General features: G+C 37.2%; 1 protein-coding gene and 1 long non-coding RNA gene across 2 annotated transcripts; both read left to right on the forward strand.

The window, feature by feature from the left end:
• Positions 1-13,295: 13,295 nt before the first annotated feature.
• LOC150109793 (uncharacterized) lies at positions 13,296-196,009 on the forward strand. The gene is made up of 6 exons (XM_090396219.1): positions 13,296-13,367; positions 55,745-55,905; positions 81,801-82,007; positions 128,067-128,192; positions 143,510-143,535; positions 195,847-196,009. The coding sequence occupies exons 2-6, from the start codon at positions 55,882-55,884 to the stop codon at positions 196,007-196,009; spliced, it is 546 nt and encodes a 181-aa protein (XP_090252345.1). The 5' UTR covers positions 13,296-13,367; positions 55,745-55,881.
• Positions 196,010-206,404: 10,395 nt separating this feature from the next.
• Positions 206,405-269,911, forward strand: LOC150109794 (uncharacterized). Its single transcript, XR_016550192.1, has 3 exons — positions 206,405-206,524; positions 233,296-233,361; positions 268,262-269,911. It is a non-coding gene; the product is annotated as an uncharacterized LOC150109794 (long non-coding RNA).
• Positions 269,912-288,358: the final 18,447 nt, after the last annotated feature.

The raw sequence follows: 288,358 nt of genomic DNA on the forward strand, positions 1-288,358 counted from the left end.
GTCTCATCCGTAGTAATAATCGAGGCACAAAATCAGTTTTATTCTTGTTAAAACGCTCCAAGCACTATTCAGAAATTTTCATGCGAGTGCGTTTTTGATCTGTTTTTGATCTGCTGTGAGCAAGCACGGCACCCATCTTGTGTAAAGCTTTTTCATTTGCAATTCTTCATGCAAAATATATCCTACACGTCCTTTTGAAATGCCTATAGTCTCAGCAACTTCATGCACTTTGACTTGCCGGTCATCCAATACCATATTGTGCACTTGATTAATGATTTCTGGTGTTGTTACACTTTTTGGACATTCTTCACGTGGATCAACTTCAAGGTTGGTAGGCCACGTTTAAACTCTGAAGCCCATTTCTTAATTGTCGAAAACGAAGGAGAAAAGTGCCCATAAACTTGAATGAACTTCGAATAAATTTCTTTCAGCGTTAAACCTTCTTTTACAAAGAATTTTATAACCACATGATACTCAATTTTATCCATTTAAAGGGATATAGACAGCACTTTTGCTTCAGACAGCTGTATAAAAAAGTACTTGATAGAATGATTTGAATTATTTCAAATCATTCTATCAAGTACTAATGAAATAGAATTATTTCAGATGTACCAACTTAGAAAAAAAAATTGTCTCGATAGTGTTGAAATCTATGGTCGAGGCTGAGAACCTTTCAGACCACCCTCGAGGACGACGTTGAAGTTATATGAAAAATCGGCACAGCAAATAGATTCTTTACTGAATAGAGTTCGTATTTTAGTCAGGACATTAAAATGGAATTTGGTTTAGATAAATGCTCATTTTTTTCTATTAAACGAGGAAATATTAATGACACTAATAATTTTAAGTTTGTTCAAGAGAAATATATAAGAGCAATTTCTGTTGACGAACACTGTAAATACCTAGGAATATTAGAAGCCAGTATTATTCTCCACTCGAAAGTTAAACAACACGCAGCAGCAGAATATACCAAAAGTATTAGAAATATTCTGAAAACAAAACTAAATGGATTCAACACAATTAGAGTGATGTCTTCTTAGGCTGTACCAGTTATCGGATATTCATCTGGCAATATATATTGGACAAAAGAAGACCTGTACAAATTGGACCGTAAAACTGTGCATCATGCATTACATCTACGAAGCGGTGTTGACAGGTTGTATCTACCAAGGAGAACAGGTGGACGAGGTCTTCTGAAAGTGATACATATTGTGGAAGAAGAAGAAATTAGTTTAAAATGTTACATCAACAATAGCTCTGGGCAAATGCTTCAAGCATTTACTCAAGAGGGCCTTCTAAAAAGTAACAGGAAATAAAACGGCTTACAAAAAATAATAGCAAAATAATCGATATTTCCGATTATAAAATAAACCCTTGCATGCCCAATTTCTTTGAAATACTGAGGAAAAAAATTTACGTGAACAGGACGTCACAATGGCTACAATATGGATTTATTAAAAAAAGAAACTGAAAGGTTTACAAACTAATGCAGTCAAAGCAAAAATTTTGATCATCAATAATAACAGCAAATGCAAATTATGTGATCAGAAAGATGAGTCTGTTGAACTTCTAAGTAGTGCCTGCAGCACGATAGTTCAAACTGATTATATAAACCACCATGATCAAGTAGCCAAAATATTTCATATGCAAAAAATATGGCTTTCTTACTTCTGATAACTGGTGGAAGCATAAAATAGAGAGAGTACTGAAAAAGGAAAGAGCAAAAATCCTCTGGACTTTATAATACAAACTGATCTGCATTTGGAAAACAACAGAACTGACATCAGAATTATCGAACATGGACAGCTTTGGATTATTAATATTGCAGTAGCAAGTGCTAACAACATTAACAACAAATAACTGGAAAAATTAATAAATATCGAGATCTGGCAATCGAAGTTGACCGGCTTTGGCTTAAACACACTAAGGTCATCCCAATAGTTATCGGTGCACTGCGTGCAATTTCAAAGATGCTATCGAACTATTTACAACAATTAAACGTGAAGGAGGTGATCCCATGATCTACAGAAAACAGCATTACTTGGAAGTCTATATTTTACGACGCTACCTGACAGCGTCGTAAAATATCTGACAGACTATTTTGAGATTCTTGGGTAGAATCTAAATTATTATTATTATTATTATATAACACCTCCAGGGAGTCCAAAGACTCATTGGGGAGGGCACCTATTCTGCAACTCTCTGTCTCCACCACTCCACTAGCTGCAACTACCTTCATCATCTACACCAGCGCCATTCACCGCCGACCACCATTACCACTATTTTCACAGACAATCACAAACATCCATGCCCACGGCAAGATTCGAACCAGAAGCCTTTTGGCTGGAGAGCGGATACGCTAACCACTCGGCCAACCAGGCCGGCTTAAATAATAATAAACGAACAGCCTATATTTTTATCCACTGCAGTAGGTTTTAGGTCTACTACTCCCATGGTCACCAAGTCCATATTGGGAGAGCACCACAAACATCCATGCCTACGCGGTATTCGAAATCGCAGTCTCTTGGCTGGAGAGTGGATACGCTAACCACTAGGACAACCAGGATGGCACTATTCTGTATTACAGTCAAATTGTTGTCTAAACGACATTTTGTGTTGACTGTTGTATCATTTATGTGAATAAAAATAAAAAATAAAATAATAATTATAATAATTTATTGTTATTTTTTATAATAATAATAATATTTTTTTTTATTTTTAATAATAATGATAATTTATTGATTGCTAAAATATTAATACATACAATAAACACCTGATAATTTTACAGAGTTTAGCACACCAGGTGCTGCAATTTCTACATTGGATTTCAATTAAAATTTTTAATAATACTTTTTGCCTATATATTATGCATTTACAACACATGTTCTTCTAATATTAACAATGAAGATTATACAGAATTTTTTGTATACATTTTTATTTTGAAAGTTTAATTAAGAATGATTATACAAACAAATTTCTGCATTTCTGTATAAGGATTAATTGTAGATGAGTGAGGCTTATTAATCCCACCTACTTCGAAGCTTGGGTTAGCTTTTATGAAAAGAGTGGGATTTAGCATTCACTATTTATGTTGTTGCTACTGCTTATGTATGGAATGTAGGCATTGGATGCTAGCGATTTGTGATGTGTATATCAGTGTTAATGGTTACTTAACTTTGTTGGTATATTTTCCAGAGTTCGTTTTTTAATATTCTGTAGTTATCTACGTGTTTTAAATTTCTTGGTGGGTTGTTGAGTTCCGTAGGTATCTGATGTCATCTCACAAAAGAACCGTATGAGTTGTTGAAGGGTGTGGGGATGTAGTGAGTCGTTGTAGGTCGTGTTATACGATATGTGTCTCTGTTGTTTCGACAGGTGATGTTGAAGTAATTCCTTGTTAATGTCATGTAGTGTTTCAGGTTTTTAATGCTCAGAATTCTGTGTATCGCCATGTGCTTGTCGGATATTGGTTGTTGCGTGTAAGGTGTCCAGATCACTGTTGACACAATTTTCCTTTGTAATGTTTCTAATTTTGTTAGGTGGCTGTTTGATGCATTTGCATAGACTGCTATTCTGTATCTGAGTAGGGATTCGCAGATACCGTGATATAGGAGTTTTTTATATTGGATGGAATATAAAAATTTGTCTTTAACTTGGAGGAGTTTTGCTGCGATGATCCGAAGTTTGGTGTGTAGGTATTCTATATGTTTTGTCCATTTAAGATGGGAATCTATATAGAGACCGAGGTATTTTGCATGTACTACAGGTTTGATTTCGGAATATTGGCAGGTATTTTTGTTGTTAATGCAGCGGTATGTGTGACAATGTATCGATAGTGATGCGGAGCGTATGATTCTTGGGTTGTGTATTATCAACATGTGTGTTTTGGTGCCGTTGATTAGAATTGCATTTTGGTGTGGTTTCATTTAGGTCGTATTGTGCTTTGCAGAGAGCTGTGTTAATGTCTGTGTGGGTTACTAGTACTGCAGTGTCATCTGCGTATTGAAATATTTTACTTCTTATGATATGTTATGACATCGTTAATGTATATGTTGAATAGTGTGGGTGGTAATATGGCACCTTGAGGTACACCGTTTTATTTGTATATTCCGACTGCGACATGTACCTATTTTTGTTACTTGCGTTCTGTTTGAGAGGTAGTTCTTGAACCATGTATGCAATGTTCCTCTTATACCTATTGAGTATAATTTGGTGAGTAGTATGTCATGTTCAAGTGTATCAAATTCCTTGGTTAGGTCCAGCAGTATAAGGACGGCATACTTGTTTTTGTCGAGAGCTTTGTTTATTGTGTCAGCGATGTCGTCTAATAAAGTGATGGTGCTTTTTTTTTGTTTTCTGAAAGCCGTGATGGTTTTGTGAGATGATGTTGTACTTCTGTAATTTGTTCTGTAGTCTGGTGTGTGTTATTTTTTCTAGAATTTCTAACTGGTATTGTAGCAATTGGTCTGTAGTTCTGAGTATCATTTCTTTGCCGTGTTTGTATATTGGAGTAATTACTGCAGTTTTTAGTTGTTGTGGAATAATGCCTGTGTTGAATATTATGTTCATGAGTTTCAAAAGTATTGGATTTATTTGTTCAAAGTGTGTTATAAGGTCTGTGAGTTATTTTATCTATTCTTGGAGTGGTCTTTGGTTTTAGTTGTAGGATTGCTTCTTTCAGTTCCTGTTTTGTTACGGGTAGAAAATACATCGTTTGTTGTTGACTTTGTGTCGGTAGTTTGAGTTGTGTGATCTTGTTTGTGAAAGCATGGTTGAATGAGACTGCTAGTTCTTCTTGGTTTATGTCCTGACCGAAGCTTTTTGCAATAAAATCTTGTGCTGAAGTTTTCTTTTTTCGAGTTACTATTTCGTTGAGTGTAGCCCATGTTTGCTTAATATTGTCGTTGTATTCCATGAATTTTTGGAAGTAGTAGCGTCTTTTTGCCCTAAATTTTTGTTGTTAGTTGATTTCTTGTGTTTTTGTATAAGGTTTGTAAATGTGTGTTACTGGGTGACTTTTAAAGTTTTTTCCATAGATTTTCTTTTACAGTAATAGTATTTAGTATGTCGTCATTTATCCATGGATTGTTGTCTGTTTGTCACTCGTTTGTGTAGGTTTTTTTGCTTTTTTGTATATTTTTGTGAACGTTAGTTGAAAATTCTTGTATAATGTTACCGGATCATTTATTTTAAGTAGAAAATTCCAGTCTGTATTTTTTACTTGGTTATGGACAGTTCTCTTTAGTGTATTATTATTATTATTAATATAATAATAATAATAAGAAGAAGAGGAAGAAGAAGAAGAAGAAGAAGAAGAGAGGGTAAATGGCCTCTATATGGGAATTAGCTGATTTTTTATAATAATAATAATAATTTTATTTTATTTTTTTTTAAACGTTTTATTATTTCTCAGAGCCTGTGTAGCTCAGTAGAAGTGGCGTTTGCACTCTACAGCACTTGACCGCACGAAGAAAGGATTTCGTGGTTCAAATCTAGTCGCCGACTAGAGGAATTTTTTCTAAGCCTTTTTTCGGCCGGTTCCCGAGTTAGTCGATCTCTGTCACGGGCTAGCGGGTTTTTTCTCCCGGAAACTCGGGTTTTTCGTCCAATAAACTCAAAAAAATCGACCGTAGAACCCACACTATTTTCAGACATTAAAAATATTGTGTTAGGGTTAGAGACCACGAGGTGGCGGCACTAGCTTTCCGCCTTCTTCACTGCGTACCGATGAATCAGTGATAGCCTTGGGCCAGCTATCTCTCTGATTGGCTACCAGTGGAGATTGAAATGCCCACTCAGTCTCCAAAACTTAGATAGGGTAAACGGCCCTGCCTACTCCCTATACGGGAACAACATAGGCGGTAACTGATTTTTTTTTATTAGACAAATTACATGCATTATATGAAGACAATTATGCATAACAAATACTTTCTCATACATAAAGTTTTTTTTAAAATAATAATAATAACAATAACTGTTTACAACATATATTATTAAAATATTCATAATAATGATTATTACAGATGTTTCTTTGCAATTTTACATTCTATATATACAATATCAATGGATATAATCACTCTATATTGCATACTTTTGTTACAGTTATTACATTACTTACATACATTTGATTACATATGATACATTACTTACATACATTTGATTACATATGATACATTACTTACATTTGTTTTACATAGGATACTTATATTACATACTTTGGTTTACATGTGATACGTACATTACATGCACTTGGTTACATATAATACATCTTGGACTAATTTCTCTGCCTTCATCCTCGAAGCTTATATGTAAGCTTATCTGAGGATGACACCAGTTGGTTATTATTTATCATCAAAAAAATCAGCTAACGCCTTTTTATTCCCGTATACGGGAGTAGGCGAGGCCATTTAGCCCTATCTAAGTTTTGGAGACTGAGTGGGCAGTTCAATCTCCACTGGTACCCAATCAGAGATAGATGGCCCAAGGCTATCACTAATTAAGCGGTACGCAGTGAAGAGAGACGGCTCAAATGTGCCGCCATCTCGTGGTCCCTAACCCTAACACAATATATTTAATGTCTGAAAATAATGTGGGTTCTACGGTCGATTTTCTTGAGTTTACAGGACGAAAAACCCGAGTTTCGGGAGGAAAAACCCGCTTGCCCGTGCAGAGATCTGAATGTACTCGAATTATATATATATATTTTTTTGCTGTGTTGGGAAGCTACGAAATGTATGATTGAGAAATTCGCACGCACGCATACACACACACACACGCGCACGCGCACGCACGCACACACGCGCGCCACAATAACTTGGAATCTTTGAATGTATTGATGCATCACTGAACTGCAAGCCTGAACGAATATATTGTGTTTCATTAAGTTTTTATATGGTATTTTGGGTGCGTGCATGTTTCTTGTTCATAGTATGTCCTTAGAGCACTTTTTAGGCTATGGTAGTTTGTAAGGTTTCTGTATTCAAAAGGTAATATGTTTATCATGTCTGGGATGTAAAAGTTTTGCATGGCCTTTCCGTAGTGATTATTGTATTTATATGTGATATAATTAGTTGTCTGAGGTCTTGTTATACGGTATGTATTTCTGACTGTCCTGTAGTTGGCATTGGAATAATGTTTTAGCAAAGCCACATAGTGAAATAAATGTTTTGCTGTCAATATTTTGTGTTCTGACATTGCAATGTATATAAGGTGGTTATTTTCTCTTTGTTCCCAAAAGGTCAGTTTTATCATTTTGTACTGAAGCGACGTTAATCTATTTAATTTCTAGGGTGCACAGAAAGCATACATTGTTATAACGTATCTTAGTATATTTTGGCATAGTGCTTTGTATATTAGTGTTTTTAGGCATATGGGAACTATGTCTTTTAACCTGTAGAGTAACAACAACAACAACAACAACAACAATAATAATAATAATAATAATAATAATAATAATAATAATAATAATAATATATGTATTTATTAATATGTATTTTTTAATATGTATTTATTAATATGTATTTATTAATATAATATGTTTTATAATATGTATTTATAAAATAATAATAATAATAATATCCCTGCTTATTGAGGCCTGTGTAGCTCAGTGGAAGTGGTGCTTGCATCCTCTGCACTTGGTCGCTCGAAATGAGACTTAGGTTCAAGTCTAGTCGCTGACTGCAGGAACTTTTTCTAAGCCGATTCTCGAGTTAGTCAATCTCTGGCACGGGCAAGTGGGTTTTTCCTCTCCCGGAAACTCGGGTTTTTCCGTAGTACCCACATTATTTCAGACGGTAGCATTGGCAGCACTTGTTTGCCAGCCGCTTCATCGGTGGCTGCCTGTAATTAGTGATAGACATGGGCAAGCTATCTCTGATTGGCTGCCGGTGGAGATTGAACTGCTCACTCAGCCTCCAAAAGCTAGATAGGTACAAAGGCCTCGCCTACTCCCTATAAGGAAATAAATAAATCAGCTAACACTGAGGGTTGAGAGCGGTTTTGAATTGAATGCAAATGGCGGCTCGCGTATTAGTTCAATGCGATAGTTTTGAATGATAAATGATATATATAGAGGTAAGCGTTCTTCATTTTCTGAAATTTCATATGATATTGATTTGTGCATTTAGCTAATCGCTCGATATTGCTGGCAATCCTTTTCATCTGCAATATCCTCTACAAAATTTCTGCTGGCAGGTCTCAAGACCTGCGGGATTTCTAATTGCGATCATAAGCAATTTTCCAATCACTACCTACTAGATATAACAACAAATAAAACAGACATGGATAATATTACTGATCTGCTAGAGCATCTAAATAAAGAACAAGCATTAAAATTGTTTAAATTAATGCTTAAAAAATTTGATACTGAATGGCCAGGTTTCCTAAACCTGTACGCACAGCCGGAAGAATCCGATGATATGGACGGCGAAGTGGAAGAGATCAATGACTCATCCATCTCCCGGCCCGAGAGCCTCAGTCAGACGGTCTTCACAGGAGAACAGACGGGCAAGAGACGTAGAATCGAGGATGATCAGGTGGAAAACGAAACTCCCTCACAAACAGTCCCGGAAAAAAGGGAAAAGGTCCCCCTGGTAATTCTCCGTGAAAAGGAAAAATGGACCACAGTTGCAAGAAACCTAAGAGAACATCAAATTGGATACTCCTGGGCCTAAAACACCGACTAAGGTGTAAAAATTCAACCAACAACAGTGACAGATTATAGAGGAATAACAAAAATGATGGATAACAACAAACTACAGTACCACACCTTCGCACCAAGCAGCGAAAGAAATCTAAAGGTTGTACTGCGAGGTGTCACCGAAGGCATTACCTCCGAGAAGATCGCGGCTGACCTTACCCAGCAGGGCCTAACACCTATCAAAGTCAGCCGGATGTACAGATCCGATAAACAACCAATGCCATTAGTATTGGTTGAGATACAGAACACTCAAAGACAAATTTATGACATAACTGCGGTCTGTGGACCTAAAATATCAACAGAGCCACTCAGGAAAAGGGCATCAGCAGGGCAATGCCATCGTTGCCAAAAGTTTGGGAATGCCCAAAGACTCTGTAAAGCCGAGTTCAGATGCCTGAAGTGTGGCGAGAAGCATCAAACCATTACATGCACAAAAGCAAGAACCACACCAGCAAATGTGCCAACTGTGGAGGTCCCCACCCAGCAAACTACAAAGGATGCAGCCACCATCCCAGAAATCACGGAACTACAAGACCCTCCCAACCTCCCCCAATCTGGACCACCAATCAAAGCATCTCTGCTGCACAGTCATCAAACCATCAAAACCCAAGCCATAAAAGTCAGGAAAGGGCTCAACCTTCCACCAAGACCTATGCTGAAGCAGCCCGCCCAAAGGACACAATACAAAGCAATCAAATAGGCTCCAACATCACAGCAATACTGACTGCTTCGCTAGCCACTATGCTCCAGGAATTCAGCAGAACAAACCCAACTCCATCCTCCACAAAGAGATTCCTGCAAGGAACCCATTCCATACTCACAGCACTCAACTATGAATAAAACAAAAGTAAAACCTAACTCGCTTCTAATTGCGGCCTGGAATGCCAATGGCCTCACCAACAAAACATTAGAACTACAGGAATTCGCACAAAGACACAACCCGGGCATAATCCTGATCAACGAGACCCACCTAAGACCTGCCAACAACCCAAAAGTGAGAGGATACACAATATACCGAACGGATAGACTCAGCTCCAGAGGGGGAGGCACTGCCATCTACATCAAACCATACCTCCACCACAATGTCATATCCAACCCACAGACTACAAACCTGGAAACCACAGGAATACAAGTCCACACACAATGCTGGAAGCCTCAAGATATTTGCTGCCTACAACTCACCAAGCAATCCTCTACTGACAACAGACCTGGATGCAGTCCTCGGCACCACAGACCCCACCATCATAGTAGGTGACTTGAACGCCAAACAGCATGGTTCAGCACCACCAACAACAGAAGTGGTCGCATACTACACAACTATTCAACACTTAACTCAGTTGTGGTAGCAGGACCCACTGAGCACACTCATTACAGCCCTCATGGCAGATCAGATGTACTTGACATAGCTATCCTTAGAAACATCAGTTATCAATACAAACTAGAGACGCTCAATGAACTATCATCCGATCACAACCCAATCCTGATCAAACTTGGCACACAAGATCAACTGGTCCACCAGCACACCTTCATATCATGGGATAGGCTAGCTAAAATCCTACCAGAATACATTGGTCCTGTACCAATCATCCACAAAAAAGAAGACATAGATGAAGCAATAAGCAATTTAACAAGCCAAATTAAAAAAGCACTAGAAGCAGTCACCAAAACCACAACCAACCACCCATCCGGTCGGCTCCCAGAAAACATAATGGACCTCATCAGAACAAAAAACAAAGCCAGGAAAAGATACCACAACACAAGAGCCCCACAGGACAAGAAAACTCTGAACAAGTTGAACAACCAAGTCAGAAAAGCACTTGAAATCCACAGGAATCAGGATTGGGACAATAAACTATCATCACTCAACCCAGAAGATCACATAATATGGAAATTTCGGAAGATTCTGCTCACTAAACACAATCCCCTACCGCCCATGCAAACTGCTCATGGAACGGCACACACTGATAAAGAAAAAGCAGAAGCAATAGCAGAAAACCTAGAAAAACAATGCAGCCCGTCATATGATAATATAAACATCACCCAAATATATAAAGTCCACCAGCAGGTCAAGCGTACCTTAAATTAGTCCGAAGACAAACCAACCAGCATCACCCCCACTACTTCAGTTGAAATAACCAACATCATAAAGCATCTAAACAACAAAAAAGCTCCAGGGCCAGATGGAATTACTAACAGAATCATCAAATTACTTCCTAGAAAGGCTATTATGCACCTGGTTAACATAACCAATGCAATATTGAGGATACAACACTTCCCCTCTACATGGAAAACAGCAGACATCATACCAATAAAAAAGCCAGGAAACAATCCGCAACTCCCGCAAAGCTACCGTCCAATAAGCCTGCTCTCCAACCTGGGAAAGATTGCTGAAAAAATTATCCTTTCAAGACTACAAGAAAAATCAGACCAATTAGGAATAATTCCAAACCAACAATTCGGCTTCTGCCGTATGCACAGCACAGTGCAACAAATACACCGCCTAGTGGAGCATATCACTCAAGGATACAGCTGGAACCTTCACACAGCTGCAGTTTTTCTGGATATTGCCAAGGCCTTTGATAAGGTATGGCATCAAAGATTACTCTATAAACTCATTCAGGCCAACATTCCAACAAACCTTACCCGTCTAATAAAATCATACCTCACTGACAGATCCATGCAGATAAAAATAAATGGCACCATCTCAACTAGGCGCAAAATCCTGGCAGGAGTACCTCAGGGATCTCTTTTGGCTCCTTTACTTTTCACAATCTACGTGGCTGACATTCCCCAGAACCCAAGGACTACCATCACAGCCCTATATGCTGACGATACAGCCATAATGACAAGATCTCTCCGCCCACACCTGGCGATCAGTCGTCTCCAGGATACTATCACAAAGCTAGAGAAATGGTTCTCCGACTGGAGGATACAAGTAAACCCCGTCAAAAGCTCAGCTATACTGTTCACCAGACGCAAAGCCTTCATCCAAGATGATATTGAACTTCTCGGAAAAAAGATACCATGGCAGACAGAAGCCAAATACTTTGGAGTGCAGCTAGACAAAAAGCTAAATTTCAACAGCCATATCAAGCTCATAGGCACAAAGACATCCAGAACCATAGCCCAACTCTATCCCCTGATCAATCGCAACAGCAAATTGGATAAACGCAACAAGCTGTTATTATATAAGATGATAATTCGACCAGTAATCACATATGCATCCCCGGCATGGAGTCACACATCCAAATCTAACATCCAGAAACTACAGAGGATACAAAACAAATGCCTGCGGATGATCTTAGATGCCCCATGGTTCGTCAGAAACACGCAAATCCACAGAGAAACCGGAACCCCTGACATCCGTTCTCTCCTTCATGACCATGCGGAAAAGTTCTTCAGCAAGGCACATTCTCATCCCAATCCACTAATCAGACAAGCTTCCAGTTATAGTGAACATGACTATCAAAAACACAAAAGACCCAAGGCAATCCTGCTTTCAGCAGAACAGAGCTAACTCCATAGCTCACAAAGTGCGAGCATAAGTCTCACAACCTCCCCCATCAAGCTTCTCCACACAGATAAAGGGGAAAATAAAAAGCATTTTATGCTTCACCCAGCAAGCCAGTAATGTTGTTGTTGTAGCTAACACTGATTTATTTATTTTATTTTTATATCCCTGCTTTACATTATTCCTCATTTTTTAGAATCTTCCAAGTCAAGACAGCACGGTCACTTTTCCCAATTGGAGGTAATGTGGCCACCTTGGTTACAGATATCGTTTTTGATCCTATTACCAGGTCGAATACACTTGCACCCTTAGTCTCCTCTATCGCATGCTGCCTCAAGTAGTTATTTTTCAGCAGGTGTATGAATTCCATTGCCTTCATGTTATGTCATGTTTTTTACCCCTTCCAATCTATATCTTCATAGTTAAAGTCCCTCATAACAATCACTCGAACTGCACTCATAGTATTAATCTGCTGACGCATTTATTCTAGATCATCCCTGTAACTCCCTGGTCTACAGCAGCAATCAACCGTATATTTTGTCTTATAGTCTTTGATCTCATACCAGACTGCTTCAAATGAACAGCCTCCCTCCATGTAATATGAAAGAGGTCTATAAAAGTTTGAAAGGGTATTATAGGATATTGATTGCTGAAAAGTTTCGTTATATTCATGCTTGCGAAAAAACTTAACATCCATCGAGGTTAAATTATGGGCGGTTAAGAAAGGCTCGGACTATATTTTTCTCTCCCAGAGCAGTGAGCGAGTGGAACAGTTTGTATGTTAAAGTGGTGCATGCTTCTGACCTGAATCAGTTTAAGAGAAGGTACGTGAGCGGGTGTGGGTGATGTATTGTCTTCCTTTATGGTTCCTTGACTCCATGGAAGCTTATATTAAATGAGAATAATAATAATGATTTAACGACACAATCTGCTGTGCTATTTAATATATAAATAGGTTTACAGATTTTTACATTACATTTTCTTTCAAATCAATGAAAATTTAATTTCGAAGTAAAAAAGCTTTCAAAGAAGATTCATAATGCAAGCTGCGCCCCTTAACTGCGCTGCAAATGTTGTGTAATATGTGTTCGTTGTGTTGCAAATAATTGGTGCGATGGTTGCGAATCTAGGCAAATTTCTTTTAGTCAAAAAGATTCTGTAAGCATTCATTCCATTTTTATGTTTTTATTTTCATTTTTTTACTGTGCAACGAGAATGATCGAAGTGTATAACGTACTAATTTGCACATGATCCAGGCGTCTTGTACAGGTGAATATTATCTTTACTCAACCAGACGTGTTAATAGTTGTTTCCGCTGTTTAAGGATTTGTTTAAAAATCGCTCGTTCTGTAAGAGGGAAATTTGATAAGGTGATGATGTGAAGAAATAACGGAATGCCCCTGTAAAACGTATGCATGCTCTCTTAATAGTTGAATATATTTAGATTTATTTTGAAGGTGTTCTTCCGAATAAACCACTGAAAGTCTCCTTTTATATTTCGTGGTTCTTGTGGGACGTTCCTCAGGAGGGAAAAAAAAGTATCATAATTATGATCATATATAAACAACATAACTTGGTTCGCGTTCTGTAAGAAACGCAAAACTAGTTTTTTTTTTTTTTTTTTTTTAAAGATTGCTTTATTTCATATGCGGTTTAATCCGAGTACATTTCAGATATTTAGAATAGTTCCAGTGATAACATTTTACTTTATAAAAGTAGCTTTGAAAAGGACGCACATTTCCATACATCATCGGGTAAATTACAAGATTTGTAGGAATTCAGTAGGTGTAGATTGCATCTGTTTTGCATCTTCAAACTGACTTGCTATTACACACACACACACACACACCTACAATGTTTAACTTGCAGAATCTCTTCTTTTCCCTCCTCCATTTTCGAAATGCAATAATCTAAGCCACGTTTGTGACTTGAGAGAGTTGTGAAGCCATATAAACATTCCAGAAAGTAAATTATACATGACCAGAAGTTATATTGTTTAATTCCTTACCTAAGTGGAAGTTAATGTGTGGGGGAACACTTTTGCTTACACTTGAGTAAAGGAATAAAGAAGAATATAATTTGGTAAGTGTAATTTACTTTGTAACCAAGTAGGGACAAGAAAAACAAACTCTCTGTAATTTAGAAAGTGTTATAATTGTGTGTACATAAGGTTTATGAAGTTGAGATTATGTTTATTGTTCATCATCATAACAAAACTTCATGGAATAACAAGATTAAAAAAAAGTGGATCTCACCCTTGTCTTTACCAGAGCAATTTCCAGAAATAATTCTCTGTTTATGATCTCCCATTCTCTGTTTGAATAGTCTGTTTTCCACCTCATAATTCTTGATGTCCATGATAATACAAGAATGATCCTCTCAAGGATATAGGACACTTCGAGCTTGTCCCAGAAAGGCAAGAGATCTGAATACCAGTCTTCACTCTAGATGTGCAATGTGAACATTTACTGTTCTGCATCAGTTTTATCTGCTCAGTCTGTCAAAATTAGTTCTACTCCAGCAGGGCAATACCAGAATGCATATTGCAGTATGGATTCAAGAAAACATTAGGCAGCTGAACACGTACAGTTCTAATTTTTTTTTTTTTTTTTTTTTTTTTTTTTTAATCAGCATATCACTTGTTCTGATTGATGACTCATTTCTTTCATGGATGGTACATTAATAACTCTTTAGGAGGTCAGGAATTGGATGTTGAATTTTTCACTTCCATGGACTGAGTGGTATTGTAGAGGACTAGGCAACTTGTAGAAAGAGATGGATCAAGATCATAGTGCATAATAGCTGATATGTTCTTTTATTTTTATTATTTTCGGGCTACTCCAGGGAGTCCTTAGACTCATCGAGGGAGGCCCTAAACATCATGTCCACACAACTATACGACATTCTCACAGTATCTATCATACCTTGCCTTGAACTCGCTCACTGTCATAGCACCCACAACAGACTCTGGCAGCTTATTCCACTAATTTACCACTCTAAAAGTAATGAACCCAGCTCTAACACCACTGCTAACCACACTCTTGCCCAGCTTCCATAGGTGTCCCCTAGTTCTCCCACCACCACTCCTGATCTCAAAAATATCCTCTGAATTAATCTTATAGAATCCTTTTAGCAATTTGAATGTCTCAATCATATCTCCCACTTTTCCGCCTATCAACCAGTTTCTGCAACCCAAAAATCTTCAACTTGTTTTCATATGGTTCATTCCATAGACCTGCTATCATCTTAGTCACTCGCCTCTGGATCCTCTCCACCTCCTCCCCATCAAGAAGGAACTGAGGTGACCAAATCTGGGCACAGTAGTCAAGACGAGGTCTTATCAAGGCTCAGTACAGAGGTACAATAACTTGCTTGTCTCTGCTCATTAAGGTATTTTTCAACAACCAAGTGAGTTGATGAGCTGATTTAGCTACTTTTGCAATGTGCCCTCTAAACTTCATCTCCCTATCCACCAACACTCCCAAGTCCCTGGCCTCATCAACCTCTTGGAGTCCAGTTCCACCCATGTGGTATACTGCTGCTAATCTTTTCACCCCAAAATGCATAACCTTACATTTTGTCACATTAAATTGACATCCATTCTCCTTAGCCCAGAACTCCAATCTATCCAAGTCATCCTGCAAGACTTTGACATCTTCTGCATTCACTATCGCCCTCTCCAACTTTGCATCATCAGCGAACAAATGAACTGTTCCACTTAGATCCTTCCCTATATCGTTAATGAACAGATTAAACAGCAGTGGTCCAAGAACAGAACACTGCGGCACCCCACTAGTCACAGGCCGTCTTTTGGACTCCACTCCTGAATAAACCACTCTTTGATATCTCTCCATCAACCACCCACCTATCCATCTCACCAACCCTATATCCATTCCTATATGTTATAGTTTACGGATTAGAATTCCATGTGGTATCCTGTCAAACGCATTCACCAGATCCAGCAGTATCACTGTAAACCCATTTCCCTTATCCAGTTCAGCCGTCACCTTGTTATAAAACTTGAGCAAGTTACTCAGGCATGATCTACCCTTTACAAAGCCATGCTGTCCCCTGTACAGTATCTCATTTTCATCAATCCATTCCTGTATTTTTCTCTTGATTACTTTCTCCAAGACCTTGACAACAACTCCTGATATGCTGATCGGTCGGTAATTTGCAACCATAATCTTGGATCCTCCTTTATGCAGTGAAACTATTTTCCCCTCTTTCCACGCCTTCGGGACTAAACCAGACCCGAGACTCAGATTAAATTCTTGAATAAGATTTCTGAATGGTAACTTTATGCTATGTTAAAATGAAATTTCAAAATCTCAAAACTATTTTGACATTTTGGGAAATTTTAATGGTTAACTGGAGTAATCTCTCTCTCTTTTTTTTTAATTTTTTTCTTTGTATCCATGAAATCCAGATAACAAATTGGTTCATGTTAGTTGAGTTATGGTCTTAATAGTGCCTTTTGCAGTGATACAACAGTTTATCTTCATCACTGTTGACATCAAAAAAGAGTATGAATTCATCAAGAGGAGAGGGATGTGTATTTGAGAAGACTATCTGCTAAGAGATACAGGATGAAATATTATTATTATTATTATTGTTCCGGGAAACTCCAAGGAGTCGACAGACTCATCGAGGGAGGCCCTAACATCATGTCAAGAACAACTATTCAACATTCACACAGTATCTATCATACCTTGCCTTGAACTCATTCACGGTCGTAGCACCCACAACAGACTCTGGAAGCTTATTCCACTCATTTACCACTCTCCAAGTAAAGAACCTAGCTCTAACACCCTTGTCAACCACGCTCTTGCCCAGTTGGATTATGTCAAAGGAAATCCCATAGTTTCATTTGCTAAATTGTAAGTAAAAGTAAGAATGACTATGGAAGAATAATTTTAATGATGATGGGAAGGAGGTAATGGAAGCAAATGAATGGGTGAGTTATTATTGACCAGTTGGATTTTACTATACAGGAGATACAAGGAAGAATGTGGATGGTATGCATAAACAGATTAGCAACAATACATACAAGGCAACTAATTATTATTTAGAACTTCAAAAATATGGAGATATTGAATTGAAGGAGGAGTAGCTATTATGAGAAGAAAGGGAAGTGGAATTTAGAACTTCTAAGAGATAGTTATCTCTGGCAGCATGTAATGGAGGGAGGCTCAAGGTTTCAGATTTATTATTATATAACACCTCCAGACAGTCCAAACACTCATTGAGGGAGGGCACCTACTCTACAACTCTTCATCTCCACCAATGCACCAACCTCAACTACCTTCATCATCTACACCAACACCATCTACTGCCGACCGCCATCATTATTATTTTCACAGATAATCACAAACATACGCCGGGATTCAAACCCACAGCCTTTTGGTTGGTGAGCAGATATGTTAACCACTCGACCAACCAGGCCAGCAAAAAGTAATGGCGAAACCCGGGATTGAACCAGGGACCTTTAGAATGCTGGATCTGGTGATAGCATCAGAGAACTCTATAACTAAGATAGCTACATTGCCTCTGATTGGGAATTGATCATGCATTCTTGACTAGGAATGCTAGACATGCAGAATTCTCAGTTAAGAAGGGAGTATTAATTTAAATGCAGAGCCTATGGTTATGACAAGCTAAGATAGTCTGGAGCAGTATCATGGATTACGAATCTGTTAGTGCCTATGAGATAATTAAGCTGTCTTTGAAGAAAGCTGTATCAGATTGTATACCAAGTCAGGAGGATAAAGGTAGGATTTTGATGGATGAGTAGCATCACTAACAAAAGGTTACAGAAGAAGAAACATTTGGAGGGCATATAAAGGGAAGGAAGATCAACAAGCTTATGAGCAGTATAAACTGGTAATAAAGGTAACCCATCTGGCAAGGAAGGCAAAAGCCGATCATGTCAAAGGAAATCCCATAGTTTCATTTGCTAAATTGTAAGTAAAAGTAAGAATGACTATGGAAGAATAATTTTAATGATGATGGGAAGGAGGTAATGGAAGCAAATGAATGGGTGAGTTATTATTGACCAATTATTGTTACTGTGGTGTACATCTAGGTAGAGATATTTGTGCCATATGGGCAGTACCATCGACAGGGTGTAGCAAAGAGGCAGCCTGCTTCATGGCGCGGCTTGATAAGGGCACTCGTTCAGCCATATTGCAGTAGGCACCGTTCCTGTTAGCGTAGCAAGTGTGAAAAGAAGTTTTTCCAAGCTTAAATCATTAAAAATTATTTGCGAACAGCAATGACTTAAGAAATATTGGTTGGTCTAGCAACTGTATAGATAGAGGTGGACATAGCTTATAATTTAAATTTAGAAGAGCTTATTAATATGTTTTTATTATTATTATGGGCAACTCCAAAGAGTCCATAGACTCATCGAGGGAGGCCCTAACATCATGTCAAGAACAACTATTCGACATTCACACAGTATCTATCATACTTCACCTTGAACTCATTTATAGTCATGGCACCCACAACAGACTCTGGCAGCTTATTCCACTCATTCACCGCTCCAAGTAAAAAACCTAGCTCTAACACCCTTGCTAACCACAATCTTGATCAGTTTCCATGTATGGCTCCTAGTCCTCCCACCACCAGTCCTATTCTCAAAAATATCTTCTCAATTAATCTTATAGAAACCCTTCAGTAATTTGAATGTCTCAATCATATCACCCCTTTTCTGCCTATCAACCAATTTCTGCAATCCACAAATCTTCAACCTGTTCTCATAAGGTTTATTTCATAGACCTGCTATCATCTTGGTCACTCCTCTCCACCTCTTCCCCATCCAGAAGAGTCCCTGGCACCCATATCTGAGTGCAGTAGTCTAGATGGGAGTCTTATCAAGGCTCAATACAGAGGAACAATAACCTGTTTGTCTCTGCTTGTTAAAGTTTTTTTCAGCACCCAACTGATTTGATGAGCTGATTTAGCCACTTTTGCGATGTGCCCCATAAACTCCCTATCCACCAACAATCCCAAATCCCTGGCCTCGTCAATCTCCTGGAGTACAGTTCCACCAATGTGATATACTGCTGCTAATCTTTTCACCCCAAAATGCATAATAACTTACATTTTGCCACATTAAATTGACATCCATTCTTCTTAGCCCAATCCTCTAAACTATCCAAATCATCCTGCAAAATTTTGACATCCTGTGCACTCGCTATTGCTCTACCCAACTTTGCTTCATCAGCAAACAAATGAACTGTTCCTCACAGATCCTTTCATATATCGTTAATGAACAAATTGAACAGTACTGGTCCAAGAACAGAACCCTGCGGCACACCACTAGTCACAGGGCATCTTTTGGACTCTACTCCTGAATAAACTACTCTCTCATATCTCTCCATCAACCACCCACCTATCCATCTCACCAAACCTATATCCATCCCCATATGCTGCAGTTTACTGATTAGAATTCCATGTGGTATCCCGTCAAAGGCCTTAGCAAGGTCCAGTAGAATCACTGTAAACCCATTACCCTTATCCAGTTCAGCCGTCACTGTGTTATTAAATGTAAGCAAGTTACTGAGGCATGATCTACCCTTCACAAAACCATGCTGTTCCCCATTACAGTATCCCATTTTTATCTATCCAGACCTGTATTTTCTTCTTGACTATTTTCTCCAAGACCTTGACAACGATTCCTGATATGCTGTTCAGTCGGTAATTTACAACAGCAGTCTTGGAACCTCCTTTATGCAGTGGAACTATTTTCCCCTCTTTCTACTTCCTTGGGACTAACCCAGACCTGAGACTCAAATTAAACTGACAATTCTATAGCTGCTTCACGTACGACATGAGCTGGTATACCATCCAATCCCACAGATGTATTGACTGAGGTTTTGTAATAGACTATTCAACTCCACTTCATTCACCACAATTCCCGTATAAGCTGTTGGTTCTTTCGTTCCTGCAATGTCACCACCTGGATGATATACTCTTGCAAAGTGCTCACTCAGTAATTCCACTATATCAACTGATTCGGTTACCTCCCTGCCATCAGCATTCTTTAAAATCATTCTGCCGTATACATTTTTTCTTTTACTTGCAACAAAACTGTTTGGGATTCTCTTTAGCCTGCATGCTTTAGCCTCCATGGGGTGCTTAAGGGTCAAAGCTGTATAACTGAGAGGAGACCTCCACATAGCCTTTAAAGGAATGCGGAGAACCGACCAGGGCTTCTGACCTAATGTCCAATCCTCACCTTCTTGTGGTGCACCCTGTTGGGTATCTACTTGGATACTGAACGAACGAGGATGGGCTGGCAATTTGGGATTTAGCCAACCAAATTGTATTCTTATTGGTTAAACCAAAATTAAAAATGATGGTACGACATGACAAAATTTCATGCCGGCTGTGGCGTCGCCCGGTTAAACAAGGCCCCTGTTGTTTTTGCCAGGGAATCAGGGCGAACAGCGAAAAGTCAGCTACTGGATCAAATCTGAAAACAAACACCAACTCAACATCACCAGAGTTAAAGATCGGTACTATCAACGTAAGAAGCCTGAATGGCAAAGAAATGGAGCTAGCTGAGGAATTTGATAAGTACCGGATCGACATAATTGGGGTGACTGAAACAAAAAAGACCAAAACTGGTCAGATCTTTCTGAGCAATAAATACAAAATATTATATTCAGGCAATGACAATCAAGGAAAAAAAGGAGTAGCCATAGTATTCAACACAAAATACGAGGCTAATCTTCTTGATGGCAGTCAGTCTCAAGTAGAGTAATGCGGGCAAATATGAGAATGGGGAACTGGACAATGAGACTTATTTGTGCCTATGGTCCCACAGACGGTTCTACTAAGGTAGAAGTGGAGGAATTTTTTGAGGCTTTAGAAAAAGCTACTGACACAATGAAAAATCAAAAGTTGGTCCTTGTTGGGGATCTAAATAGCAGAGTAGGAAATGATTGTGAGACATACAAAAATATTTTGGGAAAATTTGGAGAAAAGAGCAAAGCTAATAATAATGGCAAATATCTGTTGGATTTCTGCTCAGGACATGGACTGGTTATTACTAACACCATGTTCCAACATAAAAATGTGCACAAATTCACATGCAGAGAAGAGGCAAGGAATAAGAAAAGTCTCATTGACTATGTTATTGTTGATAGTGATGTTTTCTCCCTGGTGCAGGACACCAGAGTGTACAGAGGATTTGAAATTGGAAGTGATCACTATTTAGTCTTGAGCAGGATAAAATTGAATTTCATATTGAAAAGAATAACATGTAAGAAAGTTTTAAAGCGAATAAAAGTTGAGCAGCTCTCAGATGTGAACTGTAGACTAAAATACACAAAGATTATTGAAGAAAAAATGAAAGTGTTTGAGAACAGGAATCAAACCTTGGAGATTCAGTGGCAAACTCTGAAGGAAACATTGATTGATTCTGCCAGAGAGGCATGTGGTGAGGTTGTCTGTAAGGATAAAAAAATCAGAACTCCCCGGTGGACACAGGAAGTTAAAGAGGCAGTGAAGGAAAAGAAGAAAGCATATCAAAAGTTCCTGTCAAATAAGTCAGCTTGTGCTCTTAGAGAATATAGAGACAAATGCAAGAATGCTAAACACTGTCTAAAACTAGCTAAACAAAAGTCATGGGAGGACTTTGGCAAGAATATAGAAAATAAATATCAAGAAGGTGGCAAAATGTTCTGGAGGTTGTTGAAGAAGCTTAGGAATATAGGAAAGTGTGCTGTAAAAGAGTTAGAGATGATAAAGGTGACATGAAAACAGGAGAAAAAGATATCCTTGAAGTATGGAGTAATTACTTTGAAAAACTTCTAAATGAAACAAGCAGTGATGACAGCACAGTGGTAAAAAACACTGACCAGGCAGGCATGCAGCCAGGAATACATATCCATACTTGAAGTAGAAAAAGCCATCAAAGGCTTGAAATGTGTAAAGGCAGCAGGAGTAGATGATATTCAACCAGAAATGCTGAAGTATGGTGGTATGAGAGTCTTACAGTGGCTCCACTGCATAGTTCAGAAGGCCTGGACAGAGGGACGAATTCCCGATGATTGGAGTAGAGCTCTCATATTACCCATAAAAAAAAAGGGAAATAAAACTGCATGTGAGAATTACAGAGGTATTTCCCTACTGAGTGTTCCTGGCAAGATCTATGCAAGTATACTTGAGAAACGGTTGAGAAGAATTGTGGAAGAAAAGCTTGGTGAAGAACAAGCTGGATTCAGGCTAAATAGAGGCTGTCAGGATTAGATCTTCACTTTACAACAAATTGTCAAGAAAGCATGGGAATATAACAAAGATCTGTATTTAAGTTTTGTCGATTTGGAAAAGGCATATGAAAAGGTGCCAAGAGAGAAGCTATTCAATACACTGCAGTTATATGGTGTCAATGGGGCATTATATCAAGCAATACTTAGTCTTTATTTGAGTTGTAAGTCAGCAGTTTGAAGGAAGTACAGGAAGATGGGTTAATGTTAAATCTGGTGTCAGACAAGGATGTACATTATCCCCTCTGTTATTCATTATCTATATGGATCACATTATGAAGGAAAGTGGTATTAAACATGATATCAAAATTGGAGATGTTAATGTCAGCTCTTTGCTCTATGCGGATGATGTTATACTTCTAAATAAATCCGCTACAAGTCTGCAAGATTCTCTGACTAAATTGAATAGCTGTTGTAATAGATATGGTATGAAGGTCAGCAATAAAAAGACAAAGACATTGAAAATAGGCAGAATCATTGAAAATGTCAACTGTGTTGTGAATGGAGAACCTGTGGAACAAGTAAAACATTTCGGCTATTTAGGCATGATTTTTACTGAAGATGGTAAATTAAATATAGAAATAGACAACAGAATCAGCAAAGCTGGTATCGTGGGAAGTCAATTGAATAAATTCATATGGAATAAGAGAGAAATTAGTCGGAACACTAAATTAGCTGTATACAAGACAGTGTTCAAACCAGTTTTAACTTGTGGATCTGAGAGTTGGGTCAGAAGTAAAACACTTGACCAAAGACTAGAGACCGCAGATATGAGAGTCCAGAGAAAGATTATAGGTGTGAACAGATGGCATCAATGGCAATATCATATTAAAAACGAGGATATTAGGAAAGAACTTGACATTGTCAGAATCCAGGACTGCGTTAGCAGAGCTAATCTCAGGTGGTATGGTCACCTAAACAGAATGGTCGAGGAAAGATTAGCAAAACAAGTGTTCTCTGCCAGGTTGGCAGCAAAACGACCCAGAGGAAGACCAAGATATAGGTGGATTGATACGGTACAAAGTGCCTTAGACGATAGAAATATAAGATCTGATAATGTTGGAGTCTTGACAAGTAACAGACTGATTTGGGGGAAAATTGTAGATAGGAAATTAATAATGATGTAAATTTTTCATGTGGTACTATCATATCCTGTACCCCCTTGAGGGTACATGGCAGGAATTTGATGATGATGATTAGCCTGCATGGCTAATGTTCTTTCATAATCCGCTTTTGCTTTTCTTACCACGCTCGTTACCCTTCTGGCCTGCACTTTATACTGTTCATGTGCCTGCCGGTTGCCTTTCTCCTTAAATTAACTCCACAGTTGTTTCTTTTTTTCTAGCTCAAGCTTAATGGTGTTATTCATCCATTTAACCCCTACTTGATTTATTATTCGGACTCTAGGTATACAGTCAGCCATTGCCTCCTGCAAACACTTCTTAACCGCCACCCATGCACTATCAACATTCTGCCCTTGCAGTTTTACATGCCATGGCACTGAACCAATCAAATTCCTGAGCTTGTCATACTTACCAGCCCGATAATGCCAGATGTACTGTCTTAATTGTAAATTCCATCTCTTTAGCCACCTCCCAAATCAAGACCCTACGATCACTCTCACCAATTGGTGGCACCGTGGTCATATTCATTACAGCCAAATTACCAGATGCAATTCTAATCCCTAGTAGTTTCCATTATATGCTGTCGCAGATAGTTAACTCTTAATAACCACATAAAATCGAATTTCTTCCTCCCATATGTCCTCTCCTCTTTCCAATCAATGTTACCATAGATGAAATCTCCCATAATAATTACCCTCCTTCCACTCATTTGTTCTGTTTGCTTATGCATACTATCTCCACCATCTATTCCATCACCTGGTCTATAGCAGCACCCAACTGTGTATATTGTTTTGCTAGCCTCAATCACACACTAAATAGCCTCACATGTGCTCTTTTCTCTGTACTGCAGTTCAACTTCTATTCTCCTTGGCTGCAGCTCATCAGCTATCATCAATAACACTCCTTCCCCCCATTTTATTCTCCCTGTCACTCCTGAACACACTACACCTCTCACATTCAATTCCACTAGCTATATCATCTTCTGTCAGCCATGTTTCACTAATGCCAATAACCTGTGGCCTGGAAGTGCCAACCAAGGCCAAAATTCTTCCTTCTTGTTCCTAATACTTCTGGCATTAGTATACATGAATTGCAGAAGCCCATTTGTCCCATCCCTATTTTGATGCCTTATACTAACTATCCTATTCTGATTTGTTGTCCATCGTACTCGCTCGGGCATATTACACACATTCATACACTCAACTGTCTCCCTAAAGTTTGCATAACTACCTCCCCCCCCCCCCATTAACAACTCTAGTTTCCTGATTCTGCACATCCACTTCATTCAACAACACCTTTTCAAGTCTCCGTACACCAAATCCATTCAAATGGAAACCATCCATCTTATATAAATCCTTTCGCCCATTGAACTTACTCGACATGTCCACAAATTCCACACCACTCCTGCATAATTACAGGAGAGATTGAAGGAGTGGAAATGAATGGGGAAGTGAGTGGTATGAGTATAGAAAATGAGAGAATGGGTATGCAAGAGGAGCAGGGAAACGGGGAGGCTCAGGGTGGACAGGGATACACAGCGTGAGAAAGGTGGATGCTCCAAGAGGAGGTGAGAGCATGTGTAGGCAGGAAAGTAATGGGATGATCAGGGATCAAAAGGAAACAGATGGAATTGCAAAGGGTTCTAAAATGAAGAAGCAGAAAGGGAAATGGCCACAGTCCAGCATGGAGAGATCACATCGAGTGAGTGGTATCAGTGGAACTAGCTGTAGATCCAGAAATGAGTTGTGTTTGTATACCAATGCTAGAAGTATAAGAAACAAGGCGGATGAAATGGTTGCACTAATTGCGTCTGTACACCCAGAGATTGTCGGAATAAGTGAGACATGGTTAGATGAGGATGACATCCTGACAGGAATAGAGATGGAAATGTATGATGTGTTTCGTGAGGATAGAAGGGGTAAAAAGGGAGGGGGAGTGCTATTGATGATAGAGAAAGAGTTATGTCCATACAAGGTAGAGATGCAAGAGGGAAATGGGGCCAGTGGTTTGAGGCAGTATGGTGTGAGATAGAGGTGAATAGAATCAAATACTTGGTGGGATGTTGTTATAGACCTGGCAATGTGGATGGTGGTGATAGTGGATATAGTCAAATAAGCCAAGAAAATAAGAAAAGAGTGATCATTATGGGTGATTTTAATTATGGCAATATAGACTGGAATTAAGAGATAGCAACTGGAAGTAAAGAAAATGAGTTTTTGAGGGATAACTACCTCAGACAGTATGTAACAGAGGGCACAAGAGGATTAGGGGTCTTGGATTTGGTCATCTCATCGGAGGATGTAATTATCAATGAGGTATCAAATCATCCACCAATTGGTGAAAGTGACCATGAGGTGATTACTTGGGTGGTTGCCAGCAGTGCAAGGCCCCCTGTGAAAAAAGGGTATATGTGGAACTACAAGGGGGGTGATTATGAAGAGCTCAGGAGACAGCTTGCAGGTGTAGCATGGAATGAGGAGTTAGCTGGAAAAGAGATCAATGCAGCTTGGGGGGTTTTCAAAAAATATTTAGTGGATGCAATGTCTAAATGTATACCACGGGTGAGAAGGTTAAATAAGGTAGTTGTGAGATGGATGAATAAAGAGATTAAGCATGCAATACAGAGAAAAAGGGCATTGTGGAGGCAGCATAAGAGAAGTGGAAGTCACCAATTTCATGAGGTCTACAAAGACCAGGCAAGGAGGGTGACTTGGTTGGTGAGAGTAGCTAAAGAGAGGTATGAACATTAGTTAGCTAACGAAGCTAAAAAGAATCCTAGTTAGTTCTTTCGATATGTAGCCAGCAAAAGAAAGAATGATTATGGAAGGATGACATTGATTGGAGGAAATAGTATAAAGACAGCTGTTGCAGAATGTGTGGTGGAGATACTTAATGAGCAGTTCATAAAGATCTTTCAATCTTGTGAATGTGACTTCATGGAGAGATTAAGAGCAGTTGATGATGGGGAGGAGAGACTGACTGTAAGTGAGCAAGAGATGTTTGGGGAGTTGAGTAAACTAGATGTAAATAAGGCTGTGGGACTTGATAATATATCACCGCGTATTCTGAAGGAATGTGCCAGAGAGTTGACACCTGCCTTGACATATTTTTTTAATACGAGTCTTGCACTTGGTCAAGTCCCTAAAGAGTGGAAGGAGGGCAAGATTGTGCCACTTCATAAAGGAGGTGATCGTACTCAAGCATCAAACTATAGGCCTATCTGTGTGTCAGGTGTTGTGGTTAAGTTGTTGGAGAAGCTTGTGAGAACTAGGATCCAGAGTTGGGTTGACAGCAATGGTATAATCTTTGATGGACAGCATGGATTTGCTAAAGGGAGGTCGTGTTTTAGTAATCTACTTACTTATTACAATAAAGTGACTGCTTCCTTGGGCAGAGGAGAAGGATACACAGTAATATACTTGGATTTTGCAAAAGCTTTTGATAGAGTACCTCATGATAAGTTGACAGTCAAACTAGAGCAGATGGGGTTGGATATTAGATTAGTGCATTGGATTGGAGACTGGCTATCTGATAGGTATCAACAAGTTGTGTATGGGGGTGCAATATCCAGGAAAAGGAAAGTCACTAGTGGAGTGCCTCAGGGATCTGTTTTAGGGCCATTACTATTTAACTTGTATATTAATGATATTGGCGAAGATTTGGATGGAGGTATTCAGTTGTTTGCAGATGATGCAAAGTTGGGACGAACCATAAAGAGTAGTGAAGAAGTTGTGGCCTTGCAAGAAGACTTGAATAAATTGAGTGATTGGGCAAGCAAATGGGGATGTGAGTTCAATGTTGCAAAATGTAAGGTTTTAAAATTTGGAAAACAAAGATGGGATGCAGAATTTATGCTTGGTGAGATTATATTGTTGGAAGTATAGGAAATAAGAGATCTGGGAGTGATAGTGGATAAGGATCTAAAATTTAGGGGACACATCGCCAAAATTGTGAAGACAACACAAAGACTTCTGGGAATGATGAGGAGGACACTGGTATGTAGAAGTAGGGAGATTCTTGTTCCATTGTATAAGGCTTTGATTAGGCTACACATGGACTATTGTGCCCAGATTTGGTCACCTGGTTTTCAGAAGGATGAAGAGATGTTGGAAAGGGTCCAAAGGCGACCGACTAAGGTAGTTTCTGACCTCTTGAATCTCGAGTATGAGGAAAGATTGAAAAGATGTAATTTGCAGAGTCTAGTGGAGAGAAGGAAGAGGGGAGATATGATAGAGACCTACAAGTTGGTAAGGGGTTGTTATAGGATCAATGGTGGAGAAGTTCTACAGAGAATAGTGGGAGATCATGGGAGAACCAGAGGTCATCCCTGGAAACTGTATAAAGAGGGTGTGAGTAGGGGAGTGAGAGGCAGGTTTTTTTCGTGCAGAGTTGTGAATGATTGGAATGCCTTGCCTGAGAGTGTGGTGTCTGCAAGGAGTTTGAATGTGTTTTAGACCCGGTATGATGAGATGTGTGTGAGATAAAATGACCTCCTAGATGAGTCTTTGACTCCATGAGGTCTTGTTTAATAATAATTTAATAATAATAATAATAATAATCCGCGCATAAATTCATTAGCAATTTTGGCTCTCCTTCTATACTCTTCACTGTCATACCGCGGCAACAGACTCACCATCCTAACTCTCTCACTCTTCTCTTGTGCTACCTCAAGTCATTCCTTCAAATCCTCTCTCATAGCCATTTTGCCTCCTTTCTAATCATTCATTCCTACTTCTAGTATCAGTTCTTTCACCCTTTGCTTTTGTGCTCTAATAGACTCGCTTACATCCTTAATGTTCACACCAGGTTGGTACGATTTTGTCAAACTCTCATCTATCACACCTCTTACTAAATAATCTCAGTACAACACTCGCTCTTTCATTTTGTTTATACTCACGATCATACTCTTATTTTTCTTATCATACTTTTGCCGTTTATTAGTTAGTATGCTCTGTAAACATTTTTGCCAATGCTTCAGCTGCCGATTTGCCCTATGTATCGCTCCATCGCAATGAGTGAGATCGCATTCAACCGTGCGATCTCATTCATTGCATCTGTCTCATCATTTTTATTATCCGTTAATCCATTCATTCGTTCTGTATTTTTACCTTTGTTCTCACTTTCAACGCCGCTCTCAGTTTTAAAGTTATAAACAGTTTTATTGTGCAATATCCCTGTAGAGCAAACATTTAATTAATATTATAATGTAATTGTTTTTCATTAGTGTTTCTCTTATAATAAAAAAAAATAGCCATTGGAGATTTTCTCATTTTTTGTCTTATAATCCATCAGGGTCGATATTTAATTGTTTGCCTCAGGCTGCGATCTAATCTGGAGACGGCCCTGCATATGGGACACACACACAACTGATGCACATCCTTAATGAAAATATAGCTATGGGATTGGATGTAATATCAGCTAGTTCAGGAGAATTACCAATTCCCCTGTATATTATGAAAATGTGTAGGGGCATTGGTAGCTCTTTTGGCTAATTTAAGTCCCAGCTCTGGTAAAATATTAGGAGTGGAAAGAGGACGGAATATTTTCATTGTGTAAAGACAGAAGAAGAGAGTAGTAATAAATTACAAACCAATCACTATCTCAGGAGTGGTAGGTAAAGTATTGGAGAAATTAATAAAAGGTAGAATTTTGGGATGGGTGGACAGGAATGCAATACTCTGTGGAGGTTAGGGTGGTTTTGTGGATGGTAGTTTTGCTTTGGAAAAATCAGTGCTTACTTTTTAATAATCATGTGCTATTGCTACCATATCACAATTGAAAGAACAATGCCATTGTTCCCTTCATTTAGAAAAGACCCAAGTCAGATTCTTATTGTGATAAGAGCAATTATTATATGGGCTTTTTCAATTGAAGGTAAGTTAGTTGATCTCATATGCAGGTAGCAGGGTTCCCCCCTTTCTGGAACAAGTTTTTCATCTGGCATACAAGCAAATTGGCCAGGAGAGTACATACAATTTATGGACAAAATACTAGTGTTAGTGGTGGGCAGTAGATGGCATTGTATGTAGATTAAGTAGCGGAGATGATGAGTCGTGTGTTGTAAAGTCCTTGGAAGTGTCACGTAATAATAATAAAAGTGACAGGTAAGTTGAATAAAGGAAATGGCTGCACAATGATACTGTTGGCATTAGTGAAACAATACCACTTAGAATGCTGTTACAAGAACATGAGTACAGATATGTATGGATTGAGGAATTGAATCCAGAAGGAGGTAGAATTGAATCCAGCTAATGATGTAGAACTGTACTTGGATTGCCTGCTCTGTAATTTATCTATTAGTAATATAGGAAATTGTTTAAGATGAAATAACCAGTTTTTTTTGTCAATGAATCAAAGCTGAGAGAAGCAATAGTTGCAAAGGTGATATAGAAGTCTTACTGGATGATGATTTAAAATAGACTGGCAGTGTAGTAAAAAGGATAATGGCAGGGAGTTTAACCACCGAACTGACCTTGATGTGTTTACATGCCAATAATTACATGGATGCAAAGTGTCCATTGAAATTAATATAAAGTTTAGTGTTAATTATCATTCTGATAGTTAATATATTGAAGTGTAAAATAATGAAAAGGTCACGACACTTTTGTAATGCGTTGATGAAACGAGGAAGCCAGTTTTCTGGATTTACAGGAAGTCCAGGGTTTTGGGAATGATTGGGGGGGGGGAGTGCAGGGGACAGAAATTGGAGTTTAAAACACATATTGCAAAGATGGTCAAAATAGCCATCAGATTACATGACCGAGACAGTAGAACACCCAGGGGGGGCAGAGGACCCTAGCTCCCCCCCCAAAGAAAAAGGGAAAACAAAACACTAGAAAATTTTCTAAAAATCTTTTCCTAATTAAACTTCATTTTCTTCATTTTTTTAATTTATTTTTGTGTCATGTCTTCTATTTCTATACTACTTATGAATTTACAATCATTGCAGATGCTCAGTCATAGGTCATATGCGATACATAGTGTATATTCTCAAATCGTCTCCTCAACTCAGTCCCCCCCCTCCCCCCAAGATTAAATCCTGAGTGCACTACTGGACAGAGACATGTGAGAATTGAGGCAGATGAACTGGAAGTACTCAGTATATTGTAAAATATCCATGTGAATATATCAGTGGGCTAGATGGTATGTCATCTTGTGTGCTATGAGAATGTGCAAGTGAACTGGCAGTGCCTCTGACAAAGTTGTTTAATCTATGCCTCAGGTGTGGCAAAGTTCCAAGAGAGTAGAAAGAGGGTAAGATAGTTCATTACATAAAGGTGCTCCAAGACAGAAGCAGTAAATTACACACCAATTAGTGTCTCTGGAGTGGTGGTTTAAAGTATTGGAAAAATTGGTTAAAAGTAAAATTCAGTAATGGATGGATAGGAATACAATACTCTATAGCAGTGTTTTCTCAACATGTGGCGTACGCCCCACGGGGGCAATTTGAATATTTTGGGGGGACAATTAGAAAATGTACATGTACATATTTATATTATACTTTTTCAGAATTTGGCTGACTATTATGCTAGAGGGGAGGGTGAATCAAAATCTTTGAGACATTGAAGTTGGGCATGATCCAAAAAAGGTTGAGAAACACTGCTCTATCGGGAACAGCATGGCTGTGTAAAAGGGATGTCCTGTCTTAGTAATTTATTCACATTTTATAATACGGTGACAGCTGAATTAGATAAAGGAAATTGCTACACTATGATCCTGCTGGACTTTGCAAAAGCATTTGACAGAATACCACATGGAAAATTATTACATAAGTTGGAGGAAATGGATATGAGGTTGGTGGCATGGATAGGGGGCTAGTGACTGATAGACATCAGAGGGTGATGTGTAATGTAGTGGAATCAAGGCGAATGAGGGTGATTAGTGGAGTTCCCCAGAATGACACTTTAATTTGTCATCATCATCAAATTCCTGCCATGTACCCTCAAGGGGTGTAGAGGATATGATAGTACTACATGAAAAAATTACATCATTACTAACTTCCTATCTACAATTTTCCTCCAAATCAGTCTGTTACTTGTCAAGACTCCAACATTATCAGATCTTAATTTTATTTACTTTAATTTGTATATTAATGATATAGTGGAAGATTTGAGAAGGGATATTAAATTTTTTTGCTAATGATGCAAAACTGAGGAGGGCAGTAGTCGATAAAGGTGAATAGATATCTTGCAGGATGACTTAAATAAATTGGCATTATGGGCATAGGATAATGGTTGTCAATTTAATGTTGTAAAATATAAGATAATACACTTTGGGATGGAAAAATTACATACTCTGTACCATATAGATGGAACTAGATTCCAGGAAATTTATGAGACTAGGGATCCAGGGGTGATGGTGGATAGAGATTTGAAATTCAGAGGACATATTGCAAGAATTTGTTTGGCAAAATAGCTCAGAGGATTGCTTGGAGATCAAGTGATGACCCATCTGTGTAAAATCTCGCGAGAAATTATTTTTTTTTAGAGAATTTCGCTAAATATTGTACAATTTTTTTGTCTGAAATTATAAGAAAAAAATGTACTTAATTAGTTGTAATAATATAAAAGAATAAATTACTGTTAGAATGCACCTGCACTTTAGACTTGTAAAAGCTTAATAGGAGTTAAGCCGGATTAGGGCTGAATACCACAAAAATTGTAAGGTCTGGCAGCCAGCAATGACGTCAAATCCTTCATTGCTTCTGGCTAATCCAGGAATACTCTTACAGAAGAACAAAGGAAGGAAAATGGAATAAAAGGCAATGCAGCACGTGGTTCTGGGCTTTTTGATCCTTGGCTGTTCACCTACTGTTCTATAGGGTTCCTTCCCGAAATCCAGGAGGTTCATTTTCCTGCCATTGTTGCCCGATGTTCACCACTGCCAGCTCGCTCCAGGCTCCCGGTAGCTACGGTAGAACCCCAGCGCGTCCAAGGAAGAAAAGTTCTCAAGGATCGACCAGACGTAGGACGTTCCAGTTCCAATGTATATAACGGAATGTATGTCGGACTTTCCTCTCGAGATTGTTAGCAAGTAAGCCATTAATTTGTTGTAGTATGTTATGTGTATGTAACTCGAAATCATAAAGGACTGAGAGAGGTTACTTGTTAACTAGCGGGAAAAGTGAATGTGAAATAACGAAAAATTATGTATTGTTAGGTATGTCTAATTCACAGGTTGATTGTGATAGTGTCTGAATTAGTGTAATTTAAGTTTTGAATATATTGGAAGAAAGTTGAATGTAATCTCTCCTGGAATACTTATGCATACTTGTAAGCCAAGTTGTGTCTTAGAAGACACTTTTATATCAAGGCAAACCAGGGTTTTTCTGATAGTGAAACCACTATAGTTTCTGTTGCTCAGATAGCAAGTAAATTTGTGTGTTAAAGTGCTTTTGATTAGGTTAGTTTTTAATTAACTTTTATATGCTCTGTATCACATCTTTTAGTTTGATAATAAATATGTTTTTGTTTTGTAACTACCTGGTTCTCACTCCTTAACCAATGCACTATCCCGAAAATAATATCAAACCTGCAGGAACAGAATATAGTTACGAGCCATGACTTGCATATAAAGTTGTATAGAGGTATTAACTTAACTTTTGTCATCTTCTCGCCCTGACTTTCAAACATAAAAAGATCAATTAAGTGGCACAGTCATTACGAATAAATAAATTTCTTAATTGACATTGTGCAATTGCTCAGGGACTGTTATGTTTGATAGACTTACAACACAAGGTCTAACTAACAACAGAAAAAAGGTGGGGGCAAGAATAAGTTTAAGTAAGAATGTAGAATAAACAGATAAAGGAAAAGGTAAAGAAAAGAAATATTTTACATCTGTCAGGCATGTACAATCTGCCCTCTGTCAAATGCATATAAATCCTGTGCCTTTCCCATTATGCTTCTCATGACAGATGCTTGGGAAAGCCAACACTAAAAAGCATAGGTTGGAGAAGGGGAGGTAGGTCATGTTTCAGCAATCTGCTTATGTGTTACAACAGATTACAAGGTGACAAACTCACTCAATAAAGGAGATGCATATACAGTACAGCTCAAAAAATCCAAGTACACCACTGCATACTTGAATTTTTTGAAGGCATTTGATAGACTGCTACATGACAAGCTGGTAGCTAAACTGAAACAGGTGAGATTAGATAATAGACTAGTAAGTCGGATAGCTGATTGGCTGTCGGACAGGTATCAGCAGGTTATGTATGGAGGAGTAGTATCTGAAAAGAGGAAGGTCACTAGTGGAGTGCTGCAGGAATCTGTTTTGGGACCATGTTTAACTTGTAAATGTTAAACATGTTTAACTTGCAAATGTAAAGTTTAACATTACAAGTTAAACTTTACTGTTTAATGTGTAATGAGATGTGCAGCTGTTTGCTGATGATGCAAAGTGGGAAGGGCTATTAGAAGTAGAGCAGACATTGTGACCTTGCTGGAGGATCTGAATAGACTATGTGAGTAGGAAAATGATTGGAGCTGTCACGTGAATGTTGCAAAGTGCAAGGTTAGGATGTAGAGTATATAATTAATGGAGAAATTTTGAAGGAGGTGGAGGAAATGAGAGAACTGGGAGTGATGGTGGACCAAGATTGGAAGTTTAGGAAGTATGGTTATGAAAGTTATGGTTTCCCTGTATAAGGCTTTGATCCTGCTACATATGAACTAATGTGCAAAACTGCAATGACAAGGGGCCATCCCTGGAAGTTGCAAAAGGAAGCTGTTAGCAAGAAGGTGAGGAATGGTTTCTTTGCATGGAGGGTGGTTGAACTGTGGAATGCATTGCCTGATAGAGTGGTGAGAGCAAGAATGGTCAATGAGTTCAAGGAGTAGTATGATAGATTTTGTGTTTCCTAGGAAGGACCTCTCATGATGAGTCTTTTGACTCTATGGAGGCCTGAATAATAATAACTATGTTCTCCCCAGGACCTTTTGAATGAGCAAACTGCCTGGCTGGTTTTACTGACTGCCTGGCTAATTAATGTTGTGAATTGACATGGCTAAATAATGAGCAAGAATGGAAAAATAATTTAAGACATTTCTAAATTAATAGTGATGAGAAATTAAACTGGAAAGTCTCGTTGCTTGTGAGGCCAGCTCAATTTCTTGCATTGCAAGCCAATCTCGAGAGCTTCGGATATTCACTTTGATGCACACCAATCCGTACGTGGAAAAAGACAAAAATCAGGATCTGGAATACAACAGTATCGGTTGTAAAGAAGGTATTTTACGAAAGAGATATAATTTTGATGTTTGAAAGAAATAAATTTTGAAAATTGAGTGAATTCAAATCGATGTTAAAAATCTACATTTATTTTTCTTAATAATAGCTTTTGTCCAAAGATCGTGAGTCAAGTAATTAATATTTTATTTTGCAAAAGAAAATAGGCCTGCACATCAAATATAGTTGTGATCTCGGAGAATTCTCGAAACTCTCGAGGACTATTTGTGTGTAGAGGCTTAAGTGCTGTGAGGACATCATGTTGGAGGCTTAATGGATTTTTTACAATGGATTAAAATAGAATTTAATACTTCCTATATTTCGTCCTAGTTACTAGGACGAAAAATTCTTTAAATTCTATTTTAATCCTTTTGGAGTGTTGTAAAAAATCCATTAAGCCTCCAACATGATCTTGAGGACTATGACATCAGTCTCGAGCGATACCAATTCCCATTCCTAGTAATTAATACTTATAAATAGTAAAATTGTGACATAACGCGTGTTGTGTGTCTTGGGTATTACTGTCAGTGCACAATTCAGTTCTGATTAGTTTAATAACAGTGATATTTTGTATTTATTAAATTACCCCATAATGACTAAAAAGTCAAGTCAGAAAACCACACTCTTAAGTTATTTTAAGAAAGATGAAACCGATAAGCATAGTAGTGAAGACACCAAACCAACAACAGAATCGTCGATTTCTGCAGAGGTCTCTTTCAAATATAAAAAGTGCGTCTAAATCCCGCTTATCGGGTATTAACAGTGAATGGTTTAAAAAATTCCATTGGTTAGTGGTGAAAGATAATGGAATGATGTGTTCCATATTTCCACATGTATGAAATATAGAAAGAGACAATCCACAAACAAGGAAGTGACTTGGGTAACTATGCCATGCACAAGATTCTGAAAAGAAAGCGTGGTTGACCATGAACAAAGCAAGTTACACACTGATTCTTGTTCAGATATAATTGAAAAATATATACTAGAAGAAACTGGAATAGGGCAAATTGAAAAATCAATTTCAATTTTGAATAACTTGCAGAGAGAGATGCTTTTCTGGGAGCTTTAAGATCTATGTATTGGTTAGCGAAAAATGAGTTACAACATACTACATTATTTGAAAAATTGCTTGAGCATTGCAAGGCTATGGGCTGTTCCTACTTAGAACATCTTAACATTGGTAAAAATGCACGTTATACCTCAGAAATAATGCAAGAGTTGATTGATATTTTAGCATCATAAATTAGATCTGAAATACTGAAAAATATACATTCTGCAGATTATTTCAGTGTTTTATGTGATGAAACTACAGACATCTCAGTTTTAAAACAGCTGATTGTGTACATTAAATATGTTTGTCAACTTAGAAAAGAGGTCAGAGTTAGTTTTGTATCAACTTGCAATATCATTGATGGCAAAGTTGAGACTATAACTAACAAAGTAATTGAAACCCTTGACAGTCTAGGCTTAAAAACTTGTAATTGATGTCCTACAGAGAATGAGAACACAGAGATCTTTATTACAGGAAATGATCTGGAGAAAGATGAGATTGACAGGACATGTACTGAGAGGTTCAGCAGGACAGAGGATACTAGCAGTTTTAGAAAGAAAAATTATGGGAAAAGGATCAAGAGGCAAAAAATGAAGGACGGCTTGAAGATATAAGATCATGGACAGGATCATATGGCTATGCAGAAACAAAAAGGAAAGCCACCAACAGAGAGAACTGGAAGGACATGGTGCTGCACCCTCTCACTGAGGAAGCCACACGAAGAAGAAGAAATCTGGTGAGCCTAGGATCTGATGGAGCAGCTGTCATGATTGGAAAGCAAAAGGGAGTTGCAAAACTGCTCAAAGATAAAACAGATGGACTCATGGTCAACTGTCATTGTGTAAACCACCGACTGGCTCTTGCTAGTGCCCAAGCAGCTGCTAAAGTGCCTTATTTAGTCATTACTAAAATTAAGGGGATATTAAATCCCACATAGTTTTAAAACCGAATAAGAAACTCAAAGACAGGAATCAGAGAGTTTCTTGCCGAATATAGTAAACTATAAAGTATCGGCGAACACTAGCGTTAGCAAATGCAAGTGATCCTAGTACGTAGTACAATCTCGGGCAACTCGTTGCAAAGGTGAGTAAAGTTCAGATCGCTATTCTTAGGTATTATCCATAATGTAAAAACACATTTCCTAGTTATTACATTATGGAGGGAGGTCACCACCCAGACCGGTTTCAGCCTTTTTTGAGGCCTCATCAGTGAGTGGCTAGACCTAATACCGAAGTGTATAGCGAAAAGAACTTATATACTCTGCGAGCGAGTTTTCCAAGTAGGTGCAACCATTAAGTTAATCATAGTTTACTATATTCGGCAAGAAACTCTCTGATTCCTATCTTTGAGTTTCTTATTCGGTTTTAAAACTATGTGGGATTTAATATCCCCTTAATTTTAGTAATGTTTTCATTGCTGAAATGAAGCTTATTAGCTCTTTATACTTAAGTAACTTAATGGTTGCACCTACTTGGAAAACTCGCTCGCAGAGTATATAAGTTCTTTTCGCTATACACTTCGGTATTAGGTCTAGCCACTCACTGATGAGGCCTCAAAAAAGGCTGAAACCGGTCTGGGTGGTGACCTCCCTCCATAATGTAATAACTAGGAAATGTGTTTTTACATTATGGATAATACCTAAGAATAGCGATCTGAACTTTACTCACCTTTGCAACGAGTTGCCCAAGATTGTACTACGTACTAGGATCACTTGCATTTGCTAACGCTAGTGTTCGCCGATACTTTATAGTTTACTATATTCGGCAAGAAACTCTCCGATTCCTATCTTTGAGTTTCTTATTCGGTTTTAAAACTATGTGGGATTTAATATCCCCTTAATTTTAGTAATGTTTTCATTGCCGAAATGAAGCTTATTAGCTCTTTATACTTAAGTTATTTAGTCATGTTTAATGATATCTTAAGGCAATTGTGTTTCTTCCAAAATTCCTCAGTCAGGATGGCTGGTTTAACCCAAATCCAAAATATACTGAACAGTCCTCAGATTAAACTTAAAATGGCTAGTGACACTAGATGGCTGTCTCATGATTCTGCAATACAGTCTCTAAGAGAATGAGTGGTGAGTGTTATAGCTGCATTGGAAAGAGAGGCCACCAAATGAAATGATATCACAGCTGAAGGTTTAAGTAAATATATCAGAACATACAATTTCGTAGCTTCACTAATGATGCTTTCAGATGTTACCGCATTTATCTAACTTGTCTAGATCATGGCAAAGGCAAGATGTTGACTTAACTGAAATAGAGCCAGTCTTAGAAGCCAGAAAACTATCCATTATGGAATTCGGTGACACTCCTGGCAGTCATTTTCAAAATTTTCATCAGCATCTTACAGGTAAATGGTCAGACTTTCACATTGATTATTCAGATTCTAATGTATGCCCGGCTAATTCTTCATTCTACCAGGCTGGTAAAAATTTCTGGAGAGAACACTGAATAATAATAAATTTGGTTACCTGGCTTTCAGGAGGATCAGGATGTATTGGAGAAGATTTACTAAGTTTGTGTCAGGTTTCCAGAAATAATATGAGCAGAAATTGTGGGAATGCAAACCTTTACAGAGCCTTGTGAATAGAAGAAGAAGAGGGGATCTGATTGAGATATAAGTTGGTGAGAGGTTGTTACCAGATTAATGTAGAGAAGATATTTCATAGAGTAGAGGGCAGCAAGGGTAGAACTAGCAGTCATCATAGAAGCTGTATAAGGAGGGTGTAAGAAGCAAGTTCTTTGCATGGCGAGTGATTGGAATGCATTGCATGAAAATGTGGCGAGTGCAGAAACTGAATAAGTTCAGGGAATGATTCTATGATCTTTTGGTATGAGAGACTATTGATCTCTCACAATGAGTCCTTTGACTTTCACTCACCTTAACAGGTTATTATACACATGGAGGAGGTTAACGAAAATGAATTAACTGCTAAAATAGCGAAGTTGAAACAGATCATCAGAGAGCCGATGCGAGAATTGCAAAAAGTTGACACATTTAAATAAGCATAGGAAAAAAAAGAAAAATGAACAGGAAAATAAGAAAACAATAAAGCAAGGAAACAGGTAAGTCAGGAAAGAATAGAAATCTGGTAAGTGATATTGTTAGTAAAAAGAAGTTATTTGGTATGGTAACTATAACAAAACATCTATAGATGAGCGAATTATAACATCGAGTTTTCCTGGAGCGAAAATTAAAAATATAACACATGCAATTCAAAAACAGAAAAGTAAATGAAATCATAGTTGTAGTAGGTGTGAACGATTTAACTGGTGATAAGTTCAGTATGAGAGAGGACAGGAAAGGGTGTTTGGAAGAGGTGAGAATGAAGAGTGAAAAAGTGAAAATCGTTAGTATTTTACCTTGCTATGATAAAAATGAATTGAAAAGAAGAGCTATGATGGCAAACGATTTGAAGCATAGGCTGTGTAGAAGAAATGGATGCGAGTTTTTGGATTTGTGGAGTGAGTTTGAGGGAGGACTGGATTTGTATAAGAGCAGGATGGTGTACCTGAATGCATTTGGTATCAGTAGTCTAGAAAAACTAATAACTGCTATGAAACCTAACACAGAGAGTCAGGGAAACTAAATTATAAAGGGAGGAATGGTGTGAATGTGAGTGTAAGAGCAACAATGTTATATAACTGTGTTAATGACGGGAATGGGCTTTATCATGGAAACGTTGACGAGGAGAAAACGATTTTGGGTTTGTTTTCGTCTGGTTCGGACCCATCATACGAGGTGGTATCAAAAAGTTTCGAGACTAGGTTTGTAACATGCCAACAGATGGCAGCACAAGGCTGCACACACAGTCACAGGGAGCACCTACCTTCATAAGTCAGTGTGCCAAAAGACATCGTCCTGTGTACATCGGGAGCTGTGCAACTGATGCTATTCTGACCACCTGCGTTACCACATCTGCGATTTCATCATGGACAGCAAGTTAGAACAAAGAGAAAACATGAAATTCTGCATGAAACTGGGCAAATCTGCCACAGAGACATTTGACATGATTTGGCAAGTTTTAAGGCGATTCTGCAATGAGTCGTTCGAGGTGTTTTGAATGGCACGCATGCTTCAAGAGCGGAAGAACATTACTGGAAGACGATGAGAGATCAGGAAGGCCTTCAACGAGCTCAACTCCCAAAAAAGTCAAAACCATTCGGCAACTTGTGCATGAGGATCTTCAGAGAACACTCCACAACATTGCTGCCATTGTCAGTGTGTCATACGGAACAGTCCAGGCAATCCTCATGAACTTGGCAACAACATGCCGTGTTGTTGCCAAGTTCATCCCCAGGCTGCTGACCCAGGAGCAGAAGGAACACCGTGTCGAAGTCTGCCAAGAACTCCATCAGCGTGCCGTGGATGACCCATCCTTCATGTCCATGTCGAGAAGGATGGGTCATTACCGGTGACGAAATTTGGGTGTATGGGCACGACTTTGAGACGAAGCAACAGTCTTCACAGTGGAAGAGCCCATCATATCCACGACTGCAAACGGCGAGGCAGGTCCGCAGCTCGACCAAGTGCATGCTCATCGCCTTTTTCGACATTTGCAGCATTGTGCATCGAGAATTCATCCTCAGGGGCCAGACCATCGATAGCGAGTTCTACTGCCAGGTTTTAAGGCGTTTGAGGGAGGACATTCGGCGAAAGCGACCAGATCTGTGGCATGCGAAAAACTGGATGCTCAACGATGGCAATGCACCCTTTCAACGAGCTCTCCTCACACATCAGTTTCTCACCAGAAACAGCATGATCTCACTTCCGCATCCACTCTACTCACCAGATTTGGCTCCTGCAGACTTCGCCCTCTTCCCGAAGATGAAGATCCAGCTCAAAGGTCACCGTATTGACACCATTGCAGAGATCCAGTGCGAATCGCAAAAGATGCTCGACATGCTTCGAAAAGAAGACTTCCAGGACACATTCCAGAAGTGGCAAGAATGCTGGGACTTCTGTATTGATATGCAAGGGGACTATTTTGAAGGTGATAGTGTGTAAACGTAGATAAATAAAGTAATTTCTCATAAACACGCTAGTCTCAAAACTTTTTGATACCACCTTGTATGTGTGCAAAGATGTCTACATGTGTAAGGCATTAGAGAATAATAGAGATCTGCAAGTTGTCCAATTGTGTCAGGCAGACTGCAGACAAGACAATACAAAAGAACAAACAGGTAGATTATTATGTCTGATAGGAGTATCAGAAACGAAGGTTAGAGTTTGTTGCCTTAGTCAATATGTTGCTACTTCAGATTGTAAGTATTAGTGAGACCTGGCTATCAGAATTAAACCTACTAACTGGTATTGAGTGTCAAGGGTACATTATTTTTAGGAAGGATACAGAGGATAGGAGAGGAGGGGGCATGCTGCTAATGATATTGGATGAATTAAATCCAGTTGAGACCTATGATTGTAATATTACTACCAACAATATTTCATGTGGCAGTGAGTTTGAAGCCATCTGGTGTGAGGTGAAATCTAACGAGACTAATTACTAGTGGGCTGTTGTTACAGACCAGGTGGATCAGTTGCTAGTGATGAAGAAATGCATCACCAAATAGAAAAGATGAGTGCGAAAAGAGTAATCATAGTGGGAGATTTTAATTATCCAAATGTCGATTGGGTAGCAGTAGAATATCATGAGAAGAATGAAAATGCATTTATTGAGCTGTTGCTGGACAACTTCCTCAAGCAGCATGTGACAAAAGGAACTCAAGGTCAAAGAGTGTTAAATTTGATCAGAGGACATTTCAGTCAAAGATGTAACTATTCTGCCTCCGGTTGGTGACAGTGATCATGTGGTATTCACTTGGGAAGTGACTAAGTTTATGAATGTTCCATTCAGTAAAGGTTAGTTACATGCTGAACTACAAAGATGGAAATTATGACCAACTGAGGAGTATACCGAGTTCAGTATAATGGGATTGGTTGCTGGATGGAAAGAATATCGACAGTGCATGGGAAGCAATTAAACAATACTTAAATGATGTGATATCAGAATATGTCCCGAGAGTTCAAAGAATAAATAGAGTATGAGTCAAATGGATGTGTAATCTTATTAAGCAAAGATTCGTAAGAAAAGGATGATGTGGAAGGAATACTGTTTGCATAAGGATGACATCTGTTATGAACGCTATAAGCAGCAAGCTAGAATAGTCAGAACTGTTGTATGGAAATCAGAGTCTGAGTATGAAAAGAAACTGGCTCTGTTTGCCAAAGACAACCCACAAGAATTCTTTCAATATGCTGCAAATAAAAGAAAGAATGAATATGAAAGAATAACTCTTCTAAATCCAGATGGCATGAGGGTTACAGATGCAGAAGAGGGTGTTCAGCTAATGAATGCCCATTTCATTAAAAGCTATCGACCTGGTGAACGCAACATTGAGCTCACTGTTACCTCTTCACTAGATGAAGAAACGCAGGTGTGAAGCCGAGGTATTAGAGCTGTTGCACAAACTGAATAAGAATTCAGCAATAGGGACTGATGAAATATCAGCACGAGTGCTAAAAGTGTGTTCAGCTGAACTGGCCATTCCTTTGACCAGGATGTTTAATATGAGTCTCAGAACAGGGAAGATTCCCCAGGAATGGAATGCTAATTCCATTGCACAAGGGATTGTACAAAGACTGATGTATCCAACTATCAACCAATTAGTATCTTAGGAGTGGTGGTGAGGATTTTGGAAAAATTGGTTAGGGCCTGCATTCAGAAATGGGTGGACAATGAATCTCTACTTTGCAATGAACAACATGGGTTTACTAAGGGAAGGTCATGTTTTAGTAATTTGCTCATATTCTATAACTAGACAAGGGGAATGGATACACCATGATACTTTGGGATTTTACTAAGGCTTCTGATAGAATACAGCATGGCAGACTGCTGCATAAATTGGAGAAAATGGGTTTGGGTTATACAATATTAGCATGGATAAGAGGATGACCGACTGGCAGATATCAAAAAGTGATATACAGGGGGGATCTGAGTACGCAAGGTTCAAAGTAACAAGTGGTGTACCACAAGGATCAGTGCTTGGTCCACTGTTATTCAATTTGTACATTAATGATATTGGGAAGGATTTGACAAGTGACATACAGTTATTTGCTGATGATGCAAAGATAGGTAGGGTAATCAGGAATGCTGTTGATATGTAGTCTTTGCAGAATGATTTGAATAGGCTGGAATTGTGGGCATGGGAAAATGGGTGTCAGTTCAGTGTCAGTAAATGTAAAGTTATTCACTTCAGCATGATTAGATATCCAATGTTGTATTATATTGGTGGGATTAGGCTAGAAGAAACTGAGCAGGCTAGAGATCGTGGAGTGTTAATAGATAGGAAGTTGAAGTTCATGGGCTATGTGGCAAAGATTGCAAATACAATTCAAAAGATAATTGCAATGCTGAAATATACCTTCACATTTAAAGATTAGGATATTATTTTGCCTCTTTATAAGCCCTTGATAAGACCTCACTTGGACTACTGTATGCAGGTCTGGTCTCCTGGTTTCTTGACTCTATGGAGACCTGAACAATAATAATGATAGTCTTTCTTTTATCATTGTAACCCTATGTCATCCTTTTCTCGGTTCTTCTCACTAATATCAATAATTTTTGGCCAAATGGAATTAACCAGTGCCAAAATTCCTTACCTCTATTTCTAATACTTCTTAACTCTCAATAGTTGTATATGTTCCATTTCCTTTTCTCATGTCTGCTTGTTCTATTTAATCTGAAAGATGTGGAAGGCTGTGCATGTACTCTACATTTTTCTTTGCTCACTTTGGCTTATAGTAGCAACCTATTGTTATATCTTGTGCTGATGATTTCTGTCTGACACCATATAGCATCAAAAGCACTGACTTCTGTCTTTTCTTTTTGCTGAATTTCTACCCTGGTTACAGATCTTCTGCTATCGGTATCAATACATCTCCCATTCTGTTCCCTCTATTATCTATGAAAGTACCTTTCATTCTAACCCTATATCATTCTTCTCCCATCCAGGTCTCACTAATGGTAATAATTTTTGATTATTACCATTAATGCCATGGCATTAATCTATATCAGTTTCATTATCCTCTTATGTCCACAAATATTACAAACTTATCTGTGTCACTCATTTTGATTAGATAGCTTTTCCAAATTTATTTACATTTGAATTGAACTTTGTTTCCTGTTCTAGCATATATTGTCCTATTAGTAATAAGCAATCAGTTTTGTCAGCTTTATCAATCACATTCCTTGGTTCTTCTGTCTCTTTCCCTGATATTCCTTTGCTCTATCAGTTATGGTATACAGTATGTGTGTTTTACGCATCATATAATGGCCAGTGGTGTGCTACTGAGCTCTGTTCATGGGCTGCTACTGTTTAATTTGTACATTAATGATATAGGAAGGGATCTGAGAGAAACAGTTCAGTTTACTGATGATGCAAAGTTGGGTAGAGCAATAATTAATACAGAAGATGTTAAAATTACAGGATGATTTGGATAGACTGGCAGTCTGGGCAAAGGAGAATGAATATCAGTTTAATGTGTCAAAGTCTAAAGTTATGTGTTTGGGTGTAAAAAAATTACCAGCTGTATACCACATTGATGGAACTGTACTCCAAGAAATCGATGAAGCCAAAGATTTGGGAATGTTGGTGGATAGGGAGTTAAAATTGAAGGCACATAGCAAAAGTGGTTAATGCAGCTCATTGAATTACTCAGTTATCGAAGAATATGTTGATGAACAGAGACAAACAGGTTATTATTCCTCTTTATTAAGCCTTGATAAGACCTCATGTTGACTACTGCATGCAGATCTGGTCACCTGGGTTTCTTGGCAATGAGGAAGAGGTGGAGTGGATTCAGAGGCAAGCGACCAACTTGATAGCAGGTATATGGAATGAACCGTCGTAGAACAGGGTGAAGATTTGTGGATTATGGAAATTGGTTGACAGGTGGAAAAGCAGTAATATGATTGAGACATACAAATTATTGAAGGATTTTTACAAAATTAATATAGAGGAAATTTTTCAGAACAGGTCTTAGTAGTGGGAGAATTTGGACCATCCTTGGAAACTGAGCAAAAATATTAGAACTAGATTTTTTGCTTGGAGGGTGGTGAAGGAATGGAATAGGTTGTCAGAGTTTGTTGTGGTTGCCATGACTGTGAATGAGTTCAAAGCAAAATATGATAAATACTGCACAAATATTGGATAGTGTTTGGCATGATGTTTAGGGCCTTTCTCAATGAATCTAAGGATTCCACAGAGTGTCCTGTAATAATAACAACACAGGAATATATGAAGTGAATTTGATGGATGAAAGGACATATATCAAACTGATGATTTGCACTTGAATGGATGTAGCATTCAGAATTTAAAAGAAAGTACTGTTGAGTGAAGTGAGATTGGAGTGTAAAAATAGTTATAATTTAAAATTATGAAACTTTTTACAGGTGTTTCTTTACATGATTATTTTGTTAGTTTTAGTTTCATAGCCATGTATAATTGACACTTACAATGTACTCGATAAGAAATTTTTTATTATTATTGTTATTATGTGGGCATTTCTATGGAATCTGAAGACTCATTGCAGGAGACCCAATCTATCATACCTCTCCTTGAACCCATTAACAGACAATGCACTCGCAACTGATTCTGGCAACCCATTCCACTCATTCACAATTCTATAAGAAAAATGTAGTCCTCACACTCCTACTAGTCACACCTTTATTCAGCTTCCAAGGATGACTCCTTGTTCTGGTCTCTCTAGCCAAGTGCTTAAACATTTCCCCTGCATCAATCGTATAAAATCCTTTAAGCACCTTAAATGTTTCTATCATATCCCCTCTTACTCCTATCAACAACCAACTATTGCAATCCACACACCCCGGCACTATCCTCATAGGGAACATTCCACAGGCCACTCACCATCATGGTCGCTTGCTTCTGAATCCTCTCTACCACTTCCTCATTGATATTTATGTTAAAATGTAAAATATGTGAGATTTATTACCCTTACCGATATCAGATAATGGTAATAATTTCAGTGGTTGTTTATGTAATTCACAATTGCTAAGTGTACTGTGATACTCGTCAGTCATCGTTAAGACATTCTCTTTTCACTAACGACAACAGCGTGTCAGCCATTACTAACTTCTCGCTTGCCACTTAATTGTATTAATGCACATACTCACTGAGGATTGATGGATGGACAGCTGATAGTGTTCTGTACCTGGGTAATGGAGGAAAACAAGGAGAGAGAGAGAAAATGCAAGATTGAAAATGCAGACAAGTGATTTTTGTTTTAGGAAGTTTTGAAAAACTTGACAGTTGGAATACATTAATAGAGGATTCCAAAAAAGGAATCTTAGCAAGGTGAATCCTGGAAAAGTGAGACAGTCAGCAAGTGAACAAAAAATAAAATGTGATATTAAGTAGACATTGTGTTTCAACATTCGAAGAAGCACAAAATGAAAAGTTTCGTCTTCTGTCTCCAGATGCCAGTGATATTATATATTTTATCAGAACAAGTGATGTAATTAAACAAATCTGAAACTGTAAAGTTGCTTTAATGAAGAGCTCTACTTTGATATATTGTTTATAAAGTAGGAAAGAAAACTGTCTTTTTCTGGTAAAAAATTTATTTGTGCATGATAAAGAGCTGACTAATGAACATTTATTATTTGTATGAATTTATTGTGAAAGACCAAATGTTCAGTCTAGTAGACTGATTAAATACATGTAAAACAAACTATTAATAGAATGAATCAGTGAGATTATGAAAATATTCCTTTAAAGATAAAAGCGATCTTAAAGTGTAGTTTCTCTTTAGAAGGCCTTGAATCCAAATAGTTTTATAGTTATTAATTTTAGTTATGATATATATACAGGGTGTTCGGGATAAATTTGACATATTTATAATTAATTATATTTTTCCGTAAGTTACATGTATTAACACACACTTCTCTTCATTTAAAAGTTTGGACCCTTCTTCATTCATATACAAGATGTCAGAAAGGATAGATAGCTGGAACCCACCTGAATCATGGAAGAGAATAACTTGTATCATGATGATTCGTGCCCGCCATCAAAATAAGGATATTACGACTGCTGCCCAATGCTCCCTGAATACAGTAAAAACAATCAGGCATGAACTAGAGACTTGCAATGGTGACTACGAGGATGTAGCAAGAAGAAAGATCCCTAGCAGACGATCTGATTGCGTTCGTACAGCAGAATTCCTCGCAAATCTGCAGGAACAGGTGTTGAAGAACCCTGGCATTGGAATTCGGGCTTTGTTCGTGTAGTTGCTAACTGTAGTCAAGCCCTGGATAACAAGGGTAGCCAATGGTAGGTCGTATGTATGGCAGCAGGATTCGGCCCCTTGCCACACTTCTGGGAAAAGTCAAAAATGGTTGTCTGAAAATTTCTACGACTTCACCAGTCCAAATGTTTGGCCTCCAAACTCCCCAGACCTTAACCCCATGGATTATTTTGTATGGGGCGCAGTTGAAAAAGACACCAATCGCACTTCCAGTAATACAAAAGCCCAGTTAATGGATAAAATTAAAACAGTTTTTGCGGCTCTTCCCAGGGAGACTGTAGCATCAGCTTGTTCGAGGTTCCGAAGCAGAATTGAAGCTGTGATCGATGCTAATGGTGGTTATTTTGAGTAAATCTTGTTGATAGTATTGTAATTAACTCTGCCTGTAATGTTTTTTTGTCAATTCATTAAATTTAATAGATACAAAGAAGATTTTCTTTTTCCTTACGAAACTGTCAAATTTATCCCGAACACCCTGTATATATAGTTTAATTTAGTTTCATGAAATATATGTATATATTTTATTTTATTAGAACAAGTGATATAATTAGAGAAATCTGAAACTGTAAAGTTGCTTTAATGAAGAACTCTACTTTGATATATTGTTTATAAAGTAGTAAAGGAAACTTTTTTTCTGGTAAACATTTTTTTTGGTTTTGAGTCACTTGTTTCCTGGATTTTAAAAGGAATGAAATTAAAAGTCATTGCACCGATTGGATTGAACTCTTGTGTATTTACCTAACACTTGGTGTAGAAAAAAATGTAATTTTTTTACAGAGATATTGACATAATTGGAAGAGCTGATAGGATGCTTAACATAACCGAATAATAAATCAAGTAGGGGTTAAATGGATGAGTAACACTATTAAGCTTGAGCTGCAAAAAAAGAAACAATTGTGGAGGGAATTTAAGGAGAAAGGTGACCAACAGGTGCAGGAACAGTATAAAGCTCAGGCCAGGATGGTAACAAGGGTGGTAAGAAAAGCAAAAGCGGATTACGAAAGAAAATTGGCCAGGCAGGCTAAAGAGAACCCCAAACAGTTTTTTCAATATGTTGCAAGTAAAAGGAAAAATGTTCATGGCAGAATGATTTTAGAAAATGCTGAGTGTAGGGAGGTAACCGAATCAGTCGATATAGTGGAATTACTGAGCGAGCACTTTGCAAGAGTATATCATCCAGGCGGATGAGTATGTCAATGCATCTGTGGGATTGGATGGTATACTAGCTCGGGTCTTACGTGAAACGACTAAAGAGTTGTCAGTGCCCTTGACCATTTTGTTTAATTTGAGTCTCGGGTCTGGGTTAGTTCAGAGGGGGGTGGAAAGAGGGGAAAATAGTTCTACTGCATAAAGGTGGTTCCAAGGCTGTTGAAAATTACCGGCCAATCAGCATAACAGGAATCATTATCAAGGGCTTGGAGAAAATAGTCAAGAGGAAAATACAAGATTGGATAGATGAAAATGGGATACTGTATCGGGGACGTATAATAACACAGTGACGACTGAACTGGATAAGGGTAATGGGTTTACAGTGATTCTACTGGACCTTGCTAAGGCCTTTGACAGGATACCACATGGAATTGTAATCAGTAAATTGCAGCATATGGGGATGGACATAGGGTTGGTGAGATGGATAGGAGGGTGGTTGACGGAGAGATATCAGAGAGTGGTTTATTCAGGAGTAGAGTCCACAAGATGGCCTGTGACTAGTGTGCCACAAGGATCTGTTCTTGGACCACTGCTGTTTAATTTGTTCATTTATGATATAGGAAAGGATCTGAGAGGAACAGTTCATTTGTTTGCGGATGATGCAAAGTTGGGTAGGGCAATAGTGAATGCAGATGATGTCAAAATTTTGCAAGATGATTTGGATAGATTGGAGGTCTGGGCTAAGGAGAATGGATGTCAATTTAATGTGGCAAAATGTAAGGTTATACTTTTTGGGATGAACAGATTAGCAGCAGTTTACTACATTGGTGGAACTGTACTCCAGGAAATTGATGAGGCACGAGATTTAGGAGTGTTGGCAGATAAGGAGTTGAAGTTTAGAGGGCACTTTGCAAAAGTGGCCAAATCAGCTCATCAAATCACTTGGTTGCTGAAGAATACGTTGACAAGCAGGTTATTGTTCCTCTGTATCGAGTCTTGATAAGACCCCATCTCGACTACTGTGCCCAGATTTGTCACTTAGGTTTCTTCTTGATGGGGAGAAGGTTGAGAGGATCCAGAGGCGAGTGACCAAGATGATAGCAGGTCTGTGGAATGAACCTTATGAGAACAGGTTGAGGATTTGTGGGTTGCAAAAATTGGTTGATAGGCGGAGGAGGGGAGATATGATTGAGACATTCAAATTACTGAAGGTTTCTATAAAATTAATTCAGAAGATATTTTTGAGAACAGGGCTGGTTGTGGGAGGACTAGGGGACATCCATGGAAACTGGGCAAAAGTGTGGTTAGTAAAGGTGTTAGAGCTGGGTTCTTTACTTTCAGAGTGGTGAATGAGTGGAATGGGCTGCTAGAGTCTGTGGTGGATGCTGTGACAGTGAATGAGTTTAAGGCGAGGTATGATAGATACTGTATGAATGTTGAATAGTTGTGATGAATATGATTTGGGGTCTCCCTCGATGAGTCTAATGACTCCTTGGAGTTGCCTGTAATAATAATAATAATAACTGGCACAGTTGACATGATAATTAACACAGGAGGAACAAAACCAGGAAAACTATAATTATTAGAAGTGAGATACATTTGAATATGCACGTAGGCAAGTGAGCACTTATGAGAGTGAGCAAAATATTCTGAATATAGTTCTGTAGATAAGAAATCAGAATGGTATAGTTAATAAAAATTGTAAGCTGTGGACCACTAATACACTTTGACCTAACAAACACATGTAATAACCACAGTAATAAGTTTTAATAAGTAAATATTTCATCCTAAGTATCTTAGGACATTGTCAGTACAGTTAATTCATGCAATACTAGGAATAACATACAGTTAGGGTGCATGATTACGATGGAATTCCAATATGCGTGCAGTAGCATATTGTAGAATTAAATTAAAATATATCTGGAGAGAAAAAAAATAGATTACATTAAAAATATAATCTTTAATGTAATCTATTTGGCATCATTAAATCATTAGTAACCAGAGCACACAGATTCTGCTTCTCTGAAGAATTTCTAAACCAAGAATTGGAAATAATCAAAAATACAGCCATACTAAATGGATACAATCTTAAAACAACTCAAAAAAATCATCAGTCACTTTCCCACACATCAACCTAGCCAAGAACAAGCCCGTATGATTCCCATACCTTATGTCAAAGGCATCTCTGAACGTCTTTCAAAAATTATGAAGAAATACAAACTTGTTACTACCTACAAACCAATCAACCAGAACTATAGCATGTTAGCTTCTCCTAAAGAGAAACTCTCACTTCTGATGTTACCTGGCATGTACAAGGTTCCATGCTCCTGTAAATTGTCTTACTATGGACAAACAGGTAGATCTGTTCATAAATGCATTTCGGAACATCAAGACCATATCCGTCTTATCAAACTACAGAAATCACACAACGCAGAGTTGAAAACCCAAACCATAGGATCCATTGAAAAAAGACCAAACTTCTACATATATCTTTATATAAACATGAACGTTTATATAAAGAAAGTGCTGAAGCACTACTTCACAGACCAAATCTAAACCGTAATGACGTACTTGCTATTCCTAAAGTATGGGAAATTGTCATACGAAATTGTGTAAAATAATTTTATATATATGTGTGTGTGTGTGTGTGTGTGTTATCTTATTTTTAATGTAATCTTTTTTTTTTCCCTCCAGATATATTTTAATTTAATTCTATAACACGCTACTGCATGCATATTGGGATTCCATTGTAATCATGCACCCTAACTGTATGTTATTCCTAGTATTGTTTGAATTACCTATACTGACGATATCCTAAGATACTTAGGATGAAATATTTACTTATTAAAACTTGTTACTGTGGTTATTACATGTGTTTGTTTAGTCATGAATTTTCTACATTTTTCATTGTACAATAAACTACTACACGTTATGCACACTAATTCCAGGAATACTCTGAACAAAGGGAATGAATTTTTGGCATTAGTTAGTTTTTGTTAGCTAAAAGCTATTGGCATTAGTGAGTCACGGCTGACAAACGATGATATCTAATGGACTGTATTTTTCAAGGGTAGTAGAGTGAACAGGAGGGGTGGGAAGAGGTATTCCCAATGAAAGCAGGTGAACTGCAGTCAAAGTGAAATTTTCAGCTATAGGTCAATGAAGGTAGTGTATTCTGAACTATTAGATGTGAAATAGAGACCAACAGGACAAAATATATGGTTAGTTGCTGTTACTGTAGGCCAGGGGCTGCAAAGGATGATGCGCATGGTGGTATTATTATTATGTGATGCTTCCAAAGAGTCCAAAGACTTCATCGAGGGAGTGGCACCAACTTCTACAACTGTCCGTCTCCATCACTTAATCCACTAACCATACCGAACTACCACTACTATCATCATCTACACCAATGCCATCTACTGCCCACCGCCACCACTAGTATTTTTTGTCTATAAATTGCAGTGTTCTCAAAGCTGATTTGTCTGTATGCAGGACAAAAAACCAAAATTTCTGGAAGAAAAAACCCTGCTATCTCTGTATGAGATTAGGTAACTTTGATAAAGGGACATTTGAAAGAAGTAGTGGTAGTTGACTGCATAACTAAAGTCAGAAGGATAAATCAAGTGAGAATTAAATGAATGAGTACCATTTCCAGTTTGCGTTCTCATATGGTTGGAGTTCTCCATAATAATTAATTGTCCTTCATGTATTAAGCTTATTTGTAGCTGTGCATCCATTGCATCCACTGGCCTATTGTAGTGACCAGTTATATGTTTTGTCTTGTTGGTCTTTATCTCACATCAGATAACCTTGAATGCAATGCTATCACTGATCTGCTGAACTTCTTCTCATTTTGTATGCAGTTTATTTGCTGTCATCAGCAGTACATCTTCCCACTCACCTGTCCTCTCTGTTGTTACTGAAAATGCTATACCTTCTCTTACATTCTAGCCTACTAACTATATCATCTCTCAGAGGTGTCTCACTAATAATGTAACTTTTAAAGATTCTTCTCTTTTGTTCTTAGTGCTCCTGGTATTACATAAAGTACAGTAGCATAAAATGTACATGAAGTTCAGTAGCCCCTAGGCCCACAACTAGCCTAAGTTTTTATTAACTATCCCTGACTTATTAATATAGAACTATTTTCAGTATTTTTTGTTCATCCATATTCATTTTGTTTCATTGAGGAAAAAAAAAAAAAATGTTTGTGGAGTGAATTTAAAGAGAATGTGATCAGCAGAGATGAACCTTACAGACTAGAGGGTTAATCAGTAAGGTATGGAAAGCAAAATCTGAATACTAGAGGAAATTAGCTATGCAAATCAAAGATAATCCCAAAAAGTTCTTGCAGCAAGTAAAAGAAAGAATGACTTTGATATAATTTCCACAGATTCTGATGGTAGTGAGGTGACTAAATCATGCAAAATACAAGTTGAACTGCTGTTGCAGAGGTGTACCATCAAGCTGGAAATATTGCAGTGACAAATGTGACAGAAGGTGATGTAGTGGTAGATGAACTAGAGGTATAAATAGGGTATTGTAAAATCTTGACATGAACTCGGCTATCAGATCAGCTAGTATAATGGCTTGTGTATTATGAGTGTTCAGTGTCTTTGATCTGTTTGTTTTAATTTAAATCATAGCTGTGGTCCTAAGGAATTGGGAAGGAGGAAAGTAGTTCCATTACATAAAGAAGTCTCTAAAACTGGAGTAGCAAACTATCATCTAATCAGGCATCACAGGGAGTGGTGGTCAAGTTATTGAAGAAGTTGGTTAAGGGCAAAATTCAGAAATGGGATACTGTTTGGAAGGTAGCATGAATTTGTGAGGGATAGGTCATACGTGATCTTGAAGGAAGTATTCAGTTGTTTGCTAATGATGCAAAATGGGGTAGAGCAATAGTTAATAAAAATGATGACAATCTTTGTTTCAATAATGAAATACAATGACTTGGCATATTGAAAAAAATTATAACACCAGAGAAAATCTCACGTAAAAAACTTTATTAGTGTAGAATTTTTGCCTAAGTTTCATAAGCATTATCAGTACAAGAAGATAAAAGAGAATTCATTGGAACTAGATAAGAGTTCTTCATAAAAGTCATTTTCCTCATAGAATGACTTTATAAAGAAACATGAAACTTGACTTTACTGTCCTGTGGTCTACCTATATTCTCCTTTGTGGGAGATAGTACTTTTTAATCAGCTAATCTTTCTAACTTTATTTTGTCTAAATATATATATATATATATATATATTTTTTTTAATAAGTTAAGAAATTATTGACCTTTTATAATTATTTTACATTTCCTAATTAGGTGGTGCTTTTTAGAATTGTCTGTTAATATGTTTAATTGCCATTCTATGATCTTGTACTGATGATGCTTATGATACTTAGGCAAAAATTCTATGCTAATAAAGTTTTTTACATGAGTTTTCCTGCAATGTTATAATTCTTGATGGAGATCTTGTAGGATGATTTAAATAGAAAGTATGGGTAATGGAAAATAGTTTCAGTTTAATATAGCAAAATGTAAGGTTATACATTTTGGAATGAAAAAAATTACTGTGTATCACATATGGACCTAGACTGCAGAAAATTGATGAAGATATTATGGATGTGCTATTGAATTGTGAGTTAAAATTGAAAGGGTATATTGCAAATGTGGCTGAAAAATGGCTCTTAGGATGGATAGAAGAAAGTGTATAGTCTGTAGAAGAAAGTGTATAGAAAGTGTATTATGAGCTAGCTGCTCATAATACACTTTTGCTAACCTTACCAACTGAGTAACCGCATTTGCCTGTTCTTTGCACTCCTCATTGAATTGATTATTACTACTCATCTTATGTAGCTTCCATAATGCCTTCTTTCTCTGTATTGCCTGCTTAACCTCTTAATTCATCCATTTCATACCTACTTTATTTAACCTTCTGATCCTTGGAATACACATTTAGACTTTGATTCTACTAGATAGTTCTTAAATAGCACCCAAATAGCATTGATCTCCTTTTCACCCACCTCCTCATTCTATTCTTCAGCAGTAAGCTGTCTCCTGAGCTTCTCATAATCACTAGTCTTGTAATTCCATATATACACTTGTACTCTTTCCTCACTTCATAGTCACTCTCACCAATTGGAGAAAGATTTGGCACCTCATTTATTATGACATCCTGTGATGAGATGATCAAATCCAACACCCTCACTCCTCAATAGCCTTCTGTTGCATACTGTCTGAAGTGGTTAAAAAAAAAAAAAAACTCAGAGAAATTCATTTTCTTTACTTCCTGTTGTTGTCTTGTCATCTCAGTCTATATTGCCACAATTAAAATCACCCATAATGATCATCCTTTTCTTATTTGTTTGCTAATTTGCTCATACATTTCATGGTCAATATCCTCCACATTAAGGTCTTTAGCAACATCCATTTAAGTATTTCATTTTATTCATCTCTATCTCACACTATTCTGTCTCAAAACTGCTGTCACTATTCCCTTCTCACATCTCTACCTTCATCAGTAGTACTCCACCTCCCTTTTTACCCTTTCTGTTTTCACAAAAAACATCTTACTCTTCCATCTCTATTTCTGTCAGGATGTGGTTGGATGTCATTCTCATCCAACCATATCTCACAAAATGTGAACAGATTCCTCTTTTCTTCTGTTCCTCTTTTCCATACATAGCGCTGATGTGCTATAGGTCTTGTTGCCTTTCATGTGTGCATTAGATTTTTTTTAAAAAAAAGTATTCCAACAGTTTTTGGGTGGATGAATTCACTCAATGCAACCTTTTCGTTTCCTTTGTTTATGATACTTATGCAAACATAATAGCTCATTCCTGGATCTATAACAAGATTCACTGACACCAGTTATTAGATGCAACTTTTCCATACCTTCCTTGAGCTATTTCTTTCTTTTTTTCCTTATCCATTCCACCTTCTTTGCCAGCCTGGCTGGCCGAGTGGTTAGCATGTCTGCTCTCCAGTCAAGAGGCTGTGGGTTCGAATCCTGCCGTGGGCATGGATGTTTGTGATTGTCTGTGGAAACACTAGTGGTGGTGGTGCTCGGCGGCAGATGGCGTTGGTGTAGTTGCGGTCAGTTGGTGGAGCAGAGTTGTAGAGCAGATGGCCTCCCTCGATGAGTCTTTGGACTCCCTGGAGGTGACTAATAATAATAATAAATCCAACTGTTCTCCTTGAATTTGCACTTCATTATTGTCCCTTTTCACATCCCTAAGTGATCTGAATGTTAACTTGTTATTTAACAAAACCAAGCAATGTTATAACTTACTTATAAATTAAAAAAATTAATTTACAGGAAATAATATAAAAAATATTTTTAACAGTCCATTTAATAGTGTATATATTCTGTAATCTTTTAGGTAATGGATGATTTTCAACATCCATTGTAAGACCATCATCCTACTTATTGGAAATCTGAATAGTACCATACTCGGTCTCTAGAGTTCCTGATGATCTAATCCTTAGATATAAAATTAGTACTACTCGTGGCACTAATATGCCATTTTCAAACCTTTCATGGGTAAGGTTATTATTAAAAATCGATAAAATAATCTGATTTCAGTTTTTTCACTAATATTTTAGTATGACTTATGCTATAATCTGTTAATGAAAAGTACACTTTTCAGATTTACAAAAGCTTATGCAGAGTATCCAGTGAACTCAGTTTTTTATTCATTATTATTGTTAATAGAGACAACTTGTAGGAAGTCAGGAACTTGTTGAGGGAGTCTGCACATCACCATCTGCCATACCTTTTCTTGAATCCATTCTAAACACATATTCCTCTGAGACAAAAAAATCTAGCTATCATAATTTTCTTTTGTGCATTCCTTCTCACCTTCCAAGGATGCCCTCTCATCTCCTCACGTCTGTAAAACGAAAAATTCTGTTTACCAGTACTCTGTATGAGTCATTCAGAACTTTGTAGATCTATCATATCACGCCTATTTCTCCTGTTGCTAGTATCTACAGGCCACACATTCTCAATCTCTCTTCATAATTTACATTCACAATCTCTGTCGTCTTTCACACTTTTGCACTCTCTCTCTCCACATCATCTTAAAAAAACATGAAACCAGATCCCTGCACAATAATATTACCATTATTATTATGGTTTCTCCAGGGATTTATTACTCTTGCCTAAATACCTGTCATTTCTTTAATTGAACATGTTCACTGATGATTTACTAACAACATCTAATGGAAGCCTAATCCACACAAACACTACATGCCATGAGAAAGAACTTGAACCCTATATTTCTTGACCACACTCTTAGTGAGCTCCCCATTATTGTTATGTTAATTCCATTGATTAGGTAGAAGAGAAATCCCATGATAAGAATGAAGGAGAATTTATTGTGTTGTTGCAAAAACTTTTTCAAAACAGCTTGTGAAAGAAGGGACTTGAGATCAAAGAGTGTTTGATTTGATCATAGCATCAGAAGGAATCTCAGTTATGAATATGACTATATATTATTGCTGAAGTTTTTCATAAAGCTCCTCTAATTTAAAATTAGTCATCAATGCATAGGAATTTTTGATAAAGTTCTTAAATGAGTCAATATCTGCATGTATCTCTAGAGTTAGAAGAAAAAATATTGAGACTGAAATGGATGTGCTGCAACCTTATTAAGTAAGAGATCCATAAGAAGAAGATGATGATGATGTGAAAGAAATATCATGAGAATAAGAGTGAAAGGTATTATGAAATATATAAAGCACAGGCCAGAAAAGTTACAAGTGTTGTGTGAAAAGCTAAATCAGAATATGAAAAGAAATTGACAAGGCAGGCTCAAGGCAATCCAGTGTGAAAAAAGAACTTTACTGAATGCAGTGGTATTCTTAGCTATATGAAGAGCCAAAGGCTTCAATTCGGCGACATAAGACTTGTTTAAGTTAAGGGATATGACATCCCATATAGTTTCTTAACCGAATAAGAAACTCAAAGAGTTTCATGCCGAATATAGTAGAAACTATATAAAGTTCGGCGATTCCAAGCGTAAGCAAATACCTGGATACTGCAGCAACTGACCCTTGCTTGCATTACCTTAAGGGTCAGTTGCTGCAGTATCCAGGTATTTGCTTACGCTTGGAATCGCCAAACTTTATATAGTTTCTACTATATTCGGCATGAAACTCTTTGAGTTTCTTATTCGACTAAGAAACTATATGGGATGTCATATCCCTTAACTTAAGCAATGGTATTCTTTTGTTAAAAGCTGATGAGATTGTTCAGTTTAATGAATGCCCACTTTGCTAAGATACACTGCTTGGAAAGAAGTCAAAGGATACCATAGTGTGAGAAACCAACAGCCATGGTGCCTACCTTAATAAGATGTAGGAGCTCCTTTCACTGCGGTGACTGCAACAATTGTACGGGGCATACTTTCCACAAGCGTGCAATAGTGATCAATGGGAATTTTGGACCATTCTTCCTCTAGGCATGTAATTAGAACCTGGACTGTTGTGGAGAGGGCATTCCTTTACCTCATCGGATGCTGCAGTTCATCCTACATAGATTCAATAAGGTTTAGATCAGGACTCTGGGGAAGCTAGTCAAGTGTGGTGATTTTCATGTCCACAAACCACACGGTTACAACAGCAGCCTTATGACATGATGCATTGTCTTGCTGAAAAAGATAATGGTCAGTTCTGTAGAAATGCTACAAAATAGGAAGCACTCCAGATATCTCTCAGAGTTCAGTATTTTGTGGCATCACAAATAGAGGTCTGAGGCCAAACCAGGGAAAACAAAAACGTACCATCACACCGCCATCTCTGAATTTCATAATTGGAGTTACGTACTCTGGTAAAAGGTGTTCACTGGGCATCGACACACCCACACTGCCCATCTGCTTTGTAGAGTGTGTTGCATGATTTGTCACACCATAATACAGCTTTCCAAGCTTCCATATTCCACTGTACACTCTTTGCACCACTGAAGACAATGCTGTAGGTTGGTTTGGGTAATGTTGGACATGCATATTGTTCTTCTGCTATGGAAACCCATTTTGTGATCCTCAGTTACATTGTTGACCTGGGATGGCTCAGTTTGTCAACAATTTGCCAAACAGATAAGCTTGCAACATGACATCCTATTACAATGCCTCTTTTAAACTCTGCCAGTTCCTTTCTCACAGCCATTTCACTCATACACAGTTGCACTGAATTGGAAGCATCAATATTGCTCCAATTTATATTGGCTACAAACATGTGACTCATTACATGCCACGGTGCACCTTGCCTGTGGGGATGTCCATTGACTTCTTTCTGAGCTGTGTATATCAGCCAGGTGCACAGTGCTACTGCTATGTTGAATGAAGAGATACAGGTGCATGAGAATCAGATCAAAGCTGTTATATAACGAATAAGAATTCAGCAACAGGGACAGATAGAATATCAGCATGTATGTTAAAGGAATGTTCAGCTGTATTGGCTATACCTTTGACCCATTTGTATGACTTGAGTTGCAGCTCTGGAAATATGTCACAGGAATGGAAAGATGGTATGATAGTTCTGTTGAACAAGGATAGTGAAAAAATTAGTATCTAACTACTGATCTATTAGTATCTCTGGAGTGATCATTAAAATTTTAGAGAAGTTGGTAAGAACTTGCATGCAGAAATGGCTTTACAGACAAGCTATAATCTTGTCTGTAAAGGGAGGTCTTGAATAATTAGCTCATATGTTACAACAATGTTATGACTGTCTCAGATAAAGGGAATGGATAACCTATGATATTTTTGTATTTTTCTATGTCATCTGATAGGGTACCACATGAAAGGCTGTTAAATAAATTAAAGAACGTAGTTTTGGTATGTTAGCTTTTGACTTTGATAAGTGGATGATTGAGAGACAGGTATCAAAAAGTGATATATGGTAGATGGGAATCTGCTAGATTTAAGGTGGACAGTGGTGTACCTCAGGGATTGGTCCTTGGATCATTGTTGTTCAGTCTATACATTAATAACATTAGGACCTAACAGGAGATGTTCATTTGTTTGCTGGTGATGCAAGGATAGGCAGAGCAATCAGGGATGCTGCTGATATCCAACATTTAGAGAATGATTTGAATAGGCTGTAAATTTGGATAAATGATAATAGTGATCTGTTCATTTTCAGTAAGTGTAAAGTTATGCACTTTGGCAGGATGAAATTTCCAGTGGCATATTATATCTAGTCTAGTAATAAACACTGTTACAACTTGAACAGCACAAATCTTTCTTGGTAAATCATTTAGAGATTTCAGTAGGTACAAAACACACATACATAGTAGCACTCAATGTTCGAAATGTTCTCTTTTGCCTTCATGTATGCTCCTAAATCTGTGAGGCCACATATCGATGGCGATATGCAAAACATCCAGTGGGATCACCTCTACTTTTTGCTCTAAATCCACCTTCAGGTTGGCAATGCTGGGATGTTATTTCTTGCAGACTACTCTCAAGCTCTGACCACAATTTGAAGACCAGTGGATTCACATCGTGACTTCCAGATTGCTAACAGATGAAGATATGTGGTTAGACACATTTGCCTCCAACTGCTGTTGTGTGGTCCTTGCCTTGTGTGCAGGGGCTGAGTCCTGTTGGAAACTTCACTGCCTACCATGAAACAAGGTGTTGTTCAGGCCATACGACAGGTTCCAGCATAGTGTCTTGATGCATTTTGGTAGATTTTTCAACTTGGATGCCCCCTAATATGTCACTCCCCCACCCAACCATCACTGATACAGGTGATGACCTCTGAATCCTAGGTGGTATGGTACGTGTTGTGCGACCATCCCAGGAATACACCTAATTGTTTTGGCAGTTAAATGACTCTTCAGTGGTGAAAACCACATCTGTGAAGAGGATATCTCTGTGTCTGTTGTTTGCTTACTGCCAGAGAAGTCCCTTTGATTTTATCACCCTCCACCATAAGTTGTGGTATTAGGAAGTGTCCAATAGAATGATAAGCTCTCGCCCTCAGGTCATCGTTGGTACACGTGATCATTCTCTGCAAAATGTTCATCTCTCACAACAACACTTTCTACATTTTCATGGGATTATTTTAGAACCATGCCTTCACAGCCCTCACAAGCTGTTGTGTCCTAGCACAACAGCTTGTGAGGGCTGTGAAGTCGACCTGAGGACAGTATGGTTGACCTGTTCTTTGGCTGTCAGATACATTTTCTGTATCATTATAACAGTTAATAGTCCAATACTCAAACATCCTACTGATCCTGAGTGTTTTTAGCATGTTGAAAATAACATGTGGCTGCATTCCAACCTTGTGAATTGCTATTACAGCTACATCAGCTACATAGTTCTCATAATCTTCCCACTACATGTTAACCCGTACAGCTAGACAACTCTCTCTCTCTCTACTGATAAATATGTGAATGTTGGCTGCACACAGCACCACTAACAGAACTGGGATTCATGTAATTCTGAGGCAGCACATGGATGTGCAGAAGTTGTAACAGTATTTATGGGACGAGTGTGTATTAGAGGAGTAATGCTAGAAACTGATGAGGCTAGCGATCTTCCATTAGAGTGGATAGGAATCTGAAATTCAGAGGTCACATAGCAAAAATTGCATATTCGGCTCAGAGGATAATTGTGGTGTTGGGACCAACCTTCTACACAGAAGGATAAAGAAGTTATTTTGTCTCTTTACATGGTCTTGATAAGAGCACACCTAGACTACTGTGCAGATTTGTTCTCTCATGATCCAAGGGGATAAAGGAGCTGTGAAAAGGGTGCAAAGAAGTGTTACAAAGATTATTATTATTGTACAGGCATCTCCATGAAGTCCTAAGAGTCATCGTGAGAGGCCTAAACTATTCACACAATCTATTTTACCTCTCCTTAAACCATTAATAGACAAAGCACTCCCAGCTGACTCTGGCAACCCATTCCACTTGATCACAACTCTCCAAGCAAAAAAAATCTAGTCCTCCCACCCCTACTAATCACACCTTTATTCAACTTACAGGGATAACCTCTTGTTCTGGTCTCTCTAGCAAAGTGCTGAAAAATTTCCCCTGCATCAATCATACAGAACCCTTTAAGCAACTTAAAAGTTTCTATCATATCCCCTCTTTTTGTCCTATCAACCAGCTTCTGCAATCCACACACCTCAATCTATCCTCAAACATTCCACAGACCACACTCACCATCTTGGTTGCTCGGCTCTGAATCTTCTCCTCATCCATAAGAAACCCAGGATTCCAGACCTAAGCTCATAACTAACTTCCTTATCTCTACTTGTTAGTGTGTTCTTCAGTAGCCAAGCAAACTCTGTTTACCACCACCCCTAAATTTCTAGCTTCATCTATTTCTTGGAGTACAGTTCCATCAATGTGGTGCATAGCTTGTAATCTATTTATCTCAAAATGCATAACTTGACATTTCTCCACATTAAACTGATACTCAGTATCTTTTACTCATACTGATAGCCTATTTAAATCGTCTTTCAAGCTTTCCACATATCCTTTATAACTATTATCTACCTAATTTCACATCATCAGCAAACAACTTAATATTTCCTTTCAGGTTATTTACTATGTCATTTATGTACAAATTAAACAGTAGTGGTCCCAGCACTGAACTTTGTGGCACACCACTAGTCACCTGTTTTGCCTTGATTCTGTTCCTCCATATACCACTTTTTGATATCTGTCCACAGCCACCCTCTTATCCATATAACCATTGTCATATCCACCCCATTTGTTCTAATATGCATGACAGAATTCCATGTGATATTCTGTTAAATGCTTTTGCAGAATCATGTATTTCCTTTATCCAACTCAGCTGTTCTCTATTATAAAAAGTTAGTAAATTACTACGGCATGACCTACCCTTCACAAAGCCATGTTGCCCCTCATACAGTATCATAATTTTATCCCTCATTCTTGAATTTTCTTTTTGATCAATTTTCCGGTACTTTTATCACCATGCTTGAGATACTGATTGCTCTATGATTTGTTACTTCAGTCTTAGAACCTACCTTATGCAAGGGAATTATTTGGCATTCTTTCCACTCCCTTGAACTCTACCAGGGCTGAGACTTAAAGACTTAACTTAAATTAACTTTAATTAAACAGCCTAAATTATCTTTGAGCAGGAGAAAAGAATTCCATCATCTAGTGTGAGACCACTGCTCGCATATTGGGGGCCTCAAGCAGCTTAAAAAAGTTCCATATTTGTTCTCTGCAGTAGAGTTTCTGGGCTATAAAAAATAAAAACTATAAAAATACATAAAAGTAAAGAAAAAATCCACATTGGTGCCAGTTGACTATAGGTTTTCAAAAAAAAAAAAAAAATCCGTCCAAATCAAAAAAATTAAGATAAAGTTAAGTATGTCATGAATGCATAACACTAGTCTAGTTTATCTAGACTAGTATTATGCATTCATGACATAGATACTAGTCTAGTTTATCATTTATCACCATAAAATATACACAAATCTATTATAAAAAGTTAAAAATTATCAACACTTAACAACAACAATTTATCAATACGCACATAAATACTTACCGAATGTACGTTCACAGTCGAGAGAAACGTAAACAAATGGAAAGATGCAGTATTAAATCATAACTGCATAAAATTATTTGTTATTAATTAGTTAATTAGCATATAATAAAAATTTTATAACAATTCATTCATTAGTGTATAGGCTAGGCTACCGCGAAGTAATTGTATCAATTGCACTAGACTACCATAAAGCAACCATATTGCTGCTGCTTCATTATCAATGCATGAATCATTATACCTGTAAATAAATATGAATAATTTCTTTTTCATATTATCTCTTCATTTTTGATGTCTTGTGTTAGTAATACGTATAACATCTACAGTGTTTTGTATCATATGAGACAATACTGACATAGGTTCACGAATACTGACAGGTATATGATTCATTTTATAAACAGATAAGTAAACTTACGGTATGTATAAATATAGTACAGTACTGGGAATGTATTTTCATTTCCTTATGATTTTCTTTTCTCTAGCTTACTTTATTGTAAGAATATAGTATATAATACATACATACATAACATAAAAAATGTGTTAATTGACTGTTTATGTTATCGTTGTTAATTGACTGTTTATGTAATCAGTAAGGTTTCTGCTGAACAGTAGGCTATTAGTAGTTAAGTTTTTGGGGAGTCAAAAGTTGTATGTGGATATTTGAACAACGTGAGGGGGGGTCAGCGCCTCTAACCCCATGTTGTTCGGGGATCAACTGTATATATATATATAGAGAGAGAGAGAGAGAGCAAGAGAGAGGCATATAAACTTTACTGGTTCATGAATGCATAAGAGTTTATAAGGCAGAACACCAGAATATGAAATGGGAACATGTTTTAATTCATAACATGTCTTCAGATGTAAACATACAATTAGTAGACAAATAGTCAAGACTAATGAAGGTAACAAACCACTATGTAGTTATAGAAGAGACTGATGTTTTTTAAAACATTTCTCATTGTTCAGCATGCTGTGCATGCTTTTGGCTAATGATGGCTATGATATTCATATATTCAGACAAGTTGATACTTAGATTTATATTTAGATGTTTTGGATCTAATTTGGGAATCCCTGGAAATGGTATTAGATCCTAAACATCTAAATATAAACCCAGGTATATAGCTTTTTAAGATTTTTGTAACCAACACTCCAGAGTCCTGATATCACTTTGGTCATTCATCTTTGGATTCTCTCTGTTGTTTCCACATCACAATGAAAACTAAGTGACCAAATTTGAGTGCAATAGTCCATGTGTGGTCTGACCAGTGCCTTATATAACGGCACATCACCACCACCTCCTTATCCCTACATATCAATGTATACTTTCTATCATAGCAGCGATACGATATGCAGTCTTTCTTTGCAATACTTGATGTTCCCTCAGAACTTCGGTCCACTGTCTACCATCATTCCAAGATCCCAAATCTCATCCACTTTCTGAAGTACAGTTCCACCAATACAACATGTAGTCTTATATCTCTGTATCCTAAAGGGTAACACCTTGCATTTATTAATATTAAAATTGCAACTTCACTCATTTATCCAAGTTAAGTCTATTCAAATCTTCCTTTAGAGAATTAACATCAGCACTACTCCTGATAATTCTACCTAACTTTGTATCATTGGCAAACATTTGTATCATTTAATATACAGGAATACCTCGATTATCGCGATTCTCGATTTATCGCGGTTTATAATTTGATACCAAAATTCCAATTATTGCGGTCCAAATTTGAATTATCACGGCTGTGAGATGTAGCCCACTACATATGCAACCACTTCGAGTCGCCACTCTCCAGGTATCACTCTCTTGTAGCGCTTCGTTTTTTCCGATGGCACCTTCTCACCACTTACCAGTAACTATTCGCCCTTGCCTGAAGTACACGTGGATATTAATTTCTCTTCTTATTTACCCCTACAATGAATGCTAAAAAAACAAGGATGATTTCAAGTCTACAGCTATCAAGAAGAAATGTAGAGTGATTAGCTTAGAAGATAAGTTGCATATGATAAATAAGTATGAAGCAGGCATAACCAAAGCCAAAATTGCAAGAGAGTACGGTCTAAATGAATCAACTGTTCGCCATATTTTAGACCATGCTGCAAACTATAAGCAACTAGGACAAAGTGCATCGACCTCGTCTGTGTCCCAAACTACAAGAAACAGAAGCCAACTTATGATTGAAATGGAAACGCTATTGTCAGTGTGGATAGAAGATTGTAATCAAAAGAGAATTCCTCTTAGTCAAATGACTATAAAAACAAAAGCATTGAATTTGTTTGAAACTTTAAAAAGAAAACAATTAGAAAGCGAAAATGATTCGGCATCAGTAGTGGAAGAAACTTTCTCTGCAAGTTCAAGGTGGTTTGATCAAAAAGCGATCGAGCATTCGTAGTGTTCGTGTACAAGGTGAAATTGCAAGTGCTGATGAAAAAGCAGCACTAGTTTTCCTGGTGAATTGCAACAGATCATCGAAGAAGGAAATTATACTGATGATCAGATATTTAATGCTGATGAAACAGGCTTATTATGTAATAAGCCTGTTTTGATAAGATGTTGGACTGTGAGCATTCTTAAAAATGAAGTAGGATTCTATGCAAAGCTGAAGATAAAAATTCCATTCCTAGCAGAATCAAGCCGTCACTGAAAAGTCCCATCGAGTTGTTCCTGAATGCAAAGATTTGAGTCCGTTTTCGGCAGAAGGGATGAAGATAGCGTAACCCCTACATTGCCGTATGGACAGCCAATGGGTGAGAAGTATCCAGACATACACGTGGTGCAGAACGGCGCGGAAAAAGCTCGGTAAAGTGCAATTTCTCTAATTTTGTGTGAAAGTTCATTGGAAGAGAGAAGATTGTTTACAAATGTGAAATTAAGAACTGTATTCTAAAGAACTCTGTGGACAGTCTCTATTTAGAAAGTTACTCTCCTTTGAGAGTAAGAAGAATTGTTTGGAAGAGATCTTTTGTAATTTTGTATGCGATAGGATTAACTTGATGTGATAGGAATAGTAGAATTTAGTATCTCAGTAACATCAGAATGTTTGTTAGTTTTCTCTTGCGAGTAATACTACTGAAAGGTAGTATTACTTCATTTAATAATATTATTATTAATAGTATTATTATTAATAATATTCAGACTCTAGTAATGTCTCCCTGAGCAAGGATCTTTTCTGCTGTAGGATACTGGCTGGCACAGCAATATATAAATTTGTTAGTATCCTAAGAGGAAACAATCCTAGATATAAGAATAAGATTAAAGTAAGCGAATAAAGAGAATAAATCACAAAAGATAAATATTTAACAATAGAGCAGCCGGTAGGATTTTGATTGTATAAGGTTTTAGGTAAGAAAGGATAGATTTAAGTAAACAACTAATTAAGCATAAATCATATAGAAACATCGATATAACACCGTAAATACAGCATATGGAAACAGAAGTAAGAAACAAAAGACATGTGATGCTAACATAAATGTACCAACATTTTTAATCGTTCATGCTACAGGTGAAAAACCATAGGGAAAATGTCACCCTTCTTTATTCAAAAAGGTTTAGAAGGACTGGCAGGACCTCCCAAAATTGCATTCTGGTGATGCCCTTGTGGAAACATTGTGTCAGCAACATTCTGAGAAACTACTGAGAGCAACAACAATGGTGGAACAAAATTACAGTAATGCCTCATAAAACGCTTAACTCCTGTAGAGGAGTGATATCAGAATGGGATCACCTTGATGTTGCTGATGAGGAGATATGTTCAATACTTAAAGATCAAGGAGTGACAGGTGTGAGGTGCATCCTGATACGTAGGGATTGTCGCCTAGTTCCAACCAAGAACATCATCCTTACTTTTGATACACCTATGCCTCCAACATCTGTAAAAGCAGGATATCTCAGTTTCTGTCCTGTTAGAATGTACATCCCTAACCCACTGAGATGCTTTAAATGTCAGAGATATGGACATGCATAAACTGCCTGTGCTCGATGTGGCAGTAAAGAGCATGATAACAAATCTTGCTGTGCAAAAAAAGTTAAATGTGTCAACTGTCAGAGAGATCATCCAGCTTACTTTCGTGCATGTCAGAAATGGAAAGCTGAAAAAGAAATATAAAGAATGAAAACAGAGCAAAGCATAACATACCAGGATGCAAAAAGAAAACTAGCCACTATCACACCTGAATTCTCTGCTTGCTGTGCAAGCTCATTAATTGAGAAAGAAGTAATATTTATTTGTTAATAAATATTATTAACAAATAAATATTATGAAATGCTTATAAATGCATTTATAAGCATTTCATTTAGGCTTTTGTTTTTGCAGACAGAAGACATTTTAAGCGGCAATAATTGAGCTTTGCATCGTGTATTGAAGGCCGACACTAGTCAAGCTACCTTGGCTTGCTCGGTTGTGGGAGCTTCCAGGTCCTCGCTGCAGCACTGTGATTTCATGCGCACACATAGCCATTTTTGCTCCCTTCAAGTTATCTCACTCTGTTGCTTAAACACAGGCATACGTAGTCAAAGTAGGTCTAGCCAGTGAGTTTCAGCCAGCCTTTTCGTCATAAAAAGTTACAACAAACTTTTTATGACGATGTTATTGACCAGTTCATAAAGAAGAACTGTAGGTAGAATTTGTATTCAAGTAGCTAAATTGAAAAAGATAGAATATCGTTTGTAAAATAAAAGTTGTATTTGTATGATTAAATGTACATAAATTTCTAAATACAGGAAACCCTCATATAACGTGGTCTACAAATTGTAGTAACCCTTTATCTTTTCATGTTTTTCACCGCGCGACTTAAAAATCAAATTTTATCTTTGTTAAATTTGTGTCTGCCTGTATCCCGCATGTAATTATAAGTAGAATTTATATTAGGGGAAATACCCTTTAGCACACATGTACCTCAATTGTTTATATAAAACATTTATTGTTGAAAATCGTCCTTGTTTCTGCCAGGAAAGTGCATTAAAAATCATAAGTGTCTTCATTTCAAGCTGCACGCTTTATTTTCTGGTGAGTTACATACAATATGTAATGCTTGCTTTTTTGTGTAAAAAATTATTTTTATAGTAATGGCCAAAAACTGCAACGAAAGGGAAAAACCAACATTGAAAACAAAATTAATTTCTCTCGAAGAAAAATATTCAAAATCTTGGATTGGTTGAAAAATGGAGAAAAACCAGGAGTTTTTGCAGGGACTTTGAATTTAAATGAATCAACAATTCGAACAATCAAACAAAATGAACATAAAATCCGAGAAAGTGTTTATTGCTGGGTCAACTATAAGTGCTCTTGTACGCGATATTTTAATGGAAAAATGGAGAAATCTCTAATGATTTTGATAGAAGATTGCACCTCAAAAGAAAATTCCTATGGATGAAAATCTTATTAAACAAAAAAACTCAGTTTATAAACATTTATAGTGCAGATCAGGTGTTCAATGCGGATGAATCCACGTTATATTGGAAAAAAGTGCAAAAACACACCTATATTTCGAAAAATGAAAGGTCAGCTCCTTGATTCAAAGTTTCCAAAGATAGAATTACTGTACTGTTTTGTAGTAATGCATCAGGTGATTACATGACAAAACCAGTGTTTATTAACCAATCCTCAAATCCTCATGCTATGTAAGATTAACGCATTCACTATTTTATTTTGCCTAAAACATTTATGCATTATGTGCAATGAAGTTTAAGTACAGTTTGTAATTTTTATACTTTTATACTATGTATTTGTTTTATAGTTTATATGTTTTCTTAACTTACATGAATTACCTGAATTAAATAAAAATATATTTTTTGTTGGATATGTCATTGTTGTTTATATAATTAAAAAAAAAAACGATTTCGAAACATAATCCTACTTTTTCTATGTGATCTGAGACTCGCATAATGTGATTTATATAACGCAGCATTTCTGTGGAACATAACATCCGCGTTATACGAGGGTTACCTGTACATAGTTTTAAATGATCAGTAATTCATTAATTGAAGTCTGATTCCGCTAATCAGACTTCAATCACACCTCTCATTCCCTGAATGATAACAAGAGCAAGCATGAATTTCAAGACCAGCATTTGCCTCTACTGAGATCTTCTTATGCTGAGAAGGTAACAATTAAGAAAGTGACAGTAGCAACTCAAACTTCTCTGTTGAGCACATCAATCATATGACCTGTGGCCTTACTCCAAAGACAACTCCAAAAACGATCCCGCTCGATGAAAACCCACTTGTCAAAAATATCACTTAAAGATAAACCACCAGATACTCCCAAGGAAAAAATGGATACTTCAGTACCCAGTGAAAGTAAGCTAAACTTACCAACTGACCCTAACACATCAGACGTATTGAATATTCTTCCAGAGGAAGAGATGGACACTGGTCTTCCATACTTCCCCAAAACAATTGATAAATATAAATGTGACAAAGGTAAGCCCTCAATCTCCCAAAAGCCAGACAAATTTGTACAATGGAACTGTCGTGGATTTTGCCAGAATATCAATGATATCAAGATTTTGTTGCAGAAACACGAACCTTTCTGCTTCTATCTACAGGAAACTTACTTAATGAGGACCCTAGCTTTAAGAATTTCACTGTTTTATGCAAGGATAGAACTGGAGGTGGTCCTGCTCATGGAGGAAGTGGCTATCCTAGTGGGCAGTCATATTCTTTTCCATCAGGTCCAACTTAATACTTCTCTGGAAGCAGTAGTGATTTGCTTCTCCGTGGGATTTCTTATTACAGTATGTTCAATTTATTTACCACCGAGTGCTGAGTTAAATGAAACTGATCTTGATAACCTTATCTCGCAACTGCCTGAACCCATACTTTTGATGGGTGACTTAAATGGTCTCAATAATCTTTGGGGTAGTGCCAACACTAATAAATGAGATCAAATCATTGAAAGAATTTTTGATAATAATAGCCTCTCCCTTTTAAATAATAAACTCAATACTTGTTCCATATGCCTACCTGTTCATATTCTGCAATTGATCTTACAATCTGCTACCCCCCTCCGTTCTTCCACTGCTCAATTGGGACGTTGAAGAGAACATATATGGAAGTGATCACTTTCCTGTTCTCTGCACAATGTCTTCACAGGAACCATGTTCACATCCACGGATGCCTATATGGAAAATGGACCAGTCTGAATGGAACACTTTCTCTCATCTTGCAAAGTTTAATGCTGATGCTATTAGTCAAGCACCTGTCAATGAAGCAGTAAAAGATATAACAGAGCACATTGCCCAGTCAGCAACAGCCTCCATCCCAAAAAACATCATCTCGGTTTCCACTCTATCCAAAGCCTTGGTGGAACCCAGAATGTCAGACATCCAAAAAAGATCAACACAAAGCATGGGATATATTTCGTAGATATCCCACCACATCAAACCTTATAGCTTTCAAGCGTGTTGAGTCAAAGCGCACTATGTGAGGCGTCAGAGTCAAAAACAATCATGGATCCAATTTACTACATCAATTAATCAAATGACCAGTCCAAAAATTGTATGGGATAAAATCTGGAAAATGAAAGGCAGATATACAACACATTGTTTGTCTACCTTAGACCATAATGGAAGTGTTATTGCATCCCAAAGCCATTGCAGACACTCTGGGAGAAAGTTTTGCCAGAATCTCAGCAATAACTTCATATCCTCCTACTAACAAAAATAGCTCTCCTACTATCTCACCCTAGTGCAGTAGGGCCTGATGACGTCCATTATAAAATGATAAAACATCTACCGTCATCTTCTATGGATCTCCTTCTCTTATTATACAATAGAACACTTACAGAGGAAGAGTTTCCAAATTCTTGGCATAAGTCAATTGTCATTGCTATCCTAAAACCAGGAAAAGATCCAACACAAGTAAATAATTATCAACCCATTGCTCTGACCAGCTGTCTTTGTAAGATACTAGAGAAAATGGTTAATGCCAGAATTCTCTGGTATTTAGAGAGCAACAATCTTCTCTCCAATACACAATCCAGAACACCTTGTTTCAGTTTTTTTTTAGATGGAAAAAGCTTATGACACAGCTTAGAGATATGGCATATTAAAAGACCTCTATAACTGGGTCTTAAAGGACACCTTCCTGTATTTATTAAAAAATTTCTTTCCGGGCGAATTTTCCAAGTCAGAGTGGGAAATATGTTATCTCGATCATATCATCAAGAACAGGATGTTCTCCCAAGGCTCTCTTAAGTGTGACACTTTTCGCTGTTAAAATTAACTCAATCACTGAACAGCTTCCTCCCACTATAAACAATGCTCTATATGTTGATGACTTCACAATTTACTGCCACTCTCATAACATGAGGGTAATTGAAAGACAACTTCAGCAAGCAATTGCATGTTTCTCTGTGGGCTCTTAGTAATGGGTTTAGGTTTTCAACAGAAAAAAAGTGTCTGTGTACACTTCTGTCGAAAACACACTCTTCACGCAGATCTTGAATTAAGAATGGGATGCACTGTTATTCCAGTAGCTACAGAAGCCAAATTCTTGGGACTGATCTTTGACAATAAACTTACATTTCTAGTACACTTTCATCAACTAGAGAAAAGTGCAAGAGAGCGTTGAACCTTCTTCGCACTCTATCCTCCACTGAGTCGGGTGCTGATCAAGCTTCATATCTCCATCTTTATCGTGCACTTATATGTTCAAAGCTGGATTATGGGTCTCAAGTGTATGATTCTTCAACACAGAGTAACCTGCAATGGTTGGATTCCCTCATTTGGAATCCAACCATCAGGTGCCTTTCACACATCAGCCACTCAGAGTCTTTATGTTGAAGCAAATAAACCAGCGCTATCATTTCTATCTGTCTCTCCCAGATCATCCTACATGGACTAGTCTCTTTTCTCTGTACTGGGAAGTTCAATACCACACACTTCAAACTGTGTACATCATTTTGGTATGCGTATTAAAGAGACTGTGCAAGCTCTTGGTATAAATGTTGACAACATTGCCTACACTAAACATAACAGCATCCCTCCATGGCAGATTTGCACACCATCCTGCAACCCCTCACTTTGTCAGCTACAGAAATCTCATACGCCATCATCTGTCTATCTCCAATTGTTTAATGCACACAGAGCAGCACACTCTGATTTCATGCCTATCTATACTGATGAACTACTACCTCTTGGCTGCTATGTTTCCTGACATTATCTCCAACCAGATCCCACCTGATTGCAGTAATTATACAGCGGAGTTACATGCCATTCAGCTTGCACTTGTTCATATAAAAGAAAACTGCTACCAAAAGTGTATAATTTATACAGACTCATTGAGCTCTTTACAGGCTATCTTCTTTCCTATGCATAATTCACATCCAGTACTATATGAGATGTTACACCTGTTTCACAAACTGAAAATCCTTAATTTTGATGTTCAGTTGTGCTGGATTCCCAGCTACATTGAAATTAAAGGAAATGAGCTACAGATGCAGCTGCTAAATCAGCTCAAACTTTCTCCATGTACTGTTAAACAGTACCATATACAGACCACAGACAGATTATTATTATTATTATTACCACCACCACAAGATCTCATGGAGTCAGACTCATCAGGGAGGTCCTTTTATCACACACACACAGCTCATCATACCGTGTTTTAAACACATTCAAACTCTTTGCAGACACCACATTCTCAGGCAAGGCATTCCAATCATTCACAACTCTGCACGAAAAAAATCAGCCTCTCGCTCCCCTACTCACACCCTCTTTATACAGTTTCCAGGGATGACCTCTGGTTCTCCTCCGATCTCCCACTATTTTCTGTAGAACTTCTGCAGCATTGATCCTATAACAACCCCTTACTAACTTATAGTCTCTATCATATCTCCCCTCTTCCTCCTGTCCACCAGACTCTGCAAATTACATCTTCTCAATCTTTCCTCATACTCGACATTCCAGAGGTCAGAAACTACCTTAGTCTCCTTTGAACCCTTTCCAACATCTCTTCATCCTTCTGAAAACCCGGTGACCAAATCTGGGCACAATAGTCCATGTGTGTGGCCTAATCAAATCCTTATACAATGGAACAAGAATCTATCTACTTCTACACGTCAGTGTCCTCTGCATCATTCCCAGAAGTCTTTGTGTTGTCTTCACAATTTTGGCGATGTGTCCCCTAAATTTTAGATCCTTATCCACTATCACCCCCAGATCTCTTATTTTCTCTACTTCCAACAATAAATTCTGCATCCCATCTTTGTTTTTCAAATTTTAAAACCTTACATTTTTCAACATTGAATTCACATCCCCATTTTCGTGCGCAATCACTCAATCTATTCAAGTCTTCCTGTAGGGCCACAACATCTTCACTACACTTCATGGTTCGTCCTAACTTTGCATCATCTGCAAACAACTGAATATCTCCATCCAAATTTTCGCCAATATCATTAATATACAAGTTAAATAGTAATGGCGCTAAAACAGACCCCCGAGGCACTCCACTAGTGACTTTCCTTTTCCTGGATATTGCACCCCACAACAAATTACACAACTTGTTGATACCTATCAGATAGCCAGTCTCCAATCCAATGCACTAATCTAATATCCAACCCTTTGACTGTCAACTTATCATGAGGTACTCTATCAAAAGCCTTTGCGAAATCCAAGTATATAACTGTGTATCCTTCTCCTCTGTCCAAGGAAACAGTCACTTTATTGTAATAAGTAAGTAGATTACTAAAACATGACCTCCCTTTAGCAAATCCATGCTGTCCTTCAAAGATAATGCCATTGTTATCAACCCAACTCTGGATCCTAGTTCTCACAAGCTTCTCCAACAACTTAACTGCAACACCTGACACACAGATAGGCCTATAGTTTGATGCTTGAGTTCGATCACCTCCTTTATGAAGTGGAACAATCTTGCCCTCCTTCCACTCCTTAGGAACTTGACCAGTGCAAGGCTCATATTAAAAAAAATGTCAAGGCAGGTGTCAACTCCCTGGCACATTCTTTCAGAATACTTGGTGATATATTATCAAGTCCCACAGCCTTATTAAATCTAGTTTACTCAACTCCCCATACACCTCTTGCGCACCTACAGTCAGTCTCTCCTCCCCATCATCAACTGCTCTCAATCCCTCCATGAAGTCACATTCACAAGATTGAAAGATCTTTATGAACCGTTCATTAAGTATCTCCACCACACATTCTGCATCAGCTGTCTTTATACCATTTTCTCCAATCAATGTCATCCTTCCATAATTATTCTTTCTTTTGCTGGCTACATATCGAAAGAATTCCTTAGATTCTTTTTGACTTCATTAGCCAACTGCTGTTCATACCTCTCTTTAGCTATCCTCACCAACCTAGTCACTCTCCTTGCTTGGTCTTTGTAAACCTCATGGAATTGGTTATTTCCATTTCTCTTATGCTGCCTCCACAATGCCCTTTTTCTCTGTATCGCATGCTTAATCTCTTTATTCATCCATCTCACACCCATCTTATTTAACCTTCTCACCCTTAGAATACATTTAGACATTGCATCTACTAAACAGTTTTTGAAAATCTCCCAAGCTGCATTGATCTCTTTTCCAGCTAACTCCTCATTCCACCTGCAAGCTGTCTTCTGAGCCAGCTTGCAGGTGGTGATTGATTACTTGGGTGGTAATCATGAGGTGATTACCACCCAAGTAATCACCTCATGGTCACTCTCACCAATTAGTGGATGATTTGACACCTCATTTATAATTGCATCCTCTGATGAGATGACCAAATCCAAGACTCTCAATCCTCGCGTGTCCTCTGTTACATACTGTCTGAGGTAGTTATTTGATTGTACATTTCATTATCACCACCATCCACATTACCTGGTCTATAACAACATCCCACCAAGTATTTGATTCCGTTCACCTCTATCTCACACCATACTGCCTCAAAACCACTGCACTATTTCCCTCTTGCATCTCTACTTCATATGGACATAACTCTTTCCCTATCATCAATAGCACTCCCCCCTCCCTTTTTACCCCTTCTGTCCTCACGAAACACATCATACCCTTCCATCTCTATTCCTGTCAGGATGGCATCCTCTTCCAACCATGTCTCACTTATTCCGACAATTTTTGGGTGAACAGACGCCATTAGTGCAACCATTTCATCTGCCCTGTTTGTTATACTTCTAGCATTTGTATACAAACACAACAGCTCATTTCTGGATCTACAGCTAGTTCCACTGATACCACTCACTCAATGTGATCTCTCCATGCTCAACTGGGGCCATTTCCCTTTCTGCTTCTTCATTTTAAAACCCCTTTTCAATTCCAACTGTTTCCTCTTGATCCCTGATCATTCCTTTCCTGCCTACATATGCTCTCACCTCCTCTTGGAGCATCCACCTTTCTCATGCTGTGTACCCCTGTCCACCCTGAGCCTCCCCGTTTCCCTGCTCCTCTTGCACACCCATTCTCTCATTTTCTATACTCATACCACTCACTTCCCCATTCATAACTACCTCTTCAATCTCTCCTGTCTTACTCTCCCGCTCTTCCACATTACTTCCCACTCGATCTGATTCATTCTCTCTATTCACTTCTCTACCTTCCAGCAGCAGTCTCTCCAAGCAACCCACACCATAACCACACAAATGCAGTCCATCACTCCATACAGCTCACTTCGTCCCTCAAACTCATTCCACACATTAACAAACTGTACTTCCGTCTCCTCACACATTTCAGCCAGCATATCATTCATGATCCTTGCTCTCCACCTCATTTCACCACAGTCATACCTAGGCAACACGCTAACTACCCTTCCTATCACACTATTCTCTTTTATCCTTCTAAGCAGCCTCCTGATATCCATTCTGACACACTCTTTGTCCTCTCTCAAATCATTCGTACCTATTAATACTATTAACTCTTTTGCTCTCTCCTGCCTCATATCCAATGCCTCAATCACTCTACTCATTTTAGTGCCTGGAAAACATACCTTGTGCATTTTATCCTCCAGCACACCTTTAATAATGGAGTTGCCATACAACGTCACTCGCTCATCTTTCGTTAACTCTTTCATGCCATTGTTATTTATTTTAATAGTTTTTACCCGAATTTTCTTAATTTCATTCCGCATTCATTTCATTTCTTGCCTCATCCAATCCATTTCATCTTCCGAATCTCGTGACACATTCTCTCTATCATTCAGTCTTTCTAACTCTCGACCCCCTCTTTTCACTTTCACTCTCATTCATCCTTCTTTGTTTCCTTACTTTCGGTCCAACATGCATCCAACTTTTGCCATCATTCTTCCCATTTTCACACTCATTCATCTTTATTTGTTTCTGTATTTTCAGTCCAACATGCATCAAACTTTTGCTATCATCCATTCTTTCAATTTTTTTTTACTTTCGATTTCTGCATCACGCCATTTCTAGTTTCATTCATTCTCTCAATTTCGTTTCCTTCTGCCACTCTAACCTCACTTTCATCCCTTTTAACATCCGTTACGGTTTTCCAATCGCTCTTTTTCTTTTTTACTGATTTTTTAACATTTTTTTGCCTCTCTTTCAAACGTGCACTCATTTCCCCACGATAATTTCGCTACTAACACTTTCTGTCATCAATTTCATGTTTGTATTCATCAATTCCTCATTCAGGTCACACTTCGCACACGCCCTCCTTCCATCCTCACCAAATATCCACAAATCATTTATATAATCGAAAGAATACATATAACAGACCTCACACTTAACGAAATGACTGAAATGCTGCCGCCATTTTTTGCAGGTTACTAAGTCTAATAATAACGATTTCGTAATGAAGTTTTGGAAAAAAAAATCCCCCACCTAATAAAACCGGTAGCACACAACGTTTACAGCCTCTCTTACTCAAACAATTATGCATATATATTTAATTATTCCTAGAAAACTTATCCCAATCAGGAGTTCTTATTATACATGTCAATGTGCTTGACTCACAAGCATCCTCTCTTATACAATCAAAACTAATTGCTCAATGGCTGTCATCATGGCAGGAAACATTAACAAACAAATTATATGACATTAAACCTGAAATCAAGTGTTGGCATTCTGGTCTACGAATAAAGATAATATATATTACAAAATATGTAATGTTTCGTGATGTGCAGGAGTTTAGTACTAATGTATATGTTATTCATTAGGTTAATTTCTGACCGATCATGTATTTCTGTAGCCTTGTGTTACCTTGTTGTAATTTTGTTAATATGTAAATACCACACTGCTAAACTTCATTTTTATGTATACATAATGTATAATAATTTCTCTTTAACTCTGTGTATTACTGTAATAACATTTGTTGTAATCTTATATAGATACTGCATTCCTTGGCTTGGTTGTTGTACATGCATTTTGTTTATTAACTTATATTGTTGTCTAATTATGTACTGCCATAAATGCCTCAGTAATTTTGTTTATATGTTCGATACTGCAAAGCCCAGCTTAACTTTTGTCCATACATGTTATTTACTAATTTTTTTGACTAATTATGTATTGCTGTATGACACCATGTATATTTGGTTAATCTTCTTGTAATTTTGTTTGTGTAGATACCACATTGCCAAATTTTATTTTTATGCATGAATGTTGTAGAATAATTCCTTTTTGCCTATTTATGTATGGCTGTAAAAACATTGTTATACATTTTTGAAATTATGGATTCTACAAACTTGTTAAAATAACTCCTTTTATTATCCCGCCATTTCGATCTTCATATTAAGATCATCATCTGGAGCATACATAAATATACAAGACAAGCTGCGTTACATTTCAAACTGTAAGCTAGAGAAACAATGATTTGATCACATGCTACTCACTGGCAATACCTCTAATGGAAAAAAAAAAAAAAAAATTACATCAAGCTAGATTTAATTTATGATTACATGAATAAACATTCTTGCTTACAGATGATTTTCCTTCCAGTAACAGTGATGTCCTATTTCTATTATTACAATTGTTGTTTTTGATTTAAAAAAAAAAATAAAAAATTACAAATTACAACATGAATAAACATTCTTTCTTATAGCTTTTTTCTTTAACAGTGATGTCCTATTTTTAAGTATTAAAGTTATTTTAGATTTAGTATCCTCGATTTTCTCCAGTCCTGTTTATAGTTCTTAGAGAGGAAGGATACGTTGGTCGAATATATGCCTTCCATATGTATGGGATTTTTAGACCATTATTGTTTAGATTGGGGTGGTTGATAATGATCTCACAAGCTTCCTTAAATTTGCGTTCATATTTTGGTGTGATGTAGACAACTAGTGCTTTTCCAGTCAATTCTATGTAAGGTGTTCAGGGCATGATCAGAAAGGCCAGCTTCACCATAATTATTATATTTGATGTGTCGTTTATGTTCTTTTTGTCTGTTGCGTCCTGTTTCTCCTATGTAGAATTCATAATTTCAAAAATGAAATTATGGATTCTACATAAAAATGCTGATCACCATGTAACACTAAAAGAAAAGAAACATCTCTTATAGTTTTAACTATATATAGATACTGCATTCCTTGGCTTGTACATGCATTTTGTTTATTTAACTTGTATTGTTGACAATCTTTGTACTACCTTTAACTTTTAACCTTGTGTGTTGCTGTTCCTTCTACAGCAATTCTGTTTCTATGTAGATGCTGCTTTGTGGAACCTAATTTTTGTACGGGTATATTGTTTACAATTTTCTTTAACTGCTTATGTATAGTTGTAACCTTATTTTGTGGCACAAAAACTACAAAGGTTTTTGTAGTTTTTGTGCCAAATAAACTATAAACCAACCAACAATCACATCATCTGGTGAAATGATCAGTTCCAAACTCTTGATCCTCATGTGCTCCCCTTTACATAATGCTTGAGATAGTTCTCTCAAGAACTCAAGAAATTCATTTTCCTTATTCCTAAATGCTCTCTCTTCATTTCAGTCTGTTTTGCTATAATTAAAATCTCCCTTTCCTTGTTCACTAACTGAAGTTGCTTATACGTTTCTTCATCACCATCCTCCACATTCCCTTGTCTACAGTAACATCCAACTAAATACAGGTATCCCTTGCTTAATGCAGATTTGATTATCATGGCGAAATGAATTGCAGCAATCCCTTGATATATGCAGCAAGAGTTTTGATTAACGCTCCAAATTTACCATGCAAAATCATGATCGCGCCACGAGGCTGCTAGCCTCATGATCATCCAAATTCTCTTAATGATTGTGTGAGAATGTGAAAGTTTTATTTTTCCCACCAAGTACAACATCATTGTTACAACCTATGGACATGGGAGTCATTGCAAATTTCAAAGCCTATTTTCTTAAAAAGACATTCTCAAAGGCATTTGAAACAACAACAGGTGAAAATGCGATTACGCTCCACGAATTTTGGAAAAAATGTAACATTAAACATACAATTGAGAACATTCATGACTCGTGGAAGCAAGTGTCTTCTAGTTGCTTGAAAGCTGTTTGGAAAAACCTTCTGCCAGAATGCACTAATGACAAGTTGTTTTCAAAATCTTGTGAACAACGTGGTCAAAGAAATCGTTGCAATCGATGAAGACCTCGGTTTTGATGGTGTTGATGCAGAAGATGTTAAAGGATTGTTGGATTCAAATTGAAAAGATTTTAGTGACAACAATCTTCTTGAATTTGAACAATGCACATATGAAGACAACGAACAAATGGAATGTGAAGATGAGGTTCCAAAGGAAATAACAGTCAAAGAACTGGATGGAATATTTCACAATTTAGAATCGCTTAAGCAGCAAGTAATGGATATGGATCCAAATGTTAATCGAAGAATGCTTGTTTGCCAAGGTCTGGAGAGTCATTTTGCTTGTTATCGTAGAATTTATGCTGATAAGAAAAAACTAAAAAACTGTTCAAACGACTCTATATAAGTTCTTTTGATTAAAAAAATTACAGTAACTAATGTAGGTACAAGTATTTATTAAATATTTACTTTGCATTCATTTTTTATCTTTCCTAAAAGAGTACCATATAAAATGAATTATTAATACAGTAATTGATCAGTGATGAATTGTACTTTTTACCATTGATTATTAGATTTGATTAATGATTTTGATATACGCGGTAACATTGAGGGATTAATTAACCGTGTTAATCGAGGGATACCTGTATCTCTTCCTGTCAACCTCCACCTTATGCTATGTTGTCTCGAAACCATTGCCACTATTTTCTCTTCTTTCATTTCTATCTTATGTGGACATAATTCCTCTGCTATCCAGGGGCAGTTTGTGCATAGGAACTGCAGCACCCGCAATTTTTCTCGATATATAAATAGATTTATATTTGCTTATAATATTTAATTTTATCATCTACAATTCTCTTATTTTATATAAAAAATAATAAAATCCATCTTGTAGCACTTAGGAGGGTGAAGGACGCTAGCAGCACTGTGTTTATCACAGTGTCATATTGCTACGCATGCAAGCATATCTACGTCATAGTGAGATGCGAGCTATTACCGTAATGCGGCACTGTCCTTTGCACAGTTCCACTGTTGTTTATATGCAGTTAGCGCCAGTAGTAGAGTGTTTATAGTGCTTATCGTGTTTACTCCATCTCTTTAAATATTTGGACATTACAATTAAAGACATAATATTTGTTATAGTTTTTATTTTAAAACATTATTGGAATTATTGACAATTATGATCTCAGAAATGCTATCTCAAGAAATAAGTTCTGTGACAGTAGTGGCTGTCACAGGATTTTATTTTTAAGTAATTTTGAATTATACTAAACTGTCTAATTTTATTGATAATAAACAGTATTTTTTCATGAAACAAAACAAGAAGAATGTATTTTATTTTTAAGTAATTTTGAATTATACCAAACTGTATAATTTTATCTATAATAAACAATATTTTTTCATGTTTAATTTTTTTTTTTTTTCATTTTTACCATAATTTTGATATTTTATCCAAACACGTATACACTGTATTTACAGTATGTATGTATATTTTGAAAGTTGCAGCACCCCCATGATTTCAAGCCACAAGCCACCACTGCTGCTATCATCAGGAACTCTCCTCTCCCTTTTTGTCCTTTCTATCCTTCCAAAAAACATTGAACTCATTCATTTCTATTCCCATTAGGATATCATCTTCATTCAACCATGATTCCTTTATTCCAATGATTTTTGGTGACAAATAAGCTCAATGAAATAATTTCACTTATTTCTTATATAACTGGCATTTGTAAATAAACACAGAACAAGTTGTAAAGACAGCACATCAGATTATGACAGCAATGCAGAGAACTTTAAATTGTAGAAATAAAGAGGTTCTGGTTGCATTGTATGAAGCCTTGTATGGATTATTGGGTGCAGATTTGGTCCTCTGGTTTTAGTAGTGGTGAGGATATTGGAAGGTGTCCAGAGAAGACTGATTAAGGTTGTAAGCGATCTTTGGGATGTGGGATACATGGACAATTGAGAGGATGCAATTTGCAAAGCCTTGTGTGAATAGGAGGAATAGAGGGGATGTGATTGAGACATTTTAGTTGGTAAAGGGTTGTTACTAGGTTAATTTGGAAGAAGGGGAGTAGAACAAGGGGACATACCTGGAATCTGTATAAGGAGGGTATGAGCAGAGGCATAAGGAGCATGTTCTTTGTATGGAGAGTGGTTGGTGAGTGGAATGAATTGTCTGACTTTGTTGTGAATGCAGATCCATTGAATGAGTTTAAAGCGCAGGTTGATGGTCTTTATATATGTAACATTGCCTCTTGTGATAAGTATTTTGGCTCCATGGAGGTCTGGTGTTAATAATAATAATGCTATTATTCATTTGTTACTATTTCATCCATGTAAAATGTTTTAGTAGCCCATGGGCCTGTTGATCTTGTTTATTAATATTAATCTTATAATATATTAATCTTGTTATAATATATTAATCTTGTTTTAGTAGCCCATGGGCCTGTTGCTAGTACACCCTCAAGCTATCGGTCTTCTGGAATCAGTCACTAATGCTACATTTTTGCAGCCTGATGGGGTGAATGTTACAACCACAATGGAAATTGGTATTGAGGAAGAGGATGACAACAAAGCTGTTTCAGCTAGCTACATCCTCCTACCCCTTGGTATATTAACCTTCCTTATTTTGGCCATAGCTTTGGTAAGTAATTCATAGTCATTTTCTGCTATTAATATATTTGAATCTTCTGTATTATTATTATTACATAACGCCTCCAGGGAGTCCAAGGGCTCATCGAGAGAGGGCACCTACTCTACAGCTCTCCATCTCCACCAATCCGTCAGCTGCAACTACCTTCATCATCTACCTCCGACCACCACTAGTATTTTCACAAAGAAACATCCACGTCCATGGTGAGATTCGAACCCGCAGCCTTTTGACCTGGTTGGTTGTGTCATTAATGATTTTTTTTTTTTTTTTAATATATGTTATAGATATATACCAGGGGTGAATATTCAGAGTGTGCTAGGTGTGCAGTGCACATCCATGGAATAGCAATATCACTGATAATATATTTTTGCATTTATTCCTGTTAAAGACTATCCTAATTTTTTCACATGATTCTTAAAAGTAAACATAATATACTAATGCTTCATGAAGAGGACACTTTTTTGACATGTAATTGCATCACATTCACATTAATAGCCTGAGTGTGGGGATCACAAATGCATACACCTTTGAGCTCTTTGAAAAGATGTACAGATGGTGCACTGGGTCAAATTCTTAGTGTTCCAGTTTTTAAATGACTCAGAGTGAGCTCTGAAACAATAGCACCTAGAGGCTGTAATTGGTTATTGTGTCCACCAATTCAACTGAATGTTGTCATTTGTCATGAGTTGCTGTTTTTGTTATCTAAGTTTTATCTGTTTTGCCTATGAAAAGTGTGAACTGACATGGTGGGCAAGTTTTTATATATAATATAGACAATATAAATCTGCACTTGAAGCATTAAAAAATGGAAAAACAAAACTCACGCAGAAAATTCATGAACAACTAACAATGTTAAATTTGAAAAATGAGAACTATATACTGCAATGCAATTTCATATTGAAGGCAATGAAAGAGCAGACAGTCTAGCCAAAGAAGCAAGGCATTTACCTCAAAAATTATACCCGCTATCACTAACTGATGCTAACTCTGTTGTCAAAATAAGATTGGTAAAACTAACACTCAAGAAATAACCAGAATCATCACCAGACTAAGGACAGAACATTTTAAAGGCACAAAAATTCAGCCAGACAGTAGTGGGAGCTATTCATATCTATTCTAGATATGTACACCCCTTGAGGGTACATGGCAGGAATTTGATGATGATGATGATGAAGTCTTTGGATGATGCACAGCCATATGAACAAGCAGAATTCAGAGTGAGATTCTCTACAATAGATTATATTCACACTATTAACCAAGTAATAGAATAAGCAGTTGAATATAACTTCTTTCGTATTCAGTGTTCATAGATTTTGAAAAAGCCATTGATTCTCTATATCATTCAAAAATAATAAACAGTTTGAAACAACAAACCATTCCAACAAATATATCTGATTATTAAAACTGTATATCAAAACTCAGCAGCTAGTATAAAGCTAGAACACCAGGGGAAGGAATTTGTATTGGGAGAGGAGTAAGGCCCTTCCTAAATCACCCAAATTGCTTTCTGCTAAATCAAAGAAGTCTTTAAGAATGTCTTAAAAGAAAACTATGGAATTAGCATCAGCGGAAAAATCTCAATTACTTGCATTTTGCAATGACATTGTTCTTTTAGCAAAAATAAAGAATAAACTTGGTCGTTTATGGAGGAAGCAGGAAAAAATATTTAAAGATTAGTCTGACTAAAATGAAGCTGATGACAAATTCAGATCAGACTAAACTAAAATTAACAGATAATCATATATTTACTTTGGTCAGTTTTAAGGAAAAACAAGATAAAGAAATAAGTAGAAGAATCATACAAAGAAACAAAGCAATTTGATTATATAAAGATTACTTCTGAGATTTACCTATTTGCCTAAAACGAAAGCTCTTTAATATATGCATTATTCTATGCATTTAATATATGCATTACCTATGGAAATGAGACATGAGCAGCAACTAAAAAACAAGAAGACAGGTTGCGTGTGGTCCAAAGAGCCTTGGAGAGGAGAATGCTCCATATACAAGAAAAAAAAAGGGGGTAGGGGAATAAGAAATACTATAATTAGAGAGGTAACTGGAATAGATGATATTGTGAAGCATTTCTTGAATTTCTTCAAAACCTCTGAAATGTTTCCTTATGTATCCTAAAAGAAAAAGAACAAATGATTACAATTTGATGAAACATGTGGGTTAAAGGGTTTTAAGATATGTTCTTTCTAGTGGGTGCATCAGGTGCTTTAATATCATTTTTGTTCTATCAGAACTTTTCAGCCCCCCCCCCCCCCTTTCATATATCCAGCAGTGAATGGAAAGAGGCTAAAGAAGAAGAAATTTAACCTCAGTCATAGAGATATCATCAGGTACACAATCAATAAACAATATTTTTTCATGTTTAATTTTTTTTTTTTTCATTTTTACCATAATTTTGATATTTTATCTAAACACATATATACTGTACTTACAGTGTGTATGTATATTTTGAAAGTTGCAGCACCCCCATGATTTCAAGCCACAAGCCACCACTGCTGCTATCATCAGGAACTCTCCTCTCCCTTTTTGTCCTTGGAGGGGGAATGCCCTCTATCAGTGCTGTTGGGCCAGAGGCCTAAGTATTAAAGTTTTCCAAATCTTCGGAAGTTTAACAAAATCATATTTATTAAGGAAAAACAAGATAAAGAAATAAGTAGAAGAATCATACAAAGAAACAAATTGAGTTTTAACTCTGCTGCTGATTCTAAAAAAAAAAGATTTCAAGTTTGTATTTGTTGCAGTGAAGCATAGTAGATTTTTTACATTTGATTCTGTCCACGGTATCCAAATCCATATAGACCTGACTGACTATAGTTATGGCAGCAGATGTATTTTTTGTGTTCAAGGCAGATCTCTCAATTTGACCATAATATGATAAGTTGCAAGAATAAGGAACCTTGTAACTTAGAACAGATATGGGGGGGGGGGGGGTGAAACACCTTAAGAGAGTGGATAAGGACAGCCAGCTTCAGGTGAGGTTTGAAAGTAGTGCTGATATTTTTTTTTGAGTTCTGGCTATTTTTTTAGATGACTCAGATATAGGGAACAGTATTAGCATTACTGTAGTCTATTATTATTAAGAGAAACCTTCAGGGAGTCAGGAAATCATCAAGGCAGGCCACATACTACATGCACCAGCTGTCATACCTGTTTTTGAATTCACATAGCCCTTCTTAATTATTTTTATTGTATCTAAGTGATATACTTACAATTTTCACTTTCTCACTCTTCACTCGTGCTTCTTCCAATAATCCTTTCAGAGGCATGTGAGAGCAACTAATTTGTTGATCTTTTTGGCATTGTAATCATTGGACAGGAAGGTCTGGTGGATAAAGGAGAGGTCAACCGTAAGGGGGTTGCAGTGACGAAACAGGTTGCAAACTCTGTTGACAAGGATTTTGATGACACCATATTGTTGAAAGGGGAGGATAGGAAAGTTTGTATATGTATCTACTTGTGTGGGTGGATTTTCTGTAAACTGAGAAAGAAAGAAAGGATGTCATTGGGAAGATGTGCGATTAGAGTATCTAGAAAGGTAAGCTGTTATTATATTTTGCATCGAGGCTACAGAAGGTGCCTTTGCAGATATTGCAAGATCTACTTGATACCCTCTTCTCTTCCTGAACGTTTCCTCCATATCTTCATAGTTCCAGAACTATATTTATTCCCAAGAAGGACACAGCTACTAGAGCAGACTGCAGACCAATTGTAGTTTCCCCAGTGATTCTCCGTTTGTTCCATAAAGTTTTGGTTAAGAGACTGCAACAACATATTAAGCATGACTTCCATCAAAGAGCCTTTATCCCTTCCGATGGCTGTGTCGAAAACATATATATCCTTTCCTCCCTTCTTGCTGATTCCCGATGCCGCTTTAGACCTCTACATGGCATTCCTGGACTGCCAAAAGGCCTTTGATAGCATCTCCCTTCCTGCTATTCTCAGAGCGCTATCTATCGCCAGATGTCCAGACCTCTTTCTTTCATATGTATTGGAGCTTTACTCTGGTAACTCCCTTTCTATCACTACAGGATCTTGTGCGACTTCTATTCCCACTTTTTGGGGAGTTAGTCAGGGTAATACTCTATCCCCTCTTTTATTTAACTGCATCATTGATGAGTTTCTTTACTCTCTCTCTCTTCCTAACCATATTGGTTACTCCCTTGGTGCACACTCTTTTAATGCTATGGCCTTTGCTGACGACCTCATTCTCGTGGCCTCTACTTAAGTAGGCCTGAAGGAACTCCTTGACCGGGCAGTTGACCTCTTTCATGCCAGAGGTCTTAATATTAATGTAAAGAAGTCCTGCTCTTTAATCCTTGTTCCTTCAGGCCATGATAAGAAGCTTAAGGTCGAGAACATTGAGTTTTCCCTGTACAATAGGTCATTACATTCTTTAACTATCCTGGAAGAGTGGAGATACTTGGGTATCTTCTTCACTCCAAAAGGAAGGTTTTTCTGTCTCTTCAGCTTTGGTCACTGGGCTTAGTCTTTTGAGGAAAGCTCCTCTTAAGCCACAGCAGAGGCTCTTTATTCTGTCTATCTATCTACTTCCGAGGTATTACCCAATTTGGTGCTTGGAAGAAGGTATGCTTCGGTACTATCCCAAACAGATAAGGCTGTTCACTCTGTGGTGCAATCTTGGCTTCGCCTACCTCTTGACATTCCAGTGGCTTATTTTCATGCTAGAGTGAAGGATGGAGAATTCAGTATTCCATCTCTCTGCTGGTTGATTCCGCAACTGCATTTCATCTGGTTAGCAAATCTTGAAGCTTCGTCCTCCTGCAGGGAGGCTTTCCATAGTCCTGTTATTCAAGATGATTACAGATGCATTAGGGGTTGGACCTAGTACCAGTGCTCCCAGATAATGACAGCATCGGCAGAGCATAAGAGATGGGCATCTCTGTCGATGGTGCTTCCCTTTATGAATCTTACAAGGTGCCCCCTCAACATTAGTGGATTAGGGATGGTAATAAAGAAAGAAAAAGAAGTTTGGGTTATTGATGCCCAGGTAGTGGCTACTGGGCATCCACTCACCTCTAGCAATCTTTTAACAAGGCACAATACTACAAGCAGAACCAAGACCTTGTAAGACTAATACAAGAGGAGTTTGGTGCTTTGCTAGTTATAAAGACCTCTCTTTATTAGGATTGTCATATGGAGAGTTTAAAATTGTGTCTCTGCATGGCACCCTGGTGGCTTGGTGCTGCCATCAGCATATGACCCCGAATCAGGTGATTTCTAGTAAAAGGCTTTGGCCTAGTAAGATTTGTATGTGTAATACTACACTCTCAGCATGAAGTTCATCATCATCATCATCAAATTCCTGCCATGTACCCTCAAGGGGTGTACTGGATATGACAGTACTACATGAAATATTTACATCATTACTAACTTCCTATCTACAATTTTCCTCCAAATCAGTCTGTTACTTGTCAAGACTCCAACATTATCAGATCTTATATTTCTATCATTTAAGGCACTTTGTACCGTATTAATCCACCTATATCTTGGTCTTCCTCTGGGTCGTTTTCCTGCCAACCTGGCAGAGAACACTTGTTTTGCTAATCTTTCCTCTCCCATCCTATTTAAGTGACCATACCACCTGAGATTAGCTCTGCTAATGCATTCCTGGATGCTGACAATGTCAAGTTCTTTCCTAATATCCTCATTTTTAATATGATATTGCCATTGATGCCATCTGTTCACGCCTCTAATCTTTCTCAGGACTCTCATATCTGCAGTCTCTAGTCTTTGGTCAAGTGTTTTTACTTCTGACCCAGCTCTCAGATCCATAAGTTAAAACTGGTTTGAACACTGTCTTGTATACAGCTAATTTAGTGTTCCAACTAATTTCTCTCTTATTCCATATGAATTTATTCAATTGACTTCCCACTATACCAGCTTTGCTGATTCTGTTGTCTATTTCTATATTTAATTTACCATCTTCAGTAAAAATCGTGCCTAAGTAACTGAAATGTTTTACTTGTTCCACAGGTTCTCCATTCACAACACAGTTGACATTTTCAATGATTCTGCCTATTTTCATTGTCTTTGTCTTTTTATTGCTGACCTTCATACCATATCTATTACAACAGCTATTCAATTTAGTTAGAGAATCTTGCAGACTTGTAGCGGATTTATTTAGAAGTATAACATCATCTGCATAAAGCAAAGAGCTGACATTAACATCTCCAATTTTGATATGAGGTTTAATACCACTTTCCTTCATAATGTGATCCATATGGATAATGAATAACAGAGGGGATAATGTACATCCTTGTCTCACACCAGATTTAACATTAAACCATCTTCCTTCCTTCAATTCTAACTGCTGACTTACAACTCAAATAAAGACTAAGTATTGCTTGATATAATGCCCCATTGACACCATATAACTGCAGCATATTGAATAGCTTCTCTCTTGACACCTTGTCATATGCCTTTTCCAAATCGACAAAACTTAAATACAGATCTTTGTTATATTCCCATGCTTTCTCAACTATTTGTCGTAAAGTGAAGATCTGATCCTGACAGCCTCTGTTTAGCCTGAATCCAGCTTGTTCTTCACCAAGCTTTTCTTCAACAATTCTTCTCAACCGTTTCTCAAGTATACTTGCATAGATCTTGCCAGGAACACTCAGTAGGGAAATACCTCTGTAATTCTCACATTCAGTTTTATTTCCCTTTTTATATATGAGTACTATGAGAGCTCTACTCCAATCATTGGGAATTCGTCCCTCAGTCCAGGCTTTCTGAACTATGCAGTGCAGCCACTGTAAGACTTTTATACCACTATACTTCAGCATTTCTGGTCGAATATCATCTACTCCTGCTGCCTTTCCACATTTCAAACCTTTGATGGCTTTTTCTACTTCAAGTATGGATATGTATTCCTGACTGCATGCCTGGTCAGTGTTTTTTATCACTGTGCTATCATCACTGCTTGTTTCATTTAGCAGTTTTTCAAAGTAATTACTCCATACTTCAAGGATATCTTTTTCTCCTGTTTTCATGTCACCTTTATCATCTCTAACTCCTTTTACAGCACTCTTTCCTCCATTCCTAAGCTTCTTCAACAACCTCCAGAATATTTTGTCACCTTCTTGATATTTATTTTCTATATTCTTGCCAAAGTCCTCCCATGACTTTTGTTTAGCTAGTTTTACACACTGTTTAGCTTTCTTACATTTGTCTCTGTATTCTGTAAGAGTAAAAGCTGACTTATTTGCCAGGAACTTTTGATATGCTTTCTTCTTTTCCTTCTGCCTCTTTAACTTCCTGTGTCCGCCAGAAAGTTCTGATTTTTTTATCCTTGCACACAACCTCACCACATGCCTCTCTGGCAGAATCAATCAATGTTTTCTTCAGAGTTTGCCACTGAATCTCCAAGGTTTGATTCCTGTTCTCAAACTCTTTCATTTTCTTTTTAATAATCTTTGTGTATTTTAGTCAACAGCTCACATCTGAGAGCTGCTCAACTTTTATTCGCTTTAAAACTTTCTTACATGTTATTCTTTTCAATATGAAATTCAATTTTATTCTGCTCAAGACTAAATAGTGATCACTTCCAATTTCAAATCCTCTGTACACACTGGTGTCCTGCACCAGGGAGAAAACATCACTATGAGCAATAACATAGTCAATGAGACTTTTCTTATTCCTAGCCTCTTCTCTCCATGTGAATTTGTGCACATTTTTATGTTGGAACATGATGTTAATAAATAAAATTAAATAGAATATTTTTCCATGGCAAATGGAATCATGGCCTGCTAGCTGTGTTGAAGTGGAGGAGGAAGGAGTGTCATGTGTCTGAACCATGTGGCCAAACAGTAAACATGTATCTTAGTCAGGTATCAGGTTTGTTAATAGCAGTAACAAGAGCATATTACTACTTTTGTATGTCTTGAAATGTTTTTTTCAAGACATTTTTAAAGTAAAGAAGTGACATCAAAGCTGTAAATAATCATAATATCAGCAACAAAATTTTGGATTAAAAATTGAAAATAAGTGAAAATTTTAATATAATATGAAATGTGACTTGTAAGTGGGAGTCAATGACTTAAAAGAGGGTAGTCAGTAACATCCACTATGCATTGGAGGGGGTTATTAAGTTTATGAATTTTAGGTAATCCATATATCTTTTGAAAGGGGGGGGGGACTAAATCGTTTGAGGTTTTTAACAATTTCAGAAAGTTCATGTGTGACATTTTTTGGAAGACTTTTTAGTGGTTTCTTCTGAGAATCAGTGGATTATAATCTAGCAGTTCATGAGTGTTGCATCAATGAGCTACACATTCATTTTTCAGTTGTAATCGCTAGCATTGATGTCCACAATAGTGTTGTTGCCCTTGTTGACTCTGATTATTATGTTATCGTCTTTGCAAACTTATTATTATTATTACGGGCAACTCCAGGGAGTCCTTAGACTCATCGAGGGAGGCCCCAAATCATGTTCATCACAACTATTCGACATTCACACAGTATCTATCATACCTTGCCTTAAACTCATTCACTGTCACAGCACCCACTACAGACTCTGGCAGCTTATTCAACTCATTCAGCACTCTAAAAGTAAAGAACCCAACTCTAACACCCTTACTAACTACACTCTTTCCCAGCTTCCATGGATGTCCCCTATTGAGTGTAAAGAGCTGGCTTTTGGAGAGATTTCTTTTAGATGATGAATCTTGTGAAAGGATGTTAACTATGTCAAGCCTGTTGTTGTTGGCAGTGATACGAGGTAAGTTGTGGGTGCTGCAGTTTTATATGCAGAATGAAATCTAAGAATAGAATTGGATGTGGTGCTACTGCAAAGTTGTGGTTGAAGCTAATGACATGCTGATAGCTTTTTTTTGATGAGTCTTTTGGTAGAAGGTTCTTGACAACTTGAATAAGCTGACTATTTCTTGATATGTTTATTTTTATCCCATTAGAATCAGCTGTGTATTTAAAAAAGCATCCTCTCACTAATACCTTAATTTTTTTTCAATGAAATTTGAACTGTATTTTATAGAGGGTTCCTTTTTTTTTTTTTTCTTTTTTCTTTATTAGTCACTGCTAACAGTGAAAGATGTGTGGAGTTTGGTTTGAGGAATCTCTAGTAGGTACTGTTATTTTGAAATGATAGGTGTTAAATTAAATATATTTGTTTCTTCAGGCCATGTAATGAAGCTTTAGATCATATCAACCTTGTGCACCTGCCATGTCGAAGGGAGAAGAGACTAACTCTGAGTGAGTAAGAGGTATATGAGAAATTGAGTAAATTTGAAGGCAATATTGTTCCTCTTTATAAAGGAGGTGAAAGAACTCAAGCTTGCCAATCTGTGTGTGTCAGGTGTTATGTTAAAAGTGTTAGAGAGGTTAGTGAGAATCAAGATCCAGAATTGGTTGATGATAGTGGCATTCTTTTTTGATTGATAGCGTAAAAAATATATCCTAACATTATTAAATTGTTTTATGATATTGAAGTGTGAAGGCTCAATTTACTTGTTGAAGTTAGGATTAAATTTTGAGGATAGATAGTGAATTATCATAGCAAAATTACATATATCAAGGATCTTAATTGTGTGCTTAGATTTCAGAAATCTGACCACTTGCAGCCTATTTTTACAAAAGTCAAAATCGATGATCAGGATTTAATAGTTTAAAACTATTCATGATGGTGCAATTCACAACAGATTTAATAAATAAATAAAAATTTTTTTACAAATAATGAAAAGTTTTCCTTTGCAAAGGGAGAAGAGACTGATTCTGAGTGAGCAAAAGAGGTAAACTTGAAGGCAATATTTGTCCTGCTTCACAAGGAGAGTCCATAGAACTTAAGCTTCAAATTATAAGCTAGTCTGTGTGTGTGTGTGAAGGGGGGTAAAAGTGTTAAAGAGGTTAATGAAAATTAAGATCCAGAATTGGTTGATGAAAAGGCATTCTCTTTGATGGATAGCATGGATTTGCTAAAGGAAGTTCATGTTTTAGTAATATGTTTACTTGTTAATTAGGTAATTCTCATAGACAAGCTTATATGTTGGTTATGCAATACTAAATTACTTAAGGAATTGACAACGTAGATAAGAATATAAATTAAATTACACTTTAATAAATATTTCCGATATTTCGGCAACATTATGTCGCCATCTTCAAAAGGAACTTACAAAAAGGCACGTGCACGTAGGCACTACAACACAGTAACTGAGAATGAAGTGATGAAGCTATTGTTCTCCTAAAAGTCCTGATGGTGCCCCCTTGCAGGCTAAGTAGGTGTTCTTGGCTGTTGAGCTAAAGGTCTGCTGATGTAAGTCTCCCAAATTTGGGGCAGTCTCATGCAACCAAATTTGTTGAGGTTTGGAAAGTCTCTTAGGGCAGAGGCCGATTCCATGAATAGTCTTTCGAATTTGAACTTGCTACGGTGTATTACTGTAACTTTCTTCCATCGTATTCTGTGGCGTGTATCCAGAGCATGGTCTGCAAGACCAGAGTGGCTGTACATGTGAAACCGGATGTAGTCCTTGTGTTCTTAAATTCGGATATTCGCTGTCCTGCCTGTTTGGCCAAAGTAAGACAGTTTATAGCTGCAAGGGACCTGGTATACACCAGGTAGGTCTAGGGGAAGTGGTTGGTCTTTAGTGGAGCAGATAAGGGATGCCAATTTTTTGTATGGTCTACAGAAAATTGGCCGAGGTACCTCGGATGTAGGGAATGGTGATGGATTTAGAGTAATCCTTGTTGTGAAGGGGGGGGAAAAGTTGTGGTTTGTTGGTTTCAATATTTTTTGGATTTTTTTTTGGGGGGTGGGGTAGCCATTGGCTGAGAAAGTGTTGAGGATGTGATTTAGTTCAGTGTTTAGGGCGTTGTCGTTAGAACAGATTAATTTAGCCCTGTTGTATAGTGTTTTCACCACTCCATATTGTTGTTATGGGGCGGGGGAGATTGTTGGTGAATGTACCTGCCTGTATGGGTGAGTTTTCTATAAACTGAGAAAACCAAGGTTCCATCAAGTTGGCAGTGACTTGTGTTTCTAGGGAAGGGAGGCTGTTGTTTTCCTCTTTTTCCAGAGTGAACTTGATCAGAGCCATGTGGCCAAATAGCAAACACATTATCAACGTAGCGAAGCCATATGGTTTGTTTTTGTGGGGAAGAGGCTAAGGCTTTTTCTTCAAAGGTCTCCATAAAGAAATTGGCCAAGGGTGGTGAGAGTGGTGAACCCATGGCTGTCCCCTCTATTTGTTTGTAGAATTTTCCCTGCCAAACGAAATAGCCTGAGTTCATTGTGAACTGAAATAGGACTGAGATATTGGGAGAAAATTTAGCTTGGATTAGCTCTAAAGTTTCCTTGAGTGGGATATATGTGAATAAGGAGGAGACGTCAAAGCTGACGATTATATCAGTACGTTGGAGTGTAAGGTTTTCTATGCTGGCTGTGAAGTGGGCTGAGTTTTTTTATGTGTGATGGTGTGTTGCCAGTATAGTGTGTGAGCTCTTTGGCCAAATGTGTAGCTAATTTGTATGTGGGGGAATCAATGCCATCCGCTATGGGACGTAATGGCACATTTTCTTTATGTATTTTTGGGAGTCCATAAATACGGGGGGGGGGTATAGATTAAACGGCTTTAATCTGTTAGTAACATCTACAGGCCAAGAAGTGACTTTCTTAAGGAGCCTGTGGAGTTTTTTTTGATTTGTGAGTTGGTGGGATTGTATTCGATAGGGAGGTAAGTAGCCCGATCTCATAGAAGAGCATTAAGCTTACCTGTGTAGTCCTTTTGGTTAAGTACTACAGTTGCATTTCCCTTATCCTCTTTGGTGATAACTATTTCTTTATTATTCCTCATTTCCTGGTATACATCTACCTGGTGTATACCAGGTCCCTTGCAGCTGTAAACTGTCTTACTTTGGCCAAACAGGCAGGACAGCGAATATCAGAATTTCAGAACACAAGGACTACATCTGGTTTCACAAGTAAAGCCACTCTGGTCTTGCAGACCATGCTCTGGATACATGCCACAGAATACTTTGGAAGAAAGCTACAGTAATGCACCGTAGCAAGTTCAAATTCGAAAGACTATTCATGGAATCAGCCTCAGCCCTAAGAAACTCTCCAAACCTCAACAAATTTGGTTGCATGAGACTGCCCCAAATTTGGGAGACTTACATCAGCAGACCTTCAGCCCAACGACCAAGAACACCTACTTAGCCCACTGGGGGGTGCACCATCAGGACTTTTAGGAGAACAATAGCTTCATCACTTCATTCTCAGTTACTGTGTTGTAGTGCCTACATGCACGTACCTTTTTTGTAAGTTCCTTTTGAAGATGCCGAAATATCGGAAATATTTATTAAAGTGTAATTTAATTTATATTCTTATCTACGTTCTCATTTCCTTAAGTGATTTAGTAATTGTTAATTAGGTGATAGGTACTTTGGAAAAGAGAGGTGAATACAAAATAGTATACTTAGATTTTGCAAAAGCTTTTGATAGATTGCCACATGATAAGCTGATAGTTAAACTAAAATGGATGGGATTGGATATTAGATTAATGATTGGAGATTGGGCTATCTGATAGACATCAGCAAGTTGTGTATGGGAGGAATGATATCCTGGAAGAGGAAAGTCACTAGTGATGTGCTCCAAGGGTCTGTTTTAGGGCCATTTCTGTTTAACCTTTAATGGCATTGGGGAATGTTTGAATGGAGATATTCAGTTGGTTGCAGATTATGCAAAGTTGTTAAGAACTGTAAGGAGTAGAGCAGATGTTATGGCTTTAGAAGAGGACTAGAATAGTCTACTAGATGGGACATGGGAATGGGGTTACTAGTTCAGTGTTACGAAGAATCATGAAATTCCTAACGTGTACCCTCAGGGGTGTGTACAGGATATTATGGTAATGCTACATGAAAAAGTTACATAATTACTAACTTTCTATCAACAATTTTCCTCCAAATTAATCTGTTATCTGTAAAGTCTCCAGTATTTTCATATCTTATATTTCTGTATTTTAAGGCATTCCTTAACGTATCAGTCCACCTAGATCTTTGTTAACTTTAGGTCTTTTCGCTGTCATTCTGGCAGAGAGCAATTGTTTCGCTAACCTTTCCTCTCCCATTCTGTTTAAATGATCGTACTATCCCAAATTAGTTCTGTTAACACATTCCCGAATGCTAACACTGTTAAGTTCTTTGGGAAACATAAGGTTTAAAATTTTGAAAACAAAGAACAGATGTAAAGTATACACTTGGTGTGGATATATTAAAGGTGGTGGAGGAAATAAGAGATCTGAAGGTGATCGTGGATAGGCATCCAATATTTAGAGGGCAAATTGCTAAAATTGTGAGGACAGCACAACAAATTCTGGCAATGATGTGGAAGACACTGACTTGTATGGAGATGTCCACTGGTTATTGTGGAATGTTGAGTATGAAAAAAGGTTGAGAAGATGCAATTTGCAGCTTAGCAGATATCGGGTGGAGAGGGTGATATGATCTTGATATATAAGTTGGTTAGAGGTTCTTATCAGATTAACGTTGAAGAGATATTTCATAGGATGGTAGGAGATGGAAGGGGGAGGTAACACGAGGTCATCCCTTGAAGATGTATAAGGAGGATGGGTGTGTGCAAAGGAGTGAAAAGTAGATTTTTTGCATGGAGAGTGGTGGCTGATTGAAATGCATTGCTCAAGTATGGTGTGTGCAGAGAATATGAATCGTATAATGTTTTAAATAATGGCTTCACACATTTAAGAGAAAACTAAATAGGATGTATTACTCTTGTATATTTTGCTATATCATGATTTTGTTCAGAGAGAGAAAGAAAGCAGAAGAATTGGTAAAAACAAATTATGAATTCCAGAACAAGTCATACAGCATGCATATAATATCACGTGTCTCTGTTGCAGCTGATAAATAAAGAACACTATTTTAGTTCAAAGAAGTGGGTGTAGATATTTAATTAATTAATTTAATAAAAATGATAGTTAAAATAGTTAACAGCAGTCACTTCTCAAAACTTAGCAATAGGCATGCAGTCTGTCCAATTAAGATTAGGACAGTGGCATAGGCCTTCACATGATTCAAAAAATAGACAATCAGATTTGAACCTACTGTGTAACATGTTAGTATGGTTCAAATTAACTCTATGCCTAGTGTCGATGGCATGAGAAGCAAGGCCTGAATCCCTTCAGAATGGCTAGTCTGTCCAAAGTAGCAAAGATGATAAGAACAGGGTATTTGATAAACACCAGGCAAGAATAAAGGTGATAATGTATCTTTGATAGGCAGTAAAAAAGATAATTTCTGTGCTGGTTTGAAGGTGGTATACAGATTATATCTATGAAGGGTCCTTAATGTTTGTTCATATGTTCCTTTTAGGTAGGATATATAGTTCCTTTTAACATCAGTTTGCAGTCTAGGAGAGTGATGATAATTATCAAATATTTTCTGTATCAAGGTCTTTCTTGCTTTGTCCATTTGTAGAGTAAGTTTTATTTTATTTAATTCTTCTAATAGAGGAGACTTAGAAGAACAAATTTTATGTGTTCAGTGTACAAGGCTTTTGATAATACTTATTTTTTCTGAAGGATGATGATGTGAAGATGCATGGATATATGTCTATAAAGGATGGCTTTCTGTAAACAGAAAATTCAATATTAGAAGCAGACTTTAAATGTATTAAAGTATTCAAAAAATGAAGACTGTTGTTAGATTCACATTCAATAATGTACTTGATGTGAGTATATAAGGAATTTATTGAAAGAAATTGAAGTCGTTCTTATTCAGAATGAGACCAGATTGCAAAGAAATCATCCACAAAATGTAGCCAAATGCCAGGTCAAGTTGATGTTAGAAATTTGATCCTCTAAATGCTCCATGAAGTAATTAGCCAAAGCAGGTGGTATAGGACTACCCATTGGTCCCTCAGTCTGCTGCAATAATTTATTACACCAAATAAAATAACCAGCATCGATAATAAACTTGAATAATCTGATGATGTCATCAGGGAAACCTATTCGTAAAAGATGTAATTTCTTATATTTGTAAACAGTGAAACTGCATCAAAGGGAACCACACAGAGAGTAGTGAGTGGAATAGTTTGCCTTTAGGGGTGATGAGTGCATCTTGTGTGAAAAACTTCTTCAACATTGATCCTATAACAATCCTTTATCATGTCTCTTATCATAACATTCTCTATCATATCACCCATCTTCCTCTTATCCACTAGATTCAAATTGTATCATCTTAACCTTTCCTCATATTCAACATTCCAGAGGTCAGCTATATCTTCTGCAGCAGTTATTCGTATATCATATTCTCCAATCAATGTCATCCTTTCCAACATCTCTTTGTTCTTTTGAACACCAGGTGACCAAATCTGTGCACAGTAGGCCATGTGTGGCCCTAATCAGAGCTGTATACAATGGAACAAGAATCTCTTTACTTCTTCAAGTCAGTGTCTGCAACATTTCCAGAACTCGTGTTGTCCTCGCAATTTTGGCAATGTGTCCTCTAATTTTAGATCCTTATCATCCACCATCACCTCATCTTATTTCCTCCATCTACAACAATATATCACCACCAAGTCTCTGCATGGTGGTGATATATTGTTGTAGATGGCCATATGCCTAGAGAAGGAGTGTCCTGGGTTCAATTCCTGTCGTCGACGTGAAGAGTTTAAGGAAACTTCCTCAGCTATAGCCAAGTTAGCCAGTCTTGGGCGTGGACAGCAGGGTTTTTCCCCCAATTTATCTGGGATTTTTCATCCTGCAAGCAGGCAAACCAGCCTCGTGAATACACACGGATCTACAGCCATAAATACTTAACCCCCCATGAGGGGGCTCAACTCATCCCAATAGGGATGGAGAGAAAAGGGAGGAAACTCCATATGAATAAATAAATCACCAAATGTAAATTCTACATCCCATCTTTGTTTCCCAAATTTTAAAACCTTACATTTTGCAAGAAAATGAAAGACCCTTATGAACTGCTCATTAAATATCTCAACTATATCTTCTGTAGCAGTTGTTCTTATATCATATTCTCCAATCACTGTCATCCTTCCATAATCATTCTTTTTCTTTTTTTTCTGGCTACATATCGAAAGAACTCTCTAGGATTCTTTTTGGCTTTGGCTTCATTAGCTAACTAATTGCTGCTCATATTTCACTTTTGTTATCCGTACCAACCAAGTCATCCTCCTTGCCTGTTCTTGAGTTTTGAGGGACAACTACCTCAGGCAGTATGTAACAGAAGGCACACGAGGATTGAGGGTCTTGGATTTGATCATCTCATCAGATGTTATTATAAATGAGGTGTTAAATCGCCCTCCAGTTGGTGAGAGGTTGCCAGCAGTGTGAGGACCTCTGAGGAAAGAGTGTTATATCCCTTAGTTCCATGTTTATTATTTAATTTTATATACCTTTTCTCTTTTCTTATCTACATTTAAGACCATAACTTTATTTCAAACTTCGGTGCTAGTTATAGAAGTTATCTATACAATCTGGCCAATCCCTAGATTGATCACGTGCATTAACTACTTAGACAAAGGGTTTACCTCAGACTGGAGACAAATCCTTTGTTATTACTGTCTGGAGATATTTCCCAACTAGATACTGGCAAATTTATTTGTTTCTCTGTGCCAGCATATCATTAGGTTAGAAGGTTTCCTTAACCAAGGAAAACTCTCAGATAAATATACAGCGATGATCAATCTACCATTAATACTTAGCACTCAATTATCTACATCACCTTTGTCAATTGTCGTTTGCAGTCGTGGTTATTGACATGCTATTCTATCCTGCTCTGGTTCTAGGTTAAATGAGTGGTGCATTGAATTCAATATCAGACCAGATTTCAGGTAAAATGCAAAGCACCTTTATTGAGATCATAAGATTACAAGTTCACATACATACTCTACTAAATTAATATCATTCTAAGTTATAAAGCAATTTAGGACAACAAATCTCAACTCGACTGGATTCTATCATGAGCTCTCTTTATAAGGTTAAACATTCCCTCTATACAATATATTAACAAAATTTGCATCCATACAATTATTCTACTTAATATTGTTTAATTACTTCACATAACATTATTGACACAAAGCATCTATTTAACATTCTCTAAATAAACATTCATTGGAGTTATGCAGTTGCTATCTACAATAATCACTTAAGAGTTATATACTAAATGTCCTTGCACGCTATCTTACAACATTTCTTCTCTTCAAAAGGAAAAGGAAAACTAAAATCTGTACATTACCAATTTTTAGGATCTTCAATAGGTCTGTTACTTAGTTCTTAATTCAGCTTGCACTGCTTGATCCTTCTTCCTCTAATGTGACTAGAACGTCTCAGTCTGGCTTTGACCCACGTGGTCACTCATGGTGGTCCTTTGATCTGGCTATCTTGAAAGGCTGTTATTGTGCCTACTCTGCTGCCGTTTGTTGCCGTACGCATTGTTGACCCGACTGCCGTACTCAGTTATTCCTCCCTGAAAACGTACCGAGCCAGGACTCTGGAATGATGGTTGTCGACATCAAACTCCCAAAGGCGGTCCGGAATCCATGAATAGGTGAGAGAGAGACACCCAACATCCACGAAGAACGAAAAAAAACCTTCTCAAAGGGGAGCAGACTCCTTTTATGTTGCACCTTTGGCACCCTCTTTACCGCTACATTTTTTCTCGCTCAGTACCAATCCTTTTGCATGTGGGACGGTCCCTTATACCGCATCTCCTTGTGCACACGGGACGATCCTCTCCTCTGTGTCTTCCGAGAAATATGAGTGCATGCTGTTTCCTGTGCAAGTGCCACTGCCTTAGGCCAAACGTTCACCCGAAAGTTTCGCTAGTGGACTTTGAACTTTTGGTTTTACCTCATGACAAACATTTCATATAGAATACCTCTTAATTGTTACAGTTTACAAAACAGATCATATTACTTAGATTAAATAAATTCCATATTAAGGTATCCAATTTATAGCACTTTTTACAGTCTGCTTCTTTACTTAAGCACATGCATCTCCTTGTTGATTTATTACACTTGTTAAATCCTGAATGAAAATTTTCTAGAATTAAAACTCTTCATTCAAGATCCAACAAGAGTATATGTTGAACTCCAAGGCTGGTGATTATGAGATGCTCAGGAGGCAGCTTGCATGTGTAGCATGGAATGAGGAGTTGGCTGGAAAGGAGATCAATATATAGATATTATGACCTTATTGACACCAGTCTTAATCAATTCCTCATATACTTCACTCACCATCAATTTGTAAGCAGGAAGTATATGCTGCTGCTCATACTGCACTTTTGATACAAGTGAGTTACCTTTCTTGTTTCCTCTATGTACTCCTCATTCAATCGACTATTACGACTCATTTTATGCTACTTCCATAATGCCTTCACCTTTCATATTGCATGCTTCACTTCTTCAGTCATTCATTTTACATCTACCTTCATGTAATCTCCTGACCTTTGGAATACACTCAGTCATTGCATCTGCAAGAACGTTTCTGAGTAGGTACGAAGTAGCAATGATTTCCTTCCCCTCCAGTTCCTCATTCCATGATATATCTTCAAGTTGCTTTATGAGTTTTATATTCTAAACATCATGGTGTATGCTTATGCTACATGAAACTGTATTGATTGGAATCTGTTCTGAGCATCATAAAAAGATTTTACTTTATTTGTTGGTTTCGTTTCTCTCTCTCTCTCTCTCTACTCCTCACTCAGATTTCAAGAGAAAAAGAGTAATGCCAGATGCAAATAGTTGAGTAAAGATATCTTGAGGAACAGTGGTTGCTAGAGGCAACAAGAAGTGAGAAGAGAACCGGACAGATAGGGAAAAAATAGACTGCAGTGGATAAAAAAAATATGGTATGCGTTCATTAGAAAAGCAATTTTTTTAAGGTCTCATATAATACATACCTTCTTTGAGAAGGTCTGTTTCTGTCCATTGGTAGATTTTGTGTTCTTTTTTTAGAATGGAAATTGTGGTTTGGTCTTATAAACTTTGGTCTATATGATGAGACGTAAGTCTGTTAATAAACTCGTTTTTGCTGTTAACTTTAGACAATAATTTCTGTGAGTGAGCTTACTCTCATAGTGACATTGTAAGGTTTCTGTAGTTATTGTGAAATTCTTCTGGTTTAAAGACCCCAACTAATTAGCAGCCAAAAATAAATAAATAAATAACAACAAAAAAAAAAAAAAAAACCTGAAGTACAGATTTACCAATATACAGTTCACAGCTTTATATATCTACACATCAGAGTGCAATACCTTGCAATGAAATCAGTTAAAAACCATTAAAACTGCAACTCCACTCGTTTATTCAAGCTAAAAGTCTATTCAAATCTTTTTGAAGGGAAGTAACATCGCTACTTCTCATAATTTTCCCCATCATCAGTAAACATTTGAAGATCCTTAGTCAGTCCATACAAAATATCATTAACAAATAAGTTAAACAGTAAGGACCCAAGAACAAAGCCCTGAGGCATGTCCCTAATTAGCTTATAAAAGTAGTGTTATGACATGCTTTTTTTTTGGTTTTTTATGCCATTTTAATAAAGATTAGTAATTTTAGCTATTCTTATAGGTTATATTTTACTTAGTTTAGACTGTGTAGCACCAGTGTGTACATGCAACCAGGACTTCCTTCGCTGACTTTAACATATAAATGAGCAATTTCATATGATATACAGGGTGTTCGGGATAAATTTGACATATTTATAATTAATTATATTTTTCCGTAAGTTACATGTATTAACACACACTTCTCTTCATTTAAAAGTTTGGACCCTTCTTCATTCATATACAAGATGTCAGAAAGGATGGATAGCTGGAACCCACCTGAATCATGGAAGAGAATAACTTGTATCATGATGATTCGTGCCCGCCATCAAAATAAGGATATTACGACTGCTGCCCAATGCTCCCTGAATACAGTAAAAACAATCAGGCATGAACTAGAGACTTGCAATGGTGACTACGAGGATGTAGCAAGAAGAAAGATCCCTAGCAGACGATCTGATTGCGTTCGTACAGCAGAATTCCTCGCAAATCTGCAGGAACAGGTGTTGAAGAACCCTGGCATTGGAATTCGGGCTTTGTTCGTGGAGTTGCTAACTGTAGTCAAGCCCTGGATAACAAGGGTAGCCAATGGTAGGCCGTATGTATGGCAGCAGGATTCGGCCCCTTGCCACACCTCTGGGAAAAGTCAAAAATGGTTGTCTGAAAATTTCTACGACTTCACCAGTCCAAATGTTTGGCCTCCAAACTCCCCAGACCTTAACCCCATGGATTATTTTGTATGGGGCGCAGTTGAAAAAGACACCAATCGCACTTCCAGTAATACAAAAGCCCAGTTAATGGATAAAATTAAAACAGTTTTTGCGGCCCTTCCCAGGGAGACTGTAGCATCAGCTTGTTCGAGGTTCCGAAGCAGAATTGAAGCTGTGATCGATGCTAATGGTGGTTATTTTAAGTAAATCTTGTTGATAGTATTGTAATTAACTCTGCCTGTAATGTTTTTTTGTCAATTCATTAAATTTAATAGATACAAAGAAGATTTTCTTTTTCCTTACGAAACTGTCAAATTTATCCCGAACACCCTGTAGTGTTTTTTTTTTGTCCTCCCAGTAGCAACCCTACTAGGAGGTAATTTATTCCTACATGCTGCATTGCACATACAATGAATGTTACATGTAGCTTACAAGTACTGATTAACATTTATATTTCCAATTTTGTATCAGTATTAATATTTACATTTATATTTTTACATATATTCCGACCTTTACATCCATATTTATATTTTTATATATACATATATTTACACTATATGATTCATACAATATCAGTAATTTATGTTACATTACAACGACTGGAAGTTGATCTTATTGGCAAATTTAATTAATTCTGAGTAATACTTTTTGATAAAACTCTGTTTTGACACTTGTCACTTGTCTCCAGAAGTGATGACGTGTTGTATTAGGGGACATCTAGATGGAGTCCAGTAGCTGACAGTCATAAAGTATGTGATCAATAGTCTGTTGAAGGTGTGGACTATAAATGCATGATGGTGATTCCAGGATATGGAATCTGTGTAAGTAGTGCCTTAGTTTTCCATGTCTCATTAGTAGTGTGGTTAAACCCAGAGAAATGGCATGTTTTTTCAGCTGGACTCTGCTTCTGATGCTTGGCAAGAATTCTTTTGTTGTTGATCCGTCTTTTGATGTTTTCCATTCTTCTTCCCATATGTCTAGTCTTCTTTCTTCTGCAAGTGTTTTTATAGCAGATTTTGAGTACTTTTCGTAACTTGTTTCTAGCTGTTCGTTGCTAATGTTGTCACGTCTTTCTTCTTCATTGTGTGTTCTATTTTGCCTGAATGCAGTTTTCCAATTTATTTTTGTTATTCAGTAACGAGACAGTCTAAGCCTAATCTCTCTATGGGTAATACTACAAGAGTTAAAACAATAAGGGAGGTTATCGACGAGGTCGATATTTCCCTAATTCTTTCTGCTGATTGATTCCATTTTCGAACACAAAGAAAATTTATATTTAACTGCGCTACTCTGTGTCCAAGGTTGTAAGAATAATGTTAAGGAATCGATCATCAGCAAGTACAATGCTACAGTAATCTAAATAAGACAGAACTTTCCTTAATCAAATTACCTTTAAGTTATATAGCAGTCGTGGTTCTCTAATCCTTCCTTGTTTTCACATTAAATAGAGTTCCCACTTAGATCCGAACTGTTAAAATGAGCGGTGCAATGAAATGAACTCAGGCAAGCACAAGATTCAATTTAAATAAAAACATTTAATACACTAATACATGAATTTACATTAATCAAAGAAGATCTAATTATAACTGAAATGATCATGAAATAATGAAGTTCTTGTTAAGACAATAGTAACTTCACAGTAGAGTATACTCAACACGGTTAAATTCTTAACATAAGATTTCTACCCTTCTTAGAGTTATAAGCTTCTAAGTACAACTTTTAGACAAAGGTTATCTGTTCAATATACTTCAATTATCTGCTTAGCCGTTCAGCATATACAAAGCACATATCGCTGAATGCACACCAAGGAATTCTAAAGTCCTGTCAATCTATTACAGTAAATCTTAGTAAGTCAGTTTCTAACTTATATCACGTTCCCTTGGAACAAGCTTCAAGATATCACACGTTCAAACTAGAACTGTCATTAAGGCAATACACTTCTCCTTTATTGTAATTACATTCACAAAACACGTAGAAAGGATTTCCTTACCGGGACGGTTGATATACTTTGCCTATTATCACATGTTCTGGAAAACACTTCCTTGTTTCTCAATAGCTTTCTCTCTTAGGTCACTTTAGTTCAATATGATCCAGATTTACCATAACGATCTTGTTGGCTTGGGAATGCATGCCTGCTTCCTCTAAAATGAATATCCTTCAGGTTTCCTTGGCAACCCCTGTCATGCCTCTTGCCCTTCACAATTACAAGACGAGGGAATTAGAATCAGGATACGAACAAGAGCTCGTGAAAGAATAAGAGAAAAACAGAGAACTCCCTTGTCTTTTCAACCCCAGTTATATCCTTCCCACCTCGTTTCTCCCTTTATTTTACAGCGCATGTCTCCTCTTTCCTTCTTCGCACCAAAATCTGCCTCGTGGATTCATGTTAGCTCGGCATAGTAACTAGCGCCAAAATGTGTGCTGGCGGATAACTTCGTAATTTCATACAGCACTTAATTTCTGCTATACTGGCAATGGACACTTTAGCATTGCCAGTATAAAAGAAATTAAGTGCTTTACCATAAATGGGCTAAGTTCCGAGTTTCCGTGCACAGCTCACATAGGATATATATACTCTACAAAGAATTAGTACAGGATAAATAACTAACAACTATTAGAACATACAATTATTTTATAATTATGGAATATATATCAATAAGTGAATAATTTACTGTTTGTCTGATGAGCAAATTTGGCTCAGGGAATGGCAGACTATATTAAATCCTGATTGAAACACTATTATGTTATAATTCCTTTCATTTAGAATTTAACACTACCTACTTCTCTAGCTGGCTGATCTGCTCTCTCATTTCCTGCTACATCAGTATGCGTGTTCTGTGGTAAAGGCAAAATACTGCCTGTCCTCCTTCCTGAGGGGAATTTGGAAGTAGCCAGAGTTCAGATCTAATTTTGAAAATATTCTTGCTCCTTCCAGGCCGACCAGTAACTCCTCTATCGTGTATACAGGGAAATCGATCGGTTTGGTGACCTTATTGATTTCCCTTAGGTCTAGCACGAATCTTAGGTCTCCATTTGATTTTTCCGCAACCAACAGGAGTTCGGCCTTTCAATGATTCCCGCCTTCTCATATTCTATTAAGAGCTTCTCCAAGCTGTTTAGTGTTTCAAGGGGGGGTTTGATATTGCTTTACATATATTGGTGTCTCTGAGGTGACTTGCACTGTATACTCTACCACATTTGTGCAGGGAAGGGAGGTGATCCCTTCCATGAATACCTTGGTATATTGCCTGTATGCTAGTTGAAAAAATTCCTTGAGCTCCTCTTTAACAAGATTGGAGTCATGCAACTTCAAAGCATTGTGCACAAGCCTTTCCTTCCACTCATCATGATTCTTCTCCAACCTACCCACTCCAATGATTCATCATGATTCTCCTCCAATCTACCCACCCCAATCTGCATAGTGTTGGATCCTACTTCGTCTTAATCTGTACCTTGGATCCGACATGTTATTTATTACGATGTTCTTAACCTAAAAATAGTTGCTAGTTGGTTTCTAATTCAAATATAGAGAAAATTTATATTTAAGACTGCGCCACTCTATATCTGAATTAGTTCAAGAATTGAAGAAAAATCAACCCTCAACTATTTCTCCTTAATATATATACTGGCCGAGTATATTTGACTTACTTAATTTACCTGCTTTGGTTCGAATATTTTATGAATGGTGCAGTAAAAGAGATTCAGGCAAAATACAACTTTTGATTAACAAAAACAAACATTTAATATAAGCTATATAACACACACATAAATTCTACTTCTAATTTAAACAATAAAAACAAGTCAAACATTAAGCCAAGTCAATCACATTAGTTCAACCTTCCAAGCCTTCACATACACTTTCTCAGCTTCTGAGTTACAAAGTTCCTACACATATATAAATATAATAGAACTTCCTATCTAATCAGTTTTCACACACTTCTCAGTCATGCTATAAGTTCAAAATATCGCAGGCACTAATAGTTGAAAATATCTCTCTAACAATTCTTAACTTCAACTCTCAATCACGAAGAGTTTCCACAGTTGAGGTTAGGTTAAGCGTAGCGTAATTAACACTCAATTCTTCAAGCATTGAAATAATACACTAAGATAGTCCTTACCGGAAATAGTTCCTAGTACATCAAATACGTTGTGAGCAAACTTTTAAATTATTTTTATTTCACTTAAGAACACATCTACAAGACTTATCCACAGTTATAATTAAAACACTATCAATCGCTCTTCAGAAATCCAGACATCGACTGCAGGGTACTTCAACTATCCTTGTTACCACTCATAAACTAATTAAAACACTGTGCGGTTCTCCTTAGGGCAAATCGGAAATAAGCCGCAATTCTAGACCAACTGGGTTTATTCAGAATTCTTCCTTGAACGTCCAGCTTTTTATATTATCCGATTGTAGCATTAATTTCCCTTCTATTATTACTGCTGATTTCACTTTCAGCTAACTAGAAAATTCGTTTCGTCCTTGCTCACTTATAAAAATTATCCACTTAACTCCTGCCCTTAAGAACCTTTTTACTTCTACTTCTGTAGTTTATCCCCTTGCTTCCTTTCACTTCCAAGTTTCTGTCCCCACTCTCTTACCTCCTATATTTTTTTATTATTCTTTTTCCAGCCCTCGCTCTGTTCCACTCGCGCTTGTTTATTTCACGCGTTTCCATGACAACAAATAAACGTAAACATTTTCGCTAACGTTACATAAGGTTATACCACTACATTCAGTTAATACATAACGTTAAACTTTCACAAACAAGAATAAATAGAATATTTGCATTTCAATAAATGCGTAGTTAAATTACAAATACAAGTTCTTATAATATTGACATAACAATAAATAAAATAGCTTAAGAATATTTAATACAGAATCTTATTACTATTAACACATATCTTTGATTAAACAATTAAATATTAGATATAATTAAGGTAATTACATGATATCAAATTATAATTTAAGTTATTTACATTAAATAATATTTACAAATGTAGCCTTTGTGATGGAAGATCATGTTGGATTCTGAAGCAAGTAATAATTACTCTAATATCTACGTAATCAGAATCCAACAAAGGCTTACTCTTCCTTTGAAAAATTTTTCTTTAAAGAAAAATTTTTTACACTAGACTCACAACTGGAGAAAATTGACTTCTTATCTCCCTTCCAAGATCTTAAGTAGCACCTAGTTTGAATATAATTGGATATTTTATTACAGTTGTATATGCTTTTCTGCATCTCTCCACTTGAGTTCTTGTTGTTTTTATCATAAGGAGAATTCTGATTGCTACACTTATAACGTGATATTGTCCTTTCAGGGTAGAAGTTCTGTTCTCTGTTACTAACTTTTATCCTCAGTTGTCTATCATTTTGGTAATTTGTTTCTTTTGTCCTAGTTCTGTTATATAGACTAGTCACCCTGGCACAATTTACCTCAACTGTTGTTTGTTCCTTATTGATAACTTCAGGTTTGGCTATTAGTAGTTGAGAATGTTCATCAGTATTACATTTTGATTTTGGTAGATAAGGCATAACAGACTGTGTATTACTATTCTCCACAGTTGGTTCAATTACAGACAGCTCCACTTTATTTGGGGCAAATCCTTTCTCAGGTACATGAAACCTTTCTCTCTGCCTCCTTGTTCTATTATGCATATAATTGCCATTTGTTCTGACACTTATTTTCCTGCCCATTAGGCATACTTCCCTTTTAAAAAAATCACAGGAGAACTGATATCTTTCTAAGAAATTTGTTCCCAATATGATGTGGGAGCTTATGTCAGCGGTTGAGGGGATGATAAGTAAGTCTTGCCAGACACTTAGTTTAAATTCTGGTAGGTAGATTCTTGCTCGAACCTTTTCATATGCTGCAAAGTTTGAATCTGAAAGAGAAGTAATTCTTACAGGTTGTCTAAGTTTGGTAATATTATTCCTTAATTTATGTCTTATACCTTGGAGACAGTCTTTTCTAATAGTTGAAGCATTGCATCCTGTATCTAATAAAATATTACATTCATAACCTAGAATTTCTCCCTTAATTCTCATCAATTGTTTTAGATCCTTGGTGTATCTGCATCCTATCATATCCTCGGTGGGGTATGTGTCCATACTTTGAATCCCAGCTTTTGTTAGAGTAGTTTCTTTTGTTAAGAAAACAATCTCTAGCAAGGTGTCCAACTTTATTGCAATTATAGCATTTGGGAGGATCTCTATGTTCTCTCTTCATCTGAGGTAGAGACATAAATGATATTTGTTGTTTAATATTTTTCATTTCTTGTGCTAATTCACTCAAATTTGTTAAAATAGGTTGATTTTGCTTTTCTACTTCCAATTTAATTCTTTTATCAACCTTATCTGTTGTGGGGTTTTGGTTTTCTTCAGACTTCAAAGTAATAGCTGATAATTGTCTCACAGGGCCAGGAGAACGGTCGTGTTTTCAGGGAGCTCCCGAAAGCTAAGTACAATTTTGAATGGAAATTAGAATATATGTTAAAAATCATAACGTAATATTGTCTAAATTTGGTAGCTTGTTGTGTCTGTGTGATTTTGGTGTAAATTCCGTAAATTAATTTAGTCTTTAACGATACGTTTCATATATTTGAATATGGCGCCAATGCGACGTAAGATAATGGCGTCCAAAAATGCGACGCCATTGTTCAAAAACTATAATGTGAGAGAATTTGTCCAATGTGAAGTGTGTGGAATGTATGCATTCCCGAATGAGGCTGGAGTATGGATTGAAAGTGATAGTGGTGGGAGAATGTGTAGAAAGTGTATGCAAAGTGAGGAGTCGAAGTATGTGTCAGGTTGTGAGACAGTTATGGTTGAAGAAAGCCAGAATGCGAGTGAAAATAGTGGATCGATAGGGAATTGCGGTGTACAAGATGGCAATGTGAGCGGTGATCTAAGAAAGAGCGAGAGCAATTATACAGAAAGAGAAAATGGTTTGAATGATAAAAAAAATGAGGAATTATTTGTAGGAAGTGAGATCGCTAGGCTGCGCGCAGTGATACAAGATGCGCAGCGGCAATTAGAGCACCTGCAAAACTCTTTCCAGAGTGATTCGGCTAACGTAAATAAACAGCGTGGGCGAGTTTCCGAAATGAAGGAGAGAGTGTTGTATGGTGACTCGTTATTAAGAGGAGTAATAGATGGGAATGTAACTAAATCATACTTACCGGGTGCGAAATTTAAGGATGTAAGTGAGAGCATTAGAGTGCAAAAACAGAGGGTGAAAGAAATAACAATTGTGGCTGGTACGAATGAATTGAAAGGTGATAAATTTTTTATGAGAGAGGACTTGAAAGTATTGTTAAAGGTAGCGAAAGAAAAGAGTGACAGAGTTAGAATGGTGAGTCTGTTACCGCGGTATGACAGAGAGGAGTTTAGAAGGAGGGCCATAATCGCAAATGATATTATGCGCAGGTTATGCGGACGGTGTGGTGTGGAATGAGTTTGATGGGCGAAAGGACTTATACAAGATGGATGGCCTGCATTTGAATGGACTTGGTGTGCGGAGACTGGAAAAAGTGTTGCTGAATGAAGTGAAAATGGATGTGCAGAACCAGGGAAACTAGAACTACCAAGGAGGGGGGGAAGTGGATATCCAGACATCAGTGAGACAGTTGAGTGTAAAAATGTATATAATGTACCTGAGCCAGCAATAAGGACAAAAAATGGGAATGGGATATTTAGAATAACGCATCAAGATAGGGGTGGGACAAAGGGAACACTGCAATTCATGTATACTAATGCCAGGAGTATTAGGAACAAGAAGGAAGAATTTTTGGCCTTGATTGGCTCTTCCTGGCCACAGGTTATTGGCATTAGTGAAACATGGCTGACGGAAGATGATATAGTTAGTGGGATAGAATGTGTAGGTTATAGTATGTTTAGGAGGGACAGAGAGAATAAAATTGGGGGAGGGGTGTTATTGATGATAGCTGATGAACTGCAGCCAAGGAGAATTGAAGTATTGAAGGATAGTGAAAGGAGCTCATTTGAGGCTATTTGGTGTGAGATTGATACTGGCAGAATAAAATATACAGTTGGGTGCTGCTATAGACCAGGTGATGGAATAGATGGTGGAGATGGTATGCATAAACAAATTGATGAAATGAGTGGAAGGAGGGTAATTATTATGGGGGATTTCAACTATGGTAACATTGATTGGAAGGAGGAGAGGACACATGTGAGGAAGGAAATGGATTTAATTCAATTATTAAGGGATAACTATCTGAAACAGCATGTAATTGAAAATACTAGGGGTGTAAGAGTGCTTGACCTGGTAATAGTATCTGAGAATTTGACTGTAATGAATATGACCATGTTGCCACCTATTGGTGAGAGTGATCATAAGGTCTTGACCTGGGAGGTAGCTAAAGGTGTGAAATTTGTGATTAAGACAGGGTATATGTGGAATTACCGTGCTGGCAAGTATGACAAGCTTAGGAGATTGCTTGGATCAGTGCCATGGCATGTACAACTGCAAGGGCTGGACGTCGATAGAGCATGGGAAGTGATCAAAGAGTATTTACAGGAGGTTATGGCTGATTGTATACCTAAGGTCCGAATAGTGAAACAAGGAGGGGTTAAATGGATGAATAACACCATTAAGCTTGAGCTGCAAAAAAAGAAACAACTATGGAGGGAATTTAAAGAAAGGGGTGACCTGCAGGCACACGAACGGTATAAAGTACAGGCCAGAAGGGTAACGAGTGTGGTAAAAACAGCAAAAGCCGATTATGAAAGGAAACTAGCTATGCAAGCAAAAGAGAATCCCAAACAGTTCTTTCAATATGCTGCAAGCAAGAAAAAAACTGTACATGGCAAAATGATTTTAAGGAATGACGATGGTAAAGAGTTCACTGAACCAGTCGATATAGTGGAGTTACTGAGCACGCACTTTGCAAAAGTATATCATCCAGGTGGTGACGTTGAAAAAATGAAGGAACCATTAGTTTATATGGGAATTGTGATGAATGAAGTGGAGGTGAATAGTCTATTACAGAACCTTAATGTGAATACATCTGTGGGATTGGATGGTATACCGGCACGGGTCTTACATGAAGCGGCTAATGAATTATCAGTGCCCTTGACCATGTTGTTTAATCTGAGTCTCAGGTCTGGCTTAGTCCCGAATGCGTGGAAAGAGGGGAAAATAGTTTCACTGCATAAAGGAGGATCCAAGACTATGGTTGCAAATTACCGACCGATCAGCATATCAGGAGTCGTTGTCAAGGTCTTGGAGAAAGTAGTCAAGGGAAAAATACAGGAATGGATTGATGAAAATGAGATACTGTACAGAGGACAGCATGGCTTTGTGAAGGTTAGATCATGCCTCAGTAACTTGCTCAAGTTTTATAACAAGGTGACGGCTGAACTGGATAAGGGAAATGGGTTTACAGTGATACTGCTGGACCTGGCAAAGGCGTTTGACAGGATACCACATGGAATTCTAATCCGTAAACTACAACATATGGGAATGGATATAGGGTTGGTGAGATGGATAGCTGGGTGGTTGATGGAGAGATATCAAAGAGTAGTTTATTCAGGAGTAGAGTCCAAAAAACGGCCTGTGACTAGTGGTGTGCCACAGGGTTCTGTTCTTGGACCACTGCTGTTTAATCTGTTCATTAATGATATAGGGAAGGGTCTAAGTGGGACAGTTCATTTGTTCGCTGATGATGCAAAGTTGGGTAGGGCGATAGTGAATGCAGAAGATGTCAAAGTCTTGCAAGATGACTTAGATAGATTGGAGTTCTGGACTAAGGAGAATGGATGTCAATTTAATGTGACGAAATGTAAGGTTATGCATTTCGGAGTGAAAAGATTAGCAGCAGTATACCACATTGGTGGAACTGTACTCCAAGAGATTGATGAGGCCAGGGACTTGGGAGTGTTGGTGGATAGGGAGATGAAGTTTAGGGGGCACATTGCGAAAGTAGCTAAATCAGCTCATCAACTCACTTGGTTGTTGAAAAATACCTTAACGAGCAGAGACAAGCAAGTTATTGTACCTCTGTACCGAGCCCTGATAAGACCTCATCTCGACTACTGTGCCCAGATTTGGTCACCTCGGTTCCTTCTTGATGGGGAGGAGGTTGAGAGGATCCAGAGGCGAGTGACTAAGATGATAGCAGGTCTATGGAATGAACCATATGAGAACAGGTTGAAGATTTGTGGGTTGCAGAAACTAGTTGATAGGCGGAAAAGGGGAGACATGATTGAGACATTCAAATTGCTAAAAGGATTCTATAGGATTAATTCAGATGATATTTTTGAGATCAGGACTGGTGGTGGGAGAACTAGGGGACACCCATGGAAGCTGGGCAAGAACGTGGTTAGCAGGGGTGTTAGAGCTGGGTTCTTTACTTTTAGAGTGGTAAATGAGTGGAATAAGCTGCCAGAGTCTGTTGTGGGTGCTATGACAGTGAGCGAGTTCAAGGCAAGGTATGATAGATACTGTGAGAATGTTGAACAGCTGCGTGAACATGATGTTTAGGGCCTCCCTCGATGAGTCTGAGGACTCCTGGAGTAGCCCGTGGTAATAATAATAATATTAATAATAACCTCATTAAGACTATCCATTATTGGCTGATTTAACCTATTTACTTCCTGGTGAATTTGGGTTTTCACTTCTGTCATCAGCCTTTTGTCAAATTGCTCTTTACCTTCAGTTATGCAATTAATACTACTTGGATTTTCTCCAATATTCTTTCCCTTTCCATCCTTATTTTTCTTTTCAACTTCAGATTGGTTCAAGGAACAACCAGTCTTATTTACAACATTTACAAGACCTACACTGGTTGAGGGATAAAGATCTCCTAACATTTGTTCTTTTTCCTTGACACTTTTGAGACACTCTTCTAAGGTGGAAATTTTCTTCTTATAAGCTGTTTCTCTTAATTCTTGCCTAACACCTTGTCTAAATTGTTGGAATACAGCCCAATCTAAGTGTGGTTTATCCTCATTAGTCACATTTAAACTGTTGGCTAGTGTCAACAAACGATTGTGAAAATCAGTAACAGTTTCTTTATCTTTTTGTAAAACTCTCTGTAACTTCCATAAATTTGGGCCAATACTTCTTAATTTTGAGAACTGAGAAATAAGATTGTCCTCAAGACTGAGTCTAGGTTGGAAAGTTTTTCCACAGTGTGATAGCGATTGGTTTACAAAATCGCACACGAACTGATTTCTTCCCAAAAAGTCCAGACCTGACACACTTTGGTTGTTCGGGCCTGAGATCTCAGGGAGAACTACCAGCTCGTGCATAAGGCTTATAGGGAAGCAAGGCAATGGATATTTTTATATTTATCTTGGTGGTAGAAGAAAGTTGAACCCTGGCAATGCCCATGATTTTGTAGAGTGTTGAAACTCAACTAAGTTATTGTCACTCAATGTGCCCAGCCTCTTGAACAGTGAATGAGGAATAACTGATATATGGGCTTCTATATCTAATAGGAAGTCACACGGGGTATCTTCTACAAATCCTTCCACTAGGGTGAGGTTCCTTTCATCTTGGACCTCTGCAGGGCTCATGCTCTGCATCTTATAGAGCATGAGCCCTTAGCATCCACACTTGGAGCCAGCTGTTTTTTTTTTTTTTTCCCTTGGGGAGTCCCCTCTTTTGATTCCTCTAGCACCAATTTTCTGAAGTCAATGGTGTGTGCTATGTCCCCCAGTACTCTCTCTCTCTCTTTATCTGGCTGCCTTATAGCACTCATCGAAGCTCTTTACCCCCCTTCACATGAACACTTGCAATTCATGGGAGAGGCCCAATCGGAACTGTTGGAGTGCCAGCCATTCAAGGTGATCTTGTTCCTCTGGTGAGGTTCTCAGTTCTCGGGTGAGTGTCAATATTCTATTGAGAAAAGTATTCACTCCCCCCCCCTTTTCTTTGGAGGCACTTGTATAGTTTTCCAAATACATGAATAATCCCTCCTTTCTTGGAAAATTCAGAGATCAGAATCTCTTTAAATTCTTCATATTTCAGGGTTCCTCTTAGGATAGGCTGCGAGTAAAAGAATTTCTTTGCTCTCCCTATTAGCCTCCCACATATCAGCGTGAGGGGCTGTATGTCACTCCATCGGCCCACCCTTCTAAGCTCCTCTACATATTCAAAAAACATTCTCACGTCATCAGTCCCCTCTCCAGAGAACTATGGGTTTATAGTTCTGAAGAATGCAGAATCATTTAGTTCTGAGCTTGTTGGGAGAGACATACCTGCATTCATCTTTCAATCTAATATAAAACCTTTCTCTCAAACTTCTACTATCCCAATAAATGCCTGACTGCCTGATGTGAGGTCAAAACCAATTAGTGATTATGGATCTATTAACCTTAATTTTAGGGGCCCTAATCACATCCTACCGGCTGCACCATTGTTACGTCGTTGCTTTCTCCTATTTTCTAACCTTTATTATCTCTGTAATTGCTATTATCTATTCTTCATACAGACCTAAGAAATTTCTATCTAGGTTGTCTCCTTTTCGGATATTGGCAAATTTATATTTTAAGCTATGCTAGCCAGTATCCTATAATAGAAGGGACTCTTACTCAGGGAGACTTTCCTAGAACTTTAGGCATATACACATTAATAAACACTCTGTTACGGCCATATAGATTTCAGTTAGCAGTCGTGACCTATAATCTATCTTTATACATTTTCTAATTCCTTCCTGCCTAGATTCAATTTTATAAGTGGTAATTTGATCTTGTAATCAGGCATAACTCAGGCATAAGTAATAAAACATATTTATTAGGATTTCAAGACGTATGCAACTTTCATGTATCATAAATTCAATGATCTCAAATTCATTCTAAATAAATTCATGCTAAGAGAAAACAGTACACACTAAATTAATTCTAATCATACTAAGTTAGTTCTGGAAAATGCTAAACAGAACTAGATAAGGTAAATGGGGTGCTTAAGGGTCAAAGCTGTATAACTGAGAGGAGACCTCCACATAGCCTTTAAAGGAATGCGGAGAACCGACCAGGGCTTCTGACCTAATGTCCAATCCTCACCTTCTCTTGGTGCACCCTGTTGGGTATCTATTTGGATACTGAACAGACGAGGATGGGCTGGCAATTTGGGATTTAGCTGACCAAATTGTATTCTTATTGGTTAAACCAAAATATAGAATGAAGGTACAACATGACAAAATTTCATGCCGGCTGGGGCGTCGCCCGGTTAAACAAGGTCCTCGTTGTTTTCGCCGGGGAACCAGGGCGAACAGCGAAAAGTCAGCTACTGGAACAAATCTGAAAATAAACCCCAACTCAACATCACCGGAGTTAAAGATCGGTACTATCAACGTAAGAAGCCTGAATGGCAAAGAAATGGAGCTAGCTGAGGAATTAGAAAAGTACCAGATTGACATAATAGGGGTGACTGAAACAAAAAAGACCAAAACTGGTGAGATCTTTCTGAGCAATATATACAAAATGTTATATTCAGGCAACGACAATCAAGGAAAAGAAGGAGTAGCCATAGTATTCAACACAAAATACGAGGCTAATCTTCTTGAATGGCAGTCAGTCTCAAGTAGAGTAATGTGGGCAAATATGAGAATGGGGAACTGCACAATGAGACTTATTTGTGCCTATGGTCCCACAGAAGGTTCTACTAAGGTAGAAGTGGAGGAATTTTTTGATGCTTTAGAAAAAGCAACTGACACAATGAAAAGGGAAAAGTTGGTCGTTGTTGGGGATCTAAATAGCAGAGTAGGAAATCATTGTGAGACATACAAAAATATTTTGGGAAAATTTGGAGAAAAGAGCAAAGCTAATAATAATGGCAAATATCTGTTGGATTTCTGCTCAGGACATGGACTGGTTATTACTAACACCATGTATCAACATAAAAATGTGCACAAATTCACATGGAGAGAAGAGGGTAGGAATAAGAAAAGTCTCATTGACTATGTTATTGTTAATAGTGATGTTTTCTCCCTGGTGCAGGACACCAGAGTGTACAGAGGATTTGAAATTGGAAGTGATCACTATTTAGTCTTGAGCAGGATAAAATTGAATTTCATATTGAAAAGAATAACATGTAAGAAAGTTTTAAAGCTAATAAAAGTTGAGCAGCTCTCAGATGTGAGCTGTTGACTAAAATACACAAAGATTATTGAAGAAAAAATGAAAGAGTTTGCCACTGAATCAAACCTTGGAGATTCAGTGGCAAACTCTGAAGAAAACATTGATTGATTCTGCCAGAGAGGCATGTGGTGAGGTTGTCTGTAAGGATAAAAAAAATCAGAACTCCCTGGTGGACACAGGAAGTTAAAGAGGCAGTGAAGGAAAAGAAGAAAGAATACCAAAAGTTCCTCTCAAATAAGTCAGTTTGTGCTCTTAGAGAATATAGAGACAAATGCAAGAATGCTAAACACTGTGTAAAACTAGCTAAACAAAAGTCATGGGAGGACTTTGGCAAGAATATAGAAAATAAATATCAAGAAGGTGGCAAAATATTCTGGAGGTTGTTGAAGACGCTTAAGAATGGAGGAAAGAGTGCTATAAAAGGAATTAGAGATGATAAAGGTGACATGAAAACGGGAGAAAAAGATATCCTTGAAGTATGGAGTAATTACTTTGAAAAACTACTAAATGAAACAAGCAGTGATGAGAGCACAGTGGTAAAAAACACTGACCAGGCATGCAGTCAGGAATACATATCCATACTTGAAGTAGAAAAAGCCATCAAAGGCTTGAAATGTGGAAAGGTAGCAGGAGTAGATGATATTCGACCAGAAATGCTGAAATATGTTGGTATAAGAGTGTTACAGTGGTTGCACTGCATAGTTCAGAAAGCCTGGACAGAGGGACGAATTCCCGATGATTGGAGTAGAGCTCTCATAGTACCCATATATGAAAAGGGAAATAAAACTGCATGTGAGAATTACAGAGGTATTTCCCTACTGAGTGTTCCTGGCAAGATCTCTGCAAGTATACTTGAGAAACGGTTGAGAAGAATTGTGGAAGAAAAGCTTGGTGAAGAACAAGCTGGATTCAGGCCAAATAGAGGCTGTCAGGATCAGATCTTCACTTTACGACAAATAGTCGAGAAAGCAGGGAATATAACAAAGATCTATATTTAAGTTTTGTCGATCTGGAAAAGGCATATGACAAGGTGACAAGAGAGAAGCTATTCAATACGCTGCAGTTATATGGTGTCAATGGGGCATTATATCAAGCAATACTTAGTCTTTATTTGAGTTGTAAGTCAGCAGTTAGAATTGAAGAAAGTACAGGAAGATGGTTTAATGTTAAATCTGGTGTGAGACAAGGATGTACATTATCCCCTCTGTTATTCATTATCTATATGGATCACATTATGAAGGAAAGTGGTATTAAACATGATATCAAAATTGGAGATGTTAATGTCAGCTCTTTGCTTTATGCGGATGATGTTATACTTCTAAATAAATCCTCTACAAGTCTGCAAGATTCTCTGACTAAATTGAGTAGCTGTTGTAATAGATATGGTATGAAGGTCAGCAATAAAAAGACAAAGACAATGAAAATAGGTAAAATTGTTGAAAATGTCAACTGTATTGTGAATGGAAAACCTGTGGAACAAGTGAAACATTTCAGCTATTTAGGCACGATTTTTACTGAAGATGATAAATTAAATATAGAAATAGACAACAGAATCAGCAAAGCTGGTATGGTAGGAAGTCAATTGAATAAATTCGTATGGAATAAGAGAGAAATTAGTCAGAACACTAAATTAGCTGTATACAAGACAGTGTTCAAACCAGTTTTAACTTATGGATCTGAAAGCTGGGTCAGAAGTAAAACACTTGACCAAAGACTAGAGACTATAGATATGAGAGTCCTGAGAAAGATTATAGGCATGAATAGATGGCATCAATGGCAGTATCATATTAAAAACGAGGATATTAGGAAAGAACTTGACATTGTCAACATCCAGGAATGCGTTAGCAGAGCTAATCTTAGGTGGTATGGTCACTTTAACAGAATGGGCGAAGAAAGATTAGCAAAACAAGTGTTCTCTGCCAGGTTGGCAGGAAAACGACCCAGAGGAAGACCAAGATATAGGTGGATTGATACGGTACAAAGTGCCTTAGATGATAGAAATATAAGATCTGATAATGTTGGAGTCTTGACAGGTAATAGACTGATTTGGAGGAAAATTGTAGATAGGAAGTGAGTAATGATGTAATTTTTTTCATGTAGTACTATCATATTCTGTAGACCCCTTGAGGGTACATGGCAGGAATTTGATGATGATGACAACAGAATCAGCAAAGCTGGTATTGTGGGAAGTCAATTGAATAAATTCATATGGAATGAGAGATAAATTAGTCGGAACACTAAATTAGCTGTATACAAGACAGTGTTCAAACCAGTTTTAACTTATGGATCTGAGAGTCCTGAGAAAGATTATAGGCATGAACAGATGGCATCAATGGCATTGTCATATTAAAAATGAAAATATTAGAAAAGAACTTGACATTGTCAGCATCCAGGAATGCGTTAGCAGAGCTAATATCAGGTGGTATGGTCACTTAAACAGAATGGGCGAAGAAAGATTAGCAAAACAAGTGTTCTCTGCCAGGTTGGCAGCAAAACGACCCAGAGGAAGACCAAGATATAGGTGGATTGATACGGTACAAAGTGCTTTAGACGATAGCAATATAAGATCTGATAATGTTGGAGTGTTGACAAGTAACAGACTGATTTGGAGGAAAATTGTAGATAGGAAATTAATAATGATGTAGTTTTTTTCATGTAGTACCATCATATCCTGTACACCCCTTGAGGGTACATGGCAGGAATTTGATGATGATGATAAGTAACTAGAACACATTACTACACAAATTATAATCCTTTTCCACAAGTTACTCATTAGTTACACATTATACGTTCTGATGACATTCAATTAAATGCTTTCTGCAATATCAGCTTCACTTATCAAATTCAGTCACACTCATATATGTAATCATGTCCAGGCTATTTTGTTTAACGGAAGCTAGCTACTCCAAGTAAGAATTCTCACTAAAGTTCTCTAGTAAATTGTCCACTTTCTTCTATTACACTCGATTTTCTTTCCTCTAAAACAACTGTAACATATAATAAAATTCTCTACTTTACCGACTCTTTTCCGGATATCAGGTCGCTTCCATGTGTAGGGTCTGGTTACCTCCCGATTAGGCTGTCTCTGCACCTGGCATTGGGGCTACACTGTCCTTGAACTGCTGCTGGACATGCACGTGTCTGTTACCGCATCTAAGGGAACTTTCTCCGTTCCTTCCGATCGGACATTCAGTGAGGGCTCGATTCTGCAGAGGACAATATCTCACAATTAGCTTCACATGGAATCTCTCATGCATCTCCAGGAAAAGGCTCGCTGTCTGACATTGCTGCACCGATGCACGTCTCTCTCGAACCACCAGTCAAAGGATCCACGAGAAGAAAAGCCAGAAAAAAGTCCTGTAAAATGACTCGCATCGCCTTATAATCGCTGCGTATTTTCTGCACAGCCCTCTTCGTTCATGCCCCCAAGTTGATCCTTCACTCTCCTTTTGCTCTTGGAGTGCTGTTTTCGTGTAATGCATGCTAACGTCACCTTCCGCGTATGCCATTGGCTCCGGCCCTATGCTCAACTTGTACAGCTCACATGCGACCTTTGGACTGCTACTTACAACTTGTCTAGTGATTTACAACATACTAGATACCTTAATAAAACTAATAATTTTTTTATACATTTTCTCTATTCCGACACAATTTCTCTATTTTAATATCTGGTTAGACAGCAATAAATCTCAGTAAATTACATATGAGGAATACATATTCTCACATATAGCAAACAGTTTTCTTTATTTTCTGCTGGAGTGCAGGTATCTCCTTAAGTTGTTAGATTTACCATGTTAAATCCTGAATGAATAATTTATTTCAAAAGTTCTCCATTCAGGATCTACAATTCCCTTCGGTTTTGCTTCTGTCAGTGCATATATACAATTTGTCAGAGCTTTCCTTCTCCTTAATATATGTTCTCTTTCCTGGGTGAGGTCACCTTCTGTAGTGAAGTGGACATTCGTAACAATTTAGATTGATGTTGTAATTTTCGTTATATCTTCCGGAAGTGACTTCATACATAAGAGAGATTTCTTGTATTTTCAGGCAGATTAGTGTTAGAGCTGCAATAACGCAAACTCCCTCAAAAGATATTGTCCTTTATCCTTTAATTGTGCATATGGCTATAAGGCATCAAACTCTTTTTAGCTTTTGTCGTTTTTTCTTTGCTTTTTTAGTGTATGTTTCCAGGCAGGTGTAGCATAAGAGATCAATGGCAGTATAGCTCTGGTATATATTGTTTTCAGCACTCATTGGCCTAATCCCCAGTTAATCCTTGTTAATTTTGCTAGGTTTACAATTTGTAAGCTTTTTTCAGCAACATATGAGATGTGTTTGTTGAAGTTAAATTTTTCATCTGTTGTTACTGCTAGGTATTTTAGCTCACTGGCTACCTTTAGAACTTTCTGATTAAGTAAGACCGTTACAGGTTGTTTTGATTTTTTACGTGAGATGTGGAACACTTTAGACTTGTACTATTGAAGGTAACTCTCTTCTTGCATGCCCACCCACTCTGTGATTTTAAAAGTTAATCGTTGGCTGTTACTTCTAACTGCAAGCTGTTGTGTCCCCGAATCATAATCATCACATCATTGGCGAAGACTCTGACTTTTATTTAAATAGTGAAAGAAAGTATTAATAGTGAGTCATACTGGATGTTCCAGAAGCCTTGTCCACAGCAGGAGCTTCAGGGCAGACTTGTTTGACTCTTTTTGTTAGAGCTGTAGTTTTTACCAGGGGTGAATTCTCTATGCTTGCTGTGCAAGCTCATTAATTGAGAAAGAAGTAATATTTATTTGTTAATAAATGCATGCATTTATAAGCATTCCATTTAGGCTTTTATTTTTGTAGACAGAAGAGGCTTAAGCTTGCGCGGCAATAATTGAACCTTGCGTTGTGTATCAAAGGCTGATGCTTGCTCGTCTAGTCAAAGCTATCTTGGCTTGCTTGGTTGTAGGAGCTTCCAGGTCCTCGCTGCAACAATGTAATTTCATAGCCATTTCCGCTCCCTTCACGTCGAATTAAACACAGGCCATACACAGTCAAAGTAGCTCTAGCCAGTGATCTTCAGCCAGCCTTTACAAGTGTGCGTGTTGCTTGGGAAAATTAAGTTACAACCAGCTTTTTATGATGATGTTATTGACCAGTTCATAAAGAAGAACCATAGGGTAGAATTTGTATTCAAGTAGCTAAATTGAAAAAGATAGAATATCATTTGTAAAATAGTTGTATTTGTATGATTAAATGTAGATAAATTTCTAAATATATAGTTTTAAATGGTCACTAATTCATTATTCTGCTAATCAGACTTCAATCATACCTCTTACTCCCTGAATGATGACAAGAGCAAGTGTGAATTTCAAGACCAGCATTTGTCCCTGGTTTTTAATGTCATGTTTGCTCTTCTGTCTCTAAAATAATTTTTTTGTAAGACAGATTAAGTTTTTAAGTCATTGTTAGGAGTGGAGTATCTATGTCTGTTTTCATTCTTTGTCTGTAAGTGTTTTGCGGATTTCTTTGTCTGTTGATTCATCGGGAATAAACTTGTTTATCATAATGGCTGCAGTTTCTGCTAAGTTTTTAGTGTAGGTACTGTCTGTTTTCTTAATAGTTGATAATATAGGTGTTGTCTTATTCTTACTTGCTTGCTGCTAATTTACATATGCAATACCAAAGATTCGATACAGTTGAAACAGCACACAATTTTTTCCATGATTCTGTTTTCGCGTTTGTAATTTTGAGCTGATAGCTATATTTGGCTTTGTAGTAGTTCTGTCTTCTGCTCTCTCATAAATTTTGGTTATTGTGTGTTTTTTGATATAGTCATCTGAGTGCATTAGCATGCTTTCTTAGGACTGTTAGTTCGTCATTCCACCAAGTTTGCTTCCATCATTGTTTAGCTTCTTGGTTGTTCTGAGTGTTCGCTGATTTTTTCAGACCTAATGAAAGCGCTGAATCAAGGAAGTCCATATCAGCTTGTACTGATGTCGTAATGGTTAGGTTCTTGTCTAAACAGAGTTGTTGTCCACTAATCCCATTAAAGTGATGTTCTGAGATTACGTTTGAAACTTCTCTTTTTAATGATTTTACAAATATCTGTAGATTGGTTTTATTGGTGAAGTACTTGATGTTAATGTGATGGTTTGTGTTGTGTGTTTCTTAAATTTTTGTTACGGGTAATGAAACTTAATATGCGATTTTAGAACAGCTTTTCTCTTCTTCACATCTCCATTCAGAAACCTGGGGTAAAATAGCATTGTTTGCTATTGTCAGATCAATGAAGCTGTGTCTTCTGGTATTTTCAAATAATGGAGTGTTACAGATATCGTTTAGTATGTGTTGGGAATTTGATGCTAAGAACTCCTTTAAATTTTTACCTCTATTGTTTTTGCTCTCGTTAAACCATAAATGGTAAAATCATCCAGAATGTTGTCCATTTTTTCTAAGTCGTATTTTATATCAGTGTGATATTTTAGATCCTTACTTGCAGCAAAAGTTTTAATTCTTCTGTACATAATTTTGATAAATGCTGAGTCCTCATTGCTCTGCTGAAAAATTAATATTGCCTCAACTTCAGCATTGACCATGAATATTGCAGCTCTCTTTCTTTCTGATCCTTTGGAAAATATTTTATAATTAGTTGAAAAGCTGCATATTTTGTTGTTGATGTTATGGGGTTCTTGTATTAATGCTAGTGCTGTATTTTTTCTGCTTATGAGTTCTGTTAAGTTATTTATAGCCTTGATAGAGTGTTGAAGATTTATTTGAAGGCATGCCAGGGAAGTAGTGCTGTTTCTGTTAGCTTTATTATTGCTTTCCATATATGTTTTGAATTTTTAGCTGTATGTTGGGCAGTCTTTGCTTAGTGTCATGTGTTTGCAGTCGTGTTTGGTTTTGGCATGCTTGTTGTGATTTTGGCAATTTATGCAGTTCATCTCAGACTTATTTTGTGGGCACTTGCTGAGCTTATGTTCTTTAGACCAGAATGGACAGGTGTTTTTTCCCCTGCAGTCTTGTGTATGATGGAATTTATTGCAGTTAAAACACCTCAGAATGCTTACGTAGTCTACACAATAGCAAATTCTCCACAGCATTTTAACACCGGTTTTCAGCAATTTGGTCCTCATCATTGGATCGACTTCTATAATCAATATTCTCTTGTCATTTTTTATTTGTCATGATGAATTTCTGTCGTCTTTTGTATCACTACTGAAAAGTTCATTCTGCATTCAGATTGAGTCAATTGCGTTGTTCGTATCAATTTTCACTGGGAATACCATATATAATTAGCCTTGGAAGATGTTTCTTACTGGGATTTGCTACTAACGTGTCTTTGCATTCCTTAGAGATTTTATTATGTAGCAAGTCTATGTCGGTCTTTTCTTTTTATTAATTTAAGACTCCTCGGTTATTTATACTTTTCATTTTTGTGATTCCGATTTTGATTGTTTTGGGGTCTATTTTTCTTTTATGATATTTTTGGTTTCTTCACTGTTTAGTTGAGCTATCAGCTTCACTATTAATTTAGAGCAAGGATTGTTTTCAGACTCATCTTTGTTTTTAGCATTGTTTTCATTGACTTGAGAATAGCTGAGTAGGCTGAGCTAAGTTAGCCTGCTCCTGGTTGTTTGTAGTAGTCTGTAGTTCTATTGATACTTTAGTTTCATTTTATTGAATACCTTCATTAGTTCGCTCACCACAGTTATTATGTCCTTTTTTTTTAAATCATTTCTTAGATTACCACTTACTTTGGCAATGTGCAGCAAATCGAGAGTTTTTTTTAACTCTAATTTGTCCTGTGCCACCATCTTAATGTTACTCAAAGTTGTAGTATTATAACTTTATTATTGAACTGCTAAGTTTTCTAAGGTACAAAGTTTAAAAAAAATATACTTACAGTTTTGCTGCTTGTTCTTAGAAGTGACGTTTCAATGGAATTAGACTTCAGAAGATTGTTTCTTGTGACATTTGTACTTCCCAATGGCAGGGGGATAGCCCTTGCTATAGCAGTTAATCCTATTATGAGCTGGACTTGTCTTTAATGGTAGCTCAACAATAGATGTAGTCTGACTAGCAGTATTCAGTTCATAAAGATAGAATGGAATTCATTCATATGTGCTTAGAACTATGAAACTATGGAGTAAATTACTCACTGTTAGAAAGAGCACCATGCAAGCTTAGCTTTCAGTCACTACTAGATACAGCCAGTTTAATTTTCTTGTTCATTGTGTGTATGGGTGTATGCTGCATACATAGCCAAGAGTGAATGATTTATGGTATGATAGCATGAGTGGAGAGAATGTATGTCACTCCTGTGCAAGTACAAGAAATTAGGATCATGTAGAAAGTGGGAGAATGAAGTAGCTGATATTAAAGATGTAAGGCAGGATAGTAAGTGTTGTAGAGAATGTAATGGAAGGAGTGAACAGTTGTGTATGAAATATGACAGTGTGAAAGAAGTGGCTGAAGGTAATGTGGATGATGAGTTGCAGGCAGGAGAGAAATAGTGTGTGTATGCAGTGCCTTTCACAGGACAAAATGCAAGTTCAAGCAACTGAGAAATGATTGGCATGTGATACAGCAGGAGAGAGAATAAAAAGTGTGAAAACCAGCAGTAAGCAAAAGATTGTATGGAGAGTCAGTTATAGAGGAGGAAAAAAAAAAACCTAACTTCTCAATCCCTTGTTCATACTCTCTTTATACATCAGTGGGTCCCTTTCCCACTACTCTCAAGTTCTGCATTATGTTTGCAAAGATGGAATATCTTAATGAATTGTTCATTGAACAATTTTACTATATTTTTCTGAATGGTTGTCATTCTACCATTATCACTGACCAACATCATCTTTCCATAATCATTCTTCCTCTTATTATCCAAATATTGAGAGAAAAAATAACTTCCTAGCATCTCTTCTGGCTTCATTTGTTAACTGCAACTCATACTGCACTTTTGCTACCTTGACCAAGTGAGTCACTGTCCTTGGTTGCTCCTTGCACTTCCCTCTTGTAACTGATTATCGACACTCATCTTGTACCATCTCTACAATGCTTTTTTCTTCCAGATTGCATTCTTCATCTCTTCAGGTATTCATTTTACACTTGCCTTCATTTAATCTCTTGACTTATGGAATACACTCAGTCATTGCTTTTGCCAGATAGTTGCTGAGTAGATACCAAACAGCATTGATTTCCTTCCTGTATGACTCCTCATCCATGATATAGCTGCAAATTTCCTCCTAAGTTTATCATAATCACTAGCCTTATAATTACACATATATAATAATACCTTGCATAGCACAGTTAATAGGTGCCAAAATAGTTCCATGCTATTCAGAACCACACTGTTTTAAACATTATAATGTATTATGGTGTAATGCATTCCAAACAGTAATTATAGTATTGGTGTGTGTGTGGGGGGGGAAATAATCATTATGCATCATTTGTTTCCTGCAAGCTCACCAGAAATACTAATTTATGTGCACAAAAAATTTAAAATGATTAAAATAAAACAAAAAATATAATAAACATGTTTGTTTTCATAATTGAACATGAGTTCAATTATGAAATACAATTAAATACAATTTAATTGTATTTAATTGTATTTCATAAAATACAAATTAAATACAATTTTTTATTGGAAAAAATTGTATTTAATATAGTTTGCACAGGTTTTTAATTCATTTTCTCTGCATGCATATCTTTGTAAGCATACAATGCTCCTTCATGACACTTTATAATATCAAGTTTTTGTTCCATTGTTAATCATTTATATTTGTTAGGTTCACATGCTTTGATCCATTTGCTCTCACTCGTAATTCATATAAAAGGGTACTCATATGTAATAAAAACTTGTGCAGTCACCACAACTTTGCTGCACCAAAGCTGAAATAATACTAAAGCATGCATCGATACAGCTGCATGCTTTAGTATTAATTCTGCAGCATGCAAAATCACTGTGGTACTGTTTTGGTAAAATCAGAATGTCTATAATGCAGTATAGTGCCATACTCTGTTTAAAAAAAAAATTTTTTTTTTAATTATAAACCATGCTATAGTGAAACCTGTGCTGTTCCAAACCATGCTGTGCAAGGTATTGATGTATTCCTTTCTCACAGGACCCCTCATATGGGTGACCACCACCAAAGTAATCACTTCAGTCACTTTCACTAGCTGGATGGAGGGCAATTTGACATCTCTTTTACAATAACATCGTCTGATGAAATACCCTCTGTTACATACTGCTGAGGTAGTTTTCCATGAAAAAACTCAGAAAATTCATTCTCTTTGCCCTTAGATGCTGTCTTTTCATTTAAATCTGTATTACCATAATTAAAATCACCTGCAATGATCACCATTTTCTTATTAGCCAGGCCATTTTGCCTTCCATTTCCTTCTCGTTGCCTTCCATATTACCATGTCTATAGCAACATGTTACTAGATATTTTATTTTGTTCACTTCTGCTTCACACCATGCTGCCTTACAACCACTGTTTGCTCCTTTCATCTGCTATCACTAGTAGCACTCCTCTTTCCGCCCTGTCTATCTTCATTAAAGACATCATATCCATTCATCTCTATTCCTGTCAGAATGTTCTTCATCTAACCACGTCTCACTTATTCTAACAATTTTTGGATGAAATTAATGTTCAAATTTCATTTCTTTATTTCAAATATTTCTAGTATGTAAGTATACATACATACTAGATTATTTGTGGTTCTATAACAAATCCCATGGATTCCACTTATCAGATATGACTTCTTCAGACTCCTCTCATCTCCATTTTTCTATCATCACTGATCTTGCACTTCTTCTCAGACCTGTTTCCCTCATATCCCTTGTCATCTCACTCCTTTCTTATGCACACCCACACACATCTGCTCTATCATCATCCATCATCCATGCTTCTCACACATTGTCTCCCTGTATTCCCCTTCCTGTTTCCTTGTTCGTTTTGTGTTCCTTCTCTCATTCTATTCACTCATGCCCTCTAACCTCTTCATCCACAAGTTCTCCTGTCCTATTTTCCTGGTCCTTCATTCACTTCAGTCATTACTCCCTCTTGCAGCAACAGTTTCTTCTGCTGGCTCACATGAAATTCATTTAAATGTAGCCCATCTCTTTTATACAGCTTCATTTATTCCTCATATTCATCCCATATATTTGCAAAATTAATTCCTTTCTCCTCCCAGTGACTATCATTCCTACCACACTGGTATCTTTTACTCTTCTTAGCAACCTCTTGATATTCATCCTTACATTCTTCTTGTTACGAACTGAATTATTCATGCTTATTACAACTACCAACTCTTTGTTCACTTCCACCTCATATCCAATGCTTTGATCATTTTGCTCAATCTACTACCTGAAAAACAAACCTTGTGCACATTCTCTTGAACTACACACCTCTAATAATTGAATCCTCATACATGGTCACTCTTGAATCATTCAAGACCATCTTATTTCAGTGTTCGTCTCTGTTCTATATATACACTCGCTGTCCAAAAAGAAACCGAACTTTTGATAGAAAATAAAACACAGGCCAATTATAATTATTCAAATAATTTATTTCAATAAATATACTCTCCCTCAGCTTCAATACAGCATTTGGCACAGTCAATTAATTTGTTAAATGAGTTTTTTATATTGGTTTTTAGGATACTGTTGAGGGTCGTGGTTACTGCTTGAACGGTTTCAGTGGTGTTCGTATTGCTTTCCTTTCATCGGCAAATGAAGTCGTGGGAAGAGAAAGAAGACACAGAGTGCTAAATCAGGTGAATACGGTGAGTGATTCAACACACAAACTTGGTGTTTGCTCAAAAACTGTCTCACAATGTTCGAACGATGAGATGGTGCATTATCGTGCAAAAGTGATCAACTGCCTGCATCACAATATTCATGCCGTACGCGACAAATTCTCGCTATTGATTGCTTCAAAACTTCAAGAAAAAATTCACCATTGACTGTTTGGCCAGGCAGAACGAATATGTGGATAATGCCCTTGGAATCGTAGAAACAAAGCAGCATTGTCTTTACTTTTGACTTCTCCAGGCGACTTTTTTTTCGAATGCCCCTCTTCTGTGGTCTCCACTCACCACTCTGGTGCTTTGCGGGCTCATACTCAAAACACTGTTTTGTCACCAGTAACGATCATTTCAAGGAAGTTTAAGTCCTTACAAGTGGTTTTAATAAGGTCCTTGCAGTGTTCAATTCGATACATTTTTTGGTTGTCGGTCAACTTGTGGGGAACAAATCCCGAATTCAATTTACGAAGGCCCAAACTCTCAGTCAAAATGTTGTGCACAGTTGATTTTGGAATCCCCAATTCATCTTCAATCAATCTCACGAACGATTTCAGGTTTTCTTTGATGAAATCACTTGCCTTTTGGACGTTAACTTTGCTCAGTCCATTTTTGGATGGCCCAGCTTTTCGTCGTCCTCAAGCATCTCACAACCTTTGAAATCTCTTAAACCAATCGTAAACATGAGTATGGGATAAGCATTCATCACCGTATGCTTTTTGAAGCATTTGTTGCATTTTGGTAAAACGTTTACCAAGTTTAACACAAATGTTGATCGCAGCTCTCTGTTTGAAACTCATTTTCCTACCATTCGTCAAAACACATTGGCACTATAACTCAGCTTCTAATGAAACAAATGTCATAAACAGTTGACACAACACTAATGAAGGTTCCACTTTTGACAACAAAAAGATACAACAGGTGGTGCCACTAGTTCCTTATATTTTTCAAAAGTTTGGTTTCATTTTGGACAGAGGGTGTATGTTATTCTTCTCATTTCACTCAGCAATTGCTTCATCTCTTGCCTCATCTTCTTCAACTCTGTTTTCATGTCCTGAATTACTTTCTCACTGCTCTTCACTCTCTACTCTGTCACACTTCCTTCCTTCCTTCCATTCGCTACCTATCATGTTTTCTATCTTACAATCAGTTGGCCTAACTTTCACGTGCACTACCTTGTTGCTACTTTCAACCACCTCATTTATTCTCTTCCACATTTCTTTAGTTATCATTTATACCTGTATCTCCATTCTCTGCACATACTGAGCTCTATGGATTTCAGCATTAGTTTTCATTACTTTATTATTATTTTCATTATACAGTTATCTCCATGGAGACAAAAGACTCAATGGAGATCCATTGAGTCTTTTGTGGAAGTTCAATAAATAGAAGATCCATTTATTCACACTAGTCATCATTCACACATTCCACCCATTCACCACCCTCCAAGCAAAAAACCCTAGTCCTAACATCCTTGCTAACCACACAACTTCCACAGGTGACCCCCTTGTTCTCTTATTCTTGTCATGTACTGAAAAAATTCTTCATTGTCAATCCTATAAAATGTTCTATCATGTCTCCTCTTTTTTGTCTATCAGCTCATTTTTGAAACCTACAACCATCAATCTATTATCATAGATAGCATTCTGCAGACTTGCCACAATTTTTGTTGCTTGCCTCTGGATCCTCTCCACAACTTCTTTATTATCATGAAATCTGGGAGTCCACATGCGGCTTTATTAAAGCCTCATATAGGGGAACAATAACCTCTCTATTCCTGCTTATTAGGATGGTCAAAAACCACGTAAACTGATGTGCTGTTTTGGTTACCTTTGCAATATGTCCTTTAAACTTTAACTCCCTGTCTGTAATTACACTCAAGTCCCCAGCCTCATCAGTTTTCTGTAGTTCAGTTCCATCAATATAGTACACAGCTTATGATGTCTTCCCTAAGTGCATTACCTCACACTTGCCCACATTAAACTGGCAGTCATTGACCTTGCCCATATTACTACATAGTTTAAGTCTTCCTGCAGGATCTCTCAATCACCTTCATTTACCATTGCTTTTCCCAGTTCACATTGAAAAAAACAACTGAATGTTTCCTCGCGAATCATTTCCTATATCATTGATTTACAAATTAAACCGGGTACCAAGTACTGAGTCCTGTGATACACCACTGGTCACTTGACTTTTCCTGGACCCAACTCTTCCATAAACACTGATATCTGTCTATCAGCCATCATCTAATCCAAATTACTAGATTTATCTTCTCTCTTCCATCATCTATGTGGATGATGATTAGGCCGAATGAACTCTTTCCACTTCTGTCTGTCCCTGGAGAGTCCGAACAATTCTGTCCAGTTTGGTGTTGCTTGTTGTGACTTGATTTTCAGGTCCTCTTTTATTTTGTCTATCCATCTAATTCTGGGCCACCTTTTGGATCTTTTACCTTCCATCGTTGTATGCAGGGCTTTAGCTGGCAATCTTTCTGTTCCCATTCTGGTCACATGGCCAAACCATCGCAGTCTTCTTTCTTGGATTTTGTCTATTATTGTTATTTCTTGTTTTAGTCATATCCTTATGTCTTCGTTTCTTAATCTATCCAGGATGGTTCCTTATCCTCTCACCATTCAACTAATGCTGGGGTTCCACAAGGTTCTGTCTTCTCACCAACCATCTTCCTTCTATATATCAATGACCTACTTCAGTTGACCTCCAGCTCAATACACAGTTTTGCGGACGACAGCACATTGCACTCCTCCCTTTCTTTTGATAAACCTTACTCCACAAAACTCACCTCAACCTGCAGAACATCAACCACTACTGTTCTCAATTCTGATTTCCAATCCATCCTCTAATGGGGTGGTCAGATAACCTAGTCGATTTCAATGCTAATAAAACCCAGTACCGTCTTATTTCTCATAAAAAAGAACCATCTTCTCCCAGTATCATTTTTGACAACACCCAAATTTCTAGACAATTTGAGATTTCTCTTCTTGGAATTACCCTGACATCAAGCCTCTCCTGGCATAAACACATCACAACCATTGCATCCTCAGCTTCTAAACAACTAGGTTTTCTCTTTTGCTCAAGACAGCTGTTAACCTTATACAAATCACAAATCCACCCAACCGTTGAATACTGCTCTCATATATTGGTAATCTATGAGAGCAGTATTCAGAGGGAGGGAGTTGGTAAGACCCATCTTTTACCAACTCACTCCCTCCACTTTCACTTGGATGATCAGTCTCCATACTATGTGTATTCTATAAATATTTCCATGGGAACTGTTCATCTGAAAGAGTATCAATAATTTCCCCACTTAGTACTAATCTCGTTGGAACACGTGCAGCTGCTGCTCAACATCCCTTCACAGTGCACCTTGAACCCCACAAGTTTCTTCTCCTCTTCCTTAATCCCTGCAACTGCTGTACTATGGAACAGTCTTCCCCCTGATGCATTTCCCAAGGAATACAATATACAGATTTTTAAATCAAATGTAAGCAAGTACTTTCTTTCTTATTCCACCACCCATACATGGAACTAATGTACTAGGTTTATCAACCATCCTCTCCCATTCCTCAAGATTATATATATATATATATATATATATATATATATATATATATATATATATTATGTGTTACCAGCAAAGTGTGAAAACTGGCATTCTATAGAATGCTGAAAGTGGGACGTCAAAGTATGAAATGCTTAAATTTTCACACATTTCCTAGGCATTCTATAGAATGCCAAAAGGCAAATTGGCAAAGTATAAAATACTCCTGGCAGTGACTTTTAATGTCACTCACAAGGCAAGTCACGTGACTTTCGACACTCGCCTCAAACAGAGAGCCAGAGCACTTCCTAACCTAACCTAACCAGAAATGGTTAGGTTATGTTTAGGTTATGTTAGGTTCATGCCACCTGTGGACATGAGAGTAAAGACGATGGAAATGAGAAAATAGAAGGTTATGATGTTAATATTTTGTGTACTCTTTGCTTCAATATTGAGAATGTTGTCAAAGGTAAAATTCGATCTAAATTGAATCTGGAAATACAGGACGAAAAAATGAAAATGGATTTCAACAATAAATTTCCTCCTGCACCTTTGGGGGCCACTGTGAGAGTTCCTATCCCAGACATCAACAAGGGATGGGGTGACTCACGTAATCTGCTGGCGGCTGTTATGAGTGTGACAGACGATAGTTTTTACCGACTTGGAATTGCTTGGAATTTTAAACCAACTCTATGCCAGATCACAATTCACTTTATGTCCCAAGGATTTACTGAGAGTTGGAGACATTCCTGACCATGAAATAGCTCTCCGGTCAGCTGCTTCCGCTCTGTCCACGGATAGCAGCCAAGGGTTCATGAGGTGTACTTGCAAGACCAAGTGCCGAAATTTGAAGTGCTATTGTATAAAAAAGGCAGTTAAGTGCAATTCAAAATGTCATGTCAGTCTACCTTGTAGCAACAAGTAGTTCAGCACTGGTCTTTTTCTATTTCTATAGAAAAATCCGGTATCTTACATTTTGTACTTCTTACATTTTCACATGCATCTTTTCAATAAAAAGCCTTTTTTCATACTTTGCCGAAATAGTATTTGTCATTCTATACAATGCCTAGGGAAAGTATGTAAAATATTAAAATAAAACAGACATTTCATACTTTGCCTATAAACGTCACGCATTCTATAGAATGCCTGCTTTTCACACTTTGCCAGTAACACACACACACACATATATATATATATATATATATATATATATATATATATATATATATATATATATATATATATATATATATATATATATATATGTAAATTAATAAGGCTTGAATGACTAAACACCGAAAATAATAAAGAATAGAGTTTAATATGAACACTACTGGTTTCGTTGATAAAGGAAAATTATTTATTATTCTTGGTGTTTAGTCATTCAAACCTTATTCATTTCCATATCATTTTCACCAAGTAAATGAATTCGAATATATATATATATATATATATATATATATAAAAATTAAGCAATAAGAAATGTAATAACAAAAAGAGAAACAAAATACTGGGAAAACAGAAATAGCAGCCCATGCTCTTGAACAAAAACATACCTCATCAACAAAGTCTTAATAGCAGACATACAGGAAAATGAAAGAGTGCTAAGAGTATCAGAAACAATAATCATAAAATGTGACAAAAACTCCATAAACATTCACTGCCCATATATGATCTCAGAGAGTTGGAAGCTCCACAACATGAAAATTAGGTCAAGATTCCGACCAATGGAAAACAACACAGATTAATCCAAGACAAAAACACTGTGCTGACATGACATATCTTCCACTTTTCCCACGATCTCCAAAGATGACGCTCAGTTGAAACAGCTCACATCCTATCTATTACTCCTAGCCCTAATCTTGATTCATCATACTCTATCCTTCTCCTTTCCCCTAAAAGTATTCTATCATTCACCTTTTTCTCAAAGAATTTACAACTCACCCTTGGAAACTTGATTTTTTTTAATCCACATAGCTTTGTTTTATCTACAATTCTAGCTCCCATATTCCCCCCCCCTTTTCTATTATACTTCAGCAGTGATACATAAATGTTTAGCATTATATGAAGAATTTGTAGACTGCAGACACTAGTGAACAGAAGAAGGAGGGATTGAGACTTACAAACTTCTGAAAGGGTCAAAGGTCATATAGGATTTCAATTAATGAAATTTTTCAATTTATGGAGGGTGGAGAAAGGACAAGAGGGGCATCCTTGAATGAATGCCGCTAAGAAGGGGGTGAAGGCTAGATTTTTCTCTCATAAGGTAGTGCATGATTGGAATGGATTGCCATTGGATGTTGTGAGTGCAAGCAATGTGAATGAATTCAAGAATAAGTATGATAGCTGGTGTGTGTAGTATGTGGCCTCTCTTGATGAGTCCCTGACTCCCTAGAGGTCTCTCTTAATAATAATATGCCTGACTGCTTCAAAAAAGAACATCCTACAAAGGTATGTCCAAAATTATTCCTTTCTTATATTTTTCATGTATCTACATCTCTAAAATATCAATAATGCTTTAAAAAGTTGAGTAAAAAGCCAGTTACATTATACAAGGAGTACTCATAAAGAAAAATAGACAAAATAGCCATAAAAATGAATATTAATTTACAGGAGTAGCATGGAAAAATTTCCTGAAATAATAAATAAATTACTTTTGTGCAACATCTATTCTGGGACCAGTTATGATTATCACCACAAAACTCAACTTTTCTCAAGGTGTAATACCAAACCAGCACCTTCTCGTTGTTCCAGTGAGGAAATATGCTCTGAACTGAAGCACTAAGGAGTGGCAGCTATAAGATGAATCCTCATATACATGGATGGGCATCTAGGAACATATCCTTACCTTCAATGCATCAAAACCACTATTTGTTAAAGCAGATTATCTGTGCTGTCCAGTAAGGCTCTACATAACGATCCCTTTGTGTTTTTTTTTTAAATGTCAAAAGTATGGTCATGAGGTACTTAAGGGTCAAAGCTGTATAACTGAGAGAAGACCTCTACATAGCCTTTAAAGCAATGCAGAGAACCGACCAGGGCTTTTGACCTAATGTCCAATCCTCACCTTCTCGTGATGCACCCTGTTGGGAATCTACCTGAATACTGAACGAATGATGATGGGCTGGCAATTTGGGATTTAGCCGACCAAATTGTATTCTTATTGGATTGAACCAAAATACAAAATGATGGTACAACATGCTGGCCGAGGCATCGCCCTGTTAAACAAGGCCCCCATTGTTTTCACCAGGGAACCAGGGCGAGCAGCGAAAACTCAGCTACTGGAACAAATCTGAACACACACACCCCAACTCAACATCACCAGAGTTAAAGATCAGTACTATCAACATAAGAAGCCTGAATGGCAAAGAAATGGAGCTAGCTGAGGAATTAGATAAGTACCAGATCTACATAATATGGGTGACCGAAACAAAAAAAGACAAAAACTGGTGAGATCTTTCTGAGCAATAAATACAAAATGTTATATTCAGGCAATGACAAGGAAAAGAAGGAGTAGCCATAGTATTCAACACAAAATACAAGGCTAATCTTCTTGAATGGCAAGCAGTCTCAAGTAGAGTGGATGTGGGCAAATATGAGAATGGGGAACTGGACAATGAGACTTATTTGTGCCTATGGTCCCACAAAAGGCTCTACTAAGGTAGAAATGAAGGAATTTTTTGAGGCTTTAGAAAAAACAACTGACACAATGAAAAAAAAAAGTTGACCCTTGCTGGGGATCTAAATAGCGGAGTAGGAAATGAATGTCAGACATACAAAAATATTTTGTGAAAATTTGGAGAAAAGAGCAAAGCTAATAATAATGGCAAAAATCTGTTGGATTTCTGCTCAAGACATGGACTGGTTATTACTAACACTATGTTCCAACATAAAAATGTGCATAAATTCACATGGAGAGAAGAGACAAGGAATAAGAAAAGTCTCATCGACTATGTTATTGTTGATAGAGATGTTTTCTCCTTGGTGCAGGACACCAAGTGTGTACAGAGGATTTGAAATTGGAAGAGATCTCTATTTAGTCTTGAGCAGGATAAAATTGAATTTCATATTGAAAAGAATGACATGTAAGAAAGTTTTAAAGTGAATAAAAGTTGATCAGCTCTCAGATATGAGTAGACTAAAATACAAGATTATTGAAGAAAAAATAAAAGAGTTTGAGAACAGGAACCAAACCTTGAAGAGTCAGTGGCAAGCCTTGAAGAAAACCCTGATTGATTCAGCTAAAGAGGTATGTGGTGAATAATAAAATTAGTTTAATCCTTTATCCAAGTGTGAGCAAACAAAGTTTGCACCTGAAAGTATCTTCAAGACTGGGGTAAGGTGGTACAACACCCTCAATAAAGGTCGAAACTAGTCTGGGTAGTGGCCCTTTCCTTAATGCATACCATTAGACATATCCGCAAGGAGATGTGTTTTGCATTATAGGAGATACTAAGATAGGAGTGTTGGTGTCTTTCTCCACCTTTGCAACAAGTTGTCCTGGTGTTGTACCACCTTACCCCAGTCCTGAAGATACTTTCAGATGCAAACTTTGTTTGCTCACACTTGGATAAAGGATTAAACTAATTTTATTATACTCTAACCAAGTGAAAAATAAACTATCAACAGGTATGTGGTGAAGTTGTCTGCAAGAATAGAAAAATTAGAACTCCATGGTGGACGCAGAACGTTAAAGAAGCAGTGAAGGAAAAGAAGAAAGCATGTCAAACGTTCCTGGCAAATAAGTCACCTTGTGCTCTTAGAGAATACAGAGACAAATGTAAGAAAGCTAAACACTGTGTAAAACTAGCTAAACAAAAGTCATGGGAGGACTTTGGCAAGAACATAGAAAATAAATATCAAGAAAGGGGGGGTGGGAAATATTCTGGAGGTTGTTGAAGAAGCTTAGGAATGGAGGAAAGAGTGCTGTAAAAATAGTTGGAGATGATAAAGGTGACATGAAAACAGGAGAAAAAGATATCCTTGAAGTATGGAGTAATTACTTCGAAAAATTTCTAAATGAAACAAGCAGTGAAAGCACAGTGGTAAAAAACACTCAAAAGACATACAGTCTGGAATACATATCCATACTTGAAGCAGAAAAAGCCATCAAAGGCTTGAAATGTGGAAAGGCAGCAGGAGTAGATGATATTCAACCAGAAATGCTGAAGTATGGTGATATAAAAGTCTTACAGTGGCTGCACTGCATAGTTCAGAATGCCTGGACCGAGGGACTAATTCCTGATGATTGGAGTAGAGCTCTCATAGTACCCATATATAAAAAGGTAAATAAATATGAATGTGAGAATTACAGAGGTATTTTCCTACTGAGTGTTCCTGGTAAGATTTATGCAAGTATACTTAAGAAATGGTTGAGAAGAATTGTGGAAGAAAACTTGTTGAAGAACAAGCAAAATTCAGGTCAAATAGAGGCTGTCAGGATCAGATCTTCACTTTACGACAAATAGTGGAGAAATAATGGAAATTTAACAAAGATCTGTATTTAAGTTTAGTCGATTTGGAAAAGGCATATGACCAGGTGCCAAGAGAGGGAAGCTATTCAATACGCTACATTATATCATGCAATACTTAGTCTTTATTTGAGTTGCAAGTCAGCAATTAGAATTGAAGGAAGTACAGGAAGATGGTTTAATGTTAAATCTGGTGTGAGACAAGGATGTACATTATCCCCTCTGTTATTCATTATCTATATGGATCACATTATGAAGGAAAGTGGTATTAAACATGATATCAAAATTGGAGATGTTAATGTCAGCTCTTTGCTTTATGCGGATGATGTTATACTTTTAAATAAATCTGTAAGTCTGCAAGTTTCCCTGACTAAATTGAATAACTGTTGTAGTAGATATGGTATGATGGTCAGCAATAAAAAGACAAAGACAATGAAAATAGGCAGAATCGTTGAAAATGTCAACTGCATTGTGAGGAACAAGTAAAACATTTCAGCTACTTATGCACGATTGTTAGTGAAGATGGTAAATTAAATATGGAATTAGCCAACAGAATCAGCAAAGCTGGTATGGTAGGAAGTCAATTGAATAAAATCATATGGAATAAGAGAGAAATTAGTCGGAACACTAAATTAGCTGTGTACAAGACAGTGTTCAAACCAGTTTTAACTTATGGATCTGAGAGCTGGGTCTGAAGTAAAACAATTGACCAAAGACTGGAGACTACAGATATGAGAGTCCTGAGAAAGATTAGAGGTTGAACAGATGGCATCAATGGCAATATCATATTAAAAAAGAGGATATTGGGAAAGAAATTGACATTGTCATCATCCAGGAATGTGTTAGCAGAGCTAATCTCAGTTGGTATGGTCACTTAAACAGAATGGGCGAGGAAAGATTAGCAAAACAAGTGTTCTCTGCCAGATTGGCAGGAAAATGACCCATAGGAAGACCAAGATATAGGTGGATTGATACGGTACAAAGTACCTTAGACGATAGAAATATAAGATCTGGTAATGTTGGAGTCTTGACAAGTGACAGACTGATTTGGAGGAAAATTGTAGATAGGAAGTTAGTAATGATGTAAATTTTTCATGTAGTATTATCATATCCTGTACACCCCTTGAGGGTACATGACAGGAATTTGATGATGTTGATACAGTATGGTCATTCCCAAACTGCCTGTTGTGGCTCTGCAACCTGTGCCTGATGTGGCATTAAAGATCATGAGAACAAAGACAAGAGCAAAATATCAAAATGTCCTAATTATGAGGGAGAACACTCAGTGTACTCCCAAGTATTCTGATGATTGAAGAAATGAAAAGGAGATCAAAAAATTAAAATCTGAACAGGGTATCACATATCAGAAGGTGAAGAAGCACTGTACCACTAAAGTAGCAAAAACATCTAATAAACCCTCTTATGCTGACAAGGCAACTGCAGGGATATTGACATGTTGTTAATCTTACCTTTTCACAATTACAACATCCCTGAACAATTTGCTTGTTTCTTTAGAGCAAATAAAGAGAAAAATCGATATGCACTCGTTCCTGAGGACATGCCAAAAATAGTCCCACTCATAAAAATCCACTTGTTAAAAAATAATAATGGATTGTGTACTACAGACGATCAAAGATTCCTCCAGGTCTGTAATAGATGGCGTGTACATATCTGTCCACTCCCAATAAAATATGATAAAACAATTAATATACCTAGTGCCCAATTTTAGGGAGTCCAATTTTATGATGTCTTATATTTTTCTCAATGAGAAAGATGATCATGAGAACAGCGACAAGAGCAGAATATCAAAATGTCCTAATTATGAGGGAGACCACTCAGTGTACTCCCAAGTATGCTGAAGATTGAAGAAATGAAAAGGGGATCGAAAAATTAAAATTTGAACAGGGTATCACATATCAGAAGGTGAAGGAGCACTGTACAAAAAGAAATAAAGAAAACATTTCTGCAATGGATTTCATCAAAACCAGTGACATCAAGACTTGTGCAGAAGTGTAAAACAGTATGCTTCTACATGCAGGAATTATACCTGAAGTCTGGTGATTATCCAGCATTATGAAATGTAACTATCATTTGTAAGGAAAGAACAGAGGAATGAGTTTGCCCACAGAGGAGTTGCCATCCTAATGAGTAACCACACTCCCTTCCAGCAAATCCCACTTGCCATCTAACACTCTGTCTGAACTCTTATTACTGTATGCTCCATCTACCTTCCTCTTACTCAGATATTTCTCAGGATGATCTTGATAATGTTATATTGCGGTTACCATCCTCTTACTTTAATGGGGGATTTAAACAGACTCACCACTATGGTTTAGTGCCTAACAAACAGCAGAGGAAGAGTTGTTAAGCATATGCTTGACAACAATAACAACAGGCTTGAACACTGAAAGTAGTGCCTTCTTTCACATCCATCCCAAAGATTCACTGAAATTGACTTAACTGTCTGCTCACCCTCTCTTTTCAAATTGATACGCATTTACACCACCATGCCCAAAAATTTAAATCAGGAAAAAACGAGCGAATTCTGTCTTTGAGCAATACTGACAAACAACAAGTCGTTCATGAAGTGAAAATAGCTTTGTTCAAAATGCTGCCCAGATGGCATTCATTATGAGATGATTAATTATCTCTCACCAACTGTCAAGGTTCACCTTTTGTATCTGTTCAACATTTTTTTTTTTTTTTCACCATTTATACTTTTTAAATAGGTGCTTGCAAATGGCTTCAGATTTTCTAGCAGAAGCCAGTTTTGTGCATTTTTGCCACAGACATTGATTGTGACCCAGAACTTCAACTAATACAAACTGTAATCCTTTAATCATATTTGAGTCTGTGTGGCCAACTATTTTTTATCCACAGTGTGAGAATCTGTACAAAACCCATCAAACTGTCATGCGAACCTTTGGTTTGCAAATAAAAGCTCTTACAGGCTCTAGATACTGGGGCAAACAACATAGCACTGACATCATCAAATGTATTACTACTGTAGCATTTATACATACCACCATGGAGCTTTTCCTTTTGTAAGCTACTAGGTGAGCCAATGTCTCAAGCTTCACAGATGGTTCAAATCCTGTCCCATGTGCTGATTACTGGCAGATCATCAGACAAACTTTTATCTGGGTAGCAGTCATCATGGAATAGAAAGACCAGTAATAAGCTCCAGCCAATCACACTTCAGGTGTGATTGGCTGCAGCTTATTACTGGTCAAATTGTGACAGTCTAGTCTATGCAAATTCTATAAAGAGGAAATTGCTCTTGCTCAGCTGTGCATATGCCATTGTTGTCTTACACATACTCCTTCCTGTTGAGGAAGGAGTGGTGTAGCACTGTACTAACCATCATTTATATTTTAATCGACTGCCCTTTCATCAATGAGCACAGTCACTATTTTAGTCACATTCATAATCTGTCTTAGTTTTATTACTTAGGCAGTTTTTATCAGATTTATCAAGTATCACCTTATTTTTAAATTTGTATAGAGTCTCATTGTATATCATCTTCTATAAATTATGCAAATATTAGTTTTATTAGTATAATTTAGTGTATATGTTACCGCTAAAGTGCGAAAACCGTTAATGTGCACATTACCTAGCTAATCTGCAGATCAACTATTTGCTCCGTTAACGTGCGGAATCAAGAGTTTTCTGCATTTTACCTAGGTAATGTGCACATTAACGGCTTCCATATCGTTAAAGTAAAAGTTTGTTTCTCTCATTTCCTTTCCCTACTCCTTCCCCCCTCTCCCTCCACTTTTAGTTTGGTTTTTTAATAAGTAAACATAATTTTATCATATGTTTTTTTTCTTAATTGTAATAATATTTTAAACCGTTTGATTCCTTGTATTATATTAATTGATTGATGATTGATTCTATCAACTAATTTGTTGATTGTTTGATTGTATTAACTTGATTCTTTAGATATCAAAAAATAAATAAATAACATTATCTTAATTTAAATATACAGAAACGTTGCTGTTGTTCCAGCAAAGATCTTATTTTCACTTTAACGAGTGCCTAGTAGGTAATGTGCAGATTACCTAGGTAATTTGAGAAATTAAACAATTTTCCGCACATTAACGGATCACCGTAGCTAATCTGCACAATACCTAGATAATCTGCAGAATAACTGATTTCTGCACTTTAGCGGTAACATATATAAGCTTTTGACACCTGATTTTTTATGAATTTTTCTGCACTTATTTGTATACTCCTTTTTACATTTGTTCTACATAACCTTTCACATTTTTATACCTATTTATGCTGATTATTTATTATCTTGTATCCTGATGCATCATGATCATAGTTGTCCTTATATCATTAAACCCAAAGCAAACACCTGTGTAGTCTGTATGACCCAGACAACTTAGATATCTATTTGTGTGTAATGCCTTACTTATGCAGACACTCAGTGCATACTTAATAAGTTCAAACCAGATGAATATACAATCATCCTGAACTAGTTTTTCCTGACTCTCTGTATTACATCTCATACTCCTAATACCAAACCTATTTAACCTTTAACCGGTGACGGATTTTTGTTGCAATTTTGAGTAGCTGAGTTTCTTGCTGCCTCCGCACCGAATCAGTCACATGCCAGTCATTGGCAGAATCAGCTGTGGAGTAAGGAATGCTTTCTAATGTTCTGATCCCATGCGACTCCTTACGTATTTTTCCAGAACCAAGCACTTCTGGATATTCCCGAGGTCTCTGTGTAATATGTCCAAGATTGAAGGATCATAAAATAAGATCAAAGTGTAAAAATTGTCTGAGCTTTTACTACAGTCAGCATTCTTCAGTAAGATGCAATAATTGTACAGAAAATTAAGACTGAATAAAAACATTAATAATCAATATAAAAATAAAGTAATATTAATGTGGTTATTTCGTTTCTCACCATAATCAACCTTATAATAAATAAAAACCTTTCATAAGCAATTAAAGAAATATCATAACTTTAATTTTGGAGTCAAATAGGCCCCATGTAACTAATTATGGAAGAAAAAAAGGTGCAACTAATTAAGGGTTAAGTACAGGCCATTTCTCTTATATAAACCCATTCTTCCCTCAAACTCTATACATCCAGAAGCTTGCAAGTGTTCCATATAGCCCTGCACGTTGAATCTTTTATCATCTTGGTAATATGCTATTTTCACTCTTCACTCTCACTTCTTCCAAAAGTTATTGCTGGTTAATTATTTGTTTCTACAATAACTAAAGTCTTATTTTTTTCTGTTTTTCAGTTCCTTTTGTTATATTTTGAATTTTGTGCAAAAAACTAGAGGTAGTAACACTATCATCAATGCCACATTTTATGAGAGAGTTGCCAAGTAATACCAAGTAATTTCTTTCTTTTTATATTCCATTTTACAAACCTGATTATCTTTACTTAATAACTTGCTTCAGTACATTGTTCTCTCTCTCCTTTTGCTGCTCAACTTTCTTGTCATTTCTGTACTCCTGTAAACTCTTCTTGGTTTATTATAATTCCCACATCATCTGTCTAATGAATTGTTTTAATCTTGAGATCTCAAAAGTTAATTCATCTTTAATATTCTCATGTAGTCTTTAATTTTAACTAATTTTTAACTTTAATTTTTATTTTATCTTTATCTATTTTTAATTTTATTTTTTAAATTTAATTTAATTTAATTAATTTTAATTTTAATTTAAATTTAATTTTTAACTCATCTGTAATATTCTCAAGAAGAAGTTAAGAACAAGAAGTTTGATTCTTGTTCTCAACTTCACTGTACACATTAACATACCTTTTTTGTTGCTGGTGTATTCTTGTGCATTTTTGATGGCACTGCTTTAATATGGTAATATCTCAGCAAATGTGTTATGAAATACACGAAACACAATGAAACCCTGAAAATGAGAAGTAATAATCTATAGAAATCACTTATATTTTATGTATGATACACAAAGCAACCTCCACATGATATAAGGATGTTATTGTCCTATTGTATAAGACCATTATCAAGTTTCATATTTCATAACTTTTAAGTCACAACTACAGATTTGGTTACCTGGTTTTCTAGAGGATGTATATTTATTGGAATGGGTCCAGATAATAAAAACTGATTAATTAATATTTTAATTGATCAATATTTTAATTAATATTTAATGTTAATAATTAATATTTTCATTAAGATCATCATAATGATTTAAACATTAGCAGTTCTATGTATTGTACTATTTTATACACATATAGCCTGTTACTTACTTTTTTTTTTTTGTTACAGATAGTATTCCTAATAAGAAAGAAAAGGTAAGACATTTTATGAACTTCATGAACTCTTAATGTTGTAACATTCTGAATGCAGATGCAAATTGAAGTATCAATGATCATGTTGATTTATAATTTTCTTGTAAGAATTATTTACAGTTAGTCTTTATTTGCTGTAATATTTCTGTAATACAACTAAATTAAATTGTTCAAATTAAACATATTTGGTCGTATGAAAGTTAAGTATAAAAAACTTATTGTTTAATACTGACCATATACAAATATTTGAACCTTCTTTGCCTACCAGTTTCACTAGCAAACTGTCTAGCTTTTTCAAGACGTTGACAGAAAAGTATAAAAAATACTAGTAAATGCAAATTGAAAGGAATTAAAAACGTTGTAAACACTCTAGTAGCTAAGGTTGCACGTTCGCGTGACAGAGACTGAGTGGACTTGTTGTTCTTAATCATTATCACGCATGCGTGTTTGTTATAAACGCATAATGTGATTACTAGCTAGCTGTAGTTCAGATGGATTTAGAGAGAGAGAGAGAGAGGATGAGGTTTTTCCATGAACTGTTAAGAATAGTACCCTGGTTTCTGTTGAGGTTTCTGCCAGTTTTTAGCACTACTGCAGCTTCCTTGAATAAACGATGTCTATAATCGTCGTCTAAATATGGCATGGAGCTATTTTGCCACTATCATGTGGTTGGATGTACAGAAATGATGTGCTAAGCCAGAAGACATACTTCTGTTGCAGTTTACATCACCAACATGCCCTCTCTGTCTGATCTCCAAACTCTGTGAAGTTTGGCCGATGTAGGCAAGAACAAAGGAGCAAGGAATGTAATATACTCCTGGATATTTGTAGAATGGCGCCTTGTCTTTTGGTGATCCTAAAAAATGTTTGATGCTGGTGGTTGGTTTGAAGATCACTCTGATGTTGTGGGCTTTTAGTATTCCTGCTATTTCAAAAAAAAAGTATTTTTTCAAGTGTAAACAGAAAAGTATTTTTGTTGCTGCTAGAGGGCTACATGGTGTGTAGTGTTTTCAGAGAGCTCCCAAAAGCTAAGTATAATTTTGAGTGAAAATTGGAATATTGGTTTAAATCTTAAAGTAGTATTGTTTATTTTTGGTAGCTTGTTGTGTCTGTGTGATTTTGGTGTGAATTCTGTTTTATTTAACTTAGTATTTTAAAGATACGTTTCATAGAATAGATCTATGAAACGTATTGCATTGCTGCCATCACAGAAAATGGCGGCAATGCGATGTAAGATAATGGCATCCAAAAATACGATGCCTTTATTCAAAAACTGTAATGTGAGGGAGTTTGTCCAATGTGATGTGTGTGTGTGGGATGTATGTATTCCCGAAGGAGGCTGGAATTTGGATGGAAAGTGATAGTGGTATGAGAATGTGCAGAAAGTGTAAGCAAAGTGAGGAATTGAAATATGTGTCAGGTTGTGAGATAGTTATGGTTGAAGAAAGCCAGAATGTGAGTGAAAATAGTGGCTTGATAGGGAATTGCGATGTTGTACAAGATGGCAATGAAAGCGGTGATCAAAGAGAGAATGAAAGCAGCTATACAGAGAGAGAAAATGGTTTAAATTATGAAAAAAATTAGGAATTATTTGTAGGGAGTGAGATTGCTACGTTGCGCACAGTGATACACAGTGCACAGCGGCAGTTGCAAAACTCTTTCCAGAGTGCTAATGGATATAAATAAGTATTTGAAAGGAAAAATAAGCATAAGAATGGGAGAGTTTCTGAAATGAAGGAAAGAGTTTTGTATGGTGACTCGTTATTAAGAGGAGTGATAGATGGGAGTTTAACTAAATCATACTTACTGGGTGCAAAATTTAAGGATGAAGTGAGAGTATTAGAGTGCAAAAACAGAGGGTGAAAGAATTGATAGTTGTGGCAGGTACGAATGAATTGAAAGGAGATAACTTTTTTATGAGAGAGGACTTGAAAGTATTCTTAAAGGTAGCGAAAGAAAAGAGTGACAGAGTTAGGATGGTGAGCCTGTTGCCGCGGTATGACAGAGAGGAGTTTAGAAGGAGGGCCATAATCGCAAATGACTACGCGAGTTATGCAGATGGTGTAGTGTGGAATGAGTTTGATGGGCGAAAGAATTTATACAAGATGGATGGCCTGCATTTGAATGGATATGGTTTGCGGAGATTGGAAAAAGTGTTGTTGAATGAAGTGAAAATGGATGTGCAGAACCAGGGAAACTAGATCCACCAAGGAGGGAGAGAAGTGGATATGTGGACATCAGTGAGACAGTTGAGTGTAAGAATGTATATAATGTACACGAGCCAGTACTAAGGACAAGAAATTGGAATGGGATAGTTAGAATAATGCATCAAGATAGGGGTAGGACAAAGGGACCTCTGCATTTCTGTATACTAATGCCAGGAGTATTAGGAACAAGAAGGATGAATTTTTGGCCTTGATTGGCTCTTCCTGGCCACAGGTTATTGGCATTAGTGAAACATGGCTGACGTAAGATGATATAGTTAGTGGGATAGAATGTGTAGGTTATAGTGTGTTTAGGAGGGACAGAGAGAATAAAATGGGGGGAGGGGTGTTATTGATGATAGCTGATGAACTGCAGCCAAAGAGAATTGAAGTTGTATTGCAGGATAGTGAAAGGAGCTCATTTGAGGCTATTTGGTGTGAGATTGAGACTGGCAGAGCAAAATAAACAGTTGGGTGCTGCTATAGACCAGGTGATGGAATAGATGGTGGAGATAGTTATCCTCCTTTCACTCATTGCTTCTATTTGCATAAGCAAATAGAAGCAATGAGTGGAAGGAGGATAATTATTATGGGGGATTTCAACTATGGTAACATTGAGTGGAAGGAGGAGAGGACACATGTGAGGAAGGAACTGGATTTTATTCAATTATTAAGAGATAACTATCTGAGACAGCATGTAATTGAAAATACTAGGGGTTTTGAGAGTGCATGACCTGTTAATAGCATCTGAGAATTTGACTGTAATGAATATGACCTCTGTACACCCCTTGAGGGTACATGGCAGGAATTTGATGTGATGATGATGAATATGACCTTGTTGCCACCTATTGGTGAGAGTGATCATAAGGTCTTGACCTGGGAGGTGGCTAAAGGTGTGGAATTTTCGATTAAGACAGGGTATATGTGGAATTACCGTGCTGGCAAGTATGACAAGCTTAGGAGATTGCTTGGATCAGTGCCATGGCATGTACAACTGCAAGGGTTGGATGTTGATAGAGTATGGGAAGTGGTCAAGGAGCATTTACAGAAGGTTATTGCCAATTGTATACCTAGGGTCCGAATAGTAAAACAAGTAGGGATTAAATGGATGAATAACACCATTAAGCTTGAGCTGCAAAAAAAAGAAACAACTGTGGAGGGAATTTAAAGAAAGAGGTGACCTGCAGGCACATGAGCGGTATAAAGCGCAGGCCAGAAATGTAACGAGTGTGGTAAAAAAAGCAAAAGCGGCTTATGAAAGGAAACTAGCTATGTGCAAGCTAAAGAGAATCCAAGCAGTTCTTTCAATATGCTGCAAGCAAAAAAAAAAAAAAAAACTGTACACGGCAGAATGATGTTAAGGAGTTCACTGAATCAGTCAATATAGTGGAATTATTGAGCAAGCACTTTGCAAGAGTATATCATCCAGGTGGTGACATTGAAAAAATGAAGGAACCATTAGTTTATATGGAAATTGTGATGAATGAAGTGGAGGTGAATAGTCTATTACAGAACCTTAATATGAATCTGTGGGATTGGATGGTATACCAGCACGGGTCTTACGTGAAGCGGCTAAAGAATTATCAGTACCCTTGACAATGTTGTTTAATCTGAGTCTGGGGTCTGGTTTAGTCCCGAAGGTGTGAAAAGAGGGGAAAATAGTTCCACTGCATAAAGGAGGATCCAAGACTACTGCAAATTACCGACCGATCAGCATATCAAGAGTCGTTGTCAAGGTCTTGGAGAAAGTAGTCAAGGGAAAAAATACAGAAATGTATGAATAAAAATGAGATACTGTATGGGGACAGCATGGCTTTGTGAAGGGTAGATCATGCCTCAGTAACTTGCTCATCGAGAGAGGCCCTAAACATCATGTCCACACAACTATACGACATTCTCACAGTATCTATCCTATCTTGCATTGAATTCACTCACCGTCATAGCACCCACAACAGACTCTGGCAGCTTATTCCACTCATTTACTACTCTAAAAGTAACAGTGACGGCTGAACTGGATAAGGGTAATGGGTTTACAGTGATACTGCTAGACTTGGCTAAGGCATTTGGTAGGATACCACATGGAATTCTAATCCGTAAACTTCAACATATGGGAATGGATATAAGGTTGGTGAGATGGATAGGTGGGTGGTTGATGGAGAGATATCAGAGAGTAGTTTATTCAGGAGTAGAGTCCAAAAGACGGCTTGTGACTAGTGGTGTGCTGCAGGGTTCTGTTCTTGGACCAGTGCTGTTTAATTTGTTCATTAACGATATAGAGAATGATCTAAGAGGAACAGTTCATTTGTTTGCTGATGATGCAAAGTTGGGTAGGGCAATAGTGAATGCAGAAGATGTCAAAATCTTGCAGGACGACTTGGATAGATTGGAGTTCTGGGCTAAGGAGAATGGATGTCAATTTAATGTGACAGAATGTAAGGTTATGCATTTTGGAGTGAAAAGATTAGCAGCATTATACCACATTGGTGGAACTGTACTCCAGGAGATTGATGAGGCCAGGGGCTTGGGAGTGTTGGTGGATAGGGAGATGAAGTTTAGGGGGCACATTGCAAAAGTGGCTAAATCAGCTCATCGACTCGGTTGGTTGTTGAAAAATACTTTGATGAGCAGAGACAAGCAAGTTATTGTACCTCTGTACCGAGCTTTGATAAGACCTCATCTCGACTACTGTGCCCAGATTTGGTCACCTAGGTTTCTTCTTGATGGGGAGGAGGTGAAAGGATCTAGAGGCGAGTGACCAAGATGATAGCAGGTCTATGGAATGAACCTTATGAGAACAGGTTGAAGATTTGTGGGTTGCAGAAATTAAGTTGATAGGTGGAAAAGGGGAGATATGATTGAGACATTCAAATTGCTAAAGGGGTTTCTATAGGATTAATTCAGAGGATATTTTTGAGATCAGAACTGGTGGTGGCTAGGGGACATCCATGGAAACTGGGCAAGAGTGTGGTTAGCAAGGGTGTTAGAGCTGGGTTCTTTACTTTTAGAGTAGTAAATGAGTGGAATAAGCTGCCAGAGTCTGTTGTGGCTACTATGACGGTGAGTGAGTTCAATGCAAGGTATGATAGATACTGTGAGAATGTCGTATAGTTGTGTAGACATGATGTTTAGGGCCTCTCTCGATGTGCCTAAGGACTTCCTGGTGTCGCCCGTAATAATAATAAGTATAATGAAGGTATCTTCAGTGTCTGTCAGCTTTCTGTAAATAGATAAATTGACACTATTTGATTGTCTTTATATCAAGATATCTAGAAAATGCAGATGGTTGTTGTTTTCAACTTCCAGAGTGAATTTTATCTTATGTATGGAGTCGATTTTATTCACAAACGAGTTTAGGTTTTCTAAGCTATCTTGCCATATAATGAAAATATTGTCAACATATCTCCACCATATTGATGGTCTAGGGGAGATTGTTGAGAGAATTTCTTTTTGAAGTTTTTCCATGAAAAGATCTGCACAAGATGGTGATAGCGGAATTCCCATTGCTAGGCCTTCTAATTGTTGGTATATGGTGTTATTAACCTTGAAGAAATTAGACTGAAGGCAGTGTTTAAACATCTGTGTGATGCCTAGAGATAGGAGGTCTTGAATGATGTTTATTACCTCTTCTACTGGTACATTGGTGAAGAGGGACACAATATCCAAACTGGCTAGTATGTCTGTTGGTTCAACCTTAATGGCTTGGAGTTTATTTACAAAATGCTGACTGTTCTTGATATAGGATTCTGTTGATCTTATTTTGTTATTTAATAAGTTTACAAGATGCTTAGCCAAAAGGTAAGTTGGGGATGATCTCCCATCAACAATTGGACCTAGAAGTATATCCTTTTTATGTATTTTAGGTATCCCATATAGTCTGGGGGTAATGGGATGTGAGGATTTTATTCTTCTCTTCACCTCTTCTGGCCAAATGTTGCAATTACGGATTACTTGGTTTGTTCCATTGTGATTTTTTATGGTGGGATCTTTGTCCAGGATCTTATAGGTAGAGTTGTCTGATAGTAATACGTTTAACTTATCATAATAGTCTTTAGAATTAGAAGAAACACACGTATAAACCACAGTGAAAATTATTTAATTGTAAATATTTCATCCTAAGTATCTTAGGACATCATCAGTACAGTATTAAAACAAAAATTAGGAATAACATACAGTTAGGGTGCATGATTACAATAGAATCTCATGAAAACGTGCATAACGTGCTAAAGTAGTACAAAAAACAAAAAAAAATAAATAAAAAAATAAACGTTAATTATTTAACACAGTTTTGTATGATAATTTCCCATACTTTAGGAATAGTAAGAACGTCGTTGCGGTTTAGGTTTGGTCTGTGTAGTAGGGCTTCAGAACTTTCTTTGTATAAACGTTCATGTTTAAATATAGATCTATGTAAAAGTTTAGCCTTTTCCCAATGGATCCTATGGTTTGGATTTTCAATTCCGTGTTGAGAGAGGCCAGATTTCTGCGGTTTAAGAAGATGAATGTGGTCTTGATGTTCCGAGATGCGTTTGTCTGTCCAAAGTAAGATAATTTGCATGAGCATGGAATCTCATAAACACCAGGTAACATCAAGGGTGAGAATTTGTCCTTAGGAGAAGGTAATAAATTGTAAATTTGGTTGATAGGTTTGTAATTAGTGGCAAAATTGTATTTCTTCATAATTTTAGAAAGACGTTCTTTTTTTCTTCTAATTATGAACGCACCACAGGTTTCGTTATTTAAAAAAAAAAAAAAAAAAAAAATAGTCTTTAGAGTTAAGAATGACTGTTGAATTTCCCTTATCAGCCTTGGTAATGATGATATCTTTGTTTTTCTTTAACCCCTTAACGTACCAATTAAAAATCAGAAAGCAGTCGTTTTTCTGCCAATTTTTTGGGCGAGAGTGATTTGCTGGATCAAATTCATCATTATTTGAAAAATAATGATGAATTTGTGCAAACGCAAATGAAATAGCCGATACATGCTGTTGGCAACTTTTCTCAGCTGAAAGGAAATAGGCACAAGATTGTCTAGTGTCTATTCGTTGTATTTATATGTGAAACCAATATTCAAAATCAATTTTGGTGCAATAAACAAAAGACGTGTCACAGACATCTTTGTATGTTAAGGGGTTAATTTAAGGATTGTCTTTCTATCATAAGGAGACATTTTGAGAATAGGTTGTTTAGCTTTGGCTAGGATTATGATACTTTTGAATCTAATAGTGTTGACTGCAATTTGCAGTAGTGGATATAGGCCTTTTTCAATTCTACACATAAAATCCATTTTAGGAATGTGCTTTGGTGTAATTGCAAAGTTGAAGCCTTTTTTGAGAATGTCGGATTCATTTTTTGTCAGACTATGATTTGAGAAATTTAAAATCACTTAATCGTCCGGGAGGTTGTTCTGTGTCCAATATTTTTTTCTTGTAAAGTTCATTGAATTTCTTAATTTGTTTTTCTTTATAAAGTTTGAAAGTTTTTTCATAACTGCGTTGTATCATTTGATCTATATGGTTCCATATGTTATATTCTAAATTGTTGGAAATTTCATCAAAGAACCTACGACAATTAATATCACTTGGATTAAGTTCGTACCTCGTGTTCTGAATCCTTTCCCATATAAGTGCCAATGAAGTGTATAGATAGATTTTTGAAAACAACAACCATCTGCATTTTCTAGACATCTTGATAAAAAGACAATCAAATAGTGTCAATTTATCTATTTACAGAAAGCCGACAGACACTGGAAGATACCTTCATTCCATCACAAGACACAAACTAAGCATTATCCATATGTTGAAAAATAGAGCACGTATGTTTATATCAGAAGAGGAGGATACACAGACTGAAATCTCTCTAATAGCCAAAACATTATCACAAAATGGGTACCCTCCGAACATCATCAAAAAATATCTATACGGTGACAACCCCAGACAAGAAGAACCAAACTCCCAGCACATTTCTACTATAGTGATTCCCTTCATCAAGTCAATTTCTTATCAAATAGCCAGAATACTAAAAGCCCACGTCAGAGTGATCTTCAAACCAACTACCAGCATCAAACATTTTTTAGGATCACTAAAAGACAAGGTGCCATTCTGCAAATATCCAGGAGTATATTACATTCTTTGCTCCTGTGGTCTTGCCTACATCGGACAAACTTCACGGAGTTTGAAGATCGGACAAAGAGAGAGCACGTTGGCGATGTAAATCACGACAGAAGTATTTCTTCCGGCTTAGCACATCATTTCTGTACGTCTAACCACAGGATAGAGTGGCAAAATAGCTCCATGCCATATTTAGACGACGATTATAGACATCGTTTATTCATGGAAGACGCAGTAGTCTTAAAAACTGGCGGAGACCTCAACAGAAATCAGGGTACTATTCTTAACAGTTCATGAAAAAACCTCATCCTCTCTCTACATCCATCTGAACCACAGCTAGCTAGTAATCACATTATGCATTTACAACAAACACGCATGCGTGATAATGATTAAGAACAATAAGTCCACTCAATCTCTGTCACACGAACGTGCAACCTTAGCTACTAGAGTGTTTACAACGTTTTTAATGTTCCTTTCAATTTGCATTTACTAGTATTTTTTATACTTTTCCATCAACGCCTTGAAAAAGTTAGACAGTTTGCTAGCGAAACTGGTAGGCAAAGAATGTTAAAATATTTGTATATGGTCAGTATTAAACAATAAGTTTTTTATACTTAACAACTAAATTAATTCAAAATAAGAGCTTCATTGAAGGGAATACTAATTTTGCACTCATTCTACAGAAGGTAGGATTGGGACTCGTTTTCATCATCAGTTCATAATATGTTCACTTCAGGATTGTATAGGATACCATTATAGTACTAAAGTTTTTATTATTATTAGATTCCTATCAGCAGTTATCTTTCATATTAATATATTATTTGTCATGTCCTTAATATTATCAGATCTTACATTTTAGTCTCTGACATTGTTAATCTGGGCATTTTCCACCTCTTAACCAATTTCTGTACATCACAAATCTTCAACCTGTCCTCATAAGTCTCATTCCATAGACCTGCTACAATCTTGTTCCCTCACCTCTGGATCCTCTCCATCTCCTCATCCCCAAGAAATCCAGGTGACCTTTTTATAGAGCCTTCTGTATAATAACCTGCTTGTCTCTGCTCATCAGAATATTCTTCAGTAACCAAGTAATCCAATGAGCAGCTTTAGCCACTTTTGCAATATTCCGTCTAAACTTTAACTCCTTATTCACTAACATCCTCAAATTCCTGACTTCATCCCTGGAAAACTGTGCTCCAGGAAATTGATGATTTCCTGGAGTACAGTTTTCCATCAATATACTACACAGTTGTTAATCTTTTCATCCCAAAATGCATAACCTTATACTTTGCCATATTAAACTGAATCCGTTCTCCTTTGCCTAGACTATCAGTTTATCTAAATCATCCTGCAAAATTTTATATCATCTTTGATAACTATTACTCTACCCAATTTTGCATCATTGGCAGATCTGGTGTAAGATCTGATAATATTAATTAATAACATAATATTAATATGCTGCTTTAGATATTTAAAGTTTATTTTTCACTTGGTTAGACTATAATAAATTTAGTTTAATCCTTTATTCAAGTGTGAGCAAACAAAGTTTGCACCTGAAAGTATCTTCAGGACTGAAGTAAGGTGGTACAACACTGGGCAACTTGTTGCAAAGGTGGAGCAAGCTAACATCACTCCTATCTCAGTATCTCCCATAATGCAAAACACATCTCATTGCGGTTATGTATAATGTTATGCATTAAGGGTAGGGCCACTACCCAGACTAGTTTCGACCTTTATTGAGGTCTCTTCAGTGGGAGCCAGACCCAAGTGGAGATACCAGGCAGAAGCATTAGCAAGGTCATCTCTACCTATAGGAGTTGCCAAACGGTGTGCCGCCTTTTTATTAAATTACTCTGGATTTAGAGAAAGATGTTGAAAGTTTATTTTTCGCTTGGTTAGACTATAATAAATTTAGTTTAATCCTTTATCCAAGTGTGAGCAAACAAAGTTTGCACCTGAAAGTATCTTCAGGACTGGAGTAAGGTGGTACAACATCGGGCAACTCGTTGCAATGGTGGACCCCTTTGCAACCAGTTGTCGGTGTTGTACCACCTTACCCCAGTCGTGAAGATTCTTTCAGGTGCAAACTTTGTTTGCTCACACTTGGATAAAGGATTAAACTAAATTTATTATATGCTGCTTTAGATAGTTAGCCTGTAGAGACTCAACAAATGCACTCTCCTTGTTACTATACAGTATCACTTCTTCTTCTTTCCACATTCCTATAATTACTTCAGTACAACACTGTAAGTACTTTTAGTGTATTAAACCAACTATCCTTCCAATTCGAAATCAGACATGTGTAAGCGCACACGATGTCTACCGTAAGCAAAGATGGCGGCACTAAAAGCCAACGGCGAATGAACACCACATGTCTTGCCTGCACAGTGCCATCGACAGCCACTGACAATCCTATTATGTGCTGCAGCTGCAAAACCGGTGTCACAGACAAAAAAGGACATGTTCTGCTGCTATTGGCTGCACGCTTTCTGCGCAAAATTGACGAAGCTGCACATAAGCTACTTATTGAACTTAACCAGCCGTTCTTCTGTTCACTGTGCCTTCCTTCGGTAAAACAACTTCTGAACATAGGCAAACATGTCGAAAATCTCGAACAGCACATCGATGCTTTAAATGAAACTTTTACCAACAAACTACATGCAGTCGAAGCTAAACTAGATCAAATTGAATACCAGCACAACGCAAGCTCCACTCCGCCAGTGAAAGAATTTCGCAATCTAATCGCATCAACGGTAAACGAATTGATGGAGGCCAAACACAAAAAACTCAACGCCATCATTCTGAACTTCCCGACAAAAAACGGAAAATCACTACAAGAGGACATCAAGAAACTAGCCGAAGAATATAACATCAATCCTGAGAATATCATCAGGTGCTATCGTTTTGGGCCTATAAATAAAAGGAAGGATGGTACAAACTTTCCGCGCCTAGTAAAAGTGACACGCGACAAGCACATTAAAAATAATAACAGCAATCAACAAGTTCAAAGACTCCTGCCCCCAATCGCACATGCGTGCACAACCAGACTTATCATTTGCACAAAGAGAACGAAGATGCCAGCTTCAAAGAAAAACGTCAAAATGGTGACAACAATTGTACCATCAATTACAGACAAGATAAACTGGTGAAAAAACCAAGTGACGTCACTAGCAGCCACCATGGAGACCAGCACCACATAGGAAATGTGCAAGACCCATGTGCTCCAACAAACGTCCCACAAAACCCCACACATCCACTTCACCAACATCCGTGGCCTAAACTCCAACCTGAATAGTGTCCACTACCACCTACAGTCTACCAAACCTCACCTACTCTTCCTGGCAGAAACCCAAATCTCACCTCTTCCCCTAGCACCACTTATCTCAACCTCCCAAACTACTCACTCTTCAACAACTTTCACCCCAAGGGTGCGAAAGTTGTCTGGTGTCTGCACATACATCTGCTCAGACATACCTTGCCAGAGAGCACCTACTCTGGAATCACCCAACTTTGACCTTCTTTGTTGAAAATATCCCTTCCCCACTCAATTCAATTCATCTGCTGCCTCTATCGCTCCCCCAATGCAACCAACCACCCTGAGCTCTTTAATTTCCTCTCCCTAAAAGTTGACTTTCTCCAATCCCACTTTCCCAACAGCGAAATCATCCTTCTAGGAAATTTTAACGTCCACAACACTGGCTGGCTTTCCTCCTTCAGTTGTACAGATCTTGCAGGCAGAGATGCAGAAACATTTGCCATTGCACAACTTGTCCAGATGCCAACCAGAATACCAGATAACCGAAACCACTCCCCAAACACCCTAGATCTCTTCCTCACCAATGACCCCTCCAAATGCACAGTGAAAGTAGCGAGCTCTCTGGGCAATTCTCACCACAACCTAGTGCTCATCTCCTCCCCCATGCAACAATGTTTACACAGACACTCCGATATGAGTAATTTGGCAGTATAACAGTGCCAAGTGGGACAGCCTCTGCAACTTCTATGCTGCATTCCCATGGTTGGACTAGTGCTTCCGGCCTTCCAACCCAAACATATGCACCAAGCTTATTGCCAAAATAATCCTCACCGGCATGAATAAGTACATTCCACACAACACTCTGAACTGCCATTTCCTAACGAAACCCTGGTTCTCCAAAAGATGTGCCAAGGCTGTAGATATGAAACACCAGACATACCACAACTGGCTGAAATCAAGAACCTCACCCTCCCTCAAAGCTTACACTGAAGGCCATAATAGATGCAAAAAAACAAACAGTGCTTCCAAAACAGAGTTCGAAAGAACAAAAGGCAGGAAACTAGCAGCCTGTCCAAACGGCAACAGAGCCTTTTGGTCTCTTGCCAAAGCAATTGGCTGCAACTTCTGTCCAACACTATTCCCACCCCTTTCACGCCCTGTTGGCCCTACTGCCCCATCACCCACGGAAAAAACCAATCTTCTGGCCTCATACTTTGCTTCAAATGGATGCATAACTGACGATGGTAAATGTCCCCCAACCATTCCAGACACCCAACATACAATGCTCCCTATTATCCTTTTGCCAGGATGAAATCAGAAAAATACTGTCTCAATTAGACACAAAAAAGTCTCCTGGCCCTGGTGGCATTCCTTCAATTCTGGAAAATTGTGCTTCAGAACTGACCACTATCCTATGTCACCTATATATATTCTCCTACTCCACTGGAATCTATCCCACAAACTGGAAATTGGCCTATATTCAGCCCATTCCCAAGAAGGGTGACAAGTCACTGTCATCCAATTACCGCCCTATCTCGCTTACTTCAGTTCTGTCAAAGGTAATAGAAAAAATCATAAATTCCCACCTCCTACATTATCTTGAAGACATTCACCAAATAAATGACAGCTGGTATGGATTCCACCACTGCCAATCAACAGGAGATCTACTCACATACGTCGCCCATCTCTAGACAAATGCTATGGAGAGGTTTGGCAAATCTCAAGTGGTTGCACTAGATATCTCCAAAGCCTTTGACTGGGTCTGGCACAAAGGCCTACAAGACAAATATCATCATTCGATCTGACTGGACTTCTGTAGGTGGATTGCCAGTTTTCTGTCTGGACACACAGTGTGTGTGATAGTGGATGGCTCCCTATCCTCACACCACTCAATTAATGCTGGGGTTCCACGAGGTTCTTTCCCTCACCAACCTTGTTCCTGCTGTACATCAGCGACCTACTGCAATTGTCCTCCAACCCAATACACAGTTTTGCAGATGACAGTACACTACACTCCTTGCTTGCATTTGATAAGCCTTACCCTACACAACTCATCTCATCCCACAGAACATCAACCACCACCACCACCATCAACTCCAATCTCCAAGCCATCCTACAATGGGGTTCGGATAACCTCATAAATTTCAACGTCAACAAAACCCAGTTCTGTACTATTTCCCATAAAAAAAGAACAACTTTTTCCCAGTATCCTTTTCGACGATACCCACCAGATTGCCTGAGATCTCACTCCTCGGAATCACCGTCACATCAAACCGCTCCTGTCACTGTATAAGTCTTACCACCAGACTCCCTCATTATAAAGTATAAAAAAACTGCCTGTTTTCAATCGGATAATAAACTTTTTTCAACTTAAATATCTCAATCAGGGGTGCTTAAGAGTCAAAGTTATTTAACTAAGAGGAGACCTCCACTTAGCCTTTACTGGAATGCAGAATGCAAAGAACCGATCCTTTCCTTTAAAGAAACCGCATTCCTTTAAAGGAATGCGGAGAATCAGTCAGGGCTTCTGACCTAATGTCCAATCCTCACCATCTCGTGGTGCACCCTGTTAGGTATCTATCTGGATGGGCTGGCAATTTTGGATTTAGCTGACCAAATTGTATTCTTATTGGCTTAAACCAAAATAAAAAATGATGGTACAACATTACAGAATTTCATGTCGCTGGATAAACAAGGCCCTGTTGTTTTCGCCATGGAACCAGGGCAAAAAGCGAAAAGTCAGCTACTGGAACAAATCCTAAAACCCATCCCAACTCAACATCACGGAGTTCAAGATTGGTATTATCAACATAAGAAGCCTGAATGGCAAAGAAATTGAGCTAACTGAGGAATTGGATAAGTAGCAGATCGACATAATTGTGGTGACTGAAACAAATAAAAGGCAAAAACTGGTGAGATCTTAATGAACAATAAATACAAAATGTTATATTCAGACAATGACAATCAAGGAAAAGAAGAAGTAGCCATAGTATTCAACACAAAATACAAGGCTAATCTTCTTGAATGGCAAGCAGTCTCAAGTAGAGTGATGTCGGCATATATGAGAATGGGGAACTGGACAATGAGACTTATTTGTGCCAATGGTTACACAGAAGATTCTACTAAAGTAGAAGTGTAGGAATTTGTATTTAGAGAAAGCAACTGACACAATGAAAAAGGAGAAGTTGAGAATATAAATAGCAGAATAAGAAATGATTGTCAGACTTAAAATAATATATTGGGAAAATTTGGAGAAAATTGCAAAGCTAATAATAATGGCAAATACCTGTTGGATTTCTGCTCAGGATAAGGACTGGTTATTACTAACACAATGTTTCAACATAAAAATGTGCACAAATTCACATGGAGAGAAGAGGCAAGGAATAAGAAAAGTCTCATTGACTATGTTATTGTTGATGTGATGTTTTCTCCCTGGTGCAGGACACTAGAGTGTACAGAGGATTTGAAATTGGATGTGATCATCATTCAGTCTTCAGCAGGATAAAATTGAATTTTATATTGAAAAGAAAACTGTGTAAGAAAGTTTTAAAGCGAATAAAAGTTTAGCAGCTCAGATGTGAACTGTAGACTAAAATACACAAACATAATTGGGAAAAAAATGAAAGAGTTTGAGAACAGGAACCAAACCTTGGAGATTCAGTGGCAAGCCCTGAAGAAAGTACTGATTGATTCATGTGAGGTTGTCTATAAGGATAGAATAATCAGAACTCTAATATGGACCCAGGAAGTTAAAGAGGCAGTGAAAGGAAAGAAGAAAGCATATCAAAAGTTCTTGGCAAATAAGTCAGCTATTGCTCTTAGAGAATACAGAGAGAAATGTAAGAAAGCTAAACACTGTGTAAAACTAGCTAAACAAAACTCATGGGAGTACTTTGATAAGAACATAGAAAATAAATATCAAGAAGGTGGCAAGATAATCTGGAGGTTGTTGAAGAAGCTTAGAAATGGAGGAAAGAGTACTCTAAAAGGAGTTAGAGATGATAAAGGTGATGTGAAAACAGGAGGAAAAGATATCCTTGAAGTATGGAGTAATTACTTAAAAAAATGGCTAAATGAAACAAGCAGTGATGAAGCACAGTGGTAAAAAACACTGAACAGGCATGCAGTCAGGAATACATATCCATACTTGAAGTAGAAAAAGCCATCAAAGGCCTGAAATGTGGAAAGGCAGCAAGAGTAGATGATATTTGACCAGAAATGCTCAAGTATGGAGATATAAAAGTCTTACAGTCACTTCACTGCATAGTTCAGAAGGCCTGGACAGAGGGATGAATTCCCGATGATTGTAGTAGAGCTCTCATAGTACCCATATATATAAAGGGAAATAAAACTGAATGTGAGATTACAGAGATATTTCCCTACTGAGTGTTCCTGATAAGATTATATGCAAGTATACTTGAGAAATGGTTGAGAAGGATTGTGGAAGGAAAGCTTGCTGAAGAACAAGCTGGATTCAGGCCAAATAGAGGCTGTCAGGATCAGATTTTCACTTTACTATAGATAGTTGAGAAATCATGGGAATATAACAAAGCTCTGTATTTAAGTTTTGTAGATCTGGAAAAGGCATCTGGCAAGGTGCCAAGAGAGAAGCTGTTCGAATCACTATGGTTATGTGGTATCAATGGGGCAATATATCAAGCAATACTTAGTCTTTATTTGAGTTGTAAGCCAGTAATTAGAATTGATGGAAGTACAGGAGGATGGTTTAATGTTAAATCTGGTGTGAGACAAGGATGTACGTTATTCCCACTGTTATTCATTATCTGTGTGGATCACATTATGAAGGAAAGTGGTATTAAACCTGATATCAAAATTGGAGATGTTAATCCTAGCTCTTTCCTTTATGTGGATGATGTTGTACTTCTAAATAAATCTGCTACAAGTCTGCAAGATTCCTTGACTAAATTGAATAACTGTTGTAATAGATATGGTATGAAGGTCAGCATTACAAAGACAATGATAATAGGCCGAAACGTTGAAACTATCAACGGCATTGGGAATGGAGAACGTATAGAACAAGTAAAACATTTCAGTTACTTAGCACAATTTTTAGTGAAGATGGTAAATTAAATATGGAATTAGCCAACAGAATCAGCAAAGCTGGTATGGTAGGAAGTCAATTGAATAAATTTATATGGAGTAAAAGAGAAATTAGTCGGAACACTAAATTAGCTGTATACAAGACAATGTTCAAACCAGTTTTAGCTTATGGATCTGAGAGCTGGGTCTGAAGTAAAACACTTGACCGAAGACTAGAGACTGCAGATATGAGAGTCCTGAGAAAGATTATAGGTGTGAACAGATGGCATCAATGGCAATATCATATTAAAAACGAGGATATTAGGAAAGAACTTGACATTGTCAGCATCCAGGAATGTGTTTCCAGAGCTAATCTCAGGTGGTATGGTCACTTAAAAAGAATGGAAGAGGAGAGATTAGCAAAACAAATGTTGTCTGCCAGGTTGGCAGGAAAAAAACCCAGAGGAAGACCAAGCTATTGGTGGATTGATACAGTAAAAAAGCTCCTTAGAAGATAGAAATATAAGATGTGATAATGTTGAAGTCTTGACAAGTAACTGATTGATTTGGAGGAAGGTTGTAGATAGGAAGTTAGTAATGATGTAATTTTTCATGTAATACTATCATATCCTGTACACTCCTGGAGGGTGTATATATCTGGAATTTGATGATGATGACATCTCAATCATATCTCCTCTCCCTTTGTCTTCTATATACCACACTGTAGTTTCCTGCCTTCAGTCCATCTTCATAACCAGCATTGTACAGCCCCGATATCATTTTATCTTTGCACCCTCTTCAGTGTTACTTCATCCCTTTCCAATCCTGATGACAGATTTATAAATTCAAATCTAATCAAAATGTTATTACAATGAGATTACCATATTTTTATATCTTTGGATCAATATTATCTTCAATATTGCAGCAATTCTCTGAGTTGTCTTTGCACCTTTTTCAATATGTCCTTCCAATTTCAGATTTCTATCTATAATCACCCTTAAGATCCCTTGCTTTCTCCACTTCTTCCAGTATAACTTGAACAAGTGAGTATGAAGCATCTCATCTGGGGATCCTAAATTTCAAAACCTTATATTCAGTTGTATTAAACTAACATCCTCATTCATTGTTCACTTTTTCAGCTTATTTGAATCCTCTTGAAGAGCAAAAACATAAGCAAATTTACTGATAACTCTCCAAAGCTTCACTTCATTTACAAACAATTGAATATCTTCCTGTGGTCCTGTAATAATGTCATTGACATAAAGATAGAACAGTAATAGTAATGCTCCCAGTATTAAAATTTATGGAACTCTTCATGTAACCTTTGTACTTCCTGATGCTACTTCCCTGTATACAACCCTCTGATATCTATCTTCAGCTGGCTGATTTCCTATCTAGTATGCTAACTTGATATCCAAACCCATATATACATTGCAACTTAAAAACCAACTTTTCATTGGATAAAAAAAAAAAAATAAATAAATAAAGTGTATGCCTTACTCTCATCCACTACTCTTTTTACTCTATTATAAAAGATAAACAGGTTACTAAAACAAAAGTGCCATTTAAAAAAAAAAAAAAATCCATGTTCATTGTTTAGATTATATTTGGTCATTCAGCCATATAATTAAAATGAAATATATATTGATTCTTTAATTGACCATGATTTATAAACATCTAATACCAACAGGTTTCGCCGACAGGGCTGTCGGGCATAAGCCCTGAAGAAGCCAGACAGCCCCGTCGGCTAAACTTGTTGGTATTAGATGTTTATAAATCATGGTCAATTAAAGATCAATATATATTTCAATTTAATTAAAACTCCATGTTAACATTGTGGAAATAATATGCTGTCATCTGCATAACAACTGCAGAAGAAAATTACAAACTAACCTATAGTTTGATATGCTCATTCTACAGATGGCTTGAATTTCATCAGTGATGGGAAGAAGGTGTTTAGTAGTATATTTCTCACTTTGTAGTCTTTCATTCTTTCCTTCCATTGCTGTTGAATCCCACATCCTAGAGAAATCAACTTTAATAAAAACTATCTTCATAAAAACAATATAAGATATTCTATTCAGGCAATAATGATCAGGGAAACGAAGGAGTGGCTATAGTATTAAACACTAAATATGATGGAAGTCTCGAATGAAAGGAATTACCAAGTAGAGCAACATGGACTAATATAAAAATGGAAAATTGCACAATGAGAGAGTGATTTGTGCCTATTGTCCTACAGAAACTGTTCTAAGGAGAAAGCAAAGAATTTTTTGAGGCATTAGATAAAAAATTTGGTTCTTGTTAGAGATGTAAACAGGAGAATAGGAAATGATTACCAGACAGAAATGTTTCGAAAAAAACTGAAGAAAAGATCAAAGCAAATAAAATGGGTAAGTACCTACTGGATTTCTGTTCAGGAAATGAAAGAATCTTACTAGCACCAACATAAAAATGGGTATAAATTCACATCGAGATAGAAGACACAAGAAACAAGAAAAGTCTCGTTAACTTATTGTTGATAGTGATGTCTTCACACTGGTTCAGGACACAGATGCCTATAGAAGATAACCATCATTTAGTTTTGACCAGATAAAATTGAATATCTTATTGAAAAGAAAGGTATGTAAGAAAGTTTTAAATTAATCAAAGGTGAGCAACTTTCAGATGAACCAAATACACAAATCTTATTATTATTGTTATTTCACGGGCACCTCCATTGAGTACTAAGACTCATCAAGGGAGATCAACACAATATTTATCATATCTCTCTTTGAAACCATTAACAGAAAAAGTACTTTCAACTGACCAGGCAATCCATTTCATTTATCCACCACACTCTTACCCAACTTAGGGATAATTTCTTGTTCTGTTCCCTCTAGCCAAATGCTGAAACATTTTCCCTTCATTACTTCAAAAATTCCTTTAAATAACATAAATTTTTTCTAACATATCCCCCATTTTTGTCTGTCAACACTGATAGGCAAAAACTGGGATAAATAAACCCTCAATTTAATGTCATAGAAAACATTCTATAGACTACTGACCATCTTGATCATTCGTCTCTTGATCTTCTCCACCACTTCTTCATCCCCAAAAAACCCAGATGTGACCAGACTTGAGCACAGTAATCTAGATGTGATCATATCAAAGCTTTATAAAGATGAACGATAACCATTTATCTCTGCTTGTTAGTGTTCTTCAATAACTAAGTAATCCTATGAGCCATCCCAGTTACTTTAGCAGTGTGCTCTCTAATAAAGTTCAACTATATCTACTTACTAACCCTGAATCCCTGGTGGCATCAATTTCCTGGAGTGCACTTCCCTCAATGTGGTACATAGCTTGTAATCTTTGTATCCCAAAATGCATGACTTTACAATTTTCCATTCCTTTCTTGTATTGCATGGTGATCAGTATTCATTTTAGAAATTACGGACTTTACAACAGTGTTATAAATAACTATTTTAATTTCCTGACGTTTCGACCTTCATATTAAGGTCATCATCTGGAGTATATACGAGGATAAGCTGAGTTACATTTCTCACAGTAAGCTAAAGAAACAATGATTTGATCACCAATTATTTTACTGGCATGATCCCTAGTGAAAAAAAAAAAAAAAACACAGATAAAATTATAAATTAACCATGCTACAGGCCAAGACATATATATACATCCAGGTGCGAAGTGCATATTGAACTTGTAATACCATTGATATTACATTGAAATATATGATGGATACGTATTTGATCCATAATGGCCGGTAAGGTGTTTAATAAATTATTTAGAAACTACATCAAAGCTAAATTCTATTTAAGATAACATGAGAGAAACATTCTTTCTTATGGTTGGTTTCTTACAGTAACAATGATGTCCTATTTTTAACATTACAATTGTTATATTAGATTTAGGATTCTAGATTATCTACAGTCCTGTTTATAGGACTGTAGATAATCTAGAATCTAAATCTAGAATATGTGCTTCCATATGCTTGGGATTTTTAGACCATCATTATTGTTCAGATTGTGGTGGTTGATAAAAATCTCACAGGCTTCCTTAAATTTGCATTCATACCATGTTTTGGTGTGATTTAAACAACTGGTGCTTTTCCAGTCAATTCTATATAAAGCGTTCAGGGCATGATCAGAAAGGCCAGCTTCACCATAGTTATATTTAATGTGTCGTTTATGTTCCTTTTGTCTGATAGGAATTGTGTGTCCTGTTTCCCCTATATATAGTACAGGGTGTCCCAAAATTCACGCAAGAAGTAATTTTGATAGAAAACACAGGTTTTTAATTAAAAATTGTAATTTCTTATTGATTCATAAAGTATACTGTATTGGGTTATGCATGGAATAGCATATCGGGTAAATGGCCTCCACGGCTTTGCTGGCACATACGCACTCTTTTGTCGAAATTTTCCATGACCTTTCTGCATAAATGTGGCTGAATTTCGTTGATACAGCGCTCAGTTTCCTCCTTCAAGGCATGGGTGGTCGTGGGCTTGTTGGCATAAACCTTAGACTTCAAAAAACCCCAAAGAAAAAAGTCCAACAGCCTTAAGTCACATGATCTGGGCGGCTAATTCTGATCACCAAAACGGGAAACTATGCGACAGGGAAATGACTCATGACTCATGCAGTAATTGAATCGTTTCTCGGGCTGTATGGCATGTGGCACCGTCTTGTTGAAACCACATGTCGTCCACATCCATATCTTGCAATTTAGGCACAAAAAACTGGATTATCATGTCACGATAGCGAGCACCATTAACTGTTATTGCCTTACCAGCCGCATTTTCGAAGAAGAATGGACCGATGATACCTCCAGCCCAAAATCTGCACCAAACAGTGACACATTGTGGATGCATTTGTTTCTCAACAATCACTCGTGGATTTTCTGAACCCCAAATGCGACAATTTTGTCGATTAATGAAGCCATCAAGATGAAAATGAGCCTCATCGCTGAAGATGATTTTGTTCGAAAAATAAGCATCCACTTGTTGTTGTTCCATAATCCATTCAACGAACTCTCTTCGCTGTGTGTGGTCAGTAGGCTTTAGTTCTTGAGTCAGTTGAACTTTGTAAGCATAAAGATGCAAATCTTTCGTGAGAATACGCTGTAGACTGCTTCTCGAAATGCCCAATTCAAGACCACGGTGCCGAATTGATGTTCCTGGACTCTCAGCAACACTCTCACGAACTGCTTCGATGTTTTCTGTTGAAGGACGGCCAGAGTGTATAAGATCACTAATTGATCCAGTTTCCTTGAATTTTTTAATTAATCTTTTCACAGTTAATGAAGTTAAATCACTATTCCGACCATATTTTGTACGAAAATTGCGAAGTATAGCTGCCAAACCTTCATTATTTTTAAAATATTGCTCAACAATGAAAATGCGTTGTTCTTTCGTGTAGCGCTCCATTTTTAATAACCCCGAACTGTCAGCTGTCATGCTGTCTTTTTTTTCTCGTTGGCAACACTTTACCACACAAATGGTGCTAAATTTAAATCTTGTGTGAATTTTGGGATACCCTTTATATTACAGGTGCAATAAGTATGGTATACTCCAGGGTGGGCCAGCAGAGGGAGTGGGTCTTTGGATGAGTTTGAGTAAGCTTTTTAATTTTGTAGGAGGTTTAAAGGTGGCTTTGAGGTTGTATTTCTGTAGTATTCTGTTTATTTTATCTTATGTCTCTTTAATGTAAGGAATGGTTATAGTTTTATTGTAGTCTGGTTTATCTTTTTTTTATTGAGGTCTTGTAGAGAATTTTGTTAGTAGTGTTTTGGCTGTAACTACTTTTTAGAAAAGTATTACTGATAACTTTAAATTTGTCTTTCAGCACTTGTTCATTGGAGCAGATCTTCAGAGCTCTGTTTTTTAGATCTGTGCCATTGAACTTACAGTGCGAAATATACATCATCTGGAGTATATTTGTATATACTCCAGATGATGACCTTAATATGAAGGTTGAAACGTCTTGAAATTAAAATAGTTATTTATAACACAGTTGTAAAGTCCATAATTTCTAAAATGAATTACAGTTTTCCACATTAAATAGACATCCATTATTAATTTTTATGGCAATTTTTACCTATTTTTATTTAGGAGTATCCCTTTTTATAATGTCATTGGCCTTTTACTCAATTTTTATGGCATTATTGATGTTTAAGACAGATAAATGAAGAATATATGGAAAGAATAATTTTGGACATACCTTTGTCGGATTTCCTGGTTGTCTTCTTATTCAGAGGCATCTAGCGCATGGCAATATGCATTTGTATTACTGCTGAATTGTGACTGAAAGGAAGGGGGAGGGGAGTGGAAATGTGGAGATAAAGAGATGTGGGAGAATTGTGGGTGAGGCAAAAGAATTTTAAAACACTGATTTTAAGGATGGGCTGTGCATTCTTTGGGGAGAAGGTGAAAAATAGAAATTTTTTGGGGAAAGGAGGATAGAATATGATGGAATGAGATTAGGGGTGGGAGTTAATTGGGTGTGAGCCGTTTTGACAGTACATCATGTTTGATGCTCGTGGGAAAAGCAGAGGCTATGTCATGTCCGCTTGGTGTTTTTGTCTTGGATGTATCTGTGTTGTTTTCTATTGTTCAGAATCATGACCTAATTTTTATGTTTTGGAGCTTCCAACTTTCAGAGATTATATAGTGATGGTGAATGTTCATCGAGTTTTTGTCAGATTTTATGGCTATTTTTTGCGATATTCCGAGCATTGTTTCGTTTTCCTATATGTCTATTTTGGTTTTGCTGATTTATGGGGTATGTTTCTGTTCGATAGCATGGACTGTAATTTCTTTTTCCTGGATTTTGTTCCAAAACATAAAAATGTGGAAAACCTGCAGAATGAATTAAATAGGCTAACAGTGTCAGCAAAACATAATGGATGTCATTATGGGTATTATTTCTGAAAAAATTCTATGTTACTCCTCTAAATAAATATTAATTTTTATGACTATTTTTGCCTATTTTTGTTTAGTATTACCCCTTTATATAATGTCATTGGCTTTTTACTCACTTTTTAGGGCATTATTGATGTTTTAAAGACAGATACATGAAAAATATGGGAAGAATAATTTTATAAGACTAATTTTCGGAGCTCGTGGTAAAAGTCTTTTACCACGAGCTCCGAAGATGACACATAGTCGAAACAACTTGCACCCCGTTATACTCCCACCCCTAATCTTGTTCTCTCCTATTCTATCCCTCTCTTTTTTCCAAAAAAAATTTATCTTTCACCTTCTTCCCAAAGAATTCTCAGCCACCCTTAAAAAACCCTGGGTTTTAAAATTCACATACCTCTTGCCTTACCCACAATCCAGCCCCCCACCTTCCTTTCAGTCAATACTTCAACAGTAATATGAATGTATATCACCATACGCTGGATGCTGCTCAATAAGAAGACAACCAAGAACATCCTACAAAGGTATGTACAAAATTATTCTTCATGTACCTGTCTTTAAAACATTAGTAATGCCATAAATATTGAGTAAAATGCAATGACATTATAAAAGGGGTACTCCTAAACAAAAATAGGTAAAATAGCCATAAAAATTAATGTTTATTTAGAGGAGTAACATGGAAATTTTCCAGAAGTCATACCTATCTGTATTTTTAAGTTTTGTAGATTTGGAAAAGACACATGACAAGGAATCTTGTCATATGCCTTTTCCCACAATGAAAAGCTGTACAAACACAATTATATGTTGAAAATAGAGCATTGTACGTACTCTAAATTTGAGTTGTATGTTAGAACTTATTAAATCAGGTGTGAGGGATGCATGTTATCTCCACTGCTGTTCATCATATTATTATTATGTGACACCTCTAAGGACTCGTTGTCTTCTCATGGCTGATTTGCCTGCATGCAGGATGAAAAAGCAGACTTTCTTGAAGAAAAAACCCTATTACCTCCTTTTGAGATTGGCTGACTCCCCTTCAGTTGAAAAAAAAATCCATATAAAGATTCCTCTTTTCATAATGAGAATTAAATGCAGGTATCTTCCAGTTGAAGGGCATAATGCCCTGTTGTTGAAGGAAAGGGGAATTAAATCTGATATTGGATGTTTGTAATTGTCTGTGAAAATACTACTGGTGGTAGTGAGCAGTAGATGGCTTTGGTGTAGATGATACAGTTTGCTGTAGTTGGTGGATTGAGTGGTGGATCAGAGAGTAGCATGGATGCCCTCCCTCTATGAGTCTTTGGACTCCTTGGTGGAGGTGTCACGTAATAATAATAATAAAAGCTGAAGATAAAATATTTGGATGTCAGGAGCAATTACTTTGAAAAGTATTAAAAGAAATAAACAATGACAGTAGAGTGGCAGAAATGTCTGGGAGAAAATAGTGATGGGCATATGCTGATTATTGTATTGGAGGTGTGTGTAAGGGGGGGGATCTGAAATATAGAAAAGTGGATGAAACAGATTTTGCAATCCTTGCAATGTATAAGTCATAACTGAAAGCCAAATTCCAGATGATTGTATAGTTCTATGATATCCATTTATCTTCCTTTTTCTCCTATCATGAATCTAGACTAGGTGGGTTGTTTCAGCCTTGACCCAGCATTTTATCAGTCTGATTCTGTTTCTATGATATTTTGGTTTGTAGTTCATCTTGTGTATTCTGTCATATGCCTTTCGTTCTAGATGTTCTCAGTTTGGTTCTGTATTTTTCTATAGTTTCCATTATTGGATTTAGTTCTTTCAGTTTGCCTTCATTTCTGTTTTTATCTAGACTTGTATAATCTGCTATTCTTCTCATATATTTAATTTCTTCTGCAATAATTCTTTTCTTATCTCTTTCTCTTCTTTTTCACTGCTGTATAATAATGTTGGTTTTTGATAAAATATTATACTTTCTTAGTCTGATTTTTTTTTTTTTTCCCAACTATTGCTGATCTTAATGTGTTATTATTAATCCATTTATTATGGAGAATTGTGGAGAATTGTTGATTTTGTTAGAAATGTCTGTCTTCGTTGTCACTTAATTTATAATCCAAGTAATTAAAATTGTTGACTTAATCGATTATTCTATTGCCTCTTACTATTTTAGTTTGGATGGGCATTTTATTTTTGAATGAAATAGTTTTATTTTTTTCTTGAGAGATTGACATATTATATTGTTTTATTATTTAATTCATTTTATATACAGCTGTAAGCAGGGCCATCTGGTGAGGACTGGTGTGGCACATCACTGAGTAACTAGTGAGCATACGGCATCTAATGATGTCCAATGAATATATTGTAGTTTCCTCATTTGTTCCAAATATCACTTGGTCATCTGCAAAGTGTTAAGTAATCATCATCATCATCAAATTCCTGACATATATACCCTCAAGGGGTGTACAGGATATGATAGTACTACATGAAAAATTTATATCATTACTAACTTCCTATCTACAATTTTCTTCCAAATCAGTCTATTACTTGTCAAGACTCCAATATTATCATTATCAGATCTTATATTTCTATAATCTAAGGCACATTGTACTGTATCAATCCACCTCTATCTTGGTCTTCCTCTGGGTCTTTTTCCTGCCAACCTGGCAGAGAACACTTGTTTTGCTATATCTTTCCTCACCCTTTCTATTTAAGTGACCATACCACCTGAGATTAGCTCTGCTAATGCATTCTGGGATACCGACAATGTCAAGTTCTTTCCTAATATCCTCATTTTTAATATGATATTGCCATTGATGCCATCTGTTCACGCCTCTAATCTTTCTCAGGACTCTCATATCTGCAGTCTCTAGTCTTTGGTCAAGTTTTGCTTCCGACCGAGCTCTCAGATCTATAAGTTAAAACTGGTTTGAACACTGTCTTGTATACAGCTAATTTAGTGTTCTGACTAATTTCTCTCTTATTTCATATGAATTTATTCAATTGACTTCCTATGATTTGTTGATTCTGTTGTCTATTTCCATATTTAATTTACCATCTTCACTAAAAATCGTGCCTAAGTAGCTTAAATGTTTTACTTGTTCCACAGTTCCCCGTTCACAACACAGTTGACGTTTTCAACAATTCTACCTATTTTCATTGTCTTTGTCTTTTTAATGCTGACCTTCATACCATATTTATTACAACAGTTATTCAATTTAGTCAGGGAATCTTGCAAACTTATAGCACATTTATTGATAAGGATAACATCGTCCGCATAAAGCAAAGAGCTGACATTAACATCTCCAGTTCTGATATGAGGTTTAATACCACTTTCCTTCATAATGTGATCCATATAGATAATGAATAACAGAGGGGATAATGTACTTCCTTCAATTCTAACTGCTGACTTACAACTCAAATAAAGACTAAGTATTGCTTGATATAATGCCCCATTGACACCATATAACTGCAGCGTATTGAATAGCTTCTCTCTTGGCACCTTGTCATATGCCTTTTCCAAATCGACAAAACTTAAATACAGATCTTTGTTATATTCCCATGCTTTCTCGACTATTTGTCGTAAAGTGAAGATCTGATCCTGACAGCCTCTATTTGGCCTGAATTCAGCTTGTTCTTCACCAAGCTTTTCCTTTACAATTCTTCTCAAACATTTCTTAAATATACTTGCATAGATCTTGCCAGGAACACTCATTAGGGAAATACCTCTGTAATTCTCATTCAGTTTTATTTCCCTTTTTATATATGGGCACTATTAGAGCTCTACTCCAATCATCGGGAATTCGTCCCTCTGTCCAGGCTTTCTGAACCATGCACTGCAGCCACTGTAAGACTTTTATACCACCATACTTCAGCATTTCTGGTCAAATATCATCTACTCCTGCTGCCTTTCCACATTTCAAGCCTTTGATGTCTTTTTCTACTTCAAGTATGGATATGTATTCCTGATTGTATGCCTGTTGAGTGTTTTTTACCACTGTGCTATCACTGCTTGTTTCATTTAGCAATTTTCAAAGTAATTACCCCACACTTCAAGGATATCTTTTTCTCCTGTTTTCATGTCACCTTTATCATCTCTAACTCCTTTTACAGCACTCTTTCCTCCATTCCTAAGCTTCTTCAACAACCTCCAGAATATTTTGCCACCTTCTTGATATTTATTATTATTGTTGTTGTTCCGGGCAACTCCAAGGAGTCGACAGACTCATCGAGGGAGGCCCTAACATCATGTCAAGAACAACTATTCGACATTCACACAGTATCTATCATACCTTGCCTTGAACTCATTCACGGTTGTAGCACCCACAACAGACTCTGGAAGCTTATTCCACTCATTCACTACTCTGCAAGTAAAAAAACCTAGCTCTAACACTCTTGTTAATCATGCTCTTGCCCAGCTTCCATTCATGGTCCCTAGTCCTCCCACCACCAGTCATATTTTCAAAAATATCTTCTGGATCAATCTTGTAGAAACCCTTCAGTAATTGGAATGTCTCAATCATATCACACCTCCTTCGCCTATCGACCAATTTCTGCAACCCACAAATCTTCCAGCTATTCTCATAAGGTTCATTCCACAGACCTGCTGTCATCTTGGTCACTCGTCTCTGGATCCTCTCCACTTCCTCACCATCACGAAGAAACCCTGGTGCCCATAACTGGGCACAATAGTCCAGATGGGGTCTTATCAAGGCTCGATACAGAGGAACAACAACTTGTTTGTCTCTGTATGTTAAAGTATTTTTCAGAAGCCAAGTGATTTGGTGAGCTGTTTTAGTCACTTTTGCAATGTGCTCCCTAAACTTCAATTCACTATCCACCAGCACTCCCAAATCCCTGGCCTCATCAATCTACTGGAGTACGGTTCCACCAATGCGATATACTGCTGCTATTCTTTTCACCCCAAAGTGCATAACCTTACACTTTGCCACATTAAATTGACATCCATTTTTCCTAGCCCAGTCCTCCAAACTATCCAAATCATCCTGTAACATTTTGACATCCTGTGCACTCATAATTGCTCTACCCAACTTTGCATCATCAGCAAAGAAGTGAACACATCCTCTCAAATCCTTTCCTATATCATTGATGAACATATTGAAAAGCAGTGGTTCAAGAACAGAGCCCTGTGGCACTCCACTAGTCACAAGCCGTCTTTTAGACTCCACTCCTGAATAAACCACCCTCCTATCCATCTCACCAACAATATATCTATCCCCATCTGCTCCAGTTTACTGATCAGGGTTCTATGTGGTATCCTATCAAAAGCCTTGCAAGGTCCAGTAGTATTACTGTAAACCCATTACTCCTTTCCAGTTCAGCCGTCACTGTGTTATAAAACGTGAGCAAGTTACTGAGGCATGATCTACCCTTCACAAAAACATGTCATCTCCCATACAATATCCCATTTTCATCTATCCAATCCTGTATTCTTTTCTTGACTAATTTCTCTAAGACCTCGACAATGATTCCTGATATGCTAATCGGTCGGTAATTTAGAACAGCAGTCTTGGAACCACCTTTATGCAGTGGAACTATTTTCCCCTCTTTCCACCCCCTCGGGACTAACCCAGACCCGAGACTCAAATTAAACAAAATGGTCAAGGGTACTGACAATTCTTTAGCTGCTTCTCGTACGACACGAGCTGGTATACCATCCAATCCCACGGATGTATTGACATTGAGGTTATGCAATAGACTACTCACCTCCACTTCGTTCACCACAATTCCCGTATAATCTACTGGTTTATTCGTTTCTGCAATGTCACCACCTGGATGATATATACTTGCAAAGTGCTCACTCAGTAACTCAACTATATCAACTGATTCAGTTACCTCCCTACCATCAGCATTCTTTAAAATCCTTCTGCCATGTACATTTTTCCTTTTACTTGCTACATATCTAAAAAACTGTTTAGGATTCTCTTTAGCCTGCATGGCCAATGTTCTTTTGTAACCCTTTTTTGCTTTTCTTACCACACTCGTTACCCTTCTGGCCTGAGCTTTATACCGTTCGTGTGGCTGCCGGTCACCTTTCTTCTTAAATTCCCTCCATAGTTGTTTCTTTTTTTGCAGCTCAAGCTTAATGGTGTTATTCATCCATTTAACCCCCAGTTGATTTATTATTCGGACTCTAGATATACAGTCAGCCATTGCTTCATATAAACACTTCTTAACTACCTCCCATGCACTATCGACTTCTAGTCCTTGCAGTTTTACATGCCATAGCACTGAACCAATCATACTCCTAAGCTGGTCATATTTTCTAGCCTGATAATTCCACATGTATCCTGTCTTAATTGAAAATTCCACACCTTTAGCCACCTCCCAAGTCAAGACCCTATGATCACTCTCACCGATTGGTGGCAATGTGGTCATATTTGTTACAGCCAAATCCTCAGATGTAATTACTAGGTCAAGCACTCTCTGACCCCTAGTATTTTCCATTACATGCTGTTGCAGATAGTTATCCCTTAATAACCGCATAAAATCAAATTCCTTCCTCCCGTGTGTCCTCTCCTCACTCCAATCAATGCGACCATAGTTGAAATCTCCTATAATAATCACCCCTCCTTCCACTCATTTCTTCTATTTGTTTGTGCATACTGTCACCACCTTCTTTTCCATCACCTGGTCTATAGCAGCAGCCAATTGTATATTTAGTTCTGCTAGCCACAATCTCACACCAAATGGCCTCAAATGTGCTCTTTTCTCCATCCTGCAATTCAGCTTCTATTCTCCTTGGCTGCAGCTCATCAGCTATCATCAACAATACTCCTCCTCCCATTTTATTCTCCCTGTCATTCCTGAACACACTATGCCCATCACATTCAATCCGACTAGCTATATCATCTACAGTCAGCCATGTTTCACTAATACCAATAACCTGTGGTCTGGATGTGCCAACCATGGCCAAAAACACTTCCTTCTTGTTCCTAATACTCCTAGCATTAGCGTACATTAATTTAAGACCCCCATTAGCCCCAACCCTACCTTGATGCCTTATATTAACTATCCCACTCTGATTTGTTGTCCTTATTCGCTCGGGCATATTATATTCATTCTTACATTCAACTGCCTCCCTAAGGACTGTATAACTACCCAGCCCCCTTAATAAATCTAGTTTCCCTGAATTTGCACATCCACATTCAGCAACACTTTCTCAAGTCTTCTTACACCGTAACCATTCAAATGCAAGCCATCCATCTTATATAGATCTTTTCGCCCATCGAACTCACTCCACACGTCCACAAATTCCACACCACTCGACATACATAACCCATGCATAAAGTCATTCGCAATTATGGCCCTCCTTTTAAACATTTCACTGTCATACCGTGGCAAAAGACTAATCATTCTAACTCTCTCACTCTTTTCTTTTGCAACCTCAAACAATTCATTTAGGTCTTCCATCATTTCCATTTTGTCTCCTTTCAAATCATTCGTACCTGCCACAACAATCATTTCTTTCACCCTTTCCTTTTGCTCTCTAATAGACTCAGTTACATCCTTTATGGTCACACCAGGTTGGTACGATATTGTCAAATCGTCTACTATCACACCTCGTACTAACGAGTGTCCATACAGCACTCTATCCTTCATTTTGTTCATGTTCGCACTCGTATGTATATTTTTCGTGTCATACTTTTTATTATTGGCTGTTTAATTCAGTCGACTTTTGCTCATATGCTCTAGCTGTTGTTTTGCCCTTTGTTATTTTCTATATTCTTGCCAAAGTCTTCCCATGACTTGTTTAGCTAGTTTTACACAGTGTTTCGCTTTCTTACATTTGTTTTCTCTAAGAACAAAAGCTGACTTATTTGCCAGGAACTTTTGATATCATTTTTTCTTTTCCTTCACTGCCTCTTTAACTTCCTGTGTCACCAGGGAGTTCTGCTTTTTTTTATCCTTGCAGACAACCTCACCACATGCTTCTCTGGCTGAATCAATTACGGTTTTCTTCAAGGCTTGCCTCTGAATCACCAAGGTTTGGTTCCTGTTCTCAAACTCTTTAATTTTTTCTTCAATAATCTTTGTGTATTTTAGTCTACTGTTCACATCTTAGAGCTGCTCAACTTTTGTTCGCTTTAAAATTTTCTTACATGTTATTCTTTTCAATATGAAATTCGATTTTATCATGCTCAAGACTAAATAGTAATCACTTCCAGTTTCAAATCCTCTGTACACTGTGGTGTCCTGCACCAGGGAGAAAACATCACTATCAACAATAACATAGTCAAAATGTGCACAAATTCTCTCCATGTGAATTTGTGCACATTTTTATGTTGGAACATGGTGTTAGTAATAACCAGTCCATGTCCTGAGCAGAAATCCAACAGATATTTGCTATTATTATTAGCTTTGCTCTTTTCTCCAAATTTTCCCAAAATATTTTTGTATGTCTGACAATCATTTCCTACTCTGCTATTCAGATCCACAACAAGCACCAACTTTTCCTTTTTCATTGTGTCAGTTGCTTTTTCTAAAGCATCGAAAAATTTCTCCACTTCTACCTTAGTAGAACCTTCTGTGGGACCATAGGCACAAATAAGTTTCATTGTCCAGTTCCCCATTCTGATATTTGCCCACATCACTCTACTTGAGACTGCCTGTCATTGATGAAAATTAGCCTCATATTTAGTGTTAAATATAATGGCTACTCCTTCTTTTCCTTGATTGTCATTGCCTGAGTATAACATTTTGTATTTGTTGCTCAGAAAGATCTCATCATTTTTTGTCTTTTTTGTTTCAGTTACCCCTAACATGTCGATCTCATACTTATCTAATTTCTCGCCTAGCTCCATTTCTTTGCCATTCAGGCTTCTTATGTTGATAGTACTGATCTTTAACTCTGGTGATGTTGAGTTGGGGTGTGTTTTCAGATTTGTTCCAGTAGCTGAGTTTTCGCTGTTTGCACTGTTTCCCTGGTGAAAACAACGGTGGCCTTGTTTAACCAGGCGACGCCCGATTCAGCATGAAATTTTGTAATGTTGTACCATCATTTTTTATTTTGTTTTAACCAATAACAATACAGTTTGGTCGGCTAAATCCCAAATTGCCGGCTGATTCTCGTTCGTTCAGTGTTCAGGTGATACCCAACAAGGTGCACCACGAGAAGGTGTGGATTGGACATTAGGTCAGAAGCCCTGGTCGGTTCTCCATATTCCTTTAAAGGCTATGTGGAGGTCTCCTCTCAGTTACACAGCTTTGACCCTTAAGCATCCCAAAGAAAAGTGCTAAGTATCTAAGATAAATTTATTTTCTAAATGAATTCCCTCTTTGTTAACATCTATTCTAGTTAAGGTAAAAAGCCAAATGGCTAGTTTTCTGGCACCTTAATATAGAAAATAAGCGGATAAACATCCTTTGTTGTTTTATAGCCAGTAAGCGAAACTAAAGCTCGATAACTACGATGCCGAAAAACTATCGGTGAAGGCAATTCAAAGTAAAGGTGGAGCAAGCTCCCTCACTAGTCTTGATATTTTCTCATAATGTAAAACACAGCTTCTAAGAGATGTAATGCTGTCATTACATTATGAGGAGAGGTCACTACCCAGACCAGTTTCAACCTTTCTTGAGGTCTCATCAGTGAGTAGGTAGACCTGGAAGATATCAAAGCTTAGTGAAAAGAACGCATATAAAGTAAATTAATTAAAGATAACTTTAATGAATCACTTCTATATTTCGGCAATGTCACATTGCCATCTTCGGGAACATAAAGATATGGTATGTGCACTAAGGAACTAACAAAGCAAATGAGGAAGAAAATAAGAACTAATTTTGTTCCTAAAGTCCTAATGGTGTCCTCTTGCGGGCTATAGTCTTGGCAGTTGGGCTGAAGTTCTCAAAATGAAAGTCTCCCAAATTTGGGGCAGTTTCATGCACCCAAATTTGTTGAGGTTAGGAACATTTTTTAGAGCTGCTGAAGATTCTTTGAATAGTCTTTCGTATTTAAACTTGCTGCGATGGATTATTTTTGTCTTCTTCCAACGAATTTTATGGTGGGTATCTAGGGCATGGTCTGCCAGCCCAGAGCGGCTGTACTGGTGAAACCGGATGTAGTCTTGGTGTTCTGAAATCCTGATATTTATTGTTCTGCCTGTTTGGCCAAAGTAGGACAATTTGCAGCTGCAAGGGACCTGGTATACACCAGGTAGGTCTAGGGGAAGTGGTTGGTCTTTGGTAGAGCGGATAAGGGATGCCAACTTTTTATATGGTCTGTAACAGGAAGTAAGGTCATATTTTTTGAGGATATTAGTTATTTTTTCAGAGGTGCCCTGGATGTAGGGGATAGTGATAGACTTGGTGTAGTCTTTATTGTGGAGGGGGGGGAGGGGGGTTGTGGTTTATAGGTTTTAGTATTTTTTGGATTTTTTTGGGGTTGTAGCCATTGGCTAAGAAAGTGTTGAGGATGTGGTTTAGTTCCATAGTCAGGGCCTTGTCATCTGAGCAGATTAATTTTGCCCTGTTATATAGTGTTTTTATCACCCCATATTGTTGTGAGGGGGGGGGGGGGATTGCTGGTGAATGTATCTGCCAGTGTGGGTGGGTTTTCTGTAAACAGAGAAAACCAAAGTTCCATCAAGCTGGTGGGTGATTAAAGTGTCTAGGAAGGGGAGGGTGTTGTTTTCCTCTTTTTCTAAGGTGAACTGGACTCTGGGATGTTGGTTGTTTAAGTGTGCTAGGAAGGAGTGGAGTGTATCTGAGCCATGTGGCCAAATAGCAAACACATCATCCACGTAACGAAGCCAAATAGTGGGTTTTTGTGGGGCGGAGTTTAAGGCTTTCTCTTCAAATGTCTCCATAAAGAAATTGGCCAAGGGTGGGGAAAGTGGTGAACCCATGGCTGTCCCCTCTATTTGTTTGTAGAACTTTCCTTGCCAAACGAAATAGCCTGAGTTCATTGTGAACTGAAATAGGGCTGAGATATCGGGAGGAAACTTGGCTTGGATGAGCTCAAAGGTTTCTTTGAGTGGGACATTAGTGAATAGGGAGGAGACATCAAAACTGACCATTATGTCAGTGTGTTGGAGTGTGAGGTTTTCTATACTGGCTTTAAAGTGGGCAGAGTTTTTTATGTGTGATGGTGTGTTGCCAGTGTAGTGTGTGAGCGTTTTGGCTAAATGTTTGGCTAATTTATATGTGGAGGAATCAATGCCATCCACTATGAGACATAATGGCACATTTTGTTTATGTATTTTTGGGAGTCCATATAATCGGGGGGGTCTAGAGTTATAAGGTTTAAGTTTGTTGGTGACTTCCACAGGCCAAGAAGTGACTTTCTTAAGGAGTCTGTGGATAGTTCTGATCTGAGAGTTGGTCGGATTATATTCAATGGGGAGGTAAGTAGTACGGTCTCGTATTAAAGAATTTAGCTTACCTTTGTAGTCTTTTTGATTGAGTACCACAGTGGCACTTCCCTTATCAGCTTTGGTGATTACTATTTTTTTGTTGTTTTTTAATTCTTGTAGGGCTGTATATTCGTTTTTGGATAAGTTGGATTTTGGAGGTTTGGCTTTCGTGAGAACACCGACTACATCCAGTCTCACGTTGTTGGCGATGTGGTTAGGCAGGTTGCGAATTCCACGTTCTATTTGGATCATGATTTCTTCAGCAGGTATCCTTTTTGGAGCTAGGGCGAAATTGTGACCACGTGAAAGTGCGGTGAGTGCTTCAGGCTTTAAAACTGCCGACGAGAGGTTGACTACTGTGTTGAGTGGTGGCTGGGGTACAGAAGTAGAAGTCTTTGTCAGGTTTTCGTATTTTTTCACGTGTCGACTGCGTATTTTTGCGAATTCCTTTCTTGCCGATGTGCATGAGATGTCATGAAGTATCGACCATAGATCAAGGCCGAGTGTGCTAGAAAGCTCTTCCTCTAGCGCCCGTAAGGTTTTGTTTTCGTCGGCAAGGAGAACGCGCGTCGTGGTAATTTGTTCTCTTAACAGGGCGAAGCTAGTGCGGTTGTAAATGCATAGAGCTTTCTCGGAAGTGAAACGGTGCTTTAATTTGAGATCGTTTGAGAAGTGAAACGGTGCTTTAATCCTTAAGAAAGTCACTTCTTGGCCTGTGGAAGTCACCAACAAACTTAAACCTTATAACTCTAGACCCCCCCGATTATATGGACTCCCAAAAATACATAAACAAAATGTGCCATTACGTCCCATAGTGGATGGCATTGATTCCTCCACATATAAATTAGCCAAACATTTAGCCAAAACGCTCACACACTACACTGGCAACACACCATCACACATAAAAAACTCTGCCCACTTTAAAGCCAGTATAGAAAACCTCACACTCCAACACACTGACATAATGGTCAGTTTTGACGTCTCCTCCCTATTCACTAATGTCCCACTCAAAGAAACCTTTGAGCTCATCCAAGCCAAGTTTCCTCCCGATATCTCAGCCCTATTTCAGTTCACAATGAACTCAGGCTATTTCGTTTGGCAAGGAAAGTTCTACAAACAAATAGAGGGGACAGCCATGGGTTCACCACTTTCCCCACCCTTGGCCAATTTCTTTATGGAGACATTTGAAGAGAAAGCGTTAAACTCCGCCCCACAAAAACCCACTATTTGGCTTCGTTATGTGGATGATGTGTTTGCTATTTGCCCACATGGCTCAGATACACTCCACTCCTTCCTAGCACACTTAAACAACCAACATCCCAGAGTCCAGTTCACCTTAGAAAAAGCGGAAAACAACACCCTCCCCTTCCTAGACACTTTAATCACCCGCCAGCTTGATGGAACTTTGGTTTTCTCTGTTTACAGAAAACCCACCCACACTGGCAGATACATTCACCAGCAATCCCCCCCCCCCCCTCACAACAATATGGGGTGATAAAAACACTATATAACAGGGCAAAATTAATCTGCTCAGATGACAAGGCCCTGACTATGGAACTAAACCACATCCTCAACACTTTCTTAGCCTATGGCTACAACCCCAAAAAAATCCAAAAAATACTAAAACCTATAAACCACAACCCCCCTCCCCCCCTCCACAATAGAGACTACACCAAGTCTATCACTATCCCCTACATCCAGGGCACCTCTGAAAAAATAACTAATATCCTCAAAAAATATGACCTTACTTCCTGTTACAGACCATATAAAAAGTTGGCATCCCTTATCCGCTCTACCAAAGACCAACCACTTCCCCTAGACCTACCTGGTGTATACCAGGTTCCTTGCAGCTGCAAATTGTCCTACTTTGGCCGAACAGGCAGAACAACAAATATCAGGATTTCAAAACACCAAGACTACATCCGGTTTCACCAGTACAGCCGCTCTGGGCTGGCAGACCATGCCCTAGATACCCACCATAAAATTCATTGGAAGAAGACAAAAATAATCCATCGCAGCAAGTTTAAATATGAAAGACTATTCAAAGAATCTTCAGCAGCTCTAAAAAACGTTCCTAACCTCAACAAATTTGGGTGCATGAAACTGCCCCAAATTTGGGAGACTTTCATTTTGAGAACTTCAGCCCAACTTCCAAGACTACCAAATTAGCCTGCAAGAGGGCACCATTAGGACCTTAGGAACAAAATTAGTTCTTATTTTCTTCCTCATTTGCTTTGTTAGTTCCTTAGTGCACATACCATATCTTTATGTTCCCGAAGATGGCAATGTGACATTGCCGCAATATAGAAGTGATTCATTAAAGTTATCTTTAATTAATTTACTTTATATGCGTTGTCAATTCCGTAAATTAATTACCAGTTATGTCTAACCAACGTATAAGTCTTACTACTAGAATAGTGAAAAGAACTTACATACCTTCACTATACGAATGCCATAAAGGTGTAATTATATTATAGTTAAGATAAAAAGCCAAATGGCTAGTTTTCTGGCACCTTACTATAGAAAAGAAGGGAATAAACATCCTTTGTTGTTTTATAGCCAGTAAGCGAAACTAAAGATCGATAACTACGATTTATAAGTTCCATGCCGAAAAACTATCGGTGAAGGCAATTCGAAGTAAAGGTGGAGCAAGCTCCCTCACTAGTCTTGATATTTTCTCATAATGTAAAACATAATGTAATACTGTCATTATATTATGAGGAGAGGTCACTACCCAGACCAGTAGTGACTACTCACTGATGGGACCTCAAGAAAGGTTGAAACCGGTCTGGGTAGTGACCTCTCCTCATAATGTAATGACAATATTACATCTCCTAGGAGCTGTGTTTTACATTATGAGAAAATATCAAGACTAGTGAGGGAGCTTGCTCCACCTTTACTTTGAATTGCCTTCGTCGATAGTTTTTTGGCATGAAACTTATAGATCGTAGTTATCGAGCTTTAGTTTTGCTTACTGGCTATAAAACAACAAAGGATGTTTATCCCCTTATTTTCTAACCTCTATTCTTTGATTATTTCATTCATACATATTCCAAATAATATTGGAGAAAGTGAGCATCCTTGTCTAAGACTTCCTGTTACTTCAGATGTTTAGGTTCTGTTCTCGCCTCTTTTTATCCATATTTGTTTTTTTCTCATATGAGCTGTGGATTGATTTTAATAAATTTATAGGCAAGGTTTTTTTTTTTATAATATCAGAGTTTATATAATCTTGTCAAATGCCTTTTTAGAATCTATGAATAATACAAGCATTTAAAGATTTCTTTTCTCAATCAGTAGTTTGAGGCTAAATATAGGATCTATGCAGGATGTAATTCTAAAACTATTCTGTTCTTTATATTTGTTTCTAGTATAGGGTTGATTCTGTTCTTTGGTATTGGTATATATCTCATAACCTGTGGTTAATAAACTTATTCCATTTTCTTTATTTTTACTTCCCTTTCTAAAGATAGTATTCGGTTGCATCGTTCCAGTCATTGGGTATTCTTCCATTGTAATATTTTGTTTATTAAAGTAAGAAATTGCTTGTTAAATTTATTTCCTGCATATTTTATAAGTTCTGTTGAGATTTTATCTTTTAGTGATTTTCCATTTTTCATTTCTTTTAATGCTTCATTTAATTCTTCTGATGTAATGTTATTTATTAATGTTATTAATTAGTTAATTTATTAATTAAAATTAATGATGTAATGTTATTTGTTATTGGTATATATCTCATAACCTGTGGTTAATAAACTTATTCCATTTTCTTTATTCTTATTTCCCTTTCTAAAGATGGTATTCAGTTGCATGGTTCCAGTCATTGAGTATTGTTCCATGTTATATATTGTGTTTATTAAAGTAAGAAATTAGTAGTTAAATTTTTTATTTCCTGCATATTTTATAAGTTCTGTTGAGATTTTGTCTTGTAATGATTTTCCATTTTTCATTTCTTTTAATGCTTCATTTAATTCTTCTGATGTAATGTTATTTGGGAGACCATTATCAGTTACATTTTCTAAAAAATCTTTTAAATAGTAATTCTGACTGTTTATTTCCTTTTTAGAATTTATAATAATCTATCCATTGTTGGTCATCTATCTTTTTAATATCTGTCATATCTTTTGTTTCTTTCTGTGAGAACTTCATTGCTTTAGAGATTTTGGGTTAAGTTTGTGTATTATTGTGCACAGATTTGGTCACTGGGGTTTCATGGTGACAAGGATATTAGAAAGGATCCAGAGAAGATTCACAAAGGTGGTCAGTGGTCTTTGAAATGTGGAGTATGAGGACAGATTGAGAGAATGTAAATTGCAAAGCCTCATGAATTAGGAGAAAAAGAGTGAATATGATTGAGACATATAAACTGGTCAAGGGTTGTTATCAGGTTGACAAGGAAGATATTTTTCATAAAATGAGAGAGGGGTAGAACAAGGCCATTGCTGGAAACTGTATAAAGAGGGTGTGTTAGCAGAGGAGTAAGGAGCAGTTCTTTTCATGGAGAGGAGTTGGTGAGTGGAATGCATTGCCAGAGTGTGTTGTGAATGTAGACACATTGAATCAGTTTAAGGCACAATTGGATGAGCATTGTGTGCAATAGTGTGTACCTCCCACAATGAATGTCTAACTCCGTAATGATAATTTTTCTAATTTCCTAATATAATTATTCTAACTTTTTCTTTGTTTTGTATTTTAATTATTGTATCTTTTTGCTATTGCCCTTTTCCTCTTATATTTATTTTGTCTTCCAGTTTATTTGAGATAAGCCATTTAATGTATGCAGTTTTTTTTTTTTTTTATCTTCAATTATATGGGGGGTGATTATGAAGAGCTCAGGAGACAGCTTGCAGGTGTAGCATGGAATGAGGAGTTAGCTGGAAAAGAGATCAATGCAGCTTGGGGGATTTTCAAAAAATATTTAGTGGATGCAATGTCTAAATGTATACCACGGGTGAGAAGGTTAAATAAGTTAGGTGTGAGATGGATGAATAAAGAGATTAAGCATGCAATACAGAGAAAAAGGGCATTGTGAAGGCAGCATAAGAGAAGTGGAAGTAACCAATTTCATGAGTTCTACAAAGACCAGGCAAGGAGAGTGACTTGGTTGGTGAGAGTAGCTAAAGAGAGGTATGAACAGCAGTTAGCTAATGAAGCTAAAAAGAATCCTAGGGAGTTCTTTCGATATGTAGCCAGCAAAAGAAAGAATGATTATGGAAGGATGACATTGATTGGAGGAAATGGTATAAAGACAGCTGTTGCAGAATGTGTGGTGGAGATACTTAATGAGCAGTTCATAAAGATCTTTCAATCTTGTGAATGTGACTTCATGGAGAGATTAAGAGCAGTTGATGATGGGGAGGAGAGACTGACTGTAAGTGAGTAAGAGGTGTTTGGGGAGTTGAGTAAACTAGATGTAAATAAGGCTGTGGGACTTGATAATATATCACCGCGTATTCTGAAGGAATGTGCCAGAGTGTTGACACCTGCCTTGACATATTTTTTTAATACGAGTCTTGCACTTGGTCAAGTCCCTAAAGAGTGGAAGGAGGGCAAGATTGTGCCACTTCATAAAGGAGGTGATTGTACTCAAGCATCAAACTATAGGCCTATCTGTGTGTCAGGTGTTGTGGTTAAGTTGTTGGAGAAGCTTGTGAGAACTAGGATCCAGAGTTGGGTTGACAACAATGGTATAATCTTTGATGGACAGCATGGATTTGCTAAAGGGAGGTCGTGTTTTAGTAATCTACTTACTTATTACAATAAAGTGACTGCTTCCTTGGACAGAGGAGAAGGATACACAGTAATATACTTGGATTTTGCAAAAGCTTTTGATAGAGTACCTCATGATAAGTTGACAGTCAAACTAGAGCAGATGGGGTTGGATATTAGATTAGTGCATTGGATTGGAGACTGGCTATCTGATAAGTATCAACAAGTTGTGTATGGGGGTGCAATATCCAGGAAAAGGAAAGTCACTAGTGGAGTGCCTCAGGGATCTGTTTTAGGGCCATTACTATTTAACTTGTATATTAATGATATTGGCGAAGATTTGGATGGAGATATTCAGTTGTTTGCAGATGATGCAAAGTTGGGACTAACCATAAAGAGTAGTGAAGATGTTGTGGCCTTGCAAGGAGACTTGAATAAATTGAGTGATTGGGCAAGCAAATGGGGATGCGAGTTCAATGTTGCAAAATGTAAGGTTTTAAAATTTGGAAAACAAAGATGGGATGCAGAATTTATGCTTGGTGAGAATATATTGTTGGAAGTAGAGGAAATAAGAGATCTGGGAGTGATAGTGGATAAGGATCTAAAATTTAGGGGACACATCGCCAAAATTGTGAAGACAACACAAAGACTTCTGGGAATGATGAGGAAGACACTGACGTGTAGAAGTAGGGAGATTCTTGTTCCATTGTATAAGGCTTTGATTAGGCCACACATGGACTATTGTGGCCAGATTTGGTCACCTGGTTTTCAGAAGGATGAAGATATGTTGGAAAGGGTGCAAAGGCGATTGACTAAGGTAGTTTCTGACCTCTGGAATGTCGAGTATGAGGAAAGATTGAAAAGATGTAATTTGCAGAGTCTAGTGGAGAGAAGGAAGAGGGGAGATATGATAGAGACCTACAAGTTGGTAAGGGGTTGTTATAGGATCAATGGTGGAGAAGTTCTACAGAGAATAGTGGGAGATCAGGGGAGAACCAGAGGTCATACCTGGAAACTGTATAAAGAGGGTGTGAGTAGGGGAGTGAGAGGCAGGTTTTTTCGTGCAGAGTTGTGAATGATTGGAATGCCTTACCTGAGAGTGTGGTGTCTGCAAGGAGTTTGAATGTGTTTAAGACCCGGTATGATGAGATGTGTGTGAGATAAAAGGACCTCCTAGATGAGTCTTTGACTCCATGAGGTCTTGTTTTAATAATAATAATAATAATATTCTTGATTTTTGTCATTCCATATTCAGTTTCCTTGTTATCTTTTCCATTTTTTCCCCTTTTTCCTACTGCTTTATGTATAATCAGTGCCAGATTTTTTCATTCTTCAGTTTCTTCTTTCCATTTTGTTTATTTTAAGTTTTATTTTTATTTTATTTTATTTATTTATTTATTTTTTTTTTGGTGTGTATGCGCGTGCCCTTTTTTTTTCCGTTTGTAGTAAGAGATTTATTTTATATATACATTGTCATTTGATTTTCTTTTCTTTACCTTGTTTGGTGGTATTTTTATATTTCCAATTACCAAATAGTGATTTGAATCAGTATTATAAACTCCTACATCATTTAGTAATTTTGCTAGTTTATTATTGGCTATCAAGTAGTCAATTTGATTTTCGATCTCTAGCTAACCAGGTAAATTTTTGAGCATCTTTATGTTTAAAAACTATTCATTATTCTTAATTATTGTATGATTGTATGATGCAAATTCTATTACTTTTTTCATTTTTATTAAGACAATTTTCTCCACAATTACCCATCATGGACAGTATTGATTCATTACCCATTCTTGCATTTTTTCACCTGCCATTGGTATAAAATCAATTTATTTTAAAGTTGGAAAGAAAAAGCTAAGATAACTTTGGCTATGGAGAAGTATCTTTTTAACAACAAGGCTAAAAAAGATTATAATCAGGTGAGGTTTAAATCAAAGCACATTAATTTACATACCTGTGCAAACGTTTTTGGGGGTAAAAATGGTAAAAACTTGACACAAGACTTGATTAGAGCTCAGGTGGTATAAAATTAAAAGTGATGAGCACGAGATACTAACAACTGAGTGTAGAAATAACATAAACGTAAAACGTAAAAACCAATAATGCAAAATGACTGAAAAGATGCATTGTATAAGTTTTGGATTTTGAAAGAACTGATAATAAAGAAAGGAACAAAAAACTGTGTGTGTGTGTGTGTGTGTGTGGTAAGCCAGTAAGTGTAGAAATAACATAAACATAAAACTTAACAACCAATAATGTAAAATGACTGAAAAGATGCATTATATAAGTTTTTTGGATTTTGAAAGAACTGATAATAAAGAAAGGAACAAAAAACTGTTGTGTGTGTGGTAAGCCAGCACGATACAAAATCTGTGTTGGCTGTTTTATAAGAACATCATCAAATGTGGATAGCTGAAAACTGAGCTAGCTATTTTTTGTGAATCATGTTTTAGGAGGATTTGGTTGGTTTGAGAGCATTGGGAGTTGGGTTGGTTTGGGTTTATTTTGTCTAATATATCCTGTAATGACTTATGCACCAATAGAATGGAAGAAGAATTTCATATGCTCCTATAATTATTAGCTCACCTCTTTTTTCTTTTTTTTCTTTTCTCATGTTTAGTAATCTTTCACTCCAAAAGTTGTAACTTCATATATTTTCTTTCCAATCTTTTTTTTTTTTTTTAAATCCATATCATTAATCTTGATCTAGCTTTCTATTCTCTTCCAACTCCACAATATATCTGTGTACATAATGTTGTGATTTTTTTCTTCCTTCTATTTTATTTTTATTTTTATTAACGATTACCGCTAAATCAGCTTTTATCTCCTTTAGTTTTGCATATGGTTCATGTGTTAGACTCCTAACACATGAACCATAGTATGTAAGGTAGTGTTGGATTCTAAATGAAGAGAAATGAAACTTGTTAATACTTCTTTCAGAATCCAACATAATCCTCCATGTCAAAGGCAAGACTTGTAAATATTATTTATCGTTTGTCTCTTGCTTGTAGTGTGTTATTCATATAATTGCCTTGAATTTTGTTTATTATTATTTAATAATATAATCTTAAGTGTAATAGTAATAAAAAGCTCTGTATAAAAATATTATTCTTTTAATTTACTTTATTATATAATAATAATATAAGAAGCTGTGCATTTATGTTATAGAATTTGTGTTTATTATGATTGAATGTGATTTATATGAACTATGGATTATTTCTTTATTTGTAATATTGTAAGAAATTATATATATATATATATATATATATATATATATGTAAGTTTAATGTACCCTATGTGAACTGTGATATTTTTTTTTAACATTACTGAAAGAGAAAGTAATTTTATGTAATTCTTCTGATTGAATTTGATTGACTGTTGTCAAGGAAACGGAGTTAATTTTAGATAGCGCGTGCGTGGAGCGTGAGCTATGGTATTCGAAGGGAGAAGGAGTTGATATAAGCTGAACGAGCTAGAACCAGATTTTGGGGGGAAGAATGAACGTATTTAATTGGAGAACAAAAGTAAACAGGGGAGAAGCATTCAGGACAGCACGGAGTGAAGTAACAGGTGGCAGTAAAGGGAATTTGGAAATGCCATAAAGAAATTAAGAAGGGACCGGGGAAATTAATAGGCAATTAGGAAATTTCTACAGAATTCTAAAATTACGTCGAATTCCAATTGTTTTGAGGAAGAATAGTGCAAAGCTGAAATTAATGTGTAGAAGAAAATAAGGAATAAGTAGATTACCTGAAATGAGTGCGTGAAGACTTGTGAAGCTCTATGTTTAATATTTCAGTTATATAGTGAAGATTCCTTTTGAATAGTGTTACTTCAAAGTGATAGTTAACTTCAGTTTTAAGTGTGCCTATAGTGAATCCAATGTGCAAAGGATGTAGCCCGGTAAGAGAGCAGTCTACTTTTTATATTTCAGCGTGAAGAAATAAGAGTTAGCTCCACCCGGTATATTTTAACATTGACTGTGGCGTTCTACTAAAATTAGCCAAAGTATGGAGCTTTAAAGTGTTTCCCCCCTTGAAGTGATAACTGTCCCATAATTAAATTAAGTGTTAGTTGACTAAGAGAGAATTAGAGAATTCAACTTTAAGAATAATTACTGTGAGATTCTGTAACATTGAACTGTGTGGACCATCTTCAATTATTTGGATGAATATAGCTGAATGTGCAATGCCTAATGTTTTATATTTGTTATAAGTATATGGACTAAGCTGATTTGCATTTTCTTGTTTTTAAAGTTTTACTTAAATGCACATGTTCTATAACCCTGTATTAAATGTTTATTTTATTGGATTCAATTTGCTGTTTGCCTGATTTTTCTTCATTGCACCGCTCATAAAGTTTATCAGACCTTGCAGAAGCCTTAAATATTTATTTTAAACTTGGCCTGTAGAAAAGTGAGATTGCTAAAGTTAGTTGATGATTGATTCCACTATATTATATAGACTAATCTGAATATAGGGTGGCACAGGATAATATAAATTTCTCTATATTTGGATTAGTAACCAACCAACAATTAATTAAGATAATAAAAAACAGATAATTTAAATAAGAACTACGTTCTAACAAGATGGCAGATTCAGAGCCAGGATGTACGACACAACAGTAGCAACTCTATTTTTTCCTTTTATCCATTTTTGGAAACTGTTATCTGGTCCTCGGTCTTTATCCAAAAGGGCTGTTCGATAAAATTTCCTTGTAGACTTTCAAGTAATATGATTTTCCTCAAGTTGGTTACCTGCCAAAATGAGGTAAGTCTGGTGTGGCACCTTGGCCTTCACACTAGCACTAGTAAAGGCATTTATTTTAATCCTCCAATTGATAGATTACACCACTGCCAATACCTAGTCATCAGAGTCCAAAATGAGAACTTGTAGAACAAGTAAAATAAGTACAGTTTTTAGTAAAGAGGCAAATTAAATTTAGAAATAGATAATATAATTATGAAAGCTACTGTGGTGGGCATCCAGTTTAATAAATTTATATTCAGTAAGAGAGAAATGAGCTAAAATGCTAATATAGTAGTGCACAAGATGGTGTTCAAAGCAGTTTTAAATTTTTTGATCTGAGAGTTGGATTAGAAATAAAACTGTTTGTCGACAACTAGAGGCTGTAGATATCAGAATTCTGAGAAAAATTAGGATATTTAACAGATGTTGTCAATGTCAGAATCATATTGAAACGGAAAATATTCGATAGGGTCTGTGCGGTTAGCCTGGTGCGAAGCGCACCAGGCTAACCGCACAGACCCTATACAGCTGCGGTTAGGCTGTGCGCTTCGCAGCCGTATGCCTGGGAGAGGGGGCGGGTGTCCTGGATTCGATTCCTGTCGGTGACATGAGGAGCTGAAGGATCTTCTTCAGCCATAGCCAGGTTAGCCGGTCTTGGGTGTGAGCAGTAAGGTTTTTTCCCCGAGTTTATCCTGGGATTTTTTATCCCGCAAAGCAGGCAAACCGGCCTTGAGAATTCAACACCACGGGACATAGGATACAACAGGGCGTAGGGCTGATTACCTTATCCTGTGAAAGGTTTAAGGTCCGATGATTAATAAACCCTCGACACTGCAAGGTAAAAGAGGGTAAAAAAAAAAAAAGGAAGATGAGATTAAAATTGGAGATGTAAAGTGATTTGACAAGATTAGCATTGTTAAATAAAATCAGCATAAGTTTGTAGCTGAATTGAATAACTACAATATCTAATTTATGAAAATTAGTAGTAAAAAAGAGACAAAGATTGTGAAAATAGGCAGTAACATTGGAAACATCAACTGCATCCTGAATGGAGAACCTATAGAAGAGGTAAAACATTTCAACTCTTTAGGCACAGTTTTTAGTGAAGATGGCAAATTAAATATGCAGATAGATAACAGAAATATCAAAGCTGGTCCTCATAGAGAACATTCCACAGATCTGTTACCAGCTTGCTCACTTGTCTCTGAATCCTCTCTACCACCTCTTGATCCTCAAGAAACTTTTCTTCTTCTCTTCCATCTAAGACAGGTTGAGTCTTTTCTTGAGCAGGATCTTCCAGTCTTCTCTATTCCTTGCTGTTCAAAAAAGTTCCTTATATGTTCTGCATCCCGAGATGTTCTTTATTAATTTCAGCCAGATAATTCTTGGTCTTCCAGGTCTTCTTTTTTCAGTTGGAAAAGTATTGATTAGGACGTTAGGAAGTGTGTCCAAACCATCTCAGTTGTTGTTGTTTTCTAATTTTTTTCTATTATTGTCTTTTTATACAATAGTTCTTGTCTGACTGTGGTGTTTGTTTTCTTTTCTATCCAACCTGTTCTATTTATTTTTCTTAAGCATTTCATTTCAAATGCCAGCAGTTTTTTCTCCTCTCTTTTTTTAACTGTCCATTCTTCTGCTCCATAGATGACTGTTGGTATAATTATTGCTTTACATAATTTGATTTTGGCTTGCTTAGATATCTTGTTTGTTTTCCAGATTTTCTGTAATTTTCCCATGGTGGTCCATCCTATCGCTATTCTGTGTTTGATTGTTTTGAGTTCATCTATTGTTTCTGTTAGTTTTGATCCAAGGCATATGAAACTCAGGTGCCCAAATCTGTGCACAGTAGTTAAAATGCACACAAATCATAGTCTTATAAAGAGGGATAATAACTTCCTTATTTTTACTTGGTAGCATGTTATTCAACATCCTTTGAGCTCTTTTATCAGCTTTTGCAATATGCCCACTTAACTTCAACTCTCTGTCTGTCATTTATCCCCAAGTCCCTAGCCTCATCAATATTCTGCAATGCAGTACTATCAATGTGATACACAGTATGCAACCTTTTCAACCTGAAGTGCATAACCTTATATTTTGCAACATTAAATTGGCAGTCATTATCCATTACCTACAATGCCAATTTATTTAAATCATTGTACAGGATATCTGCCTTATATTTATCAACTATAAAGGAGATGTCGCTATAAAAATGTTTGCCAGCCACCCCTTTGTCTATGCTACTAGTTTCATATCCATTCCCATTTTTTCTAACTTTTGTCATAGTTTTCCATGTAGTGTTATCAAATGCCTTTACAAAGTCTGGTAGTATCAAGGTGTAGGCATTTCCTTTATCCAATTCTGCTGTCACTTCATTATAAAATATGAATAAATTACTAAGACAGGACCTACCCGTTACAAAGTCATTCTGCCCACCATACAGTATCATATCTCTATCCATCCACCCACTGATGAATTTTACTTTTAAACTACTTTTCCAATACTTTAACAACCACTCCTGATATATAATTTAGTTGTGGTTTGCTATTTCTTTCTTACACTCTTTATATGCCCTTAAAACCTTGCCAGAGCTGAGACTTAGATTGAACAACTTCATCAAAGTCAGTGTTAATTCTCTTGCACATGCAAATAGTACACAGGCTGGCATGTCTCATACAATATTCTTAAGCCCTCCTGTTCATCTTTCTCAATTTTGACATGCATGTTTGTCACATCAGCAACTGTAAAATCTCCACCTGGACGATACACTTTTCTTACCATTAGCATTGATTAAAGTCATCCTTCTGTAGTCAATTTTCCTCTTACTTACTTACTTCGTCTTGTCTTAAGCTTTTCATGAACCATTGAGGTTCTTTAGCTGTGGACTTCATAACTACGACCATCTCGAGGATAAGGTGGTTGGCCTTATGCCTCCCACTGTGTCCTATGTCTATAGATGCGTGTGTTCAAGGGGCTGGTTTGCCTGTTCTGGGGGACGAAAAACCTGAGTTTCGCTGAAAAAACCAACTACCCCAGTATGAGACCAACTAACTCGCCTTTAGTCAAAAGAGACATGACATGACATCCAAGACATGAGGAACCAGATAACGGTTCCTCATGTCTTGGATGGGAATCGAACCCTGGTCTTTCCGAACCAAAGGGCTTCGTCTATACCAACTGAGCTACAGAGGCTTCCTCTTATTGCTACTTTAAAGAAAAAAAAAAAAAATCTTTAGGATTACTTCTGCCTGCCTAGCTAATTTTATGTCATAATCTGATTTGGACTTTCTTACCATATAGTCTTTCTTCTTGCTTGCTTGCACTTTTTACTTTATGCTGATCACCTTTTTCTTTATATTTCCTCTACAGTAATTTTTTTTTCATCTCTTGCTTTCTATTCTACTCATCCACTTAATCTCGACTTCGTTTATCCTCCTGACCTTGCATATGCAGTCTGATACTATTTCTCTCAATCTCTGACCACTTCTCATGCATTACTGACAATAAGCTTTTCAAGCCATAGCATTGCTCAAGGATGTCTCCTAAGTATGTCATAATTCCAGCTTTATAGTTCAACATAAACCCTTTCTTAACAGAGAATTCCAAATGTTAACAACTTTCCAGAAGTGGAATGGCCACTCTCTGAGATTGGAGCAGAGTGTTTACCTTGGTTATGGATATATTGTCTGATTCTATTACCAAATCCAGCACTCTCAAAACCCTGGTCTCCTCTATAGCTTGTTCATAAACAACTGTATAATTCTACTTCTGTCTTGCCATGCCCTCGCTTCCTTTCCTCTCATCTGTGTCTCCAGTAATAATTGCTCAGCCTACACTCATTTTGCTAATCTGGTGATGGAATGGATTCTAAATCTTCATGATCCTCTGGTCTATAGTAGCAACCAACAATATGTTTTGTGATATTGCCTCCATCATACCAGATAGCCTCAAATGAAGTATTTCTCCCAGATCTAAAATCCTCTAACTTCTAATTTTATTGGTTGTAGTTCTTCAGTCATCAGCAATACTCCACTTCCTGTCTTATTCTTTCTGTGCTCCCTAAAGATAAAATACCCTTTATATTCCATTCCTGTAACTATATCATTTTCTGTCAACCAGGTCTCACTGATGCTTATAATTTTTGGCCACGTTGAGCTGACCTGTACCAAAAACTCCTTTCCCTTATTTCTGATACTTCTGTTATTTGAGTATATGAATTTCAATTTCCCCCCCTTAGACCCACGGTTATCCTTGTGTAATGCCATTACCAACCCATTCAAATCTGAAACCTGTGAAATTGCATTCAGCATTATATAAATGATTATGCAATGCTGAATGCAATTTTACACACTAATTTTATCTCCTTGGTGACCAGATACATGCTTCATATCACCTACCTCAATCTGAGATTTCTCTTCTTGGAATTATCCTGACGTCAAACCTCTCCTGGCATAAACACATCACAACCATTACATCCTTAGCTTCAAAAAAACTAAGATTTCTCTTTTGCTCAAGACATTACTTCACCCCTGACCAGCTGTTAACATTATACAAATCTGCCCAGCTCTTGAATACTGCTCTCACATATGGAGTGGGGCTCCTAAAAGCTCCCTCAAAATGCTTGACTCAATACAGAGAAGAGCAGTTAGACTTATTAATCACCCATCTCTTACCAACTCACTCTTCCCACTTTCACATTGACGTTTGGTTTCCACAATATGCATATTGTACAAATATTTCCATGGGAAATGTTCATCTGAAATAGCATCAATAATTCTCCCACTTATGAAACAAGTGCAGCAGCTGCTCAACATCCCTTCACAGTGCACCCTGAAACAAACAGAACAAGTTTCTTTTTCCTCTTCCTTCATCCCTGCAACTGCTGTATTGTGAAACAGTCTTTCACCTTTTGTGTTTCCCTATGAATACAATATACAGTCTTTTAAATCCAATGTAAACAAGTTCCTCGTTTCCAACTCACTATTGAGTTAGAAAAGGTTGATCAATCAACCTCTTGTGTATGGGCTCAACATTAAAAAATAATAATAAAAACCTCTCTAATATCGCTGGTTTCCCTGATTTTACACTTCCAAACTTTCACTAAACAACGCTTTCTCCAAACATCCAACTCCAGGACCATTTAAATGTAGTTCTTCAGGCATATATAAGTCCTTTCATCCATCAAATTCACTCCATACTTCAATAAACTGCACACATTTCCTCTTGCACAGTCTTCTCATTGATTCAGTAGCAGTCATGGCCCTTCTTCTCAAATTTGTCATACATTACAAGGCAACAGATTCACAATCTTTATTTTCTTATTCTTCATTTTTGCTTCTTTTAACAACTCTTTTCATATTTTCTCTCATTGTACATCTGAGAAACATGTTTTCGTCACTTTCTCATTACATATATATCTTATCATCAAATCTCCATATAATACCTTCTTATTTTCGATTTTTTGAACACTCGTACTTTCCCCATTCACTTTTTCTTCATTCTACTGCCTACTGTACTATTCAAAAGAAACAATGACAATTGTTTCTCCAGTCATTGGAGCTTCATTTTGTCCTGTGAAGGATGCCACTTAATTTAGGGATACCCTTCCTGTCACTTCATCATCCATGTTACTTTCAGGCACTTTTTTCGCATTCTCATTCATATTTTGCACACTATCATTTGTTACTTCTACATTCTCCAGAACACTTTTGCTGTCTTTCCTTACATTGTTAATATTAGTCTCTTCATTCTCCCACTTTCCACATGACTTGCATTTATTGTACTTGCACACAAAACATTTATTATTATTACCCCAAGACCTCATGGAGTCAAAGACTCATCTGGGAGGTCCTTTTATCATACACACAGCTCGTCATACCGTGTCTTAAATACACACAAACTCCTTGCAGATACCACACTCTCAGGCAAGGCATTCCAATCATTTACAACTCTGCACAAAAAAAAACTGCTTCTCACTCCCCTACTCACACCCTCTTTATACAGTTTCCAGGGATGACCTCTGGTTCTCCTCCGATCTCCCACTATTTTCTGTAGAACTTCTCCAGCGTTGATCCTATAACAACCCCTTACTAACTTATAGTCTCTATCATATCTCCCCCTCTTCCTCCTGTCCACAACACTCTGCAAATTACATCTTCTCAATCTTTCCTCATACTCGACATTCCAGAGGTTAGAAACTACCTTAGTCAGTCGCCTTTGAACCCTTTTCAACACATCTTTGTCCTTCTGAAAACCAGGTGACCAAATCTGGGCACAATAGTCATGTGTGGCCAGAGTCAATCTGGTGTCAGATTGACACCAGATTGACTCTGATTAGTGTCAATCAAAGCCCTATACAATTGAACAAGAATCTCCCTACTTCTACAAGTCATTGTCCTCTGCATCATACTCAGAAGCCTTTGTGTTGTCTTCACAATTTTGGCTATGTGTCCCCTAAATTTCAGATCCTTATCCGCTATCATCCCCAGAACTCTTATTTCCTCCACCTCCAACAATATATCCTCACCAAACATAAATTCTGCATCCCATCTTTGTTTTCCAAATTTGCAACTCTCTCTACTCTCGCTTTTGTACTATAACCCATTCACTCTTGGCAGTGAATACATAGAATATACTACTACATTGTACAAACTCCTTCATACTTATCCTTGGCTGCCATTTTACTTGTATGCATTGGTGCTATGAAAATGGCATTTTAAACTTCATTCGAAAAGCATTTACTATTTACACATCAGTCTTCTAAATGGTTTTTACTGTACTAAAAATTAGTTAAAACACCTTTCTTCAAATCACTGATGAAATTCAAGTCATTTGCATGGCTAACCAGTAAATATCTTCAAAATTTAGTGCAAATGTAAGTACAAATTAAACTTTGTATTTTGGGAAAGTTCTAATAGAACAAAAGTGCCATGAAACTGTTTCCAATGAAGTATTATTAAAAAAGTTTCGAAATTCTTATAGACTGGATAAATTACGTCATCATCTGATGCCACTGTACAGCTTTGACCCTGCAGAAGAGGGAGAAGACTGGGAAGCTGAACTTCTGGAAGAAGGAACTTATCATCGTCCTACTAGGAGAGAAAAGGTAAATGCAAAACTGCTTTATCCATTACTGTATTATTAAATGCTTCATAAGAAGCAAAGTTTGTTAAGCTAATTTCTTGGCTTCTTATTTTTTCTCAGATTCTTTCATAGACTGTCTTGATAAACTTCACTTTTCTTAGTCGCATCCGGAACACTTTTCATTTCACACTTATGACATCATGTCATAAGTGTGATACTATGACAATACTAAATGATTAAGCTTATATTCTTACTAATGTCCTGTCAGCAATTTTCCTCCATATAAATCTGTCACTATCAGTACTTCAATATTGTCATCTCTTATATTTAATAACTTAACACGTATAAAACCAACAATAATAACTTTAATGAATTAAAGGTACAAATATTTCATACTGAAAGTACCAGTACATCATCGGTGTAGAACAAACCGTTAAAGGAATGAAATACAAAAGTACAGAACAGTCGGTGGATTACGAATTAAAATCGTTGCCGTGTGCCAGAAAATTAATATTAATAAAATATTATTAAATAATTCTTAAAAAGTATTTCATTGATGGTTGCATAAGATAAGAATCTCCCAAACTTTTGGGAGAGAGAGAGGCATTTCGATTCAAATTCAGCTGATGTAAAAGGGCTTTGCAACTTTCTTTGAAAAGGCATTCATATTTAAACTTGCATCTGTGGAGAAGAAAAGCTTTATCCCACTGGATATTATGTTTAGTGTCAATTTTATGTTGTGCTAGACCAGACTTATGAGGTTTCATGTATTCAGATAATACTGATGTTCCTTCATTTTTTTTCCACAGAACGGCCTGTTTGTCCAAAGTATGATCATTTATATTCACACGGTATCTGGTAAACACCAGCTAATGATAGAGGTACCAGTTTGTCTTTTGTAGATGGCAACAAGTGAAAAATTTTGTTGATAGGAAAATATGTGGGAGTAAGATGATACTTCTTCAAAATTCTGGCAAAAGGTTCTGAGATGTTGGAACATAGGAGTCAATTTAATAAAATATTATTAAATAATTCTTAAAAAGTATTTCATTGATGGTTGCATAAGATAAGAATCTCCCAAACTTTTGGGAGAGAGAGAGGCATTTCGATTCAAATTCAGCTGATGTAAAAGGGCTTTGCAACTTTCTTTGAAAAGGCATTCATATTTAAACTTGCATCTGTGGAGAAGAAAAGCTTTATCCCACTGGATATTATGTTTAGTGTCAATTTTATGTTGTGCTAGACCAGACTTATGAGGTTTCATGTATTCAGATAATACTGATGTTCCTTCATTTTTTTTCCACAGAACGGCCTGTTTGTCCAAAGTATGATCATTTATATTCACACGGTATCTGGTAAACACCAGCTAATGATAGAGGTACCAGTTTGTCTTTTGTAGATGGCAACAAGTGAAAAATTTTGTTGATAGGAAAATATGTGGGAGTAAGATGATACTTCTTCAAAATTCTGGCAAAAGGTTCTGAGATGTTGGAACATAGGAGTCAATTATCTGCTGGATTTGATTACGGTTGTAAGCATTAGATTCTATTAACTTTTTTATAGTGAAAAGTTCTTGTTGTAAGCTTAAGGGGAGGAGCACACTTTGTGCTCTATTAATTAAAGATTTGATAACACCGATTTTTTGAGAGGTGTGATGAGTAGATGATGAATGTATCTGCCAGTAAAGGTAGGTTTCAATAGACACTTGTTGACCAAGTACCAGAGGATGTGCATGTAAGGCGGATGTCCAAGAATGATAAACTACCAACTTTTGCTTTTTCCATGGTGAACTGAAGGCTATTTATCTGGGGCCACTACCTTGGGTAGTGGCCCCTTGCCTTTAATACAAAACATCATACATCCCCCTTCTTGGAGATGTGTTTTGGCATTAAGGGTAAATATTAAGATTAGTGATCAGAGCTTGCTCCACCTTTACCACGAGTTGCCTTGGTCTTGCACTACCTGTAGGATCAGCTAGTCTTGCATAAATTGCAGGCGCAAACTTGACATTTTGTCTGTTTGCTTACTTGGGAAAAATGGAGTAAAACCAGGTTTAAAATTGCTTGGTATCTTTAACATAACTATACCCAAGTTAAAAATACTTTCTACCTGACTTAAACCAAAATATAAAATGATGGTACAACATTACAGAATTTCATGCCAGCTGGGGCGTCGCTCGGTTAAACAAGACTCCTGTTATTTTTGCCAGGGAACCAGGGTTAACAGCAAAAAGTCAGCTACTGGAACAAATACTAAAACACACCCCAACTCAACATCACCAGAGTTCAAAATCAGTGCTATCAACATTAGAAGCCAGAATGGCAAAGAAATGGAGCTAGCTGAGGAATTAGATAAGTACCAGATCGACATAATAGGAATGGCTAAACAAAAAAGACAAAACCTATGAGATCTTTCTGAGCAATAAATACAAAATGCTATATTTAGGCAATGACAATCAAGGAAAAGAAGGAGTAGCCATAGTATTCAACACTAAATATGAGGTTAATCTTCTTGAATGGCAGCCAGTCTCAAGTAGAGTGATGTGGCAAATATCAGAATGGGGAATTGCATAATGAGACTTATTTGTGCCTCTAGAGTCCCACAAAAGGTTCTAGAGACTTTTTGTGGAGGACTCTGTTTCCTCCACAAAAAAAAAGATCACAAAAGAAGTGGAGGAATTTTTTGAGGCTTTAGAGAAAGCAACTGACACAATGAAAAATGAAAAGTTGGTCCTTGTTGAGGATCTAAATAGCATAGTACGAAATGATTGTGAGACATACAAAAATATTTTGGGAAGATTTGGAGAAAAGAGCAAAGGTAATAATAATGGCAAATAGCTGCTGGATTTCTGCTCAGGACATGAAGTGGTTATTACTATCACTACATTTCAACATAAAAATGTGCACAAGTTCAGATGAAGAGAAGAGGCAAGGAATAAGAAAAGTCTAATTGACTATGTTATTGTCGATAATGATGTTTTCTCTTTAGTGTAGGACACGAGTGCACAGAGGATTTGAAATTGGAAGTGATCACCATTTAGTCTTGAAGCGCAATAAAATTGAATTTCATATTGAAAAGAAGAACATGTAAGAAAGTTTTAAAGTTAAAAGTGGAGCAGCTCTCAGATGTGAACTGCAAACTAAAATGCACAAACATTATTCAAGAAAAATGAAAGAGTTTGAAAAAGGAACCAAACCTTGGAGATCAGTGACAAACCCTGATTGATTCAGAAAGAGGCATTTAGTGAGGCTGTCAGCAATGATAGAAAAATCACAACTCCATAGTGGACACAGGAAGTTGAAGAGGCAGTGAAGAAAAAGAAGAAAGCATATCGTATCAAAAGTTCCTGGTAAATAAGCCAGCTTTTGTGCTTAGAGAATAACAGAGACAAATGTAAGAGAGTTAAACACTGTGTAAAACTAGTTAACAGAAGTCATGGGAAGACTTTGTTAAGAACATAGAAAATAAATATCAAGAAGATGGCAATATATATATATATTCTTGCGCTTGTTGAGGACCTTCAGAAATGGTGGAAAGAATACTGAAAAAGGAATTGGAGAAGATATAGGTGACATGAAAACGGGAGAAAAAATATCCTTGAAGTATGGAGTAATTACTTCGAAAAATTGCTAAATGAAACAAGCAGTGATAGCACAGTGGTGAAAAACACTCAATAGGCATACAGTCAGGAATACATATCCATACTTGACCATCAAAGGCCTGAAATGTGGAAAGGCAACAGTGTAGGTGTTATTCGACCAGAAATGCTCAAGTATGGGGGTATAAAAGTATTACAGTGACTGCACTGCAGTTCAGGAGGCCTAGACAGAGGGACGAATTCTAGATGACTGTAGTAGAGCTCTCATAGTACCCATATATATAAAGAGAAATAAAACTAAATGTGAGATTACAGAGATATTTCCCTACTCAGTGTTCCTGATAAGATTGAGGAAAGAGTGCTGTAAAAGGAGTTAGAGATGATAAAGGTGACGTGAAAACGGGAGGAAAAGATATCGTTGAAGTATGGAGTAATTACTTTAAAAAATGGCTAAATGAAACAAGCAGTGATTACAGCATAGTGGTAAAAAAACACTGAACAGGCATGCAGTCAGGAATACACATCCATACATGATTAGTCTTTTGCCACGGTATGACAGTGAAATGTTTAAAAGGAGGGCTATAATTGCAAATGACTTTATGCGTGGGTTATGTATGACGAGTGGTGTGGAATTTGTGGATGTGTGGAGTGAGTTTGATGGGCGAAAGGATCTATATAAGATGGATGGCTTGCATTTGAATGGTTACGGTGTAAGAAGACTTGAGAAAGTGTTGCTGAATGTAGTGGATGTGCAAATTCAGGGAAACTAGATTTGTTGGGGGGGGGGGGGGAGAGTAGAGATACAGTCCTTATGGAGGCAGTTGAATGTAAGAATGAATATAATATGCCAGAGCAAATAAGGACAACAAATCTGAGTGGGATAGTTAATATAAGGCATCAAGGTAGGGTTGGGGCTAATGGGGGTCTTAAATTCATGTACACTAATACTAGGAGTATTAGGAACAAGAAGGAAGAGTTTTTGGCCATGGTTGGCACTTCCAGACCACAGGTTATAGGTATTAGTGAAACATGGCTGACTGTAGATGATATAACTAGTGGGATTGAATGTGATGGGTATAGTGTGTTCAGGAATGACAGAGAGAATAAAATGGGGGGAGGAGTATTGTTGATAATAGCTGATGAGCTCCAGCCAAGGAGAATAAAAGTTGAATTGCAGGATAGAGAAAAGAGCACATTTGAGGCCATTTGGTGTGAGATTGTGGCTAGCAGAACTAAATATACAATTGGGTGCTGCTATAGACCAGGTGATGGAAAAGATGGTGGTGACAGTATGCACAAGCAAATAGAAGAAATGGGTGGAAGGAGGGGGGTGATTATTATGGGAGATTTCAACTATGGTCGCATTGATTGGAGTGAGGAGAGGACACACGGGAGGAAGGAACTGGATTTTATGCGGTTATTAAGGGATAATTATCTGCGACAGCATGTAATGGAAAATACTAGGGGTCAGAGAGTGCTTGACCTAGTAATTACATCTGAGGATTTGGCTGTAACAAATATGACCACATTGCCACCAATCGGTGAGAGTGATCATAGGGTCTTAACTTGGGAGGTGGCTAAAGGTGTAGAATTTTCAATTAAGACAGGATACATGTGGAATTATCGGGCTGGAAAGTATGACAAGCTTAGGAGTTTGATTGGTTCAGTGCCATGGCACGTACAACTGCAAGGACTAGAGATTGATAGTGCATGGGAGGCAGTTAAGAAGTGTTTGCATGAAGCAATGGCTGACTGTATACCTAGAGTCCGAATAATAAATCAAGTAGGGGTTAAATGGATGAATAACACCATTAAGCTTGAGTTGCAAAAAAAGAAACAACTATGGAGAGAATTTAAGGAGAAGGGTGACCGGCAGGCACATGAACGGTATAAAGCGCAGGCCAGAAGGGTGACGAGTGTGGTAAGAAAAGCAAAAAAGGATTACGAAAGAACATTGGCCATGCAGGCTAAAGAGAATCCTAAACAGTTTTTTAGATATGTAGCAAGTAAAAGGAAAAATGTACATGGCAGATTGATTTTAAAGAATGCCGATGGTAGGGAGGTAACTGAATCAGTTGAGATAGTTGAGTTACTGAGTGAGCACTTTGCAAAAGTATATCATCCAGGTGGTGACATTGCAGAAACAAATAAACCAGTAGATTATACGGGAATTGTGGTTAATGAAGTGGAGGTGAGTAGTCTATTGCATAACCTCAATGTCAATACATCTGTGGGATTGGATGGTATACCAGCTCGTGTTGTATGAGAAGCAGCTAAAGAATTGTCAGTACCCTTGACCATTTTGTTTAATTTGAGTCTCAGGTCTGGGTTAGTCCCGAGCGGGTGGAAAGAGGGGAAAATAGTTCCACTGCATAAAGGTGGTTCCAAGACTGCTGTAGTAAATTACCGACCGATTAGCATATCAGGAATCATTGTCAAGGTCTTAGAGAAAATAGTCAAGAGGAAAATACAAGATTGGATAGAAGAAAATGGGATACTGTATCGGGGACAGCATGGTTTTGTGAAGGGTAGGTCATGCCTCAGTAACTTGCTCACGTATTATAACACAGTGACGGCTGAACTGGATAATGGTAATGGGTTTACAGTGATTCTGCTGAACCTTGCTAAGGCCTTTGACAGGATACCACATGGAATTCTAATCAGTAAATTGCAGCATATGGGAATGGACATAGGGTTGGTGAGATGGATAGGAGGGTGGTTGACGGAGAGATATCAGAGAGTGGTTTACTCAGGAGTAGAGTCCACAAGACGGCCTGTGACTAGTGGTGTGCCACAAGGATCTGTTCTTGGACCACTGCTGTTTAATTTGTTCATAAATGATATAGGAAATGATCTGAGAGGAACAGTTCATTTGTTTGCGGATGATGCGAAGTTGGGTAGGGCAATAGTGAATGCAGATGACGTCAAAATTTTGCAGGATGATTTGGTTAGATTGGAGGTCTGGGCTAAGGAGAATGGATGTCAGTTTAATGTGGCAAAATGTAAGGTTATGCATTTTGGGGTGAAAAGATTGGCGGCAGTTTACTGCATTGGTGGAACCGTGCTCCAGGAAATTGATGAGGCACGAGATTTAGGAGTGTTGGTAGATAAGGAATTAAAATTTAGGGGACACATTGCAAAAGTGACCAAAACAGCTCATCAAATCACTTGGTTGCTGAAGAATACGTTGACAAGCAGGTTATAGTTCCTCTGTATCGAGCCTTGATAAGACCCCATCTAGACTACTGTGCTCAGATTTGGTCACCTAGGTTTCTTCTTGATGGAGAGGAGGTGGAGAGGATCCAGAGGCGAGTGACCAAGATGATAGCAGGTCTGTGGAATGAACCGTATGAGGACAGGTTGAGGATTTGTGGGTTGCAAAAATTGGTTGATAGGCGGAGGAGGGGAAATATGATTGAGACATTCAAATTACTGAAGGGTTTCTATAAAATTAATTCAGAAGATATTTTTGAGAACAGGGCTGGTTGTGGGAGGACTAGGGGACATCCATGGAAACTGGGCAAAAGTGTGGTTAGTAAAGTTGTTAGAGCTGGGTTCTTTACTTTTAGAGTAGTGAATGAGTGGAATGCGCTCCCTGAGTCTGTGGTGGATGCTGTGACAGTGAATGAGTTTAAGGCGAGGTATGATAGATACTGTATGAATGTTAAATAGTTGTGATGAACATGATTTGGGGCCTCCATCGATGAGTCCAATGACTCCCTGGAGTTGCCCGTAATAATAGTAATAGTAATACTTGAAGTAGAAAAAGCCATCAAAGGCCTGAAATGTGGAAAGGCAGCAAGAGTAGATGATATTTGACCAGAAATGCTCAAGTATGGAGATATAAAAGTCTTACAGTGGTTACACTGCATAGTTCAGAAGGCCTGGACAGAGGGATGAATTCCAGATGTTTGTAGTAGAGCTCTCATAGTACCCATATATATAAAGGGAAATAAAACTGAATGTGAGATTACAGAGATATTTCCCTACTGAGTGTTCCTGATAATGCAGACTTTAGGGCGGGCAGTTAAGTGTATGAATGAGTATATTATGCCCGGGCGAGTACGACGGACAACAAATCAGAATGGGATAATTAGTATAAGGAATCAAAGTAGGGATGGGACAAATGGGCTTCTGCGATTCATGTACACTAATGCCAGGAGTATTAGGAACAAGAAGGAAGAGTTTTTGGCCATGGTTGGCACTTCCAGGCCACAGGTTGTCGGTATTAGTGAAACATGGCTGACAGAAGATGATAAAGCTAGTGGGATTGAATGCGATGGGTATAGCGTGTTCAGGAGTGACAGGGTGAATAAAAAGGGGGGAGGAGTGTTATTGATGATAGCTGATGAGCTTCAGCCAAGGAGTATAGAAGTTGAACTGCAGGATGGGGAAAAAAGCACATTTCAGGCTGTTTGGTGTGAGATACAATCTAGCAGAACAAAATATACAATTGGGTGCTGCTATAGACCGGGTGATGGAGTGGATGGTGGGAATAGTATGCATAAGCAAATAGAAGAAATGAATTGAAGGAGGGTAATTATTATGGGTGATTTCAATTATGGTAACATTGACTGGAAAGAGGAGAGGGCACATGGGAGGAAGGAATTGGATTTTATGCAGTTATTAAGAGACAACTAACTACGGCAACATGTATTGGAAAATACCAGGGGGCAGAGAGTGCTGGACCTAGTAATTGCAACTGAGAATGTAGCTGTAATGAACATGACCATGTTGCCACCAATTGGTGAGAGTGACCATAAGGTCATGACTTGGGAGGTAGCTAAAGGAGTCGAATTTACAATTAAGACAGTTTATATGTGGAATTACCGGGCTGGTAAGTATGACAAGCTTAGGTGTGTGCTTGGCTCAATGCCATGGCATGTAAAACTGCAAGGGCTGGATGTTGATGGTGCATGGGAGGTGGTTAAGAACTGTTTGCAGGAGGCAATGGTTGACTGTATACCAAGAGTCCGAATAATAAATCAGGTAGGGGTTAAATGGATGAATAACACTATTAAGCTTGAGCTGCAAAAAAAGAAACAATTGTGGAGGGAATTTAAGGAGAAGGGTGACCATCAGGTGCATGAACAGTATAAAGCTCAGGCCAGGATGGTAACAAGGGTGGTAAGAAGAGCAAAAGCATCCCCCACCCCCCCCCCCCCCCACCCCCCCCCCCCCCCACCCCCCCCCCCCCCCACCCCCCCCCCCCCCCACCCCCCCCCCCCCCCACCCCCCCCCCCCCCCACCCCCCCCCCCCCCCACCCCCCCCCCCCCCCACCCCCCCCCCCCCCCACCCCCCCCCCCCCCCACCCCCCCCCCCCCCCACCCCCCCCCCCCCCCACCCCCCCCCCCCCCCACCCCCCCCCCCCCCCACCCCCCCCCCCCCCCACCCCCCCCCCCCCCCACCCCCCCCCCCCCCCACCCCCCCCCCCCCCCACCCCCCCCCCCCCCCACCCCCCCCCCCCCCCACCCCCCCCCCCCCCCACCCCCCCCCCCCCCCACCCCCCCCCCCCCCCACCCCCCCCCCCCCCCACCCCCCCCCCCCCCCACCCCCCCCCCCCCCCACCCCCCCCCCCCCCCACCCCCCCCCCCCCCCACCCCCCCCCCCCCCCACCCCCCCCCCCCCCCACCCCCCCCCCCCCACAAAACATTTATTATTATTACCCCAAGACCTCATGGAGTCAAAGACTCATCTGGGAGGTCCTTTTTATCATACACACAGCTCGTCATACCGTGTCTTAAATACACACAAACTCCTTGCAGATACCACACTCTCAGGCAAGGCATTCCAATCATTTACAACTCTGCACAAAAAAAAAAACCTGCTTCTCACTCCCCCTACTCACACCCTCTTTATACAGTTTCCAGGGATGACCTCTGGTTCTCCTCCGATCTCCCACTATTTTCTGTAGAACTTCTCCAGCGTTGATCCTATAACAACCCCCTTAACTAACTTATAGTCTCTATCATATCTCCCCCTCTTCCTCCTGTCCACAACACTCTGCAAATTACATCTTCTCAATCTTTCCTCATACTCGACATTCCAGAGGTTAGAAACTACCTTAGTCAGTCGCCTTTGAACCCTTTTCAACACATCTTTGTCCCTTCTGAAAACCAGGTGACCAAATCTGGGCACAATAGTCATGTGTGGCCAGAGTCAATCTGGTGTCAGATTGACACCAGATTGACTCTGATTAGTGTCAATCAAAGCCCTATACAATTGAACAAGAATCTCCCTACTTCTACAAGTCATTGTCCTCTGCATCATACTCAGAAGCCTTTGTGTTGTCTTCACAATTTTGGCTATGTGTCCCCTAAATTTCAGATCCTTATCCGCTATCATCCCCAGAACTCTTATTTCCCTCCACCTCCAACAATATATCCTCCACCAAACATAAATTCTGCATCCCATCCTTTGTTTTCCAAATTTGCAACTCTCTCTACTCTCTCGCTTTTGTACTATAACCCATTCACTCTTGGCAGTGAATACATAGAATATACTACTACATTGTACAAACTCCTTTCATACTTATCCTTGGCTGCCCATTTTACTTGTATGCATTGGTGCTATGAAAATGGCATTTTAAACTTCATTCGAAAAAGCATTTACTATTTACACATCAGTCTTCTAAATGGTTTTTACTGTACTAAAAATTAGTTAAAACACCTTTCTTCAAATCACTGATGAAATTCAAGTCATTTGCATGGCTAACCAGTAAATATCTTCAAAAATTTAGTGCAAATGTAAGTACAAATTAAACTTTGTATTTTGGGAAAGTTCTAATAGAACAAAAGTGCCATGAAACTGTTTCCAATGAAGTATTATTAAAAAAGTTTCGAAATTCTTATAGACTGGATAAATTACGTCATCATCTGATGCCACTGTACAGCTTTGACCCTGCAGAAGAGGGAGAAGACTGGGAAGCTGAACTTCTGGAAGAAGGAACTTATCATCGTCCTACTAGGAGAGAAAAGGTAAATGCAAAACTGCTTTATCCATTACTGTATTATTAAATGCTTCATAAGAAGCAAAGTTTGTTAAGCTAATTTCTTGGCTTCTTATTTTTTCTCAGATTCTTTCATAGACTGTCTTGATAAAACTTCACTTTTCTTAGTCGCCATCCGGAACACTTTTCATTTCACACTTATGACATCATGTCATAAGTGTGATACTATGACAATACTAAATGATTAAGCTTATATTCTTACTAATGTCCTGTCAGCAATTTTTCCTCCATATAAATCTGTCACTATCAGTACTTCAATATTGTCCATCTCTTATATTTAATAACTTAACACCGTATAAAACCAACAATAATAACTTTAATGAATTAAAGGTACAAATATTTCATACTGAAAGTACCAGTACATCATCGGTGTAGAACAAACCGTTAAAGGAATGAAATACAAAAGTACAGAACAGTCGGTGGATTACGAATTAAAATCGTTGCCGTGTGCCAGAAAATTAATATTAATAAAATATTATTAAATAATTCTTAAAAAGTATTTCATTGATGGTTGCATAAGATAAGAATCTCCCAAACTTTTGGAGGAGAGAGAGGCATTTCGATTCAAATTCAGCTGATGTAAAAGGGCTTTGCAACTTTCTTTGAAAAGGCATTCATATTTAACTTGCATCTGTGGAGAAGAAAAGCTTTATCCCACTGGATATTATGTTTAGTGTCAATTTTATGTTGTGCTAGACCAGACTTATGAGGTTTCATGTATTCAGATAATACTGATGTTCCTTCATTTTTTTTCCACAGAACGGCCTGTTTGTCCAAAGTATGATCATTTATATTCACTACGGTATCTGGTAAACACCAGCTAATGATAGAGGTACCAGTTTTGTCTTTTGTAGATGGCAACAAGTGAAAAAATTTTGTTGATAGGAAAATATGTGGGAGTAAGATGATACTTCTTCAAAATTCTGGCAAAAGGTTCTGAGATGTTGGAACATAGGAGTCAATTTTAATAAAATATTATTAAATAATTCTTAAAAAAGTATTTCATTGATGGTTGCATAAGATAAGAATCTCCCAAACTTTTGGGGAGAGAGAGAGGCATTTCGATTCAAATTCAGCTGATGTAAAAGGGCTTTGCAACTTTCTTTGAAAAGGCATTCATATTTAAACTTGCATCTGTGGAGAAGAAAAGCTTTATCCCACTGGATATTATGTTTAGTGTTCAATTTTATGTTGTGCTAGACCAGACTTATGAGGTTTCATGTATTCAGATAATACTGATGTTCCTTTCATTTTTTTTTTCCACAGAACGGCCTGTTTGTCCAAAGTATGATCATTTATATTCACACGGTATCTGGTAAACACCAGCTAATGATAGAGGTACCAGTTTGTCTTTTGTAGATGGCAACAAGTGAAAAATTTTGTTGATAGGAAAATATGTGGGAGTAAGATGATACTTCTTCAAAATTCTGGCAAAAGGGTTCTGAGATGTTGGAACATAGGAGTCAATTATCTGCTGGATTTGATTACGGTTGTAAGCATTAGATTCTATTAACTTTTTTTATAGTGAAAAGTTCTTGTTGTAAGCTTAAAGGGGGGAGGAGCACACTTTGTGCCTCTATTAAATTTAAAAGATTTGATAACACCGATTTTTTGAGAGGTGTGATGAGTAGATGATGAATGTATCTGCCAGTAAAGGTAGGTTTCAATAGACACTTGTTGACCAAGTACCAGAGGATGTGCATGTAAGGCGGATGTCCAAGAATGATAAACTACCAACTTTTGCTTTTTCCATGGTGAACTGAAGGCTATTTATCTCTGGGGCCACTACCTTGGGTAGTGGCCCCTTGCCTTTTAATACAAAACATCATACATCCCCCTTCTTGGAGATGTGTTTTGGCATTAAGGGTAAATATTAAGATTAGTGATCAGAGCTTGCTCCACCTTTACCACGAGTTGCCTTGGTCTTGCACTACCTGTAGGATCAGCTAGTCTTGCATAAATTGCAGGCGCAAACTTGACATTTTGTCTGTTTGCTTACTTGGGGAAAAATGGAGTAAAACCAGGTTTAAAATTGCTTGGTATCTTTAACATAACTATACCCAAGTTAAAAATACTTTCTACCTGACTTAAACCAAAATATAAAATGATGGTACAACATTACAGAATTTCATGCCAGCTGGGGCGTCGCTCGGTTAAACAAGACTCCTGTTATTTTTGCCAGGGAACCAGGGTTAACAGCAAAAAGTCAGCTACTGGAACAAATACTAAAACACACCCCCAACTCAACATCACCAGAGTTCAAAATCAGTGCTATCAACATTAGAAGCCAGAATGGCAAAGAAATGGAGCTAGCTGAGGAATTAGATAAGTACCAGATCGACATAATAGGAATGGCTAAACAAAAAAGACAAAACCTATGAGATCTTTCTGAGCAATAAATACAAAATGCTATATTTAGGCAATGACAATCAAGGAAAAGAAGGAGTAGCCATAGTATTCAACACAAAATATGAGGTTAATCTTCTTGAATGGCAGCCAGTCTCAAGTAGAGTGATGTGGCAAATATCAGAATGGGGAATTGCATAATGAGACTTATTTGTGCCTCTAGAGTCCCACAAAAGGGTTCTAGAGACTTTTTTGTGGAGGACTCTGTTTCCTCCACAAAAAAAAAGATCACAAAAGAAGTGGAGGAATTTTTTGAGGCTTTAGAGAAAGCAACTGACACAATGAAAAATGAAAAGTTGGTCCTTGTTGAGGATCTAAATAGCATAGTACGAAATGATTGTGAGACATACAAAAATATTTTGGGGAAGATTTGGGAGAAAAGAGCAAAGGTAATAATAATGGCAAATAGCTGCTGGATTTCATGCTCAGGACATGAAGTGTTTATTACTATCACTACATTTCAACATAAAAATGTGCACAAGTTCAGATGAAGAGAAGAGGCAAGGAATAAGAAAAGTCTAATTGACTATGTTATTGTCGATAATGATGTTTTCTCTTTAGTGTAGGACACGAGTGCACAGAGGATTTGAAATTGGAAGTTGATCACCATTTAGTCTTGAAGCGCAATAAAATTGAATTTCATATTGAAAAGAAGAACATGTAAGAAAGTTTTAAAGTTAAAAGTGGAGCAGCTCTCAGATGTGAACTGCAAACTAAAATGCACAAACATTATTCAAGAAAAATGAAAGAGTTTGAAAAAGGAACCAAAACCCTTTGGAGATCAGTGACAAACCCTGATTGATTCAGAAAGAGGCATTTAGTGAGGCTGTCAGCAATGATAGAAAAAATCACAACTCCATAGTGGACACAGGAAGTTGAAGAGGCAGTGAAGAAAAAGAAGAAAGCATATCGTATCAAAAGTTCCTGGTAAATAAGCCAGCTTTTGTGCTTAGAGAATAACAGAGACAAATGTAAGAGAGTTAAACACTGTGTAAAACTAGTTAACAGAAGTCATGGGAAGACTTTGTTAAGAACATAGAAAATAAATATCAAGAAGATGGCAATATATATATATATTCTTGCGCTTGTTGAGGACCTTCAGAAATGGTGGAAAGAATACTGAAAAAGGAATTGGAGAAGATATAGGTGACATGAAAACGGGAGAAAAAATATCCTTGAAGTATGGAGTAATTACTTCGAAAAATTGCTAAATGAAACAAGCAGTGATAGCACAGTGGTGAAAAACACTCAATAGGCATACAGTCAGGAATACATATCCATACTTGACCATCAAAGGCCTGAAATGTGGAAAGGCAACAGTGTAGGTGTTATTCGACCAGAAATGCTCAAGTATGGGGGTATAAAAGTATTACAGTGACTGCACTGCAGTTCAGGAGGCCTAGACAGAGGGACGAATTCTAGATGACTGTAGTAGAGCTCTCATAGTACCCATATATATAAAGAGAAATAAAACTAAATGTGAGATTACAGAGATATTTCCCTACTCAGTGTTCCTGATAAGATTGAGGAAAGAGTGCTGTAAAAGGAGTTAGAGATGATAAAGGTGACGTGAAAACGGGAGGAAAAGATATCGTTGAAGTATGGAGTAATTACTTTAAAAAATGGCTAAATGAAACAAGCAGTGATTACAGCATAGTGGTAAAAAAACACTGAACAGGCATGCAGTCAGGAATACACATCCATACATGATTAGTCTTTTGCCACGGTATGACAGTGAAATGTTTAAAAGGAGGGCTATAATTGCAAATGACTTTATGCGTGGGTTATGTATGACGAGTGGTGTGGAATTTGTGGATGTGTGGAGTGAGTTTGATGGGCGAAAGGATCTATATAAGATGGATGGCTTGCATTTGAATGGTTACGGTGTAAGAAGACTTGAGAAAGTGTTGCTGAATGTAGTGGATGTGCAAATTCAGGGAAACTAGATTTGTTGGGGGGGGGGGGGGAGAGTAGAGATACAGTCCTTATGGAGGCAGTTGAATGTAAGAATGAATATAATATGCCAGAGCAAATAAGGACAACAAATCTGAGTGGGATAGTTAATATAAGGCATCAAGGTAGGGTTGGGGCTAATGGGGGTCTTAAATTCATGTACACTAATACTAGGAGTATTAGGAACAAGAAGGAAGAGTTTTTGGCCATGGTTGGCACTTCCAGACCACAGGTTATAGGTATTAGTGAAACATGGCTGACTGTAGATGATATAACTAGTGGGATTGAATGTGATGGGTATAGTGTGTTCAGGAATGACAGAGAGAATAAAATGGGGGGAGGAGTATTGTTGATAATAGCTGATGAGCTCCAGCCAAGGAGAATAAAAGTTGAATTGCAGGATAGAGAAAAGAGCACATTTGAGGCCATTTGGTGTGAGATTGTGGCTAGCAGAACTAAATATACAATTGGGTGCTGCTATAGACCAGGTGATGGAAAAGATGGTGGTGACAGTATGCACAAGCAAATAGAAGAAATGGGTGGAAGGAGGGGGGTGATTATTATGGGAGATTTCAACTATGGTCGCATTGATTGGAGTGAGGAGAGGACACACGGGAGGAAGGAACTGGATTTTATGCGGTTATTAAGGGATAATTATCTGCGACAGCATGTAATGGAAAATACTAGGGGTCAGAGAGTGCTTGACCTAGTAATTACATCTGAGGATTTGGCTGTAACAAATATGACCACATTGCCACCAATCGGTGAGAGTGATCATAGGGTCTTAACTTGGGAGGTGGCTAAAGGTGTAGAATTTTCAATTAAGACAGGATACATGTGGAATTATCGGGCTGGAAAGTATGACAAGCTTAGGAGTTTGATTGGTTCAGTGCCATGGCACGTACAACTGCAAGGACTAGAGATTGATAGTGCATGGGAGGCAGTTAAGAAGTGTTTGCATGAAGCAATGGCTGACTGTATACCTAGAGTCCGAATAATAAATCAAGTAGGGGTTAAATGGATGAATAACACCATTAAGCTTGAGTTGCAAAAAAAGAAACAACTATGGAGAGAATTTAAGGAGAAGGGTGACCGGCAGGCACATGAACGGTATAAAGCGCAGGCCAGAAGGGTGACGAGTGTGGTAAGAAAAGCAAAAAAGGATTACGAAAGAACATTGGCCATGCAGGCTAAAGAGAATCCTAAACAGTTTTTTAGATATGTAGCAAGTAAAAGGAAAAATGTACATGGCAGATTGATTTTAAAGAATGCCGATGGTAGGGAGGTAACTGAATCAGTTGAGATAGTTGAGTTACTGAGTGAGCACTTTGCAAAAGTATATCATCCAGGTGGTGACATTGCAGAAACAAATAAACCAGTAGATTATACGGGAATTGTGGTTAATGAAGTGGAGGTGAGTAGTCTATTGCATAACCTCAATGTCAATACATCTGTGGGATTGGATGGTATACCAGCTCGTGTTGTATGAGAAGCAGCTAAAGAATTGTCAGTACCCTTGACCATTTTGTTTAATTTGAGTCTCAGGTCTGGGTTAGTCCCGAGCGGGTGGAAAGAGGGGAAAATAGTTCCACTGCATAAAGGTGGTTCCAAGACTGCTGTAGTAAATTACCGACCGATTAGCATATCAGGAATCATTGTCAAGGTCTTAGAGAAAATAGTCAAGAGGAAAATACAAGATTGGATAGAAGAAAATGGGATACTGTATCGGGGACAGCATGGTTTTGTGAAGGGTAGGTCATGCCTCAGTAACTTGCTCACGTATTATAACACAGTGACGGCTGAACTGGATAATGGTAATGGGTTTACAGTGATTCTGCTGAACCTTGCTAAGGCCTTTGACAGGATACCACATGGAATTCTAATCAGTAAATTGCAGCATATGGGAATGGACATAGGGTTGGTGAGATGGATAGGAGGGTGGTTGACGGAGAGATATCAGAGAGTGGTTTACTCAGGAGTAGAGTCCACAAGACGGCCTGTGACTAGTGGTGTGCCACAAGGATCTGTTCTTGGACCACTGCTGTTTAATTTGTTCATAAATGATATAGGAAATGATCTGAGAGGAACAGTTCATTTGTTTGCGGATGATGCGAAGTTGGGTAGGGCAATAGTGAATGCAGATGACGTCAAAATTTTGCAGGATGATTTGGTTAGATTGGAGGTCTGGGCTAAGGAGAATGGATGTCAGTTTAATGTGGCAAAATGTAAGGTTATGCATTTTGGGGTGAAAAGATTGGCGGCAGTTTACTGCATTGGTGGAACCGTGCTCCAGGAAATTGATGAGGCACGAGATTTAGGAGTGTTGGTAGATAAGGAATTAAAATTTAGGGGACACATTGCAAAAGTGACCAAAACAGCTCATCAAATCACTTGGTTGCTGAAGAATACGTTGACAAGCAGGTTATAGTTCCTCTGTATCGAGCCTTGATAAGACCCCATCTAGACTACTGTGCTCAGATTTGGTCACCTAGGTTTCTTCTTGATGGAGAGGAGGTGGAGAGGATCCAGAGGCGAGTGACCAAGATGATAGCAGGTCTGTGGAATGAACCGTATGAGGACAGGTTGAGGATTTGTGGGTTGCAAAAATTGGTTGATAGGCGGAGGAGGGGAAATATGATTGAGACATTCAAATTACTGAAGGGTTTCTATAAAATTAATTCAGAAGATATTTTTGAGAACAGGGCTGGTTGTGGGAGGACTAGGGGACATCCATGGAAACTGGGCAAAAGTGTGGTTAGTAAAGTTGTTAGAGCTGGGTTCTTTACTTTTAGAGTAGTGAATGAGTGGAATGCGCTCCCTGAGTCTGTGGTGGATGCTGTGACAGTGAATGAGTTTAAGGCGAGGTATGATAGATACTGTATGAATGTTAAATAGTTGTGATGAACATGATTTGGGGCCTCCATCGATGAGTCCAATGACTCCCTGGAGTTGCCCGTAATAATAGTAATAGTAATACTTGAAGTAGAAAAAGCCATCAAAGGCCTGAAATGTGGAAAGGCAGCAAGAGTAGATGATATTTGACCAGAAATGCTCAAGTATGGAGATATAAAAGTCTTACAGTGGTTACACTGCATAGTTCAGAAGGCCTGGACAGAGGGATGAATTCCAGATGTTTGTAGTAGAGCTCTCATAGTACCCATATATATAAAGGGAAATAAAACTGAATGTGAGATTACAGAGATATTTCCCTACTGAGTGTTCCTGATAATGCAGACTTTAGGGCGGGCAGTTAAGTGTATGAATGAGTATATTATGCCCGGGCGAGTACGACGGACAACAAATCAGAATGGGATAATTAGTATAAGGAATCAAAGTAGGGATGGGACAAATGGGCTTCTGCGATTCATGTACACTAATGCCAGGAGTATTAGGAACAAGAAGGAAGAGTTTTTGGCCATGGTTGGCACTTCCAGGCCACAGGTTGTCGGTATTAGTGAAACATGGCTGACAGAAGATGATAAAGCTAGTGGGATTGAATGCGATGGGTATAGCGTGTTCAGGAGTGACAGGGTGAATAAAAAGGGGGGAGGAGTGTTATTGATGATAGCTGATGAGCTTCAGCCAAGGAGTATAGAAGTTGAACTGCAGGATGGGGAAAAAAGCACATTTCAGGCTGTTTGGTGTGAGATACAATCTAGCAGAACAAAATATACAATTGGGTGCTGCTATAGACCGGGTGATGGAGTGGATGGTGGGAATAGTATGCATAAGCAAATAGAAGAAATGAATTGAAGGAGGGTAATTATTATGGGTGATTTCAATTATGGTAACATTGACTGGAAAGAGGAGAGGGCACATGGGAGGAAGGAATTGGATTTTATGCAGTTATTAAGAGACAACTAACTACGGCAACATGTATTGGAAAATACCAGGGGGCAGAGAGTGCTGGACCTAGTAATTGCAACTGAGAATGTAGCTGTAATGAACATGACCATGTTGCCACCAATTGGTGAGAGTGACCATAAGGTCATGACTTGGGAGGTAGCTAAAGGAGTCGAATTTACAATTAAGACAGTTTATATGTGGAATTACCGGGCTGGTAAGTATGACAAGCTTAGGTGTGTGCTTGGCTCAATGCCATGGCATGTAAAACTGCAAGGGCTGGATGTTGATGGTGCATGGGAGGTGGTTAAGAACTGTTTGCAGGAGGCAATGGTTGACTGTATACCAAGAGTCCGAATAATAAATCAGGTAGGGGTTAAATGGATGAATAACACTATTAAGCTTGAGCTGCAAAAAAAGAAACAATTGTGGAGGGAATTTAAGGAGAAGGGTGACCATCAGGTGCATGAACAGTATAAAGCTCAGGCCAGGATGGTAACAAGGGTGGTAAGAAGAGCAAAAGCAGATTACGAAAGGAAATTGGCCATGCAGGCTAAAGAGAATCCCAAACAGTTTTTTCAATATGTTGCAAGTAAAAGGAAAAATGCTCATGGTAGAATGATCTTAAAAAATGCTGAGGGTAGGGAGGTAACTGAATCAGTCGATGTTGTGGAATTACTGAGCGAGCACTTTGCAAGAGTATATCATCCAGGTGGTGGCTTTGCGAAAATGGAGGAACCAACAGCTTATACTGGAATTGTGATGGATGAGGTAGAGGTAACTAGTCTATTACAGAACCTCAATGTCAATACATCTGTGGGATTGGATGGTATACCAGCTCGTGTCGTACGTGAAGCGGCCAAAGAATTGTCAGTGCCCTTGACCATTATGTTTAATTTGAGCCTCAGGACTGGGTCAGTCCCAAGGGGGTGGAAAGAGGGGAAAATAGTTCCACTGCACAAAGGTGGTTCCAAGGCTGCTGTTGAAAATTACCGGCCAATCAGCATAACAGGAATCATTATCAAGGTCTTAGAGAAAATAGTCAAGAGGAAAATATAAGATTGGATAGAAGAAAATGGGATACTGTATCGGGGACAGCATGGATTTGTGAAGGGTTGGTCATGCCTCAGTAACTTGCTCACGTATTATAACACAGTGACGGCTGAACTGGATAATGGTAATGGGTTTACAGTGATTCTGCTGGACCTTGCTAAGGCCTTTGACAGGATACCACATGGAATTCTAATCAGTAAATTGCAGCATATGGGAATGGACATAGGGTTGGTGAGATGGATAGGAGGGTGGTTGACGGAGAGATATCAGAGAGTGGTTTACTCAGGAGTAGAGTCCACAAGACGGCCTGTGACTAGTGGTGTACCACAAGGATCTGTTCTTGGACCACTGCTGCTTAATTTGTTCATAAATGATATAGGAAAGGATCTGAGAGGAACAGTTCATTTGTTTGCGGATGATGCGAAGTTGGGTAGGGCAATAGTGAATGCAGATGACGTCAAAATTTTGCAGGATGATTTGGATAGATTGGAGGTCTGGGCTAGGGAGAATGGATGTCAATTTAATGTGGCAAAATGTAAGGTTATGCATTTTGGGGTGAAAAGATGGGAGGCAGTTTACTGCATTGGTGGAACTGTGCTCCAGGAAATTGATGAGGCACGAGATTTAGGAGTGTTGGTGGATAAGGAATTGAAATTTAGGGGACACATTGCAAAAGTGACCAAAACAACTCATCAAATCACTTGGTTGCTGAAGAATACGTTGACAAGCAGAGACAAGCAGGTTATTGTTCCTCTCTATCAAGCCTTAATAAGACCCCATATAGACTACTGTGCTCAGATTTGGTCACCTAGGTTTCTTCTTGATGGGGAGGAGGAGGTGGAGAGGATCCAGAGGCGAGTGACCAAGATGATAGCAGGTCTGTGGAATGAACCGTATGAGAACAGGTTGAGGATTTGTGGGTTGCAAAAATTGGTTGATAGGCGGAGGAGGGGAGATATGATTGAGACATTCAAATTACTGAAGGGTTTCTATAAAATTAATTCAGAAGATATTTTTGAGAACAGGGCTGGTTGTGGGAGGACTAGGGGACATCCATGGAAACTGGGCAAAAGTGTGGTTAGTAAAGGTGTTAGAGCTGGGTTCTTTACTTTTAGAGTAGTGAATGAGTGGAATGCGCTCCCTGAGTCTGTGGTGGATGCTGTGACAGTGAATGAGTTTAAGGCGAGGTATGATAGATACTGTATGAATGTCAAATAGTTGTGATGAAAATGATTTGGGGCCTCCCTCGATGAGTCTAATGACTCCCTGGAGTTGCCCGTAATAATAATAATAATAAGATTATATGCAAGTATACTTGAGAAATGGTTGAGAAGGATTGTGGAAGGAAAGCTTGCTGAAGAACAAGCTGGATTCAGGCCAAATAGAGGCCGTCAAGATCAGATTTTCACTTTACGACAAATAGTTGAGAAATAGTGGGAGAAGGCATATGACATTGTACCAGGAGAGAAGCTATTCAAAAGGCTACAGTTATGTTAATGGGGTATTATATCAAGCAATACTTTTTTTGAGTTGCAAATCAGCATTAAGAATTGAAGGGAGTACAGGAAGGTGGTTTAATGTTAAATCTGGTATCAGACAAGGTTGTACGTTATCCCTTCTGTTATTCATTGTCTATATCGATCACATCATGAAGGAAAGTGGTATTAAACCTGATATCAAAATTGGATATGTTAATCTCAGCTCTTTGCTTATGCGGATGATATTATACTTCTAAATTAATTCCATAGACGTCTGCAAGATTCTCTGACTAAATTGAATAATTGCTGTGATATATTTGGTATTGAAGGTCAGCAATAACAAGAAGACAAAGACAATGAAAATAGGCATACAGTCAGAAATACATATTAAGCTTTGAAAATATGAACTGCATTGTGAATGGAGAACCTATAGAACAATTAAAACATTTCAACTACTTAGGCACAATTTTTAGTGAAGATGGTAAATTTAATATTTAATTAGACAACAGTATCAACAAAGCTGGTATATAGGAATTCAATTGAATAAATTTATATGGAATAAGACAGAAATTGTGAAAACTCTAAATTAGCTGTATACAAGACAGTGTTGAAGCCAATTTTAGCTTACGGATCTGAGAGCTGGGGCAGAACGAAATCACTTAACCAAATGCTAGCAACCGCAGATATGAGAGTCCTGAGAAAGATTATAGGCATGAACAGATGGCATCAATGGCAATATCATATTAAAAACGAGGATATTAGGAAAGAACTTGATATTATCAGCATCCATGAATGAGTTAGCAGAGCTAATCTAAGGTGGTATGGTCACTTAAACAGAATGGGAGAGGAAAGATTAGCAAAACCAGTGTTCTCTGTTAGGTTAGCAAGAAAAGGATCCAGAGGAAGACTAATATGTAGATGGATTTACATGGTAAAAAGTGCCTTAGAAGATAGAAATATAAGATCTGATAATGTTGGAGTCTTGACAGGTAACAGACTGATTTGGAGGAAAATTGTAGATAGGAAGGTAGTAATGATGTAAATTTTTAATGTCGTACTATCATATCCTGTAGGAATTTGATGATGATGATACAGCTGGACTTTGCAAACACATCTGACAGAATATCACATGGAAAACTATTACAAAAGTTGGATCAAAGGGAAATGGATATGAAGCTAGTAGCATGGATAGGGAGTTGGGGAAGACAGACAATAGAGAGTAGTGTATGGTGCAGTGGAATCTAGGAGAATGAGGATGACTAGTGGAATACTTCAGGGTTCTATACTAGAGCCACTATGCTTTAATATTTGTATATCAATGATATAAGGAAAGATTTTAGTGGGTGGGGGGATTATCAGTTGTTTGTCATTGATGCAAATCTGAGGAGTGCAATAGTTGATAAAGGTGATGTAGATATTCTGCAGGATGATTTAAATAAATTGGCATTATGGGCAAAGGATAATCATTGCCAATTTAATTTTGCAAAATATAAGGTTATGCACTTTAGGTTGAAAAGTGTGTTCATAGGGAATGGATGCACAATATATGATGCTCTCAAGTAGATCACCTGGCCTTTTCTCTCTAATCCAATTCTAACCTCCATGTGATGAACTCTGGAACCTGAGCAACCAAGTGGAAGATTGGGTACTAAACCAGTGGGAAGCTTGGTCAGATACATGGGAGAAAAGAAACTTAGAGCAAGTTTGGAGCCCTAAGGTCCTCTCCACCATTTAACTAGGCTGCAGATAGTCAGTAATCAACCCAGCTGAATCTTTTCTTACTCAAGTCTCAGGAAAGAAGTAACTAGATTATCACTCTGGAAAATGACTCAAACAAGTTAATGGAAATGAGCAGGATAAGTTAAAGAAAAAGAATGAAAACAAATAAGAATATCTGGAATGTTGAGACTTGGAATGTCAGCAGTATCCATCACAAATACCAAGATCTAGACAAAACTCGAATAGATAGAAATATTGGTAATATATTGAATTGGCCGCTTGGTGTCGCACTGATTAGATCGTCGGCTTGTCGAGAGCTCCTGAAAAGATTAGTAGTATTTTGTGTTAACATTAGATATTTTACTAGAATTTTAAGTGGTATTGTTTGCTTTTTGTTTCTTGGTGTGTCTGTGCAATTTTTGCGTGTTTTTTGTTATTTTAATTATTATTTTTAAGAAAAGATAGCGTACACATGGCACCGATAAAGAAAAAAATGGCGGCCAGGTCGCCATGTTTGTTTAAGAGTTTTGATGTAAACGAATTTATGCAATGTGCTGTCTGTGAGATGTATGCCTTGCGAAGAGCGGTGGGAGTCTGGTTAGAAAGTGATAGTGGAGTTAATATGTGTAGAAAGTGTAAAGAGCATGAGGACTTCAAGCGTGTTTCATGTGTCGAGAGTGATATCGTTAATGATAGTCAGAATGTAGAAAACGGTGTGCTAGAGAATTGCGTGTTAGTGCCAGATAGGTGTGAGAGCGTCGCTGAAAGTGTAAATGAAGGTAGAAACACAGAAAGAATGGATGATTTGATCGATAATGAAAATGGTGAGATAAATGCGAGTAGCGAAATTGCCCGTTTGAATGGTGCGATACACAGAGCTAAAAGACAACTGGAGTGTATGGAAAAATGTGTGTTGAACGTACCGACAAATAACCGGCGGAAGTCTGTGACGGCAAATAATAGAATGTTCGTAAACGTCAATAAAATGAAGGAGCGAGTGCTGTATGGGGATTTGCTATTAAGAGACGTAATAATTAAAAGTTTAATGAAGTCATACCAGCCGGGTGCGAACATAAAGGACATCAGCGAATCTATTCGACTGCAAAAACAGAGGGTGAAAGAGATGATAATCGTGGCAGGAACGAATGATTTGAAAGAGGACAAAATGGAAATGATAGAGGATGTGAGGGAGTTGTTTGAGGTAGCAAAAGAGAAGAGTGAGAGAGTTAGGATGGTGAGTATCTTACCGCGGTATGACAGCGAAGTGTTTAGAAGGAGGGCCATAATTGAAAATGACTTTATGAGTGGGTTATGCATGGAGAGTGGTGTGGAATGAGTTCGATGGGCAAAAGGACTTATATAAGATGGATGGGTTACATTTGAATGGAGTTGGTGTACGGAGACTTGAAAGAGTGTGGAGGAACGATGTGGAAGTGGATGTACAAACTCAGGGAAACTAGATTTATTAAGGGGGGGGGAGTAGATATGCAGACTTTAGGGGGGCAGTTAAGTGTATGAATGAGTATATTATGCCCGAGCGAGTACGACGGACAACAAATCAGAATGGGATAGTTAGTAAAAGGCATCAAAGTAGGGATAGGACAAATGGGCTTCTGCGATTCATGTACACTAATGCCAGGAGTATTAGGAACAAGAAGGAAGAGTTTTTGGCCATGGTTGGCACTTCCAGGCCACAGGTTGTCGGTATTAGTGAAACATGGCTGACAGAAGATGATAAAGCTAATGGGATTGAATGCGGCGGGTATAGCGTGTTCAGGAGTGACAGGGTGAATAAAAAGGGAGGAGGAATGTTATTGATGATAGCTGATGAGCTTCAGCCAAGGAGTATAGAAGTTAAACTGCAGGATGGGGAAAAAAGCACATTTGAGGCTGTTTGGTGTGAGATAGAATCTAGCAGAACAAAATATACAATTGGGTGCTGCTATAGACCGGGTGATGGAGTGGATGGTGGAGATAGTATGCATAAGCAAATAGAAGAAATGAGTGGAAGGAGGGTAATTATTATGGGTGATTTCAATTATGGTAACATTGACTGGAAAGAGGAGAGGGCACATGGGAGGAAGGAATTGGATTTTATGCGGTTATTAAGGGACAACTATCTACAGCAACATGTATTGGAAAATACCAGGGGGCAGAGAGTGCTGGACCTAGTAATTGCAACTGAGAATGTGGCTGTAACGAACATGACCATGTTGCCACCAATTGGTGAGAGTGACCATAAGGTCATGACTTGGGAGGTGGCTAAAAGAGTCGAATTTACAATTAAGACAGGGTACATGTGGAATTACCGGGCTGTAAGTATGACAAGCTTAGGTGTGTGCTTGGCTCTATGCCATGGCATGTAAAACTGCAAGGGCTGGATGTTGATAGTGCATGGGAGGTAGTTAAGAACTGTTTGCAGGAGGCAATGGTTGACTGTATACCAAGAGTCCGAATAATAAATCAAGTAGGGGTTAAATGGATGAATAACACTATTAAGCTTGAGCTGCAAAAAAAGAAACAATTGTGGAGGGAATTTAAGGAGAAGGGTGACCATCAGGCGCAGGAACAGTATAAATCTCAGGCCAGGATGGTAACAAGGGTGGTAAGAAAAGCAAAAGCAGATTACGAAAGGAAATTGGCTACGCAGCCTAAAGAGAATCCCAAACAGTTTTTTCAATATGTTGCAAGTAAAAGGAAAAATGCTCATGGTAGAATGATCTTAAAAAATGCTGAGGGTAGGGAGGTAACCGAATCAGTCGATATTGTGGAATTACTGAGCGAGTACTTTGCAAGAGTATATCATCCAGGTGGTGACATGACTTTGCAGGAATGGAAGAACCAACAGCTTATACTGGAATTGTGATGAATGAAGTAGAGGTAAGTAGTCTATTACAGAACCTCAATGTCAATACATCTGTGGGATTGGATGGTATACCAGCTCGTGTCGTACGTGAAGCGGCCAAAGAATTGTCAGTGCCCTTGACCATTTTGTTTAATTTGAGCCTCAGGACTGGGTCAGTCCCAAGGGGGTGGAAAGAGGGGAAAATAGTTCCACTGCACAAAGGTGGTTCCAAGGCTGCTGTTGAAAATTACCGGCCAATCAGCATAACAGGAATCATTATCAAGGTCTTAGAGAAAATAGTCAAGAGGAAACTACAAGATTGGATAGAAGAAAATGGGATACTGTATCGGGGACAGCATGGTTTTGTGAAGGGTAGGTCATGCCTCAGTAACTTGCTCACGTATTATAACACAGTGACGGCTGAACTGGATAAGGGTAATGGGTTTACAGTGATTCTACTGGACCTTGCTAAGGCCTTTGACAGGATACCACATGGAATTCTAATCAGTAAATTGCAGTATATGGGAATGGACATAGGGTTGGTGAGATGGATAGGAGGGTGGTTGACAGAGAGATATCAGAGAGTGGTTTACTCAGGAGTAGAGTCCACAAGACGGCCTGTGACTAGTGGTGTGCCACAGGGATCTGTTCTTGGACCACTGCTGTTTAATTTGTTCATAAATGATATAGGAAAGGATCTGAGAGGAACAGTTCATTTGTTTGCGGATGATGCGAAGTTGGGTAGGGCAATAGTGAATGCAGATGACGTCAAAATTTTGCAGGATGATTTGGATAGATTGGAGGTCTGGGCTAAGGAGAATGGATGTCAATTTAATGTGGCAAAATGTAAGATTATGCATTTTGGGATGAAAAGATTGGCGGCAGTTTACTGCATTGGTGGAGCTGTGCTCCAGGAAATTGATGAGGCACGAGATTTAGGAGTGTTGATGGATAAGGAATTGAAATTTAGGGAACACATTGCAAAAGTGGCCAAATCAGCTCATCAAATCACTTGGTTGCTGAAGAATACGTTGACAAGCAGGTTATTGTTCCTCTGTATCGAGCCTTGATAAGACCCCATCTCGACTACTGTGCTCAGATTTGGTCACCTAGGTTTCTTCTTGATCGGGAGGAGGTGGAGAGGATCCAGAGGCGAGTGACCAAGATGATAGTAGGTCTGTGGAATGAACCGTATGAGAACAGGTTGAGGATTTGTGGGTTGCAAAAATTGGTTGATAGGCAGAGGAGGGGAGATATGATTGAGACATTCAAATTACTGAAGGGTTTCTATAAATTAATTCAGAAGATATTTTTGAGAACAGGGCTGGTTGTGGGAGGACTAGGGGACATCCATGGAAAATGGGCAAAAGTGTGGTTAGTATAAAGGTGTTAGAGCTGGGTTCTTTACTTTTAGAGTAGTGAATGAGTGGAATGCGCTCCCTGAGTCTGTGGTGGATGTTGTGACAGTGAATGAGTTTAAGGCGAGGTATGATAGATACTGTATGAATGTAGAATAGTTGTGATGAATATGATTTGGGGCCTCCCTTGATGAGTCTAATGACTCCCTGGAGTTGCCCGTAATAATAATAATATTGAATTATCAGTAATAACAGAAACAAAGAAAAAACAAAAAATTCAGATGAAACAGATAATTACATCTTTATCTACAATGGGGTCAAAAAGAAAGAAAAAGCAAAAACAGGACAGATGATTTTTATTCATCTGGCACGGCACACTGCCTTACATGTGTATGTTAGAATGCATTATGGGAAGAATCACTACATGGCTCTTTTTGACCTTTATTGAGGTTTCATCAGTGGAAGCCAGATCCTGAAAGATACCAAGGTGAAATTAATGTAGAAGTTATATTTTACATACTCAAGTAACAAAAAGTCAAAAAATGTTGTTATTAAAATATTCTTGATTAGAGATAATTGTAAAAAGTATTTTCAATTGGTACTGTTGCAAATGATGTGAAGACGATTACAAGTAGGGTCCCGCAGGGCTCAGTACTGGGACCTATATTGTTTAACCTTTATATCAATAACATTGTCAGTGGATTGCAGGGGAATATTCAGTTGTTTGCAGTTGATGTGAAGCTGGAAAGGGTTATTAGTAATAGTTCAGATGTGGTAGCCCTGCAAAAGGATTTGAATAAGCTAGACAGATGGACAAATGACTGGTGGTGTAGGTTTAATGCAGCAAAATGTAAGATCTTGAGGTTTGGGATACATCGATGGGATACTGCGTACTCTATTGGAGGAGCTATACTGGGGGAAGTAGGGGAGATAAGAGATCTGAGGTTGATGATTAATAGAAACCTGAAATTCGGGGGAAATATTGCAAAGGTGGTGAAGGTAACACAGAAGATTGCTGCAATAATGAGAAGGACGCTGACCTGCAGAGAAAAAAGAGTTATCATTCTGTTGTATAAGACCCTGATCAGACCACACTTAGACTATTGTTCTCAGATTTGGTCCCGAGGATTTAAAGGGGATAAATTAACTGTGTTAATGAGGATCAGCTGAGGGAATGTGGACTGCAGAGTTTGGTAGGAAGAAGAAGGAGAGGTGATATGATTGAGACTTTTAAACTATTGAAGCATAGTTACAGAGTTGATACTGGGGAGTTCTTTCGCTTGGTTGAACAGCAGGAAGGAGTGATGAAAGGGGGCAATCCCTGAAAGTTACGAAGGAAACTGTGAGCAAGAGGGTGAGGAGTGGTTTCTTTGCATGGAGGGTAGTTGAACCATGGAATACATTGCCCGATAGCATGCTGAGAGCAAGAACAGTCAATGAGTTTAAGGAGTGGTATGATAGACTTTGTGTTTCCTAGAAGGGACCTCCCGAATGAGTCTTTTGACTCCATGGAGGCCTGAATAATAATAATAATTATTATTATTATTCAACAGCCTCCACTAGGCTACTATAAACAAGTAGCCTAGATGCAAAAATACTTCACACACAAACTTTGTTTACACTTGGATAAAGTTGATTAAATGAGAATATAATTTCTTGACAACTATAATTTACTTTGAAACCAAGTGAAAAAATACTTTCTACCTAACATCTCTGATCCAGAATAGTTTAATAATAAAGTGATATGATACACCTTTTTTGCTACTTGTATATGGAAAATATTTGACGTCTACGATGCTGAGCTTCTGGGAAATATGGTGAGTTGACTTGAAATGAAGATAGCGTCCAGTGTGTGTTGGTTACTGAAATACTTAAGAAAGGATTCAATTTCGGCATTGCCCTAGATCATATTCCTAAGGTCAACATCATCAGTAACATAGAGAAAGCACTCTCATCCTTTCCAGAAACAACGGCATATGATCTGAGATTAAAAAATGCTATTATCCTTTCAACTTCAAAGCCACTTAACCTAAGCATAACACCCCAAGAAAAAAAAAGATCTCTCAAACTTGAAAAAGGATAAACAAATAATTATATTAAAAGCAGACAAAGATAATGCCACAGTCATTTTAAACACTAAGGACTACATAGCCAAGATTGCAGAATTACTATCAGACCCATCAACGTATTACATATTAGAGTCAGACCCAACATGGAAAAACCACAAGGACACTAACAACTTATTATGGAACATGACTAGTTGGTCCACAGACTTGCAACGGAATCTGAAGTCACTATACCCATTGACGCCACGATTGTATGGAGCCCTGAAAGTCCATTAAAGTGGAGTTCCACTATACCTGATCATTGACGGAAGAAATGCTCCCACATATTTATTGTCCAGACACCTCTCCAGCCTCCTAAAAGGATATATCAGAAAATTGGACACTTACATTAAGAATTTCAAAGCACTTTATTGAAAAACATCTCGATCTTAAAGACAGACATTCTCGCTAGCTTGGACGTGGTATCTTTATTTACCAACATACCGGTAGAAGAAGTTATCAGTATCCTATACAATCCCTTCCTGAAGATACGGCTCACCTTTTTCATCACTGCCTTAAATCTAATTATTTCAAATGGAATGAAACGATATATGAGCAACTAAATGGCTTAACTATGGGCAGTCCCTTTTCGCTGTCCTGTGCAGATCTGTTCATGGAAAAGCTAGAAACAGAAATCCTCTCAAAATTAGACCCCCATAACCTTTAGTGTGGTGGAGGTATGTAGAGCATGTCTTCATAATTTGGAGGGACACAAAAACAGCTCTTTTGGACTTCTTAACCAAAATTAATTATTTTCATCAAAAATACAATTCATTTTGGAACTGGAAAAAGATAATCATCTACTATTTTTGGATACCTTAATCAAGAAACTAGCAGATGGACATATCAAACTAACAGTCTACTGCAACCCAACACACACCGGACGCTACCTTCATTTCAAGTCAATCACCATATTTCCCAGAAGCTCAGCATAATACATATGCTCAAAAATAGAGCTATGAACATGATCTCAGAAGAAAAAGAACTCTATGATGAAATTACTCATATATCAGAGACATTAATAAAAAATTCATTTTAGGAATTATGGACTTTACAACCATGTTTTAAATAACTCTTTTAATTTCCCAACATTTCGATCTTCATATTAAGATCATCATATGGAGTATATACAAGGACACACAGTAAGCTAAAGAAACAATGATTTGATCACCGGTTATTCTACTGGCATGACCTCTAGTAAAAAAAAATAATAATAAAAATTACAAATTAATTATTTAGAAACTACATCAAAGCTAAATTCTATTTAAGATAACATGAGAAAAACATTCTTTCTTAGATAGTCTTCTTTCAGTAACAAAGATGTCCTATTTTTAACATTACAATTGTTATTTTAGATTTAGGATTCTGGATTATCTACAGTCCTGTTTATAGTTAACTCTTAGAGAGAAAGGTTCTATGGGTTGAATATGTGCCTTCCATATGCTGGGGATTTTTAGACCATCATTATTGTTCAGATTGGGGTAGTTGATAAAAATCTCACAGCCTTCCTTAAATTTGCGTTCACACCATGTTTTGGTGTGATTTAAACAACTGATGCTTTTCCAGTCAATTCTATGTAAAGTGTTCAGGGCATGATCAGAAAGGCCAGCTTCACCATAGTTATTATATTTAATGTGTCATTTATGGCTACAAGTAACTTATGCTGTTAGAGTATTCGAGGGCCATGGGGTCTTTCCACTTCTGGCCTTATAACCATGTCCCCCTCTATAAACTTTTACTATAATTCTATTCTATTCTACTATAATCTACTCTTTCCCCTTCAACATACCCAATTCCTCCTATGGCTTTAAATTTGAAAGAAGGCTAGTTCAGTAGCCTTCAGGTAGCAGCCCTACCACTGAGTCCATCGTCAGGCTAGTCACCTGACATGGAGAACATAATTCTACTTTTAAGCTGACAGAAAAAAAAGGTAATCGGAATGAATCTATGGAAAACGACCCTGGAATGGAAAATGGAAACAACAAAATATAATATATATAGCAAACTGGAATGTAAGAGGAATAGCATATAAAGAAATAGAATTAGACCAAATATTAAATAAAAGAAATTTTAAAATAGCAGTAATCACTGAAAGAAAAAAAAAAAAATTAAAAGGAACAATGAGAACCAAAAATTTTAATGTCATATACAGTGGAGTTGACAGACTAAAGAGCACAAGCAAGAGTCATGGTTTGGATTCATAACTTCCTTTCAAAACAGTTAAAACATTATCAATTATGGAATGAAAGAATAATAGAAGCTAGAATAAAAATAGATAGAGGTTATTTAATGATAATTGGTTTATCTGCCCCAGAAGAAGGAAGAAAACAGGTTAATTTATATAAATTAACATGTTTTAATAAATTAAAAAATGAAAACATTTTTATAAATAGAAATGTTTTCATTTTTATTTATAATAAAATAAATAAAAATGATTGTCTAATATTAGCAGGAGAATTAAATGCAAGAATTAGAAACACGAAAGTTAATAATAATATAGGAATATATGGAGTACATACTCTAAACAGGAATGGTAAAAAATTGATTGACTTTGTAGTTTATAATAACCAAAAAATAATGAATTCTTTCTATAAACATAAAGACATACATAAATATATTTGGGCAGCAAGAGGATGGAAATCAATATTAGATTATTTTATCTTAAATGAAAAGACATCAAAGTTTTCGTTAGATGTCAGAGTTCACAGAGGATATGAAATAAGTAGTGACCAGTTCCTTGTTAAAATAAAATGAAGATTACCACCTAAATGGTTACAAGTAACAAGAACAGAAAGAAAATTTACAACGTTCGTTTATAAAACTAGACTATTAAATTGCACAAATATACAATGGCTATATGAACAGAGAAGTAACCAATATCTACATAAAATAAAACAAAATGAAGAAATAGAAATAGAATGGCTTAATATAAAAATGATATTAAATGCAGCAGCAAATGAAGGCTTAGGAAAGACCAAAAAATTCAATAAAAGGAAAAAACTGAAGATATGAAATGATACAACCAAAGAAGTAATCAAAATGAAAAAAGAAGCCAATCATAAATGGTTAAGCAGTAAAAGATTAGAAGATGAAATAGAATATAAAAGAATAAGAGCCATAGCTAAAAGAGAAGTCAGAAAAAGACAGAGAATCATGGAACAAATTTGTTTCTAATTTAGAACATGATTTATATAAAATTAGACCCAATGTATATAAGATGTGAAACACCTAAATGCAGATACTAAAGAAAACATAAAATTAAACACCGAATTGAAATTAGAAGAATTTCTAAATTTCTACACAGAATTGTGGACAGATAAATATTTTAAAAAAGACAACTGGCAAACATTTAATGAAAATGAAATGGAAATAACTAAAGAAGAATTAGAAATCAGCCTGAAAGAAACGAGAAACAGAAAATCACCTAGAGAAGATAAGCTAGGTTCAGAACTTGAAAGTTTATTTTTCACTTGGTTAGACTATAATAAATTTAGTTTAATCCTTTATCCAAGTGTGAGTAAACAAAGTTTGCGCCTGAAAGTATCTTCAGGACTGAAGGTAGTACAACACCTGGCAACTCGTAGCAAAGGTGGACCCCTTTGCAACGAGTTGCCCGGTGTTGTACCACCTTACCCCAGTCCTGAAGATACTTTCAGGCGCAAACTTTGTTTACTCACACTTGGATAAAGGATTAAACTAAATTTATTATAGGTTTAGAACTATATGCAGGAACAAGATTCAAAGAAAGACTCCTATTATTTTTAAATAAAATTTATACAACTGGTAACCCCCCAGTAGAATGGAAAAAAGCAATTGTGATTCCTATCTTTAAAAAAGGTAATAGAGATGACCCTAAAAACTATAGAGGTATAAGTATACAAAATATATTGCAGAATTTTAAATAGCAAACTAATGAAATTCTTTCTTTTAATTCATATTTATGAATTTAGGGACACAAAACACACGTGTTGAAAAGATTATTTTACTGATTAATAATAAAATAATAACTTGACGTTTCGACCCCTGTATTGAGGTCATCATCAGAAGGATACATGTGTATAAGAACCAAGCTACATGCTGTTGCACTCTATACAGGTAATTTACATCTACGTAATTTAGAAAACTAAATAGGAAACTAATGAAATATTCCGAAAACTTTATTTTAGAAGTACAGAATGGATTTAGAAAAGGACGATCATATATAGACCCAGCCTTTTGCCTAAAATTAATAATAGAGAAAAGAAGAGAATACAATTTAGAAACACATATTGCTTTTAATAAATTTAGTTTAATCCTTTATCCAAATGTGAGCAAATGAAGTTTGTGCCTGAAAATATCTTCAGGACTGAATATAGTGTTGTACTACCTTACTGGAGTAAGGTAGTACAACACCAGGCAACTCGTAGCAAAGGTGGACCAAACTATCAACACTCCTATCCCAGTATCTCCCATAATGCAAAACACATTTCCTTGCAGATATGTATAATGTTATGCATTAAGGGAATGACAATACTCCGGACTATTTTCAACCTTTATTAAGGTCTCTTCAGTGGAAGCCAGGACCAGAGGTGGAGATACCAGGCAGAAGCAATAGCGAGGTCATCTTTACCTATAGGAGTTGCCAAAAGGTGTGCCACCTTTTTTTATTAAATTACTCTGGATTTAGAGAAAGATGTCGAAAATTTATTTTTCACTTGGTTAGACTATAATAAATTAGTTTAATCCTTTATCCAAGTGTGAGCAAACAAAGTTTGTGCCTATAAATATCTTCAGGACTGAATATGGTGTTGTACTACCTTACTGGGGTAAGGTAGTACAACATTTGCATTATGGGAGATACTGGGATAGGAGTGTTGTTAGCTTGGTCCACCTTTGCTACGAGTTGCCTGGTGTTGTACTACCTTACCCCAGTAAGGTAGTACAGCACCATATTCAGTCCTGAAGATATTTTCAGGCTCAAACTTTGTTTGCTCACACTTGGATAATAGATTAAACTAAATTTATTATAGTCAAACAAAGTGAAAAATAAACTTTCAACATCTTTCTCTAAATCCTGAGTAATTTAATAAAAAAGGTGGCACACCTTTTGGCAACTCCTATAGGTAAAGATAACTTCGCTATTGCTTCTGTCTGGTATCTCCACCTCTGGACCTGGCTCCCACTGAAGAGACCTCAATAAAGGTCGAAACTAGTCTGGGTAGTGGCCAATCCCTTAATGCATAACATTATATACATATCCACAAGGAGATGTGTTTTGCATTATGGGAGATACTGGGATAGGAGTGTTGTTAGCTTGGTCCACCTTTACTACGAGTTGCCCGGTGTTGTACTACCATACTCCAGTAAGGTAGTACAACACCATATTCAGTCCTGAAGATATTTTCAGGCACAAACTTGTTTGCTCACACTTGGATAAAGGATTAAACTAAATTTATTATAGTCTAACCAAGTGAAAAATAAACTTTCAACGTATTGCATTTATTGACTTTGAAAAAGCATTTGACAAGGGTTAAAAGAAGCATTTTATTTAACATATTAAAAGAAAGACAAATACCAATTAATATCCTAAAAGCTGTAATAAATATATATTAAAATACTCAAATAGAAATAAGATTAAATCATGAGGTATTATATATGAGAGAGAGATAAACCAAGGGGTCCGACAGGGATGCCTCTCTCAGCAACTCTCTTTAATATTTACCTAAATGAAATAATAATAAAATGGAATAAAAATTTCCATCAAGATTTCTCCTACTGTGAACTTAAACACACTCCTTTTTGCCGACGACCAAATAATTACAAATTCTGAAGATAACTTACAGAAAGCTATTTTAGATCTAAATGAGATAGCTAAAGATTATGGTATGATAATATCAACAGAAAAATCAAAAACTATGGCCTTTAAAGGACAAGATCCAGTAAGAACAAAAATAGTAATATATAACAAGATCTTAGAAGGTGAATTCATTTAACTACCTAGGATGTATGATCACATATGAAAATGAAAATATAAACCTAAAAATTGCAGAATATTTAAAAATAACAGGTGTAATTAACTTTATATTTAAACCAAACCTAGTTCAAAAACAAACCAGACTAAAAGTATACAATACATTAGCCCTACCAGTCTTATTGTATGGAAGTGAAATCTGGACAATAAAACAAAAAGACAAACAAAGATTAACAACGTGTCATTGATTTGGACATTCGTAAAGAGGGCAGAGACATCAGAGCTGACTAATAAATCATCTTTTTCTAATGTAATGTCTTTGATTATGTTTATGAAGTGTTGTGTGTTTCTGATATAGGACAGGGAATGACCTACCAACTCCTTGAGTGTTCCTGCTGATTTCTTGGCTAGGTGATAATTCGGGCTATCTCTACCTTCGGCTATCAACTGGAGTCGTGTGTTTTGTTTGTGTATATTTGGTAGACCGTAAATTCTCGGGGAACAAGTGTAGTGCAGAAGTAGTTTTTTGACTCTATCTTCAGGCCATGTAGTAATAGATTTAAGTAGTTTCTCTGTTTTCTTTTTTATTCTGTTGGTTGGGTTGTAGTTAACGTGTTGGTATGTACTATTGTCCGAGACTTGCAGATTAATTTTTTCTAAATAAGTGGTTTGGTTTAGAATAACGGTGGCACTTCCTTTATCGGCTCTAGTTATTACAATGTTCGGATTTGATTTTAATGATTTCACCGCAGTTAATTCGTGTTTCGTTAAGTTACTCGTTATTGTTTTCTTATGATTTATATTTAAAATGTTGGCAGTTTATAAACGTATTTTGTCTGCTATGTTATTTGGGATGAATCTTAAGCCTCTTTCAATATTACAAATAAAAGCCAGTTTGTTCATCGATCTGGGTGCTACAGCAAAATTTAGACCTTTGCTGAGTAGCGAGAGTTCATCTTTATTTAAGGCGTAGTTGGATAGGTTGACTATGTTACTGTTACCTGCTGACAATTGGCAGGTAACGGTAATGTAGTTGGCTATCCAAAGAATCTAATCAACAAGATCCTTCATAGAAACTCCCCACAACAACAACCTGCCATCACTCAATACGGTTTATCCTTAGTTATTCCTTATGCAGGTACAGTGTCTGAGAAGATAGCAAAACTTTTTAAACCTTTCAACATCAGAGTTGCATTCAAACTGGTCAAGACTGTCCTTTATGTTTTAAGATCGCCCAAAGACATTAATCCCTTTTTCAAACATGCTGGAGTGTACCACATCCCATGAGGTTGTGGTCTAAACTATATAGGACAGACGTTGAGAAGCCTCGTAATCTGAAAAAAAGAACACATAGGAGATATTAATAACAACAGAAACATAGAAGATGATTTCCGTTGTAGAAATTTCAAAGAAGCAGTTGTAGTAGTCCTCTGTTCTGGAGAAAATTTTAACAGAAACCAGGGAATGATAATAGCTGACATATGGAAAACCTTAATAAGATCACTCAGTCTGCCAGAATTTAATTTCGCTTAAAACTACAGCAGTGCTCGCATAACAGTGACTAACACAACACGCTCATGCGTGTAATGTTACGTGTTCTGTTTTAATGTATAATTTATATGATTGTGTTACTCCATTTTCTCTGTACTAGCCTGTGAGTTTTTTCTCTTACTGTTATAAACCCTGAAGAAGCCGGACAGCCCCATCAGCAAAACTTGTTGGTATTAGATGTTTATAAATCTTGGTCAATTAAGATCAATATATATTTCAATTTAATATAATTTCTTGGCAACTGTAATTTACTGTGTAACCATGTGAAAATACTTTATACAAAAGTAACAGTTTTAACTTATTTCTTCATATCTTATTAAGCAGTTTTAATATTAATGCTCTCATTAATAGTGTAATGATTTTCTAGTGTGAACTGAATTTAAATTAAATTTATGTATTCAACTATTTTAGCATTAAGATTATTTCTAAATGATCTAATCATCATTTTTTGGAGGTATTAAAAAATGTCTATTTTCAGAATGGATTAAGTTTGGAGTTGACTACAACTTACAGGACGGTGATGAGCCCAACTGATCCTCCTTTGGTATGTCAGTTGAATATTATACATTTCAGATACAGTAGTGCCTCGTACTTCGAACATTCCAGAGTTCAAATGCTTGAGAATGCAAGAAATTTGATTCGCAGTTTCAACGAAGTTTCTAAGTTCGAACTATAGTTCAGGAACTCAGAGTCATATGGCATTAGACAGTTTCGGCATGCCATTCGGCATGCTTCGACCCCACTAATTTCCCTCACTCACTTCCCCGTCCCTGTACAGTGTGTGTCTGTCTCAGTCCACTGTGCGTTATCCCTTACTTTACACAGCTTAGTCATTGCACGATACATTTGTGTAGAGAATTTTTAACTGTTTTTGGCATTTTTTTTTATTGCCCATGGCATTCAAGAATGTAGAAAGAACAAACCTAAAAGAAAAGTTGTAGAATCGACAATTAAGATGAAAAAAGAAATTATCATGAAACACGAAAGCGGTGCACGTTTGACAGATCTGGCAACAATATTTAAAATGTCAAATTAATGATAAGTATCATTCTTAAGAATAAGAAAGCAATAAAACAGCAAATGTGGCTAAAAGTGTGACAACATTGACCTCCAGGAGATCACATGTTATTGAAGAGATGGAAAAACTCCTTTTAGTGCAGATAAACGAGAAGCAATTACGTGGTGACGTTATTACTGAGAGAATTATTTGTGAGAAAGCCAAACATCTGCATGGTGAACTTAAGAAATGCACACCTGAGACCAGTACTGAAAATGGGGAGTTTAAAGGAAGTAGAGGCTCGTTCGATAAATTCAAAAAACGAACTGGGATCCATAGTGTTGTTATGCACGGAGAGGCTGCAAGTGCCGATGTAGAAGAAGCAGACAAATTTGTAAAAACCTTTAAGGAGTAAGTGGATAGTGAGGGATTTTTATCTCAACAGGTTTTTAATTGCGATGAAACAGGTCTTTTTTGGAAAAAAATGCCCAAAAGGACCTATATCACAAAAGAAGAAAAGACGGCACCGGGATATAAACCTATGAAAGATAGAATTACTTTGTTTCTTTGTGGTAATGCTAGTGGAGACTGTAAGATAAAGTCTTTGCTCATTTACCATTCTGAAAATCCACATGTTTTTAAAAAGAACAATGTTATAAAGAGTAAATTCTGTGTTATGTGGAGGGCCAACACGAAAGCGTGGGTTACCAGAGAGTTTTTCACTGAGTGGATTTATCAAGAATTTGTTCCCACTGTGAAAGCTTATCTTACTGAAAAAAAATCTACCATTAAAAGCTCTTCTAGTGATGGCCAATGCTCCTGCTCATCCCCCAAATTTAGAGGAGGATTTAGTTGGTGAATTCAGTTTCAAGATAAAGTTTTTGCTGCCCAGTACCACTTCTATCATACAACTCGTGGACCAGCAAGTGATTTCAAACTTTAAAAAACTCTATATTAAGGCTATGTTTCAAAAGTGCTTTGAAATAACCAATGCCACAGAACTGACTCTTAAAGAATTTTGGAAAGAGCATTACAACATTCTTCATTGCTTAAGGATCATTGATAAGGCATGGAAAGCAGTTCCTGTTATAACGATGATTTCTGCTTGGAAAAAACTCTGACCAGATTGTATTTCAGTCAGTCAAGTAGTAAGCTGTGTAGATCTGTTGTAAATGAAATTGTGTCTTTGGGTAAAGCTATGGGATTAGAGGTGAGCGATGAGGATGTAGAAGAGTTAATAGATGATCATAAAACTGAACTCAGCACAGACGAACTTCAACATCTTCACGATCAACAACAAAATGAACTAGAAAAAGAAATTTTTATGGAAGAGAAGGACACCCATGAATGCATTTCCAGTGCCGACCTTCAAGAATTGTTCTCTGTTTGGGTTAGAACACAAGCTATTGTGGAAAAATGGCACCCTAATAAGACAGTAGTGACCAGGAATATCAACTTATTTGATGACAACGTGATGGGTTATTTTAAAAATATCAAAGAAAATCGTCAGCGCCAAACAACATTAGATAGATTCTTCTCTGCAGAAAAAAGAGAACGTGAATCAGCATTCTCAACTCCAGCTAAGAAGCAGAAAGAAGACGCTTAACAACGGGAGCATTATTTTTGCCTTTGTGATTTTTATATTAAAAAAATATTCTTCACTGTTATTTTTATGTTGTAATAATTAAAATTAATAAAATAAATATAAGGTTATTTTGTTTAATTTTTTCTAAGTTATTGACATTAAAATACCTAAAATAGATTTTAAAAAAAAGAAAATTATTGAAATTTTTTGGATATGAGAACAGATTATTTCGCTTTCCGTTATTTCTTATGTAAAATCTTGATTCGGACTTCTAACGATTAATAGTTTGAATGGATTTCTGGAATGAATTAAATATGAACTATGAGGTACCACTGTAATTCTAAATTCTATGTTTTTATAATCAATTTTTTTTTCTTTTACTTTATTTATTTTACTTTATTTTTACTGGTGAGACCTCAATGAAGGTCAAAGCTGGTCTGGTTAGTGACTCTTCCCATAATGCATAGCATTATACATGTCTGAGAGTCCATACTCAGTCAGTATAGATGAAGCCCTTTGGTTGGAAAGACCTGGGTTCAATTCCCATCAGTGATGTTAGGAACCTATATCTGGTCTCTTTCAATGAAAGGTGAGTTATCCAGTACATACAGAAGTAGGGAGTTTTTTCACCAGGTTTTTCTTCCCCCAGAACAGGCAAATCAGCCCCATGAACACACATAGATTACAGTCATGAATATCTCAGCCACATGCCTGTCCCAAGCCTAGATAAAATTGGGGGGGGGGGAGAAGCAATGTTGAACTACCCTATAAAAAATCGCACCAGGAACACTTGGTGAGCCATGTCTGAAAGGAGGTATGTTTTGCATTATGGGATACTAAGGCAATTGATGTGAAGTCTCTATATGCATGTTTAAAACAGCAATTAAGATGGTTTGGACGATTGTGAAGATATTTCATGTGCAATCCTTTATCCAAGTGTAAGCAAACAAAGGCTAAGGATTAAACCAAGATATAATTTCTTGGCTTCTTTAATTTATAGTACAACCAAGTGAAAAAACTTTCAATAGCTTATCTCAAATGACTGACCCATCTGCCACCTACCCATCCTTCATTCCATCCAGTGCAGCAAGTGTGATGTCTTTAACATTAGATACTAAACTGATAACAAAAAGTAGGCACACTTGCCTACCTGAAGCTGATCAGTTAATCAAACAAGCTTACAGTACTAGTGACTTGGCAGCCTGATAATGTGTAGAGGAAAATTCATTACTTTCATTCTTCTTTCTCATCTGTCAGATGATGGGTTGAGTCCACTGTGAACAAATCTTAGTCATCTGGCTCTATCTCTGATCATTTCTGTCATCTTTCTGAATCTCAGTGACTGTGACCTTTCCTTCAAAGACTGTAGTGAAGTTTTTTTGGTCTTCCTCTTGATCATCTTCCTCCAATGATTCCATTCAAGACTATATTTGGTAATCTCTGGAAGGACATTCTGTAGAGGTATTCAAACCATCTTAATTGCTGTTTTAAGAATTATAGCTAGATATCTTCTCTATAGTTTAATTCATGTTTGACTTTCTTATTTGTTTTTGTGTTTTGACCAGTGAGTCTTATTTATTTTACTTAGGCTTGAATTTTGAATTGCTATTTTGAATTGCTTTGATTTTCTTTCTGATTGATAATAACCAGGTTTTTAACTTGTATGTAATTGTTTATTTATAATAGATCTATTTCCTCTACATGTTTCACTGTCTGTATATTTGTGAAACATGTATTTCCTCTACTTGTTTCACTGTTCCAACAGCATCATCAGGAGGTTACTTAACATAAATAAAAACAACAAAAAAATTAAACGTCGTTTTCCAACAGGTTAATATATATCGTTGAAAGGACTGAAATGATAGTCTAATCATGAGTATCACAAAATCTTTATTCTTTACTTGGAAAGAAAGATTTTACTACCAAATATATGGTCTTGCAGTGGGCTCACCTCTTTCACCTCTAATCACCACCTTATACATGCAAAAATTTTAAGAACCCGCTATAGAATAATAACTTTAAAACCATATGTATGGCGAAGTTATGTGAATGACATCTTTATTGTCTGGAAACACACCCAGAAACGTTTACCTGGAAGATTTTCTATATTTTTTGAATAATTGACATCTAAAAAATAAAATTCATATTAGAAGTAGAAAAGAACAGAAAATTACCATTCCTAGACTTCCTTGTCAATAAAAATATCACTGGAGGATTATCGATAGAAGTATAGGAAAGAAACCCACAGAGGCAGGTATCTACAAGCAAGCTCATTCCATCATTTTCAACAAAAATTTGGTGTAATCAAAACTTTGAAAAATAGACCTTTAAACATATTAAAAAATGGTGTCATCAAACAAAAACAAGAACTTCAAATCCTATTTCATCAGTTGTTCCAGAACGGGTACTCAGAAAAAGGTACTAAACAAACTTTTATTTTTTTAACAAACCACCCTATGGTAATACAGGAATTAATTACAAAGTTACAGTATCTGTTCCATATGTTGGCAATGCATCAAGAAAAATAACCAAAATATTAAAGGCAGTCAACATCAGAATGATCTTCAAACCAATCAACACTTTATGAAGCTTTCTATGCTTCCCTAAAGTTCCATTTTATAAGCATCTGGATGTATACAAGATTCGTGCTCTTGTGGAAAGATATACTTAAGTCAGACTGGGAGAAGTTTCACAATTTACAACAAAGAACATATAAGTGACATTGAAAACAAACAGAAAGGAAAAAAGTGTACTTGTAGTGCACATCTTCAAAGAACATCGTGTATATTGAAAATCCTCTTCCATGTCATATTTAAAAGAGAAGTACTTCGACAAGTTGTTCAATGAATTTGAGGGAGATTGTCCACTCAAAAGTTGCACTAAATAGAAATCAAGAAATGATCCTTCACGACATTTGGAAGGTATTAATTAATGTAAAATTAAAGACCTGTCCTATGGCAGCAATCACATACAGAGTTTACACCACAATGGAGAGACAGCACATAATATGCATAATGATTCTCATGATTTAGACTATCATTTCAGTCTTTTCCACTATAAATATTAAACATTTAATTTTTTGTCATTTTTTTATTTAAGTAACCTGATGATGCTGTTAGTTATATAGACAGCAAAACATGCAAAGAAAATACATCTAATATAAAAACAGTGATTTCTATTTCTACTAAGGTAGAAGTGGAGGAATTTTTTGATGCTATAGAAAAAGCAACTGACACAATGAAAAAGGAAAAGTTGGTCCTTGTTGGGGATCTAAATAGCAGAGTAGGAAATGATTGTGAGACATACAAAAATATTTTGGGAAAATTTGGAGAAAAGAGCAAAGCTAATAATAATGGCAAATATCTGTTGGATTTCTGCTCAGGACATGGACTGGTTATTACTAACACCATGTTCCAAAATAAAAATGTGCACAAATTCACATGGAGAGAAGAGGCTAGGAATAAGTAAAGTCTCATTGACTATGTTATTGTTAATAGTGATGTTTTCTCCCTGGTGCAGGACACCAGAGTGTACAGAGGATTTGAAATTGGAAGTGATCACTATTTAGTCTTGAGCAGGATAAAATTGAATTTCATAATGAAAAGAATAACATGTAAGAAAGTTTTAAAGCAAATAAAAGTTGAGCAGCTCTCAGATGTGAACTTTAGACTAAAATACAGAAAGATTATTGAAAAGAAAATGAAAGAGTTTGAGAACAGGAATCAAACCTTGGAGATTCAGTGGCAAACTCTGAAGAAAACGTTGATTGATTCTGCCAGAGAGGCATGTGGTGAGGTTGTGTGCAAGGATAAAAAAATCAGAACTCCCTGGTGGACACAGGAAGTTAAAGAGGCAGTGAAGGAAAAGAAGAAAGCATATCAAAAGTTCCTGGCAAATAAGTCAGCTTTTACTCTTACAGAATACAGAGACAAATGTAAGAAAGCTAAACAGTGTGTAAAACTAGCTAAACAAAAGTCATGGGAGGACTTTGGCAAGAATATAGAAAATAAATATCAAGAAGGTGGCAAAATATTCTGGAGGTTGTTGAAGAAGCTTAGGAATGGAGGAAAGAGTGCTATAAAAGGAGTTAGAGATGATAAAGGTGACATGAAAACAGGAGAAAAAGATATCCTTGAAGTATGGAGTAATTACTTTGAAAAACTGCTAAATGAAACAAGCAGTGATGACAGCACAGTGGTAAAAAATACTGACCAGGCATGCAGTCAGGAATACATATCCATACTTGAAGTAGAAAAAGCCATCAAAGGCTTGAAATGTGGAAAGGCAGCAGGAGTAGATGATATTCGACCAGAAATGCTGAAGTATGGTGGTATAAAAGTCTTACAGTGGCTGCACTGCATAGTTCAGAAAGCCTGGACAGAGGGACGAATTCCCGATGATTGGAGTAGAGCTCTCATAGTACCCATATATAAAAAGGGAAATAAAACTGAATGTGAGAATTACAGAGGTATTTCCCTACTGAGTGTTCCTGGCAAAATCTATGCAAGTATACTTGAGAAACGGTTGAGAAGAATTGTTGAAAAAAGCTTGGTGAAGAACAAGCTGGATTCAGGCCAAATAGAGGCTGTCAGGATCTGATCTTCATTTTACGACAAATAGTCGAGAAACCATGGGAATATAACAAAGATCTGTATTTAAGTTTTGTCGATTTGGAAAAGGCATATTACAAGGTGCCAAGAGAGAAGCTATTCAATACGCTGCAGTTATATGGTGTCAATGGGGCATTATATCAAGCAATACTTAGTCTTTATTTGAGTTGTAAGTCAGCAGTTAGAATTGAAGGAAGTACAGGAAGATGGTTTAATGTTAAATCTGGTGTGAGACAAGGATGTACATTATCCCCTCTGTTATTCATTATCAATATGGATCACATTATGAAGGAAAGTGGTATTAAACCTGATATCAAAATTGGAGATGTTAATGTCAGCTCTTTGCTTTATGCGGATGATGTTATACTTCTAAATAAATCCGCTACAAGTCTGCAAGATTCTCTGACTAAATTGAATAGCTGTTGTAATAGATATGGTATGAAGGTCAGCAATAAAAAGACAAAGACAATGAAAATAGGCAGAATCATTGAAAATGTCAACTGTGTTGTGAATGGAGAACCTGTGGAACAAGTAAAACATTTCAGCTACTTAGGCACAATTTTTACTGAAGATGGTAAACTAAATATAGAAATAGACAACAGAATCAGCAAAGCTGGTATGGTGGGAAATCAACTGAATAAATTCATATGGAATTAGTCAGAACACTAAATTAGCTGTATACAAGACAGTGTTCAAACCAGTTTTAACTTATGGATCTGAGAGCTGGGTCAGAAGTAAAACACTTGACCAAGGACTAGAGACCGCAGATATGAGAGTCCTGAGAAAGATTAGAGGCATGAACAGATGGCATCAATAGCAATATCATATTAAAAATGAGGATATTAGGAAAGAACTTGACATTGTCAGCATCCAGGAATGCATTAGCAGAGCTAATCTCAGGTGGTATGGTCACTTAAATAGAATGGGAGAGGAAAGATTAGCAAAACAAGTGTTCTCTGCCAGGTTGGCAGGAAAATGACCCAGAGGAAGACCAAGATATAGGTGGATTGATACGGTACAAAGTGCCTTAGATGATAGAAATATAAGATCTGATAATGTTGGAGTCTTGACAAGTAACAGACTGATTTGGAGGAAAATTGTAGATAGGAAGTTAGTAATGATGTAATTTTTTCATGTAGTACTGTCATACCCTGTACACCCCTTGATGGTACATGGGAGGAATTTGATGATGATTATGATGATATAAAAACAGTTAGAAAAACATGTTATTATCCATTTTTTCATTTTAGATATTATGGATTTTACAACCATGTTATAAATGACTATTTTATTTTCCCGACGTTGACAGAATACTACAGAAATGCAACCTCAAAGCCACCTTTAAATCTCCTGCAAAATTAAAAAGTTTACTCAACTCATCCAAAGACCCACTCCCTCTGCTGGCCCACCCTGGAGTATACTTATTTATTGAATATACTTATATATTTATTGAACCTGTAATATACCATATATATAGGGGAAACAGGATGCACAATTCCTATCAGACAAAAGGAACATAAACGACACAATAAATATAATAACTATGGTGAAGCTGGACTATGGTCATGCCCTGAACACTTTACATAGAATTGACTGGAAAAGCACCAGTTGTTTAAATCACACCAAAACATGGTATGAATGCAAATTTATAGAAGCCTGTGAGATTTTTATCTACTACCCCAATCTGAATAATAATGATGGTGTAAAAATCCCAAATATATGGAAGGCACATATTCAGCCCACAGAACCTTTCTCCCTAAGAGTTAACTATAAACCAGACTGTAGCTAATCCAGAATCATCTAAGAGGAAAGCAAAGCAGAAGTGGGTAGAGTCAAGAGTGGAAGAGGACAGAGAGGAGTACTTAGAGAAAAAGCGAGAAGCCAAGAGAGTTGTTGTACAGGTGAAGGTCCACATCCCTCCATAATATTCTGAAGAAAGAATATTATGGAGGGATGTGGACATAAGAAACAGATGGAGAATATACTTTGAGGGACTTTTGAATAAGGAAAATGTGAGGACTCACAGAGAAGATGAGCAGCCTTCTGAGGGGATGGTGCAGAACATCAGTAGAGTGAAAGTGAAGGAGGCCATGAAGAGGATGAAGAATGGAAAAATCAGTGGATCCAGACAAGATTCCAGAGGGGGCATGGAAGGCAGTGGGGGAAGAGGGAATTGGCCTGCTGTGGAACCTGTTCATGAAAGTTTGCCAACAGGAAAATATACCCGAGGAATAGAGGGAAAGTACTCTTGTCCCCATCTACAAGGGTAAAGGGAATGCACAAGACTGTAAGAATTACAGAGAAATAAAGTTGATGTCCCACACAATGAAAATCCTAGAAAGAGTTCTTGATGGAAGACTGAGGAAGGAGGTGGAGATTGCAAAGGAGCAATTTGGCTTCACGCCTGGTCGATCGGCCACAGATGCTATCTTTGGGGTACGACAGATGATGAAAACGTTTCGAGAGAAGCAACGGGAACTGCATCTGATATTTATTGATCTGGAGGAAGCGTATAATAGAGTGCCATGGAAAGAAATCTGGAGGTGTCTGAGGGAGAAGAAGGTACCAGAGAAATATGTCAGGTTGGTGCAGGAGATGTACAGAAATGCGAAGACAAGTGTTCGAACCTGCCTGGGAGTGACAGAAAGTTTTCCAGTGACAGTTGGCTTGCATCAAGGGTCTGCATTAACACGTTCGATGCCATGCTACTTCGACATAGTCTGTTCCCCTACGCCGAGCAATTTTGCTTCTTCAAGGTCAGTACGGTAATCTCGTTGCTGGCGGTAAGCGTCATACGAGTATACTCGTAGTTGGCTTGTGCAGAGCATATACCATCTATGAGAATACACAGTTTTGATGCTAGCTCCACAAGCCAAGCATTTCCACTTCTTCAAGGTCAGTACAGTAATCACTTTGCCAGCGGTAAGCGTCATACGAGTATACTCGTAGCTGGTTTACCAACTACGAGTATACTCGTAGTTGGCAGCGAACGCGTTAAGTCCATTCCTGTTTAATATCGTGATGGAGGAAGTGAGAGAAGACGCACCTTGGACTATGTTGTATGCAGATGACATTGTGCTGTGTGCAGAATCAAAAGAAGTGGCAGCCAAACTGGAAAGTTGGAAGAAAGTACTGGAAGAGAGAAGTATGAGACGGAGCAGAAGTAAGACCAAGTATATGTGTTGCAAAGTGGATGGCAGCCAGGAGACAGATCTGGAAGGAAATGTCATCAGGAAGGTCAGTGACTTTAGACACTTAGGTTCAACAATGAAAGAGGATGGTGAGGCTGAGTAGGAAGTAGGATGGTGGAACTGGAGAGAGAGATGGCTGGAGTGCTATATGATAAGAGGGTGCCTATTAATCTAAAAAGCAAAATCTACAGGAGTAGTGAGACCAGCTATGACGTATGCTATGGAAACTGTGGCCCTGAGGAAAAATGACATCAGCAGGATGGAGGTAGTGGAGATGAGAATGCTTAGGTGGATGTGTGGTGTGACCAGAAAGGATCGTCTGAGAAATTACCATGTAAGGGAACGATGAAAGTTACGAACTTGGAGCAAAGATACAGGCGGCAAAGTTGAGATGGTTTGGTCATGTGATGAGGAGGGAGGAAGGGTATGTGGGAAGAAAGGTCATGCAGATGGATGTACAGGGGAGGAGGAAGCGTGGGCAGCCAAAGAAGAGATGGTGGAGGAGGACTTGAGGATGAAGAACTTGGATGTGGCTACAGCCCAATATAGGAGGTTGTGGAGGAGACTCACTATAATCAGCAACCCTACTTAAGTGGGAAAAGCTGCACAAGAAGAAGAAGATCAAAATTTCTGACTCCTCTTTTCCTATTTTCATCATTATAGTTTTTCTTAGATTGATTTTCATTTGAAAAGTTTTGCGCTCTTCGTTTAAAATTTTTATTTATTTTTCTACTTGTACTTTAGATTCTGCAAGAATAATAATATCATCTGTATAATTAATATGGTTGATATTATTACGGGCAACTCCAAGGAGTCCATAGACTCATCGAGGGAGGCCCTAACATCAAGAAATACTATTCGACATTCACACAGTATCTATCATACTTCGCTTTGAACTCATTTACAGTCATGGCAACCACAACAGACTCTGGCAGCTTATTCCACTCATTCACCACTCTCCAAGTAAAAAACCTAGCTGTAATACTCTTGCCCAGCTTCTATGTATGGCCCCACTCCTCTCACCACCACTCCTATTCTCAAAAATATCTTCTGAATTAATCTTACAGAAACCCTTCAGTAATTTGAATGTCTCAATCATATCACCCCTTTTCCGCCTATCAACCAATTTCTGCAACCCACAAATCTTCAACCTGTTCTCATAAGGTTCATTCCATAGACCTGCTACCATCTTGGTCACTCGTCTCTGGATCCTGTCCACCTCCTCCCCATCAAGAAGAAACCCTGGCACCCATATCTGGGTGCCAGGGTTTCTACATACAAAGGAAAGATAACGTGTTTGTCTCTGCTTGTTAAAATAGTTTTCAGCAACCAAGTGATTTGATGAGCTGATTTAGCCACTTTTGTGATGTGTCCCCTAAACTTCAACTACCTATCCACCAACATGCCCAAATCCCTGGTCTCGTCAATCTTCTGGAGTACAGTTCCACTAATGTGATATAGTGCTGCTAATCTTTTCACCCCAAAATGCATAACCTTGCATTTTGCCACATTAAATTGACATCCTTTCTCCTCCAAACTATCCAAATCATCCTGCAAAATTTTGACATCCTGTGCACTCACTATTGCTCTACCCAACTTTGCATCATCAGCAAACAAATGAATAGTTCCTCTCAGATCCTTTCCTATATCGTTAATGAACAAATTGAACACTAGTGGTCCAAGAACAGAACCCTGTGGCACACCACTAGTCACAGGCTGTCTTTTGAACTTTACTCCTGAATAAACCACTCTCTGATATCTCTACATCAACCACCCTCCTATCCATCCCCATATGATGCAGTTTACTGATTAGAATTCCATGTGGTATCCTGTCAAAGGCATTAGCAAAGTCCAGTAGAATCACTGTAAACCCATTACCCTTATCCAGTTCAGCCGTGACTGTGTTATAAAATGTGAGCAAGTTACTGAGGCATGATCTACCCTGCACAAAACCATGCTGTCTCCCATAAAGTATCCCAATTTCATCTATCCAATCCAGTATTTTCCTCTTGACTATTTTTTCCAAGACCTTGACAATGATTCCTGATATGCTGATCGGCCGGTAATTTTCAACAGCAGTCTTGGAGCTGTTGAAAATCCTTTATGCAGTGGAACTATTTTCCCCTCTTTCCACCCTCTTGGGACTAACCCAGACCCGAGACTCAAATTAAAGAAAATGGTCAAGGGTACTGACAATTGTTTAGCCGCTTCATGTACGACGACACGCACTGATATACCATGCAATCCCACAGATGTATTGACGTTTTGTAATAGACTATTCACTCCACTTCGTTCACCATAATTCCCATATAAGCTGTTCGTTCTTTCATTTCTGCAATGTCACCACCTGGATGATATACTCTTGCAAAGTGCTCGCTCAGTAATTCCACTATATCATCTGATTCGATTACCTCCCTGCCATCGGCATTCTTTAAAATCATTCTGCCGTATACATTTTTTCTTTTACTTGCAACATATCAAAAAAAACTGTTTGGGATTCTCTTTAGCCTGCATGGCTAATGTTCTCTCATAATCCACTTTGGCGTTTCTTAACACACTCGTTACCCTTCTGGCCTGCACTTTATACCATTCATGTGCCTGCCAGTCACCTTTCTCCTTAAATTTCCTCTGAATAACAACATTAAGCTCAAGCTTAATGTTGTTATTCAGCCATTGCCTCCTGCAAACACTTCTTAACCACCTCCCATGCACTATCAGCATCTAGCCCTTGCCGTTTTACATGCCATGGCACTGGACCAATCAAACTCCCAAGCTTTCGTCATACTTACCAGCCCGATAATTCCACATGTACCCTGTCTTAATTGTTAATTCCACACCTTTAGCCACCTCCCGAGTCAAGACCCTATGATCACTCTCACCGATTGGTGGCAACGTGGTGATATTCGTTACAGCCAAATTCTCAGATGCAATTACTAGGTCAAGCACTCTCTGACCTTCCGACAGCATGATAGTTATCCCTTAATAATCATGCTGTCACAGATAGTTATCCCCTAATAACTGCATAAAATTCAATTCCTTCCTCCCATTTGTCCTCACCTCCTTCCAATCAGTGTTACCATAGTTGAAATCTCCCATAATAATTACCCTCCTTCCACTCGTTTCTTCTATTTGCTTATGCATACTATCTCCACTATCTATTCCATCACCTTGTCTATAGCAGCACCCAATTGTATATATTGTTCTGCTATCCTCAATCACACACCAAATAGCCTCAAATGTGCTCTTTTCTCTATCCCGCAGTTCAACTTCTATTCTCTTTGGCTGCAGCTCATCAGCTATCATCTATAACACTCCTCCCCCATTTTATTCTCCCTGTCACTCCTGAACACACTATACCCCCTCACATTCAATCCCACTTGCTATATCATCTTTTGTCAGTCATGTTTCACTAATGCCAATAACCTGTGGCTGGAAGTGCCAACCAAGGCCAAAAATTCTTCCTTCTTGTTCCTGATACTTCCGGCATTAGTATACATGAATTGCAGAAGCCCATTTGTCCCATCCTTATTTTGATGCCTTATACTAACTATCCCATTCTGATTTGTTTTCCTTCGTACTCGCTTAGGCATATTACACACATTCATACACTCAACTGTCTCCCTAAAGTCTGCATAGCTACTCCCCCTCCCCCTTAATAACTCTAGTTTCCCTGATTCTGCACATCCACTTCATTCAACAACACCTTTTCAAGTCTCCGTACTCCAAATCCATTCAAATGCAAACCATCCATCTTATATAAATCCTTTTGACCATCAAACTCACTCCACACTTCCACAAATTCCACACCACTCCTCCTGCATAATCCACGCATAAAGTCATTATCAGTTATGGCCCTCCTTCTATACTCTTCACTGTCATACCGCAACAATAGACTCGCCATCCTAACTCTCTCATCTCTTCTCTTTTGCTACTTCAAGTAATTCCTTCAAGTTCTCTCTCATAGCCATTTTGTCTCCTTTCAAATCATTCGTTCCTGCTACTGCTATCAATTCTTTCACCCTCTGCTTTTGCATTAGACTTGCTTACATCCTTAATGTCCACACTATTTATTTGTAGCTATGGATTTGCATATTTCTTAGAGATAGTAAATAAATTTGGTGTGAGAGGCAACCTTGCATGACTCCTTTTTCTATTTTGAATTTGTCTGTTTTTATTTTATTAAATTTGACAGTTGCTTTCATATCTTTATAATAATTTGTAATAAAGGTTTGTCATCCTGAATCTAATGTTATTGATTTTAAGATATTTATCATTTTGTTCCTGTCAAATGATATAGTGTGAATTGTGGTATATTTTATTCTCAGTAACACAAGTGTGTTCTTTAGTGGTGCTGCTTTAGGCGTATCATTGTTATATATCGTGTTATTTTTGGGTTACCGAGAAGGAGAGGTCAGAGTCGGAAGCATATATATGAAGATAAGTTTTTTGCTGTTTAGTATAGTTGAATATAGTGTTTGTATTTATATATGTATGTATGTATGTGTGTGTATATATATATGTATATATAATATAGCGTTTATATATATTTAGCATTTAGTTTAGTAGTTCCTCAGCAGTAAGAAATGATAATGGCCGCAGCTCCAATTACGAAGCATATCATCAAGTCCGCCATTTCAGGATTCTATCTTGAAATGGCGGAACAACCCGGAACAACTCCCAGGATGCATACATGCAGTAATTGCTGCATGTATGCATCCCGGGAGTTGGGTATGTGGCGGATGAGAGAAGGGGGTGCATATATGCGCAAAATGTAGGCAATGAGAGAGGAATTAAATGAATTAGATATTTCTATAACTGACCTAGTTGTGTCAAGGACGAGAAATGAATGTCAGGAGACGAGTAGTGTGATAGGAGAGAATGATATGTGAAATATGAATGAAAAAATAAGAGTCAGAGTGTGGAATGCTTTAATCACTGTGAAGTTTTCGAAAATGGTTTTGATTGGGAGAATGAATGGCAAGTAAGAGTAACTAACTTGCAGAGAGAGATAGATGAACTAAAAGAGGAAGTGGAATGTATCGGGAATGAGATGAGAAGTATGAAAGTGAGAATGGAAGACATGAATGCAAGGCAAATCAGAGTAGGAGTGAGAGAAAGAGAGGGGTATGGAAATGATAGAAGAATACAGAATAGGAGCAGTAGAACATAGTGAATGAGAAAGAGGTATGGGAATGGTAGAAGAGGAGAGAATAGAAACAGTAGAAGAGAGGAAATGAGAGAGAGTTATGAAAATGATAGCAGAGGAGAGAATGGAAACAATCAGAGAGAGAAAATGAGAAGAATGCGAGGGAGTGCTAGAACCAGGGATAGAGTGATGCCAGGACAGTAGGTAAGTAGGGGAACAGAGAAAGAAAGGGTTAGGAGGAGAGAGAGTGAGGATGCAGGTGAGCAATCAAGGAACAGAGTGGTAAGAGGTGTGATGATCTCAATGAACCATGGTGTGCAAGATAGGATGCCAGAGGAGTGTTTGCCTGGAGGGATGATAGAAAGTGTGGCTATGGCAATTAAAAAGGGTAAAAGGATGGATGAAATGATTGGGCATTATAATAACAGGAATTGAAGTAGCAGGGCACAGCATTTTTCATCAGGATAGGAAAGGAAAACGTGGAGGTAGCGTACTGCTTATGATAAGTGATGACTTATGTCTTCTAAGAGTGGAGGCTTTGGAAGGCAATTAGAGAGTGGCCAAGACAGCATATTTAGTGGGGTATTGCTACAAACTAAGGAGCACAGAGGGTGAGAAACAGGAGATGTTTAGGCAGTTGAGCCTACCAAGAACAAGAAGAATTATTGTTATCAGAGATTTTAACTAAAGCAGTATAAGCTGGGAAAAGGAAAATGCATGTAGTAATAAGGAAATGGAATTTCTAGAATTCTTAAGGGACAAATGTCTTAGGCAACATGCAATGGAGGGAACAAGAGGTTCAAGAGTTTTGGATTTAGTCATAGCATCAGAAGAGCTTGATAATAAGTGAGATGACATTTCTCCCACCAGTTAGAGAGGGTGACCATGTGGTCTTGACTTGGAAGATGAATGGACATGCAGGAGTATCAAAGAAAATGGAACATATGTGGAATTATAAGGCAGGTGATTATAATAGTATTAGATATCAACTAGGGGCAGTTCTATGGAGGGCAGAATTGGAAGGCCAGGATATCATTAGTGCTTGGGAAATTGTGAAGGAATATTTGTTAGCAGCAATAGTCAGCTGTATTCCACGAGTGAAGAAGCAGACCCAATTTGGTGTAAAGAGGATGACAAACAATATCAAACAGGAACTGCAGTTGAAAAAGAGATTATGGAAGAGATATAAGGAGAGGGGTGGAGTGCAGATGCACAATGAATATAAGAATCAGGCCAGAATAGTGATTGGTGTGGTGTGGAAGGCAAAACTGGAATATGAGAAGAGATTGGCACTAAGATCTAAAGAAAATCCTAGGAAATTTTTTAGCTATGTGGCCAGTAGGAGGAGAAATGATTGTGGAAGAATGACATTGCAGGATAAAAATGGGAATAGAGTGACTGATGCAGATCATAGTGGAGTTGTTCAATGAGCACTTTATTAGAGTATTTAATCTTGGAGAAGAAGGTTTTAATACTACAGGGATAGAGCAGGTTCAGGGTTTAGAGGTGCAAGAGAAGAGTGTGTTCCAAATACTGAGTACTCTGGATGTCAGTAAAGCAGTGGGACTGGATGGTATTTCAGCACAGGTTTTGAGAGAATGTGCTAAAGAACTGACAACTCCATTGACCTGGCTCTTCAATAAAAGTCTTTCTGCAAAAGATACCCAAGGAATGGAAGGAAAGTAAGATAGTGCAATTGGACAAGGGTGGTAGCAGACTGGAAGTGTCTAATTATAGGCCAGTTTGTGTGTCATTTTGGAGAAATTAGTGAGGGACTACATACAGTGTTGGGCAGATGAGGGTGATGTTATCTGTGAGAATCAACATGGATATGTTAAGGGACACTCATGCTTTAGTAATACGATTGCCTTTTATAATAAAGTGACAAGAGCAGTTGATGAGGGAAAGACATATACTGCCATTTTCTTAGATTTTGCAAAGGCATTTGACAGGGTGCCACATAATAAGCTGATATTTAAGTTGCAGCACATGGGTTTAAATGTCAGGTTAGTCAACTGGATTCAGGATGGCTGTCTAATAGGTATCAGAGAGTTGTGTATGGTGGGGCAATATCAAGGTAGCAGAAGGTTACACGTAGGGTTCCATGGGGCTCAGTACTGGGACCTGTATTGTTCACTCTTTATATCAATGACATTGGATTGCAAGGGGATATTCAGTTGTTTGTGGATGATGTGAAGCTTGGAAGGATTATCAGTAATAGTGCAGATGTGGCAGCTCTGCTAGAGGATTTGAATAAACTAGACAGATGGGAAAATGAATGGGGTATCAGTTTAATGTAGCAAAATGTCAAGTCTTGAAGTTTGGGATCCATCTATGGGATGCTACATACTCGATTGGAGGAGCTGTACTGGAGGAAGTAGGGGAGATAAGAAATCTGGGGATGATGGTTGATAGAAAACTGAAATTCAGGGAACATATTGCAAAGATGATGAAGGTAACCCAGAAGATTGCTGCAATACTGAGAAGGACGCTGACCTGCAGAGATAAGTTATCACTCTGTTGTATAATACCCTGATCAGACCACACTTAGATTATTGTTCCCAGATTTGGTCCCCAGGATTTGAAAGGGATAAGGGTACAGAGGCAGATAACAAAGATGGTTTCAGGACTGTACAGTGAGGATCAGCTGAGGGAATGTGGACTGCAGAGTTTGGTGGATAGAAGGAGGAGAGGTGAGATGATCGAGACTTTTAAACTGTTGAGAGGAAGTTACAGGATGGACATCGGGGAGTTCTTCTGCTTGTTGGAACAGCTGGAAGGAGCGATGACAAGGGGCAATCCCTGGAAGTTATGAAAGGAAGCTGTGAGCAAGAGGGTGAGAAGTTTCTTTGTGTGGAGGATGGTTGAACCATGGAATGTATTGCCTGAGAGAGTGGTGAGAGCAAGAATGGTCAGTGAGTTCAAGGAGTGGTGTGATAGACTTTGTTTCCTAAGAAGGACCTCCCATGATGAGTCTCTTGACTCCATGAAGGCCTGAATAATAATAATAAATGTTTGTTAGAAATCAGTAAAACTGCAGTATGGGTAATCTGTATATCCAGTGCTTTTTTAGCCAGACTATTAACTATAAAAATATGGTCTATAGTTGACCTTCTAGGTCTAAAGCCTGCTTGATCTCCTTTTTGAAAATTGTTATTATGATGCCTGTCTTCCAGTCATCTGGAATTTCACCAGTATATAGTATTTGGTTAAAAAGTTCAAGCAGGAAATTAATGGCTGCTATGCCACCATATTTCCACAGTTCAGTAGGAAGTTGATCATAACCATGTGATTTAGATAAGTTCATTTTATTTATTGCATTCAAAATTTCTTATTTTATTAAACAGTGCTTTTCTCTTTCTTTCTCTTAGTTTCTGTTTTTCTAGGCTTCCTCCCTCCAGAAATGTATCCTTTGATATTCTCTCCAAAATTTTTTAATCTCTTCAATTGTTCCAGTTTCAATCTTGTTTTCTTTCATTTTTAGTGGTCTATTTTGGAGTGTTTTGTTAATTATTTTATAATTTTATTTACATTCTTGCTATCATTCTTTTTTATTGGATTCCTCACACATTTTTGCCTTTTCTTCCAACCAAGCAGTTTTTGAGATTTGCGCATATCTATTTTGTTTTTCAGTCTTTTATAACCTTTATTTTCCTCTGTATATTCTCTGTTCAAAGTATTTCTGCAGCTCTTCTAATGTTTTCAAAATTTCTGTAGTTGTCCATTTGTTATTTGCTCTGATTGTTGTATATCAAGTGCAGCATTTACCATAACCTCTGCCCATTTTCCATTTATTTTCTACATTGTCACAGGTTATTTTCTTTAACTCTCTTTTTATTATGTCTCTGTTTGTTTTATATAGTTATATTTTCAGTTTTGTTATGTTAATAATATCACTTAGGATCTTTGAATTTAAATTTCAGCTTAATTTTTTGCATTTTACTTGTGGTTTAAGCCAATAAGAATACGATTTGGTTGGCTAAATCCCAAATTGCCAGCCCATCCTCATTTGTTCAGCATCCAGGTAGATACTTAACAGGTTGCATCACAAGAAGGTGAGGATTGGACATTAGGTCAGAAGCACTATTTGGTTCTCTCCATTCCATTAAAGGCTATGTGTAGGTCTCCTCTCAGTTATATAGCTTGTAATGTACATTATTCCCCTCTGCTATTCATTATCTATATGGATCACATTACAAAGGAGAGTGGTATTAAACCTGATATCAAAATTGAAGATGTAATCTTAGCTTTACTTTATGTTGATGATGTTATACTTTTAAATAAATCCAGTATAAGTTTGTAAGATTACCTGACTGAATTAAAAATACTTTTAAAAATATCTCCTGACATTTCTCAATGCGATTATCACTTTTTTCTGCTAGACTGTCACATGTGAAATAGTCAGTTCTGCAATAAAACAGAGATTGAAGCAGAAGTTGCTAGAGGTTGAATTATCATTGCTAAGCCATCACATACATAACAATTCTGTTAACCATTTCAGCTTAATGCCACACACACGCACTTGTCATCGTGTTTCCACAAATCCCCAATTAAAACAATATTTGTTACGTCACCCTTTGGTTGAAGATACTTGCTCTTCAACTTGCAAGTTGTGGGTTCGAGTTGCATGTGGATGTAACATCCCACCATATTTCTTTCTTTTGATGATTAATTGAGTTTTTCATAATCCAACCAATTAAAATTATAAATAATAGACCAAATAGCACACAACCCTGCCTAACTCCAGTTTCAATGATAAAGAATTCTGTAAGTTTTCCATCTACTTCCCTGCAAGTTTTGCTGCCATTATACATATTCTTAACAATGTTGAGAAATTTATAAGGTATTGCATATTCTTCTAATATTTTCCAAAGTTTTTCTCTATTTACTGAATCGAATGCTTTACTGAAATCGATGAAGTTTAGGTAAAGTGGAGCTTGAAATTCTATACATTGTTTAATTATATTTGTAAGAGTGAATATTTGTTGGATGGTCCCAGAACCATTTTGAAAACCTGCCTGTGCTTCTTTTAGTAAATTTTCGATTTTCTTTTTTAATCTATTAATTAAACTTTTGTGGGAATTGAAAGCAAACTTTCTCCAATTTTCACACTTGGTCAAATCTCCTTTTTTTGGGATTTTTATAATTACTGCTTCTTTCCATTGTTCAGGAATTTTTTCTGTCTTCCATATTTCATTGTATAACTTTTGTAATTTGGCAGTAGTTGTGTTAAGATCAACTTTTATCATTTCTGTATGCTTTGTTAGATTTTAGTGCATTCAAGGCATCTTTGACTTCAACAAAGTCAAAGCTCAACAAAATCTCATCTTCGGAAAGGGTCAAAGTGGGTATTACACTAGTTGTAATATTTTGCACCTGTTGAGATCCTGTATCTACCTTTACATTCAAAGTTTCTTCAAAATAGTCTCTCCATCTTGCTTCAATTTTGGAGTCGATCGTCAATAACTTTCCTTGTTTGTCTCTTTTGTTACCATTGATTTGTTTTATAATTGATAAGGTTGTCTAATTTGTTCATTTTCTGCAGCATTTTTTTTTTTTTGCTAGATATCTGTGGGCTGTTTGAATTTGTTCTCTAAGAATCACTTTCTCTGTATGTGCATAGATGTAATTTAAAATCAGAACTTTCTAGTTATATGAATCAGAATATTTTAAATGTGCTTGAAAGAATCACTGTAATTCAGCTAAACATATTCTGGAAAGTAATAAAGAAAAGCTTAAATGTCACTCACAAGCATTGCAATCATTATGGTAAGCTAAAGATACTTGTTTCCTCTTTTGATCAGTCGGCTGGCTTTTTTGAAGACATGCAAAGACAGCAATCTTATTCCTAACTGCATCAAGCTGAAAAAGAAATTTACTTCTGGTAAAGCACTTCGCATCTATGCATATACAGAGAAAGCAATCCTTAGAGAGCAAATTCAAGCAGCCTGCGAAAATGTAGCAATGAAACAAAAACAAGTTTTAAATTTACAATCTGAACTTTCTAGTTATATGAATCTCATTATCATCATCATCAAATTCCTGATATGTACCCTCAAGAGGTGTACAGGATATGAGGGTACTACATGAAAAATTTACATCATTACTAACTTCCTATCTACAATTTTCCTCCAAATCAGTCTGTTACTTGTTAAAACTCCAACATTATCAGATCTTATCTTTCTATCGTCTAAGGCACATTGTACCATATCAGTCTACTTATATCTTGGTCTTCCTCTGGGTCGTTCTTCTGCCAACCTGGCAGAGAACACTTGTTTTGCTAATCTTTCCTCGCCCATTCTGTTTAAGTGACCATACACCTGGCATTAGCTCTGCTAACACATTCCTGGATGCTGACAATGTCAAGTTCTTTCCCAATATCCTCGTTTTTAATATGATATTGCCACTGATGCCATCTGTTCACACCTCTAATCTTTCTCAGGACTCTCATATCTGCAGTCTCTAGTCTTTGGTCAAGTGTTTTACTTCTGACCCAGCTCTTAGATCCATAGGTTAAAACTGGTTTGTACACTGTTTTCTATACAGCTAATTTAGTATTTTGACTAATTTCTCTCTTATTCCACATGAATTTATTCAATTAACTTCCTACTATACCAGATTTGTTGATTCTGTTCTCTATTTCCATATTTAATTTCCCATCTTCACTAAAAATCATGCCTAAGTAGATGAAATGTTTTACTTGTTCCACAGGTTCCCCATTCACAACACAGTTGACATTTTCAACACTTCTACCTATTTTCATTGTCTTTGTCTTTTTAATGCTGACCTTCATACCATATCTATTACAACAGCTATTCAATTTAGTCAGGGAATCTTGCAAACATGTAACGGATTTATTTAGAAGTATAACATCATCCGCATAAAACAAAGAGCTGACATTAACATCTCCAATTTTGATATGAGGTTTAATACCACTTTCCTTCATAATCTGATCCATATAGATAATGAATAACAGAAGGAATAATGTATATCCTTGTCTCACACCAGATTTAACATTAAACCATCCTCCTGTACTTCCTTCAATTCTAACTGCTGACCTACAACTCAAATAAAGACTAAGTATTGCTTGATATAATGCCCCATTGACACCATATAACTGCAGCGTATTGAATATCTTCTCTATTGGAACCATGTCATATGCCTTCTCCAAATTGACAAAACTTAAATACAGATCTTTGTTATATTCCCATGATTTCTCCACTAGTCGTAAAGTGAAGGTCTGATCCTGACAGCCTCTATTTGGCCTGAATCCAGCTTGTTCTTCACCAAGCTTTTCTTTCACAATTCTTCCCAACCATTTCTCAAGTATATTTGCATACATCTTACCAGGAACACTCAGTAGGGATATACCTCTGTAATTCTCACATTCAGTTTTATTTCCCTTTTTATATATGGGTACTATGAGAGCTCTACTCCAATCATTGGGAAATCGTCCCTCTGTCCAGGCATTCCGAACTATGTAGTGCAGCCACTGTAAGACTTTTATACCACCATACTTGAGCATTTCTGGTCGAATATCATCTATTCCTTCTGCCTTTCCACATTTCAAGCCTTTGATGGCTTTTTCTACTTCATATATGGATATGTATTCCTGACTGTATGCCTGTTGGGTGTTTTTTACCACTGTGCTATTACTGCTTGTTTCATTTAGCATTCTTTTTCTCCCATTTCCAAGTCACCTTTATCATTTCTAACTCCTTTTACAGCACTCTTTCCTCCATTTCTATGCTTCTTCAACAACTTCCAGAATATCTTACCACCTTCTTGATATTTATTTTCTATGTTCTTGCCAAAGACCTCCCATGACTTTTGTTTATCTAGTTTTACAGTGTTTCGCTTTCTTACATTTGTCTTTGTATTCTCTAAGAGCAAAAGCTGACTTATTTGCCAGGAACTTTTCATATGCTTTCTTCTTTTCCTTCACTGCCTCTTTAACTTCCTGTGTCCACCATGGAGTTCTGATTTTTCTATCCTTGCAGACTACCTCACCTCATGCCTCTCTGGCTGAATCAATCAGGGTTTTCTTCAAGGCTTGCCATTGAATCTCCAAGGTTTGGTTCCTGTTCTCAAACTCTTTCATTTTTCCTTCAATAATCTTTGTGTATTTTAGTCTACTGTTCACATCTTAGAGCTGCTCAACTTTTATTCGCTTTAAAACTTTCTTACATGTTATTCTTTTCAATATGAAATTCAATTTTATCCAGCTCAAGACTAAATAGTGATCACTTCCAGTTTCAAATCCTCTGTACACTCTGGTGTCCTGCACCAGGGAGGAAACATCACTATCAACAAAACAAAGTCAATGAGACTTTTCTTATTCCTTGCCTCTTCTCTCCATGTGAATTTGTGCACATTTTTATGTTGTAACATGGTGTTAGTAATAACCAGTCCATGTCCTGAGCAGAAATCCAACAGATATTTGCCATTATTATTAGCTTTGCTCTTTTCTCCAAATTTTCCCAAAATATTTTAGTATGTCTGACAATCATTTCCTACTCTGCTATTTAGATCCCCAACAAGGAACAACTTTTCATTTTTCATTGTGTCAGTTGCTTTGTCAGCAACAAAAAATTCCTCCACTTCTATCTTAGTAGAACCTTCTTTGGGACCATAGGCATAAATAAGTCTCATTGTCCAATTCCCCATTCTGATATTAGCCCACATCACTCTACTTGAGACTGCCTGCCATTGAAGATTAGCCTCGTATTTAGTGTTGAATACTATGGCTACTCATTCTTTTCCTTGATTGTCATTTCCTGAATATAACATTTTGTATTTATTGCTCAGAAAGATCTCACCAGTTTTTGTCTTTTTTTTTTTTTTTTCACCAGAGGTCCGGCCAACAATTGTTGTAGCGATTGGTCAGCATCTTTAACAAACCAGTTTGATTGTAGTGTAGCTTGTTTTCTCTGTATAGTTGTCGAAACGTCAAATGTAGATTTTAGTTATATTAAACTAAAGCTTTTATTTGAACACAGTAGTTGTCTCCATAATTTTCAAAAAATGCATTTTGTCTTTTTTGTTTCAGTCACCCCTATTATGTCGATATGGTACTTATCTAATTCCTCAGCTAGCTCCATTTCTTTGCCATTCAGGCTTCTTATGTTCATAGTACCAATCTTTAACTCTGATGATGTTGAGTTGGGGTGTGCTTTCAGATTTGTTCCAGTAACTGACTTTTCGCTGTTTGCCCCGGTTCCCTGGCGAAAACAACAGGGACCTTGTTTAACCAGGCAACGCTCCAGCCGGCATGAAATTTTATCATGTTGTGCCATCATTTTTTATTTTGGTTTAACCAATAAGAATACAATTAGGTCGGCTAAATCCCAAATTGCCAGGCCATCCTCATTCGTTCAGTATCGAAGTAGATACCCAACAGGGTGCACCACGAGAAGGTGAGGATTGGACATTAGGTCAGAAGCCCTGGTCGGTTCTCCGCATTCCTTTAAAGGCTATGTGGAAGTCTCCTCTCAGTTATACAGTTTTGACTCTTATGTGTTTGAAAGAATCATTGATAATTCAGCTAAACCTAATCTTTAAAGTAATAAAGAAAAACTTAAGATAAAATTTCATATTTTAAAACAATGACAAAATTTGAATATGAATCATACAAATGTAACCAATTAGTATCTCGCTTCCCCGGCAAATAACTCCAACAATGAATAACAAACAAGTGAGATGAGGAGTGACCAACCACATGCAAGCAATGTTCATGTGATCAACCTATCTAGCCACACCTTAAATAATGGTTTACTTGCATTACTTGATAAAGGCCTAAACTTCGCAGTAGCACCTACAACTGTTTATAAACTGGATGTTATATACCACATAGAAAGAGGCATTAAATATCTTTTAATTAATATAAAATTCGTTTAGAAACTGGCAGTGTTTTGAATAAAAAGAAAACCATATGTAGCAATTTGACAAAAACAGAACTAGCAGCAATCAAGTCATTAAAAGCTAATCAAGATATAATTATAACAAAATTGGACAAAGGTAATGCCACAATTATTCTTGACAGATCAACTCTATTCATCAGATGAATCAACTAGTCTTCGATAACAGCACTTATCAACTTGTGAACTATAATCCGACCAACAGGGTAAAGATAAAAACTGTGAAATTACTTAAGTCTTGGCTGTCAGACACTGTTAGAAAACTAATACCCCATTATTACCATTCTCTCAGAATATATGGCGTTCCCAAGGTACACAAACATAACGTTCCTCTTTGGTTGATAGTCGAGGGAATAGACAGCCCTAATTGGATTTTTTGACTGGTGTTGAGGCTAGCTGGTGAAAGGACGTACTGTCGGAGAGAGCTCCTGAAAGATTTGTGATTTTTGTTGATTTATTAATATTTTGTTAGATTTAATTGTGTAATTTTAGTATATTATGGTAGATTTGTTAGTGTACTAAAGTGTTTTATAACATAATCTATGTCGGGAAGTCGCTGCTAGAGGGATTCATAGTGTGTAGTGTTCGTGAAAGCTCCTGATAATATAAGCGTTATTTTTAGTTATCGTTGATAAATTTACTTTAATATTGCGTAGTTTTATTTGCCTTGCTTTGTTAGTGCGTCTGTTTGTGTGTTTTTGGTGTTTATAATTTATAATTTGATAAAATACGTTACTAGTATGGCTCCAGTACAAAGGAAAATGGCTGCCAGTAATGATGGTTCGCCATCTTCTTTCAAGAATGGTAATGTAAAGAAGATGATTCAATGTACTATCTGCGAAATGTACGCTTTGCAGAGTGCAGTCAGAGTGTGGTTAGATGATAATAAAAGAGTGAATGTGTGTAGAAAATGTAGAGAGAATGAGGAATTGAAAGTGTATTTTGGATCGTCAGTGTGATAATTTTGTCAAACTTTAGAATGAAGAAAATAGGGATATGACAAGAAACGGCAAGGTTGTACCAGAGAATTGTGAGAGTGTGAATGATAGTATTAATGGTTTTACAGAGAATAAAAAAGATGAGATAGATGCAATGAATGAGATCGCGTTGTTGAATGGTGTAATACAAAGGGCAAAAGTCAACTGAATGAACCAGCCAATAATAAAAAGTATGACAGGAAAAATAGGCGTATGAGTGTGAACATGAACAAAATGAAGGAATAGAGTGCTGTATGGAGACTCGCTAGTACGAGGTGTGTTAGTAGAGGATTTGACAAAATCGTACCAACCTGGTGCGACCATAAAGGATGTAACTGAGTCTATTAGAGAGCAAAAGGAAAGGGTGAAAGAAATGATTGTTGTGGCAGGTACGAATGATTTGAAAGGAGATAAAATGGAAATGATAGAAGACCTGAATGAATTGTTTGAGGTAGCAAAAGAAAAGAGTGAGAGAGTTAGAATGATTAGTCTTTTGCCACGATATGACAGTGAATTGTTTAAAAGGAGGGCCATAATTGTGAATGACTTTATGCGTGGGTTATGTATGACGTGTGGCGTGGAATTTGTGGACGTGTGGAGTGAGTTCGATGGGCGAAAAGATCTATATAAGATGGATGGCTTGCATTTGAATGGTTACGGTGTAAGAAGACTTGAGAAAGTGTTGCTGAATGTGGATGTGCAAATTCAGGGAAACTAGATTTATTAAGGGGGCTGGGTAGTTATACAGTCCTTAGGGAGGCAGTTGAATGTAAGAATGAATATAATATGCCCGAGCGAATAAGGACAACAAATCAGAGTGGGATAGTTAATATAAGGCATCAAGGTAGGGTTGGGGCTAATGGGGGTCTTAAATTCATGTACGCTAATGCTAGGAGTATTAGGAACAAGAAGGAAGAGTTTTTGGCCATGGTTGGCACTTCCAGACCACAGGTTATTGGTATTAGTGAAACATGGCTGACTGTAGATGATATAGCTAGTGGGATTGAATGTGATGGGCATAGTGTGTTCAGGAATGACAGGGAGAATAAAATGGGAGGAGGAGTATTGTTGATGATAGCTGATGTGCTGCAGCCAAGGAGAATAGAAGCTGAATTGCAGGATGGAGAAAAGAGCACATTTGAGGCCATTTGGTGTGAGATTGTGGATAGCAGAACTAAATATACAATTGGCTGCTGCTATAGACCAGGTGATGGAAAAGATGGTGGTGACAGTATGCACAAGCAAATAGAAGAAATGAGTGGAAGGAGGGTGATTATTATGGGATATTTCAACTATGGTCGCATTGATTGGAGTGAGGAGAGGATACACGGTAGGAAGGAATTGAATTTTATGCGGTTATTAAGTGATAACTATCTGCGACAGCATGTAATGGAAAATACTAGGGGTCAGAGAGTGCTTGACCTAGTAATTACATCTGAGGATTTCGCTGTAACAAATATGACCACATTGCCACCAATTGATGAGAGTTATCATAGGGTCTTGACTTGGGAGGTGGCTAAAGGTGTGGAATTTTCAATTAACACAGGTACATGTGGAATTATCGGGCTGGAAAGTATGACAAGCTTAGGAGTTTGATTGGTTCAGTGCCATGGCACGTACAACTGCAAGGACTAGAGATTGATAGTGCATGGGAGGCAGTTAAGAAGTGTTTGCATGAAGCAATGGCTGACTGTATACCTAGAGTCCGAATAATAAATCAAGTAGGGGTTAAATGGATGAATAACACCATTAAGCTTGAGCTGCAAAAAAAGAAACAACTATGGAGGGAATTTAAGGAGAAAGGTGACCAGCAGGCACAGGCCAGAAGGGTAACGAGTGTGGTAAGAAAAGCAAAAAAAAGATTACAAAAGAACATTGGCCATGCAGGCTAAAGAGAATCCTAAACAGTTTTTTAGATATGTAGCAAGTAAAAGGAAAAATGAACATGGCAGAATGATTTTAAAGAATGCCGATGGTAGGGAGGTAACTGAATCAGTTGATATAGTTGATTTACTGAGTGAGCACTTTGCAAGTATATATCATCCAGGTGGTGACGTTGAAGATATGAATGTACCAGTAGATTATATGGGAATTGTGGTGAATGAAGTGGAGGTGAGTAGTCTATTGCATAACCTCAATGTCAATACATTCTTGGGATTGGATGGTATACCAGCTCGTGTCGTACGAGAAGCAGCTAAAGAATTGTCAGTACCCTTGACCATTTTGTTTAATTTGAGTCTCGGGTCTGGGTTAGTCCCGAGGGGGTGGAAAGAGGGGAAAATAGTTCCACTGCATAAAGGTGGTTCCAAGACTGCTGTTGTAAATTACCGACCGATTAGCATATCAGGAATCATTGTCGAGGTCTTAGAGAAATTAGTCAAGAAAAGAATACAGGATTGGATAGATGAAAATGGGATATTGTATGGGGGACAACATGGTTTTGTGAAGGGTAGATCATGCCTCAGTAACTTGCTCACGTTCTATAACACAGTGACGGCTGAACTGGATAGGGGTAATGGGTTTACAGTGATACTACTGGACCTTGCCAAGGCCTTTGACAGGATACCACATGGAACCCTACTCAGTAAACTGGAGCAAATGGGGATAGATATAGGGTTGGTGGGATGGATAGGAGGGTGGTTGAAGGAGAGATACCAGAGAGTGGTTTATGCAGGAGTGGAGTCTAAAAGACGACTTGTGACTTGTGGTGTGCCGCAGGGCTCTGTTCTTGGACCACTTCTTTTCAATTTGTTCATCAATGATATAGGAAAGGATTTGAGAGGAAGTATTCACTTGTTTGCTGATGATGTAAAGTTGGGTAGAGCAATTATGAGTGCACAGGATGATTTGGATAGTTTGGAGGACTGGACTAGGAAAAATGGATGTCAATTTAATGTGGCAAAGTGTAAGGTTATGCACTTTGGGGTGAAAAGAATAGCAGCAGTATATGGCATTGGTGGAACCGTTCTCCAGGAGATTGATGAGGCCAGGGATATGGGAGTGTTGGTGGATAGGGAATTGAAGTTTAGGGGACACATTGCAAACGTGACTAAATCAGCTCATCAAATCACTTGGTGTCTGAAAAATACTGAGACATGCAGAGACAAACAAGTTGCTGTTCCTCTATATCGAGCCTTGATAAGACCCCATCTGGACTACTGTGCCCAGTTATGGGCACCAGGGTTTCTTTGTGATGGGAAGGAAGTGGAGAGGATCCAGAGACGAGTGACCAAGATGATAGAAGGTCTGTGGAATGAACCTTATGAGAATAGGTTGAAGATTTGTGGGTTGCAGAGATTGGACAATAGGCGAAGGAGGGGTGATATGATTGAGACATTCAAATTACTGAAGGGTTTCTACAAGATTGATCCAGAAGATATTTTTGAAAATATGACTGGTGGTGGGAGGACTAGGGGCCATGCATGGAGGCTGGGCAAGAGCGTGGTTGACAAGGGTCTTAGAGCTAGGTTTTTTACTTGGAGAGTGGTGAATGAGTGGAATAAGCTTCCAGAGTCTGTTGTGGGTGCTATGACCGTGAATGAGTTCAAGGCAAGGTATGATAGATACTGTGTCAATGTCGAATAGTTGTTCTTGACATGATGTTAGTGCCTCCCTCGATGAGTCTGTCGACTCCTTGGAGTTGCCCGGAACAATAATAATTATCACCTAGCCAAGGTGATAATTAGGGCTGTCAACACTCAAGGAGTTGGTTGGTCATTACCCCTCCTATATAAATAACACACAACACTTCATAAACGAAATTAAAAACATAACACTCAGCAAAGATGATTTATTAGTCAGTTTTGACGTTTCTGCCCTTTTCATAAATATCCCAATGAATTAATCAATGACATAATTCTTCTTCTACAGAACAAATTTCTGCCCGATATTATGATTCTCTTTGTCCACGTACTACGTTCCGGTTACTTTGTGTGGCAAAAAAAAATTTTACCTACAAAAAGAAGGTATGGCCAAACCCCCCCATTGCTAATTTTTATATGGAAGCTTTTGAGCAACCTGCTCTTGATTCCTTTACTCTGAAACCTATAGTTTGGCTTAGATACGTTGACGATGTTTTCGTTATCTGGTCACACGGCCACCAAACGTTAAACACATTTCTTAGCCACCTTAACAAACAACATGAGCACATACAATTTACTATTGAAATTGAAAATTGGAACTCACTCCTGTTCCTGGATACATTAGTTACATGTCTTCCCTCATGCAGTCTATCTTTGACTGTTTACCATAAGCCTACACACACAGACACACACACACCCGCCAGTATATACACATGCTAACTCATATCATCACCCTTCGCAAAAATTTGGAGTCATCAACACCCTCAAAAACAGAGGTATAACAATTTGCTCTAATGAACAAGCTCTTAAACAAGAATTTAAAATTATTAGCAATACATTTATAAATAACGGATATAGTAAAAATACTATTAATAAAATTCTTCATAAAACTTCATCAAAAAATAGTATAGATTACAGTAAAACCATAACACTCCCACACATTAAAAGGTTATCAGAAAAAATTAATAGAATCCTACATCGTTATAATCTTAATGCCACTCTTAAACCACCTTTAAAATTAAAAAAACATATTCAACACCTCTAAGGATCCTCCCCCCACTGGCACACCCTGGAGTTTATTGCACCTATAATTTACCTTGTGTTGGGGAAACTGGACATACAATCCCTATCAGTAAAAAAAAAAAAAAAAAAAAAAAAAACACAAACGACACATTAAATATAATTTTAGTGAAGCAGGCTTTTCAGATCATGCTTTTAATACCCTACATCAAATTGATTGGAAAAGTGCTTGTTCTTTGCATCATACAAAAACTTGGTATGAACAGAAATTTAAAGAAGCCTGTGAAATTTTGATTAACCACCCTAATCTTAATAATAATAATAATGGGGGGCTTAAAAATCCCAAGAATTTGGATGGCATATATTCATCCCACTTTGTTTCCAGCAAACCGTGACTTTAGGACTGGAAGCAATTTTTCATTTTTTATTGGCGACTGTCCATACCAGTTGCAATTTATATACATACTTATATAAGTAATTTTCTTTTCTGTTTATTTATTTATCTATTATTCTATTATTTTCTGTATGAGCATGTTACTTTCTAGCTGAATTTAACTGTGTAACCTAATAGATAATAATAGGATTCTAGCTTTGATGTAGTGAAGTTTTTTTGTTTTTTTTTTAGCACCAGAGAAAGAAAGGTTTTTTATTATAGCCTTTTTTTTACAAATGTATGGTTAATGATTTTGAATTCTTGGTTTAGAGCTTATTCATTTGAGCAAATAGTTAGTGCTCTGTGTTTGAGGGTGCTTATGACTCCTGATGATGACCTCAATACAGAGGTCAGAACATCAAATATTACTTTCCTAATATTAAGTAAACTAATTATTTTAACACGTGTGTTGTGTCTCCATAAATTCTTAACTATGAATGCTGACTACCGTGTAATCTTAAAAGAAGGAATAATACCCATTATCTTTTGCCTACACTAACTGCCCATTTAAATCATCCTACAAGCTTTCCACATCACCTTGATTTACTATTGCTCTACTCAATGCTGCATCATCAGCAAACAACTGAATATTTCTTTTCAAGTTATTTCTTATATCATTTATGTTGAAATTAAACAGTAGTGGTACTAACACGGACCTTTGTGGCACACCAGCTTTTGCCCGGATTCTGCTCCTCATTAAACAACTTTTTGATATCTGTCCAGCAGCTACCCTCTTATCCACATAACCAGTATCATATCATATCCATTCCCAGTTCTAATTTACATAACAGAGTTCCATGAGGTATTCAATCAAATGCCTTTCCAAAAAAATCCAGCCAAATCATATGGCCATTTCCTTTATCCAACTCAGCTGTCACATTCTTATCCAACCATTCTTGAATTCTCTTTTTTAACCAAATTTTTCAGTACTTTTACCACCACTTCTGAGATGCTGATTGGTCTATAATTTGCCTGCAGTCTTTGAACCCTCTCTTATGCGAGGTAATTATTTTGTTCTCTTTCCACTCCCTTGAAATTCTACTAGAGCTGAGACTTAAATTAAACAGCCTAGTCAGAGACATTGCAACCTCTCAGGTATAATAAGTATTATGTGATTAATATGTAATGTTGGCCTCCTGAGATGAGTCTTAGAGCTCTGTGGAGATTCCAGTACTAATGATTATTATTATTACATGCAACCTCAGGGGAATCCAAGAACTCATTGTGGGAGGTCACTCTACCCTACTTCACTAAATACACCTCACCCTCTCTGCCACTATTTAATTCCACTGCGACACTACTACCATCAGTGTCATCTACCACCCATCTTCATCATTACCAACTTCTTCTTCTGCAGCTTTTCCCACTTAAGTAGGGTCGCTGTTTGTGGTGAGTCTCCTCCACAACTTCCTGTCTTGGGCTGTAACCACATCCAACTTCTTCATTCTAAAGTCCTCCTCCACCATCTCCCTCCATCTCTTCTTTGGCCATCTGCATGACCTTTCTTCCCACATACTCTTCCTCCCTCCTCATCACATTACCAAACCATCTCAACCTTGCCTCCTGTATCTTTGCTCCTAAGTTCATAACCTTCACCGTTCCCCTTACATAGTCATTTCTCAGATGATCCTTTCTGGTCACCCCCACATCCACCTAAGCATTCTCATCTCTGCTACCTCCATCCCTCTGATGTTATTTTTCCTCAGGGCCACAGTTTCCAAAGCATACGTCATAGTTGGTCTCACTAGTGTCCTGTAAATTTTGCCTTTTAGATTGATCAGCACCCTCTTATCACATAGCACTCCAGCCATCTCTCTCCAGTTCCTCCATCCTGCTTGTATCCTGCATCCCACTTCCTTCTCAGCCTCACCAGCCTCTTTCATTGTTGAACCTAACTATCTAAAGTCACTAACCTTCCTGATGACATTTCCTTCCAGATCTGTCTCCTGGCTGCCATCCACTTTGCAACCCATACACTCAGTCTCATACCTCTCTCTTCCAGTACTTTCCTCCAACTTTCCAGTTTGGCTGCCACTTCTTCTTTTGATTCTGCACACAGCACAATGTCATCTGCATACAACATAGTCCAAGGCGCGTCTTCTCTCACTTCCTCCGTCACCACCTCCATCACAATATTAAACTGGAATGGACTTAATGCAGACCCTTGATGCAAGCAAACTGTCACTGGAAAACTTTCTTTCAATCCCAGGCAGGCTCGAACACTTGTCTTCACATTTCTGTACATCTCCTGCACCAACCTGACATATTTCTCTGGTACCTTCTTCTCCCTCAGACAATTCCAGACTTCTTGCCTTGGCACCCTATCATACGCTTTTTCGAGATCAATAAATACCAGATGCAGCTCCCGTTGCTTCTCTCGGAACTTGTCCATCATCTTTCGTACCCCAAAGATAGCATCTGTGGCCGATCGGCCAGGCATGAAGCCAAATTGCTCCTTTGCAATCTCCACCTCCTTCCTCAGTCTTCCATCAAGAACTCTTTCTAGGATTTTCATTGTGTGGGACATCAACTTTATTCCTCTGTAATTCTTACAGTCTTGTGCATCCCCTTTACCCTTGTAGATGGGGACAAGAGTACTTTTCCTCCATTCCTCGGGTATATTTTCCTGTTGGCAAACTTTCATGAACAGGTCCCACAGCAGGCCAATTCCCTCTTCCCCCCACTGCCTTCCATGCCCCCTCTGGAATCTTGTCTGGGTTCCCATCCTCGCATTTTTCTCATTCAAAAAGTCCCTCAAAGTATATTCTCCATCTGTTTCTTATGTCCACATCCCTCCATAATATTCTTCCTTCAGCATCTTTGATCTGCCTCACATGTACGATGTCCTTTGCAGCCTTATTTCTACATTTTGCCAATCAATAAATCTTTCTCTGTCCTTCCTGTGTTTCTAATTGATCATAAAGGTCTTGATATGTCATGGCCTTTGCCTGTGCAACAACTCTCTTGGTTTCTCGCTTTTTCTCTCTGTCCTCTTCCACTCTTGACTTGTCCCACTTCTGCTTTGCCTTCCTCTTAGCCTTCACTGCTTCTTGTACATCATTATTCCACCACCAATCCTCCTCCTGCTCTGTAATCTTTCCGGATGTTTCACCAGGCACCTCAATTGCACAGCTTAGAATTACTTTTGAATTATGTCTCCACCAGTCTTGTACACTTTCCAGTCCATCCGAAATCCTCTCTAACACCTTCTCCCTAAAACTTCCTCACACTCTTTTCTTTTAAGCAAAACCACTTAATTTTCTTCCTCCCATGGCTTCCAAAGGTTCTTATCTTTGACTTTATTTCAAAGTCTGAACACAGCAGCTGGTGTTGCTGCACCACTTGGTCTGTTGGGATTAGTTTACAATTTGTTACTGCCTTAAGATGTTTTCTTCTAGTCAAAATGTAGTCAATCTGTGAACTGTTGTAGCCACTTTTAAATGTTATCAAATGCTCTTCCCTCTTACAGAAGAAGGAGTTCACAATTGCCAGATCAAATGCTACTGCAAAGTCCAAAATCCACTCTCCTTCCTGGTTCATCATTTCCACTCCATGGCCACCATGCACCCTTTCACAGTCCCTATTCTGTCTCCCTATGTGTCCGTTCAAGTCTCCTCTGAGAATGTCATCATCATCATTACCAACAATAGTATTTTTTGTTTGTCAATTGCATGTGTTCTGAAGGCCAATTTGCCTACACTGGATGAAAAACTCAGGTCTTTTCCAATTGAAGAGCGCACTGTTCTACTGTTCTTCCAGTTGCGCTACAGAGGCACCCAAAAAATTACTCCATTGCCAGCTTATTTACCAAAGGTTAATGACCTCTTGCTTATTAAACTAGATGCTAGACTTAATCCAATGATAGTAATAAAACAGTAAATGTTTTTATACATTTTTGAGAAAATAGAATTATTAAACTGATTTATCACTAAAATTATGTTGCATATGATATAATTTTGCTTTTTTTTTTTTTTTTTTGCCTTCCAGAATATCACCTCTCGTGATCAACCACATTTGTCTTTTCAGCACAATTTGTGAGATGTCCAGTCAAAGATGGAAGTGTTAAAGTTTTTCTTTAAACTCTTTGTTTTTGTTAATGCTAAAGATGGAAGTTATCTGTGTTAGCATTTTCTGAGACAGTAAACAGAATGGAAAATCCTAGACTAATAGTTTAACTTAATTTTTCACCCTTCTCTTTCCAAAACTAAGTCAATGCTTCATACTTGTAGTATTTTTGTACATATTCATAATATATATATATATATATCTTGTTGCCTTGATTGCATTTAAATGCTACATCTGTTAGCTTGATTGATCTGTGCCGAAATGAATAATTGAGGTATGTAGCAAACCCTTGAGGATGTTATCCTAGTCATTAATGGATTAAAGCATGGTATAATTTGGATTTTTGAATGTTTGTGATAACAGAATGTATACCACATATGAAGCTTACCATGTTTATAATAATGTAATGTTATTTTTGTAATTCTTTTGAAATGTGATAGTTTATTTTGAGTATAAGATTAAAACTTTTTTAATTTGTGAATAATATCTATGACAAATAGATTGTTAGCTGTTACTTTTTTGTAGGATATTTATTTTGGCTTAATGAACTAACATCTGAAGTTTATTTATTAAGCTGTGTAATTAAACAATATCAGTATCTGATTATGAATTTCAGAATGCAGTTTGACAGAATTTACACATCATTGGCATTCTAGAAGGTATTTCAGTGAAATGCTTTCCCATTAAAAAAATTAAAATTTTAAAATTATACTAAATTTATTTTTAACTCCAGATTTCTACACTATAGAAGTTTTGTACAGTAAAAGCACTCTAGATGTTAATATAATCGCTACTTAATGTTATCTTTAGAACCATTTTTAAAATTTAAAATAATAATAATAATGGGATTTCAATAAATTACTATTAATTATACTGATGAAATTTTTAGTTCTTCAGCCATTTCTTCATGTTTCAAGTAACAGGTACTACATTTTTAAATCTAAAATGTATCATTTAGTCATCACTGATAAAATATAGAAATGATTTTGGTTAAGTAATATTTTTACTTGAATCTTAAAAGTTGTAAAATTTTTATTTATGAATTCTAGGAACACAGCTTATCAGTTATTATGTTATTTTATTCTTTATTTTCTTTTTTACTAACTCTTGCTTTTATAACCAACCTGGAGTTTATCAGTGATAACTGATGCATATTTTAATAAAGATATCTTTCCTAATGCTAATATAGCTATGAAGCTGAAAACTTTAACTGGTTGTCTGATATGAAAAAAAAATTATATAATCTGCAGTGTAACTTTATTTTAATGGAAATATATCAAATATGCAGTCCATGAGGATCATAGGTCTTTATTGACTGCATATTCCTATTTTTGAAATAGTTGGTGTTTTTAAGCAAAAAAAACTTATTCACTGATGATTACAACAAAGTCCAAAAGATATTTTTCTAAAAAGGAATAAGAAATTGGCTGTTGACATATTTTTACAGTTTCTAACAGACTTTATAAGTAAATCTTTCTGAAAGATATTTGTTACGTTCTTTCTTGCTGTGAAAATTCATTAGTATGGGAGTAAATTTTAGCAGATGTAAGTGGTTTTCATTCCTTTCTTAACCATTACATTATAAAATATAATAGCTAAGAACTGAACTCTAATTAAAGAGGAGTTGAAGTTCCTTCACTTATTGTTCATCTGTTTAAGATTCTCTGTTTTTTTCACAGTAGATATCTTCATGGAATATGTTAATCAATCCTCATTATCTCTGATTTCGTGACCACATCTTTTGTTTATAATTCAAGCTTATTGTCATCCTTATTTTCTATAGTAATTTAAATTTATACTGAAATTAATTATACATTTTTATATATTTTATTATATATTATTTTAAAATATACAATATAATATAATTATATATATATATTTATTTATTTATTTTTTTTAAACAGTCTTTTTTTAGTAAATTTATGTAAGTATTTTTATTAAGTTAAATCATTGAATAATGTCTTTCATTTAAAAGCCTGATCTGAAATTACTGAACTACATTAGTGTACTAATTCTCATAATGAAAGTGAGGAAAGCATATAGCATATGTTCTTCATATACATTATATTATCATTATTCAGGCCTCCATGGAGTCAAAAGACTCATCGAGGGGAGGCCCCCCCCCCTAAGAAACACAAAGTCTATCATACCACTCCTTAAACTCGTTGACCATTCTTGCTCTCACCACGCCATCAGGCAATGCATTCCATGGTTCAACCACCCTCCATGCAAAGAAACCACTCCTCACTCTCTTGCTCACAGTTTCCTTTCGTAACTTCCAGGGATGGCCTCTTGTCATCACTCCTTCCTGCCGTTCAACCAAGCGAAAGAATTCCCCAGTGTCAACCCTGTAACCACCTCTCAACAGTTGAAAAGTTTCAATCATGTCACCTCCAATATCACCTCCTCCTTCTATCCACCAAACTATGCAGTCCACATTCCCTCAGCCAATCCTCTTAACTATCATTGTACAGTCCTGTAACCATCTTTGTTATCTGCCTTTGTACCTTTTCCAGTTAATTTATCCCCTTCAAATCCTGGGGACCAAATCTGAGAACAATAGTCCAAGTGTGGTCTGATCAGGGTCTTATACAACGGAATGATAACTGCTTTATCTCTGCAGGTCAGCGTACTTCTCATTATTGCAGCAATTCTCTGTGTTACCTTCACCACCTTTGCAATATGTCCCCTAAATTTCAGGTTTCTATCAATCATCAACCCCAGGTCTCTTGTCTCCCCTACTTCCTCCACTATACTCCTCCCATAGAGTATGCAGTGTCCCATCGATATTTCCCAAACATCAAGACCTTGCATTTTGCTGCATTAAACTGATTCTCCCATTCATTTTCCCATCTATCTAGCTTATTGAAATTCTCTTGCAGGGCTGCCACATCTCCACTATTACTGATAACCCTTCCCAACTTCACATCATCTGCAAACAACTGAATGTCCCCTTGCAATCCACTGACAATATCATTGATATAAAGATTGAACAATACAGGTCCCACTACTGAGCCCTGTGAAACCCCACTTGTAACCTTCTGCTTCCTTGATATTGCCCTATCATACACCACTCTCTGATACCTATCGGTCAGCCAATCCTGAATCCATTTGACTAACCTGACATTTAAACCCATGTGCTGCAACTTAAATATCAGCTTATCATGTGACACCCTGTCAAATGCCTTTGCAAAATCCAAAAAAGACCGTAACAACTACTGCTGACACACGAACAGGCCTATAATTAGACACTTCCAGTCTGCTACCATCCTTATGCAGCAGCACTATCTTACCTTCCTTCCATTCCCTGGGCCTTTCCTTCAGCCAGACTTTTATTGAAAAGCCAGGTCAATGGAGCTGTCAGTTCTTTAGCACATTCTCTCAAAACCCGTGGTGAAATACCATCCAGTCCAACAACTTTATTGGTGTCCAGAGTACTCAGTATTTGGAACACACTCTCCTCTTGCACCTCTAAACCCTGATCCTGCCCTATCCCTCTAGTATTAAAACCTCCTCCAGGATGAAATACTCCAATAAAGTGCTCATTGAACAACTCCACTACGTCCTCTGCATCAGTCACTCTATTCCCATTTTTATCCTGCAATATCGTTCTTCCACAGTCATTTCTCCTCCTAGTGGCCACATATCTAAAAAAATTCCCTAGGATTTCCAATCTCCTTTCATATTCCAGTTTCATCTTCCTTACCATAGTCACTCTTCTGCCCTGTGTCTTATACTCTTCATGCATTTTCTCTTCACCTGTCTCCTTATATCTCTTCCATAGCCTCTTTTTCGCATGCAATTCCCATATAATATTGTTTGTCATCCACTTTACTCCAAATTGTGTCCTCTTGTTCACTCGTGGTATACAACTTACCATTGCTGCTAACAAATATTCTTTCATAATTTCCCATGCACTAATGATATCCTGGCCTTCCAATTCCTCCCTCCATGAAACTTCCCCAAGTTGACGTCTTAGACTATTATAATCACCTGCCCTATAATCCACATATGCTCCCCTCTCTTTGATACTCCTGCATGTGTATTCATTTTCCAAATCAAAACCATACGGTCACTCTCTCCAACTGGTGGGAGAGATGCCATCTCAGTTGTTATCAACTCTTCAGATGCTATAACCAAATCCAAAACTCTCTTGTTCCCTCTATTACATATTGCCTAAGACATTTGTCCCTCAAGAATTCTAGAAATTCCATTCCCTTATTGCTACATGCAGCTTCCTCTCCCCAATTTATACTACTGTAGTTAAAATCTCCCATAACAATCATTCTTCTTGCACTTGCCAAACTCAACTGTCTAAACATTTCCTGGTCCCCACCCTCTGTGCTCCTGGGTCTGTAGCAACAATCCACTAAATATCCTGTCTTGTCCACCTCTACCTCACACCATATGCTTTCAAAATCATTAGTGCCACTGCCTTCCAAAGTCTCCACTCTTAGAGGACATAGGTCGTCACTTATCATTAGCAGTACTCCACCACCACCACGCTTTCCCTTCCTATCCTGCCGAAAAATGCTGTACCCAGCGACTTCTATTCCTGTTATTATATCCTCTTCTGTCAACCACGTCTCAGTGATCCCAATAATTTTTGGCCAGGCTGATGCTATCTGCACCACCAATTCCTCTCCCTTATTCCGGATACTTTTGGCATTAGTATAAAACATATAAATTCCGTTGTTTCTATACCCAGTATTATCCCCTCTAGACTCCACTGGGCTCAGTGTTAGCTGATGTAGTTCCCCTTCTCCCAAGTACCCATTCCCACAAGAGGCCACCCCTGCTACCATCCTCCCTGGGACAGCAATTTGTTGTCCCTGGGACTTGTTCAGAACAGCAATTTCTCCAGATGTTTTAAGGATACCTGTGACATAAAGACTGAATAATATATGCACGTAAACACAAGAAAGATATTTAATTAACCAACTATTTCGGTCTGGAAATATCAGACCATCTTCAGTGGTACTACGAGAACAGTTTTAAAAAAAAATACAAGGTGGAATACTAACAATAGATCATTTATAAATAGAACAAGTCATGACAACAAGATTATTCCCAATTTCGCTAAGATTAAAGAAACTATAAAATCTCCTGGAGCTCATAATATTTACCGGAACACCAGTTTATCGTTAATCTGTAACTATCTTAAAGCTGCTAAACATGATCTTGCTATTCACAGTCTCCATATTTCTGATCTTCGCACCTATATTTCCACAAACTTGGATCCATGTCTTTCACACATAGTTCTAAATGTGGCTAAATGTTCTACTCAACGAGCATATAATAAACCAAGTCAACATCTAAACAGAAAATATGAAGATCTTTCTTCTAAACAATTCAAGCCCTTCAAAACTCCAGATAATTGGATTGTCAATATATCCAGATGTCCTCTAACTGATAGCAAAACCCTCATCCTGTCAAAAGGACATGATTTTTCTATTATTCCTAATAAGATACCATATCTAGATTTCCTAGTTAACATTGAATGGAATCTCTGTCATCTAACTAGTGATAAAGCTAATTCTCTTCGCCTAGAAGTCGCTTCTTCTCTACTTAAGGCCAAACTTCCTCCTTCCAACATAATCTCTTTCTGAAATGAAATCTTTACAGTCCTTGAGAAAAAACAATCACCTCATTATCACCAAAGCTGACAAGGGGAAAGCAACAGTAGTTATGGACTCAGCAAATTACAGAAGAAAACTTTCTCTGTAAGCGATCGCTCCACATATCAAGAACTTGATTATAATCCAAGCAACAGACAACTAAAGAAATTAAATTCTCTCTTAGATGAAGTCATCAGTTTAGATAGAGACACAATTGAAAGACTTAAAACTCATTTTGCAAGACCTCCTAGATTTTATGGTCTTCCTAAAATACATAAGATTGACTTTCCTCTTTGTCCAATAGTAGATTGTATTGATTCTCCTACTTACCATATAGCCAAATATCTAGCAAAATTATTGAAATCTCACATAGATTAGTTCAACAACAACAACTCTAGTTCCTTTCTAAAAAACTCCTTAGATTTCTTAGAAAAATTAAAAAATGTCTCATTGCAACCTACAGATCCTATGGTGAGCTTTGATATAGAATCTTTATATACAAATGTACCTCTCAAGGAGACTTTTATACTTGCTGACATTTTTCATAATACACTCTGGATATTTCTTATGTCAAAACAAATTTTACAGCTAAGTAGAAAGAATGGCCATGGGAAGTCCTCTCTCTCTTGCTTTAGGCAACTTTTATTTAGAACATCTAGAAAAAGTCCTCTTCTCATCTATTTTCCTTCAACCATCCTTTTGGGTAAGATATATAGATGACATCTTTACTGTATGGCCGCACAACAAAGACTCTTTACCTTCTTTTTTAAACAGTATCAATTTCTTACATTGTCGTATAAAGTTTACTATGGAAATAGAAGAAAACAACCAGTTATCTTTTTCAGACATTCTCCTCATTCGGTCACCTTCAAATACTCTTACAACTGCAGTTTACAGGAAACCAACATTCACAGGTCGTTATATTCTTAAAGAATCAGCCCATCATCCTTGTCAAAAAACAGGAATCATAAAATGTCTTATCAGAAGAGCCAAAACTAATTGTTCTACTTCTAATTTTCTACAGAAAGAACTTTCTACTATCCAACAACACACGAAACTCAATAGCTTTTCCGAAAAGAGTACTCAACATCTTCTCGATTCTTATAATCCACCACAAAACAACAAAGATTCAATATGTCGAGTTCCAATTCCTTACATCTCCGGGATTTCAGAACCTATTGCAAAAATTCTGAAGAAATATGAGTTAACAGCTACGTATTCACCTATTAACAAATTATCTTCCCATTTTCCTTCTCCTAAAGACAAACGCTCAACTATATCTCTTCCTGGAGTTTATCAAATTCCCTGCAACTGTGATCTCTCCTATTTTGGACAAACTGGATGGTCTCTTGAAAAAAGAATCCAAGAACATCAATCTTCCATTCATCACAACAAACCTGAAAAATCTGGATTAGCTCAGCACGGGATTGAAACTAACTACCACATCCTTTGGTCGAAAACTCTCCTCTTACATAAATCCCATTATAAATTTGAACATTTATTCAAAGAAAGCGTAGAGGCCTTACTCCATCGTCCTAACCTGAATCGGAATGACTTGTATATCTATATCAAAAATCTGGGAAAGTCTAATCAGGATAACTCATTAATTCATATTAATTTTATGTTATTTAATATTATTAATTAATATCTTTATTTCAGTCATGTCTCTACTTAAAAATATTCCCTTTAATGCTTAGTGATATAACATCACGCGGCTTGTTCTATTTTTAAATGATCTATTGTTAGTATTCCACCTTGTAATTTTTTTAAAACTGTTCTTGTAGTGCCACTGAAGATGGTCTGATATTTCCAGACCGAAATAGTTGGTTAATTAAATATCTTTCTTGTGTTTACGTGCATATATTATTCAATCTCTCCAGATGCCTACATCCTTCCTCATTCAAATGTAAGCGGTCTCTCACATACAATTCCTCTCTGTCCTCAAATGCACTCCAAGCATCCACATATTCCAGTCCTCTCTTGTCACACATTCTAGCTATTATGTCATTCAATATCACTGCTCTTCTGCTCAGCTCGTCATTATCATACCTAGGCAACACACACTATCTGTCCTCTGTGTCTTCTGTCGTACCACCTCAAGCAAGAATCTCATATCTCTCACTGCCCTACATATATATAAGAGAGAGAGAGAGATCATATATGGCAAAAAAAAGGGGGGAAAATCTTTTTATTATTTTTTAATAATAAAAAATTATTCTGTTGATATGACTTTAAAATTAGATTTGAAGTTTTAAAGGTGCACAACAATTTGTAGTTTGTACATAATGTTCCATGAAAGCAGTTTCACTAAATAATACTTACTGGGGAGGTGGAATATTTTATTGCTCTAGAATACTAAGTTGTATAAGCTTTTCAAACTATGAATGCTTGCAATACCTTGTACTGGAAAAATAACTCTTCTTACCCTTAACCAGAAATATTAAAAAATAAATAATAATAATAATTTTAAAAAAATAAGAAAATATTGCTTGAGACATATCCATATACATAATATACATAATATAAATGTTAGACTAACTTCTCTTTGGAATCATCTTTCTGTACCTGTAAATTACTTATTTCTACTTGAAATGAGTACAAACATAAGTTACACATACTTATTTTTCAAATGTCGATCTTTTGTATGGTATTCCCCTTATGTTATTGCTTCTGTGGATGTGAAATCATTATTTCTAATTCACCATTATGTTGAGCAGAGAATATTTTACACAGGATCCACAGTATCTAATTTTTGAATGTCATGTTCACATTTTCTCTAACAATGTGTTATGGCTATCAGTGAATATTTGTGTGGTTATCTTCAATATTTCAGTTTGTACTGTTGATTAATTTCAGTAGACAAACATTTCATACAAACAAATAATTTGTTCAGACAAATAATTTCTATAAATAATATTTGTTATAAACATGAATAGTTTGGGTAGAAGTGTGTGTGTGTGTGTGAGAGAGAGAGAGTTTACAAATTGATTATTAGGTTTAATGAAATTAATACAGCACAGAAAATCAATTAAACACAATAACTCTCCTCACAATAAGTGGAAAAAAGTTAGACTAAAAGCCTAAAGTCATGTGAAGGCACCCTCTATTGGTTCTGTTTTGCTTCCCTTAGCTAGGCCAGGAGGCCTAAAAGTTAGTCTCCTAAATCTTGAAAAGTTTTACACAAATATATTTATTAAGATTAGGTTAGTTTTTTTTAAATCTGCTGCTGATTTGAATTTTGCAGTGAAGCATAATAAGTGTTTTCCATTTGATTCTGTGCATGGTATCCCAGGCATGGTCAGCTAGCCTTGATTGACTATAATTATAGTGATTGATGTATTTCTTGTGTTCTTTGAGACAGATGTTGGCAGATCTCCCGGTTTAACCATAGTAAGATCATTTGTAAAAACAAGAAACTTTGCCTGGAACAGATAGGAGAGGGAATGGATTCTTAGGATAGATAAGTACAGCAGTGAATATATTATATTTCTTCCACATCCACCAGAACTGTATTATATACAGTTCAGTTATAAAAGAGAGTTCAGCTGAAAAAGGTGGCTTGAGGCTATGTTGATAAGGGTTTTGATAACGTTTTCATTTCAACGTCATATTGTTGAAATGATGGAAAGTTTATGTATCTACCTGTGTGGGTAGGTTTTCTGTAAACTGAGAAAGGACGGGTGACGTTGGGAAGACTCATGATTCAAATATGTAGAAAAGGCAGGTTATTTTATTTTCTTTTTCTATAGTGAACTAGATTCTTGGATGCTTGCATTGAGGTGGAGGAAAAAGAGAGTCTAATGTGTCTGTGTGATGTGACCAGATAACCGGCACATTATCCATATATCTTGACCAGGTATAATTTTTGAGAATGGCAGTACCAAGGACATGTTTTTCAAAATGTTCTACATAGTAAATGGTTAGAGGTGGGGAAAGCCCATGGCTGTCCCCTCTCTCTGTTTATGTATATATGGTATCCTTCCAAGAGAGGCAAGAGTACAGATGGCAAAATTGAAAAGATCAGTAATATCAGGTGAGGGGGCAGCATTTTTCAGTAAAGCTAGTGTCAGAAACAGATATTGGTAAATAAAGATCTGACATCAAAGCTCACCATAATATCAAATTATTTTAAACTAAATTTTGGTTAAAGATTTAGTGGAATTTTTAAGGTTTTGATAACACATTAAGTTAATGTGTAGTTAACAAAAATCAAGTGCTTATTTCAGCCAAATATTCATTTTATTTGGCTGATATGGCTGAGTTGGATAAAGTGAATGGATACATTATGATAATGTTGGATTTTGCTAAGGCATTTGATAGGATACCACACAAAAGGATGTTGCATAAACTGGAGAATGTGGAATTTGAATATAAACTCTTGACTTGGATCAGTGGATGGTGGACAGACAGACATATCAAAAAGTGTTATACGGTGAGTATGAATCTGCCAGATTTAAGGTGAGGGGGATTTCAGGGTTCAGTCCTTGGGCCCTTGTTCAATCTATACATTAATGACGTTAGGAAGGGTCTAATAGAAGATATGCAATTGTTTGTTGGTGATGCAAAAATAGGCAGAGCAATCAGAGATGCTGCTGACATCCAGCACTTACAAAATGATTTGGCTGGAAATTTGGGCAAATGAAAATGGTTGCTGTAAAATTATGTAATTTGGAGTGATGAGATATCCAGTGGCAAGTTATATTAGTGGGGTTATGCTACAAGAAACTGATGAAGCAAAAATTGCAAATACAACTCAGAGGATAATTGTGATGTTGAAACAAACCTTGACATGTAAGGAAGTCATTTTGCCTCTTTATAAGGTCTTGATAAGACTGCACCTGGATTGCACGCAGATTAAGTCTCCTGGGTTCCAAGGGAATAAAGAAGTTATGGATAATCTTTTACAAAGATTACATCCACATTATGGGATTTAAATTATGAAGACAAATTGTGAGTATGCATATCTGCATACTCACAATTTGTATTCACATCAGATATCATCTGATGAAATTTTACATTATATGGAAGGTAGGGGAAGAACACAGGTGTCATCCATAGAAGTTAAGTTTGTTCGCAGTCAATGAAGGGGTAACAGCTAGGTTTTTCTCTCACTGAGCAGTGAGTTGATCGGATAGTTTGCCTTTAGAGATAGTGAAGTGTGAATGACTTTAAGAGAAGGTATGACAGCTGATTTGAGTGATTTATAACCTCCCTCAATGATTCCTTGACTCCCTGGAGACCTTAGATATTAATAATTATTATCATCTTGGAAGTCATTAGATTGCTTCACACAGTTGATTTTAACCATTTCCAAACAATGCTAGAAAACAGATGACATATGCTGCACTTCATTGGCTGCATATGTTTTCGATTGTACATACTACAGTGGTTCCTACCAGCTTCTCATGTTAATTTATATCTTTTAATTGTCAACCTTACATTTATATTTTTTAACACTGAGAAAACCATAGATAAAACTAAAATGCATATTTTAATTCTTACGACCAAATAAACTCGATCATCATCACGAAAATGAGTACTTTTTTGTTTATATCAATTTGTCTTTTACCGTAACCATTTTTATAGTGATGAGTTTTTAATGGCACTTGTTACATAGTAGAGATCATTAGACACATATATTCATAAGATTAAAGAATAATCATTTTTATTATGCAAATATTTGCACTAGAAATTAATGGGCCATCACTAGTGCATCAGCATAATCAAGAGGTGAAGCTCGAGCAGAAGAATATTTATCCTGTTTACAGAGCTGATCCACGTGCCATAGTGTCGCTATATGGGTGGTTACAAAAATCAAAATGAGAATACAATTAAAGCTAAAATTAGAATAAAATTACTTGAAATACATAAACTGACAAAATTTAAATAAATAGTTGAATTGTTACCTGAGAAAACCACAGGTAAAACTAAAATGTGTATTTTAATTCTTACGACCAAATAAACTCAATTGTCATTACTAAAATGGATAATAATTTTTTGTTTATATCAATTTCAGTCTTTTGCCATAACCATTTTTATAGTGATGATGAGTTTTTAATGGCAGTTGTGACATAGTAAGATCATTAGACATATATTCACAAGATTAAAGAATAATAACTTTTTTTATTCTTTAATATTGGCAAGCAATAGTGTTTTCCCCATTACATAGAAAAACACTATTGCTTACCATTGCTATTTATAAGGATGAGTCTCTTCCAAATTTTGGCAAGAGATAGGCAGTCATTCAAGTTTGGACAGTGTAGAAGTGCTTCAGCACTTTCTTTAAAGAGCCTCGCAAACTTAAACTAGCACCAATGTAAAAAATTTAATAGCATTTTCAGGTTTATCGTCCAGAATACGAGCAGAGGCACACACACTGAACTTGGTAATCACTAGGGGGGGGGGGGGGGTGAGAGGGTGACTGTTAATCTTTGATGGATGGTAACTAGAAGGAGATTTTGTTCACAGGGAAGAATGTAGGGGCTAAACTGTATCTTTTCAGGATCTTTGCAATTGCCTCCAAGATGTGAATATACAGTGAGTCCCTATACGATTGCAATTGCCTTGGAGGCAATTGCAATCGGATAGGGACTCACTGTATATTCACTATTGTTCTTGAGGTTTAGGCTTGTATGTGTCCAGGATTATTTTTTTTTCTTCTTTGAATATGTGTGTCTAATAGTCAAGTGATGATTCAAAGCGAAACATTCATCAACATGAAATTCCTGATATGTACCCTTGGTTTGGGGAGGGGATTACAGGATTTATGATAGTACTATGTTAAAAGTTTATTATTGTTATTATATTATATAGTATTTCCGTTGGGTCAAAAGATTCACTTTGCAGGGGGCAATCCACAGTAATTCACCACTCTCAAGCAAAAAATCTAGTTTGCACATCCTTATTAACTATGCTCTTACACAACTTCCAGCAGTGACCTCTCCCCAATGCTGTCTCTCTAATTGTCATATATTGAAAATTTTCCCTTGTGTCAGTCTCGTCAATATTGTCTCCTGTTTTCTGCCTATTAGCTAAACTTTGCAACCCACATACCTTCAATCTGTCCTCATAGGGAGCATTACATGGACCTGTCACCAGGTTTGTCACTTGTCTCTGTATCTTCACCATCTTCTGATCCTTAAGAAACCTATGTGACCAAATCTGTGTGCAATAGTCAAAAGGTGGCCAAATCATAGTCCTATGATGAGAGATAATAACCTCCCTTTCTTTACTGGCAGTGTGTTTTTCAATATCCAAGTAATCCTTTGAGATGTTTTGCAAACATCTGCAGTATTTTATTTTATAGAATACGATACTTAATACCAATACAATTTAACAATGACAAATGTGTATAGCTCAAGAGCATAATCCAGAATATAAAATGTATAACATTTACTGAAATCAATATACATTGCATAATAGCACAGTGCAAAAAAATATGCAAGAACAATATATATATTAGGGAATAAAAAATATATACATATGTATGTGCCGAATAAAAACACTAATTGATTATTTTGCATTTGTTAATTTCTCATTTTATCTTCTTACACCCTCTGTCCGAAAAGAAACCGAACTTTTCGAAAATAGAAGAAACTAGTAGTGCCACCTGTTGTATCTTTTTGTTGTTGAAAGCAGAAACCTTCATTAGTGTTGTGTCAACTGTTTGACATTTGTTTCATTAGAAGCTGAGTTATAGTGCAAGAGTGACAGTCTGTTTTGACGAACAGTCGGTCGGTCGTCATGCTATTCATGCCGTATGCGACAAATTCTCGCTATCAATCGCTTCAAAACTTCGAGATAAAACTCACCATTAACTGTTTGGTCAGGTGGAACGAATTCTTTGTGGATAATGCCCTTGGAATTGTAGAAACAAATCAGCATTGTCTTTACTTTTGACTTCTCCAAGCGACTTTTTTTCGGGCTCATACTCAAAACATCATGTTTCGTCACCAGTAATGATCGTTTCAAGGAAGTTCAGTCCTTACAGTGGTTTTAATGAGGTCCTTGCTGTGTTCAATTCGATACATTTTTTGGTCATCAGTTAACTTGTGGGGAACAAATCGCTAATTCAATATACGAAGGCCCAAACTCTCAGTCAAAATGTGCACAGTTGATTTTGGAATCCCCAATTCGTCTTCAGTCAATCTCATGGACAATTTCAGGTTTTCTTTGATGAAATCACGCACTTTTTGGATGGCCCTGCTTTTCGTCGTCCTCAACTGTCTCACGACCACTTTGAAACCGCTTAAACCACTCATAAACTTGAGTACGGGATAAGCATTCATCACCGTATGCTTTTTGAAGCATTTGATGCGTTTCGGTAAAACTTTTACCAAGTTTAACACAAAAGTCAATCGCAACTCTCTGTTTGAAACTCATTTTCCGAACGTTCGTCAAAACACACTGTCACTCTTGGCACTATAACTTGGCTTCTAATGAAACAAATCAGTAACAGTTGACACAACACTAAGGAAGGTTGCATTTTTCGACAACAAAAGATACAGCAGGTGGTGCCACTAGTTTCTTCTATTTTCAAGAAGTTCGGTTTCTTTTTGGAACAGAGGGTGTATTCTGAAGAAGTTCTCAGTATTCTTATAAAAATTTAGGTACTCTCTAATCAGTTTTCTGTATGTGTTCATGTTTCTTTTCATATTAAAAGAGGTGAGCCATTAAAGGTTTTTTGGAGCCAAATATATATATATATATATATATAGTGTTTGTGTATTATTTATTTTTGTGCTTTTGGAATTAAATATTTTAAGCTTGGTTTTCTGCAGAATTAAGTATCTTTCTAATACTTACATACTGATATCAGATTTTAGGAAAAGTGCTATCCTGTAAATATATAATTGTCTAAGTGGTAAGATATTTAATAGGGATTTGGCATTCACTGTAATGTCTCTGTATTTACTGTTGGTTAAAATGCATATGAATTTATTTTGTAAAGAGATTAGTGGTGTCAGTGTGGCATGATATGTTCCTCTCCAGCTCAGTATACCATACTGTATAATAGTCTATATCCAGGCAAAATATAAGTTCTTAACATTGTCACAGTTAAGAATCTTTTTAAAAAGGTGACATAGGATAGCATTAATCTTACTCTGTTACATACTTCTGTAATATGTGGTTTCCAGCTTAAGTTGCTGTCAATTTTTAATCCTAAATAGGTTACAGTATTCACATTTTCTATCTCCATACAGTTACAATTTTGGTTACTTTTACATTGCCAATTATTTAGGAATGTATGGATGAAAAAATTGGTTTTGATAACAGGTGTATTTCTGAGTTTAAAAATTATAAATTTGGTTTTTTCAACATTGAGAATAAGTTTATTCACGTGAAACTCTGAACTGCAACTATTCGTCCTTCATTACCTCCATATTCCTAACTTGATCAATTTCTCAAGGACCATCAGTGTGATGATGACTGTATATAATCTTTTCATCCCAAAATGCATATTACATTCTGTGATATTAAATTGATAACTTATCTTTTGCTTGCAGTGCCAGTTTATTTAAATCTGCAGATTATATACATTATCTTTATCAACTATCTCTCAGATTTTCATCCTCATCAAACAATTGTATATCCCCTCTCTTTAATCATTTTCTATATCATTAATATACGAATTAAAGACTAGTGACCCTCGTATGCAGCTGATCGCATTACAGAACCATTGTGAATATTAACTTCCTATCTGCAGTTTTCTTCAAAATTAATCTGTGATCTGTCAGGACTATTGTCAGAATTAAATAACCTAAGATTTACTGATGATATTATTGCAAACAATATAAAAGATTTAAAAGAAATTATAGAAGATCTAACAACTAAATCAATGGAAATTGGATTAGACATTAATTCTGAGAAAACCAAAATAATGACGAAATTATGACAAACAAAGGATACAATGAAAGACCCAAGATTATCGAGGTAAACAATAAAGAAATTGAAATAGTAGATGAATATGTATACTTAGGAGAACTACTAACAATGAAAAAACAAAGTCATGGAAGAAGTGAAAAGAAGAATAGAAATGGGATGTCAGTTTTTGGAAAAATTGAGATTGTTAAACAGCAAAACTGTTCAATGTATATTACTTGTTATGACACGGAGCAGAAACCTGGCCGATTTAAAAAAAAAAAAAAAAAAAAGATATATAGAAAAAATGCAAAAAAAGAAGAATGGAAAGATGTCTGCTAAACATAGGACTCAGAGATAAATAGCTAAAACAAAATTTTTTAATATTGGAGAAAATTACTTCAAAAATGGAAATCGGCATGACACATCACAAGACACTCAAGGATGATAGATGGACAAAAGTTTGACTGGAGTGGTGGCCATATGAAGGTAAATGATCAACTGGAAGACCTGAAAGAAGACAGTCAGATGATATAAGAAAAACAATTGGAAATCTGGCACCAGCAAGCTCAGGATGGAAAGAATTAGGAGACATTTATAGAAGTGGCTATAAAAAAAGGGTTAAAAGAAGACTTCATACTGTATCACTTCACTTAGATCATTCATGTATAAAATATTTTTATGAAATTCGGTTTTTAATCCTTAGTTAATCCTTAACTCAAGGTCTTCAACACACGGCCTGCTGGCCACTTGTGGCCCGTTGAGCTCTTTGCAGTGGCCTGCGCCATTTTGAAAAAATAACTACTTAACATTAAAATACGATTAAATAAAAAATAATTTCGATGAAGCCTGCTGACCACTAAGCTATACTGTGGTATTTAGAATTGTAAGATGCTTTCCAGATTCACAAGCAATGCTGTGCATTTGATACTTTACATAAAATCCTATAAAAATAAATATCAAATAGACATGCTTCTTCAACCAGCACCAAGCGGTACTTTAGTACTAACGTCGTAGGTCGATGGCTTTAGCCTCCTATTTTGTGTTGAATACTATAGCTACTCCTTCTTTTTCTTAATTGTCATTTCCTGAATATAACATTTTGTATTTATTGTTCAGCAAGATCTCCCAGTTTTTGTCTTTTTTTGTTTCAGTCACCCCTATTATGTCGATCTGGTACCTATCTAATTCCTCAGCTCCATTTCTTTACCATTCAGGCTTCTTATGTTGATAGTACTGATCTTTAACTCTGGTGATGTTGAGTTGGGGTGTGCTTTCAGATTTGTTTCAGTAGCTGACTTTTCGCTGTTTGCCCCGGTTCCCTGGCGAAAACAACAGGGGCCTTGTTTAACCGGGTGATGCTCCAGCCGGCATGAAATTTTGTCATGTTGTACCATCATTTTCTATATTGGTTTAAGCCAATAAGAATAAAATTTGGTCAGCTAAATCCCAAATTGCCAGCCCATCCTGGTTTGTTTAGTATCCGGGTAGATACCCAACAGGGTGCACCACAAGAAGGTGAGGACTGGACATTAGGTCAGAAGCCCTGGTCGGTTCTCCGCATTTGCTGCTGGGGATATTCTGTGCAAAAAATAATAAGAAAGAAGTTAAAAAACTTAGTTTGTTTGGGGTAATTGTAGCACAACATGTCGAAGAATGTGCCAATGACATTGAAGGAACTTTAAAAAAACGGTCATCCGAATTTACATCATATTCACTTCCTTTAGATGAGAGCATAGATGTGAAGGATACAGCACAACTGGCTACCTTTGTCCATGGCATTGATTAACAATTCGATGTGACAGAAGAACTGCTAGCGCTCGTACCTATGAAGGGAATGACGAATGGCACTGATATTATTCAAGCTGCCAAGAAAACGCTCCAGCATTTTGACCTCAGCTTAACCAACCTCGAGGGTGTGTAACACCCTCGAGGTTGGTGTTTGATCACATCAAACACCAACCTGTTTATCACATCAAAGCTTTTGTGGCCAAGCTCAAACTTTGGGAGGTACAACTCACAGAAAAAGACAACTCATTTTCAGCTTCTAGCCGAGTCCAACTGTTTGTCTTTTGATGAATGCGCTACAAAATTAGCTGTGTTGCAAAGTGAGTTCGAAGAGAGATTTAGCGATTTTCGTAACCAACATTCTTTAGATTTATTTTCAATGCCATTCAGTGTCAGTGCTGCCGAAATGCCAAGATCAGTACAAACAGAGCTGCTTGAACTCCAAAACAACTCTTCTTTGAGAGAAAAATTATTCAATGTGCCCTTGCTTACGTTTTACAAAGACTACATTTCTGAGGACGCATTCCCTAATCTTCACTGGCATGCTTTGTTAGGAAGCACATACTTATGTGAGCAGTTCTTCTCCAGAATGAAGCATGTGAAGTCCAAGACAAGAACTCAGATTACGGACCAACATCTCAAGAATACTCTGCGCATAGTGACTTCCAACATTGATGCCAACATTAACAAGCTGGTCAAGGAAAAACATTGCCAAGTTGCTCATTGACATTGTAAAAAATGAACGTTTTATTCATTAAATTATCTTTTTTCAAGTATTAATTGTATTTACTTATCATGAACCCGACTTCTACCTACGCTCTTAAAGCTGAGTTTGTGTATTTTTATAGGATTTTATGTAAAGTTTCAAATGCAGAGCGTTTCTTGTGAATCTGGAAAGCATCTTTAAATTCTAAATACTGCAGTATAGCCCAGTGGCCCACAGGCTTCATTGAAATTTTTAATACAGCCTGCACTGTTCGAAAAGTTGAAATAAAGTATAACTTTATTTCTGAAGTTATACTTGTCCAATATCATTAACATACAAGTTAAACAATAAGAGTCCCAAAACATACACCCCCCCCCTTCCTTCCGTGGCATGCCACTAGTGACTTGGGATACACATCAGTTGATACCTATCAGACAGCCATTATCTATCCAATTCAATAATCTATTATTCAAAAGCATAGAATATGTGTTTAATTATAGAAATTGTTTCTGCTAATCATAAACAAGAGAGAGAAAAAAAATAATAAGAAACTGTGTACATCAATATACATTTAAGCTACTAACTACTTCAAAAGCAGTCCGAAGCAGATTTCAGTCCCTACCCAGCTTAATACTTTTAAGAAATGAGTAAAGTAATTCAGTTAACATAAACCAGTATTTTTAAGGAATTTTATGTTCTTAGTAACTTGTTATTAGGGACTGCTGTTTGCTCTTGAACAGATTCTTAAATAAGAATTTTCAATTAAACTTTTTTACAGAGATTTTGGCATTGGTTAATTCAACTTTGCCAAGTGATGGGGTATATAATTTTCAGAGAGAACAAAGAAAACAAGGTCTGTCTGAGAAGGAGGGAATCTAACGATCGCAGAACTGCAGGAGCGCATAGGAAGGACAAATGCAGAAGAAAGTGCATATGAGGTTATTTGATGTGATGTAAAAGCCAACAGGATGAAATAGATAGTTGTTTGCTGCTAGGAGGTAGATAGCATGCATCAAAAAATTTTCACATTAAGTGCAAGACCAGGTGATTGTTATGGGAAACTCCAACTATGGAACATAGATTGGAAGAAGGAACAGTCACAGGGAGGGAATGCAGTTTTTAGGAAATAATTGCTTGACAGAGTACATGTAATGGATGAGACTCTAGGTTCAGTAGTATTGGATCTGGAGACAGCATCAAATAACTTGGCAGCAACCAAGGTAGGCACATTTCTTCCCACTGAAGAGTGATCATGTGGTCTTGACCTGGAGATTGCTAGACACAGAATTTTCTGTTAAAGAAGGGGCTATGTTCTCCCCAGGACCTTTTGAATGGGCGAGCTACCTGGCTGGTTTTACTGACTGCCCGGCTAATTAATGTTGTGAATTGATATGGCTAAATAATGAGCAAGAATGGAAAAATAATTTAAGATATTTTTAAATTAATAGCGATGAGAAATCGAACAAGAGAGTCTCGATACTCGTGAGACCAGCTCAATTTCTTAATCAACTGCACACCAATCCGTACGCGGAAGAAGACAAAAATTGGGATCTCGAATACAACAGTATCGGTTGCAAAGATCTTTTATGAAAGAGACATAATTTTGATGTTTGAAAGAAATAAATTGTGAAAATTGAGCGAATTCGAATCGAAGGCAAAAATCGATGTTAAAATCTACAAAATTATTTTTCTTAGTAATGATTTTTCTCCGAAGATCGTGAGTGAAGTATTTAACATTTTATTTTGTAAAAGAAAATAGGCCTGCACATCAAATATAGTTGTGATCTCAGGGAATTCTCGAAAACTATGATGTCAGTTTCGAGTGATATCAATTCCCATTCCTAGTAATTACTTATAAATAATAAAATTGAGACATAACAGCAGTGATACCAAAGGTATCACTGCTGTTTCATTTGTACATCACTGATATAGAAAAGGATTAAGTGCAATATTCAGTTGTTTGTCAATAATGCAAAGTTAAAAAAAGCAATAATCAATGAAGTAGATGTAAAGATCCTGCAAGATGCTTAAATATGCTGCTACATA

This window comes from Typopeltis vanoorti, chromosome 1 (assembly GCF_054136105.1).
Source record: "Typopeltis vanoorti isolate ZY-2024b chromosome 1, IOZ_Tvanoo_1.0, whole genome shotgun sequence".
In the NCBI taxonomy this organism is placed as follows: domain Eukaryota; kingdom Metazoa; phylum Arthropoda; class Arachnida; order Uropygi; family Thelyphonidae; genus Typopeltis; species Typopeltis vanoorti.

Excerpts from the sequence above, each read along its gene's own strand:
- LOC150109793 (XM_090396219.1), top strand. The coding sequence starts at position 55,882 with ATGCCATTTTCAAACCTTTCATGG. Across the intron at positions 55,906-81,800 it reads CATTTTCAAACCTTTCATGG|CCCATGGGCCTGTTGCTAGT; the intron begins GTAAGGTTATTA and ends TTGTTTTAGTAG. Across the intron at positions 143,536-195,846 it reads TTCCTAATAAGAAAGAAAAG|ACTGGATAAATTACGTCATC; the intron begins GTAAGACATTTT and ends AAATTCTTATAG.